Genomic DNA, 288,358 nt, shown 5'->3' with positions numbered 1-288,358 from the left:
GTTTTGAGTACTTCATATATGTCTCAGTATTGGGTCCATTGTCACTCTTTACCAATGTTTGGCCATTGCTGTATTTATCTGAGTAGTGTTAAGAATGATTGTGTGCTAAAACTATATTTTATGCATAGCAAATTAGTAGTCCCTTTCTCTCTTTTAGATTTTTTGGAAAACCCTGTTGAAAACTGTGTCATCATACTACAAACTACAAATTAAAAAAAATGAAGTAAACCAAGAGAGCAGTTTTCTAATGATTTGTATTATAAATGGTAGCTGTATTCAGCCCCGACAATATTAACTTGGTGTTTCCGCCTATAGTAGTCCATCAGATGGAGGTGTTACAGAAGGAATGACATCCCTGCTGGCTGCTGTTACAGATGTAGCAAAACTTAGGCATGGCATGGCCATTCCTTTGGATATTTCATGCCAGTTTTCTGCCAGTACCTAATTTGTGCGTACCTGTTAATGGACTGAGTAAGCTATTCTTGAGTTTCTAGTTCGTTGCAATTTCCATGTGTAGGCCAGTAGCACAAGTACAAGATATTTAATTTTATTTAAAATATCATATATATATATGCTTCCCAACAAGCAGATGCCCTTGGGACAGTTTATAATTATAAAACCCCACAGTAATACAGTTGACTTTAGAATTAAAATAATAATTAAAAAAAAACAGCAGCAGAACTGAAGTCAGCAAACTAAAGATTAAATACCTACTAGTAGATGAAGGTGTTAGCTTTGTGTCTAATGAGGACACCAGATTGGTCGTTCTGATGAGGGTGTTCTGTTAAGTAAGGCAGCTACATTGAAAACTTCCCCTGGTATCCGGCCATGACACCATTATGGTCAGTAGACATCCTGAGAAGAGTCTTGGAAGACAATCTTATCAATCTGCCATAAAGATGTGGGATATTTCACATTGATTGAGAAACTGAGACACAAGATAAGCATAAGAGAGCTGTGAAGTGCTTTGGATCGAATCTGTCTTATCCAACAGAGAAAGAGAGAAGATTGGAGGAGTGCCCCAAATACATGGGTATTTGGTATATGGAATAATCCTTTTGGATAATTCTGGTCAATTGGAACTATAAGTGTCTCCATGAGAACTTTAAAATAACTAATAGCAAGCTTTGCTCCTATTCCTATTTGTGGTTTCGTTTCTTGATGCTGAATGTTTGACATTTAGTATAAACAGTATATTCTTCCAACAAAATAAAAATATATTTTTAAAAAGGAGCATTGGATAAGGCATTCTTTCAGCGACTGAACAGAAACCAGTGTAGGGTGACACAACGGAAGTAATGTTTGAAATGGCCAGTTTCAGCAAGCAGCCTGATTGAAGTTTGTGGACTGTCTTCAAAGGTAACTCTGCAAGTAAAACATTATGATAATCCATGTACCAATATATAGTAACTCAGACAGGTTATCTCTGTCTAAGTTTGATTGCAATAGGTGTATCATCCAAAATGTCTAAAAGGCACCCTGCCACTGAAGTCACTCAGGCCTTAAGAAAGAGAGCTTTGTGATTACACATATTATAAACCTGTTCTTTTCAAGAGAGTGTAACACAGTTTAGAATACGTTGAGTGCTACTTAACTGATGAACAAATTGCCTGCTTAACTGAACCAACTTCCTCACTTTCATCACCAAGGACTAACATAATAACAGTCTCTCCCTTCATAAGAGGGCCACACAAAACACTAAGTAGAATGGCTTACATTTGTAAGAAGCTGCATAAACTGTTACATTAGGAGACCTGCCACATTACTGCTGCCTTCTATTTCTGTAACTTTATGCATTCTAATATTTTTAGAATGATTTCGTTTCTTCTAAATTCCTTAGGAACTCCCCTAGTCTTTTTTGTTTAGATTAATTTTTCAGATCCATGTTTATATCCAGATTTGTCGTTAAAATTCTTTCCCAGCAGTGTGGTGGGAAATTAATTGTCCAAATGGTTTGCTCATATCCATTCTGTAGTTAATTCTTACTATAAATGTCACAACTGAACAAATTTCAGCTCCTGAATTTGAACAATCATCAGTATTTGTTTCTTGTAATAATTTGGCTTGCTCCTCCCTAGTACACATACACTCATTGTGGTATCATGTCCTCAAAAATACTTATCTCTGTCTTTCATGTATTATTTAAAACATATGCTAACTGTCTTTTGGCCCATAGCACACGCGCGCGCACACATACACCGATGATTAAGAAGAAGGAAAAATTCAAACAAATTTGTGTACCTGAAAGGAATGTTCTTAATTCTTTCCTGATATGGTAAAGTCTTTGAAGCATTTCCTATTAATTATGACACCTTCTGTGATTTAAACTGCTTGTTACCCCACTGAGACCATGAGTTACAGCTGTCTTCCCATTTAATAGCAGGATATAACCCTTTTTGAATGTCTGTTTAATAAATTAATTTGTCAGATATTTCACTTTTTCCATACATATATTTGCTTTGAAGCTTAAAGATAGGATTTTTAAACTGCTCCTTTCAATACTGTTTTTATATATAATGCTTTTCTATAGATTACAGCAAGCTGTATTAGAATAGTGATGTATATGCGGGGGGGCAGGACTTGATGAAAGGAAGGATCATTTTCAGTCCACCAACCATCTTGGATATTGGTGTTTTGCTTTGTTGTTGTTGTTGTTGTTGTTGTTGTTGTTGTTGTTGTTGTTGTTGTTGTTGTTTTGCCTCCAGGGGCATAGACTTCTACATGTTGTATAGTTTCCTCTTTTCCAAGGCATTTATTATACTTTAAATTGTACACCTTCAGGGACAGAGTGGGTCCAGGTACCATGTAGAGCATATGTCCTTCCACAGCATAGGTAATATTTCCATTCAACACTTAAATTTTCCCAAAGCAGTACTATCATGTAAACTGCAACATGCATTTGATAATGAGAAGGGATTAAGAGGTTATTCCATGCTGGACTTCCCTGTTTCTTTTCAGGTTTTCTGCCAGCCTAAGCTATTGAAGTGTTCTGGAGCATTGGAAAGCTTGCACAGTTTTGTAACAAGTATTTTTATCAGCTTCGATCACTTTTTTAATTTCCCAATTACATATCACAAACTTATTTTTACTAAGGCGTTGTGTTTATTTAAATTTTAAATTACAAATTGTTTTAATAAAATGGAAACAGGATAGTAAACAGAAGAGGGCGAGATGTGAAGGCTTTTCAACACTCAAAAAGGACTATCATGCCCAAAAATTTGATACAGCATGCCATATACTGTGTGTGTGTGAGAGAGAGACAGAGACAGAGAGAATTTAAAGATTCTTACCAAACACCTCATATAACAAGTCTGAATTTGTAGAGTTTATTTTTAGTGGGAGAACTTTCAACATTGAAATTCTCATTCACACTTGGTAAAATTCTATAATTTAGCAAAATTGCACCAAATGATTGATTCAATCTTTTTACTGTTTTTAAATGCAAAATAAATATTTATTGAAATATGTGAGAGAAAGTTTTATTATATAAAAGCATTAACTTTTACCTTTGCCCACACTCATGCACCTTCACCTTCATGTCCAGAGTTTTAAGGAATTAAATTGGGGAGTTTTTAGGATAACATTTTTGTAAATCATGCAGAAGTCCAGTATGTGCGAACAACACTAGCTTTCTGGGTATGTCCTGCCCCTTCTGATCACTAATCTTTTGGGAAAGTAATCCAAAATTCTTAGCTTTGTCAGAAATAATTATTACTGTTGTGTGGACTGACCTCTTTAATTCCCCAATACGGACACCTAGTAAGTGACTGTCTCCTTTGATGGCTGAGGTACCTAAACGCCTAAATAACAAAGGCACAGGAGCTTATATTGGTGGCAAACTGTGGTTCCTTGCAGCTTGGATTTCTCTTCATAAACAAGTTTGGAAGTGCTGTTAATATTTCTGGATATTTCAGACATTGTGCGCAAGTGTGCTCTCAATCAGCAGTCTAAAGGCTGAAATGGTATTGTGTGTTTCTCCTGTTCCCTCACTTCTGTGTTAAGTGAATTTGAATAAGAATTCTGTGCTTGTCTTTGAAATTAACACTCCAAAATGAGCATAGGATTTTGGTTCAATTGTTCATACAATTGTTTACTTTGGGTCAATATTTAGAACAAACAAGACAACATTGATTTGAAATGTTGTATCTATTTCACTGGTAGGAGTGCAGTTTCATTTACTGTAGTTTCACTTTTGCACAAGGCATTCTACAGCCTGTCATAGGGATGCTACTTTTTAAAAAAAGCTTGAGTATGGACCTCTGTCACGATTTCACCTTTATTGACCTGTTGTTTGACTGTTGCTCACATTTATATCCCACTTTTCCTGCTGTGAGCTGAAGGGGGCATGCATGAATTTCTCCCCTACTTGAGCTTTATCATTGTGTGCGGTAGGAAGTAGGTCAGACAGAGAGCAATGACAAGCCTACAGTCACCCAGTAAGCTTATAGCTCAGTGGGGACTAGAATCTGGATGTCCCCAGTTCAGTTTCCTAAGCACTACATTTCACTGGCACTCCACAGTTGGCACGTAAGTCTGGAGTAGAACCCGAAGCTCCCCAAATACTTCAACTGCTACAACAAACTGGCTTTTAAAGGGGATGACATAGAGGACCAAGTGACAATCCTGTTCTCTTTCTCTTGTGCTGAAATAGAGCACGGCTTCCTCTGCTGACTAGTTTGGTCTGTCTTCCTGCAAGAAAGCAGTTCTGAAGAGAGAAATGATACCCTGTGAATTGCCAAGATAAGGGTGGGGATTCTATTAAAATGCTTCCAAGTTGGGACATACCCATGTGCTTGCCACACAGATCCAGATCTGTTGTTTCAAAAAAGCATGCACAATAAAATGTTCTGGTACACTGCCTACAAAAGCAAGGAAAGGAAGGGTGTGTGTGGGGGGGAAATGAGGGGTATTCCTGCTCCTGTAGGGGCAGAAATAATGTTCAAACTAAAGCTCAAAAGATGATTTGTGGCTATATATATAAGACTGAAGGGACGTGGTGGCACTGTGGACTAAACCGCAGAAGCCTGTGCTGCAGGGTCAGAAGACCAGCAGTCATAGGATCTAATCCACGCGACAGAGTGAGCGCCCGTCACTTGTCCCAGCTCCCGCCAACCTAGCGGTTCGAAAGCATGCAAATGCAAGCAGATAAATAGGGACCACCTCGGTGGGAAGGTAACAGCATTCTGTGTCTAAGTCGCACTGGCCATGTGACCACGGAAGATTGTCTTCGGACAAAACGCTGGCTCTATGGCTTGGAAACGGGGATGAGCACCGCCCCCTAGAGTCGAACACGACTGGACAAAAATTGTCAAGGGGAACCTTTACCTTTATTTAAGACTGAACTGCAAAACTAAAACCCCACAATCTGCCTGTACTTTCCAAGCTTTTGTTGTGGTTACATTTTGATACCTTGAAATAACCACAGTTCTGTACTCCTGATAAATAATCAGAGATCAAATAAAAGATAAGTTTTGTCTTTCTTAGAGGACTTATAAAAACAAGTGGGAGCATGCACACCCCATCATACACACACATACAATTTCCAATATGAAGTCACACTTATTTTTAATCTCCTTATTAGTGTTGAATAGCAGGGCCAAGAGGGGAAACCAGCAGAAGAAACATCTGAAGAACATACAGGGGCAATTGTATGCCTATCATTCCTGGGGCCATCAAAGGAAAAGAAGGGCAGTTGTGAAGAGGGGGAAATTCTTGCCATTGTCTGTACAGTATTCTGTGAAACACAAAGGGTTTTCAAGACGTTAATGACTACACATTTTATTGACACATTTTTTAAAACAACCTGGCTGGAATGAGGCTGGCAGACTTTATTTACAGTACATTGAAAATAGGCACACCTATTTCTTAAGCAAACTTACTGCAGAATTTAACCTACATAAGAACAGCAGCATTTGACAACTGGCAGTATGGATGGCTGTTAGACATGGCAGGGTGTGTGTGTGGGGGGGGGTGGTTTTGTTTTTTTAAAGTGCAACACAAACTGGCTAGGATGACTGGGGGCCACCTAAAGTTGTGCTGAATCCATACCCTACTCACCTAGGGCAGGGGTGGGCAATTAATTTCTATAGGTGGCCACATGAAAAATCTAAACTCTGCTCAGGGGCCGAACCAACTTTACTTAAAAATAAAAGATAAGCAACTAATCAACTTTAGACAAAAAGCTATACCTGTAAATGGTTTTGATGTTCAACTTGTTCAGTGAAAGAAAATCCAGTCTGTCTTGGGCTTCTCTGCTGGGAGGGATTTAAATCTGGCATAATTCAGATCCTCCCTTCACACACTTGCACCTCAGATTTATTTATTTATTTATTGGTATGTCTTAACCAGCTGAGCAGTGGCAATTCTAGCAGATAGCTCTGCCAGCAGAGTGCTGTAATCAGCCAGAGAAAGAAGGTTGCCCTGATACTGTAGGTAGGTGTCTGCCAACAGAAAGCATATATTTTCAGTGAGCCTCATAGCACAGTGGTTAAACTGCTGTACTGCAGCCAAAACTGCTCACGACCTGGGGTTTAATCCCACATAACCAACTCAAGGTTGACTCAGCCTTCTGTCCTTTTGAGGTCAGTAAAATGAGTACCCAGCTCATTGGGGGGGGGGGAATGTAGTCTGAATAATTGTAAACCACCCAGAAAGTGCTGTAAGCGCTATGGGGTGGTATATAAGCAGCACACTTTGCTTTCATTTAAAGATTGCATTGCCCAGAAGATAAATCAGGATGGTGTAATTTTTCTCCTGATTCTGGTTGTAGTTATTATGCTGTTAGAAGCATCTTGCCCTATGATTCAAATGATTTGTTATTGTCATTGTCATTATTACAGTCCTAGGCTTTATTTTATTCGTTTTTTGTTTGTTTAATTTTAATAATGCTCAGTTAGTGCCAGACACTACTCACAATCAAATCTATATGAATAACATAATACAGCAAAACAAAATCCATATACTGTATTAAAGAAATCAAACCAGACACAGCATAAAGTAATCAAATCAGTTAATATAGTTCTGGAAGCACACTTGCTGTCTTCAGTAGCCTTAGTCCCTCACCTGGTACATAAATTTAAGACTGCAACTTTAAATTCCTTAAAATTGGTTAGCATACCTAATTATAGTTGACCACATTTTTAGTGCTAGAAACATGTAAGTTGATTAAGAACAATTATGTTTAAGCTCAGAAGCTTTTACCTCCTTAACAATTATCTCCTTTCTTCTATAAACAGTTTCTGCAAAGTTAAATTTACAGATGAACTAATGTGGAGTGTATGAAAGTCAAGTGTAATGGAAAATTAATTACAAGCACCTTGAACTAAGTGACTAGTATAGGGGATGGGTTGAATTAGAATTAAGAATGTTAATAACGTGCAATTACCCTTTATCACTATAGAATTAACTTGGGGGGGGGAATCTGTCTTTAAAAGTCATTCACTCTGATGTCTGGGTGTTTGCAAAGGGTGTGGGGTAACTTAAACTGATCCTACAAACAAACAAACGGACCTCACACTAGCTTGGGGGCTGTGGCCCATCCCTTTCTCTGTACCCTAAACCTACATCTGCTGTGAAGGGGATACAGGTTTGCTGGTGTGGAGCAGACATTGGTGAAGTGGCATAAAAAGTGAGGGATTACTTCTTCATCAGTAAGAAATCATTGTGGATTAGGAACTTGAATGTTAATATTAAACAGAATAGAGGTGAACTATTTATTTCATTTATTTACTTAAAATATTTATACCTTACCTTTCTCAAGAGAAGCAAGGGTAGCTGGGAAATGCACCACACCTATTTGCTTCTCAAACTGAAAATCTCAACATTTAAAAACAGAAATTGCTACAATAGGAAATTTAGGGGCTGTGTTTACATTACTGCAGTGAGATATGATTATATATGTCATGAAGGAGCGACTCATTTGGTTCAAATGAAAACAGATCACAGTGTCAGTACCACTCATATGCTTGAGATGATCTGTTGCAACATGTTGCATCATCTCTGCAGTTACTTCTTACAAATAGTCTCTGAACGAGTGGATGGTAATCCATGAAAGTTTACACGGAAATAATTCTGTTAGTCTTAAAGGTGTCACAATAGTTTTATTTTGATGTTGTTATGTGCCATCTAGTTATATGACGTACAGCCGAGAAGAAACTGAGGTATTTTAAACAGTCTTGAGGGGGGTGTTTATTTTAACTTGATTGTGGACACAATTTATTTTGAATTATGCTTGCCTGTGTTGGAGTAAATTGTGTCTGTGGGTTTTTTTCAAGTAACTCATACCAAGATCACAAGTTTCAGGCTGTAGAGAAACACTGCAGTCCAGTATGTATTTTTTTTCTGTCTGTAATACTGAGCTACCACTACCTAAGTTTGAAAGAAATAAAATAAAATCATCAGCAGCGAGTGGTTGTGAGAAGCAGCCAGCATGAGGACAGTTGGGCATAGGACAAAAGCTCAAATGCAACAAGTTTGTGGTGCCTACCTGCCCACTCAGACAGGCAGTCACTATGGGAAGGCTTGCCTGAAGAGAAAGGTCTTTGTCTTCTTGCAGATGTAAAGTTGGCCTCCTGTGGGAGTGAGTTCCAAAGTCTGAGAGCAGCGTATCCCACCAGAGGCACCTGTGAAGGTGGTGGGACTGAGAGAAATAACTCTTCTAATGATCTTAAAACAGCTAAACAGACTCATAAATGGAGACTTGAGATAGCTTGGACTGAAGCCATTTAGGGTTTTATATGTTAGAACAAGCATTTAAATTGTGCCTGGAAATGGATTGGCAGCCAGTGGAACTGCTGTAATGAGGAAGGGGGTTGTTATGTGATCCCTGTAGCCTGGGGCTACAGTTAGCGATCTGGCTGCAGCATTTTGGACCCACTGAAGTTTCTGAACACTTGTCAGAGGCAACCCTACACAGAGCACATTACAGTAATCCATCCAGGATGTGACTAAGACATATATCATCATGGCAAGATCAGACCTCTCCAGGTCTGGGCACAGCTGCCACAATACTTTTAATTGTGCAGATTTACCCCTGGCTACTGCTGAAAACTGGGCACCCAGGCTCTGAGATGAATCCAAACTACACGCCTGTATTTCCAGAGGGAGTGTAACCCCATCCAGCACAGGCAGGAACAGCTCTCTCTTGTCCCGATTAAGTTTCAATTTATTCACCCTCATCCAATCCATTAATGACATCAGGATCTGACAGCAGATACTGGCAGTTTTACTTCTTACGGAAAGATTTCAAAGGAAATGAACATGCTGTATTTATTTTTAAGTGCTCCAAGATAAAAATTGTCTTAGAACAACAGTTCTATGCCACTTTTCATATTAAAATTTTCTCAAAATAGTTTACAGTGAAAACAAACACAAACATAAGCAGTAGTTAAAAATAATAGAAACTAATAAATAATAAAATCATCTTTTAAAAAAATATTACAAACCAACAGCAAATCATAACAATTAGGAAAATGTTCAAGACTGGTACACTTGTTATTTTTTTGAAACTTAATTTTCAGAAATAGCCACAGCTTAAGGTTAGATTGATGACAATGGCAGATCACGTAAATAATCTTAAGAGTGCAATTGTAAATGTAAGTCATCTAAAGTTAGTGTCATGAAGCTCAGTGGGTTTACTCAGAGGGAAGCAGTTATCAGATTGCATCCTAAGTCAGAATTCTACTTTGGATCATCAGTGTGGATGGATGGTTTACCAACAATTGTACAAACAGAAAAAAAGAACTTTCTGCATGTATTTTGATATGAGCAAAATCATACACCATTTATCACAGAAGACCCATAGATTGCCTTCAAGTTTGAAGAGCTTCACATACATTACGTATTTTCTACTAAACCTAAAGACCACCTGCTATGATTCTCTTTCATAGTTTGTGCAGGGAAAGCTTTGAGACAGAGAGAGAATGAGGCCTCCTAGTAACCTCGCGACAAAGGTAAAGTCTGAACTGCGAACTTCCTGATTTGCAGTTTAGCCTCCAAGCCACAACACCATCTCCCAAGAAGCTATGCTGGAGTTTGTTTTCTTTTCTTTTCTCTTTTGACTCACTGGTCTTGAACTCTTTCCTTCTGTTATGTGGGGAAATGGCTTCCTTGGCTTAAATGGCATGACTGCAAGGCATCTCTCTGACCCTGGCTGGTCTCTATAGAGTGCTTCAATCCTAGAAAGAATGAGGGGTTATAGTGTAAGCAAATCACACAAAAACATACTTTTTGTGCCCAAGGAAGCAGTGTCCTGCGGAGTATCAGTGTTGAACCCTGCAAGCTGGAGTACTGGATACAGGGCTAGCCTTGCCATTAGGCAGAATGCGGTCGTTGCCTCAGAAAACACATACTGAGAAGCAGCAAACAAGGTGCTGGAGGGAAAAAGTACAGGCAGCATGAAAGCTTGCTTGCCCTTAAAGTGGCAGAAGAAGCTGCCCTGTCACCAAGGATGAAAAAAAAAGATTCGACTGCCAGTCTCGCTGGCTTCTAAGCATGAAAATGGAAGAGGAGCCATCTTGTTTTTCACCTCAGGTCGCAAAATGTCTTGACCTCCCCAGCAAGCAGTGCATGTGTTCATTAGTACAGTACATCCAGACCAAACTGGTATAAATCAGAGATGGTGCTGATTAATTACACTAAAGATGAAAAAGAAATAATTAGAAAAGAATTTGATTTTTGATTTTTGAAAGTCCATTAGGTGTTTAGGTGTAAATATTTCAATGTATTTAAAAAAACTGAGAATTTTTTAAAAATTAAAGCAAAGAATAAGAAATAAGTTAGATTATTTTAGGAAAATTGAATTTTCATGGTTTGTAGAATAGTGGTAGATAATTTTTATATTCATGATGTTGCCAATAAGGATAACAGGAATTAAAAGATTGGCAAAAAATGATCAATAAATTTTGTAATGGAGATATAAAAGATGAAGAATTAATCAGAAGAAGTATAAACCTCAAAAAGTAGGAGGGCTGAGACTCCTATATCAGCACTACAATATAATAAGGTTATATTATATAGCAATTAAATAAGACGTTTGATATTAAATTTCAGTTTAATAAATCAATATGGCTAAATATGGAAACACAAGAATTAAATCTGAATTCTAAAAATATTATTTTTATACAATATACTGTAATAAGAACAGAAAAAAATATTGAAAATACCTTCTTTAAAAATATTTTTTTAATGTGGAATAGGTGTAGAAAAATACTTACCTCATTAATTTCACCATTATATCCAGTAGTAGAACTGGAGAAATTTCCAAGAAGTTTGAAAGGAAGGATTGAGGGTGTATTTAAAAAAGAAAGAAGTTATTAAGATAAAAGATGGGCTAGAAAAAATGGGGAATAAAGAACAAATAAATAATTGTTAGAATAAATAGAATTTAATGGTTTGATCTCATAACAATTAGAGCAGTGGACAAAGGGTTGGGTAGAAATAAATGATAAAATATAGAGAACTCATGATATATGAAGAAATGGCACTACAAAGTTGCACTTAGGTGAAAATAAGGTAATGAAAGGTACAGTAAGTAAAATTTATAAAATATGATAAGCAGAAAATCAAGATGGCTTGCTTAAAATGTTATGAGAACATATCTGGGAGAAGAAATAAGTACTAAGGTTTGGAAAAATATATGGAATATAAGAATATTTAAATCAATATTTATAAGGATAAAGGACAGTTATTAGTATGGAGATGGTATTAAACTCCAGTGAAATTAAATTAAATAGGGACTAGTTATTCCAAATTATTTTGGAGAGGTTGTTAGAAAGTAGGTACTTATTTTCATGTGTGGTGGGAATGTGAAAATATATTGAAATTTTGGAAATTGTTTTGTAGGAAAATACATGAAATAATTAAGTTAAAGACAGAGATACTGTCTATCCTAAAATAGTGCTTTTATCTGTATTTGTTAGGGAGCAACTGAAGAATTTCTAGTTTATTAACAGTAGCTAAATGAGACAGATACAGCAAGTTGTACATCATCCTCTGGAGGAGCATTATAATACTTAATCTTCGTTTTGGTTTTTGGTTTTAATTGGTATTGCAAAAACAGCTTGGAATGGTGACTGCTGAGTAGGGCAGCCCAACCAAATTCACCCTTCCCATCCAACTAGAGGGGACCTATGCAACCAGCCACCAAATTATCTGTTCTAGGAAAGAAATCAGTATTTGGGGGGGGGGGGAGCTGGTTTGGGGGTCTAACATTCCCATTTTTGAAAAGGCCATAAAACAGCAGCTTCTAAGCTGGTGACAGTAACCAATTTAGCTGTCACAAATGACTGGATCTGAGTACAGTAGTACATCAAAACATGGACCTTCCACAGGAACTACAACTCAGACATAGAAAAAGAGATTATGGCTGTATGCTTTCTACCAGCCTTAACCCGGGTCCATCATATTGGCTCAACCTGGAGAACTGAAGACTGAGAGTATACACATTGTTGTTCTGTGCCTTCAGGTTGTGTGTATTTGTTTCATTTTACTGTACTTCTATAAGTGATTTTCATTGAGCTGTCCTACTCAGAAGTCATTCTGGACTGATTCTTGAACTGTGGGTTTTCCGCCTAGAACAAGTGCAGAAACGTTGCTCCTCAGGGTGTTTGGGAGCTAGATACAGTGGGGTCTTGACTTAAGAACGGCTTGAGTTAAGAACATTTTGACTTAAGAACCGCTCTCATAGGAAAATATTGACTTGACTTACATACTTAGATTTGAGTTAAGAACTGAAAAAAAAACCACGTGGGAGGCAGGGAAAGTGCAAAATGTGAACTTTCAGTTAACTGTTGGCCAGTGAAAAGGGTGCCTGTCTGCTTCCTCACTCCTCCCAGCGTTTAGAAAGTGGATTGGGAGACAGTCTTCGGACTGCCTGGACTGTATTTTCCCTGCCTTCCCTGAACCTTTCTTGACCTAAGAAAAAAAGAAACAAAATATCCCCCTCTAGTGGTCGAAGGTGGAATAGCAGCTTCCCATTAGTTTCTATGGACGGAAAAGAGCAGATACGGATCAAATGGTTTTCAATGCATTCCTATGGGAAATGCAGATTTGACTTGAGAACTTTTTGACTTGAGAACCGCCTTCCAATACGGATTAAGTTCTCAAGTCAAGACCCCACTGTACATCAGACTGCACAGGGAAGCCATTGAAATCCACAAGCACAGTTTCAACAAAAAAGAGGAAAGTATGAAGCTCAACAAAACTTGGCTCCCAGCTATCAAACATACTACGTGCAAAAGGTCAATGACCTCTACCCACCCACAAGGACAGGGGATCACCACACACAAAAGACCAGCTAATGACACCCATCAACCACAGGAACAGATAATCTCTTCCCCTTAGCACAACAATACACCCACAACAATACACACTAACCACCCATCTACAGAAAAAGACAAAGCTTATCTCACAGCCATAAATACTGGCACTCCCAAGCCAACTACACCAGAGCACAGGTTGCTGTCCTCTGAAGATGTTGGCCACAGAGACTGGCGAAACCTCAGGAAGAACAACCTTGAGAACACAGCCAAAGAGCCCGAAAAACCCAGAACAACCATTAGTCCCCACTCTACCCTCTTCTGTTCCAATTTTTACCTAGTCTCCACCTCCCTTTCTATTATTTTGGTTCTTTTTAAAAGAGTTTTTAATTTGCTGCATTCTCATCATGGGAGTAATCCCACTATGTTTCAGCTATCTCTATCAAGTCATATTTACTTTCCTGGATTAAGATTTCCAGTTCTTCTTTGTTCTCCATCCTCGTGGCATTCATACAGAGCGTGTGATTTGCAGGCTGTTTCATTTCCTACATTTTTATGCAGATAATTATTGCGCCCCATTAGAGCAGCTCAGTCTGTTCTTCTTATTGTGCCTAAGCTTTCATCTGTCTTTACCTCTGGGCTTGCATCTCCCTTCCCCTTCCAGTTCAGTTTAAAGCCCTCCTGATAACATTCTTCATGCTGTGGCCAAGCATATTCTTCCCAGTCCTTGTGAGGCGTACAACCCATCACTCGATCAGCACTCCATCATCCAGGAAGCATAGCCTGTGGTCGCAAAATCCAGATCCCTCATGTCAGCAAAACCTTTGTAGTCAGTCGTTCACCTGAAGTATTTTCCTTTTCCTTTGTATATTTTTTCTGCTTAACACTAGGATGGAGAAGAAGATTATCTGGGCCCCAAAGTCCTTGAGTTTCCTTCCCAGAGCTTCAAAGTCTGTTTTCTTCTTCTTGGCTGTGTCATTTGTTTCCACATGGATGGGGGGGGGGGAGAGATAGGCTTGTGCAAATGAGAGATGACAATCCTTCCATCACATCCCTAGAATGTGGTTCAAAAGGATATACAGAAACATAGAGAAGAATCCTGTTGACTATGGGCAGCAATGTTGCACCACGGATAGTTTTGACTGATTTCTCTCTGACCTCCATTGTGGAAGTGGAAATCATCGAGTGCACCCATCTATGAGAAAACAGTTTCCCCTTCTATAAGGATGGCCAGGAGACCCTCTTATGCAAGCTCTGTAAATGTTCCCTTAATATAACAGCCCATTGGGTGAGCCAATGAATCAACTTACAGTAAACCAGAAAGACAAGAAAAGAATACATATGTATAAAAACCCAAGAAAAGAGCAGGAAATGCCATGCAAAGGTGGTGTCTATAGGCCACATGTTCAACTGTGAAGTCCTCGGGCTATTGTATTGTGTAGGGTAGACATTTATCCTTTAGATATCTCTTAGCCACTGAAAGAACATGGATAATCCATTTGAATTTATGAGAAGTTCCTAGATCAGAAGGGAGTAATTCAAAAGGATGTATCAATCTGTACCTCACTCCAAACATTTTGCTGCCTAAGACAGAGCAGCAAATGACATGCTGCTCCTACCATCACTCAGGTTGGTGATTAGTACCCAAATGCAGATGAGTGATTTTTGGTATAATGAGGCAGAAAATATCACAGGAATTTCTCCCTCCATCCATGAGAGTAAAAGCAGAGTATAAGCAATTCATGACACCCAGATGCTACTTCCTGAGAGGGCTGTCTTACTCTGACAGAAGAGCACCAGCACTTGTCTGAGCTAGTGTGAAAGACAAGGTCTTCAACACTTCTCTTTCAAGATGGATACTTCTGGGTCTTTGCCTCTCCTTTAGCAATGTAGCTTATATTCCCCTGTTCTGCAGCTTTGTTTTCCTGTGTGTGTTTAGTCGTTTAGTCGTGTCCGACTCTTCGTGACCCCATGGACCAGAGCACGCCAGGCCCTCCTGTCTTCTACTGCCTCCCGGAGTTGTGTCAGGTTCATGTTGGTTGCTTCGCAGACACTGTCCAGCCATCTCATCCTCGGTCGTCCCCTTCTCCTCTTGCCATCACACTTTCCCAACATCAGTGTCTTTTCCAGGGAGTCTTTTCTTCTCATTAGATGGCCAAAGTACTGGAGCCTCAGCTTCAGGATCTGTCCTTCCAGTGAGCACTCAGGGTTGATTTCCTTTAGAACTGATAGGTTTGTTCTCCTTGCAGTCCAGGGGATTCTCAAGAGCCTCCTCCAGCACCACAATTCAAAGGCATCAATTCTTCGGCGGTCTGCTTTCTTTATGGTCCAGCTCTCACTTCCATACATCACGACAGGAAAAACCATAGCTTTGACTATTCGGACTTTTGTTGGCAAGGTGATGTCTCTGCTTTTCAAAATGCTGTCCAGATTTGTCATCGCTTTCCTCCCAAGAAGAAGGCGCCTTTTAATTTCAGGGCTGCTGTCTCCATCTGCAGTGATCATGGAGCCCAGGAAGATAAAATTTGACACTGCCTCCATATCTTCCCCTTCTATTTCCCAGGAGGTGATGGGACCAGTGGCCATGATCTTAGTTTTTTTGATGTTGAGTTTCAGACCGTTTTTTGCACTCTCCTCTTTCACTCTCATTACAAGGTTCTTTAATTCCTCCTCACTTTCTGCCATCAGAGTGGTATCATCTGCATATCGGAGGTTGTTGATATTTCTTCCGGCAATCTTAATTCCGGCTTGGGTTTCTTCCAGTCCAGCCTTCCGCATGATGTATTCTGCATATAAGTTAAATAAGCTGGGGGACAATATACAGCCTTGCCGTACTCCTTTCCCAATTTTGAACCACTCAGTTGTTCCATGACCAGTTCTAACTGTTGCTTCCTGTCCCACATATAGGTTTCTCAGGAGACAGATAAAGTGGTCAGCCACTCCCATTTCTTTAAGAACTTGCCATAGTTTGCTGTGGTCCACACAGTCAAAGGCTTTCGCATAGTCAATGAAGCAGAAGTAGATATTTTTCTGGAACTCTCTGGCTTTCTCCATAATCCAGCGCAAGTTAGCAATTTGGTCTCGAGTTCCTCTGCCTCTTCGGAATCCAGCTTGTACTTCTGGGAGTTCTCGGTCCACATACTGCTGAAGCCTACCTTGTAGGATTTTGAGCATAACCTTGCTAGCGTGCGAAATGAGTGCAATTGTACGGTAGTTGGAGCATTCTTTGGCACTGCCTTTCTTTGGGATTGGGATGTAGACTGATCTTTTCCAATCCTCTGGCCACTGTTGAGTTTTCCAAACTTGCTGGCATATTGAATGTAGCACCTTAACAGCATCATCTTTCAAGATTTTAAATAGTTCAACTGGAATGCCATCACCTCCACTGGCCTTGTTGTTAGCCAGGCTTTCTAAGGCCCACTTGACTTCGCTCTCCAGGATGTCTGGCTCAAGGTCAGCAACTACATTGTCTGGGTTGTCCGGGATATCCACATCTTTCTGATATAATTCCTCTGTGTATTCTTGCCACCTCTTCTTGACGTCTTCTTCTTCTGTTAGGTCCCTCCCATTTTTGTCTTTTATCATGTTCATCTTTGCGCAAAATGTTCCTCTAATATGTCCAATTTTCCTGAACAGATCTCTGGTCTTTCCTTTTCTGTTATCTTCCTCTATTTCTTTGCATTGTTCATTTAAGAAGGCCCTCTTGTCTCTCCTTGCTATTCTTTGGAAGTCTGAATTCAAGTTTCTGTAACTTTCCCTATCTCCCTTGCATTTTGCTTCCCTTCTCCTCTCTGCTATTTCTAAGGCCTCGTTGGACAGCCACTTTGCTTTCTTGCATTTACTTTTCTTTGGGATGGTTTTCGTTGCTGCCTCCTGGACAATGTTACGAGCCTCTATCCAAAGTTCTTCAGGCACTCTGTCCACCAAATCTAGTTCCTTAAATCTGTTCTTTACTTCCACTGTGTATCCATAAGGGATTTGGTTTAGATTATACCTGAGTGGCCCAGTGGTTTTTCCTAATCTCTTCAGTCTAAGCTTGAATTTTGCTATGAGAAGCTGATGATCAGAACCGCAGTCAGCTCCAGGTCTTGTTTTTGCTGACTGTATAGAGCTTCTCCATCTTTGGCTGCAGAGAATATAATCAATCTGATTTCGATATTGCCCATCTGGTGATTTCCATGTATAGAGTCGCCTCTTGTGTTGTTGGAAAAGAGTGTTTGTGATGACCAGCTTATTCTCTTGACAGAACTCTATTAGCCTTTGTCCTGCTTCGTTCTGAACTCCAAGGCCAAACTTCCCTGTTGTTCCTTTTATCTCTTGGCTCCCTACTTTAGCATTCCAGTCCCCTAGAATGAGAAGAACATCTTTCTTTGGTGTCAGTTCTAGAAGGTGTTGTAAATCTTCATAGAATTGTTCAATTTCAGTCTCCTCAGCAATGCTGGTTGGTGCATAAACTTGGATTATTGTGATGTTGAATGGTCTGCCTTGGATTCGTATTGACATCATTCTATCATTTTTGAGATTGTATCCCATTACAGCTTTTCCCACTCTTTTGTTGACTATGAGGGCTACTCCATTCCTTCTACGGGATTCTTGTCCACAATAATAGATATGATAATCATCTGAGCTGAATTCGCCCATTCCTGTCCATTTTAGTTCACTGATGCCCAGGATGCCGATGTTTATTCTTGCCATCTCCTGTTTGACCACCTCCAGCTTCCCAATGTTCATAGATCTTACATTCCAGGTTCCTATGCAGTATTTTTCTTTGCAGCATTGGATTTTCCTTTCCCTTCCAGGCACGTCCACAGCTGAGCGTCCTTTCGGCTTTGGCCCAACCACTTCATTAGCTCTGGAGCTACTTGTACTTGTCCTCCGCTCTTCCTCAGTAGCATGTTGGACGCCTTCCGACCTGAGGGGCCCATCTTCCAGCGTCATATCTTTTAGCCTTTTGTTTCTGATCATGGGGTGTTCTTGGCAAAGATACTGGAGTGGCTTGCCATTTCCTACTCCAGGTGGATTGTGTTTAGTCGGAACTCTCCACTATGTCCTGTCCGTCTTGGGTGTCCCTGCACGGCATAGCCCATAGTTTCTCTGAGTTACTCAAGCCCCTTCGCCACGACAAGGCAGCAATGCATGATTGGATTGTTTTCCTACTTTGCAATTATGTTTTCAAGCCTCTTCCATCAGCAATGCACCACTACCTCCATCTTGTTGTGTCAAATCTGCATGTTGACCCTGTGCTGATTAAGACCGTACAGACTGCTAAACCTCATCTTTAGGAGGAGTGGGCAGATGTTTTGTGGCTGGAATTCCCACAATCCATCACTGTTAACTGTCCTGGCAAGGACCGTTGGGAGTTGCAGCCTCAAAGTGTTACGAATACTACAATTGCACCATCCTGCTCTTTCAAACTAAAAGCATTCATAAGGATGAGTTGATAGGACCAAGCAAGAACCTGGATTTTAGGGAGCCAAGGTAACTTCCTGGATAATTTTCTGGACAGTTAGGCCAGGCTTCCTCTATTTGATGTCTGACAGATATATTGAACTCTCATCAGCTCCAAAACAACTGAGGCCATTACAACTGAAGGGCATCAGGTTAGGAACAATAGACATTAAGAAGAAGGACACCTAACAGAAGAACTTGCACACAGATTCTAAAGCAAAGTATTATCCACCCACCTTGCCCTTATTCAAAACATTGCTTTATGCAATGTACATTGAGGAGGATGTACTTGATCAATGCATTGGTCAGACAAAATTAATTCAGAATTATTTAAGCAGAGTACAACACTCTTTCTATTCTATTTATATTCATTTCTTGCCTCTAGGTTTTAACTCTCACTTGCAGCTCACTCAGGTGCTTTACTGTTTCTGTTAATACATGATACAAAACACCAGGATCATTACAGACAGAGCAGGGCCAGCCCTAACATGAGGCCAACAGAGGCAGCTACCTCAGACAGCTGGAGCTAGGGAATGGAAAGCAATGGCAGCAGACTCTTGGCTGTCCCTGTCTGCTGGAGGACCCATCTGTGTGTTCCAAGTAAGCTGCCCTGCACTCCCTATACATTAGTCTCCTGCTCTCGGGTGGGGATGGGGGCACAAGAGGATATGCTGTCCCAACAACAACCCTGAATTCAACTGCCCGTGGGATTAGCTTCTTCTGTGGATGGAGCAACCAGGGGACTATCTTGTCCTTCACTCTTGGCAGCTAAATGTTTTGCCTTGAGATATGTAAAGTAGAGGCAGATATAATTTGTCAAATCTGTTACACTTTTCCTATATCCAAAGGTCTTTAAAATATATTTCTTTAAAAATCTTAATAAGGAGGCGCTTCAAAGCCCATTACACTCCAGTCCTCAGAAACAGTCACCCTAAATTCAGGGGGAAATTATATGTTAACCCTGGTGACAGATTAGACTTGAGAGACCTGGGTTCAAATATCTTTTTGGGCATGGAAACTCACTGGAGGAGGGCAAAGCTAAACTACACCCTGAACGTCTTCTGTCTCTAGAAAACTGTTTTAGGATTGCCCTAAATTGTGAATGACTGAGAGCATGACGGCACTGTTGAATTAAATCAGGAGCTGATTCAAGTTTTGAAGAAATCAGTGTTCACTTGGTTTTGCGTTGGTGTGTGCATCCTAGTGGAAGGCGTCTTTCTCCAACCACTGTCCCACATTCTGGGGAGGGGGAGTTTCCAGGGAATGACATCAGTCCAAGGAAGAGAGCAGAGCAGAACAGGTTCCTGGCAAGTCACGAAGTCCCCCCATGCTCCATGGCAGAGGGGGCAGCTTCAGGACTCCTCCTGCTGTGTGCTGGAGGAGGTTGGGAAAGCAAGAATATTGAGTTTCAGTGCAGCTGCGGGGGGTGACAGCATTAGCAGCAACTTCCTGCCCCCAGTTTCCTAATTTTTTTAATATTTAAAATTTTTAATATATATTTTGAACTGCCATAGCGCTAATCAATGCAGTGCTAAAACAGAAACAGATAGCAAGAGGTGGGGGGGAAGAAGAGTTCAGATTGCAGGGTATCCTGCTGTCCAAAACCCCTTGTACTTCATACTTGTTTTGGTAAACCCTATGGATTCCTGCAGACGCTATTTACTCTGCCATATCTTGCTATGATGAGTTTTTAAAAAGTGTGTCCTGAATCAATTTAAAATAAATAACTTCCACTTGGGTGTTTAGTCCTGCCCTCACTTCCCAGCTGAAAAAAAAAATGCACTTAGCTATATGTTGTGTAGCTGGAGATTTTTAAATCGCTTTCAAGCATGCCAGCCCTGTGTAGCTGAGCCCTTAGTGATATTTAATAACAATTTGTTAATGCCCAAGTTACACTTCCCTAAAATGACCATCACCGTTAGAAAGAAACAAGTCACCTGTAGTTTAGGGGTTTGAGGGGTGGCCTGAGGTTTAGGAGATCCTCTCTCTTCTCTCAACCTGTGTCACAGAGTTGTTGTGAGGACAGGCCAAGATAAGAGTGAGTAACTGGCCAACAGTTGCAGTGAGGATAGAGAGGGGTGTACCTATGCATGCCACCTTGCACACATTAAAGACAGACTACAGTATGCTTACTTGGCTTGTAAAGTGTGAGTTCAGAGGGGAATTAAATGTAGTGACAATTACAGTGTTAGCATTTACTTCCATTCATAAAACTGCTGCTGGTAACATCCTAACCCTAACACATGATACAATTATTACATGTAATGTGATAAGAATCCTATCCAAACCTCTGGTTCCAAGACTGTAACTCTCAGTGAACTGTAGCACATCTCTCTCTCTCTCTCTCTCTCTCTCTCTCTCTCTCTCTCTCTCTCTCTCTCTCTGTGTGTGTGTGTGCGCGCGTGCATGCGCGTAGAAAGCTCTTGTTTTCCAATCCCTGTATGTGGAGCATATGAAGGTCAGGGATAGGGCTGCAACTGGAACTGTCCCCCTGGAGCAAGAGTTACTGATCATGCTTTTGGTATGCTGAACCCTAAAATGTGGCTAAAAAGCAGCAAGAAAATAATTCAAAATGAAATCTCTTCACTTTCCACTCAGCCACTGGGTGGTGCCCAGAGGCCCAAAACCCCATGTGTTGGATCTAAGCTAACCTAGTTGATCTTAGCCACCACTGTTCTTAACAAATTTTCCCATACTATTTTAGTAAGAGTTCAGTTCAACTCTGTTTGCAGATCCAACCCAAAGTTGCAATCTCAGTTTCCTAAAATGCATCAATATTGAATTGCCCTCCTTGTAGTTCATCAGCTGGATAGCTCAGGGAACTGGAGCGCCTGGCTGTGGAGCCAGAGTGTGATTTCGCATTGTAAGGAGAAGCTCCAGCGTGTGTAGCCTTGGACAAGCTGCAGAATCCCAGGTTATGTCCAGAAGGGAATGGTAAATCCGCTTCTGAGTACTGTACTCTATACACCCCTAAACAAACAAACAAACAAGACCCTGGAAAGTGTCACCCTTACTCACTTTCAACTTGGTGGAAGTGATCACAAGACACTTCAAAAGGTGTGTGTATGTCCCTTATTAAGTCTTTCAGTACTATCCTGTGTTTCATTTCGGACTCTTTCATCGTAAGATTTTCGGGATAAGAAGTATTACGGTTTGCCTTTGCCCTCTTAGTTAGCTTAAGTGCCACTGCTACTGTCTGTGAATGATCCTCTGCAAGAGTCACTTTCCACTGCTGCCACTGCCCAGCAGTTTGTCCATCCCATCACTTTGGAAATATCCCTTTGCTTCTTTGATTCCTGAAGAAGGTGGGCGCATCTTCACCTGGTGTCTGGATGTCGGCCATTCCCCTTGGTGGCTCTTACAGGAGATGAGTCCAGAGTCTAGCATGGATCTCTCACTTTTCCCAGACACTCTCAACTCCCTTGCACCAGGTCGTCTTCCTGCCACACTCCCATGAAGATATTGGGGGAGGGGGGACAAGGCAGAATGACAAAAGCCTGCTCCAGTTGAGCAGATGCCACCGGGGGTTTCAGCCCCTCCTGGTTTTCTGGGGTTCACTGGCGGGGGGGGAAGGGAGAGGGCGCCTGAGAGGGAACGTTCGCCCCGTCGCCGTTCCCACCCGCGTCCTGATGATCGGACCTTCCAATTAAGCTGACTTGGAAGTAGCCTCCCCCTCCACAACACACACACACACACACACACACACACAGAGCACCTTGAGCCGAAATGGTGCTGTTTGGGGGAGAGGGGTTGATCTTAAGCGGTCCTTGACACACGGCAGGCTAAACTCGGGGGCAGAAGGGCCGATGCAAGGGCTGAGAGGGGGCAACTCCTGGGTGTGGGAGGGAAGGAGGGAAGGAGGGAGGGAAGAAGCAGGGCTGGGCGGCTCGTTGTGCCTTCAGTGCTGGTGGAGGAGAAAAGCTGCGTCGGCCAGGATTCCCTCCCCGGTTGTCACCCAAGCGCTCGGACGTTGGGGGGGGGGCTTTGCCCGCCCAACCGCTCCGCCTCTGCAGGGACATCCGGCGCCGCTGATCCTCGGCGGTTCGGGACCCGGGCTGGCGCCGGGCCCGCTTTCAGGGCCTGCAGCTGGGACGACCGTGCCCACGGCTGCCTCCCTTGCCGCCGCCCCCCCTCTTCACGACCGAGAGCGGCAAGGGGGTTCCGCCCCCGCCCCCCAGTCCCTAACCGCAGAGCCAGGCTGGGACGGCTGGCCAGGCTCGCCGATCCTCGGCTGGGCAAGCGAAGGGAATCCGGAGGAGCCCGGGCGATTGTCTCCGAGTCCTCCCAATATTCACCCAAGCCTCATTACCACCCCTTAATGAGACCCCTTTACTCCGTGACGTGCAACCGCTCCATCTCATTAAGGAAATCGCTCTTCAATGCTGATTATTTTATTTGCAGCCATAATTATATTTCTTTCGGCTAAATCACGGTTTAATCGAGCCCACATGGAGGGCAGCAGCGCTAATTACAGCGGGAGATGCGGTGGTGGTAGCTCGCCTCTTGGACTGCTCGGCCGGCGCAGGAGGCAACCGAGGCGGGGCCCGGCCGGGAGGAGGAGGAGGAGGAGGAGGCTCGGGCGCCTCGCTCGCCTTTCCCTTCTCTCGGGGCTCCGGCGAAGCGGGGCGTGGGGGGGGGGGCGAGAGGAGAGAAGAAGAAATCGGGGAGCGTGCGTGGTGGTGATGGGGGGGGGAAAGGTGGTCTGAAACACAACAACTTATTACTTCTAATTCCCCAACTGTCACCAAATCACCTGCACGAAACAAGAATCTAATTTGTTAAGCTGGCATTTCTGCAGATGGAAGATCGATTTTCTCTTTAGATTTCTCTAATTGAGTGAATATAGACGCCCCGAATTAGCCGCACTTGGGGGCTGGAGGAGGAAAAAGGAGGAGGAGAAAAAGGAGGAATGGAGCTTGGGGGGGGGGAGGGAATAAAGAACAGGGTGGCTGGGTAAAGGAGGGAGAGGAGGAGGGTTGGGGGGAAAAGTCAACAAAAATCATCCTTGTAAAATAAGCCGTATTACCTCCAGAACTGCCCCTCTCCCCCCCCGCCCCAATAATAAGGGAAGGTGGATCGAAAGGTCCTTAGATTGAGTGACAGTCATATTCCTGGCTCTAACTGGGTTTTAAAAGAAAAGGTTAGGACGGCTGGAGAATATCAACCAAGCGGCAAAGGGAGAGAGAGAGAGAGAGAGAGAGAGAGAGAGAGAGAGAGCGGGAGACAAGAGGGAGAGGGGGCTGATCTCTGAAATTGCTTACAGAATTACATTTGTTTTTCTTGTGATTTTATTAAAAGTCACTCCTCATCTCCAGAATGCGTGAAAATATCTACTTTCCACTCAGATACACCGCATTAACTTGTTGGAGGCGAATTTGTTTGTTTGTCTATTTTATTCCTTTTGCTAGATAAGATTGATGCAGTCTTATTAGCGCTATATCTAGTTATAGAAGGAGATAAGGATGAGATGTTTTCTTTTTATTCCAATTACGAGGCTTGTCACCTAACTGAATAACTGATATATGATTATTTATCCCGAGCAAATAGAAATCAGAAAAGCGGCCCAACTTAACACATACAAACAAAAATATGTATGTTTCTTATTATAGCCAACCCGGGTAATTGGCCAGATTAACAGGGTGGCGTTCGAGAGAGGAAAGGAAACTTGAACGCGCCCTGTCAAGCCGGAGATGAATATTTTTTCATGGCCGCGTCTGATTGCCTGTTTACTTAGCCGGGCTGGGGCGTCTTCCTTTTCTTAAAAATACTCAGAAGTATGATTGTCGGTCTGCTCGTGTTTACACCAGACTGTCTCTCCGGGAAACGGTGTCTGTCTGTCTGTGTATAAACGCAACCCCACACAGTTTACGCATTTTTATATACCACGCTAGCACACCAAGAAAAATAGGTAGACAATAGTTTAAAATATTTGTAAAACTTTGGATTTTTTAAAATATAGATAAATGTTGGATTGAGCAGAATGACATTATTTCCTGTCAATGAACCCACCAAAGGAAAGAAAGCTAAGTAATAATGCTAATAACAGCAACAACCACTAATCCGTTTTAGAGGCGGCCGTAGATTTTGAGGGACGCATTGGTTCCAGTTTTGCAGTCATCTGAGTTTGTTTGGGCTGTGACGGCGGTGGCGGGGAGGGGGGGGAGAAGAGAAATGCGAGGGCGAAATGAAACCTGTCTCTATTAAAACAGCCTTTTTCCCCGCTAGAGAACCGATTGATGAAAAATTAATTGAAATGAGGCGGCCTTTGGAAAAACGCAAGTACTGTACGCAGACACACACGCATCACCAGATTTTGCAGGTTGGCCTCTTGGTGCCTCGCCTGCTCGATTCCGACGGAGTTATTTGACCAGAAGAAGAAAGATCGGTCATTCTTAGATTTGTTTTGGGGAAAACAAGAGCGACGACCCGGGGGGTTAAAGCAGAGGAAAGCAAGGAGGGGGACAGAAAGCTCCGCAACTTCTCCTTCCCCGTGGGTGGGCCTCCCCAACTTGGGCGTGAGACTCATCCACCTTTTCATCTTGTGGGCGTTTCGAATTAGGACGAAGTCGCCCCCCCCCCCCCGAGCCAGAAAGAAGGTGGCACAAGCAAACCTCTTGCCTTCGGCTGCCAAAAGATGGTTCCCCCATCTGCCGCGGCTTTACGGCAGGGTTCGCCGAAGTCCTCCACGCTGGAAAAGATGGGTTCATTATTTCGGGCTTAATTTTGGCCTCCCCCCTTTTTCTCCCTCGCCACTCCTGAACTCCAGATCGGGTCCAGGGTTGGATTTCTTGCGACTCCCGGGCCTGGGATCCCAAGAAGCGGCTTGATGTGGCTTTCCTGCCTAGGCGCGTAGCATGGAAGCGAGCGCGCAGGCAGATACACCGGCGCCTCCCCCGCTCCTTTCCCCCCAAAAGTGGGCTCGTAATTTACAAGGGATTAAAATTGATTCTGTTCATCAGGCAAAGAAAATAGGAAAAATGTGAGCTCGTTAATTATGCGGGGAGGCGCTTTCTCATTAGGGGCCGCGATGTAACAATTCAGCATTTACACAGCAACAATGTGAAAAATAATTGTCATCACAACTCATATTGCAGCTCTGGAAAGACACGCCGACTCCCTAGCCCCCCAAAACTATACGGAAAAACCGCAGCCTTATTAAAACAAAACGAGAGAAAACTAAACAGGCGGACGCGCTCTGAGAGGCAGGGAAGGAAGAAAACGGAGAGACTGCAGAGGGCCAAACAGACGCCTCTGGATCCTGGAAAGGTTTGGTCTGAAGAAGACGCGCTTTCTCGGGTGAAGCGGGTTTCGAAGCTGCGCTGAACTTCTTTTTGAGAAATAAATTCCACTGACCAGCCCGCTTTTGAGTCGAAGTGAAAGCGACCTTTTGAAAAAGATATGAAAGGGGTGTTTTTTAAAAAATGAGAGCTTCTTATAAGTATCAAAGCACTGAGGGATCCGCAGACTGCCTCCCAACCCGGCAAAAGCGGACACAACTCCATGTGAATAACTCGTATTTTCTCTCTCACACACATACACATCCGCCTTCTATTCTCGCCTTATTTGATTCCTTACGGAAACCGCGCGCAGGATCGAGGCCATTAAAAAGCCGTAACAAAACTCGCGGCCTTTAAAAAAGTCTCAAGAGATCTGGGTCACAATGAAGTTGGGGGGAGGGGATCCGTCCTCCTCTTTGCGGGCAGCGCCGGCCGGATCCTCCGAAGAGAGCAACTTCGAGTCCTCCGTCTCGTCCTCCTCTTCCAGGGCTGAATTTACGGCGCGTTTTTCTGTGACTTCTGTCCCACTCTCCGCCCGCTCCCCCGCCCGTCGCTCCGCGGCACCTTCTCCTTCCCCTGTTCGGGGGTCGTGCCCAACGGAGAGTCCCCTGCACTGGCCCCTTCTACCTTCTTTGGACGAACTGGGAGGGAGGAAAACCCCAAAGAGGAAGAAATAAAGCGGGGCGAGGGTGGGGGAAGAGAGAGAGAGAGAGAGAGAGAGAGATGATTTCCCGACGCCCAGCCCTTTGGCAGGCACTCTTGTACAAAATTCAATCTCTATTTTTTATGAGAAGTAAACCGTCTAAATAAATTTTATTACGGGCAACCAATATATTTTCTGGTCGTTCCCGTTGTTCCAGTGCTACGTGTGTGTAACAATCTAAAACCTATTTATGGAGGGAAAATCGCCGGATCCGTCATAGAAAATCCTTTTAGTTTGCTCTGAAGTGATTTTCTGAAGAACACCCTTGTCATGGTGGAGATTTGGGGGGCCACCGTGCTAAGCCGTGCCTTGTTAGGAACTTCACTTGGCCTGATCAGGTGGGAAATACCTTCCATTATCCAAGGAATAGGCTTGAGTGGCACTTTTCGGGCTGGGGGGTGGGGGGGAGGAGGAGGAGGAGGAGGTGGGCAGGCGGGGGAGAAAGAGCAAGGAGGAAGGAGGGTGATGGAAAAGATGACGAGGAACCGGGAAATCTTTGTAAATACCTTTCCGGCTCAGCCCAGGTGGAATCAAATTCTCTCCCAATATACCTGGATCGCGGAGCTGGAGGAGATTAGGTACGCGTGTGCTTGTGTGCCTATGTGTGTTTTACAGAGAGAAAAATCACGAATATTTTCTCTCGGACAAGCCTCCGGCCCCGTTTTCCCCCTCCTTTGCTCCCTCCTTCCAGATTTCCCTTCTTTTCTTTCTTTTCTCTCTTTCAACCTCCTTCTTACCGCCACCGCCACCCCCGCCCACCTCGCAAGCGCATCGCGCTTTGAAGCCTCGGAAGGAATGATTTAGTTTGTTTATCCTGCTATAAAAATCAAGAGCAATAGAAAAGTCATAAAAGGGAGCGCGCCATCCATCACACCGCAGCCTTGTTTTCCAGCGGCTCCTAAGCGAGATGGATAAGCCGCGGGATTCAGCCCCTTGTTAGCGCGATGATGGGGCTGCCCATTAACTATTACGCCCTTTATTTATCGACTTCAAAACGCAGAAGCCCAGCCGGTTGAGCGAAGGATGGAGTTTTGGCGGCGGGCGGGGTGTGTGTCAGCATCGGGAGGGAGAGCCGGGGCAGCCTCCCACCAAAAACACACAGAGGGGAAGCCGGTTTTGGAAGCTTGAGTCGCTCAAGGAAACGAAGAATGGGGGAAACCTAACGATCAGAAGGCAATTCTGCACCGGGGGGGGGGACCGCCTCGGGGTTCCGTGAGATGCCACCCCCGGCTGATTCGGGCAAGAGTCCTGCGGAACCCAAGGCAACTTGCTTCTCAAAGCGGCCGCCTGCCGGGCACAGGAGGCGGCTGCTCCGCAGGACGGAGGGGAGCCCTTCGCCAGCCAACCTCTCCACGGGCTTCTATCCCCCCTAGCGCTGGCTTGGAAAGTGGGCACCAAGTGGGCACCGCTCCTTTGTCAGTTCTTTCCGAAGGTGAGGGCAAGCGGCAGGATCCAAAAGCTGCCGCGGGAAGCCGCTGCCCTCTCCTCGCCCCCAAGAACTTGCTCTGGGCTATAGCTGGCCCAGACCGGGCAGCTGCTGTTGCTCCCAGTCTCAAACTGGGAGGAAGGGGAGGGCGCCTGCCGTGCTCCTCCCTGCCCTGAATGGGCTGCCGAAGGGCAAGGCGAAGCGCTCACCTGCTCCACATCTCCCCCTTTGTCGTCCACACACACCCGCCAATTTAAGCGCAGGGCCCAAGACTCAGCGGCCGCCCCTCCCCGGTTTCTGTGCGCTGCCAAGAAACCGTCTCTCGCCCCCGCTCGCTTCACCAGCGATGTCTTGTGGGCAGCCCGTGGGGTGAGGCGGAGCAGCAGCAGCAGTGTTGCCAACCACCACGGCCCACAGCCATTTGCCCGACATTATTTAACAGAAGGGCCCCCCGCGAATGCCCAGTCCTCGCTTTAATTTTCTCTCTCTCTCTCTCTCTCTCTCTCTCTCTCTCTCAGCTTTATTTGCACTAAATGAATAATCTTAATTGCATCACTTTCGAATTAAAAATCGATGTTAATCAAGCTAAAAGGAGGAAATATCAGTTCTCATTTTGCTTGGCCTAGATGGCATCTCCCCTCTTTTCCTTTTGAGAACGTGGAAGGGGAGGGGGCGGAGAGAACGAGAATCAAATAACTTTAAAAGGCCATTCTGTTCTGCTACAAATACAATTGAAACGGATTGTTTAGGAGCGGATCAGAAACGGTACAGAATTTTGCACTTAATTTCCCCCGTTATCATTTACAATAAGAACCTCTTGCCTTGACAGCCAAGTCTAAACAGTAGTAAATTAGTACAAATTTATACTGATTTTACTCTAATAATCGTAATAAAAGCTTATAGATTTGGCACTAATTACATAAATGCCTAATGATCTTGAAAATTACTCTGGTTAGAAATATATTACTAATCTAAACTTTGTTGTTGGCTGGCTTTGAAAAATCAGAACGTTAGAAATGGTTCGCTTCCCTTGTACAAAGCACTTGAAACCGTTGGATAGTTTAACTTATTCAAAAGGAAAACCATCTTTTATTTTATTTTGTTGTGCTTGTTGTTGGGGTGGGGGGTGGGGCGTTTCACTTTAGGTACTGTCTTAAACTGAGTTTGGAGACAAGCTGAACTTAGAAACTTTCTCACCCGCTCAAGTGAACGGGGCGCCTGGAGGTCTTTTCTGGCTCTCCTTCGCCTACAGCCAAACCAACAGGCAGAATCATTTCTGTTTTATAGAAATACTTTAATTTCGTGTACTCCAATGCTTGGAGACTGGGGGCGGGGGCTTAGGAGAGGGAAGAGCGCACGGCAAGAACCTCAGAGCAGTGTATAAACTTCATTATGGGCAGCCTCTACTTTTTTTCTGCGCTGCCTTTCCGACTAGTGCACGAAGCAGCTGCAATCAACGTCTATGCAAAAGACTAGAGGTCCATAAATAAAGCCATCCAACGGGACAACCCTCTCTACCACGGATCCTCTACAATGGAGGCTCCCTCCCTCTCTCCGTGGAAAGCCCAGAACAGGGACAGAACCTTCTGCAGGAGCGGATAAAGTGTTTTGCTAGAGAAGGGGCGAGGGGGCAGCGGCCGGTTTGGGTTTCTTTCCACACCACCACTGGACGTACCAGCCATTCACTTTCCCCCCAATATTCCCCTTTTATTGGGTTGGCTCTGCCAGTCATTTCCAACTAATTTGATCAGGAGGTCACTTTTGTTTAAAAAGAGAGGGAGGGGGAGGATTGGAAATCGGGGGGGGGAGGTTGTTTCTAATGCAATCAGCTTGGGGTGGGTGGGAGAGAGGGAGGAAGAGAGAGAGGGAGAGAGAGGGAGAGACCGAATTGCAAAGGGGGTTTAAAAGCCCAGTCCGTACGGTGCTGGGCTGCGGCGGCGGCGGCGGCGGCGGCGGCACCGGCGGGTGGAGCGGGGACTCTTTGGGTGCTGACATTTCCAGGCTGCCCTCCTGATTGGTCCCTTCGCTGAGCTGCTCACGGGTTCACTGAAGTGTTAAGCACCTCCCCGTCTCTCTAAAGGACATTATAATGCAAGAGACCCCCTTTTTAACCACACACCGAATTTTCTTTCATTTAGGCGATCTATATATAAATATATATATCTATAGGCTTTAGAGAGCTAGGATCTATTTTAACTTTTTTTATTCATAAAAAATCCCAACAACCAACCGCTAAAATTTGGGGGGGAACAGCTTTCGCCCTGGAGCGGTGCGCGATGCTATCTCACGCCGACCTCCTGGACGCCCGGCTCGGTGAGTTGCCCCCCAACGCCTCTTTTCCCCCCTCTTTCCTCCCTCTCCCCTCTTCCTCACCCCCAGCAGCATCTGTAGCCAAGGAAGAAGCCAAGGGCAGGAAATTGACAATTTGCGCCTGATTTTACCTTAATGCGCTCTAAATGGGCTAATTTCTTTAAAAGTAATTGTACTGTATTAAAGTTTAATTTGATTTAACATCGCCTCTTTTTTTAAAAAAAATCTATGGAATATGTAGATCCAAAAGCAGAACTGGGGGCCATTTCCTTTTGCTTGTTGCCCCCTCTGCTTCTCCTCCCATCCCTTCGTATCCCTTCCTGGCTTTCTTTTTATTTCAGCCATTTTTCTTCTTTAAAAAAAAAATTCAAATCCGAATGTCCCCATATATCTCTCTGTGTACCGATTCGAAAGAAATGCAGGCTTTGCTGGCTTCGGATGTTGTTGAGCCTCCCGAGGCAACGGAACACCTCGGCCCCCTTCTTCCCGGGCGGGAGAGGGGGCGGCTGCGGGGCTCCCGTCCGGGGCGGACTACTACTTAAACGGGATGGCGCTCCGCTTGGGGAGGGGGGGGAAGCGAGCGCCCCGGCTCCGTCCCTTTCCTCCCGGCCCCGGGGCGCGGGGCAGGCGGCTCCTCCGGCGGGCCCGGGGCTCCGAGGACCGCGCTGCCCTCCCTCCGCCGCTGACGCGCCCCGGGCCGCTGCTTTGCCTCCGCAGGAATGAAAGACGCCGCCGAGCTGCTGGGCCACCGGGAGGCGGTGAAGTGCCGCCTGGGCGTCGGAGGCTCGGAGCCCGGAGGCCACCCGGGCGACCTGGCGCCCAACTCGGACTCGGTGGAAGGGGCCACGCTGCTGCCCGGAGAGGACATCACGGCGGTGGGCTCCGCGCCGGGCGCCCTGGCCGTCGGCGGCGCCAAGGACCCGGACAAGCAGCAGCAGCAGCCGCCGCAGGGCCCGCCCGGAGGGCAGAACCCCGGCCCGGGCGGGCAGCAGCAGGGGCAGCAGAAGCAGAAGCGCCACCGGACGCGCTTCACGCCGGCGCAACTCAACGAGCTGGAGCGCAGCTTCGCCAAGACCCACTACCCGGACATCTTCATGCGCGAGGAGCTGGCCCTGCGCATCGGCCTCACCGAGTCCCGGGTCCAGGTATGTGGATGAATGAGCCCAGCTCGCTCCCTCGCTCGCCCGCCCGCCCACCCCGGCCCGCTAGCCATCCCTCCGTCCACCGGCGCTCGGGCACTCGACCACAACTCGCCCGCCCCCGCCTTTCACCCGGTCTTCCTTCCTTCCTTCCTTCCTTCCTTCCTTCCTTCCTTCCTTCCTTCCTTCCTTCCTTCCTTCCTTCCTTCCTTCCTTCCTTCCTTCCTTCCTTCCTTCCTTCCTTCCTTCCTTCCTTCCTTCCTTCCTTCCTTCCTTCCTTCCTTCCCGTTTGCGTCCCACACAGCCATGGACATCGGGGTGTCCCACCTGCAAGAGTTTAATAGAGAGTAATTGAATCGCTGCCTGACCTAAAATGACCATCGAAGTAGTAGCCATACTGGATCATTAACCTGGATCGTGATCCAGACCTAGGGACCAAAGACTCGCAGATCACGCTCTAACTAAACCTAACCAAACAGATTTTCAATCAATCTGCAAGGAGAAGCAAACTTCGATTTCCTTGTTATTGTTGTTCATGTCCCTTTCGTTTGAACTTTATCTAAAAGGGTTTTAAAGAAAAATTCAGGCATTAAATAAAAAGGCACCATCGACATCATACACTTTTGACGCCAAGAAGGAAAGTGATCCCGCTTTTTAAAATTTAGGAAACCCGTTCCTTCCCCCGCCGGCCCCACCGCAGCTCTGAACCGCACGTTTGCTTTCTATCTAGCAGCCGAAGAGGGTGGCGGCTTTGCATCTTCAGCAAATATTACAACTCTCAGGGATAGACTCCTCCTGCACCAGATTGGCTCTCCGATCCCAAACACCTTACTTGATTTCTCTACTATTGATTTCAATAGGATATGCTTCCAAGAAAGGCCTTTGGGGGAAATCGTGTAAGAAAGATGGTAAAACGCCATTAAAATCCCATGACAGACTCCAAAGCTTAATCTTATTCTAGGTTAATGTTTATGACTGAAAACAGATCTCATCCTTTACTAATGAACGCCTTGCCTACAGTTTAGGAAAGAGGAAATAATTTTAGTCTCTCCTAAAATTATTTCCCCTTTCCTCAAATGTTTTTCAAGGTTCAGTAGGAAATTAGGAGATTTGTTTTATACTGAAATTGACTTAATACATACTAAGAATATAATAAAATTATAGACGTCATCCACCTTATAATTTGTCAGTTTCTGCAATCGTGAGGCTTAATTATTAAGAACACAAATAGTGTTTTTTAAAAATTAATAAATAAATAATAAATAATTTTAAAAAACACCGGCTGACACTACCGTATTCGTAAACACGCTTCTGCGCTGTCCTTGGTCCTGAAATTTTCTTTTTCTTAGTTCTTTCAATTCGGATTATTCTAATTGAAATCTTTCACACCTAATGAGAAAGGATTACACTGATTCTTAAAAGGAAAACTGGATATATATTTTTATGGATTCCTCTGAGTTTCAGATTTTTTAAAAGCTATAATTGAGCGCTATTAGCTCTGATAACAATTCTTTCAGTTTGATATTATGAGCAGGTTTATTGAGACCTCAATTAGATGGCAATTTATGAGATTTACTTCCGAGTAAATCTATAGAGGATTAACGTGTGGTCTGAATTTATAAAACAAACTTCTGTGCAACTAATTTAGCCAGGAACTGGAGAACTCCAATCACATACATCCAGTAAGATCACAGAAATAACACTTTAAAATTCTCAAAAAGACTTTTGAAGATTTTCAATTATATCATCTGCCATCACTTAATTGCTTACAAATCTGTTTCAGATTGTGTATAGAATTAGTATATATCTTAATAAAGGTCTCCAAAAACTGTTTAGGGTATCCAAATGAATTTAAATCAAAGTGACATTTAACAAAATAAAAGGAAGCCTAATACTGAAAGACACCATTTAATAAACAAAAACTGTAAGTCTTCTGTGTAGTAAAACATACAGATAGTTATTTTGTCAAATATGTACAGTATATAACTTTTAAACTGCAATAACTAATTTAAATTAAACTGAATGGAAATTGAAATAAAATATAACTGGACAAAGGAGCTGAGGAGAAAAGAGAAATAACATGAAGCATAGTAATGCCACTTGGTTCCCCCAAGGGCTAATGACAGCAATTTCATTATCCAGAATGTGATCAACAGAGCAAAATGTATAATACTGAAATTGTGACTTCTCATCCATTCTCCCCCCCCCCCCGGAAATTCATAGAAAGCAAATAATAATCAGAGTTCTAAGTACACTGAGTAATTATAAAGGAAAATAAGAACGTGCAGGAAATATCTGGGTTTCATTAATACATATTAATTAGCATTCCTGATTTTCACTCCCGAATATTGCAAAACAAAATAACTACATCATCAGAAGTAGGCATTAACCATATATCTGTTTACTCCAACCGGAGTAAAAAAAAAGCACTTAAAATGTTGCAGGTCGCCTTTCCTTCTGGGTAAGCATGTTAGCACATTACATGACCTCCTTATAGCCTATTCATAATTGTATTTATGCTGCTAATTTTTAGTCTTACTTGTAAATAAATCCCTTTCACATCAATAGGATTTACCTCCAAGTGAAATATGATCTGTGAAAAATATCTTAATGACCTCAGAATAATCCGACACCCTTCTAATGGCTTCAGGCAACTGAACAGAAACAGTTTAATCGAGTGGCAATTTAAATATTCTTTATAATAATGTTCTGCAGTTTAAAAAGTAATCAAATCAATATAACCTTCTTAATTAACACTTCAAAATGATTAACATTGTGTAAGCTTGTGCAAAAATAAATTATGGGAAATGTATTTACTTCCCAGTTCATTGTATTCTTGCTACTTGACCACATGGAAATGAAAGAGTAATGGATGGGTTTATGATCTCCTTTACACTATCTTTCCAGTTTGTAGGGGGCTCCACATTGTTCCGGAAATGCTCTACATGCCTGCCTTTAGAGCAGTCTTCTATGTACCATTATATGCAAGGATAAATCATCTCTTTTCCATTTTCCTATCTTCATTTTAAAAAGCTACTCCTGCCTGTCAAGGAGGAGGAGGCCTCTGCCATGTCTAAACTACCCCTCTCCTTCCCACCCCACACCGCCGCCTCTTTCCAGACTGAGTGTAATAAAACCATTCTTTTTATAGCATGCCATTATTAGAAACCAATTTCAGAATTATTTATAACCTGGAATGGCTTATTAAGCAGCAATGCGAGAATCATGCAAATGACAGCGATCCAATGCAATATAATAAGCATAATCATTAGTCTCTCGCGCTGATTAATTAACTTTCAATATTTTATTTACATAAAAAGCAAATCAGTGAAATAACTTCTGCACAGCCAGGCTTGCCTTTCAATATTTTACACCAACCTAAATATAATGTGCTGGGACTCCATTGAGCTTGTCCCCCGCGATGGCCGTGTCACCTGCCACATCTTAATAGGGGACAAGCTGAGAGTATTTTCTAGTTTTCTAATGGAATGAGAAATTGCATTTTCTTCCTTTCCCAGCAACTATTAAAGCGTAATGAATTCGGCCTAGAGTTCACGGCTGGCTGATCGAAATGAACCTGAGATCTGAGCTTTAATGCAGCTCCCCAGATTTCCTACCAAATCTTCGCATTAATCATCTGCTGGATTCCAATGAGATCTTCATAAGGCGTTGGGAGATAGAAAAGAAAAGAAAGTGTTATCCTCTCCCCTCTTTCTCCCCCCCCCCTTTATAGCTGGGGAATTAAACGGGCTATATATTTTCAAATACATTTACAGTATGTCTATATTACTGTAACAGCAAGTATCATAGAAGCAGAGACTGAAATTGCAAACTCCATTAGACCCTCAGTGTTGTATTAATAACGTTGGGCGATGTGGAGGCAGAGAGGGAGTCGCTACTTCTTCGGCTCACAAGCCGAAGTTGCCCAAATGCCTGTGGCTAATATATTTCCAGTGCCGAGTTGTCAAGTGTGCCTTCTCAAAACCTCCCTCAGGTTTCCTCTGTCTTTTAATCTGTCATGCACCGGTTTCCAAGAGGATACGTTTCACATTTTCCAAAGCATATGTGCCGTCGCTCTGAAGTGAGACGATGAAGACCTGATGGAGATTCTTTTACAACCCCAGTAAACCATGACACATAAAAAGATTTTGTGGCCGCCATTTAACTATTAACCCTAAAACATAATGGAACAAGATTCTCTCTCTCTCTCTCTCTCTCTCTCTCTCTCTCTCTCTCTTTCGCTTCTCCCTCCCCCATCTCCATATGTTATGTTCTTTCTTCCTTTTGATCACTATTCCTGCAACATTTAGGTCCTTGACAACTGATCCTTTTCGCTAATAGACAAACACATTTCCCTGTCCAAAGAGAAGGTGCAGTCCAGGCCCATTCAAATCTGCACGGGTTTTGCTTTAGGATTGCCTCCCAAGCGGAATAAACTCAAGAACCTAGAGAGTCTGAACCCAGGGTTGGTAGGATGGCAAGGCAGTAGTTTTACCCCGCGGAAAGTAATGAATGTACTTTCAAGACAAATATACTGTTATCAATACCCCCGCAAACTGTCGGATGGAAAAATTAAATCAAGTCGTTATCAAAAATCCCAGTTCCAATTTTTTAGTCTGCTTATCTGAGCCGTGTGTTGGCTCGGGGGTATTTTTAACAGGTAGAATTAACTCAGGCTTGGCTGTATAAAGGAAGGGGCCACAGAATGTGAAGGCGCAGCAATTAGTCTCCTTCTATGCTATTAAAGTCGTGTCCCTTCATAAATCCGTTACTAAGCGTCTTGAGGGAGGACAGCCGCCTAAATGGCGCAAAGAGCCAAAGCAAAGAGAGACAATAGAAAGGGACAGAGGGCCAGGCGCAGGGGTACAAACAGAACAAAAACTGACGGTCGGGTCAGCTAAAACCGGGCAAGACGTGGGTGATAGTTCTACAGACTGGGTTAATTCATTTATTAGGATTCTATGTATTTCTGGATATCGATAACACTGTGAATATGTGGCAGATTAGGGCTCTAAGTGCAATAAAACTAGTTTAGGATTCTATTTTATAGACTTAACGTGGAAGTTAAGTCCCAATAAATTCGGTTTAAACAGGTTTCAGATTGCAATGCCTCTAGTTCTGTTTTCACATTAAACCAGCCCCGCTTGCTTAATTTCTATAACCTACCCAAGGAAACAAAGAACCTTACTTGAAGGAAACCACTCTATAACACACACACACACACACACACACACACACACACACACACACACACACACACACACACACACACACACACACACACACACACACACACACACACACACACACACACACACACACACACACACACACACACACACACACACACACACACACACACACACACAGAGAATGGCTGAATGGAAAACAAAAAAATTCCCTTCAATTTAAATTATATGATACCTAGTATGTATAAGTAAACATGGACCTTCTTTCATTGACAGTGAAGGAAAGAAATTTCTTCCTCCACAGCTGAGAAAATTAGGACCTTACACATATTTTTTAAAGTCCTGTAATTCTGGACTCTGTGGGACTCTCCACCAAACAAGATGGAGAAGGCTATAGATTGCTGCTCAGATTTTCCTTTCTTTCAAAAGAAACCTCAGGATTGAATGTCATATTGTATTTCCAAAGCAGCTAAGAATTGGGTGAATCATCATAGTACTCTTGAAATTATACTCTTAAGTAGGTAGGCATCTTCTTCAAGTAGTCCGTAATTACTCTACTTTTGTTACCAATTGCATTATTTTAATACTTCCCTGGGGATAAGGAAGAACTAACCTTTGGGTCCTATTTACATTTATAATGTAAATATCCTTGTCATTCTCAAGAAGGAAGAAGAACATCAGAAAATAGTATTCCTTTCACTAGAAGGGGACTTAAGTAAATATGCATCACCTGATTCTCCAATTGCATTATATATCACTGTGATATCTGTCCACAGTATCACTGATCGAAAAGCAGAGGTAAATACTCATGTTATTGAATATTATACTCATAACAAACCTGTCTGCGATGCATATTCACATTTAAGGTGCATGCACATATTAATAATAAAACACACTATCCCCTTGACCCCAGAAAGAAAATCAGTGTACAGAAACAAGCTTCGGTACAAAGATTTCCTTGCTGGTTTAAGATGCATGTACGCAACAGGATGCTAAGTATGTGACTCCTCCGGCAAAATACTTGATTTCAGCATGCACGAATCACTGAATGTATGATTCCTAACCTTGAGATTAAGAACCATGCAGTTCTGCTCCACACACAGGCAACACAGATGGAATATGGATGCCATTTGTGGATGTGAAAACAGCTTCCAATCTGGCTATTGATGTGGATGACAATACAAATTTGGAGGATGTCAAACAATAACTTATGCAGCACTAGTGTTAAATAACAATCTCTGTATAGACACAGGCACATATATATGTACCAGTAATTCTTGCATATAAAACACAAGAGTCATTAGAATAGAGGTAAGGAATGCCATGTTTTCTAATGTAAGTATTCACTATGTGAAATATGTGGAACTAATGCCAATGTTAAGGATATATACACAATGAAGATAGATATATCATATGGAACATATGGATACAATTCAATTACGGTACATGAGTCCCTCAGTCATTCTGAAAATAAATATTTTATTTTCTGCAGCTACAACCTAGTACACCTTTGTACTTACATTAAGGTATTCTTGGCCATCCTTTATATCTCACTAGCTGATCATTTAAGTTAATTGAATTCAAATGGTCAGCAAAGAGCTTTCTTGTTGTCTCACTCTAAACCACAAATAAGATTAACCTGAACTCTTAAAAGTATGTCAGTTTAATTGGAAGAGCCCCAAATTCAACTTTTAATGAAAGCATAAAATAATAATGGTGTGCCATCAAGTGATTTCTGACTTACAGCGGCCCTTTCCAAGGTTTTCTAGTTAGACAACTACTAAAAAGTAGTTTACCATTCCCTTCTGCCAGGGACATCCTGGGACTGTGCAGCTTGCCCAAAGCCACACAAGCTGGATCTTCTGGAATGCAGTGTTGAACTGAACTCCCAACCCCTGGTTCTGCAGCCAGATAGTTAATTCACTGAACTATCTGCCCAATGAAAGCATAGTCCAGATGAAAGTAAAGGAATTCTTGTGGGGCTTGAAGAAATGAATAATTAGGCATGTTTGTAGAGAAGTCCACTTTAAATATTACTTTGAAAGAAATGCCCATGAATTTGGTAAAAATCATAAAAGGGCTAAAGATGGAGTTTTGCAAATAGTTTGGAACCCATTTATACTGATTTAAAGCTACATTATGTACAACCTACATGTAGGTCCTAGACAGTTCGAGATAACTGTGACATTTTTAAAGATGTTGTGGCTATGCACCCCCCCCATGAGGATTTTGCTAGTTAAAGAAACAAAGTAAAAAGATTATAATATCTCTGATAACATTATACTGTAAAGGCAAAAATAACAATGGCAACTTTGCTAGGTGAAACCAACACTAAAATACACTTAATACTTGACAGACATAACTTTCCGTCAGTTATTTTATTGAAAGGTTAAAAGTGAGCTGCAGTTATCACCGAATGTTAACTTCAGTTTACTTCACTCCTTAGGCCATCTGCCTTTAGAGGAGGCAGGTGCCTCTACCTTAAAAAGGAGCCTCTTTTTTTTCCCTACCGAAGGCCCAACGGAACTATTACGGCCGCCCTTCGGCGTTAGTAAGTCTCGCCTGCCACACACGGCGGTCCTCATGAGGGTGGATGAACAGAGAGGAGGGTGCATCTTCCAAGGGTCAGGAAAATGAGAAGCCCTGCTTAATAAGAAGTAGCCCCTTCGATGCGGCCACCGGGAAAGAGCGGTTTCTTGTTTCCTCAGAGAGGTGGTGGTGGTGGGGAAGGGGACGCGGAAGGGCGTGGAGGCCGCGGCGCCTCCCCGGGTTTGCCTGGCGGCCGACGCAGGCCTCGGCCGACACTAACCCGTCCTCTCTTTTCTCTCCCCTCCTGTCTCCCTCCTCGGACGACGGCGGGCAGGTCTGGTTCCAGAACCGGCGCGCCAAGTGGAAGAAGCGCAAGAAGACGACCAATGTGTTCCGCGCCCCCGGCACCCTTCTGCCCACGCCGGGCCTGCCCCAGTTCCCTTCCGCGGCCGCCGCCGCCGCGGCCGCCATGGGCGACAGCCTGTGCTCTTTCCACGCCAACGACACCCGCTGGGCCGCGGCCGCCATGCCAGGGGTCTCGCAGTTGCCCCTGCCGCCGGCGCTGGGCAGGCAACAGGCCATGGCGCAATCGCTGTCGCAGTGCAGCCTGGCGGCGGGGCCTCCGCCCAACTCCATGGGCTTGTCCAACAGCCTGGGGGGCACCAACGGCGCCGGCCTGCAGTCGCATCTCTACCAGCCCGCTTTCCCCGGCATGGTGCCCGCCTCCCTGCCGGGCCCCAGCAACGTGACGGGATCGCCGCAGCTCTGCAGCTCCCCGGACAGCAGCGACGTGTGGCGGGGAACCAGCATCGCCTCCCTCCGCCGAAAGGCGCTAGAGCACACAGTCTCCATGAGCTTCACCTAATGGCGTCTCCCTCCCGCCTCCCCAGCCAGCCAGCCAGCCAGCCTGCCTGCCCCAGCCGCGCCGCTCGCTTTCCCGCCCTTGTCTTCACCTCAGAGCCCTGCTCTCCCCCTCCACCCGCGCGGATCGCATTGTTCCCGCCATTTTTTCCAAAATTTATCTATCTATTTATTTAATTAATTAATTTAATTTTACTTAGACGGAGGGGAAACAAAGCGAAACGATTGCCAGGGAGTAGACTCAGGATCTGAAACCCGTGGACTGGTTTGTGAGCACGCACATACACATACCTTTCCCCCCTCAGCCAAGCCTCTTGTGCTCCAAGGGCGGAGGAGACACAGCCAACGTGTGTCTTAATTAAGATTTAAGAAAAAACCCGACTCGATGGACCTCACTTAATTTCTTCCTGAAGTTCCACCCGCCTGCCCTCCCTTCAGTTCCACTCCGCTCCACACCCCAAATCACCCACGAATGATCAAGCCGTCTGTTGGGCTTTTATTTTTTCAGAGAAAGCACAATAAGGACCCACTAGACAGAAAGAAAGAGAGAGAGAGAGAGAGAGCTTATATGTGTGTATATATAAAATATGTATGTATACCAATGAAGACCTGAGTTTGTTCCAGGGTTTTTGATAGGTTTTCTTAACGGGCAAGCTTGGCCTTTGGGGTGGCTCTAAGGAAACAATGATGGTCTTGATGTGAAGCGGCGAGGGAAACTATTGAACCCATTTTGATACAACATTTTTAAACAATGGGGGAGGGCGGAATTACGTAATTCAAACGCAGCCCCAAACACTTCCCTTTGACAGTGGGTGCTTTGATTTATAGAACGACTCAGTTACAAATTCTGTCGATCTTTTTTCTTTGTTTCGGTTGTTGTCCCTAAAAGCATCTCCTCCTCTCTGAAAAAGGCAGAGAGATGCCCGGCGGACGTGGACTTAAGCTATCTCCAACCTGACAAAGACTTTGTACAGATAAAACAATTCAACTATATTTTTCCCCCCTTTCTGCATGTGCTGGTCCGGTCCCAGAGAACAGAAGCTATTTCGAAGAATGAACAAACTGTGAAATAGGATGTTTTGTGTAGATAAAGCATTCTTGTTACATACTGGTCGATTTGTGATATGTTTTAAAAAAAAGAAGAAGAAGAAAACTTACTGTCTGTGCTTATTTATTATGGAATTTTTGGGTTTCTTAATAAATGTCTGAGGCTACTATAAAGCATATGATTTGACTTTCCCCGACAAGTTTATATCAAGTTAATGTAAATGGATAAATAAAATCATTTTCAATATGTGATAATAAGAATGATGGTGTGGCGTGAGATAAGAGGTGTTTGAAGTGAGAGGGAATGCCCCCTTTTAATTTAGAACTCAGCGCGGGGAAGTTGTCATCCATTTCGAAATAGTTCGCTCACTTCAACGTTGCGAAGAAGCATTCAATTTATGATAGCTAAGATTCCATATAAAGAAACTTTTTAATATCTCCGCGCAAATGACCTTTAAAGTCTAAGCAGCAAGTTTATCGTGGAAATAACAGCAATAGGCAGAACCAACCGGGTAACCCTTTAATGTGTGTTGGTAAAATGAAAGGCAGGACGTGACAGCGAAGGTGGCCAAGAAGCCAGGAGTCCTTTCTGCTGGTGAAACATTTGCACGGAGAGGCACCTTTTTCGTTCTTAGAGTAAGAGCAGGAGGAATGTGGTCACACAAACCGGCTTCATTTTGCAGAACACGCAACGGCTCCGTGGGAAAAAAAACTGCAAGGAGACTTACCGTTAAAAATAATACTGTTAGTGTAGATTCTCGCCACTTACAATGGCTATGTATTCTAAAGAGAAGGGGGAAACCCCACAATTTCTAACTACAGAGAACCAAAATGAACTGTTAATAAAAATCTGGGTGGGTTAGGGGTTAAATAGGGCCCGGTTATTTTCTTTCATCTCAGTTAGTTAAAGGCTCTAGAGACTGTGAAGCGATAGTCATAACTATATGGAGAAAACAGAAGGTACATTTTGCAACAGATCTTTTCGGTGGCTCCGTTAAGTGTGGTTGTGGCTCCGCAGGCTGATCCGGCGGCAGAGACAGCGCGCGCGTCACCTTTGGGTTCCAGGGAAGGGCAGGCGAGGTAACCAAAGAGCGGACAAGAAAAGATCCTTCGCCTTTTAATGGTATTGACTCAGATGCTTTTGTTCGCAGATCACATCCCTCTCTTAATGACACCGGAGGGTGCCCAAGTCTTAGACAGAGCCTTTCACAGAAGGGCCCTTGCTTGTTCCCAAGTAAATATTACAGATGGGTCTTTAGTTTTGAAACAGAAGCGCGTCAACGGAGGCAACGATTAAAGGTCCAGAAAGGGAATGGAATCGCTTTGGTGACTGGAGGAAAGAGTCCAGTACTTAGGAGAACTTTGCAAACTCAAGTGCCATTTCAGTGCTACTCTCTTCGAAAGATATAACTTTTCGGGGCTAGGTGGTAGCCCGTGAGAAGGGCGTCTCTCTTCGTTTCAGATCCAACACACAAGCCAGAAGCAAACTTTACCGTCCGGTAGGGACTACATTGATGATGCTCAAACATAACACAGCCACTTGGAAAATAAATGGTTAAAGCTCCTTTTGCTGTGAACAGAAAGATTAATCTCTATGCCTGATGACACCCCATAAAGATCCACTAGCCTAGGAGAGGACTAGTCTTGAATTTTTTATAAAGCTCTTTGTTAAGCCAGACTCCCATTTTTGCACAGTGAACTATATGCTTACTTGGTGACTTTAACCGAACATGCTGCAGCACACTGTCTTGGTCCCGGGAATACATTCAGAGGAAATGTTTGGTTTACTGTTGAGTTTGATATTCCATGATCCCACCTACTTATACACATAGCCTCTTCATTTGTCATCTGTCATGTTAGTTGCTTCTAAAGATCCCAGATGGATTCAAAGTGATCCTTAACCCTGGGTATCATAATAGCTGCAGAGTATCTCATAGTTCACCCTGTGTTTTAGCATTTCCCAGTTCTAGATGTCATCTTTCTGGCATGTCCTTTGTCTTTTATTTAATATCATAGCACCCTTATTATGTATTTCAAGATTTTATTTCTAACTCACCTTTTATCTGCCTTATAATGCATTTTTCAAATATTAAAAAACCCTCCACATTTCCCTTCTCTCCAAATCTTGTCTCTTGTTCACACATAAAATAGCTAAGCAGACACTTAAAACATTGTACTGTGTAATGTGTAGATAGGCTCTCAGATCCTTTGCCCCCTGAATCTGCAATATGGGGATTATAACATTAATCTGGCCTATTATGGTATAGATGACATTTTTTGAACATTGCCTCTCCTTTTTCTTTATATTTAAAGCTTGAAAAACCCAGCCTACAAGCCAGCTAAGACACAGCTGTTGGGCTACAAAATAATAGGCAGAATTAGACTGCATTCATAATAAATCCCACTGAAATTAATGAATTTTAATGCCATAAACATCTGTTTAAGATTGAAATGTCAGTCTCATTGAAGTAAATTGGTCTAGTATGGTTTAAAGTCAGATGCTTTCATGAATCTAGGTTCTCAGGATAAGTTTACTGATCAGCTAATTCCATAGGCAGCCTGTTGTAGATTAAAAAGAACATGCAGGTTGCAGTCCTACAGGCATTGATTCAAGAGTATGTGCCATTATTACCAACAGGTACTATAAATTAAATGAATTTAAGGCTGAAGTGCTGGTTTCTGTATTATTATGGAAGTAATTGGCTCCAGTTCAATCTCTGAAAACTTTCAGAGGTCATCAAGCACTGGCAGTGCAGCACTTCCAGGCTCCAATCTCACACACGTTTACCTACGTAGTGGAAGTAAAGCCCACAGAGCGTAGTGGAAATTGTGCTGCCATGAAATAATGGAACCATGCCAACACAGGATGCCTGTATGTTTACATAACCCACTTTTGGCCTCCCATTTCAAACAGTCCCTAAGAGGCATGTTTAAGTTGATCTGGCCAAATCTTCCACTGCTTCTTTCCAAAGCCGAGAAAAGGTTGTTTACAAGCATGCTAATTTTACAGCCCTTTTATATAAGCTTTAAGCAGGACAGGTTTATGATGTTGGCATGTAATAAAATATAGTCTACAAGGGCTTTGTTAAAAAAAGGCCATGTGTTTTAAAGCTTTAGGTGGAAATGGGCTCTTAGCCTAGAGAGAGGGGAAATACCAAGGCAAAAAGTTAAACTTTCACTAATGGGAAAATGGTAAAGCACTGCAAAGACTCTTTCACTTAATTACCATCCCCTCAAATATCTATCCTGTTCTGATGGGCTTAATGAAAAATGTAGTCCTGATTCTGAAGGAAGCCTCATGGCCCCACACAATCAGGGTATAACATTTATTTCAAAAAAAAATTGTTTGCAACTTATATTACTGTACATCCTGACTGTGTTGGAAGGGGCCTATAAGTATAGGAACCCAAATCAAAGTAGACCTGAAAGATAGTTGTCCAATTTTTAAATGCCTCCAGTGTTGGAGAGCTCACCACCTCCTGAGGTAATTGTTTCCATTACTGTTCTGTTCTAACAGTTAAGAAGTTTTTTTCTGATATTCATCTTAAATCTGGCTTCTTGTAATTTGAGCGTGTTATTAGGTGTCCTGCACTTTGGGATGATTGAGAACAGATCCTGCCCCTTCTTTATATGACAAATTATCAAATATTTGAAAAATGCAATCATATCTCCCCCCCCTCTTCTTTTTTTCAAGACTAAACACACCCATTTCTTTCAGTCTTTCCTCATAGGACTTGATTTTCAGTCCCTTGATCATCCTTGTTACCCTCCTTTGAGCTTGATCTAATTTGCTGGCATGTTTCTTAAAGTGTGGCATTACATAACAACATAAGAAGAGCCCTGCTGAATCAGGCCAAGGACCCATCTAGTCCCGCTTCCTGTATCTCACAGTGGTCTCACCAGATGCCTCTGGGAGCAGATGAGACAACTAGAGACCTGTCTCCTGATACCATTCTCCTGCATGTGGCATTTTGAGGTACCTTCCTTTTAAACCTGGAGATTATACATCCCCGTCATAGTTTGTATCCTGCGATGGACTTTTCCTCCAGGAATCTGTGCAATCTCCATGGCATTGGTGTCCATGATAACAAATGTTGTATTATATGAAGGCCTGGAAATCTGTGGAACCAGATGGATGCAGGATACCTGAAGAAGTGCTGCTTCCATCAGTCACAAAGGAATTGACACACTTAAATCTGGACTGTGATTAAGAAAAGAAGGTGAATGTAACATATTGGTAACAATTTCTTTAGCATTTCTTCTCTGCAAAGTGCCTTATACACTCTGCCTCATCTGCATTCAGTTTCAAAACAGCTTTGTAAGACTCCCATTTGTTACTAGTTGCCTTTGATAGAGGAGAAATGCAAATGGTGACTTGCTCAAGCTCTCTCCAAGTTCATGGATAGGAATATATATGGAAATCCTAAATGCTCTTGATCATAGCAGGATTTGCTTCTGACTAAAAACACAAACAGGACAGCATGACACATAACTGAATGCAAGTTCAAATACCGGAGCACATGGCAGTGACTTCACATATTCCAAAATCCTCTCACACAAAGAATTGTATTTGCTTAACTTGGGTTGATAAACCTGTTCCCTTCCACAGAGCTTAGGCTGTACTAACTGCTTGTTGTAATTTGAAATAATGATAATTTTAAAAAATCCTTATTTGGCTGAAATCCTGTTGCTAACATAGTAAGTTCTAATTAGAGAGGGTGCATTGAAACAGTAAGGATTTGGTGAGTCAACTCCTCTGCAAGATCCATTGATTCAAAGTGCCTGTTTTACTTGTGATTTACTACTTACTTACTTACTACTTACTATCTTCACACTAAAATTAGAACAAAACATATGTATGCATTATTTTATGTGACTTGTAGGGTTTTAATCATGTAAATGACAAGTCATATTCAGTCATGACTTCCCACAGAGTGTGTACATTGCATGCTCATGCAAAGAGACCATGCATCAGTGTCAGGCATGAATTTTGAGGATATGTTACATATTGCGCAGGTATTTTTCTAAAAATGAAGAACCCTGAGATCATAGACTGCAAGTATATTTTAAGAATGCAATTTGTTTCAGAATCAGTCCCCTTAAAATTATTGATTATAAATACATACCTAAAGCATTCCACCCACTAAATTATAAGCATACGAAAGCTCACATACCAAATGTGCCACAGCTTCAATGTGGGAGTCCTTGGAACAGAATCACAACCCAATCTATGGGTTTATTAAGTGGCATTGAGCAAGTTGCTTTCTCTCTGTTTCATTTTCTTTCCTGTAAAGTGGGAATAAGATGATATTTCAGGAATATTTTGAGGGCAAGCAAGACAAATATTCAGATTCAGCTTTCCTACCTCACAATTATGTATGTGCAATGAATAGCAGCTATGGATTGAGGAACTGCTGTGTGTTTCAGATAGTGCATGAATTCAGATTAATGAATGTTGATGCTCAAATGTATCCGCATCTCATGTGCCTCTGCATGTTGAACTCTCCTGCTCAGTTAAGGTGAGAGATTCCAATAGGTTTTCAATGGAAAATGCTATGGAAATGCTTCATGGAAGTGACTCAACATGAGAAAACAGATACATATGTTAAAATACAAATGAAGGAAACATATACTTAACCCATAATTAGCTTTTAAAAGCTTCCAAGATCAACACTGTACCATGTTTTACTGTTTGACAGAACTTTCGTACAATGGATTATCTTAGCTTCAATATCAATGGTTTAATCATGTTCCATTATTGCTTTGTAGGTGTGTACTGCTTTATTTCCATGTCAACTTGCCCACAAATATGTTTAGTCCTTTTAAAATACTGTCTCACCCATAATATCAAAATATGGTTGTATAATTAGGCTGCAGGGTTTTTTAAATATTAATATGGCATGTCATTTTCCTCCTCTTCCTTAGAAAGCAAAATTATTGCTCTTTCTAGTAAAATTGGATAGGTGGTTTACTAAAACGGTGATGCTTTGTGGTTTTTCTTGCTTGCTGCTTGTCAATGATAATCCAAAGAATCTGAACTAACATGATAAGAGAGGGAAAGGCTACACTACATAGGCTTTCATGCCATCACTTCCTGCTTTATAGCTCTGTAACTGCCCCTGGTGAGTCATAATTAACAGTTGCAGAAACTTTGGAAAAAGGATGTTACAGAATAGATTATGCTATTTTAGTATCACTCGCAATCATCCTTGCCACTGGCAACAAAAATGTGTATTAATTTGTGTTGTGCACTTTAAATTTTCATGTTCAGAATAAAAACCTCAGAACATGAAAATGTCTCCTGCAGTAATGGAGTGATGGCAGTTAACCTGTCAGATGAAAATGCGTAACCTTCCCTTTCTCCTTTTCATGACAAAGATAATCTCATCTGAGGACATTTATGTGAAGAAATAGAACCATGGCATGGGAAGACCCCTGGATCATTAATCCTGGCATCTACTTCCTACAGAGTTCTTTGATTAGTTAGATTCATTCATTGGATGTTTCAGAGCAGTTTGTTCCTCCATTTGTCACTATTGGCTAGGTTCACCGAGTTCAGGCTAAACTGAGACAGAAGCCATGTTTATTAGTAATTTGGTAATATAGACTACCCTAATAATTCAGCACAAATATCTCATTGGAAAGGGAAAGGTGGGGGGAAGGAACCACCATTTGCTCTTACCTCTTAATACAGATTACAGCCATGTTTCAGAAGGAAGTGAAAGGATGCAAGTGACTAGGCATGCGTTTGGTATATTATACAAGGGCTAATAGCTGAGCCATCTTTATATCTAGTAAAATAGGTGTGTAATTAATGGATTGCCGTAAACTGGACATATTTTATCGTGTCTTAACATAGATCATATCCATGTGAGTCAGTGAAAAAGAAATTAGGCCGTTTCAGTGTTAACATTTTTTTAATAAACAGAAAGGGTAAAAGGCATGATCCACCGAGGAGTTACGCTGCACTTCTTGCACTGAAATGGGTTATGTGAGAGCAACCCACAACTTCATTGGGGTTGCACAAGATAATGTCCTAGTGGAGTGTGCCCACAAAGAGATTTCTGTCTTGCCTGTCATTGGACTAAAGTCTCACAATCCATACATAATTATATAATAAATAATTGCAGTCTGCCAACTGTATTTATTTAGTCTAAAGCTTCTTTCAGCATTGCATTTAAGAGCTATAATTTATATAGGAAGCAATTGACAATATTTTGAGAATTATATAAAGCTCCACTCCTATGTATATACACACCACCTTTAATATCACTTCCATTTCCATTCATTTAAACAGCTAGCCTGATGCATTCTTTCAAAATGGAGGCCAAGCCAAAGCCTGCTCAGGGCAAAGATGTTGCCCCACCCCATCTTATGGACAAGATGTGAGTAGACTGCCAGTTGACTCTTACTTGAACACAGATGATGAAATGAAGTCCTCCCTGTGACAACCCCAGACCTACTGGGGTATGCCACAGTTTCACTAAGCTGCCACCAACCATTCCCTGTAAGGAGTCACACAGACCAGGAATGGATTTTTAAACAAACAAAGGAATAAGGTTTATTTAAATAACACACAGGGAAAATAAAATGAACAAGTGAATAAGATACAGTAACGTGGCTTAGTCTCAATCATACATACACCAGTTTGGTTCACACAGAACACCTTTAGATAAAGCACAGACCCTGAACCTATCAGTTCTGGCTACCCATACAGACACCTGAACCTATCAGGTAGGTACTGACTGACACACAGTAGTACCCTGTCTGACACACAGACTCTCACACCAGCTTCTTCTCCCAGCTTCTCCTTCAGCTTCCCACAAGCTCCACACATATATACAGTACAGCCCCTCCTCCTGATGTCCCGCCTTCCACTCCCCATAGGATGGAACTTTCCCTCCAAACCCATGACAGACAGGTAACATCAGTGCTGTATGTAACACTCCCTAGCAATCGAGAGCAGCAGGCTATCTTAGGTTATTTAGGGGAGTCTGTGTGGCACCCATAGTTCTTGGTTCCAGGTTGCTCCTCAGCCCTTAGCATCTGCCTCACGTTAGCTGCTGATAGGATGAGCCCTGGAAGTAATAAGCACACACATGTGTGTACATGTGAGCATGCAGGCATGCCATGCACACAAATGTGCACATGTACACACAGAGACACAGAGCGTAGATTAGTCAATTCCCTGCCATTTTACTGAAAACCTTCTCATAATTTCCTCCTTCCCAGACCCCTCCAAAGGAAACTGAAAGCACAGACCATGCATTAGTTTCTTCATTTGGCACTACATATAAAGTTATTGTTTCATAGCACCTGTGACTTCTTCCTGATCTGAATGAAACTGTAATAAAACTATTACAGTTTGGGGAAAGGACATAGCAAATGATCCATCTAGAGGTGACCATTGGTTTTGCCCCATTCACACCATACATTTAGGTCTGATTATAAATCAATATTATTGCTGTAGATCTTCCTAAAAGACCCTAGAAACTGAGAGTTTAGGCCATGAGAGTTAAGTAGGTTTGTATAGATTCTAGTTTGCACCATAAACCTGCCTTCAATTCACTGTGATCCTTTAAAGCTGTCAGATATTGTACTGTGTGTATTCTTTGTTGTATTATATTGTATATTATGTTTCTCTTGCTTCTGATCTCTTGTACTTCTGAAGGCTGTTATTATCTTTTAAGAGACTGGCATAATTTCTGGAGTTGTCCTGGAATTATCCTTCTTCAGTGAAGAGAAATTGCCAAAGACAGAGATTGAGAAACTTACTGTTTTAGATTACTTGCTCCCAGAATCCCCAGCAGCATGGCAACATGGGTGGTTAAGAATTTGTTTTTTGTTTATTCATTTGCCTATTCATTTGCATACTGTTCAACGTTGGGCAATATGCAGATTCTGCAGAGAGAGTCATTCGGGGGTAGCAAGGAAGACCCCACCAAGGTATACCAGATCACTTCCAAGTGAGTGAGCAAAGGGCCTTCAGCTCTTTAGCCATGGTGCCCCTCACTTCCCTTCCTCTTCTGTCCTTCTTTCTCCCTCCAGTCTTCTGTCTTCTCCCATCTCATGGCCTCCCCTTCTTTTATTCCTTCTGCCTGGCACCTGCCATTGATACAGGAGTGCTCTCATTAGGGGGCATCATGAGGTGGTCAGGCTCTTCCTCTTTGGCTGGCAAGAGATGTCAATACTGGGGCTGTAGGACCCCAGAATGGACTGCTGTGGGAGGCATGGGTGTAGGCCCAGGCATGGTGTCCTCCTTGACCATGACATAGTTCTGGTAGACCAAAAAAAAGGGGGGATTTAAATCTAACTCCTACCTATATATTATCAACTATAAAATATAACTGCAATCTGTCCATCTGTCCTAGGCAGTAGACAGGTGCTCATGTTGCAAACATATTTATGCACACTCAGAGGTATACATTCATATGTCAAACTTTTAATTCAGAGGTCAGCAACCCATCTTGTCCAGCATTGTTTGTTCTCGCTAACAGTGGCAATCCAGTGTCCCAGCTGATAAAACTATTTTCCAACTCCAATGTTTGAGATCCTTTCAACTCGAGATGGTGAGGACTGGAGCCCTCTACCAGGGCAGATAGTTATCCACTGCCATACCACAAATGGCTATTTAAACCACCCTCTGCTTTAAAAATTGTTTCACCACAGATTTCAGGCTGCTTCTCTTCAAGAAGCCTGACTACAATGTTCTGCTTTAGGTGGATGAAACAGTCGTGCCATTCTTTGGATCCTGGACAAAGGAGGCAATTGATCTTGTACATTTTTCTTGGAGGAAATATGCATTTTACATTTTTTTTCACTTAATTTTTCCCCGCAAATAAGCAGGTCATCATTTTCATCTGAATCAGACTTTTAATAAATTTGGAATAAAGCTGGCATTATAAATACATTTTGTTTAGTGAGGGCATTTAAATACAACAGATGGATATTAGAATTTTAAAGTTTAGAAGCAGTTCTCTTACCCATTGCGTGGTATGATAATTGCACATTCTGAACAATCATACAACTTCTTTAATAAAATAAGGTGATATGAAATTGGGTAGTTTTCTCTATATATATACTTTCAACTTCAGTGAAAATACAATAATTAAACTCTTGGTACAATGATTTTAAAACCTCTGTGTACCTTCGCACCCACACAGCCCTCCCCTTTCCTTTGCTTTCTGGATAATAAATCCTTATGAAAGCTGCCACCACAGCCATGATGGGTTGAAAAATTGTTTAATAATGTTGACTCAGGTGGTGACATCACTTTGGAGTTACTATTTATTTGTTAACACCATCCTAAAAGTAGGGTGGTAGGATGATAAGAACAAAGCATGATAGCAAGAAGACATGAAAACAGAATTAAGACAGCATCTTTAGCAATTAGAAACCAAAATCAAAGGGCAAACTAGCTACAGTATCTTTTTTTGTTACTGTTTAGTCATTATGTTGTGTCCGACTCTTTGTGACCCCATGGACCAGAGCACGCCAGGACCTCCTGTCTTTCACTACCTCCCAGAGTTTGGTCAAATTCATGTTGGTAGTTTCGATGACACTGTCCATCCATCTCGTCCTTTGTCGTCCCCTTCTCCTCTTGCCTTCACGCTTTCCCAACATCAGGGTCTTTTCCAGGGAGTCTTCTCTTCTCATGAGATGGCCAAAGTATTGGGGCATCAGCTTCAGGATCTGTCCTTCCAGTGAACACTCAGGGTTGATTTCCTTCAAAATGGATAGGTTTGTTCTCCTTGCAGTCCAGGGGACATCCAAGAGTCTCCTCCAGCACCACAATTCCAAAGCATCAATTCTTTGGCGGTCAGCCTTCTTTATGGTCCAGCTCTCACTTCCATATATCGCTACTGGAAAAACCATAGCTTTGACTATGCAGACCTTTGTTGGCAAGGTGATGTCTCTGCTTTTTCAGATGCTATCTAGGTTTGTCATCGCTTTCCTCCCAAGAAGTAGGTGTCTTTTAATTTTGTGGCTGCTGTCACCATTTGCAGTGATCATGGAGCCTTCCCCTTCTATTTGCCAGGAGGTGATGGGGCCAGTGGCCATGACCTTGTTTTTTTGATGTTGAGCTTCACACCATTTTTTCACGCTCCTCTTTTAACCTCATTAAGAGGTTCTTTAATTCCTCCTCACTTTCTGTCATCAGAGTGGTATCATCTGCATATCGGAGGTTGTTGATATTTCTTCCGGCAATCTTAATTCCAGCTTGGGATTCCTCCAGGCCTGCCTTTCGCATTATGTGTTCTGCGTATAAGTTAAATAAGCAGGGGGACAATATACAGCATTGTCATACTCCTTTCCCAATTTTGAACCAATCAGTTGTTCCATATCCAGTTCTAACTGTTGCAGAACTAGATGTTTTTCTGGAACTCTCTGGCTTTCTCTATAATCCAGTGCATGTTTGCAATTTGGTCTCTAGTTCCTCTGCCCCTTCAAAATCCAGCTTGTACTTCTGGGAGTATCTTTAGAGTTGGATAAAAGCCACCAGACAGCACAAGGGTGTCTTCTTTTGATGCATGATAATTCTGTTCCATCTTTACTGCCTGGCTCCATATTGGCATACTTGGAATAAACTAGCGTTTATTGGGGAGGGTTGGGCTGGTAGTAGCAATCTGTTACTGCAACACAAGCAAGCAGTTTTTTGGCATCTGAAAGACCAAGAAGTTTTATTTGGTATGAGTTTTTTATTTTTGTTAGCACAAGGTTCATTCAGCTATGATTCTGTAGAAGTTGGCTACAGCCCAGGAAAGTCTATGTCAAATAGAACCTGCCAGTCTTCAAGATGCCAATAGACTCATTGTTTGTTCCATGTTCTTTGGCAGCTCAGGGATCTAAGTTTAAGAACCGAAGAAGATAAAAATAGCCTCAGTGGACTAGACCCAAGGCCTGTTCTGTTCCTCAGAGTAGCCAACCAGATGCCTTTCAGGAAGCTAGACATTAAGACAGTGACCACAACATGCCATTGTTCTTCAGAAAACAGCATTTCAGACTATTATGTCTATTTAATGTCAAATGTTTGCAATTTTCAGTGCCTCTTAGCTTTCCTTTTTATTCTAACCTCATTGCCCAGTCTCCACGTTTTCCGCCACTTGCATACCCTTGCCTGTTCCACCATGCTCTCCCCACAACAGGGTATTCTCAAATGTCAAGCTGAGATATGAACAGTTTTCGTTTTATGCTGTTTCCCTGATGAAAATCAACAGGGGACAGAGTGTTTACTCAGTACTAGGAAAGATTGCAAGCTACTTCACATATCTCAGCAAGGGGTGTACTGGAGATATGGTTCACAGGGTCAAAGTGCCTGCATTGTTTTGAGCAGCAGGGATGATGATGTCATCTGCCATCCACCACAGTCTTTCCTTTTCCTTCTCAGTTTGGCTATAATCACTAGCTGGGGATACTGTAAGGATGAAGGGATTTTCGCAGCAGTAATATACTACTGTGAGCTATTTGTATTGTAATATAAAGTATATGGGGGTGGCTTGTACAAACAGCCCCTAATATTAGAGCTTGAAAGTACTAAGTAAACGAGTTGTCTATAACTAGTTATAATTTTTTGCAATGAGAAGGTAATGAAGTTATTATTTCAAATGTTTTTGGTTTGGTTTTGTTATGCATACATTATGCTAATACAGCTACCGCTGTTAAAATTGGTAGTAATTAGTAGTATTTAGAAGTATAGTAGTAATTAGAAGTATCAATGTAACAAGTAATTCTTCTAGTTACTTTCAAAAGTAACTTCAAAATCACATTTTAAGGCATTTTACAGGTTTTATAACATTCTGTGATCAAGCATACACTTTAAAGAAGAAAATCAGTGAAAAACAATGAGCAGCACAGAAAGTAATGCAATAGTTAATTTTTCCAACATTGTTCTTAGTAACAACAATCAGTAACTTTTCAAATATTTTAACAAGTGGTAGGAACTATATGCTTTTAAAAAGTAACTTTCTAAGCTCTGTTTGATGATCATTAGATGTACAGAAGACATACTCCTGTTGGACATGAAAGCCACTACAAGTTGTTTGTTGACTTTGATATAGTGTTTGGGAAAAGAAACTCTGGAAAACCTTGATCTAGTACTGTACTGTTATTTATTTATTTATTTATTTATTTATTTATTTATTTATTTATTTATTTATTTATTTATTTGACTTTTATACCGCCCATCGAGACGAATCTACTCTGGGCAGTTTACAGTTCAAAAAAGGCAATAAAATTAAATTCATCAATTAAAAAACTAAAATAGAATATTATGAACACAAAAGATCTCACAAAAGGTCTGACCTTTCTCATGCAACCTTTGGTTTCTCTAGCTGACATGCTAACCATTACACTGCACTTTCTGGCTGTCGAGAATTGTCATCATGAGTGCTTGAATTTCATAACTTACCAGAACGAAAAACACCACTGTTCACAGCATTCACTTCTGAATTTGGGGGTTGGGGGAGGCAGATGAACCATCACTCAATGACACAGAAAGCCAGCGCCAACAGCAGTGCTACAGACATCTTGAGTTCCTTCGAGCAAAATACAATCTCAGGCACTTTAAATCTCTGTTGGATAACAGGGAAAGCAGGAATCATGAAGTTACATGGCAGAGCAGGTACTTCCCTTCTCCATGACTTTCTTTCTTTCTTTCTTTCTTTCTTTCTTTCTTTCTTTCTTTCTTTCTTTCTTTCTTTCTTTCTTTCTTTCTTTCTTTCTTTCTTTCTTTCTTTCTTTCTTTCTTTCTTTCTTTCTCCTAGCGCTACCTCGCCTGTTTGCCTCTAAAAGAATGATAGTGCTATGGCATTACATTTGTACCAAAAAAGGGGTGGGGTGGGGGAGAGCTGGGAGCAGAGGAGGGCATTGGAGGACATGGAGGAGACCATGACCTCTGCACAAGATATTTCAGTTTCCCCTGTCCCATCTTGCCAAGAAACTGTCGTGGCTCCAGCATGGGGGTGAGCAGTAGTGGGATGCAAAAATGACCCGCCCATGCCCCCTAGAGTGTACAATGATGATTTTTAAACACCTTGTTTTTTTAAAAAAATGAAAACTATTTGAGAGTGTGAGCATGCTGGGGGACAAGAGGGTTGCATTCAAATCCAAAAGCAATCATTCGAGCCACTGGAGGGGTGCATTCAGCCCTTGAGTTGCATATTGCCATTCACTGAGTGAAAGGATTGCTGAGAAAGACCTGTGCTAGAAACCTGTAAAGGTGATGCCATCAAAGCAAGCAATAATGCCCTAGGTAGACCAATGGTCTGAGTCTCTATAAAGATACATTACATCTTGTTAATACTACTTCTGTTGCTTTAGGTTTTTGAGTTACATATAACTCTTCATCAAGCAGAATAAAAAGGGGACATGTTTGCATTGTTCCATCATAGTTCAAATAATTACACCAACACCACTGTTGGAATATGAAGAAATCAAAATGTGTGATATGCAGGTATGAATACTTCTGTACACTGTGGGAGTTTCTGTAAGATATGCTCAGCTAATAAAGAATTATCCCACTTCCCCTGGTTAAAATTATATTAAAAATAAATGAAATATGAAACCAAAGTGGTGCATGTCCTAGTCAAAACCTCATTTCGAAGCCACATTGCAAAAATTTAATCCTAATTTTGAGAACACTAGAGGTGGGGAAAAAAATTACTACCAGTAGTAACAGATGTGAAATTACATTAGATAAATATAATCATTAGTTTCAGTCTCACCCTGGTTAATTTGTTTGTGGAAATGTGCAACCCATTATTCATTAGGTAATTTTTCACACATTGATTAGAAAGCCATGTCGAATTGTGATCCCAGCACATTTGGGCTTACCTATCTCACAGTGAACTGTACCGCTTACAATACTGGAAATAGGGGACAAAATGTTTATCTCAGGCTGATTTTGTGCCAATAAATAAAGTAAATCAATAGCCAGTGAAGTGTGAACGACATTTCTCTGCTGTATAATATGGTTTTGGGGGCAATTTGACATGCTACAAGGGGAAACAAGGGTCTTGAGCAGAAAGGTAATAAAAGCAAATCATGCTAGTAACCGTTATTTAAGTCCTGTGTTTTTCTATACTTGGACAGGTTTAGGATGTGAAAAATAATGCACATAAAATAAGGAAAACAATGAGACACACCCCGGATTTATAAGCTTGATGGATCTTATCCAAACATTCAAACTACAGGTGCTATGGCAAGAGGTTATGTCCACTGGGGCCCATCCTTTTTTTGTGTGAACCTATTTCTTTAAGCTGTGTATTGAACCAATTACACTACCTCTCCTTAAGAGGTATTTTACTTTTCATTTCCTGCAGTTTTAAAAAGGGCCTGAAAATAATTGTTTCCTAATTTGGTCTTCTGTAAATGTTGAGGCAAGGCTACTTGGCCTCCTGAAATCTCTCTCTCTCTCTCTCTCTCTCTCTCTCTCTCTCTCTATATATATATATATATATATATATATAGAGAGAGAGAGAGAGAGAGAGATAGATAGATAGATAGATAGATAGATAGATAGATAGATAGACAGACAGACAGACAGACAGATAGATAGATAGATAGATAGATAGATAGATAGATAGATAGATAGATAGATAGATAGATAGATAGATAGATAGATAGATAGATAGATAGATAGATAGATAGATAGATAGATAGATAGATAGATAGATAATATAAAGGAAATATCCACCTTAAATATTCTGTTCTATAATGTAAAATTTACATTTGTAGAATAGAATGTATGAGGTTGACGTTTTCCATTGTAAACCAACAGGACCCCTGTAAGGTCATCAAGTTGAACAAGTCTGAGTGTTTCATCATATCATTTAATTTTTTTATGAATAATAGGGTGATTAAAAAAAATAGACACTGAAAGGCACATAGAAAGCCTATTTTTCAATAATATCAAGTTTAAACTAACTTCTGTATTTATATCCAGTGGGCTGTGAACATAAAAGCTGATTAGCTGGCATTGCTTTTCCTTAAACCTGTTCATGAATTTTAAAAAGGAGCATTTATGGATTTCTTTTTAGTGGCAACCACATTCCGGATCATAAGCAAACTTTTCAAAGTTATAAGGGTCTCCATTTTGCTGAGTACGATCTCATCTTGACAAACAAAACATGGTTTATCAGCCAGGTGCAAACCACAAAGAAGCCATGGTTTATTGTTGACATATTGAACAAAGGTTTGTTTAAACAATGTCATGTCATCCCACCTGAAACTTTAACCCTGGTTTCTTCTTGGCTTGTTTACCCAGTTCCTTGCCCTAGAAGTAATAAGCTAACAAAAGGGGTGGGAGAAAAACAGACCAGAGAAAACAAACAATGGTTTCTCAGTTGTCTACGGAATCAATTTTGTGCTAAAATAATAAACGTTGGCCAACATAACCATGCCTTAGCATGACACACAAACACACCCACAAAGAAATTAATCTGGAAGAATGTGAATCATTGCTAATTTCAATAGATTATTATAGATTAAATGGGCAGTTTTTTGTTATTTTTCTCCCTCATTGTCTCATATCAGGTATTCATCAATGGATAATGACTAGAGATGGGAGTATTCGTATTCGTATATGAATATGAATACCCCATGCACAGGTGGACATAATGAAGGTCCAGCCCCCTGAGGCTGGGCTGTCCACTTACCCTTCCACTGCTGGTGTGGACTCTGCGCTTCCTTCCAATTGCTCCAGAGCGCCCAGTCATCTAGCCACTCTTCAACCTGGCAGAGAGGCTCATCATCCCGCCTCTTGCTGTATAAATTCTTTTTTTCCAAATTTCCTTGTTTATTTACATTTTAAATATCTTTGAAATGTGTGCAGACAGAAAATCAGCAGATGCTACAGTTTTCCTTTTAATTCAGTTAGCATCTATTAAAATGTTCTTTGGAAATTCTAGAGTTAGACAGTCAAAAGCAGGCAGCCACCTAAATGCTTTTTAGAAACATGTGTTTGCATACTCTTTCTTTCCCTATCACCACCTCTGCCATGAAGTACAGGAAGGAGGGGAGGGGGGAAGCAGCCTGAACATTATCCAAAATGGGAGATAAAAGACCGTGTATCAAATTGTGTATGTCCAAAAGAGCTTTGGGCTTGAGTATCTTCTGCAACAGCTCTTTCGGCTGCATATTAAACCTCTATGAAAGGTAAGAGACTTTCAAAAGCAGTGTACAAGATGGCCAGGGTAGGACTATTGCCAGATGTGTGGGAGTAAGGGATGCTAGGAACACATTTGAACAAGGGAGAGAGCTAATGCAGAACCTAAATATTGCTGTTAAAAGTCATTTAAGCTGCAGCACCCCTACACAAAGGATGGGCAGCTGCAGTCCTCCAGGTGTTTTTGGACTGGACGTCATATAATGGTTCACCATGAGCAATGCTGGCTAGGCTGATAAGAGCTGTGCATGAAAAATGTTAGAAGGATGTATGTCTGTGTGTATAATTTAAAAAATGTTACAAGGGTCACAATTGCTCAGTTCTGGTTATACACAGTTACTTGGGACTAAGCCCCTCTGAATTCAACGGGACATACTTCATGGCAAGCAAACATAGGCTTGCTGATAATTGCATTACATAGTAATCAAATGGTTCTAAAGTCTGAAAAGTGAGTATGGTTACTGCTTATTAGTCAAACCATTGCCTTTATATTCTGTGCAGTATACAGAGTTATGCGTTGCATTGCTTCCTGTTGAGCAGCCAGGTGGAGAATGCTTCCTGTAGCTGTTCCTCACAGTTTGGGCAGGATGTATGTGTGAGAACCAGGGGAGTATAGCTTGTTATTTTTTAAAAAAGTGACCCAACCTATCCTAAGATGGCAGAGTTGGGGAATGGCTCCTGCAAGCCCCTTTCTCCTTTATCATGGCCTGGAGCTTAGACTCTCTCTGTGTGTGAGTGAGTGGGGGGGGGGAGAGAAGGAGAGCAAGGGGGGAGAGGAGAGAGAGAGGAGAGAATCTAAAAATCCTGTTGAAGATGCCTCAGACTTTGGGCATGCTTCAAGTTGCTCTCTGGATCCTGTCCCTTATAAACGATTTCCAGTTGTTGCCTGAGGCCTCAGATGTTTTCTTTTTAATCCAGATTAAAATAATTTGAGGTTTCCACATAATGCAGGCTGCATTAAAGCAATTAACATGCAATTAAAAACAGGTTTTTCTCAGCAGGTCAGATTGTGAAGGGCTCAGTGCTCGTTGCCATAGAAAGGGGGGAAGAAAGGGAGGGCTGCGTTGTTTGGTTTCCAGAGAAGGAGCAGCTGTATTGTGGCTTTGACAGGTTAAAATCACTGATGGAAGGACCTGTGGAGCCAAAGGATAAGAGGCTGTCAGTGTCACAGAAACTGTTTAATACTGCAGGAGAATGCCATTTCCTTTACAAATTGTGTGCATTGTGGTTAGGCAGATTTTAATTGCTCTGTAACTACAGAGTTAAAATTCATTCAAGCACCAAGAGCATTAATTTAACTCACAAGTCTCTGGTATCTTTTGAATTCTAGATAGAAATATTTATGTTGTTTTTAAATAAGTTGTTTTTCTTTTCTTCTTCTGGTTGCTTTCTTTTTTGAAACTTGGAAGTCCTGGTCTTTCCTCCTATTCATGACAAGTAGTGCAAAGTAAGAATTGTCACTTTTGGTTGCCTGTGGCACATTTTTTATTATTGTATTCCTAGTCTGGGTCACCCTCCACCTTTAAATGGTTTGAGATTTTATTACATCTCAGAGGCATCTGTTTCTAGGATTGGCTGGGGGATTCTGGGAGCTATAATCCAAAAAAGTCATCTTTCAAACTCCATTCCCAACCCAGACAGGAATCTGTAGCTTTTTTTTTGCCTAGGAGGCCACAGTTCTAGATTTGGGTTCAACATAAGTGATACAGTTAACATGTCTTTAGAAGTGGAGTTCCTTTAAAAAGCAAAATACTTTATCTTAGCACAAGTGTGCTTCATTTGAATGTTGCAAATTAGCATTTTTTTTCCTCCTGTTGTCCATTGGAAAGTAAACCCAGGTTTTGTGCACAAGTCTGACTGCTCAGGCCTGCTTTGAAGAACAAGATGCCTGAAAACATTGTAATAGCAAGAAACAGGTATTTCCCTTGATCTGTCATTTAACCTTTGATCTGTCATTTGAGTTTCAATCAGAGTTGACAGGGGCATAGCCTAATAACTTTCTTTGGACTGCATTCACTCTGCTGTCAGAGTCTGCTTCGGAATTTAGAGGAGGAAGGAACTGGTGTCTAGATTTCAAGATTGGCAAGAACTGGTATAATTACTAGAAAGCCATTGGCCTTTTTCATTTGCCGGACCAGAAAAGGCAATACCTCCTATTCAGTACAGTATATTTTAGGTCCCACATTGCTCAAATTAAAGCCACAACTCTGGACATGGGATGTCTTGGACCAACTATGATTTAGGATTCAACTGTTCACAGTGAGGATGGTATTAGGGTTAATAATATTGGACTAGGTCTTGGCAGGCCTGGATTCTTTCAGCCACAATTTCCTCCTTTGGCAGGAGTTCAGACAGGATGATCCTTAAGATCTCTCAGTCTCTCACAAGATTTTCATAAGGATCAATTAAGAGGAGAACCAAGTACACCACCTTGTGCTCACTGAAGGAAAGACACGATGTATAGGCAATGACTAAATATATAATAAGATTATTCCAGCTTTGAAAGGCTAAATAAAAAGTTGTTCACACATGGATGGTTCAAGACATTAGGCTGTTAGAAGCAAAAGACAAGATGGTGTCTCCTTCCCTATCTCCATCCCATCTCCTTCCCACTCCATCTAGAGAAGCCGACTAGGCTGGCAGGCGATTCTTACTTCAATACTGGTGGTGAAACTTTTTTCTCCACCTTACCTGAAGGAAGCAGTCTGGGGTAGGATGTGCAAGGCAGATTGTCTAGAACATACTGGCTTGTCTTCTAGCCAATGGAATCTTTTTCACCTCCTGCTTGAGCTACCCTCAGCTAACCCAATCCTAACAGTCTCCCAACCAACCAACCAACCAACCAACCAACCAACCAACCAACCAACCAACCAACCAACCAACCAACCAACCAACCAACCAACCAACCAACCAACCAACCAACCAACCAACCAACCAACCAACCAACCAACCAACCAACCAACCAACCAACCAACCAACCAACCAACCAACCAACCAACCAACCAACCAACCAACCAACCAACCAACCAACCAACCAACCAACCAACCAACCAACCAACCAACCTGTATTCCCCTTCTATTTTTTCACGTATGAATACTTGTCTGCCTGCCTATGTATCTGTGTGAAAACTGCCTGTGCCCAGAGTTCTTTTCTGTCTTACTCTGTGTAGTGGACTGCAAAAAGGTGACATCATTCCTGCCTGTCAATCAGAGGATAGGGCAAGAGGGGCGTAGCTAAAAGGACAGTTGGGAGCTGGAAGAGACAGTTAGAGACAGTTGGAATGAGATAGGGATAGAGAGAATTAGGGACAAGGAGATGTGGAGAGAGCTGGGGTTTAGGAATAGATAAAAAGGGGTTAAGAAAGGAATATTGAAAGAGTAAAACATATTGAACAAGCAGGAAGGAACACATAAGCATAACATGAGAAATACCAGTGATTGAATACATGATCTAATATATGCACACCTGAAACAGTTATATATTTGATTCTCCTTATGATTTTGTTCATTAATAAAAGAATATTTGATCAAAACCCTGATTCCTAAGTTATATGAGCAGCTCCTGTGTGTGGGAATTGTAGTGGTATTAGGAGAAATACCTGGTGGCAGCGAAAAGAAGGGAAAAAAGGCATGTTTACCTTTGTGGAGCCCAAAGAAATAAAGGGGCAACCAGGGGGATCGCCACACTCTGCTACACCTTCCACCCCACCAACCACAGTGGGCACCAACTGCCTTTGGCTCCACTGTGGCTGCCCTTCTGTATCATCCAGAATCTGTCTAATGTGAGTGCCTCACTCTGTCTAATGGCTGGGCAAGCCTTCTGCCCAAAGCCATCCAGTGAGTTCAAGGCCAATCAGTACATTTCTTTATCAGAGGCAATCAGTATGCAAATGACACAGTCAGTTACGAATAGTGCATGTTTATTACATGGAATGTCTGAAAGGGAAACATTCAGGACTTTAAAGGTCTAGATCACCTAGATTTGAAACAGAGCTTGGGAAAGTTGATTTCCTGGCTGGGGGAATTCTGTAAATTGTAGTCCAAAAAAAGCAACTTTCCTAAATTCTAATTCTGGAGATGCTCAATGGACACATATGCACACCATTAAACTCACATCTCATGAAAGGCATATTGATAGGACGTGATGAAATGAAAAGCTCTATTATAGTGTGTGGACGTGTTAAATGTGTGGTTTGTTCTGTGATATCCATGATCATTATGTGAAAACATGCCTATGCAGACCACCCCAGTTGCAGAGGAGAATACACTGTGTATTTGGTCTAGTGTGATCTATTTGAAAGGTTTCAAGAGTCTCTGGACATTTAATGTTGCTTGTAAACTGACTATGCAAGGCCCATATGCTGTAAATTGGCCACCATGGCTTTCCTTCCACGCTTCCATTTTTCTTTTGTTTCAAGCATTATTATAAAAAATTGGTGGACTGATAAGATTACAAGTCCAGGGCAAAACTAATCATACGTTTAGTGTAAGGACATTTAAATATTTAAACAGATGGTTCCCCGTGACCTTACATGTCTCCTTTATAAATGTATGTACTGTCTTATAAAACCATCTGCATCCTAATATGCAGGTCATATGTTTCCAAGTGTTTCCTCGTTAGCCAGCAGAAAACTCCAACTCCATCTCCTGCCTGCCACAGGTTCAAATATTACTCTCCATTACTTTGGTGTGACTTCGATTGACACCATGTGGAAACGGACATTGTAAATTATCCCAAAGTGTCATATAGCTCACATGTTTTATAATGCAGTGCTTCTTCTGTACTTACCTGTGAATCAGTAATGAGCAAAACTGAATACAGTATGCATGGACTTTCTGCAAACTGGGAGAAATATTCAGCTTTAGAATAGATGGTTGTTGTGGGTTTTTCGGGCTCTTTGGCCGTGTTCTGAAGGCCGTGTTCTTTAAAATAGATTTTTTAAAAAAAAATGAGTAGGGGGAAAATGTTCTTTAGAAATACTAATAATACATGGTATGTTTAATTTTAAAAATGTATTAAATTGGGGGAAGGGGAGCTATGCGAGGGTAAATCAGCTATTTATTTCACCAGTGTCTTCATAATTATATGACATGTCTAAAATTGCAGGGGTGGGTGGATACAGGCTTCTGTCCATCACTGCATGAGCTGACTTTCATTCATACAATAGGATTTCTCCATCCTGTCTCCTGCAGTCCCTGCACATACACTCCATATCTGCCCCCATGGGTCCTCTATGCTTCTGCCTAAGGACCTTTTTGCACTACAGTTCCTAAAATTTTCAGAAAATACAGCCAGCACCTATATGAGCTCTCATTCAAAAAGGTAGCTTTTGCTATTAAGCCCAAGTCACGTTCTGGCTGGGTATTTTCTTGGAATGAATCATTTTTAGTAAGAGCTCAGTGCTTCCATTCTTATAGCTGCACACAAAAGGAAGCAGTTGATCCTATCCCAGAAGCAAAGCACGTCAAGTGGCAAGATAATAGAATCTAGCAGCTTCAAACTGTTTTCAAGAGTGTGTCCCAGTTTTCATTTGAAATTCATTCATAGGGTCCCAGATGTAATGCCTTCCATTCATACAGTTGAGAGTCAATGGCTACAATCACCACTTAAAGCACAAGTTCCCACACGTGGGCTCCCAGATATTCTTGGACCAACATTCTGAGAACTCTTGACTATTGCTAGCTAGGAAAGCAGCTGACCATTCTTGTCCAAGAATATCTGGGACCTATGCTTAGCAGTCCCCCAGCTGTATATTGTCCCCCAGCTTATTTAACTTATATGCAGAATACATCATGCGGAAGGCTGGACTGGAGGAATCCCAAGCTGGAATTAAGATTGCCGGAAGAAATATCAACAACCTCCGATATGCAGATGATACCACTCTGATGGCAGAAAGTGAAGAGGAATTAAAGAACCTTGTAATGAGGGTGAAAGAGGAGAGTACAAAAAATGGTCTGAAGCTCAACAACAACAAAAAAACAAAACAACAATGAAGATCATGGCCACTGGCCCCATCACCTCCTGGCAAATAGAAGGGGAAGATATGGAGGCAGTGACAGATTTTACCGTCTTGGGCTCCATGATCACTGCAGATGGAGACAGCAGCCACGGAATTAAAAGACACCTGCTTCTTGGGAGGGAAGTGATGACAAACCTAGAAAGCATCTTAAAAAGCAGAGACATCACCTTGCCAACAAAGGTCTGCATAGTCAAAGCTATGATTTTTCCAGTAGTGGTGTATGGAAGTAAGAGCTAGACCGTAAAGAAGGCTGAGGGCTGAAGAATTGATGCTTTGGAATTGTGGTGCTGGAGGAGACTCTTGGAAGTCCTCTGGACTGCAAGGAGAACAAACCTATCCATTTTGAAGGAAATCAACCCTGAGTGCTCACTGGAAGGACAGATCCTGAAGCTGAGGCTCCAATACTTTGGCCATCTCATGAGAAGAGAAGACTCCCTGGAAAAGACCATGATGTTGGGAAAGTGTAAAGGCAAGAGGAGAAGGGGTCAACAGAGGATGAGATGGTTGGACAGTGTGATTGAAGCTACCAACATGAATTTGACCCAACTCCAAGAGGCAGTGGAACACAGCAGGGCCTGGCGTGCTCTGCTCCATGGGGTCACGAAGAGTGGGACACGACTTAATGATTATACAATAACAAAGACATTTAGGGCTTTATAGGTTAAAACCAACACTTTGAATTTTGCCCAGACACAGATCAGCTGTCAGTGGAGCTGCCTCTGTGTGTGTGTGTGTGTGTCTGTGCGCGCGCATGTGCATGTGTGCGTGCGTGTGTGAGTGTGATGCGATCACTATTAAACAGGCCCAATTAACAACCTGGCTGCAATATTAGGACCTGTTGGAGTTTCGGAGCATTTCCAGTGGTTTCTGAGTACCAGAACTCAGAAAAATTAGTCAGCCAGTTGTGGCTAATTAGGAGTGTCTATGCTGGCTGAGGAATTCTGGGAATTATAGCTCAGAAAAATAACTCTCTACACTTATGTTAAGTATAACTAACATTGCCATGATATACAGAGAATATTTTGCCATCATAGAGTTTCTAGACACCTTATTTAGAGACAAAGCGATATTATTCATAAAGCTCAAGAACCACGGTAAAGCAACAGTGATAGCTCAAAAGTCTTCATGATAATCTCCAGTGAGTTCTGAGTTTGTCCTATGGTGTTTTATATTTCTCCATTCCTGCCTGCCTATCAGAAATGATGAAGATGGGGGTGAATAGCAATATGGAATTACTGTGAAGAACTGGTCTCTAAAATTTATGCATCTTCTGCTCCCAGTATGGGAGCTAAGAATAGGTGAACAGGAATTGGAACACTAATTTATATTTCAATTAGAAACTAAATGCCAAGCAAGTGTCATATGAGAAATGGCCAAGAGATGTGCAGAAGGCTTTGGTTTAAGACTGACTGTAGATCTATGCTGGTGTCTAGGAGAAAGAGCATAATTAGCACCCATATTCTCAGTCATATCAGACTAGAGGTAATGGGCTGTAAGAAATGGTTCGTTAGGCTTTCTCAAGTACTTTTTACTATGTCCATACTATTTATACCAGCCAGAGGTGGGCGAGTCAGTATCTTTAAATACCAAGGCAAAGCATTTACCTCTCTCTCTTTTTTTTGTTCCAGACATCTTACCAAATAATGAAGGGTTTGAAATCAAACGGGAGGAAATGCACATTTTTTGGAGGCACGACAGATGCAAAAATGCCTCTTCCATTTATCTTCATGTCTAATATGCACCCATGAATTAGTGGACTTTATATGAAAATGGGTACCTCAGCAATGCTTGGGATGCAAGATGTTTGGGATGTGTTTCTTCAAAAAAAGAGGATGCTATTGCCTTGGGGGTTTTCTTTTGTAAACAACAATGTTGGGAAAAGAAACAAGACAATGCTTCTTGCCCATTTCTCCAAGTGTAAAGTCCCTTAAACTTAATGGGGCCTGCTTCTGAATACACAACTACTGTACAGCACTGCAAAGGGGAAAAAACCCTTCATTCTTTTCCCAGGTTATGACCGGGAGGGGGTATTTTCATAATGTAGTAAAAGAAGCTCATGCTACTTATGTATACTTGTGCCATCACCCTCCTCCCCCACTCCAACATATTCTCTTCCACCACCCCTGACAACTCTAACTGCCTGGTGGAAGTTGTACGTCAAGCTATCTGGAGGTCCAAAGTGTCTCAACCCACAGACTGTCCATATATGTAGCATATATGTAGGTGCTTTTATGCCTTATGCCACAGAGTCTCAATCCTGTCTCATGAGGCATGGTTCTGTTGCTGTAAGTGATGCCTGCCAGAGACAGTATCTTGCATTTCTGTGGATTTAGTCCTGTAAACTCTGGGTTGAGATGGCAAAACTCATCTGTAAGTGGAGTCAATGCCAACAAGTGGAAGAAAAAGGATATGTGAATTACGAACCTACAATTCATTTTTAAGAAAAATATTTATAGTGATTTATATGAACTATATTCAATGTGAGAAGGCTGTTACCTCACTCCCAAAGCCATTACTTCAGAGTAAGTGTCTCTGGTTCCTACAGAGTGAGGTTAAAAAATGTTCCTAGGATCATGAATTAGCTAGCCATGTTAGTCTGTGCTAGCATATCAGGCAAAAACAAAATAAAAAAATAAAGAAGTCAAAAATGTTGTGGCACCTTAAAGAATGACTGCTATATATTTATGTGAACTTTTGTGGACAAGTCCACTTCTTCAGACTCTTATGTCTGAGGAAATGGACTTGTCCACAAAAGCTCACATTAAAATATAGCAGTCTTTAAAGTGCCACAGTATTTTTGTCTTCCTTATTTCTTATTTTACTTTTGGTTTTTGTCTGATAGATCAAGACAAGATTAAGCATGAGTGAGGTACTGGAATACAGCATGGCTGAAGATCAAAAGTAAAAAGGAGAAAAAAAATCTAAGTAGAAGTAATGGCATCAGATTAAGAAAAGGAAAATTTAGGTTAAACATCATGAAAAGCTTCCTGACAGTCAAATCTATACAACTGTGGAGCCGTTTCTCAAGGGAAGGCACAAAGCCTCATCAAACAAGATGTTTAAAATGAAACTGGACAAAGCATTTGAAAAAAGAGAAATAAGGAACTACACAGCAGAGGCATTTGGAAACACTTGGTGGCTTCACGCAGCTGAATATTTGTTTCTTGACTTTCTAAAATTGTGCCTTAGCTATGATCTTTCTAGGATTAATGCTCACTTGGCAGCTATGAATTTACTGAAAAAACCTAACCTAGTGTACACTGTGTAATGAGTGCAGAAAGACTTTTTACATCATCACAGTCAAAATGGGAGTTTCCAAAAATTAATACATAGGCAGATAGCACTTCGATACACAAGGCATGGATATTGCCATATAAATTCATAGGTGCACAAGTATGGTCAAGAGTCAAAACCTCCATTTCCACTGGTATGCATTTCTGCCTTAGCACAGAAGCATTTAGGGAGAAAACCAAAGAAGGCAATTCTGTCATTCATAATGTGACGAAATATGTCATTTGTACTGTACAGTACAGTGCAATGTTATGCTATCAGAAGCATACATAAATAATTCAAAACTCCTCCATGATAGCCTGTTTTTCAATTGATCTGTCTCAGAAATTGGCCTGTGTTGGCTATATGTATAAGGACAAGCAGGACAACCATCTACTTAACATACAGACAATGTATATCTTCATCCAGAATAAATATGCAATTAGGGCATCCCAACTAATTTGATATTTCAGGTTGGAAAGGGAGTAGCATAGGCATCTTCTGAAAGTAGGGTATAATGATATGACTAAACACATCAGACGTACTTCAAGGCTATTTTCAAACAAACTCAATTACTTCAAGAAGAAATCTCAGTGCCTGTTAAAGTTACCAACTTTTTAACCAGCACCTGCAGTAGTTTAACAGTACTGTACCTTCTTTTGCAGATATTGCAAGGGATGGAGAAACTCATGGACCAAGAAGGATGAGTCCACCCCCTGCCCTGCTTTGACCATGAAGTGTCTAGGAGCAAGGGTTTATCGCCGTGTCACAAAAACCTACAGATCCTAACTTCTGCAACAAAAGCTGCTGCTAAAGGAACACAGCTTTCTTTGAGGTGCCAATTGATGGGTGCAAGATTAATAATATAACTGTATGCCATCTGACTTATGGTGACCCTTTATCAGGGTTTTCTAGATAGAGAGTACTCGAAACTGAGTTACCGTTCCCTTCTTTTGGGGGCACCCTGGGGCTCTGCAGCTTGCCCAATGCCCCGCAAGCTGGCTCTTCTGAGATCCACAGTGGGGAACTTAACTCCTAACCTCTGTTTCCCATCATCCATTCAAGCAAATTTCAGCATGTATTTGATAATATGTTCTTTACTTTCATTGTAGATCTTTAACTTCACTTTTTGGGGTGACTGCTTTTTCTAATGATGACTATGATCTTGCTTTTCTTAACATTTGTTGTTAAACTGCATTTTAAACTTGCTTCACTATATTAAGTTACCTTTGTTGATTATCTATCTATCTATCTATCTATCTATCTATCTATCTATCTATCTATCTATCTATCTATCTATCTATCTATCTATCTATCTATCTATCTATCTATCTATCTATCTATCTATCTATCTATCTATCTATCTATCTATCTATCTATCTATCTATCTATCTATCTATCTATCTATCTATCTATCTATCTATCTATCTATTTATATACTGCCCATCTGGCAGCCAAGGCCACTCTGGGCGGTTTACAACAATTAACATAAAACAACGAAGTAACAAAATAGCAAATAACAACATCAATACATAGGAGCAAAAAAATATCAAAAATCATAAAGTACAGTGAGGATAAAATTATAATACAATAAATAAAATTTAAAGTGTAGAAAAATGTAAAAACACGGAGCATGGCAATTTAGATTATCTAAATTGCCTGCTAATAATACTATATCATCTACATTTTGAACATTTTTGATAACTTTTCCATTAACTATGATGCCCCCATAGCTTGAGTCAGTGAGTGATCCTTGAAAAAATGTTCTTGAACTATAAATTGAAAAGCAGTAGTGACAGTATACACCCTTGTATTCCTCTTTGTACCTCCATATCACCTGTCACCTGACCTGTCAACCAATCAACTTCCACTGCTACATTTTGTTGCCAATTATACACATTACTCTAGAATCCACACTTATGTTTACAAGAGTCTCTACCAGTTTGCTGTGTAGCACTTTGCCTTCTTGTAGCCAATAAATATGAGCTGTGAAGTCAGTTCCAACTTACGATGGCCCTCACCAGGATTTTCCAGGTGCAGTGTATTCAGAAGTGGCTCACCATTCCATCCATTTGGGAGCATTCTAAGACTGTGCAGCTTGCCAAAGACCACAGAGACCGGCTCTGAACTGTAAGACACAAGCACACATACCAACATTCATGTTATGGCATCTCTTTAGAATAAAATGTAGACAAAATACTGTTTCTTTGATTCCAAACTCTCCTCCAAACCCAACCCCTGAATGTTCTGCCTCTTCCCTACATTGGTATCATGTACGGCAGTGGTCCCCAACCTTGGGCCTCCAGATGTTCTTGGACTTCAACTCCCAGAAATCCTGGCCAGCAGAGGTGGTGGCGAAGACTTCTGGGAGTTGCAGTCCAAGAACATCTGGAGGCCCAAGGGTGGGGACCACTGATGTACGGTACATATAGTCCTTAAGAAAACCTTAAGCAAATAGTTCCACTTGCGCTTACTACACTAATGTAATTCACAGAGTATCAACAATACTCTGAGTATCCATTTGAATCAATGTAACTTACAAAGGAGTTGACTCACAACATTCCCACAGATGCAATGGTTGAAATGGAGACTGCAGGCAAGAAGACTGAAACTCAGAATGACAGCAATGAAGGAATGAGAAAATATCCTAGTTCTAGTATAAGGAGATGTCATTGGAGATGTGTCACTGAAGATCAAGGCAAAGGTTGTCAGTATTGTGGTATTCCTTTTTTACTATACGCAGATGTGAAAGGTGGACAGTGAAGAAAACTGAGAGGGGAAAAAAAAATTCTTTTGAAATGTGGTGTTGGAAGGAAGCTTTTACAGATACAGTATCATGGACTGGCAGAAAAACAAATGCAGGGTGAAAGTAAAGCCTGAACTCTCTAGTAGCAAAAATGAGACTATTGTACTTCATGCTCATCATACCAAGACAACACTCACTGAAAAAGACAGTAATGCTGGGGAAAGTGGAAAGCAGCAGGAAAAGAGGAAGACCAAATGTGAGGTGGATTTAATCAGCAATGGAACCACAGCCTCCAGTTTCTAAAAACTGAGTGGGGCTGTTAACAACAGGACCTTTGGGTGGTCACTAGACATAGGATTGTCATAAATCAGAAGCAACTTGATATTACATAACAACAACAAATGTACCAGTACTGCTGTTGCCAAAGTTAGAGGCATATCAGACAAGAAACAAAATGAAGGGGGGGAAAATTAAGATGACAAAAATGTTGTGGCAGCTTAAAAACAGCTATGTTTTCATATGAAGTTTCATGGATCATGTCCACTTCCTCAGATTTAAGAGTGAGATTACATGGCAAATATTTATGTATTCATACATGCCCTCCAAATAAAGAGACAGCGGTTGGTTAGTAGATACAAATTGCAAACTGTGTGAGTCAGTGTGGCATTTCACACCTAGTAATGACTTAAGATCCCTGTCAGATATTCAGTGTTTTTCTTTGAAACTTCATTTGTCAAAAGCTACAATGATTAGTAGGGAAAGGATCTCCAAGCTATAGATAACAATAGCAGAAACAACATAATCGTAATCACTGTGGGATTACACATATGGTAATGATTAAGCATCTCTGCCTTCACCTTTGAAGCTTATTCTGTAAAGGTAGCTGTGGTTAGTTGGGAAGGAACCTGGGCTATGGAAAATAACAGCAGATAACAATATAATTATTGTAGTATTTTACTTTTGGTAATGGCTTAAGAACTTTTGACTAATATTTAACCTGTTGAGATGGGTATCAAGCATATGTATATATTTTATCTCAGCTGTTTCCCTCTGGATCCTTGTCCTGTAATTTTTCTCAAATTGCTTAAACTTGCAGACATTTCTAAGAATACTTCAAGTGTTAATGTTGTAAAATGCCTATCTTATACATCTAGTTCTGTGTAAATTCTACAGCAAAAACTCACAGAGGGCCTATTAGATGTCCCACCCCTAGGGCTGAGAGTTAAAGAGGATGCTGATGACAGATTTTGTGCATACATGTAGTAACACTGAGTTCAAACAGGGGGATTTGATTTTTAGACTTATAAAACTACCTACTGCTAAGGTAGTACACAAAAAGCCACTGTGTTTTGGAGAAATGGAAAATGTGTCACATGGCAGAAGTAGGGACAAGGCAATGGAAAGAACTTATATCCTGCCTATACAGAGTGTTTGAAGATAATTTGGTGGTTCAGAGAAGATGGATCTATTTGGATTTTGCCATTAAGTACACCCCAAAGTCATTCCTGATCTTGGTAGGAATGGGCTTCATATTGCTGGGAGTTAGACCAATAAAACCACAGGCCATTGTTTGTGTACTATTTGTGCCAGTCCAAAATAATTTTGGATGGATACATTCAGCTCTTAGCCTGCAAGACATGAGCAGGGCTACTAACAATCAGACCTTTTGCAGGTCACTAATGCAACGGTCACCCTAAGTAAGAAGTGACTTGATACTTATGACAAAAGCAAGACATTTTGCTGTCTGTGACAAAAGGAAAAACATCACCTCATTTCATTCCATGAACAGGTGATGACTGGAGGATACTGTTTTGCAACAGTGTGAGGCAGCAAGCTAGTTTAGGGATGTAGGACAGGCTATGTGTCACTCATAGCTAGGGAACCCAGCTATAATGGCTAATGGGTTGTCATGGCTGCCCCTCAGTAATAGCCATCTTAGGAAGCTACCTCATTCTGCCAAAGGGGAGGAACAGTCCTGTCTCTGCAGATGATGCAGCTTCATGGCCTGGGCTTCCTGATGGTACTTACTAGAAGGAACCTAGGGTTTGCACGAGGATGGAGTGGAGATGGTGTGGGGTACTTCACTACATATTATAATGTCCAGGTGCTGTCCTACTCATAGGTCATCCCCTAATTTTATCCCAAAATATGCTATGACTAGCTAATTCAATGAGTAAACAAAACTGTCATATAAGAGCTTTTCCAGTTATGAGCCTTCTGATAATCTTGACAGATTTTCTGATAAATTTATGATGTGCAGCTTGTGATTAAAAAATCATTTTGTAAAGTAGCTCACAGCTTCTTCTAGCTATACTCTCTTTCCCACCCCAAAATTCAGGGGAATTCCGGCACATTTTGCAATTAGTTAAGGATTATATTTCCTTATTTTTTATTAATTTTGTGTAAAGTGGGATTTATCAGTGGAGCATTCATTGACACTGACTTCAATTTATTCTGATGAAACTGACTGACATCTGTGTGTGCTGTTCATCAGTCATAATTTAAACCATTCTTAATTGCATTAAATGTAAATTAAGACATTCAATTTCAGCCATTATTTTTCATAAAACACTGTGAACTGAATTTTAGTGGGTCATGAGATCTTGCGTTCAAGATAAATAGGGTAAATTCAAAACTTACCATTGATGTTCATATTTCACCCTTTGTCAACTGTATTTCTTTGTAGCTTACTAGATTGGAACAATTAATTTCAGCAGTGATGGGAACATTATTGGATAAGAAAGATGTAGCTGAATTTTCTCAGCAAAACAAATGAATTTCTCATTCTTCTACCATGTTTATTACTGGTATTTCACATTTTGCAAACCAACTCCATAATATTCTTATTTTAAAGGAAACAATACATTAAGCAGGATACATGAACAGAAAGAAATGTGGTTTGGAAATGAAAGTCTCTTAAAGAGAGGCTTTTCAAGGTAAAAGCCTAAATTGTTGCAATAGCTTGGTCACAATTATGTTGTGTTAAAATAGTAGCCAACTAGGAATATATGTAGGACACAAAATGGCTTAGACAACACTTTTTAAATGAACAACATAGAAAAAGAGTTAGCTATTGTGTTGCATAGAATTCTCCTCTGCTGTCAAAAGGCTATTATTCATATCCCCAGACTAGATAACACAGTTAGCACATCGTCAGAGGCAGAGCTCCCTGAAAAGATAAAAGACATTTTATTGTCCTGGAATGTGCTTGACTTATTACATATTATGCAAACTAGCTTGCAATGTTTTGTGGTCAGTTTTCAGTAAAGATTTCACAAATACTGGCTAAATTATTTGTCCTCACTGATTCAGACTGTGTCAACTTAATGATATGCAGCTCTGTGAAAAAGAAAGTACACCCTCTTTGAATTCTATGGTATTACGTATCAGAACATAATAAAAATCATCTGATCCTTAGCAGGTCTGAAAATTAGGTAGATGAACAAACCAGATGAACAATGACACATGACATATTACAGTATGATGGTTTATTTAACAAACAAACAAAAGCCGAAGGGGAGAAGCCATCTGTGAAAAACTAAGCACACCGTTACTGCTTCCATAGGAATTAAGAGGCTAAGTAGCAGACAGATGCTGCTAATCAAATGCCCTTGAGTAATAGACCAGTGTGACTACCTCTATAAAAGCCAAAGTTTTAGCAGTTTGCTGGTCCAGAGCATTTAGATGTGTGTTATCACAATACCAAAGAGAAAACACATCAGCAATGATCATAGAGAAGCAATGTTGCTGTTTTCTGGGAAGGGTTTTAAGGCCATTTGCAAACAATTTAAAGCCCATCATTCTATGGTGAAGAAGAATATTTACAAGTGGAAAACATTCAAGACAGTTGCCAACCTTCCCAGAAGTGGATGCCCAAGCAAATGCATCCCGAGGTTAGACTGTGTGATGCTCAGAGAAATTGCAAAAAAAAAAACCCAAAACAAAACATAAGACATATATCTCAGACTCTACAGGCCTCAGTTAGTATGTTAAATGTTAAAGTTCATGGCAGTAGAATTAGAAAAAGACTGAAAAAGTATGCTTGTCTGGAAGGCTTGCCAAGAGAATGTCTCTTCTTTCTGAAAAGAATACGGCAGCACAGCTTAGGACTGCAAAATTGCATCAGGACACAGTATAATATGTTGTGTTGCTATTCATCTGAGGTTGTATTTACCTAATTTTCATACTTGTTTGGGACCAGATGATTTTTAATATGTCCTGATACATAAAACCATAGAATTCAAAGAGGGTGCACTGTCTCTTTCACATGACTGTATGTTGGCTTGGTATCTTCCAGCAGCACTTCTCCAGCCCAAACAGCCAGAAGGGGGATTTGGGAGTAGATGCCAGGGAACCTTGTCTATCCCATTTGACTCTCAGGTCTCTACTTTATCCTGAACCTATTCTTAAACTGGTATTTGTAGGTTCTATCAGCCTCATCTTCTTTCTACATGTTTCTTTGAGGAGCAGACATGTTTTTTTCTCCTCTCCCATTTGCTCCTTGGGACACAAGTTTATGTAGTTAGGATAAGGTTCATGCTTTTCTAATTAGGACACAACTTTCTTCGTAAAAGTTCATCATTTGATTTTAACTGCTCCTCCTATTTTTATTGTGGGTCTATTGTGGAACTGACTGTTCATGTATATATGCAATACCTACTCAGCTCTAGAGAGAAGCCCTATTTTTATTTTCTCTCATGTTGAGAACACTCACAACATGCTATGATTCATGACTGCATTTGGTATCTATGATAAATGGTGACTAGTCATTCAGTTCTGGATGGGAAGCTTTCCTAAATGTTTTGGCAGTCTGTTCCCTAACCTGGTGTATTCCAGATATATTAGACCTCAGCTTGAGTTGTTTAGGGATAATAGGAATTGTAGTCTAAGATATAGAGAGCACTAACTTAGGGAAATCTGTCTCAGGAGAAGGCAGGCTTCTCTGTGATTCTGAAATATCACGGGATTTAAAAGTTACTTTTTGAATGAAAGCTGCCAAGGGTCTCAAGCGGATGCGTGCAGACTGTGCGATTCTGGAGATTGTCACCAGAATTAATTTTCCCAAGCACTGCCTTGGAAAATAATTTTTTTTCAAGCTCTGTCTTCATCAGACTCATGGCATAACCATAATTCTTTTGCAATGACTAGCAAGAACTGGATGCACAGAAGAATGGTTTCAAGTAAAATTGAATAATAATATTAAAAGCTCTGTTAAATGGGTTATTAAAATAGGAGACTGGTGCTAGGCAATCACTGGTGAGTATTATTTCAGCCTGTAATTTATTCTGGCTCTGGGCCAAATATTCTAATGTACCAGTAGGTCAATGTTACACTGAGAACCTGACCTGGAAAGGACTCATTGTCCCATCTGCTTACAATTCAGACAGTAGGGATGCTTGCATGCATAAGAACTAAGATCATAATATCCCCATGCACCTGTTGTCAAATATATCCTTAACTTTCTAAAGTACCTATTGCAGAATATATTATAATAAAATAAAAATCAACCCCAGAAATGAACACATGATAAGAGTAAGGAAAGATACAACTAGGAACAGAAATATTGAGAACAAAGTGGAATCTCCAAAGCTCTTAACGCCAGGCACACTGTCAATAAATTCAAAAAGCGAAGTCCAAAAAGGATGACCAACATAGACTTCATATCACATTATACTAGTCTGCTGGAAGTGTACAATATAGTTGAAACTAGTCCTCCCATTAAACAAAGCAAGGTAGTTGCCTCAAGCATGGGGTGATGGGAGACCAACAGTGAATGGGAATGATGGCAAAGTCTTGTGGAAGATAAGAGCTATTTCTGGCATGTTGGTCTGCATGGCGTCCCTTACATTAGCCTCCTGCTTTCGGATGTGATGGAAGACACCATCCTGGGTTACCCAAGGTTGAGAACCACTGGTCTATAGCATTTGATGGTACTAACCACAGTGTTTATCTACACCTGAATTATTGGGCTGTTGTAACCTGCAGCCCCCAATGAGCCCTTAGCATTTATCTGGATCAGTTTCACTTAGTACACCAACAATGGGATGTAAAAGATAATGCATCCAGTTCTGGTCCGGTCTTTCCCAATGAAAGTAACATTCTCATTCTCATTACTTGACCTGAAGAGATAATCTTCAATGGCAGTGTTAGCAAATGTAAGTTTTTTGGACTATAAGATGGCTTGGTCAAGATGGCTCAGGGATTCTAGGATTTTTTGTCTAAATAAAGTCAATTTTCAGAGCTCCGCTTCCCCACTGAGACTGAGCCCACTGCCACCAAACCCTTTGCCGATGTCCTGAACAAAGCAGGCCTCCCTCGGCTTTGATCCTTTTTGTTCCACAGGCACTACAGCAGGCAGTGAGGGAACACCCCAGCCTTCACAGATGTTTTTGCCGTCTCCACTGTTGCTAAACTATGGCTAATGGCTTTCAGTGTTAACCTTACTCTGAGTGTGGAATTACTCTGAGCCTGAAATCTTCAGTCAGCACTCCAGTTTCTGAAACCGAACAGTCTTCCAGGAAATTTGGAAAAATAAAGTGCGCATTTGGACATCCCGGGTTAGATAGATATGCACATCATAATAGAAGCTGAAATCACCACATTTCAATGCTCTTGACATTTTGGAATCCAGAGAAGAGAGGTTGTCACTCATTCTCAAGGTTGTTCAGACTGCGAAGAAGTGATTCAGAATACAAAGGCAGTACTTGACTGAATTTTAGGATTTTGGGAGGACTGAGGGCCTCAGGAGGTCTCCATGTGTTCAATAAATAGGACACCGATATGACAAGGAAATGCAAAATGTAGACTGGGATGTATTAGCAGCCCCATCGGTAATCTACAGTAGATCAGCAAGCAGGGGTGGTTTCTGGATGGGGATGGGGAGACTCCTTGACTATTTTCGGAGAGAGCTGCCTCCCCCACATGCTCTGTCTGTGAATTTCCAGAGCCAGCAAGTGCTATTGTTTTCCAATTGGTTAATAATGGCAAGTAACACACCAAAAAAAGAGAATATCTCTTGCCATGGCCTGTTTTGTACTAATTGTTTCTCCCTTAACCACAAACATATAATAAGAGTGTTAATTGGTTAACTTGAAGTGTTAATTGGTTTCTTTTGATCCTTGTTGTCCAGTTGAGGGATTTTCCATAGAATACCCAATATGATCTCACTTAGGCATACATTTGTACTTGCTAATGCAAGTCTTCCCACTGTCTGGTTCACAAGATATAGAAGGCCATTGGCTCTACTCTTCAAGTCCAGAGCCGGATTAAGACAGGTTGAAGTCCTACACTGTGGGCTTGGTTCCATGGCTCAATGGCAATGGGCTGGATTTCTGTACTAGAAAGTCACCTATGTTATAATTTGAAATATAAAACGTTGCCTTTGCAAAGTTGGTTCTAGTATTAGGCCAAATGTGGTATCCACCACAGGTAGATGATCACAAAAGGAAAGGAAAATTACCATTTTATTGGTTGTGTTAGTTGTTGGAAGGGTCAGAGTGATGGGGTTTTCTTCCTCTGGTGCCCGTATAGTAAGACAAGCCTGGACTAGCGTGCCCATGGTGGGAGTTGGGAGAAAGCCATTTATTGCTCCACCTCAGTGAGCAATAGATATTGTACTGATACGTAGGGCCAGGGCAAGCGCATGTAAGACAGGAAGGTGTCTTTGGGCTCAGACTAAGATAGGCCTCAAAGAGATGGGCCTCAGCTTTTCTCCTCCCTGTAGTAAATTTTTTTTTATCTGACTATTATATACGACATTTACATTCCCATGTCACTTGAACTGATGGAGAATGAAGTGTTGCAATAAGTCTGGAGATGGGTAGTGATGCAATCATCCTCCCCGTTTCTTGCTATTAATATATGTCTCTTACTCATTTTTAAAGATAGCCTAAATGAGAGTACTGAATATAAATGGCTTTTGTAAGTCATTCAGGTCAGTGAAGCATGTCATTGTTTGCATCTAGAGTTCCATGAAAGCCCCAGCTAAATGATAGGCAGCACACTATATATTTTTCTCATAGAGAAGAAAAAAGAAAAAAGAAACCCACACACCCACAAACAATATTCAGGGTGTTTAATGAAAATTAGAAGAGAATATTGTTTACAGTCAGTTTCCAAAGGCAGACCTAGTTGCAAATGTTTTCATGGTATGACCTTACTTGATCATCTTCTGGAGAGAATGTGATGCCTATATGCCAGTTACGTATAAATTATTTCTCTGCCTATGCATTAGCAAATGTTTGATTATGATTTATTTTGGGGTTCCCTGAAAGATGAAGGGAGATCTTTCTAATATTAGCATTACTAATGATTTTAATGAGGCATTAAAATGTTGCAGGATTCCAGGGACATTTTTCTTTTTAAAATTATATCATGAATAGTTTCCATGTGCAATGGAGGAAGAAACTCAAAAGAACTGTCCACAAATTGTCGGTTTCCTTAACATAGAAGTGGTACCAATACGACTATTGTTATCAGTAATAAGGCTAATCCTAATAATTGTTCTAAAAGAATAAACATCTGAGTTTCCCGTTGATGGAGTGTCCACAGCTGGTCAATGCCCTTAATACGGTGGTGATGGCAGCACCAGTACCAATATCACATTAACCCCCCTGTCACAGCAGCTCCACTGGCTGCTGATCCTGGCACAATTCAAAGTGCTGGTTTTGAATTCAAAACAGCTTAAGGCCAAGCTATCTCAAGGACCACATCTATCTTTATGAGCCTGCTCAAGTGTTAAGATAATCAGGAGAGGCCTTTCTCTCAGTTCCATCACCTTCACAGGTGTATTTGGTGGGGACACAAGAGCAGGCCTCCTCCATTGCTGCTCCCAGACTCTGGCACTCTCTCCCACAGGAGGCCAGGCTGGCCCCATCTTTGCTGTCCTTCTGCAAGCAGGCAAAGACTTTTTCCTTCCTTCAGGCAGACTTTCCCTGAGAGACTGGCTGCTTGACTGGGGTTTTTTTTTTTAATGGAGTTCTTATGCCTTGTTGCTTTGAATTTGTTTTTGATGTTGGTTTTTGTTTCCCATTTTTAGTGTGACATTTGTTTGATTCTTTTAAAGTATTTGTACACTTACTGTTTTTAGCTTTTAAATATTGTCTTTTAATTATGTAAACCACTTTAGATCCATTTTAAGGAGAAAGGCAGGGTAAAAATATTTCAAATAAATGAATACCAACACCAATATAAACACCAGCACCAATTAATAATAATTCTAATTACGAATAATAATGTATTCCAAATAATAATGTTTCCTGTCAAAGGCCTCTGTAGAAATATTTTTTCTAGGACGTGAGGAGTGAGCTCTGAACTGTTATTTCAGCGACGTTACTGGTTTTAACAATCATTCTACCTCTACTTTCTGTGCAGTTGGTGTGTGTGTGATTGTTTAACATACCTGTGGTATTTTAATGAAATCCCAAATTTAGGATTCCAGGAGAGGGAATGCATCCCCTTTATCTCCCAGGGACACCCATGTTTCTTGTAGCACATTATTTAGTGGGTAATTGGGAAGCAACATACTCACTTTTAGAAGAATGTTTTAGCATGAATCATGCTGTTGCCGGTTTTTAAAATCATATTTACTTGTTACATGGGACTGTCAAAGTGATTTGGGGAGCATTTTTAGGGAATTGCTTTTTCAAATCTTGGGAAATTTTCATATTGTTTTAAATAAAGGTGAAAAAGAGCAGAAAAACACCAAGCAATGCACTAAGTTACCTTTTTAAAGCAGAGTAATTGCAAGACAAAGGCATATATCAGAAGCTGGTTATCCTTTAGATTTCATACCTCCTCAAATTCTGCAATGTTATTCATACCTCAAAGAATGTACCAAACTGCATATACAAGTTGTTTATTGAGACAGTTTAAAAATACATTTAGAAATTTTATAAAATATATAATATAGAGAGACAAGTATTTTATGAAATTTGAATGTCCCTTTTAAATCCACCTTTAAACAAACCTCAGTTAATTGAAATTTCTGGTCGAACCAACCTAGAGACAAATGCATGTTAAAATTATTGGATTGCTATCTTTCCATAGCTCTTACACTTGAGTAAAAGCAAGTTCCTCTAAATTCAATCAGCCAAGCTCCCAAGTTCAAATGAATAGGATTGCAGCACAGTCCAAGACATTTTGTCACCTGAGAGAGAGCAGCAAACTGCACCCCCCCCCCCACAATGAAGGAAAATAATAACATTGCAAGTCAAGTTACTTTGGCACTCAAAGCAGAACATCTTACCAGCATCTCTCCTGGTAGTAAGAATGCAATATGAATGAACTGAGTAACTTTGCTGTTGAATTCATCTGCCAGGGTACATTACTACACTATGGATGGAGCAGACATGCCATGCTGAGAAGAGGGGGGCATTTCTCCCACCATTCATGTTTCTGTGTTCCTTTTGAGTTTAACAGAAATCCACATGTGACAGAAATGGGTTTCCCTGGCCACAGTAGATAGTTATGAGCTGTCGCTGTTGTAATGGCAAGTACTCTTTGATGGCTTAGTCTTAAATGGGCATCAAGACCCATTACCTTTACAAAATGCCTACTCTTGGTAGGGATTATAACTGACTGGTAGGGGAGAGGGGAGCTGCTTACATTTTAGGATTATTATTTTTTGACAGTATGCACCTTACTTTGCCATTTTGGGGTGAAGCACCCCTTCTGCCATTGGAACCATGGGCTGCCCATGGTGACATGACTTTGGAGACTGTTGTGATGAGCCCCTGCTCTTCAACATTTTCTACCACCCAGTCAATGCTGGGGAAGATATCCAATGGAGGGAAATATTAATGCAATGACAGACAGACAGAAGAGGAGCTGGCATACACATGCCAATTCACAAATTTGAAAGGTAGAAATGTTTTTAGAGCCTTGTCCCACAGCAGCTTTAACTTAAGCAACCATCACTTATATAGCAGATGAGCCAAGGTCTGCCTGACCTTGGTGGCATTACAGAGGAGACGTTAATGAGAAAGAAAAATGAAATGTTATTGAACAATTCTACCAACTGTGAGGCAAAGGAAGTCTGCTTTTGTAAGCTTGTGCATGCCTCAGTTTTCCAATTACAGGCCTTGGTGGTGAGTGTTAAAAATAAATCCAACCAACCTTCCTTGCCACCCTGTCTCTTTTAAAGTCTCTTACATAATTAGAAAGAGATTAGAAATACATCCATTTGGGTCTCCTCATTTTGTGCTTCTTTTCTGGTTCAGCTCAGATACGCTCTGCCCCCAATACAACTGAAACTGCTATTTTAATTAGTAAGGAAGTCTCCGTTGCTGATATATAGAATATAAGCAGAAGCAATACCGGTGTATTCATTCTACTTCTCTAAACAAGTGGTGGCTGGTGGTGACTCCAGTGTTAGGGGTGCTATGAATCCATTCTGGATTTTATTTTGTGCTTTTCAGGGGCTATCCTAGATGCTGAACTTTATCCCCATATAGGTTGATCATTCTAGATAAGTCTTGTAAGGTGCAAACCTGGAGTGGATTCATTTTGTTGTTTAGTCATTAAGTTGTGTCCGACTCTTCGTGACCCCATGGACCAGAGCATGCGAGGCCCTCCACTGCCTTCCGGAGTTGGGTCAAATTCATGTTGGTAGCTTTGATGACACTGTCCAACTATCTTGTCCTCTGTCGTCCCCTTCTCCTCTTGCCTTCACACTTTCCCAACATCAGGGTCTTTTCTAGGGAGTCTTCTCTTCTCATGAGATGGCCAAAGTATTGGAGCCTCAGCTTCAGGATCTGTCCTTCCAGTCAGCACTCAGGGTTAATTTCCTTCAGAATAGATGCAGCACCCACTAGTATCTGGTTTCCTTGGAAGGGTCTTGGGGTTGGCAACTTTCTACCATTTTGTGTCATTTATTTTAATTGTCAAATGCAGATGCTGAGCATAGCTGGAGAAAAACATTTAATTGTTCCAACAGACAGTCTTGAGATACGTCATGGAAGTCAGTGCTTCCATGGGAGATATCCAGGACCCTCACCACACTGCTAACTTATACACAGTGGACAGAAACATAGTTCTGCTACATCTCTGTTGTGCAAGCAATAGTATGTGGAGAATCCCCATTTAAGCTAAATGGGCTTCTGCTTCTGCAAGGAGAGATAGGTGACCTCCTTAAGCAAACTCCACAAAAATCAAACCACACATGTGACTGATTGTTGCGTGAGTGGAATGATGGAACAAGATCCTGGGCAAAGTTGAAAATTTCAGCTGTCTTGCTCCTGTGTTTCCATCCTTCCTTGAACTTCAGTCTTTTCTGTTGTTTCCTTTTCACACATGGAAATAACTTGTCCCCTCCTTCCTCAGGTGAGAAGGTAGGAGTAAGATTGAATCCTCTCTACCCATTATCTTTGCCTTGGGCAACAGCAGGTTGTTTACCTAATAAAGTACCAGTAACTTTTGGGGCTAGGCTTATCTAACAGTTTTGGCCAACTTTAAGCTGTTCCTCTCTTGCTTGGACCCCAGTCATATAATCATGTAGTCCAACTCTCCACTCACCTTAACATTCACTCCTGAGTCTTGAATAACACTTTTTGTCTTTGTACAACTGAAATCAGACACAAAAGGCAGGTCAGAAGACCAGGGCCCCGGGGTAGGTTGTATAAGCAGGAAGCAGGATAACTCTGCTTCAGGTGGAAGAACATTGGGAGTAGCAAATTCTACTGCACACCTGCTCCCACCATAGCTGTCCTGCCACTGACCATCTCTCTCCCGCTCACTTGAGCAGGGATGTGAGAACTGCTGATGATGATCCTCCTACTTCTTCCTGACACCACCCACTATCTATCTTTAACCAACTAGAAGCTGTGTTAAAGCAAACCAGCACATCCACCCCTACATAGTGTATAACAGCAAACACTGTAAATGTAATGTTTGTTGTTGTTGTTGTGGAATAATAATATTGCTGGATGCTGTTACAGGCCATCGTCTCTCCCATGTTCTTTCCCTTCCTCTTCTCATAAAGCACAACTGCTGGGACACAATCTGGACTGGAAGTATTGTAGAGAAGGAGGGAGTCAACTCTCTTTCCTATGTAGTTTTCCGGCAGAAAAGGATCCATCCAAAGCTGTGATTTGCCTTTATAAGTAGAGACCAACAGGAGGAATCTTCTTGTATGTGGGAAAACAATACAGGAGGTGGGGAAGGGATGGCAAACATCTCAGTATTGTGGTGCTGGTCCAAATTTTACACCTTTCCTCGTGGTTGTTACCTATAAAGAAATGAACCTCAGATTAAGATAAACCTGTAATTCCCTAAAATATAAAGTTATAAATGTATCTGTTTAAGTTCAAATATTGTGGCATCAGTTAACTGAGACCTGCATAGCACTATTTAGAGGCTAATTGCTGCCAATTAATAGTACCTCTGCTGCAAAACATGCTGTGATGCTCACTCAGTTTTGCTGAGTAACAGGTGAGGAAGTGAGGAAGGACAGATGTGGCCCAGTTCTTTTTGCTGCCTGAGACAGAAACTCCTGAGACAGAAATAAAATTTTTCCCATTAATGCAAGTCTGGGGAACCTGTGACCTTCTCAAGGTTAATGAACTATGAACCTCATTATGTCTCACTATTAATCATGCTGGAGGAGGATGACAGGAATTGGAGTCCAAAAACTTCTGGATAGCCACTGGTCTTCTCAGTTCTGCTATCTTAGTATGCATTATTTACTGCCTGGGATGGACCTGCCTTATTGGCTTAATGGGAAGGGAGAACACCACGGACATCCTGTCTACCCAATTGCCACAGATGAGAACTGCTGTGGATTTTCTACCCACCTTGGCCCGTTGCCCAAGTGGGTGGCTACGCATAATCCTTAAACTAGGAAAATCAAAACCAGAAGTGCCCAGACAGTCAATTTGGGTTTGATTTTTGTTGATCAGCAGTTTTGAGGAAATGCTTTGGTGGAAGGAAGGATATCCCCCACTCCAGGAGGCCCCTTAGAGCAGTGGTGTCCAACCTTGGCCCTCCAGATGTTCTTGGACTTCAACTCCCAGAAATCCTGGCCAGCAGAGGTGGTGGTGAAGGCTTCTTGGAGTTGTAGTCCAAGAACATCTGGAGGCCCAATGTTGGGGACCACCATCCTAGGGACTGAGGTTAATGCAAATACTGTATGGCCTTGCAGGGTACATAAAACCTACAAGGCATGTTTTGTCCACTCTGACCACTAGTTTGTTATGGTGGCTGTTATTATGTATTATTAAGATTCAATAATGCAAAGACTTGATTAAAAACCCCTTTGTGTTTCTGATAGCTCATTATTATTGGTTGAAATTTCCAGAGAGGGAGCTATCTTAGTTTCCTGGAGCAAAAACAACAAGGAGATTTGTGGTCCATTAATGAGGTATCTGAAGAAATTATCTAAGTTTATGCCAGATAAAAACTTGTTGGTCCTTAAGATGCCACGAGACTGCCTGTTGTCAATATTGGCTGGAAAATTGTAGTAGGGCAGTAGTCTACTCCCACCCTAGTCAACAAGCAGGAACAGAAAGAAAAGTGTCCCTGTACTCATACTGACAAATGTCCAAGGCAGCGATGGAGACAGTGGGCAACTGAGTGTTATGACACTCATACAGTGTTATGACTACAGACTGGCCTATGAGATGGAAAGCCCCCACTGCTCCAAAAATATGGTAACAACAAAATTTGCTGCTCATTTGTGATCTCCAAAATCTGCTCCACAAGGCATTTGGCGTAAGATGGACTCGGACATGCTTCTTGCCATGGTTTCCACACATCCATGAGTAATGAATTGGATTTCCCTCTCCATTAACAGTAGTGTTGTGTTCAGTAGTGCTGTGTTACAAACAGTACCGATTGGCTGACCCTTGTTAAGAGTTGAGGGCAGCCTGTGGTCTGAAAAGGTGAATCACTGCACCCCAACATTTTCAGGGTGTAAGTGCTCCCCCTTGCTTCAGCCATGGCCCACCAACTTTGGACAGAGTGCTCTTTCGGCATTCAGCTGTGAGTAAAGCACTACAGCAAGCTGGTTAACTGGAGTTCCTGTTAGTCAAATAAATAGTTTTTCATTGTACAAAATTCATTCCAGGAGTAGAATAAGCCACTGCTTGGTGTTTCAGCCACTGCATTCCAGATTACTAATAATTATTTCACAAGATCACCTAGATTTCTGCTCAGTTAACTGTTGTGGCTGTCATTGTTGACATTAACAATTAAATGGACGTCTGTATGAGATGTGCTTGGCATTTGGACAATTCTATGTAGAAAAGTCAGTTATTTTATCAGTCATTATAATATCGCTATAGGTACTGTGCAATATAAAATTACATTTTGTTATTATTTTTATCAATGTGATTGAAGTTGCTTCTTAATTCATTTCAATTGCATTTGAATATACTAATGTGTTAAACTGTGTTTCAGTAGTCTAATTCTTTGGCTTTAACTCTGAAGCTAATTTGGGGGAGAAAGGTGGAATATAGGTCAACAAAATAAATATACATTTAAAAAAACTACTGCTATTTGGGGAACATTTGATCTTGAATATTTCCAAGATGAGGCTGTTAAATCATGCTGTGAATCTTTGTTCTTTTGCTTGAGCCTCTTTTGCCCTATTCCCTACTAAAATCTGAAACAAAATTCATGGCAGTTCATTTGCTCCCTTTTGGAGGAAAGAAACAGCCCAGGCAAACCTCTCTATCTGGCTAGATTCTTAAGTTACCTTTGTCAACCCTGAGAAAAGCAGTTAAGAGGTCGATTAGGTGACTACCGGCTGTTTAGCCTGCTGTTTGAAGCATTGCAGGAACAGGTAGCGTTCTCTTAAAAGATGGGGCTCAGATGATATCTTTCCTAGAGCGTATCAGTCCATCACCAAAGTGTTCCTACCCATACCTTCCTGGCTTCTGTCAAAAGGCATCTACTTTTCTGGTGTAGGTATGATTGCTCTGGTTTGGATCGGTTCCAGAATGTGTGATTGTTGGAACTGATCTAAAGCAAGCCTTCCTCTTTCAATTTGCCACTATGGGAAGTGGCATAATAAACAAGCCACCTCAGGATATTGGCAAAGCAAATTAATTACTTTCCATGCTCAGCAGAGGGCAGGGGAAATTATTATTATTTTTACTGTATGTAGACTATCACTGACAAACTACATCAGTTACATAAAAAATTAAAAAGTATTTTCTTTGCCTCACCTTAAAGGGCTGATCAAGAAACCACCCACAGTTGAATCCATGGTGGTGGCCTTGGCTGCAGGCAGTTTCTTGAAGAGAAGGCAATTAAAAAAAATTAATAACTGATGCAGCATATCAGGAATAGTCTATATACAGTAAAAAAAAGTATTCCCCCCCCCACACTTCCCCTGCCCTTTGCTGAGCAGGGAAAGTGATTAATTTGCCAATATCCTGAAGTGGCACACTTATTAAGCCACTGCACAATATGGGCAGGAGCCATTCCTGTTTTTCCAAGTGGCCCAAACGAGCTGCTGCTAGTGTAGATGCACCCTAAGTCTCAATGGAGTTTTGTTTCAAACTAAACGAAATGATTTGTGATTTTATCTTACAGTGAAAATTAAGACATCTATATGACATAATTTTATCGCCAGCCATTTTGAAATAATATAGCAGTTTATTAAAAACTGTGCCAAAGTAAATGGTGCCAAACTATTTACTTACAATAGCATTCCAGCTTCTTTTTAAAAATAATGCTATTTTTCCTTTTAGTTTGTTTTGTTTTGTTTCTCTTTTTTGGCATCCATTTCTATCTTTCTGTGTTACAGAACACAGATGTACACTAGACAGACACCTTATATTTCTGGGTAAATCTCAATTGACCTGTCAGAGTTGAATCTCTGTAAATATCAGTGTTTTGACTATATTTTATGTCATGACTAAGGTCAGCTAATAAATACGTTAGTCTTCCTAATTTTGGCTTGGGCCAGCATGCAAAATAATCAGGTGATTTCTTACAAGGCAAAATTTCTGCTTGGATTCATTCCCCTCCTCCAGCTGAATATATCATTAAGGAACAAAATTTATTAGCAACTTTAGACGCATCGCTGGACACATAAGCACAACCCCATCCTCAGTGAGATTATTCCTTCCCTTGAAATCGTGTTTAATACAGCATCTTGAATGTATACTGTTATCGGTCTCCTATTAAATGAAGATATATTATCAGTATTTGTCTTAAGCATTCTGTTTTAACACTCTGCATATATATTCATTAGCACCTGGAATAAGAACAGGTTTGCACTTTCTACAATTTGCAGTTATTTATTTCCCATCGCTGATCTGGGTGCAAGAGCTCTGTGTTCCTTCCCCCATATGCAATTTCGGTGTCTGTCATTCACATGTAGAAAACTCAGCTCTCTATTTAACACATTGCTGGTGAAAGATAGACGTTTACAGGGCCCCTCTGCCCTTGAGCTGTTCCATTAGTGCATGGAAAGCACCTTGCAGCCTGTGACAAGCGCAGCAGATCGGCACTAAATCAAAAATCAGTGCCAGCCAGGGATCTAAGCCACCATGAAGGTCACAGCCATCAACTGCATGCCATCTCAATCCAAACAAAACACATTGGATACAGGGGGATTTTCGCAACTCACAATAGGAGGCAAACATGTCATGTTAGAATAATCCCCCATAGCAGAGAAAGGGGTAAACTGACCTCTTTTTTTTTTTTTTAAACCCTTTGGATTATTTAGTCAAACTTTGAAGAAAAACAATGGTAATTTGGTGGTTGTTTTCATACTGGACCTGATGCTCTGGCTTTTAGCCATTGCACCTTGAACAAAGGATTTCTTTCTCTCTTTTTTAACAACATATAGACTATGTTACTGTTAATATGTTTTTTCTAAAAACAACAACACCCAGCCACACATTATAGAAAAAGTAATCATATGATTACTCTTTGTTAAGTAGTGGACTGTTTGGTTATAAGATTTTACTTTATTATTTTGTGAAAGTATTTGTAAGTCGGCAGGCAGGCAGGGCTTGATATGCTCCTAATTCATTCTCATTCAGGCAATAGTATATTGATGTAAATTTATTTACTGTCCTAAGGCCATGTAGTACTTTGTGGAAGCATATGTGCATTCTAAGGCAAAGGATATTTTTCTTCAACAACACATTAGTGAATGAATGAATGAATGAATGAATGAATGAATGAATGAATGAATGAATGAATGAATGAATGAATGAATGCATGCATGCATGCATGCATACATACATGCATACATGCATACATGCATACATGCATACATACATATTAATCTAATGCTGTGGGGGAGATACACTCCAGCCTCCCTCCATTCCAGAGAGCAAAATTTCTTTGGCCAACACTGGGTTCAGAGACCAAGATAGAGTTTTAGGTTTGTGGACAGATGGGTGGGGGGAAGAATGCTTTGGGTCCAACATACTAAGGGTCATGGTCCTCCCAATGCTGTCTGATTGAGCAAGAGCAACAATGAAAACAAGGCAAGGAGGCATAAAGAATACATCCTCCACCATTTTAGAACAACTCTCTTTTTCCTTGAGACCCACAGAAGCTGCAGCCTAAGCATGTCTCAGATTGTTAAACATTTCTCTTTGGGCTACCATTGTGAGTATAGACATAATCCTGGATGGTTGTACTAACATTGGCCAATGATCACTGAGCCAAGAGGTCCTACCACTCTTTTGATGCTATGACCGCTCTGAACATGGAGGCTGTACAGATTTTATGTCATGGTCCTAACCTATCCTTTGCTGCACCTTGGAGCAATGAAAGGGTGAAGCCCACTGGAAATGTGACAGTCAACTTTTGGTGGCTGAGGATAAGCTAGTTAGATTGTTAGTATCTGTAAGAATATGAGAAGATTCCTGTCCTATCACACAAAAAAAGTCTGAATAGTTCAGTATTTTCACAGTGGCTACCCAGATGCCTCAGACAAGCTCATAAGCAGATATGAAGACAGCAGAAACGCTGTGCTCCAGAATCTGCCCTAATATTAGGCAAAGCTGCCCCAGGCTCAAACCAGATGATGCCAATAGCACATCATTAGGAACAAAAAGATGTTGGTGTTCCAGATTTGCAATAGGCTCTGAGCAATCAAACTTGCAAACAAAGCCTGTGTTTGCCTCTGGATGACCAATCACAAAACAAAGCAAACTATTCTCTGTTGACAACATGAGAATTGTATCATCTAGTTTGATCTTATGCAGTCAGTTTTGAGTGTCATGAAAGTTCAGTCACTTGCAATTTACTCTGTTATTATTTCATATTTCTGGCAGGGAGGGAAAGAGATGCTGGTTAGATTTTTCTGACTCAGACAGGAAAATATTTTGGGTGGCTTTGAATACTATGCACCTTGACTTTGGTGGGAGGAAGTTTTGGCTCAAGCCACCAGATGTCTTGGGCTGTCCCTGAGTATACTGCCTCTAAACCCAATGGTTGCAGGTAGCCATCATGGCTAACAGCCTAAGAGAGATCTCCTTCAAGAACATCTATTTTTCTTCGCTATATTCCTAGCTAGTTCAAGATAGATGGTACTATGATTTCTTCTAACTGAGAAGTCTAGATGTGTTGACCCTGTAAGCCTGGACTCTATTACATCTCTAAGCCTAGAATATGGTATAGTTGGATGCAAGGAGACATTGCACAAACAATTCCCTAAGATATAGAGCTTCAATGCATAGCTTGGAAAAGTTCCCTTTTTTTTGGACTCCAAAAATCCCCAGCTAGCATGGGAGGTATAGCTTAAAAACAAAACAAAACTTTCCCATGCTCTAACTACAGCCAGTTACTCCTTCTTAGTTCCTGCCCGTTTATGTGTCACAATATGGGTATGCTCAGTGTTGGCTGTTCATAATACATAGAGATATATCAAAGACACACACCTACTGTCATTGCAAGGCTGGTTGTAATAGCAACAAACCCCAGGCAGCAATGTTCTGCGGCCATCATGACATGGCTAGTGCCAATGTGACCAGCAATTTTCTAAAGACATTACTTAAAGGATAATAGTCCAAAAAGACTATTTTGTAGGATTTGGTTGCACACAACTGTCATGCAAAACATAACTCTGTTGGATTATAGTCAATACGTTTTATGCAGCATTGTTGTGATAAATTGGATGTCTCGCCTATCTGTATAGAGAAATACAGTAAAGAGCTATAAAAGTAAGCTGGAAAAATGGTAGAGAAATGGTGTGATAAAGGAGTTCAGGAGAGCAAACTTTTAGCCAAAATGTCAAACAAGAAGGCAAGAAATAAAAATAGCAACTGAAAGATATGTGGATGTTGGATTTCAGTGTATATGTTGAAGACTACATTGTGATGCTACTGTACATGTAATATTCTGAAATAACAGAATGGGATGAACTGAAGTCTTGTGCACAATAACACCTCCCTTTCTATGACAGATAATTGGAAGACTGGGTTTCTATTAAATAATGCCCATCCAGAGGAACATACTTCTACCATGTGGCCTCTCAACACAGAAGCTGAGGGGCCATGTGTCCTTTTATTTTATTTTTTTACTGGCCAGCAGTAAATCTGCCAGCAAATTTCTGGTGCTTTGCCTAAAATAAACTTGGAATGAATAAATAAGGCTCCTGAATTTGATGTTGTCCAGGTATAGTACTAACTTACTTGTAATTGTCTCTCCACCCCCATGCTGTGCCCATGTGTAATACACAGTTTATCTCTCACCATTTAGCTTTGTAGTGTGGCTCTACATTCTAGACATTTGTTTTAAAGATGAGTACTATAGATCCTCTGAATCCAATGTACTCAAACCCAAGCTCCTTTCCTAGCTGTTGGAATAATTGTAATACCAGATGAATCCTTATAGCTCGAATGGTATTTACTGTCCCATGTAAATGAGTACAGAATGCAGTCTGAATATATAATTAGAACCCACACTTGTTTTATTTAATTAATTCATTTCCATCCTATGCTGCTATTTTAATAGTGTGTTCAGTGACTCTGTGACATTTATTCAGATGCATAGTGGTGGGTGACCACGGTACATTTTCTCATGTTGACTTGAGAATATTGTTATTGCTGCCAATATAGTGCTGTCTGTTTGCACAGTGCTTTAGAAGAATGAGAGGACATGAATTCCTGGCTCAGAAAACTTGCCATCCAGGAACTGAGACCAAGCAGACAACAGAGAGAATAGAAAGCCAGGTAGAAGCAAGGAGAAGAATGTGAGGTTAACATATAGCTTTAAGAAGATCCATGTTGGGTCAAACCAAAGACCTATTTTTACCCTGCATTCTGTTCCCATGTTGGCCAACTGAGATGCCTGTGAGAAGCCTACAAGCAAGATATCTTGCTTGTAGGCTTCTCACAGCTATATCATAGATATATTGCTACAAACAAGATACGAGTGTTTTCCCACTCATTATGCATATCAACAGCACTCATGATTAGTAGCCATAGGCAACCTTATCCTCCATAATGACTGCTGCAATATTATGTATATTTAGCTGGGAGTTAAGCCCCACTAAATGCAGATAGGATTAAATCTGAATACTCATGTACAGGATTGTGCCAAAGGCTTCCCAGCCTGTGATGCCCTAGTAGAGCACATGAAGCTGGCATAGCCAATTGTCATGGGTGATGGGAATGATGGTCTCAGAGGGCACATATATAGGGGTCTAGTTCATGAAAGCTAGAATGTATTTTGCTCTATCTCTTACAAAGCTATCGGAGATCAGGTTGGACAGCAGCAACCTACGCACGACTAATAGTCTCAGACTGGCATAATCTGCCACTTGCAAAATGTGTCCTCCAGATATCTTAGATCATAATTCCCACAATGCCACAGCCCACTGTGAGGGCTGCACTACAGCCATGGCTGATAGCTGGTGTAAAGATGAGTTGGACTGAATCTGCAAGTACTCCTGTCCCCATCTTCTTTGGGGCTTGAGGTCTCTTAGTAACTGGACAAAATAAAACAGTCACAATCCTGTTGCACACTTATGTTGCAGACTTAAGTGCAACAGAAGAAATCACAATGGTAAACAGCGGCTAATTATTGAATCGCCACTTGCATTTCTGATTGTGCACCAGTCACATGTGGCTGCCACCTGCTTTTGCTCTCAGCCAAACCAAAACTTTACAGATGGTTGCAAGACTGAACAGAGAATGCAATATATATATTTAAAAAAATCCACAGGCACTCTTACAAATGCTAATAATATGGGGGGAAACCCTTTCATTAGAATCACATGAAATCAGTGCAGCGTTTCTGCACAAATCTAAGGTACAGTGTACGACCCCAAATGATGTGTTTAGCATCAGTCTAAGAACAGTTTTTTAAAAAAAAACAACTGCATTTCTAGCTTTAACTAATCGTAAAAACAACACACTTAAGCAAAAATAATGCTATTGGGCTGCTGGAGTCTCACTATGTCTCACTCTTGACCCAAATGTTACAATGGTGTATATGTGACAGTTTGGGCATTTTTGTGGCATTTGGGTCGGTCCTAATGAAACAGATTTTCCAAACTGTGGATGCTGGAGATTTTTCACCCTCATGAACCAGCACTGCCACATTAAAAAAAAAATCTTTGTAAAAAGACCGCATGGAATTGGCAAGCCGGACGTCTCCCTATTCCGATTTTTAAAAGAACAAACATTTGTGCGCGCCTCTGCTTGACTACATATGAGAACAGCCCCAAGTAGCCGGTAAAACGTCCGCCTCCAAAATCCAGGGAGCGCTTTTACAGTATCTGGACCCGCGCACATTTTAATTTGAAACCGGACAGAAGCTGGGAGGGTGGGAAGAAACCTCGTGTCTTATAATACAGTGCCATCTAGCGGCGAACCCGTGTATGTCACGCGTTCGACGCAAGAGACGAGGGAAATTGCACGGAACGGGACGGGGGGGGGGGCGCGCGCGTAAGAAGTTTGTTGAATTTGGCTGCCTCCCGCTCGCCCCCCTCGCGCACCACAGCGAGTGTTGCCATTGCGATCTGCTTCTGCTGTCAAGATTTTGTCGTTCATCTGCACTGCAGCTTTCATTAAAGTGAAGCACACCTTTGAGCTACATTATTCATTTTAAATTAACTTTATTACCAGCTTCATGGAACCATTAGCAAAGAAAGCTCTTGAAAAAGGAAGCCGCGCGCCATAGGCCTTCCCCCGCCCCCCCTTCAGTCAATTAACAAACTTTTTCTGTTCATCAGTCATCAGTCGCCAGCCAGCCAGTCTGTTCTATTTAAATACGCTGGCTCTTCCTCTGTCTCTCTCTCTCTCTCTCTCTCTCTTTCATTTAATGCATCCCATCTGTTTCTGAAATAAATTGCAATAATCCGTGTTTAATGTTAATCAATGTATTACTAAATATGCAAATTATATTAAAAGACGTGGTTTGAAAAAGCTTTCATTTGTAAATATGGTATCTCAAAAGAAGAAGCATATCTAAAAGCCATTTAGCTACAGTAGCCTAACTCTAACACGGTGGCGGATTCATAAAGCGGTTCGCAAGTTGATCTTTCTCCCACAAGGGATATGTAAAACTGTTGCATATCAGATGTTGTTAACATCTGATGGGCTGGTGCTAACAGTGTAAGAGCCTAATTTCCATTGGCATGTCTTTTATATTTAAATTAATCTTATTCCAGCTTTCTAATTTATGTATGTATTTGTTTTGATGTTCACTCTAACATCAGGAGGTGCAGGAGGAGTTTATGAATCATAAGGAAAACATCCTGAACAAGCTTTTAAATAATACTGGTAATAATTTCAAATAATAATGCATCAGACCATATATACAGTTCAGAATTGGCCCTGCCACTAGCCGGAGTGAGGCAGTTTCCTCCGGCAGAAGGTCCTGGAGGAGGGGGCAGCAGTCTCTGGTTGAAGGAGGCTATGCCATATACTATATACTGTAGCCCAGTGATGTCCAACCTTGGCCCTCCAGATGTTCTTGGACTTCAGCTCCCAGAAATCCTGGTCAGCAGAGGTGGTGGTGAAGGCTTCTGGGAGCTGTAGTCTAAGAACATCTGGAGGGCCAAGGTTGGACAAGCCTGCTGTAGCCTGTTTCAGGCACTATGGAGGGGGTATCCCGGTCTTCTCGTCACTGCCACACACTGTTATCCTTTGTTTCAGGCAGCAAAATACCTTGGGTTGACCCTGGAGTTCTTACATTTCTCCTCTTAAAACACCTTCTGCACAAAGTATTTAGGGGAATGGGGTACTCATGCCATCACTTCAGTTTAGCCAGAAAATGGCACCCAGAAGTGACAAGGGATAACACAGCCCGTACTTCTTCCATTGACTGGCTGGACAGCTCATTGGGATAGGCATTTGGCTGGGGAGCTAGAGTTTGGGAGTTCAATTCCCCACTGGGCCTCCCAGAAGAGCCAGCCTTGGGCAAGCTACGCAGTCCCAGGGCACCCCAGGAGAAGGGAATGGTGAAACACTTCTGAATACTGTCTATCTAGAAAACCCTGAAGTCAGAACTGACTTGACAGAGTACAGTTCTTCTTCTTATTACTTCTTCCATTAACTGCTGTTGTAGTGAAGGACCTTCTCAGAAGGCAGAGATGGGAAAAGTTACTCATTTGGACTGGTTTCTGGGAACCACCGTCACCCCAAAAAGTAGTGTTTCCAAGCACTGCCAAAAGGCATCAAAGTACAGTACTGTATAGCCTTAATGGTTAGGAAAGAAAAATATCATGGAGGTTCTTGGCATAGACAAATTCTAAAGATGCCATTGTTCATGTCTGTTGTGCTTAGGATCCTCTGCAAGCTGGTTGCTACTCTGCCCATGAAACCGGGATTCCAGGACGAGTTGGAGGCACATCCAGCACACCAAGTCAAAGTAGACGCTGGCCAAATCATTCTGGTACATGAGGCCAAAAATCCCACAATTTCTTCTTCTCATCCCAGATAGTAAAATAGCAAATTAATTAATACTATAAACAAACAAACAAACAAACAAACAAACAAACAAACATTTATTTATTTATTTATTTATTTATTTATTTATTTATTTATTTATTTATTTATTTATTTATTTATTTATTTATTTATTTGAGATACTTTTATACCACTTGACTTTGTGACATGCACTACTCTGGGCAGTTAAGCAATCAATATAAGCTATTTCCAACCATCCCCAAAAACCAAAGAGGAAAAAAAGCCATAATAAACAACAATTGTTGACAAAATTAGAAATCAAAGCCCCATCAAAGAATCAAAACCAGATGATGGCCATGGAAAGTGAATCCAGATTTGCTAATTCCATCTAGATTCCCTAAACCTACTACCTGGGATGGCTGTCTCACTGTGCTTAATGGTAGGGTCAGCATAGCCTGCTTCATATTTGCAGAAGGAACATGAAACAAATTTTCCTGAAGTGGAAGGGACTACTGCCCTGTAAAATACTGTACCAGGATCTGTTGCTTGATATCCTTTTCTGAGTGACAATATTTCTTTGTAATAAGCCTTTAAAGAATGGCTTTCTTGTATCTTGAGGGCCATTACTGAAAAATTCCACTTGAACAAAGGCTAAGTACCCATAAGGGCAAAGGAACTGAAACAGTTTTTTCTATTATGCACTTCACTGTATTGTTTATATTGGACCTATAAGCACATAGTTAAATACCTAGTTTGTAAAATTATAATCAGTGAAATTCAGTAATATGTATTTCCTATTGTCAGAGGAACAAACCCTTGAAGCATAAACAGTAACAAAAGTTGTAGTGGTTTATCAGAAACTGATGCAACAATTTCTTGATACTGTATGTACATTGTAGATTGTTAGTGCATGCCTACAAAGCCTCTTTTGTTTATTTCTCTATGGTGTTTTATGTTGTTTCTTTCAGTTAAGCAATAAACCACACTTGACTTGTGGAAGATAAGGACCTATTTGATAGCAATCTGGCATTTTTCTGATTTTACTAGCAGCATAAACCTATCCATGTTTGCATTTGAAATAGTGTGAGGTATGCAAACCATAATTATACAAATAAATATTTACTGATGATTTTTCCTCTGTGCCCCACTACAAGTGAAAATACACATTTATTTCAAATTCCTTTATTAGGCCCTGCACAATATAGCTTCCATTTTTAAGGTGTATCTGAATGTTACGTTCAGTTCTGTGGCTTTAAACAGAATAAAAAGACTACATGAGTAATGAGGCAGGCTTTGCACTGGTACCTCAGATATACCGGAAGAAAGCAGGAGGAACCAGACATGGAGAGATCAACATTTTAGCTGTAACTGGGTAAAGAGTTAGAACGATTTCACTCATGTCACACTTCCGAGTGCGTTTCTGCTGATGGTAGGCATGTATGAATGACAGATCTACAGTCTAGCATCCTATCTGCAATTCTTTGTGCCACCTCTGGATAGAGGTGTTGGATACCAAGAGTATTGGCAGTGATCCACCATCTCCCACTCCTGTGGTGTTATACACCTCTGGAAATGGCTCTTCATTTTCAAATAACTACCATAAGTGCATCAGCTTCTTTTACACATGTCTGTCTTTTAGGGATGTAGCTAGGGTGGGACAACCAAGACTTTGACACAAGATGCTAAATTTAGAGGGCATGCTTTCCCTGGCTGGCAGCTTGGTCTACCACTATGGCAAGACAGCAGTAGACCAGGCCTTCAGGGCAGAACAGGCCATGCAGCCAGTAAACCAGGCCAGTGGTGATGGGTTTGGGAGGTATGATAGTTGGTCAACCAGGCCTCACTATGGCAAATGGGGGACTGGTCTAACTAGATTGTAGGTAGACCAGACCTGCCCCAATGGAGGGCGTGTCTACACTATACATCAGGCCCCTTTATATATTAATAAACTGATTTTCTGTACTGTCCGGGCCAGAAGCCTGATGTATGAAGCTGAAGATAGATATGTCCTCCAGTGGGGCAGGCCTGGTCTACCTACTATGTGGTAAGACCAGTCCTCCATTTGTTTTAATGACGCCTGCTTGACCAACTATCATGCCTCCCAAACTCATCACTGATGGCTTGGTTTACTGGTCATACGGCCAGTTCTGTTTTGAAGGCCTGGTTCACTACTGTCTTTTCCCACGGTTAGATACAGCTTTGCTACCTTTTTTTGTTACTACAAACAGGCTTCTTAGTTTAAAATCCAGAAAGTTGTGCCATCCCATTTTTGCCCCCTTAAAAATAGATCCCATTACAGTAACTTATATTTGTGGCAGAACTCAGTGTATCACAATGAGAAAATTGCAAGAGTCCATGTGGTGGTGGTATCTTCGGGCTTGCCGCTTTGGTTTCCACAGCTACCCACCCACCTCCCCTTCCTTCAAGTTCTGAGCAGCAGTGGCAGCGGCACGGATGGGATCTCAGCCCACCCACCAACCTCTGCCCACCACCTCCCCAGACTGGGCAGGGGTCCCATTACAATCTCCTTTGGAGCCCAGTTCAGCTTCATTCCCCTTTCTGCAGTCTTTCCCTCAGGCAATCTTACGCACCCACACTCTGTCCTGGCTTCCTGCGGAGAGCAACACTCGTGAAGGGGCTGCCTGCTGCTTCAGCTGCTTGAGGTCTCAGTTTTTGGAGAACAGCAGGGTGATCTCCTACAAAGGAATCAAGCAAACGACCACTTTGTCACTCTGCCATGCTCTCCTGCTGACTCTCTCTTATCATTGGAATAAGGGGAAGGGGTGTGATTTTTTATTATTTACAGTAGTACCTTGGTTTATGAAATTAATCCGTCATCCGGGATGTTATGTAAGGCAGAAATTATGTAAACTGGAACACAGATTGCCATAGCAACGGGGTGGCGCTAGAAACCTCCAAGTGTGATGTGTCCTTTTTGTACAGCGAACCCCCCCAAAAAAACGTAAACCAAGGCATTATTTCTTACGGATTTTGGTTCATAAACCAAAAATTACATAAACCACGGTACATCTGTATATATTTTTCTTTCCAGAGGCAATATAACACTTATCTGATCAGTGCCAACCTGAAAACATTTAGGGAAAAATCACACTACTTTTTGGAGACAACAGATGTTCGACTGAGGGGAGCTGACACCCTGCAGCTCCTCTTTTGCATCAGATCAGGTGATCACACAGGGCAGAGAGTGGAGACAAGTGATGCCAGCTGAGTCAAAGCAAAATAAAACCATCCCACCAGCTGAACTAAAATAATATAACTCCCCACTGGGCTTTCCCATGCGTAGCTTTGTGTCAAGCAGTCACCAGTTTTTCATTCGATTTTGTGCATGCCAGATCTGATGCAAATGGTGAACTAAGCGGTCAATGCAGATGCCCCAAGAGCTCCATCTTTGAGTGAAAATGACAAAGAAGGACTAGGAATCTATGAAAACAATCCACTCTACCATACACCAGAAAGAAGATTACAGATGGCAGAAAAAAAAGGAAAAGCAATTTGACCTCTAAAAGAACAGCCATTTTCTGTGAAAACACAAACTGTTCTGTTTTTCTCTCCTTCAGTATCCAGTAGGCCCATACACAATAATACTATACAGATTCTGTTATAACACAGCACTTATTTAATATTCATGTGTAATAAAACCTTAGTCATAATTGAATTCACACTTTTCCCATAAAGTTGTTGGAATGTAACTAATTTGACTATAGTTATCATCTTTAAAATCTGAATGGCTCTTTTTACTGAAGAGTTGCTGCAGGACCTCATTATCCCATGGACTTTAATATGCTGGATGTAGTTAAGGGACATGATTTCATCGCTCATGGCTGAGTTCACACCTTTTGCACCAGGGTACCAGTGATTTGTACAAGCTAGATGCTTTAAAAATAAACAGAAATGAACCTGGTCAGAATTCCTTTGTTCAGATCCACCATGATGAGGATGAAGAAAAATTAAGCTTATCACAGGGGGAGAATCCTCCATTATGAAAACAAACAGATTAGAAAATCAAGGCTATAATGCCATCTGGGGGTGTATAGGAATATCACAGCTACTCTGCCTCAGATCTTTCTTAGAACCCTGATCTAACAGCCGCTTGACAGCCAATGTAACCTGCTCTGAACTCCATTAATCAAATTTCATACAAATTTATGAACAACTTCATATTATTCATTTTGGATTTATAAATTGTGTGAAGAACTGTAACACAGTAGTCTATTGCTGCTTTCCCCAACCTCATGCCCTCCAGATGTTTTGGATTACAAGTCCCATCAACCACATTTGACATAACTGATAGCTTGGGACTCTGGAGAGAACGGCTCTAAAAATCTCAGGGACCCCACATTAAGGAAAGCTGCTGTATGAGATAGACAGTAAACCTCTTTTTTTAATGTTTCATTATTGACTGTGCACAGGCAGTGCCAATAAGCCATTAGCTAAAAAGCTTGCATTCGAATGAGGCAATGGATAATACATGGCATATTTCTATCATCACCAAAACACTCATTAGGAATACTGTAATTATGAATGAAAAGCTATTAAGGATACTGTGGGAGAGATCAATTGAATTTTATACTACAGCAGCATGTCTCGTGGTGCTCATTAAGCAATCTACAATTTCTTTCTAGAATACAGAAATGGTGACAAAAAGAAGGGCGCTCAATTAACTCGCCAAGATGTACGCTAGTGAAAGCTTCTTTAACCTAATTTGCATTGAGAGCTCTCCCATCAATGGCAATTTTCTTTAAACACAGGGGAAGATACAGAGTTTTGCTTGTCTCCTCACCTTTCAGTTCCTTCTGCTGCTTGTCACTTTGTACTCTCAGCTAGGGAAAAATGTAAACTGGGGTTGCCCAGTTTAATATTTAGACATGCTGAGCAGAGTGCCTCTGAGCACATGCCAAATTCTAAGACAAATAACTGAAGAATCTGCTTGGGTAGATGCATGTTGTTATTAGATGAAACTTCTCCAACACAGTACCTTCCAGACAGGCAGCATGACAGCTCCCATCGTCCACAGCCAGCATAGTTGATCAGTTGGGCAGGAAAGATATTTGCTGTATTCTACTGTAATCTGCAAAATTCATGCAAAATGCTGGTGTGCTAGCTTCCATTCCATCACCTGTCAATCCACATAGTAAATTTTCCTAAAGAGCAGCAGCTATTTTATTTATAATGAGTGCAATTTTATCTGTAGTAAAGATAAATTCTGCAAAGATTCCCCAAAGAGAAAAAGCCTTTAGTTTAAAGCAAATGTTCATCTCATCAGCCAACCTGCTCTACTTAGCATGCATCACTACTGGTATGGAAGAGCTGAACTGGGGAAAAAAAGGTTTCAACATTTTTAATAACAGTCAATCTGCAGTACAGTCTCATCCACAGTAACATAATTTCGGTTCAATCCAGTTAAATTGTCTTTTGGGTAAAGACTCTCACTCTGCTTAATGGGTAGTCTTAGGCAAGCAAAGGAGCTTTTGTCTCTTTATAGCTCTCTCTTTAGGAAATCAAAGACTGGATCTTACCTCCTTTGTTTACTCTTGTGGAAGTATAGGAAGGATGGCCATGCTTTGAGTAAGGACTTGTGTACAGAGATAAAGGTATTTTATCTCTGCTCAGGTTTTTTTTTTAAACGTTAAATTTAAGTGCATTTTTTTTCCTTTGGAGAATTTCTCTGGAACTTTTGCAGGAAGAAAAAGGATGGAAGAAGTGATGAGACAAGATTGCATTGCTAAGAGAAACCAATAAAAGTTTTTCTGGCAGAGATACAGCCATGAGCAAAAGCTTTATGCTTCTTATACAGTTACTGAAGGCGCAAAGACTCTCTGCCCATATAAATTTCCAGAAGCATGGTTATGTTAGCTTGTAGTTGCAACAAAAACAAGTGAGTCATATGTTATCTTAACAATTACAGCCTTTTGTTGGCATGAGGTTTGTGGATTGTAGCCCACTGTATCTAAGAACAGGGAAGCACATACCTAATAATATGTGTTAGCCTTTAAGATGTCACACTATTGAGTGACTGATATAGCTGCTGGGGTACCTTTGGCCCTTCATAGGGTTAAGACTACCAACTCCTACAGCTGGCCATGGTGACTGGGGTTTCTAGAAATTGTAGACCAAAATTTCTGAAAGACTACAAGTTCAACAATGCTGGCATAAAGGGTGGCCATCCTAGCTGATATCAGACTTACTGGAAAAGGCAATAATTCTGGGAAATGTCAAAGACAACAACAAAAAAAGAAAAGAAAAGAAATGAAGTTCAAACAAGAATTGGAGTGATCCTATAAAGCAGTGGTCCCCAACCTTGAGCCTCCAGATGTTCTTGGACTTCAACTCCCAGAAATCCTGGCCAGCAGAGGTGGTGAAGGCTTCTGGGAATTGTAGTCCAAGAACATCTGGAGGCTCAAGGTTGGGGACCACTGCTATAAAGGAAGTCACAACCTTGAGTTTACAAGACCTAAGCAGGGCTTTAATGCTGGGACTTGTTATAATAGTAATTGTTAGCCATGGAGTCACGGTGCCCCACTCCCTCTTCTGGGGCTGCCCTACAATGCTGCAGCTTGCCCAAGGCTATACAGTACCCGCTTCTCTATGGAGGCATAATGGGGATTGAACCCTAAGGGCTCTGCAGGCAGAAAAGCACAGCGACAGTAGGACTGAACCACGATCGATTTCTCGGCACTCGCATCATTCTGCCTAGTTCAGAAGACAGAGCGGCCGGGAGTCCCAAAGCCGATTCCTTGGAGAGCGGAGGAGACGCCTTGTTTTTGTCCTTCTAAAGGTTCGGGGATCGATTATTCGCGGAAGCTTTTTCCTGGGCGGACTCTGCCGAGTCTCTCTAGAATTAACCAACCGAACGTTAACCCCCCCCCCGCCTCCTTTTTTGGTTTTGTTTATGAAACCGCAACTACGGAATAAAGCGAGGGACAAACTTCCACCGTCAGGGGACTGTTTGACGGGTTAGAACTAGAGGTTCCACTCAAGGCAACAGGGCGTCGATCCCGGCTGCTCGGACTCCGCCTCTCGCGATGCTGCGGTGGCTGATAGGAGGGGGGCGAGAACCGCAGGGATTGGCCGAGGTAAATGGAACCGTTGGTGGACCGTTGGAGGGGGGGGTTCAGGGGGGCCGGGGAAGGGCGGGGGAGGGGTGCCAGTGGCCCCGGGGAGCTCCTTTGATTTTCCCATGATGGGCAGGGGGTGCCGACAAACAAAGCCAAAGGTTTATCCATTGTATTTTATTTTAATTCTCTCAATCATGAAGTGTGATGAAATCGCTTCTGCAGTGACGAAATCAAAGCACGAACGAGATATGTCGTGTACAAAATGCATATACCTCCGCCCATAGAGAAGTGATGGAAACGAAAAGATTGGGTGATGTGGAGGGAGATGATGATTATGAATAGTGCGCTGGCAGTGATGGTGGAGAGACGCAGACCGACAGAATAGTTTTTGTTTATATTACTTGTAAACCGCCTAGAGTAGTGGCTTAAGTCGCTAGAGCGATGGAGTAAAACTGTAAATAAATAATTATGAAAGAATTTAAAGGAGGCCTCAGGCTTAAGAAGCTTAGATATTGCTGGTCTGTAGAAACATACAAGGCATAGGTTTCTGGACCAGAATGAATCCCCTCCAGTTAATGGGGTGGATTTCAGAACTCTCTGTGCTTGTTTGTGGGCAAAGTATGTATTATAGAAGCGGAGACTTGCATAACTTCAAATCCCTCCACTTTTGTTAGGTGACAGAGCACATCAGCTTTCTACAAAGCAATCCCAAAAATGGGGCACCTCAAACAAAAAATTATAATTTTGAAATTGAACTCTGGATTAGCTTGGCACAGCTGTAGCAGACAGTCTACTCTTGCACTGTGACAAATTAGGGGATGTTTGGGCAAAGAGTCCTCAAGCTATGATTATTAAAAAGTGAAACTATTTCTAGAAATAAGTGACCCTTTTTGTCTGCAGATTTGAAACAGATCAAATAAACTGAGAAGACCAATCTTACTTATTTGGAATGAGAAATGGTTGGAACAGCCACTTTTTTAAAAAAAATTGGAAGCAATCCAGGTTGCAGGGAGTGAAATACTGATTCTCAAAAAAGTCCTTGCAAAAGGGTGATACAGTGTGACCTATAAACTGAGTAGAACAGGCTCACCAGCAAAGATTCCAAAGTTAGAGACACTGTTGCAAGCTTCTGAAGGGGGGTGGGAAGGGAAATCTGAACTTTTGACTGTCAGTCAGGACCAAATTAGCTGACTCTCAGGAAGAGAACTTTTTAATTCCTTCCTGGCCAAACAGGCATTAAAAGGATCTGGTTTCTGATTGTAATTTTTTTTAACATTTTAAAAAAAGAATAGAGAATAAATATTCAGACGTTTACTCATCTGAGCTGTGAAATTACTGGTTTTTTTGTGGCAGGGGGTGGCTTTACTTAATGTTAGCACAGCTTTGTTGCCTGTTTCACCCATCTTGTCACTGTAACATTGGTAATTGGGTAAAACAAGCTCCAAAGATGCTATTTGCCACGAAGCCACTTATGATGTGTGGTGACTATACAGTATGAGTTATAGACTTTCAAAATATCCTGTTATTAACAGCTCTGCCCCATCTCTTGCAAACCAACAGCATCCCGTGTTAGATCATTCTCTCTTTCAATTGGTCCTTCCTCACTAGCAGTATTGTCTTTTTCAATAAATTCTGCTCACATCTTGCAAACTAAGAGCTGTGCTTCTTCTGTTGAGCTGGCCCATCTCATGTTAGGTGGTAGGTTCCCTGCTTTGAAAGGTAATAGCTGTGTGGGGGGGTTCGTCAATATTTTTATGATGTTCTGAATCAGGAAAGACGAAAGAGGCTCCAGAATTAAGAAATAAAGGATTTTTATTAACATAACTTGTGTCAACTCTTTCTTCAACATCAGTAGGTTTCTGTAACGTCAAACGGGGTGGGGAATCTTCCCAAAACCATGCTAACGATTTCTCAACAGGTAGATCTTTTAATAATAAGTTTTCGCAGTTTTCTCTTTCTCTGTTGGCACTCTCATGAACCCGTTGCGGACCACACAGAGGGTCCCGCAACAGGGATGTTGGGCCCAATCTCCCTCTTTCAACAGCTCTTTCTCTACTTCCAGATCTAATTGATGTACCATTTTCTCTGGACCGTGAGCCCTGTGATATACCAGAACTGTCCATTCTTCGGGGTTAAGACCGGGTATTATAGGTCTGGACTTTTCTTTAACTGAATCTTTGTACTCTTCATCTATATCACTCTCGGCCGGTCTTTTCTGTGGGACTGAGAACACTCGCGCCTCTTCGTCTGGTTCTTCAGTCACTTTCTCCTCTATCACGGTCACTTTCTCCTTTGATCTATTCCCTTCTGTCGTCAAAAACACGTCTACCCACTCCCTGTCACCCACTCCCTGTCACAGCTCCAATTTCTCCCTTCTCTGTCAACTGTTGGCTCTGACCGTTTTTTCCGTTCCTCCTCCTCGTGCTTTCCCCCGCCTTCCCCCTCTCCTATCTCAGCCTCGCGGATCTTTCTCTTTTCCTTCGCGCGCATCTGTCATTTGCTTTTCTTTTGGTCTTGCTCCTAACTCCCTTTCAGGCTTTATCTCTTGATCTATCTTGGATGGTTGAGGGGATGGATCACTCTTTGATGTTCTTGCTACTTCCTCCTCACAATAGCCCCCAACCCCTTCCAGGGCCACAACTAAACTGTATGTATGTGGGGGGGAATTGCTTGAAACTGTGGTGACTTCTGTGGTATCACACAGTGTCAAGTCCTACTGTAGTTTAAAATGGTGCCCAATCAATTTTTTTTTAAATTCTTCAGACTTTACAGATGCTGTACAATTTTGGGTGGTATAGGATTGCCCCCCCCCTTTTCCCCTGCTAGCCATCTGCCTGTTCCTTGCTCACTCTCCTGTTTGCAACCCTCTTACTCATTTCTGCTTTCAGGGCTGTTTTAATTTTGACTTTATGAAGGTGGTAGCTTAAGATAAAGCAGAATGAGCCCCTTGCTATTCAGGAGGCACCCTGCAAACCCTCCAGGGAGCTTTGTTATCCAAGGCTATAGATTCACCTCTGCCTGCCCCTTCCCCACTTCTCCATTTCACCACCTCCTTGCTCTCCTTGGACTGCCATTATTAGTGATTGGATTGCTAGTTGGGAGCTTTCATTCTGAGCACAGAGCTTGGGTAGGGCATGATGTTTCAGCATATGATATTGCAGTCATCCCCTGAGATGCCGACAACAGCAGTGTAGATGCACACCTAGAATGGAGTACAGTCAACCCCCGACTTACAAACGGCCCTAGTTACAAACATTTCGACTTACAAACCGCTCTGATAGAAAAATATTGACTCGACTTGCAAACTTAGATTCAAGTTACAAACTGAAAAAAACACGCGGGAGGTGGGGAAAGCGCGAAATTTGAACTTTCAGTTAACCGTTGGCCAGTGAAGAGGGTGCCTGTCTGATTCCTCCCTCTTCCCAGCATTTTGAGAGCGGATTTGGAGACAGTCTTCAGACCGCCTGGTACTGCCTGGTATTGCCTGGTACAGTGCTGTATGGACTGCATTTGGCTTTTTAAAAATTTTTGATTTTTGGATTTTTAAAAGGTGCTCCCTCCCTCCTTTGCTGACCCCTTTTCCCCTAAAAGGTGCTTGTCTTGGCTGAAAAGGTGCTTTTCAAGGTGTTCTGTTGAAAAGGTGTCTGTTCCTTCCTTCCCTCCCTCTTTTCTTTCCCTTTTTTTAACCCAAGTCATCTTGGGTTAAAAGGAAAAAAATAAAAAAATTCTGGACCTAGTGGTAGGAACGGATTAACCAGCTTTGCATTAGTTCCTATGGGAACTAATGATTCGAGTTACAAACCACCCCTCGACCTAAGAACCAAAAACAGCTGGAACGGATTAATTGGTTTTCAGTGCATTCCTATGGGAAATGCTGATTCGACTTACAAACTCTTCGACTTACAAACTTCCTTCTGGAACAGATTAAGTTTGTAAGTCGAGAGTTGACTGTAAAACAAAGCAAAAAGCACTGCAACTTCGGTGTGCATTGAAACCAGACTCATACCGGTTTGCAACTTTGCTGCAGGAAATACCTGTAGTTTCAGCTCAGGAGAGAAAAGTTGTTACATGCTGAGAACCACAAGCTCCTGATTGGAGCAGGTCAGCATGTTGCCACCCTGGCAAGATAAACTCCTCATAGAACATGATGCCATAAAGCAGGGGTCCCCAACTCCTGGTCCGCGACCCGGCAGCAGTCCGCAGCCTAGGCAGGAGCAGGCTGTGGATGCAGATACCCTGCCCCCCTGCGAGTTCTGCCCCATGAGTGGGACACCCCCATGAGCACAAAACGCCCCTGCACGCATGTGTGTGAGCGCAACATACCCCCCCCACACTGTTCTGTGGCTGGGGAAAGCTGGGGGACCACTGCCATAACGAACATTACAACCATGATTTTACAAGACCTAACAGGGCTGTTGTCAGGAGTTTGGGGAGGTCACTAACTCATATTGTCACTGTAAGTTGGAGGTGACTTCATTGAACCTTACAGCAGCAAAACAATAGGTTTGAAAGTACAGCATGTGACATGCATTTTCTTATGCTCGTGGTTCCCACTAAGGTGGTGACATTACATTCTGAAGTATTTTAACAAGCAGATTTCCAATTCCAGTCCAATCTTGAATCAGTTTCTTGGTTCGTGTGGGCCAGTTTTGTAAAAACAGTATTGTCTACAACAGCAAAACAGAGTTTTGAGATTTTTTTTCTCTTGCCCTCCCTGGAGAAGTAGGGAATTGATCCCGAGACCTAACGATTGTCCAAAAAGCGGGGGGGGGGCACTTTGCTGTTGTCAGATTTTAACTATGCACAAAACAAAGATATGTGATGGGGAGAGAGGATACTTTTTCTGCAAACTCATACACTTCTATTAGCTTCCGTTTCAGTGGTCAGCAAGCACTTGGACAAATTAGAGGGCAGCTCTTCAAGAGAATCGCCAGTGTAACTGACAAACACTTGGTTGCCAAGATGGAAAACAGGTCACAGGCCCTGGTCACGCAAGGGAAATGTTATGTAGTTATCTACCAGTTATGTCGGGGATGGTGGTGGTTTCCTGGTCACATGATGCAGAGTCAAGACCGATACATTTTTCTGGCTAGTGGCGTAACTGCAGAACATTTCCCCATCTCCGGGAGGGTTGTGCTATGTTCTACCTTTGTTGTACTGGTGCATTCCTTACTGGGATTGCCTGTGTACTCGACCTGCCCTGCTTCTTTTCAGAATTGAAGCCAGGAAGGTGGCCGCCATTATCGCAGCATGCAAATTATTTGTAAACATTTTTTTGTGCCGGATACATCAATGCGTTGGCTAAAGGATGTCACCGAGGGGCTGCCACCATTACAATACTGGCAAAATAATTACTTTGTTCCTGTGGGAAGATACATTGAAACATTTATATGCCAATGTCACAGGGTGGTGGTGATTGCCAATACTGCTACACATATACAGTGGTACACATATCTGTTCCGGATTAACCTTCGCTATGGGGAAACATCACTATACGGATCAAAAAAACCCATTGGAACACATTAAACATCGTTTAATGCGTTCCAAATGGGCCCACAACTCACCGTTCTGCGACGTTTCCCCATGTCCCGGTGGCCATTTTGGGTGGTTCTGGCGGCCATTTTGGGTGGTTCCGGCGGCCATTTTGGGTGGTTCCGACGGCCATTTTGGGTGTTCTGGTGGCCATTTTGGGTGTTCCGGGGGCCATTTTGGGTGGTTCCAGTAGCCATTTTGAGTGTTCCGGCCACCGCCGAACAGCTGTTCCCCCTCACAATGCGAAGAAACATCGGTATGCGATCGCATTAGCGATCGCAAAATCCGCATCGGTATGCGGATTCATCGTTAAACGGTGCGCTCGTTATGCGAGGCACCACTGTATCCCTAGTCCATTGTGTTCAGTCCATTTCTGCAGGAGCAGCCAGTGCAACAGAGGAACACTTTCCTAAACAGAAACACCTTCCCAATCAATGTTCCCTCTAATTTCCACCTCTTGTGTGCAGGTCTTCCCCCCTCCCCCGTGTGGGGTTCTGTTGCAACCAGAATGAAGGGCTGGAAACAATAGCTGTGGGTGAACGGGGAGGAGGAAAGCTGTGCGGAGGGGGGGTGGAGTCAAATTCACTTGTGGAGTCGAGCACCTTAGAGGGAGACTTGTTTTTGATATATTGATGTATCAATAAATACTGTATTACTTTTTCAATATACATACAGTATATATAGAGAGAGTACACACACAGAGAGAGAGAGAGAGAGAGAGAGAGAGAGAGAGAGAATCAATGGGCTAATTTGTCCCTTGAAGCAAGAGAGAAAATAAACCAGTACCATAGCGTAGCTGGCCATAATGATTCCTATAGAAAGAAAGAAATCAGTATTGCTAAAACTTCTTGGGACATTAGTCCTGGGATATAAACCATGTGACCATGGTTCAGTACAACATAGGTATGGAAAGTATCAGGAGAACTAGAAAACATTTCCCTCATGTGACCAGGGCCATAGACTGAAAAAAATGGTCTAAAGAACTACCCTTCTACCCTGGAGGGGGGACCCAAATGGACAGAATTATTACTGCATAAATTTTTACTTCTTCACCCCGCAGTGAAGGGGTTCTTGTCAGGATGATTCTTTGCTCTAGGATTAAATACTGGGCACACAGCTATTGTATTTAACACTGTTGATTACACTTTGAAAGCGGTAATTTTATTATGGGAACTATCCCATTGCAAAGAGGAATCTTGTGTTATTGCTTTGTAAATATACACACAACCAGAGGTCAGAATCCTATTGGTGATGTATACATGAAGAAGTTATAGTGTGTAACATGCTGCAGTAAATTGTAGCAAACAGCCTAAGTACCAGTCACATTACTAGGTGCACATCTGTAGTTCACTTGGGCAGATGATTCATAATGTAACCATTCCCTCAGTAGTTAGCAGCTATTCACCATGGTGACTTATAAAATTTATGCATGTGTAAATTACCAACAGAATTACGGCTAGCATTTTTATAATATTAAAACCTGCTCTATTGGTGTAAGGCAATAACACCTTCCACTTCAAGTTGATAGCTGCTAGAATGTAATGATCATAATTACAAATCGAAAACACACGATCTGTATTTTGAGTTAGTGCATTTTCCTTAAATGATGAACTCATAACTACACTTTGCCTGCACAATCTGACTTAGCACTAACAGTGATAAGAAATGGGAAACGATGGGAAAGGATGTTGATAATTATAGAGTGACTAATACTACAAATCTGCATATTGACATTTTTCTGATTTATATGGATTTCCAGAAGTCTGTGCAGACCATTGGAGAAGAACAAACACAGAACCCCTACACTGAACTCCTTGTACTGAAAGGTCATCATGATATAGTACGATTTTTAGTAGCAGTAGATAATTGCAGGTGAGGCATTGGTTTTATAACAATTCTCTTTGTACATCATAGAGATGATTTCAAGGGATGTCTTTAGAAATGAATCTTCTGTTCCTCTCCCACAAATTGAAGACAGTGTAATAGGCTGCTTAGATCTCAAAGCTTAGTTGGAATGGGAAATCCCTAGAATCTTTTAACTGAAATCTGTTTGCAGATTTTTAATAAAGAAAATCCTTTGCCTAGAGGACTGGCAGTTTAAACATGTATGCCAAAGTGAGAAAAGGGTGATTTCTGGATTCTGTGTAAGTCCCCCAAGATCATTTTTTGCAGATCTTAAGCTATCATGGAGCCCTCCAAAAATATTCCCCCAGCCCTACTCTGGAATGGCTGTATCCATGTCCATCATTTATTTTTGTAATCATATGAATGTATTTTTTTCTGGTGCAGTACTGAACTAGTTACGTATTTTGTTTTGGTGGCTAAAATACAATAGTGGGGATTGCGCCATATAAAGCTGAATACAACATGTGCTACAGTGTTTTTTTTCTTTTTTTTTTCAAATTAAAGATTTCCAAATCCATCCCCCAAGTGCAGAGGCTCCCTTGGGATCCATTTTATCCTGGGGAAGTTGTTGGTGTCTGTGGGGCAGTCGGGGGGGGGGGGAGAGTACATATTTCATTTCTGAGGAGGATCAGAAGATTTTAATTTCTAGAAAGCTGCCACTGCTAATGAGGTCATCAACCTTACGCAGCATACTTTCTGCTACTGGATTTCAGCCACTGAATTGGACCCTAGCATTTATTGCAAGCTCATTCCCTCTTCTTGTGAAGCAGGAATTATAGAAAGCATTATCCATTCATCATCACCATACAATTTTTTTGTGGGTTGATGCCTTTGGCTCAGTACATCATCTTGGATCCAAGGATGTGCTGGCAGAAGGGAATGAGTAACAAATTATGTTTTAAAAGCTACTGCTTCCAGAAGTTGCCTCCACTCAGTTTTTGAAAATCATTGAGGGGGCAGATAAATCATCCCCCCCAGCCATATATTTCTGGAAGCAGTTATTTCTTACTAAAAACTCATTCATAGTCTTTCCATGCAAGAGGCCAGACATGGGGCTCAAATACACAGGATGACCCTGAATAGGTCCTTGAATAGGAGCACCTGCCGATGCTTGTAAATGCTCAAGTCCTTGGGTGAGAATTCAGTTTCCTTTAGCATAATATGAGTGCTTGACATAGGACTAAAATAGGGAAGAAAAATACAAAGCAATTATTTAACAACTCAGTGTTTTATAGTCAGATTATTAAAAATGTTACAGAAAAAGGGATATGTTTATGTATCAAAAGTAAAATCTTTCATATTCCTTGAATAGTTGAATTGGAAATGATATTCCATCTTCTGGTATTTGGCATGTATTGTCATTAAGGGTGTGTTAAATCAGATACCACTATCTTATTTGATTCTTTCCAATAAAATTAGCATTGTTATGTGGTTTCTGAAATGGTTTTATTTAGTTTTCATAGTTCTTTCATTGCATTTTTTGTCAACTGTTGTAAGCCAGGTTTCACGGTTCAGCTCTTGAGATAATATCATCTTATTGAGAATTTTGCAGAAGGATTTTCTTGTTTTCTCGGTGGCTCAGCTAAAACCAGTGAGTGGAAAATTTTCTCAGATTGGTTTCTGAAGATACTAAATAAATCCTGTATCACCCTAACAGACAGCTGCTTTTCACTTCTTTTCTTTTGTGTTTTTGAACATGAAGAGAGGGTCATATTGATTGCGAGATCACTAAGAAAGGCTAAGCCTCAGCAAGAGTCTTCCAAAAAATAGAATGAGATAAAATTGCAAGTAATGCTCTAGCATTTGACACATTAAACTAGACTGAATTCATAACATACTTTGAGAATGGCTTTCTCTGTTGCTTGTTGACCATTTCTTGCTCCTTCAGGAAACAGACAAGGTTATAGAGGATGGTGATCATGACTGGAAAAGAATCAGCTGACCCATGAAACACCCGCTTGGTGAAAAGAATCCATTTGAGGGATTGGCAGTTCTACTATGAGCCCTTCACATGAAATCCTGGGCTTCATATTACTAATTACTTTTAAAAAATCAAATACCTTGTATGTGTTGAGGTTTCTTTGTTCCATAATTTTGGGAAAAAGAATCCTAGGCTGTGGCATATGGTTATTAATATAATCTTCCAGGCTGGGATTCTTGTAAAATTCTTGTAAAGAGGTTCCCCAGATAATTGGTGTTTCCCATTTGGACTGGATTTCATGTCATTTTACCAATCATATTTTTAGTTGAATGCCACAGATATTTTAAGTGACAAAACCATAATTGAAAGAGAATGAATACATATATTCCATTTTTTTTAATTTCTTGAGTTCTGATCTCTGAAGAGGATAATGAAAAAATAATCCCTTTTTAGTATAGATTTTTATTCACCTTATGGTTTGTGGTTTTTGGAACCACTTTTTTAAAAAAGTGTTGTTGTTACTTATCTTTTATCCCAATAAGACTGTATTTTTATATATGCAAAACAATAAAAACATGGAAATTTGAAGATTTAAACATAGCTTTAAGGTATTAATTTCCTTTTGCCCAGCATTTGTCAATGACCTTAAAAAGTGAGTATTGATTAGCATTTCTTAGCCTTTTACTGCTCCCATAGAAACAACTGTGTTTTTTCTTTCAAATCGCTGTAATCTAATACTGTACTTGTTTTTTGTTTACCAGGTTCGCATCTGCTGGTGATGATGGAATTGTATGTTTGTGGAGCGCACAGGTTTGTTTCCATTTAGAAATTCTATGCATAAAGATTAGATTGGATGAAATTTAAATTGTAGCTACTCTATTGCAGATAACTGACCTAGAAAGAAAATTGGCTATTATAAGTAACCAGAATTGTCATAGCAACAATAGTACAAATTAAAGACTGTGTTTCATATAGAGATCACCTTTGGAGTGCAATTCTAAGAACACTAGAAAGGTTGGGGACCAAAGTGACACACAGACTTTCAATATCCCTAAGTAGTTAGAATAATTTCTTAGAAATAATGGCTTAATGATTTGTTTTGTGACACTACACTGGCATAGCACTCACTGTGTTGCATGCTAGGTATTTATTTGCTGGCTTAGCCATTCTGCACATTAGCCTGTGGCTGTGAAAACAGCAAGTGGCCAAATTCTATGGCATAGTGCAGTTGGCATAAGTATTGATGGTTTTTGCCCAAGTTCAGAAGTCGGCATACATACTTGCTGTTCTGCATTGGGTTACCTGACTTTATGCACAGCAGTAGACGTTGTGAATGTTTGTGTCAGTTCATTGCCAAGATTGTGTTATGCTGGCATAAAAAAGCAACTGGATTTTGGCCACAAAAATATTTTATGTAGCGAATCCTGTACTACTTGTGAATTATATTCTGAATATGGGCCTATTGACTAAAATTGGACTTTTAAAGGAAGAATTCTAAATTTGTTGACTGGTGACAGCCTGAATTCTGATGACATGGAAGTCCTGACCATAAATGTGCAAATTCAAGCACCAGTGCCTGTGGGGTTTTTTTTTGGGGGGGGGGGGAGAAAAAGAGAGAAGCAAAAACATCCCTTTTAAAGCAGATACTTGGTATCTACATTCAGGCACTTTATGGGATACTAGGTGATAGTTGCAGAACTTTAATACAGTATTTATGTTTTCATAGGGCTTTAAGAGGTTTTAATCCTTGTTTATATAATCACTTTTAATGATTAATTTCTTATATTTCATATGCATGTTTTAAATGTAAACTGCCTGTAGTTTTCTATATAGGAAAACAGTCACTATAGAAGTAAACAAGCAAACAAACAAACCAGATTAAACCCAAAATATCATCTCATTAGCCATGATTTGGGAGTTCAAGTCAAAACATTTGGCAGGCCAAACATTCATTTTGCTCATGAAGGTAGTGCTGAGCAAGGTAGACCAATAGGCTGAATGCATATAAGGCAGCTCCCCGTGTTTCATTTAACGCTTTAAATTGCTTAAATCATATCTTGTTGGAATATTCCAACCATTAGTCTCAGCCAGGTCGACCTACTGAATTAGTGGAATTTAAGGGAGTATTGACTTTTACTGTTCAGCAGCTGATTCCATGGGTCTACTTTAGTAGGGACTAGCACTTGCATTTTGGCCACTGTAGTTTAGCAGTTTTATTGCAATGCCTTTTGTTGTTTTCCAGACTGGAGAGAAGCTATTCGAGCTACATGCACATACACAGAAAATTACAGCACTTGCAGCTTTTCCTCTATCAGATGCTAGTGAAGAAAAATGTCACATGATTTTAACAGCCGGTGCCGACAGGACTGTTATAGTATCCTTTCCTCTAAACAGGTCTGAATTGATTTCTGATAGGAGGAATACCCAAAGCCTTGGCAGCCCTGTGGATGGCGACTGCTTGTTGTGTTACATCGAGTTAGCTCTGCACTTAACAAGATTGCTATCATACCCTGTTGGGCAGGCATGATTCCTATGGTAAGAGTAACGTATGACAAACAAATGCCAATGGTGCATTTCATACGAATAAGTCTATCAGGACATGATCTGCATCTTGTTGTTTGCAGATCTGCTTCATCACATGTGCAGAAGCCTGCTGCAAAGGGTCAAGACTCTTCTAGAGATTGTATGCACAACAGGAACCTCTATCAAGAAATCTACATTTGCTTCTTTGGCATGCCAGGTGCTTTTACCATGGGGGAGGAGAGATAGGATGTAGAGACTCCCTCCCACCCCATCCATTTTCTGGCAGATTGAGCCTTAGCAAGCACTGATGCATTATAGGTGCTCATGTCACGACAAGACTAATAGACCTGACACCTGTATGCCTCTTGATTTTTGTAGTTTTATCTCTTGAATATAGGTGTTCGTTTGCTGTTCTCTGTAATTCCTTAATTCATAAAACTGGATATGGGATTGTGACAGTGGTAGACAAATTCATAAAGTATCCTGCTTTCATTCTACTGTAAAGGTAAGTAAAAATAGAAGTGACTCTGATTTTAGATGCATATTCATTTTTGCTGGCAGTATAAACAAAAATCTTGTTGGTAATTGTGGGAAAATCCTGCCCAGAGCTGTTAGCTGTTATCTGTTACAGTGAGTGCAAACACTCCTGGCAGAGAAGCAGCAGCTCCTGGCAGGTGGGGTAACCTCTCATTCTGCCTTTCTGCTTAGAGTTAGAGCATTAGCTCTGGCCAATCCTAGTGGTGATTAGGTAACTAGTATCCTATCTGAATTCTCACAACATTCTGTGTAATCCTGCTGTTAATAAAAAGAGTTCTCAAGGAGTTGCTTGAGGGTCCACTGGCTCAGACATCTGCTAGTTGACTTCTTTGTACTTTCTCTAAGGCTAATTGCCTTCTTATTGTTCTGTGATCACCCACGTCATTAGCCTTCCTTTGTTCCTTGATCACCTACAGGTAGTCCCAAATATAGTAGACTTGTTAAATCAATGGGATTTATTTACTGTTCAATGGTTGAGTTACCATTCAGTGTTATCCAGTTGGTCTATGCTAGCTGGGTCTGTGGTGTACCAGCAGGATTCTGTCCATAACAGTTGAAGTGAGCCCAGTTTATTGCAGTGTGTCTGATTCATCCTTGTGTGTAATTTGGGGAAGTTATGTGTTATAATTTAAAGTAGTTGTGGCTGCTTGAATTCTGAAGTTGTCTTAATTGCTCTCAGTAGCTAGGTTGCTTATATACTTACCTGTTGTCTTCACACTAAGGACTGATTCACCTGTCACATTTGGCTGAATGATTTATAGTGACATCTCACATGAACAGCTTCAGGTGACCTTGGGAACCGACAGGTCTCGGTGATTTCTGGAAATTTATCTCCTCCCCACTCCCAGTGGCTAGTCTGTGCAACTCAGTTAAGCAGAATAAAGATAATGGAGACAAAAAAAGCTACAGGCCTGAAAATACATAGCACAAATTCCCAGTTTGGGGGAAACTCAGAGATAACACCTTCTGTAAGTCTTCCTCTGAGACAAATTGTGGAAGGCTACTTCAGTACTAATCCTTAGAATCATCTTTAATCATTTTGAACCTGTGGCCTCATGTCACAGGGCAATGTTAAGATATCATGGTAACATGATAAAGTTTTAATGTATTCTCAAAGGCATTTTCTTGGTCTGTTCTTGTCAGATCCTTTGCAGATATATTGTATGGTATGAAAAGAAAATAGTATTTGTTATATATTGTCTTGGTTTGTTGGGAAATTTAATTATTGAAACATTTTCAAATGTTTTAAGTTGCAGGGAGGATTATGTCCTCTCAGTGAAATCTTGAATTATAAAACATTGCTGTTTATTAGCCTGCCTGTAGTATGATGAATTTGCTATTAATTATACATTTTGTGTTATATTTCATTAGTAACGCTAATGATTTTATTGAAGAAAAATCCCTAAAGAACTTTCTTATGGGATATTCTTCTGAATCCATTTATCTAATTTGGTTCTACAGTGTTTGACAGTTCTTCAGAGGTTGAATGTGTGGCTGTCTGGAGGGAGTGATCTTTGTGTTTGGAACCAAAAATTAGATCTCCTGTGTAAAACAAGTCATCTTATTGATGCAGGTAAAAATGTAAATGGTTCATTATAGCAGTTAAAGTGTGAATAAAATAGATCTATATGATGTTACAAAATCAGCTTGGCAAAGTCCCTTTAATTCTAAAGATAACATATATTAAAGTTGCCCTCTCTTTAAAATGTCAATGTAGTCATTTTTGAATTAAGAGGACTTGTAGCCTCTTGTGTCCTATGAATTTTAGAGTGTGTCAAACTTCAATAACTGTGTGTTAACTTAAGTGAGCTGGGCCAGAATGTATAAATCACCAAATGAATATATATATCTTTAGAAATGAAATCAGACTCTTCCAGGTATGCTGTGAGATAGAAAGATGATTAATATTAAATATGAAATTCCACCTAAATCCGGAAGCACAATACACCAAATGCTGAAGTATGAGAAAGAAGTGGGTTGTTCCTAATATTTTCATGGCCTGAGTTCAATCCTGATGGACTCAGGTAGCTGGTTCAAGGTTGACTCAACCTTCCATCCTTCCATGGTCACTAAATTGAGCATCCGTCTCACCGGTGTGGGGGAATGTGTAGCCTGCATAATTAAATTGGAAACTGCCATGGGAGTGCTTTAAGCATTATGGGGAGGTATATAGGCAGCATGCATTTAACAAGCAGGTTGTGTTTGTATTTATTCATAATAAAATATCTTATTGTCTTTTGTTTTCTTAATAAAGATATCACTACTATGATTGAATTGCCAGAAAACTGTGTGGCAGCAGCTGTTGGCAAAGAACTGAGTAAGTATTCGTGAAGGCTTTCACGGCCGGGATCTAATGGTTGTTGTGGGTTTTTCGGGTTCTTTGGCAGCGTTCTGGAGGTTGTTCTTCTTAATGTTTCTCCAGTCTCTATGGCCGGCATCTTCAGATGACAGGAGTAGCACTGCACCAGAGCACAGAGTGCTACCCCTGTCCTCTGAAGATGCCGGCCACAGAGACTGGCGAAACGTTAGGAAGAACAACCCTCAGAACGTGGCCAAAGAACCCGAAAAAACCACAACAACCAACTGAGTAAGTGCTGCTCTAATTTGTGAAAATACTTGAACTTTTATTAATTGTGAACCCTGTTAAGTTTCTTTCCTGTGTTTCAGAATTGTGTAAACATATATTTTATCTCCTTTTGACCATGGGTTGGGATCTAAACGACTAGCTTTGCTTTCCCAAGAGAGTTTTTTTTTTTTTTGCAGCTTTGTTATTGCCCTCAGTAATAAAATGCTTGTAGGTTAATTACTTTGCACAATGTTTGGACTCAAGGTGGGAAGCTAAGATATTTTGGGAATAGCAAGAGGTAGTTTCTGCCTAGCATTTAATTGGTGTATGGTAATTCTAGAGGTAAATGCGAATAGAAGACATATATTTTCATAACACATACACATGAATATGAACAGTACCATATCAACAGCTTAAATGAAAAGTTTCATGCCATTTAAGACATATATGTCTTAAATGGCATGAATGTCTTAAATAGCTTATATGTCTTAAATAGCTTAATGATTTAGGTTTCTGGCTGTGGAGCCAGAGGTTGGGACTTTAGTTCTGCACTGTGTCTCCTTAATAGGCTGGACTCATATTCAGACAGTCCCTTCTAGCTCTGCAATTCAAAGATGATGATGATTTCAACACTCTTCCTGTTTAGGAAGAAATTTTCCAGAGCAAGGAATATGCCATGTGCTTCACCAATCAAGTGGCCAGTGCTCTCAGAGGAAACATGCTGATAAAATCATGTTCAGCTTATGGATTAGAGCTGTAGATCAGTCTGCAGATACATCTTTGTTTTTAATGAAAGAAAGACTTTTGTAACTGAGGTGGTGAGTGCCAAGAGAAATGAACCCAAAGCAATTGAAAAGCTGCACAGAGAAGCTTAAAGCACAACTCACAATGCCGTGCTCAAAGCATGCTTTGTATATTGGATATCAATAAAATGAGAAACTTTGGGAGTAGAGAATAGCAGAGGTGGGCAATGTGTGACCCAAGACATTTTGTGCCCCCGTCAGGGGCATTTTTGTACCCACTAGCTGACTCCATCGCTCCTACCCCATGCCCATCAGTTTGAAATTTTTTTTAAATGGTAATGTCCCTGTTTCTGCTCCCAGGGAGGCTCTAAATTTGGGCATTTTAATGTTAAAGAGGTTGCATTCCCATTGAGCCTACAAGTCCTGGTACAGGCATTTCCTCTTTCCTTTCTTAGATGGCCATTTCCAGGGCTGGTGTGGCCCATGAAGGGGGTGGGATGGTGGTGAAAATCTGGCCTGTAGTACTGTTGACATTGTCCATCACTGAATGGAGCACTCTAGAAGAGGGCATGGCTGCCTTATTGGAGCCCTGCACATCAGCACTTTGGTTAGGAGGCGAAACTATACTGTAGTATCTTGATACAGCTACCATTTGTGTGTGTTATTCTTATAAGGGTTAATTTTTCTTTTAAAAATGTTGTCCACAATTCTGTTTTAAAGTGATTTTTAGACTGACAACTTCCAGAGATGGGTCTGAATGGAATGTCATTGAAGTGAAACGTCTTCTTGACCATCAGGACAATATAGTGTCGTTGGTCAGTGTCAGTGGTAAGACCATTACCAGTTTTATTGTCACTGAATAACCAATGCTATATATTTTTATTACCAAGTTTCCTTTTCTGTTCCCCAGATGCACATGTTTTGTTTTGTTGGTTCCACTGTAAATCTATTACATTGTACATTGGTTTGCATTATAGCTTCTTGGCAACTCCTCAGATAGATCTTGTGTAAAATACCTTAGTTTCAAACTGTTTGCTTGAGTTGAACGTACTATGATAGCAAATGTTCTGATTTCAGTTAAGCTTACATGTACTCTGTACAGTGATTTTTTAAAAATGAATCTTGTAATACTACCTCTTATTTTTTCAAAGTGAGTTTGTTAATTATATGACATTTTTATCACACCAAGTAGTGCCACATACTTTTTACTCCTCATCAATTTTATCTGCACAGTAGCCATTTGGAGCAAGTTTATAAAAGTGTGATTGCTTGAAGGCCACTCAATGAATTTCACAGCTAAGACCGGGTCTCACTGGTCCTTGTCAAACTCTGCCCTTTGGCAAAGTCTTTGTAGAACAATTCATAATCTTAATCCAACAGCAGTAGCTCATACAGGAAAATAGGTTTCTACTCTCAGTGAAACATTACTCTAAGAGAGACAGCATTCACTGTATTTCCCCGACATGTAAAAGATGCTCTTGAACCGCATAGCTGCTCTTTGGAAGAGGAGGACCTCCCTCCTCTAACTTATAGATTTAATTCTTATTTCTCTTTCATTTTTCACTTAATAGTGAAAGAGGGCAGAGGGATTCTCTGGATGCTGTTTAGATTGCACCTCCTATCAATCCTAGTCACCAGGAGCCAGCCATGAAGAATGCTGGGAACTGCAATCCAACAGCATCAAAAGGGCAACTCTTTGCCCACCCCGGATTTATGCCTATCAGGCTGTCAGTTGAGTGGCTTCCTGGATGCAAAGATGAAAATGTAGGCTGCTGCTCTCCTTTCATTTTCTGGAATTGGGACAACGTGCTAGATACAGAAGGAACCATTGGTCGTATTTTTTGCCTACATTGAATTGCATGATTTAGCTTGTGTACAATATGCACCCTGCACATTGAGCTTCTTCTGACACCATCAGCTGAGTTGAACAACAACAAACGAAGCCCACATCCAGGAAGTCAGGCTGAAAGTTTTATGTCAAGAGGGAGGAATGGGTGGCCATCCAGATGCTGGCTGGGTTGCATCTCCCAACATTCTTCATCATAGAGCTTTTGAAAGTTACCGATAACCCAACCTGTGATTATAAAATGTTCTGTGGCCCTTCTAATAAGCTTATAGAGCCAGGTGAAATACGGTTCCTTCCCACCCCCATTTAACACTATTATTTAGGGGTCTCTCTCTCTCTCTCTCTCTCTCCCTCTCCTTCTTGCTCTCTAATATCCACGCACCCCAGACACATACACAACAATACCTTTTAGCACTGTCTTCTGAAGATGTGCTTTCGAAATTAAAGGGAATTATAACATTTATGTGCAAAAAAGAACTTGGTGGATTGTGCTGTTGTTGTTTTATTTAAATAAATGTCTTCATAAAGTATAATATGTAGTCAAAGGTGCATTGACTTTGCTTATGTGCTGGTTAATTTCAATTATTATAGTCCCATCTACATTTTGGATTTCAGATAGGTTGTGATTTAAAGGGATTCTCTTCTTTTTGGTACCTAGGAAAGGCTTTTGCCACAGGCTCCCATGCAGGGGAGATGATTGTCTGGGATTCATTGGACTGGACAATGCAAGCTTATGAACGCAACTGGGATGCATCTCTTCATGTGGATCCACAACAGGAAATAAAATTATCACACAGCCAAAATGAAGTTTCGATCCAATATTTAGCTTCTGATAAAGAGGTAAAAAATTGTAATAGTATGAAAGTTAACACATATTTTTACACATATTCTTGATTAGTAAACGCTAATTACACATAGTAATGTGTTTCTTTTGTTAAGAGATTCTGTTGAATTTTCTCTCCAGTGTTTGTTTGCTGCTGTTGGAAAGGGCATATATGTGTATAACCTTCAAATGAAGCGTGTGATTGCCTTCCAGAGGACTGCTCATGACTCCACTGTCCTGCACATTTCGAAACTTCCAAACAGGTGCAAGTTACACTACATTTTTATGCACTAAAATTTGTAAGCATCAGAAAAACAAATAGAGCCACACTACATTTTTATCAATTTTCCCTTTCAGTTTCCTCGCCAAGTTCCCTGTCACATTTAACTGTGCTAGCAAGCTTGATCTTTCATCTGATTTGACCAGACATAAGTTTTAAAATGTCAGCAAGTACAGTCTTTAAACATCTTTAAAGTTGCCACATAAAATCTAATGAAGAAAATTTTAGCCAGGTCTAAAAGTATCCTTAAACTGCTAGGTTTTGTAAGCAATATTTCAATAATCTATGATGACTTAACAAAAACTGAAGCTCAGAAGTATCTTGGTGAAAGGATTTTTATAAGAACTACTGATCATTAATTTTGTACAGTTATACAAACATGATTCTGCAAATTGTTTCAGTAATATCAACGTAATACTTGATTTGGTTTTAACAGGCAGATAATCTCCTGTTCAGAAGACGGCAGTGTTCGAATCTGGGAATTAAGAGCAAAACAGCAACTTACAGCTGAGCCTGTTCCAACAGGTCTGTGAAAATTAGTTTCATAAAAATTAAGAGGGGGTGGGAAGAGTCTTATGGGCCCATCTACATTTTTGTGTGCATAACAGTAAAACTGCCTTTCATTTCTTATGCTGAATTATTTGTGTGTGTAAAGTTTCACACACATCTTTGTCCGTATTTGCCTTGGGTTCCTATATTGGGAAAAAGCTGGGCTATTGTTGTTACATGCTCTCAGGTCACCCCCAATTTGTGGCGACTTTATGAATTAGCAATCTCTAAGCACTGGGCCATTAGTTTGTTTCCCGTATTCGTTGGGATATTATTGTCAGTGAATTCTTGCTTCGATTCTGACCAAGGCTGATTTTTCCAGCAACATTTAGTTCTGCTTTGTTTCCTACTTTTGCATTCTAATCACCTGTGATTATAAGCATTACTTCTTTTGGTATATGATCAGTTTCTTCCTGGAAGCTTGCATACTTTAATCTTCTTCAGCATTTAGAGTTGGAACATAGACTGGAGTTACAGTTAAATTGATATGCTTTCCCAGAAATCTGATGACTATTATTCGGTTGGACTTTACATTATAGCCCCTAATTCTCTGTACTGTATCTTTCCTCATTATTAGAACCACTCAGTTTCTTCTGAATTTGTCATTTTCAAAGTAAAATACTTTGAATTTGTCTGACTGAACATGTGCCATTCCAGTCCATTTTCATTCACTGACACCCAGCACTGCAATATTTAAATATTTATTTCTTGCTTTACCGTTTCCAGTGTAATTGGTTTCATGCTTCTCATATTCCATGTTGCAGTTGTGTGTGTTGTGCAGCATCAGACTTTCCTTTCACCCCTGTGCATGTCATCAACCATACTTTCTTTTGGCTTTAATCTAGTTGCATCATTAAAACAAAGCATGCTGCTTATAAACTACCTCATAGTGCTTAAAGCACTCTCTGGGCGGTTTACAATTTAATTATGCAGGCTGCACATTGCCTCCCCACTTTAGAAGGATGGGAGGCTGAGTCAGTCTTGAGCAGGTACCTAAATCCATTCGGATCAAACACAGTCATGAGCAGAGTTTTTGACTGCAACACCATGATATTGCTTTCTAACAAAAGTTTGCTTGACCATCACTGCCGCTGTCAGTGAAAGATCCTCTGAAAGTTCTACCTTCAGCCACTGCTGCCGCTCAGTAACTGTTCTCTAGAGGTTTCTCTGTCTTCATCACCATTGGAACTACCCATTCTTTTCTGCTGTTGCAGCCGTTACTCCTGAGGAGGCTGGGTGCACCTTAGTCTGGTGCCTCAGCTATGAACATTCCCCCTCGGGTGACCCTGCGGATGAGTCCAGGCTTGTAATGGAGTCTCGCCTCCTGACGACATTGCTCTCAGCTTCTCTGATACACATAAATCCCCTTACCATGTTAAGGTATACATCCAAGAAAGAGAAGCTGGGTGATACATAAAACAATAAATACCTAGTTGGTTTTCATAATCTAATAATAGAAAAGGCAAAAAGCACTTAATAAGATAGCCTCACCTCCAGGCCCCATGAGCCGAATTTGTACATTGCTAATTTTTACAAATAATGTTGTGTGATCCTGACTTCATGAAAGTATTTCTGTTTGTTTGTTTGGAAGTCTCCAATCAGTTTGGTTGGCAACTTGCTCTGAATGCCTGGGCAATAGCAAGAAAAGTTCCAGTTCTACAGACAGATACACATATGTGCAGATGGATGTAGTCTGCTTTCAGGAAACTGGTTCATTTCAATTGAATTTTCACTTCTTGGAACATGCCTTGGTGGGCCAGATCTGGGCAGAATAAAATCTCCCAGAGTGCATGAATATTTTCTTACTGTTGAATGTTCCTCTCTCCTCCTCAGGCTTTTTCAATATCTGGGGATTTGGAAAGACAAGCAAGCCAGCCAATCAGACAGCAAAAAAGGCACCAGAGAGCACAACTATTTACTTCCTGGATCTTACTGGAGATTTGATTGGGCACTCCTCAGCTGTGCAGGTTTGTTACAATTGGCAATAGCATGTTGTTGATGTCATTATACTTGTGGTTGTATGTTGGGAGAGGTAGAGGGCACTTCTCTTTCAGACAGCTGTCATTTAGAATTGCAGACTACTTAAGAAGTCAATACTTTGCTTTGTTTAGATCTCATGGTAGAATACAGTATTCTGTAGAAATTGATGGCTCAACATTATTAGGGTGTGAAAGGCTGTACAATAGCCTTCAGATTTCCCTGGAGCATTTCATGTGACATAATTCCTACATTGCTGCAGGGAAAATGGTTAATAAATGTATAAATACATATGAAGTCACACCTGTATTTATTTTGTGGCTATATTTGGATGTTGCAACAAAACACTGTAACAAAATAGGCACTTGTGAAGTTATTAAACAATGAAGTCTATTTTGTCAGCATTTCCTACAGTTAGATAGGATTAAGTGGTATGCGTGAAGTAGTTTAGGACATGGATGAGCATGTAGGACCACTGTCTCTGTTGCTTCATAGGTGACTTATCAATCTGTTAATTACAGTAGACTGGATCAATGTGTATCACAGCACCACAAAAAGGCCTATTCGGTTGATCCCACTCTTTACGCCTTTACAGAGGAAGCCCAAGCCCAATGCAGACCATTGTGCAGCCTCTTGTACAGCAGTTTGCATAACAGTGTAACCCAGTGAAACCCTGTTTTTCCTTCTGCTGATATTGCATTGGGTTTAGGCAGCTGGGTTGGATTCAGAGTTGTCCCTCTACTTTTTGGTACTTCCTTTTGACTCTAGTTTTTATTGCAGATGTTCCTGTACTTCGGTGATGATGGCCTGGCAACATGTTCTGCTGATAACCTCATTATTTTGTGGAAAGATGGAGAACGAGAGTCTAGACTGCGCAGCTTCATGTTATTTCATAAATTAAAACAAAGTGAAGATTTGCAGCTTAGGATCTAAGATGCCTTTGTCATGAATAAATGTATGGAACAAAGTCTCAAATATATCAAATATGTGTAATTTTATTTTTAAGTGTGTACCTTTATTTGAAAAAATAATCCTGCAATTAAATGAGATGTTCTTGTTGAATTTGTTGTTGCATAACGTAGTTTTCTGAATTGGAGACCAATATAGTGTACGTTATCAACTGAGGTATATACTGGTATTAGAGCAAATTAGTGTAACACAGGGATAGTATAGTGAGGAGAGATAATGTGAGTAATCATATGCAGTTTCATCTTTCAGACCTTTGTTATATGTAGCACTGAACTTCAACTGGTTGGTCACCTATTGCTGCCCAGGTTTGCCACAATCTAGAATGCATGCTGTACTTTGGCAGTCTAGCTAGGCATAAATTGCTATTGGTGTTCAGAGTAATTCAGGGATATCCCAAGTTCTGCCTGGGCAAAGAGTGCTCTTCGGAAGGTACTGCATAGGCCTGTGAAATGTAGACAGAGTTCCCTTTGCCCAGCAGAAACCAACCCTGAAGATAAGCATCCAGTTTATTCAGCATTCCATTATTGCAAGGAGAAAGCAGATAATCTGGGGAAAACCCTTGCTGAAAGTGGCAGCTGAAAGATTTGTCTAGGTTATTAGATATGCTTGCATACAAAGCAGCCCATTCTCATTAACTCTTGAAGGATTGCACTAAACATTATTGTGCAATCAGTGAAGCTGTGCCCGGACATACAAGTAAAAAGTATCTAAGGGAGGAGCTAAGCACACTAGAATTTCATTGCTGATGCAGCTCTGTGACTAGGCATAATGTGAATGTAAGTAATATGCATGAATAATAAGCTTTTCTTGAATATATGACATTTCAATTTACCTAAACTCAATCACTGCTAGTCAATAGTTATATTGGTATATGAAAAGATGAGGGGGTGTAAAAAAAATTAAAATAAAGGGTTAGATCCAGACTTCATCCCCAGAGGCAAAAATAGTTCCAAGCGAAATGTCTTCAGAATACTGCCACCATTGGAAGGAGGCTAGAAGCAATTTTTAAAACATATTTCCTTCCTGAGTGCCAGGAAGGCACTGTTCTAGAGGAGCCCCTGAATCTTTAGAGATTTGGGATCTGCCATAAGGAATTGCAGGCTAGGTTAGGGAGCTGAAGATCTTGGTGGACTGGAACATCATCCAAAGGCCCCTGGTTTGTCCACCTGCTGTTTATGCTGGACGCAATCCACAAAACTAGAACTAAAGCTATGTGAATAAAAATTAAATTAAAATTTAATCAGATATAGGCTTTGACAGTAGTACATAATGGAAATCATGATTCCTGCAGGAAAGATTGTAATGTATAGCAGCAGACATTAAGTTGTGTTAGAATTCTAACAAAAATATAGCTTATATACATTTCTCTGCATGGAAACTATGAGTGTTTTACATTATTTTACATAACTAGATACAAAACATTGAAAAATGTTGGCACATTACATAAGCTACAATCATTGTCATTTTAAAAATCAGTTTACTTTCCTGGTCTCAGTGCAAAAGCAAGAGCTAAAAGTCTTTTCCCATTTAATGGGCAGTGTAATACTTTATATTAAATTATATATTTCAGCCTTTGAAAAACCTCTTGTAATGCACAGTGTTAATCAGTTAAATATTTAGAAAGATATGGAGAATAACAACCAATAACTTAATGATTGTCTAAGCCCATTAACTTATATAAGCCAAACTAGAATCTTGTTACTCAGGGAAAATGCAGTTTTTAATATCTCCCAGCTGCAGCTGCAGAAAAGTGTAACTTTCATTCATCCTTCAGTACAGATCTTCCAGAGGACAATGTGGTTAACAATGAATATAAAGAGATGTGTATTTTGGTTGCTAAAGCTCAAATGTCATACTTTTAATGGATTTTTCTGTTTCTACATTCAGTTTCTTTACTAAAGTTAAAATGAATCATATGAGGGCTACGTTATTTAATTTGGCCAGTCTCCCATTGAGCTTTTACAACCAGAAAATCCTGCCAGCAGAGTAGCGGGCAAACGACACTCACAGAATCATTGCCAATGCTCAAGCAGAGGGTGGATTTGGTCCATATAGATTCTTTCTTTATTCATATCAGACCACTGCACACATCACCAAGTTTACAGTGCAATGCTTCCAGAAGAGAAGGACTGGCCGGCTGCATGCTGTTGCTAAGGAGATGCCCAACTGTAATCGCAATGCTTTCCACTCTTGGGAGGATGATTGCCTGTGCAATGGCAAGACCTGTGAAAGTAGTGACCCTGCATAACTGCACTGGCAGGACATTTCACTTAGTGGAAGATCAGTACTTCTGTTGTTTTTAATGTTATAGAATCTTTGCCAGAATCCTTTTGAGCAAATCCATATATTCAAGAACAATCTCACATTGGTTTTCCCCACAGTTGGTCACATGCCCATCTTCACAACTGATGGTAAAGTGTGTTGGGTGAGACACACAACTGCCCTTCTGCCATCTCATAAGTCAGTATGATTCTGGCCCCTATGTTTAATGCATTATTCGAATTAAAATTAATGTCTTAAGAATGGTAACTATGGCTAGAAGTCTACAACACCAAGGCACAGGGGGTGTTCAGTTTTCCATGTGGAAAACACTATGCATATACAGCCACTTCCTTCCACCAAACAGAGATTAAGAAGCCTCTGCAAGGATTTGCATTCCAGAGAAGTTTTTGAATATGGCTTGTGTGCATGTATCCATGTATGGCTTATGACTATGCAATCTGTGCAGTATCGGCTGCTCCCAAGATCTGCAGCAGCAAACCCCATTCTAACAATTAGGTGTGTGGTGTTAATGATGCTGATGCACACAGGTATTTTAAGCTAAGATGCCAGTCCTCCAGAACTTAGAAAAGTTCCTTTTTAACACTACAGCTCCCAAAATCCCCCCCGTCAGCACAGGCTATGCTAGTCTGTTCCAGGAGCTATATAGTCTGAAATGTAAGCAAACCTTCAGCTGCTTGTCTGGAGCCTTGCACAATATGGCTCGCTGCTCTCCATTTGAAGGCAGAAAAAAGTACAGATTTGTTCCTCTACTGCACATTTGTAAAAGTTTGGTTGAATATGCAAAACAGATCCAAGGGCCTCTTGTGTGTGTAGAAAGAATCCACAATTTATCATTCGCTTTAGTGATGAAACCAGCTCCTGGAATGTACACACCCAGTGCTCACTGATACCGAAATGTACAGGGAAGCTGGATTATGGAGGAAAGTGGTGCAAGCGGACAGCTTTTGATCACAGTAATTGTCTATCTATGAAAGAAAATTATGTATGCTAGCATTATCTGGCAAAACAAAGATGACAATACTGTGTGACAGAACTAAAGTTCCATTGAACTTTTGCTATTAAAACAATCACTTTTTGACATTAAAAGACAGTTAAATTTGCTACTTTTTTTCCAAGTTATTTGCTTTGCTTTTTGTCTTACAGTTCTTGTATTCTGCAAAGGAACAAGGCTCCCCTAGTAAGACAAGTTTGATCAAATAACTGTTTCTGTTCCAAAGATGTTGGTTGTGTTTATCTGATGTCCTCTTATATGGGAATTACTGTAGATGTACAGTATATCGATTTTGGCCTGCAGATAAAAGTGTATCAATTCTACCATTTGACAAATTATAACAATTTTATAAAACTACCTTTAAAATGTGCTGTTGTGCCACAAAAGAAGATAACTTTATAAAGTATTTATTGGTCTCTAGGTTATCACCTTGTATATATATAAAAAACAAGTTTTGCAGATTTTAGAACTATTTAAAGTCAAGAAATAATTATTCTCTTCTTGCTGCCTAGTTGATTTCTTCATTGTGAAGGAAAGTCTGCCCCTTTAGGTCTGTACCAGCTTGTGGTTCACAGTGTGAGTGGTAGGCTACTGATGTTCTGCTTCCTCCTCTTAGCTTCTGTTATTGTTCTCTGAAGGAAGGCGGAGGCTTCTGCACTTTGACTCGTCTAATGTTTTCCAGTGTTTGTAGTTCTTTGCTAAGTGTTCCATCAGAATAGGTAGATGAGCAAATGCTGAGAGAGGGGAAAATAGTATGAATGCTATAAACCTTTAAAAACAAACATTCAAACTGTCATTGTCCCAAAACATTTTTGGAAGGTGAGTAGTTAGTTTTATGTAAACAATAATACAAGCCAAACAGGCAGCAAAAATAGGCAGGTATGAAAACTTTTTAAGAACATTTGGATCGCCAACAAAATGCAGGCCGGAGAGTGTTTTAGATGCCAGCTAACCATCCATGTCCTTTTCCAGGAGATCTATTTAGGAATGGACAGGTCTATTAATCTGTCCACATTATTCTGGGGGGGGGGGGGTATTTAATTTTTTTTTAAAGCACAGAAATTATATTCAAATATTTTTACATATTCTCCCCAACCAAATTTGCATTTATAAATCTATTGTTATCCCAAAATAGAGCTTTTTCCAACACAGGTTAGTTTTTTAGCTAAAAATTGCATTATGATGATCAATTTCCTGAAGCTCCCCATAGTTCAAACGTGTTACTTTTTTGGAGCTGTAGTCCAAAAAAAGTAACATTTCCAAGCTGTGAAGCATCCTAACACTGCTCCAGCTTCTTTCCTTTGCATTCATTCATTCATTCATTCATTCATTGAATTTATATCCCGCCCATCTACTCTGGGCGGCTCACATCAAATAGAATAAAAACAGTTAACATATAACAACAATTTCACAACAGTGAACAATCATTCAAGATGGAGATAAAAGATAAATCAAGTGTTGCCCAGAGGGAAGGCCTGCCTAAATAGCCAGGTTTTGAGTTGGCTTTTGAAAATACCCAGCGAAGGGGCCAAGTGGATCTCGGAGAGGAGATTATTCCAAAGACCGGGAGCCACCGCCAAGGCGGCTTGGTTTCTTGCTTTTTCCTTCTGGGCCTCCCTCCTCAGCCACCCCTCCTGGCTAGAACGAGTGATACAAGTAGATCTAGGTGGGAGGAGGCGTTCTGCCAGGTATCGAGGTCCTAAACCGTTTAGGACTTTATATGCAATCATTAAGACTTTGAAATCAATGCGGAAACGAACGGCCAGCCAATGCAATGCGGCCAGGGTGGGAGAGAGATGTTGATGTTATCTCACTCCACTGAGAAGTCTGACTGCTGCATTCTGCACCATTTGAAGCTTTCCCACAATCTCAAAGGTAGCCCCATGGAGAGCGCATTACAGTGGTGTAATCTCAAGATTACGAGCGCATGGACCAAAGTGGTGAGCGCCCCAACATCAAGATAGGGACGCGGCTGAGCAATCCGCCAAAGATGAAAATCCAGTGACGCCACCTGGGTTTCCATGGTGAGTGCCGGGTTCAGATGGATCCCCAAGCTGCGAACCTCACTCTTCGTAGTGAGAGTCAGCCCCCCAAAAGAGAGGGAGTTTCCCAAACCGCCAATGGCATTGTTTTCTTCCTCATCCAATAAGTTCATCAGCATTCTATGGTCAGTATATATATATTCAGTACGATCCCCCTCTCTCTGCTTTTCTGCTCTATCTTTCTGTGAAAACCTCAAGGTTGTTCCATGTCTCCTGTCCTTACACCTCCCTTTTTTGTGCTGATGCTTTCCTTTTAGTTACATAAAAAAACAATGAAAATGAGCAAACTGTAGAAAATAAAAGATTTAAAAACAGACAGGCATGCTCTCTTTTAAAGCAGATAACTGCCAAATACAGTTCCTATTAATTTGAATGCAGTTGCTATCTGAGAACAACTCAAAGTGATGTTGTAATTTTTAATGAATTGTTTTAAGGCCTCATTGGAACTCCCACAGAAATGTGGAAGTTGGAACTCAGACGGAAGGTACCCAGCTGAGTGTGCTTTAAGTTAAGTTTTATTATGGTCATAGACCCGAAAACTCAAAGATAAAAACATAATACAAGATATACAGAATAAGTAAGTTGTTATAACAAATCAACAGTATAAAACTTGAGTCAGGTGGTTGTCTTAATATAACATTTTATGAATTCTTAAAACTGAGAATAAAAACTTAGCAACCATGTTATTAATTGGTTCTCTCTCGACATCAGAAACTTCAGGTAGTCTGTGGGAGATATACTAGTACCTTTACACATTATTGGGTAGAAATAGTGGATATGTTCGAACCTATATAAGCTGCATTCTAGAATGGTGTGGGCACAACTGTTTCCTTTCTCCACAGGGAATGTTATTAAAGCACCCTTTTAACAAGGCTGAAGGAAAGCAATTAAACCTAACCTTTGAGAAGACAAAACAATACCTTGGTATTCGTTGACTTGGGAAAGTTAAAATGTAAACCAAAATACATTGGTGAACAGGTCCTGTCCAGCTGGGGGAACTTTGCAAAAATTGGAAGTGCTTCCCCCCTTTCACCCTACTGTTGATTCACTAACAATACTCTACAACTACAGTGGTGCCTCGCAAGATGATTGCCTCGTGGGACGATTAATCTGCAAGACAATTAGTTTTTGCGATCACTGTTGCGCTTCGCAAGACAATTTTTCCTATGACGATTTTCGCAAGATAATGTTTGGGTCTATGCTTTGCAACACTATTTTTCTTAAGAGACGCTTTTTCGCAAGACGTTGTTTTTGACTGTTGGGTCCGTGACTCGCAAGAGGATTTTTTAACGGACACTTTTTCACAAGAAAAATGTTTTTCTATGATATTTATAAAGTTTTTTTATTTGACTTTGTTCTGACTTTTTTTGCCCGTAGGAATGCATTAATTGGATCTCAATGCAGTTCTATGGGAAAACGCGTTTGGCAAGACATTTTTTCCGCAAGATGACAATTTCCCCCCATTGGAACGCATTAATTAGATTTCAAAGCATTCCTCCTATGGGCAACTGCGTTTCGCAAGACGATGTTTTCACAAAACGACATTTTTCGCGGAACGAATTAACATCGTCTTGTGAGGCGCCACTGTATTTGGAGTGAGAGATTCTAAGGGGTCATCTTACCTGAACAATTCAATCTTCTTCTCACTAGCATGTATCTGACAGCATTCAGGCAACAGAGATAAGAGGATACACTTTAATGCAGAATCCTTGGCTAGATGGGTTTAAACTCACATACCCTACCTACTGTCTTTTTGGTGAAACCAAGAATTTTTTCTACAGCAGAAAAAAACAAAAGTGGAATTTCTTACCATCCCAGGCATCAAACATGTCCATTATGAAGTAATCGATGAAGGATATTTGAGACTTTGGGATACTACAGGTATTTCTGTCAAATACTGGCATGACAACTGGTAAACCCTGTCTCTTTTCTTCATCAGTCTGTAGAAAAACAGCAATTGGTTTTAGTTAAACTGCCAAACCATAGGAAGAATTAGGCCATTTAGTAGACAATATAATCATCCCACTATTCAGTCTAGACTGGAAACAGTAGACTTTCATGGCTAAATGAAGATGAACAACTTTCAATGGTAATTAAAACTATTGCACTAACCAAAACCATAGCAAAACAAAAGGACCAGTATCCCTTTTTTAAATGGAGGGGGGAAATAATTGGCGATCTGCAGACCAATGTTGTTTTAAGCCAAAACCTTATTTAGGCTTTCTAACTAGTTCAAGTAATCATGTGAGGGGAGTGTTTTATTCCTACCACTCACACATGTCAATGTCCTTATGTGGAGAACAAGTTTAAAACACATAGTTGATTAGCCACATGATAATGAACGCTGATTTTCCATTCATTATTGTATGGAGAGCCTCTATGCTCTCCAGACAAGTGATCTCAAGATAAGAGGGGCATCAGAGGGGTGGGACTAAAGCATTACTCCCCTACTTGTTTACCTAAAAATTGCTGGAATATCTTAACAGGTTTTAAATACCGTATTTACCGGTGTATAAGGCGACTGGGTGTATAAAACCACTCCCCAACATTCCCACTCAGAATGTAGAGTTTGTTATATACTTGCTGTATAAGACTACCCCCTCTCCCGCATGCGTGATTCTGCTTTGGTTGCATCATGGGGAGAGTTCCTTTTGCCCCTTTTGTTTCCTTTTCGGAGAGAGCCAGGGTTTGCTGGAAGAAGGAACAGCAGAGAGGCGGCAGCCATTTTGGAGAGGTGGCAGCCATTTTGAGAAGCAGCAGCCATGTGGTCGCATTTCAAAATGGCTGCCTCCTCTCTGCTGTTCCGACAGTCAGCTGTTCGGCGCTAGAGTAGGGCTTTTCCCAGGCTAGGAGCAGGGCTCTACGTGGTCTTACTACCAGGTAAGTGACTTTGCTGGGAGAGAGGGAGGGTTTGCTGGACATGCACCCGGCATACAAGACGACCCCCCCCACTTGAAGGCATGTTTTTCAGGGCCAAAAAGTCATCTTGTACGCCGGCAAATACTGTATCTTTGAAAATAAAAGGTTCCACACATCCGAAATGCAAGTAGCATTTCTGTAACTTCACTGTAAGGTTTTGTGCTTAGATCACAAGAATAAGAACCTCAATGTCAGCCTCAATCTCTTAAATCAGTTGGACGTCAGGTGAGACCATTGAAATCAATCAGACTTCAGTTAATCATAACTCAAGTAGACTTCACTGATTTAAATGGATCTGCCTTATGCATGACTAAATTTGAGTTCAATTCATTGTACACTTTCTCCTTGAATTGCACAGTTTTCAGCAGCACAGTTTTGGATTTTTCCCCAATAAATAAATAAATATTTCAATAAGTAAATATTCAATAAATACTGTGCTGCTCATCTCCGGGAAAGGGCCTGGGAAAGGTTGAGGGAGGTCACAGTGGCATGCTACTCCATGGGGGGGGGGAGAGTTTGTAGTTTGCACTTACGTTTGAGAGGGTGTAAGAGTTATACATGGATTTTGAATGACATGAGGTTCCAGCACCCTAACCCCAGCGCTTTTGAAGGGAAAAGTGTATTAGCTTATAGTATGCTAAAATTGCAATCTTACTGAACTGGAATTTGAAATAATAATAAATTCGTACCTGTGCAAAATACTCTTCTGAAATTCTCCCAGCCCACTCAATGCATAGTTCCAGAGGGCGACATGGATTTGCAACATCTGCACATTTAATCATCATGCGCTTGATCAGTGTCTGGTTGTCTGGATAGTTCTTCAGATTGGATGTACATTCACAGCTGCTACCCTCAATCTGGAAAACACATTTTCAGTTCCAGTCCTCATCAGCATGCCTGCTCACAATCATTGTTATAACCCTTTTGCATCATAATACAAATAACTAAGTGAGAAAACTGTTGTCTATAGGGACATTACTGTTAAAAATGAGCGTGTAAATTTTTTTCTTTTTATTTAAACTTATCCAAAGGTATTATGGTCTTATAACTGGAAAAAAGGTTCACAGCATCAGTGAAATTCAGTTAACCTCAATTTATTGTAAATACTGAATTAACAGAAACAAGACAAATGGGTTTCTAGTTAGATAGTAGCATGTTTTCTCAATGTTATGTTTTCAATGCTTATCCAAGCCCTTTGCACTGAATGCCATTGTGTGGGATTAGCACTATCTTTTTATTTTCCATATTTCTGTGCTAGAGAACAAGATTCTACGGAGATCTTAGCCCTACAATGTCCAGGGATTCCATGGCTCATTGCCAGAGTACATGATAAATATTGCAAGAATTTACAGACAGTGTAGATATATACATTGGGGTAGAGGTTCATTACAACAGTGTTCCCCAACCTTGGGCCTCCAGATGTTCTTGGACTACAACTCCCAGAAGCCTTCACCACCACCTCTTCTGGCCAGGATTTCTGGGAGTCGAAGTCCAAGAACATCTGGAGGCCCAAGGTTGGGGACCACTGCATTACAAGACAGTTCAATGGTAGAGCACATGGTAGATTATAGCAGGGAGTGGACCTAATGATGTGCTTTATGACTTCACTATGGATTTAACTTGCTAATTAACTATAGAGTGACACTATAAATACAGTGGTGCCTCGCACAACGGGTGCCTCACACAACGATGAATTCACACAACGATGCCTTTTTCTGTTAAATTTGCCGCCTCACACAGCGATGTTTCCTATGGGGGATTTTCACACAACAATGTCTCTTTTTCGTTCCTGTAAAAATGTCTTACAATGTTTGGAAGCCGTTTTAAATGCTTGCAATGGTTAGCCCACCTCCTGAAACCTATGCAAACTGATTTTGGTGTTGTTCTGACACTTCGTTAATTTATGGTAATTTTTTGTTTTCTCCATTGAAAACAATTGAATGGTCTGTCTAATGGTTTCCAATGGAGAAAACAAAAAATCATCATAAATTAACGAAGTGTCAGAACAACACCAAAATCAGTTTGCATAGGGTTCAGGAGGTGGGCTAACCAGTGCAAGCATTTAAAACAGTTTCCAAACATTGTAAGACACTTTTACAGGAGCGAAAAGGGAGATCGGGAAAGGGCTCTTTGATCTCCGTTTGCCTTTCAAAGCTCTTCCCGATCTCCCTTTTCGCTCCTGTAAAAGTGTCTTACAATGTTTGGGTTCAACAATATGAAAGTACTACATGTGTTTTCATACGGTAGAAAGGCCTTGAAACAGAGTGAACACCATAATTTCTAAGGAATTTATTTCTATAATTGATTCAACAAATGTATTCAATTTTGGTAATATTTATAAAAACAATGGACAGAATTCTATTCAGGATTTATACCAGCATCAGTGTAATTCCAGAAATTGTGGCAGCTAACTAACAAGTCACTGCTTGCATGCCATTCCTGCCACATGACTAGGAACACAATCAGCAATTTGCTAATAAAAAGCCATTTGGTGTTGAGGTTCATGCAATTACATTCACACTGCTTAAAAACCCAATACAATTCTGGCCAGTGTCTGGGTTTAGAAGAAAACAGTGCAAAACCAGTGCTTAAAAAATACAAGCATTGCAAAAGCATTAAAGAACCAGATCTTGGGGACCACTGCCTTCTGCATTTGGATTTGAAGACTAAAACACCCAAATCAATCTGCAAACCAAACAGTGTTATCCCACTTACGTTAGCATTGGTTTCCTCAGAAGCCATAGGCTTAGTGATGCTGTTCACAAATTTGTTTACATGTTCAAAGTGCTTCGTCATTTCTGTTGCCAAAACCATGTCAATAATTGCCTGACGAAGTGTTCGATAATGATTTCTGAAGAGGAAAAGCAATCCTTTCATGAGATATACATTCACAGAATCAACCTTCTCCTCTGGTCTCTTGTGGTTTCTCTGTTGACTACACAGGTACAGTATCAACTTAAAGAACAGCAGTTAAGTGCAATCACATAACACAGCTTTTTTCAACCTGGTACCTCCATATGTGCTGGACTAAAACTCCCAGAATCTTCTAGCTGTTGGAAGAATCTTCCAGAAAAGCACTCTTTTGCACCTCTTGCCAAGGATTCCCAATAGGGGCATTCTGGAAGTCAGAGTGGACTGCTAACCAGTGAAATAAATAGTTATCTCTCACTACCTTACTGCCTCTTCCTAAAAAGATTCACCACTTCCTGTCTCCTCCTCTCATTCCTTTCTGAATTTCAAACCATTGATCTCTCTCTCTCTCTCTCTCTCTCTCTCTCTCTCAATCTTAATTCCGGTTTGGGATTCATCCATTCCTCCCTTTCACATTATGTATTCTGCATATAAGTTAAATAAGCTGGGAGACAATATACAACCTTGTTGTACTCCTTTCTTAATTTGAACCAATCAGTTGTTCCATATCCAGTTCTAACTGTTGCTTCCTGTCCCACATACAGATTTCTCAGGAGGTAGATAAGGTGGTCAGGCACTCCCATTTCTTTAAGAGCTTGCCATAGTTTGCTGTGGTCCATACAGTTGAAGCCTTTTGTGTAGTCAATGAAGCAGAAATAGATTTTTTTTCTGGAACTCTGTGGCTTTCTCCATAATCCAGCGCACGTTAGCAATTTGGTCTCCAGTTCCTCTGCCCCTTCGAAATCCAGCTTGTACTTCTGGGAGTTCTCGGTCCACATACTGCTGAAGCCTACCTTGTAGGATTTTGAGCATAACTTTGCTAGTGTGTGAAATGAGTGCAACTGTACAGTAATTGGAGCATTCTTTGGCACTGCCCTTCTTTGGGATTGGGATTGGGATTTATACACACACACACACACACACACACACACACACACACACACACACACACACACACACATATCCCGCCTATCTGGTCTTACGACCACTCTATGTAGACTGATCTTTTCCAATTCTCTGGCCACTGCTGAGTTTTCCAAACTTGCTGGCATATTGAATGTAGCACCTTAACAGCATCATCTTTTAAGATTTTAAATAGTTCAGCTGGAATGCCATCACCTCCACTGGCCTTGTTGTTAGCCAGGCTTTCTAAGGCCCACTTGACTTCACTCTCCAGGATGTCTGGCTCTAGGTCAGCAACAACATTGTCTGGGTTGTCTGGGATTTCCAAATCTTTCTGATATAATTCCTCTGTGTATTCTTGCCATCTCTTCTTGATGTCTTCTGCCTCTGTGAGGTCCCTCCCATTTTTGTCCTTTATCGTGTCCATCTTTGCACAAAAGGTTCCTCTGATATCTCCAATTTTCCTGAACAGAACTCTGGTTTTTCCTTTTCTGTTATTTTCCTCTATTTCTTTGCATTGTTCATTTAAGAAGGTTCTCTTGTCTCTCCTTGCTATTCTTCGGAAATCTGCATTCAATTTTCTGTAACTTCCCTATCCCCTTGCATTTTGTTTCCCTTCTCTTCTCTGCTATATGTAAGGCCTCGTTGGACAGCCACTTTGCTTTCTTCCATTTCCTTTTTTGTTTTTGTTGTTGCTGCCTCCTGTACAATGTTATGAGCCTCCATCCATAGTTCTTCAGGCACTCTGTCCATCAAATCTAGTTCCTTAAATCTGTTCTTCACTTCCACTGTGTCTTCATAAGGGATGTGGTTTAGATTATCCCTGACTAGCCCTGTGGTTTTTCCTACTTTCTTCAGTTGAAGCTTGAGTTTTGCTATAAGAAGCTGATGATCAGAGCCACAATCAGCTCCAGGTCTAGAGCTTCTCCATCTTTGGCTGTAGAGAATATAATCAATCTGATTTCGGTATTGCCCATCTGGTGATGTCCATGTGTAGAATTGTCTTTTGTGTTGTTGGAAAAGAGTGTTTGTGATGACCAGCTTGTTCTCTTGACAAAACTCTATTAACCTTTGCCCTGCTTCGTTTTGAACTCCGAGGACAAACTTGCCTGTTGTTCCTTTTATCTCTTGACTCCCTACTTTAGCATTCCAATCCCCTAGAATGAGAAGAACATATTTATTTGGTGCCAGTTCTAGAAGGTGTTGTAAATCTTCATAGAATTGTTCAATTTCAGTCTCCTCAGCAATGCTGGTTGGTTCATAAACTTAGATTACTGTGATGTTGAAAGGTCTGCCTTGGATTCGTATTGAAATCATTCTATCATTTTTGAGATTGTATCCCAGTACAGCTTTTCCCACTCTTTAGTTGGCTATGAGGGCTACTCCATTTGTCCTATGGGATTCTTGCCCACAATAGTAAATATGGTAATCATCTGAATTGAATTTGCCCATTCCTGTCCATTTTAGCCCACTGACGCCCAGGATGTCAATGTTTATTCTTGCCATCTCCTCTTTGACCACATCCAGCTTACCAAGGTTCATAGATCTTACATTCCAGGTTGCTATGCAGTATTTTCTTAGTAGCATCAGACTTTCTTTTCACTTCGAGGCGCGTCCGCAGCTGGGCGTCCTTTCGACTTTGGCCCAACCACTTCATTAGCTCTAGAGCTACTTGTACTTGTCCTGCGCTCTTCCTCAGTAGCATGTTGAATGCCTTCCGACCTGAGGATCTCATCTTCCAGCATCATATCTTTTAGCCTTTTTGTTTCACTGTTAATTCATTCATTATATTCATATTCACACACTCAACAGTATTAACCACCATTCTCAAGGAGGGACACATGAGCCCCTCAGGGGCCCTGGAACATTTGAAGGGGGGCAAAGACTTCTTGTAAGGATATGAAAACTAATGTAAGGAAACCAATAATGCAACATATATTGGGCAAATTTGAGTAGTGTAAGGGCAACAAAGAAAAGGCATTAATAATAAAGGCCATTCCTTTGAAAAGGTAACTTTCCAAGCTCTGCCCAAAGTACAAACATTCCTATTTTCCTAGAATTGAATAAATTCCTATCTTAACCACCTGGAGAGAAATATATATCCATATCTCAGTAACTTCGGGTACATATTTGGTGGACATCAAGATAGGAAACAGGATGTGTGCATGAGCACGCCTGCTCCCGCATACGTGCTGTGCCACCGTTTGCGCACACGCACACTAATTTGCGTGAGGGGGCATGCAAGCTCGTTTGCACATGCACACGAGCGTGGGGGGTGCCCCGCCTTCCCCAGCCGGTCCGCGGGGTGAAAAATGTTGGGGACCCCTGCTCTACATGCGCTGAAGAAAGAGAATTTGCAAGAAGCTAACCTGTTGAGATTCTTAAAGATGTTGCACTTGTTGTCTTTCACAGTGAGCTGGAATGCCAGTGCTGTGTGATGGCTTTCCAGGACAGCCGTGTCATTGTAGAGCACAGCCAGCTCACTGCCTGCATTGCAAAGGAAAGAGTTGGTTCGTCCCGGGTGATCTACATCATGAACTGTTGCAGCTAGTAAAGCAGCCACTTCATCTAAATGATCAAGGCTTCCCTAGGGGGGAAAAAGAGTTTTCATTCATTAGTAGAGACATAGATATATATCCAGGTCTGGGGGGTGGGGGGCGAACAGTTAAATAAACCAAATTTCATTTTACACTGCTATACTTTGAGAGAACATTTCCTTGTGATTCTTTCATAATAACTGGTCAAAATCTTATTACTAATGTATGCCAACGTAAAACAAATAGTGTAAATCCGAGCAATGAATTGTTGCTACGGTGGTTTATATTTCTCATTGCAAGTCACATGATTTGAATAGTCACATGATGAGGAATATAAGCAGCAATCTGCTTCTGCGATTTATGCTACTGTATTTGGCTTACGCTGGTGTAACAGAATTCTGGCCACTTATTCCCCATTCTGTGAAAGAAAAAAGTCAGCTATTGGAAAGGAAATATTAATTTTTAATGGTGACACAACTGTAGCTCAGTTTTATTCTCTGAGGTTGCAGTTAGAATTTATGAGAAACCCCCGAACTATTCAAAAACATATTAATGAGTCAACAACTAGATGGATGGTGGGACGATAAAAGTCTCCGCAGAAATTGTACCTTCACTCTCTCTTTCCCCAGAAAGAATGCCGTCGCGTGCAACACATCAGCTGCATGAGTCGAATTATGGTAGGAATTAGAAGAATGATAGTTGGCTTCTATCACCTGGAGCCAGGCACGAATGGTGGCTTCTGAGCAGTTTAGAAATTCACAGACACCAAAACGGGCAAAAATTTTCAAACCCAGATAAACCAAAGGCCTGGAACATAATTAGAGAGGCAACGGTCAAACACGGTAGGAAAGCCAAGCACTATCCCACTCCCTGTGTTTGGAGTCTCCCACTGCAGACAGTCACAATCTATTAGGTGAATGAGAGAGCACTTCTTACTACAGGGGCCACTATGTCCTAAGCAAAGTAACAGCTTCCTGTACCAAGAAGATGGGAATCTATATTTTGAGAACAGAAAGACAATCAAGAAGGGGAAAGGGAAAGAAGAACAGCCACATCATGCCCTTTGCACAGTTTTGTTGTTCTATGACATACACACACCTTTAAAAAAAAAAACGGTGGGGAGACAACTTACAACAACAAGAAGGGCAGCATGAAGGAAGGAAAATCTTGATTCTGGCGCTGTGATCCTGAGCTTAAAATAAGCTCAGATGTATTTTGGCCTGGGAGGGGTGTTGGCATTTTATTTCCCATGCCAAGCAGTGCAACGCTTAAAAGGTGGGGATGGGAGTAGAATTTTCATCAGGCTAACAGCATGGGGTGAAAAAGTTAAAAACACCACTACCTGTTGAGTGAAGCTTGCAAAAAGAAGCAGGACCACTGGGGGGAAACACGACGATAAAAAGAAATTCAGTGTTCTTAATAGAAATGGGCACGAACTGCCTGTTCAGCAGTTTGTGCTGGTTTGGCTGACAGCCAAAGAAGGGTTCCACAGTCTGGCACCCTCCTTCCTCTGGACGCAGCCACCCTGGCGTCCCTGACCTGCCTCCTCTGGGCACTGCCTCAGAGCAGCCCCCTGCCAGAGGGAACGGGGCACTGCGGAACACCTTTCCAGCTGTTGGCTGAACCGGCAGTTCATGCCCGTCTCTAGTTCTTAAACTTAGCTACATTGGTGGAAACACATCAACAGCCTCATGGAAGAAGTGAATTCTGAGGAGGAATTTGAAAGGAGAGATAGGGAACTATGTAGACCAGGGGTCCCCAACCTTTTTTCACCCTGCGGACCAGCTAGGTAAGGCAAGGCACCCCCTGCGCCTGTGCGCAGGGGCGAATGAGCACACACGCACAAATGGCAGTGCGGCGCTTGTGCGGATGCGCCTGTGCGCAAACTGCAGCGTAGTGCTCATGCGGGCGAGCTGGAACATGCGCACATGCATGAATCAGCTGTGTGGTGGTGAGTGCATGCGAGTGGGTGGGAGGTCTGTCTCCTTGGCCTGGTCTGGCCCAGGCCACGGACCAGCACTGGCCCGTGGACCAGGGGTTGGGGACCTCTGATGTAGATGCTCTGGGACAGCACGGTAGTCACAAAGGTCACAAGAAAGAAAGGCTTGAGCGGAAAGAGCCGAGTATGATCCTCTTTGTTTCAAAGCAAACAGCAACAAAGGTGATTAACATGGAATTTTAAAAGGGTATCTGCGCACCTTCAGAAGTTATACTCATGTTGCACATTAATCTGGAAGCATGAAAAGAAGAAGCAGAGGCTACTCATAGCTGCCTGTGCCCGCTTCCCTATCTGCTGCCAAAGACAAACTCATACAATGGAACAAATTGTAATGCACACAGGATTCATTTACATCTCAGCTTGTTCAGCAACTGTCTTCGGTGTCTACCTAACTCTCTCTCTCTCTTTCTCTGAAAGGAGGCTTGCCTTTTATTTGTAACAGTTTCCAGTTCAAAAATGTTGAAATCCCAGTTCTCTTCATTCTCCAGCAAGTGTGCAATACAGGGTGGAATGTCACTGATGGTATTGGGCACTGAAAGGTGACCATGGCTCTGGCTTGTACCTGTCCAAATGACAAACGTGACAAACAGACAAGCTGGGACTTCTTAAAACTTGCAGAACCCTTGGGTAAAGCTAGGCATGCGAAACCCATGTGTTCAAACCAGAGCTTAGAAAAATAATTACTTTTGGGTTACATACTTCCAGATAAAATTTTTATTGCACAATCAACAAATCATTGCAATACAGTATTAAAACAAGTTTAATCTAACTTCCAGAATTCTGCAACCAGCAAGATGGCTGGGAGATTCTAGGAACTGCAAAGTACTTTTTCCAAACTCAACTCAAACGTACACCTGAAACAATCCCCGTCTTGTAGAACACTGGTTCTTAACCTTGGGTTACTCAGGAGTTTTGGACTGCAACTCCCAGAAGCCTTCACCACCAGCGGTCCTGACTGGGGTTTCTGGGAGTTGCAGTTCAAAAGCATCCGAGTAACAAAGGTTAAGAACCACTGTTGTAGAAGTTGTTATATGTGAGAAGAGCATGCAGGTATACAATGCATAAAATGTTCTTCTGAGATTCGCCTGGCCCCTTCCTTGGTAACCTTCATGAAATCCTTCAAAACTTTCCTATTCAAGTTTTTCAAAATATTCCATCTTAGTGGTCGCTGTATATACATACTTAATACCCTTTGCTGCTGCCTCTTTTTAATGTTTGCAAATTTGAAACTTGAATTTTATTGACTGATTAATTTAATCTATTGTAGTTGTATTTGGATTTCTTTTGTTATGCTTGCCCATTTTATTTTATTATGTGGTATTATTTTATTATCTTGATGTTTTACGAGTACTGATTTTGTTTTTGTTGTCTTCATAGGGTGGCCTATGGCCAGATGGGCAGTATAAAAGTCAAACAAACAAACAAACAAACAAATAAATATTACAAAAGTATAAATTCCACCTTGTATTTTTTTACAGCCAGTGATTCTTGTTTCAGTCCAGTTCTAGTCATGGGTTCCAAGTCACAAGAAATAATTGCTAGTCCTCTTGCAATTAAAAAGAGCATCGGAACATGCAGCACAACAATTTAGCATCCTGACAGATACACCCATAGATCTGCCTTTGCTGATTGGGGCTGCTGCCAAGTTATTTCACTAACAAGCTAAAATACACCGAAAATATTAATCCAAATCTATAGGGTTCTCTCCCTTCCTCCCTCCTTCCTTTCTTCACACACTGTAAACAGAGAGTTTGGAACTGCCTTTGTGGCTATAAAAAGGTAAAGGTTCTCCTTGACATTTTTTTTAGCCCAGTCGTGTCAGACTCTAGGGGGCAGTGCTCATCCCGTTTTTCAAGCGCTTGTCTGAAGACAGTTTCCATTGTCACATGGCCAGCATGACTAGGAAATGCCATTTTACCTTCCCACCAAGATGGTACCTATTTATCTACTCGCATTTACATGCTTTCGAACTGCTAGGTTGGCGAAGAGCTGGGACAAAGCAATGGGAGCTCACCCCATCACGTGGATTCGATCTTACGACTGCTGGTCTTCTGACCCTGCAGCACAGGCTTCTGTGGTTTAGCCCGCAGTGCCACCACATCCCTTAAGCGCCACCACGTCCCTTTTTGTGGCTATGGATGAGTCTATTTAAGGACCGTTTCCCATCTCACAACACAGTTGGCTCTTTTCAGGGAAAGTCAACTGCATAAAGGATTTTGGAGACAGGAAACGGTAGATAATAAACTCAATCACTGTATGAGAATGCATCTTCTTTTCACGAAAAGCAAATAAATGTTTGATTGTTTTAACAATAAGATACAAAAAGCACAGCTGATGGATTCTTTGTTCATACCTTTGATTTTGAGTAAGAGTACAGTGGTGCCTTGCTTAGCGACGTTAATCCGTGCAGGAAAAAACGTTGCTAAGCGATTTCATCGCTAAACGGAATTTAAAAGCCCATAGAAATGCATTAAAACGCCATTAATGCGTTCCTATGGGCTTCAAAACTAACCTTACCCGAAAATCATCCATGGGGCGGCGATTTTCGGTGCCTCTAAAGCGAGGACACACAGCGGGTGGCCATTTTGTTTACCCGGTGGCCATTTTGAAACCGCCGATCAGCTGGCCGAACATGGGGGCTTTGCTATGATCGCTTCCCCGCGATCATCGCAAAGCAAATTTCCCCATAGGGACCATCGCTAAGCGATCGCTTTTGCGATTGCTTAAACTCCGTCGCTAAGCGATTTCGTCGCTCAACGGAGCGATCGCTAAGCTAGGCACCACTGTACATCGTTTTGCAATGTTAACAATAAATGGAACAGATGTACATAAAAAGACTTTGGCGTTGAAACTTACTTTTAGAAACTATGTATTCATTTCCTGACACCCTTCTCAAGCCATCCTGGATGAAATAAAAAACAACTTTACAATGCAGGATTCCACACAGCAAAAGTGACAATGGGTAACATGCACTCTCAAAATATGGTATCATTAAAGAAGCAGAAGGGGAAAATAGTTAAGGATATTATTACTAAGTTTATGTACTATGCAATATAAATAATAAGCTCGAAGTTGCCACAAAATTATATGCAGAAACAGTATTCATAACATTCAAGACAGTGCCACTGACAATTCAGTGCAACATAATGTCTGTTCTGTAGTTAATTAATACATATATTCTTTACAAAAATAAATCAATTTTGGTGAAATCAAGGATGACAGGATATGGCTTTAACCAAGTGGATGTAAGCCTCTCCTATCACTTATGACCAAAGACGACACAACAGCCCCTAAACTGAGTATATACCTGTTACTTCCACCCCACAATGCCTAAAAGGGGTTGCAAGCACTGGCAAGCTTAGCCTGGCATGTCATGCTTGTATCTGAGTGATCACTTTCTCTCTCCTGTCTGGCCTCTCTCTGATTGGTCAGAAGTGAATTGCTGCTAGTTAAGCAGTTGCTGCTTATACCCCTCTTTGCTGCTTATACTCCTCATTGCTACACTTACATTGGTATACAAAAGTAATAGGATTCTGGCTGCTGTTTTTTTAAGCTAAATTTCAACAGTTTTATGGTGCTAGTGGTAATATCAATTTCTTCATTTTCTTATATTTATTGGGTGTTTTCTAAAGCACATTCTGTAAGCAATGTATAAAATCAAATGAAATACAGAATTATAATAATAAAACAATTATCAATACGATATAAAATATATTTTATTGTTTATTGAAAACAACATTTAGCAGCTAACAATAAGAACCAAAAACGACATGAAATAATTTGTACTATTGATATATTTTGATGTAATAATTACATATATCATGTATGATCATGTATTCTATGTATTTTACAGACTCCTAACTTTTGTAAACTGTGCAGAAGACTTTGTAGAAATGCATATTATATGGAGAGAAAATTGGATTAAATAAAGCTAACATGGCCACAATTTATGACACTTGTCCTGTTGAAATGAACAGAAGTTGTGCAAGGTATTGTATTCTTTGTTTAGTTCAATGGTATTTGTGCAACAGGAATGCAGTTCCTTTTAAACTGTTATAAATGATTTCAACATTTATATCCATGCATATACTTTATGTACATCTCTGTCCTCTTTTTGGGGATGCATAAATGGCCACCCTGCTTCTCTCTTACTCCAGTGCCCCTAATGGTGCCCAAAATCTGATGACCTCGTCCCTTCATCTCATGCTATGGCTGCCTCCTTATCTGGAATAAAATAATCTGCACTTCAGTAGAGGAGGGTCAGTCTGATTGCCAGATTTGCAGCCAGAAGGAGCACCAAAACACCCTAGAATCCAGATCTGCGCAGTGATTCTGTTGTAGCATTGATTTGTGTCTTGTTACTCACAGTCATCAGCCCTCCAACGAGATCACTAGTATGAGGATCTTCATCTTTGGTTCCTAGCTGAGGTGAGTAAAGTTCTGTTGTTCGCAGGATTTCCAAAACCCTATCCAAAGCCTCTGCTACAGTTACAGGACTGTTCTCTTGAGCAGAATTGATTATGTTAATGACCTATAGAGGCAGAGAGAAAAATAATATGCAACAAAACCAAAATAAAACATGTGTTTGATTTCATATCATTACAGATCTACATGAAAATGTTAGGTCTTAACATACAAACTGCCTGTAAACAGAATAATCTCAATGTATTGCTAATGCCTAAGTGCCCACGCTACTTCTTTCTTTTCAAGAGAATGTCTTTTCGAAGACATTTGGAAGAAGAGTAAGACAACAATGGCCTAGAACCAACACAATCCTTGTGCAGCATCAATATTTTCCATCCCTGCACTTGCCCTGTGGCACCAGAAACCAGATCCAGAGCTTTGAGGGTATATTTGGAAGGAGTTGCCTGGTAGAGAGGAATTGCATCTCTCCTACTTTAGCATGCAGAAACATGCTGTTGGATGGATCAGCCCTATAATGAATAACTAAAACTACTTATTATTATAGGGAATAGATGTGTTTAATATTTCATTTTCCATTCCATTTTCAGTAGCAGTTAAATAGTCGTAAAGCAAAAACTCAACCCCATAGCCCAACTGATTGCAAATTTCCTATATGATTAAAATTGGAATATGTAACATTTCCATTAATTACTTGTCGATGTTTGCAGTTTATAAAGCATTAGTTACTATTTTAGAAAAACATAGTTTTTCTTGTAAGTTTCCACACATGCATTTAGAAGCAATTTTTAGAAACCTGTGAAACAACAGAGAACATTTATTTGAGCATTTATATGAGCTCAGGTCAAAAACTGGGTAGTCTTAACACATTAAGTCCAAGTACTCATCTTCCAAAGTACTCATCTTCCACACTACAACTAAAGTGAGAATGTATCACAAGATATCTGACTGTCCTGATAAACTTGGTTGATTCAGCTTCTTTCAGAAGATGGCTGATATCTGAAATTACACTGGAAGGTTTCTGGGTCTTACCTTTGTGATGGGAGCCTCTATTGTCATGGAGTGGATTCTTGCCATTGATGAATACCGACGATTCTGCAAACTTGGGGCTGCCATTAAAATATATGCATGCATTTCATTTACTTAATATTTTTTAGTTATTTATATGCCTCATTTCTCCCTACAGGGGACCCAAGGCAGCTCACAATAAACTATATAATAATCACAAATTTTAAAATACCACAAAAACTATACTAAAAACAACTAAATATTTATCAGTATTAAAACCACAATTAAAACAATTTTAAAACATTTTTAAAAGCTTTAAAAATCTCTAAATTCAAATTTAAAAAACATTCCTGAGTCTCCCACTTATTGCTTAAAGGACCGCTTGTAAAGGCAGGTTTTTGCCTGAAACAGAAGGACAAGAGGGATGGGGCTGACCCTAGTTTCTCAGGGCAACACATTCCAAAGCTTGGGAGCAGCCACAGGGAAAGCTCTCTCTTTTTAACAATAATAGACAGAAAGTTGCATTCTCAGTATTTCTTTGTTTTATACAAGTCGGCCCATGTAAAAAGTTATGCTGCAATGGATTAAACATTATTTGCCAACAACTGATAGTGATGCTTTTCAGCTCCATATATTTCCCATTTATTTAAAATGATACCACTTCCTCTTCCTGCTACTCAACAGTGAAAGCAGTTGGAAGTTGGATGCACTAAAATCTTTATTGTAAATCCTGCAATAAAACTGGGGAAACAAATAAAAATGCCACCCTCTCAAGTCTTCAATAGTAAGAAAGATTGTTTGCATTGTTCTTACCATCGCTGCTTCGAGAGGCTATTGATTTGGCATCAGTGGATTCTTTCTTCCTGTTTTTGCATCTGAAGGTATGAGATTCTATAAATATTACCCAAAAAAAATTTTATGGTCAACATTTATTTCACAGCCATATTTTTTCCTTTGTTAAGAGTGAAAAATCTTAATTTATATCTCATTTGCAGATAAAGACCAATATACTATTGCCTAAATATGGAAGCATAATGTAAGCATTGCCCATCTCACTCTGGCAGGTGTCCTATTGCAAGATTGGCCACACACCTATTTGCACAATGGGAAGCCTCTTGGAATTGTGAGGTGAGGGAGGAGACAACTATCCAAATGTTCATCTTCCCCAAATTCATGCAACCAAATACTAGCCAAAGAAATTCAGAAACATTCTGTGATCCACCGAAATACAGAAAAGAACAGATATCCTTTAATTTCTTGTTTTATCTGTGTTACCACATTACCATATGCTAATCTTGATTTAATATGAGGTATCCTGGTAAACCTCCAGAAGGAAAAACTAGAAATCAATTAAAACCGTGTGCTATAGCTATCACAAAACCAACAGAATGACTAAATGCAAAGAAGGGGAGAGCTCTTATAATGTTAATAACTGACTTAAAGGGAGGGGGGGGGGAATCCTCTTGTGATGGAGCTGACCTATCCTTGGCATCTGGTCATTTTATAAATCAGAAGATTGTTGGCCATCAAGGTTGTTCCATATATAAACTAATTCCTGAATTTTCCATACTATCATATGGCGCTCATGACTGGACCATGATGGGGTATCCTGTCCTAAAATTTTGGAGTGAAGATTTCTCCCTGCTGAAACCACAAATCGCTCTTCATGCCATGAGCCTAGCAGTATGTTCCCGAATTTCCATGCTACGAATCTTCTCTTTTGCTCTACTCAAAGAGCACACAGTCAAGCAATCAAGAAAGTCTTCTCCATGGCAGCCTATAACAGCTTTCCAAGCAAAGACTTTCCAAGGAACTGGGCTGATCCATGTAATAAATTGATTTCAAACTTCATATAACTGGCAGAGCTACTGCCACATACAAGATTTTCTCACTTGCCTCCATGGGACTGTTTTAATGTATATCACATCCTTCAGATTGACAGCTGGCCTACTTTTATATTCTCAAATGATGCTGTATGAAAAAAGATAATTTTCTAACCTGACTGAAGCTGGTTTCCCATACACTTTTCATCATGATGGGTCTTGTAATTCTTGTGCATGTTTAAAAAGGGAAAAAAGACACATGATTTTCTAAACCTTAATGTAGGGACAGGCAGAAAATTGATCAAGATTTACTGGTAGATATCTGGGTGATACACAATAAATGAGAATGCATTTCTAATCATTTGACAACAGCAAGAACACAAAGCCTTTTCCACATCCCAAAAAAGATGCTGAAATCCAGGAGCCCTAGAAGGAAATACAAGCAGATCTGTATGTGGAAAAAAAAAATTATTTGAGGTCCAATTCTGTGACTGGAAACAGATTCCAAGACTGACCACTTGCTCAGACGTGCCTTCCTCCACAATTCTATGTCTATCTTCTTGAGCTACTATTTTTCTCTTTATATCTTAAGTCAGCATGCAGACTAACAATTGCAAACATCAATCCTCCGCCCCCAATTTTTGTAACATCATGCCTGACAAAGAGGGTTTTTTTGTCAAAAGCTCACACAGAAAATGTTCTGCCTTTTTGTTAGCCTAATAAAGATACATCATCAGAACATGGATTTTGTACTTTGCAATGTAATCCCATTGGTGGAAGGAAAAAATTGTGACCTGGAAGCCTATACAGTCGTGCCCTGCTGGAAGATTACCCATATAATGACGAATCCGCTTCACGATGATGTTTTTGTGATCGCTTTAAATGGTTTTTTTGCTGTGCGATGATCGGTTCCCTGCTTTGGGAACCGATTTTTGCTTTGTGACGATCAGCAAACAGCTGATTGTCTGGTTTCAAAATGGCCGCCAGCTGGAGAAAATGGCCCCCCTGCTGTTTTCTAGGACAGATTCCTCGCTTTACAGGCACCGAAAATGGCCGCCGTATGAAGGATCTTCGCTGGACAAGCAGGTATTCAGCCCACTGGAACGCACTGAACGGTTTTCAATGCGTTTCAATGGGTTTTATTTCATTTGACAACGTTTTCGCTCTACAGTGATTTCGCTGGAACGAATTAACATTGTCAAGTGAGGCACTACTGTAGTCTGCCTACTGCTGCCTTATCCATATAGACAACTTTTACAGTATTAATGGTATATTTATGTATACACCTATGATTCTGGTTTTAGCTGTAAATAGTTGAGCTCACTATGTGGTCAAAGACAGAGGTGTCTTCCCCTTCTGTTAGTTTACGTATTCTATGTCATGTGAAAGAGTTTAAATTTCACCAGCAAAATCTGGTTCAATACATAATATTTTGACTATCATTCACTCTACCAAGATCAAAACATTCAAATCTTCTGCAGTAGAACCAATGTAGCAGACACTATGGAGAAATCCACCCTTGAAACAAACATCTTGCTTGATACCTTAAGTTACATATTACCAGTTTGATTTTTAAAATCACTCTGACTTAGCATATATATTTTTATATGCTCTAACTCTGTGACAAAAGCCAGCCTGTTAATGCAGAGGTGAAAAGCAGCTGTTTCACTACAAGAAAACACATACCTGTTTGTTGCTATCATTACTGCAGCAGAGTTTCTTGATAGACACAAAATGTCGGATTTTCCTACCAGATTAAACCAAGAATCCACTGTTACCAACTACAATAATTATAGTACACATGGTGACTATGCTAATTTGTTGTAAAAAAAATTTGCAAAGAAAAAACTTCCCTCTGGGTAGTTTATTGGAAATCATAAAATTAGTTTTAGTTTAATTTACAGTGCTTACCTGTTGAAATATGCTAATAATACTCATATTTTTCATTTGAAATAATTATCCTGAGAGGTGACGACTTTCTTAAGGCACACTGTGGGTCAAACTATATGTGATTTTAAGTTTCATGACTGTCAGCTGAATCTTACATACCCAGTAGGAAAATGCACCGTGACTGTTTATTTCTCTTTTAGAATTCTAAGGAGCACTCTGAGCATTTTCCTCTGTTATGTATAGATATGTGAAGTTGCACTGCACAGCAAGGAAATGTTATACTCCATTCAGTAGTATTCTGACAACATGTAAAGATCTGACCACGATTCTTCTAAGTTCATATTAACTGCTTGCATACAAGTATATGTATATTTATGTTTCTGTGTGTACATGTGTTATACACATGTATGCATGCCCACGCTTTACTGGATTCTGTGTATCTATATATGCTCAAATAACAGGAAAAAAACTGTCGCTATACTTACCCTCCTTGGCCAGTGACAGGTGTTATTTTCACATGCTGCTGAATACTGTCCCCTGATTTTTTCCGTGCATAATAAACTCCTTGCCATTCCTATACAAATTAAGTGAAAGAAACTCAAAAAGAAACCCACAATCTTCTCTGTCACAATTAAAAATGTATAGTGAACACCAATTTCTGTTGCTGATTTACTGGAGGAACAATCATGGGTATATTCCTCTTGTGGAAGGAAACCACCTCAGTATTCATCTTCCTGTATTGTGAAATTAACCATTTTGATATCCTCTTTGGTTTCCTGGCTCTGGTCTAAAGAACCATCATGCAGGACTGATTCATCATATAGAAACTTAAAAAACACTGTCAGGGAATGTGAGCAGCATTCAGCACTGGACAGCAGAATCCAGCAGTCATGAGAAGGGATGATATCCTATTCCCACTGCAGTCCCCCATGGATATCAAGCACCAAGAAGCTAGTTTTCCAATATCTGAAAGGGCTAAAAGGGGGATTAGGGGAAAGGAAGGGGGTTCCATAGTGTTGGTGCTGCCTTAGCAGTATCACATGGATTTAGTCTTGTCCTATATGCAACTGCCCTCCACATTTAAGATCAAGTGTGGATGGCCCATCAATGCCAAGTGAGACTGCTGGCACTACCCACCAGCTTGGATGGCCAACGTAGGTCAAAACAAACATTTCTACAAGGATTGCACACATGTATACTTTCTCATGAGTATACTAAGGGGAGGTAAAATCTAGCATACCTCTAAAACAGATGTTCATGCACTTAGAATTAAGAAATAGGGTTTTGAGTAGGAAAATGTGGTCCTCTTTATGTTTCTCAACTACAATTCCCATCACTCCTCAAAACTGCCCATTTTAATTGTTAGGAATTGGAATTCAGAAACATTTGGAGGGCTTCAGGTTCCCTTCATACCCATCTATCCAAAAGAATATTTTAGCAGTTAATGCTCAGGTAAGAAAACAAGATCATCCACATCTTCTAACTCCCTCCCACAGAGTCATAGCCCTACTGGCCCATTTTCACCAACGATGCTTAAGTTAAGAAGGATTTCTGTTTATTATTTGTAATCTATCAAAAAGAAAAGAGAGGGGGACTAATTCATTAATTTTTTTGCACTATTGGAAATTCAGCATTAAAATGTAAACGAAGCTCAATTCGTCACTTACCTTTCCTCTTTTTATGCATGTGTTGATTGTGTCCAGTAGATCCACACGGTTTTTATCACTTTTAGGAAGTTCAGTAAGCTCCTTTCCTATAAGCTCTCCCCTTTGATAGCCCATCATCTGCTCAAAGGCTGGGTTGACATACTACAAATAAAATAATTAAACAGGGTGAAGGACTCCAGTAGAGTTTGAACTTAAAGAATACACTCAGTGTAACCATTAAGCACATTTCTTTTGTAGAAAATCATCTTCAAAAGAAAGCCCATACGTAAACGCCATTGAAACCATCTTAGAACTGCAGTGCTGCAAAGGACTCTTTGGATCATCACCCAGCCCCTATCAAAGAGGCACTGTGGGGGAACTGAACTCCCAACCTCTGGCTTCCCAGCCAGATACCTAAGGTGTAATAAGTTGGTTAATAAATGGCATTCTATTTATCGTTTTTCGTTTTCCAGTGCTTCTGCAGGGAGAACGCATCAACCCCAAGAAAGGCAGAAAGAAAGCCCTGGTTCCTGCAAATAGGTTAATTTCTGGCTTGCAAGTCAGAGATCAAATGGAGAATGTGGGTTGGGTACGCCCAAGGAGCAGCTATGATTCACCTTTACCCACAGTGTAATGCCCACAGAGAAGAAAGAAACATGTCTTTGACATACCTGAATGACATGATGTTCACTAGTAATTTCAACAGCTTCATGACAATGTTCTAGTGCTGTGAACACTGAATTGCAAGCTCTAAATAAGCATACAGAACAAGGTCATGTTAGTGGACAAACTATACATAAAATGATGGAAAATACAAAGCTTTCTATAAAAATATCATCTGTGCAGATGCTTGTTTCTTGACTATCTCATATACTGTTAAACTGTGACATACAGGATAAATCGTGTTGCTTAGCATAGAAAATTTCAACTAGAACAGGCCCATTAAATTGATGGAAATTATGGAGAAGTTAACTCACCAAATACCTATTGATTCAATTGGACCACTCTAGTTATAGCTTACTATGTGCAACAACAGGATTTCAGCCGTACAATGATTCTACTAACAAAATACCCTTTAAACACAAGGACACAATACATACCAATTGTGCATAATGATACCCCACTTATTGCCTGCCTCATATGCAGGACAATAACATCCCTCATTCACAACCAGTAAGAAATTTGTGTGACACGCCTGGATGCCATTTTTGAGCTTTTGCTCAGTTTGCATCTTTATAATTTCATCAAAGCTTTTCGCTTAACAAATAATGCATCTCTGTGACAGTATGAGATTCAAGTATGAACAAGAAGTCTGAAATATGTATTCATATGATTCAGGTAGATATCATGAGGAAACCACTAAGTACTTAAGCTTCTCCTGCTATTTATTCTTTCAAATGGCTGCTGAGGCCATTTCAATGCCTCTCCACTTCTGCCTTCAGACAGGTTTCGTAACCATAAGTAAACTTGGCCAAATAAAAATAGCTGGAGCAACATTAATAAATGAAGCAGGGGTTACAGGACAGTCATCTACAGTGGACCCTCTACTTAAGGAATTAATCCGTATTGGAATGGTGGCTGCAAGTCGAAAAGTCTGTAAGTCGAATCTCCATTGACCTACAATGCACTGAAAACCGATTAATCCCATAACCAGTGGTTTTTATTCTATTTTTATTCCATTTTGGTTTTTTTCTGGTCTGTAAGTCGATTCTCCGGCTGCAAGTCGAATCTAAATTTTGCAGCCAGAGAAGTCTGTAATTCGAAAAGTCTGTAAGTCGAGCCGTCTGTAAGTCGAGGGTCCACTGAATAGTTCCACTCATTCTTCATTCCCATTAGAAGGACTGAGGGTTTGGAAAAGCGGTGCTGATATTGGGATTCTGGTAATTCCAGTCCAAAAAAGTAACTTTTCCAAGCTCTTATAATGGGACATGTTGGTTTGAGTATGTGCATTCATAAAGATGAAGTCTAGTTTTACTCACAGATACAGTGGGACCCTCATATCCACTGAGGATTGGTTCCAAGCTCCCGTGGATAAAGTGTGGATAATAGCGAACACCAGACATGGAAGCTTCGTATTCATATCCTGGGGGATACAAACATGAAGCTCGGCACCACAGATCCCATGGCAGTCCATTCCTGCCCCCCAGAACCAGCCCAGTCCACTCATCAGGCTCCTTACAGCGTGCACGTCCAACAGCAGCAACATCACGCCAATTGTGGAAGTAGTCCCTCCGGTGCTGCCCTGCCTCTCTCCACAGCCGATTGCTCCAGCAAGTCTCCCTGCTCAGCTGCTGAGCAGTTGGCTGAGGGGGAGAAGTGAGGCAGTACCAGCAGGATTACTTCCATGTCTAGTGAACGCTATATGTACAACATGGTATAAGGGGGAAAAAAAACAGAAATATTATTTTCATATACATTACCAGAACTGGTCATTAGAGGGGGCCAGATGCCATGCTGTATATTCCGCACTAGCAAGTATTCATAGCATGGTCTCTGGCACCCTCTAGTGGTCCATTTTAGTAATATATGTGAAAATAGTTTTTCTGGATTTATTTATTTTTCTTTTAATATTTTCAGGCCATGGATAAATGAAACTGTGCATCCAGCAGATATGGGGGACCTACTGTATTTGTTAAGAAAAAAAATCTCTTCTTAGGTGCATAAGTTCTTGTTAAAAATGAGGGTATAACAGAAAAATGGGATATACAGAGTGCACATGAGGCATGAAGCAAAAACAGCAAACTGAGGTAAAGCAAAGTGTGCTGCTTATATACTGCCCCATAGTGCTTCAAGCACTCTCTGGGCAGTTTACAAGTTAATTATGCAGGTGACACATTGCCCCCCAGCAAGCTGGATACTCATTTTACTGATCTCAGAAGGATAGAAAGCTGAGTCAACCTTGAGCTGGCTACCTAGGATTGAATCCCATGTGGTGAGCACAGTTTTAGCTGCAGTACAGCAGTTTAACCACTGTGCCATGAGGCTCTTCGAGTTAAGCCACAGTTTGCTTCTCAACAGGATGCCTCTTGTATATCCCTTATTCTGGAAAGATGGCTACTTATTTACTCATATTCCTTAAATCCTGGAACTAGTCTTGTTTGGCTATGACAGCTTTAATTCCAGCTTCAGATCTCCAAAAAGCTAGCATGTGAGTATAAGCTTGAGGTCAATACATAACCTCCACAGAGAAATGTGTGTACAGTCACCCCAATAAAGTATAATGGGTCTGGCACGCCCATTAAGGAGATACAATGATTTTTACATACCGCAGTTTGAACTGTGATCGTACCTCACCATATTCTATTTGAATCAGCTCATTATAACAAGCAATGATACTGCTGTTCTCAAAGTATCTCTGGGAAGAAAAATAAAACAGGAGTATTTGTAACTGCCTATTGTAACTAACTAATAAAGTTAAATTACTATATTATGCTTATGACTATGACTATAAGTGTATTGAGCTATCTTATATAAGTTCAAAACATCCTCTACTCTTTTCGTCGTCCACATTGTGATAATAAACATGCCAGAAGGAAATCAGGTGGTTTCAAGACTGTTGATACCATTGTTATACTAAGAATAAAATAATGTAATTTCATGATAATATTAACAGTTAACCTACATTCATAATTATCCAAGAGGCACAGGAGGTTGTTAATATTATGATGAGGAAAGGGATAATACTTCACTGTTCCGGGAATGCATTATATTTACATACTGGGCATGTAGGAGATGAGGTTCCCTCCCACTAGAGCTTGGAAACATTTCATTTTTGCAATATGTTGGCTAAGGGACTCTGAGTCTTGTATCTCCTTCTGCCCCCCTTGGGCATCCAGCACAGAAACCACTCCACTGCCAGCTGCTATGTTTCTATGTGAGACATACTGCTGGCGAATCTTCTGTACTTCCAACACAGAAACTTGGTGGGGCTGGCAGCGCTAACCTGCTTAGCCTCTGTGCTAGATGTACAGGATGGAACTGTTTGTGATCTGTGGGTCTTGCTGGTAAGAACTTGGGCTATTCAGCAGTTCAGGATAGACTGAGGAATCTGTAATACAGTGGTGCCTCGCTTAACGGGTGCTCCGTTTATCGATGAAATCGCTTAGCAACAACTTTTTTGGAGTATTTTTGTGCTTCGTTTAACGATGGTCCCTATGGGCGATATTCGCTTAGCGATGGTTGGGACCATGCTTCGCATAGCGATTAAATTTTGGGTCCCCTGTTTCGCTTAATGATGGTTTAAACAGCCTCATGTTTGCTGTTTTTTAAATGTTTTTCTGTTATTTATAAAGTTAAAGTTTACTGTTTAAAATGTTTGAAATCATAAAGTGCATTTAATAAACCCTTTATTAACCAAATTTGACTTTGTTCTGACTTTTTTAAATTTGTTGTTGTATTTTCCCCCCCTTGAGATGCATTGAATAGGTTTGGGGAACCGCGTTTCGTTTAGCGATGTTTCCTATGGCGATTTTCGCTTAAGGATGGCAATTCGTTCCTATTGGAACGGATTATCCAGTTTTCAATGCATTTCAATGGGAAACCGTGTTTCGCTTAGTGATGAAATCGCTTAGCAGCGATTTTTCGGAATGAATTAACATTGCTAAGCGAGGCACCACTGTATAATGAATGAAACAAAAACAAATAAAATGCAGTTAGTTGCGTCCGTGGTCTTGCAAAGCTGTGCTCCTGTGCTGCTTCTAACAGAAAAGATTCTACTTTTCAAGGTGTCATTCTGCTTGCCAACAAAGTCTCAGCTTCTGAATTAATAAAATGATCAATTGAGATAAAATATTCTAGCAGTAATTGTCTATTTCTCTAATATGCTTCCAATTCATACTACTTTCCCAATAATTCCTTATATTTCTTTTTATTGTGTCATGTTTAGATGACTATCATTGGGTTGAGTACCGTATTTTTCCATGTATAAAATGACACTTTTCCCTTAAATAACTAGACAAAAAATTGAGGGTTCTTTCATACGCGGAAGGCAGCCACTTTCCCTTGCCTTTTGTGAATCCACGGAGCTTAGCGAAAAGGAAGGGAAGACTCCCTTCAGGTAAAGGCTGCACGATCGCAGCCCTTTGATCCTGAAGCCCTTTCATGGCTGCTTTATCCACTTCCTAAGCCCCGTGAGGCTTTAGCAGCCATGAAAAGGCTTCAGGATCAAAGGGCTGTGATCATGCAGCCTTTACCTAAAGCCTGTAAGGGAGCCTTTCCTTCCTTTTTCCTAAGCCCCGTGGCTTCGCAAAAGGCAAGGAAAAGCGGCAGTCAAAAGAGTCCTTTGATCCCTGCTTTTCCCTTCCTTTTGCTAAGCTCCATGGCTTAACAAAAGGAAGGGGAAAGCAGGGATCAAATTTTCTAATTTGGGGTTAGAAAAGGGGGGGTCATTTTATAAACGGAAAAATACGGTAATTGCCCTTCATAAAACCTGGTGTGGTGTATTGTTCAACTTCCTCATTTTATCCATTTCACTAATTTGGGAGGACTGCCTTCACAGCATATCACACTACGGTAGACAGAAGCCAGTTTTTTCATTAAGTGTAATGTTACTTTCCAAGACTACAAGGATAAATGCTCATCCTTTTGCCCTAGTCTCAGGAACACAGTTAATGCAAGACAGCCAACGTTCAAGGTGAAGGCACTTGTAAGCCCACTGACAATGCCAAGTACAAGCACGGAATTGAGAAAAAGAAGTTAGACTGCACAAGAACCAAAATAAACTTGGTATCCACTAGACCCCGTTCTGTTTCCATTAGTGAAACTGTTAATTGCGCTGACATATTGCCTGCGAACTGGACATCTGAAAAAGAAATCTTCTAAGAGCTAACACACACTTTGATGCTGACCTCAGCAGAGGATACTTTTCTGATGTTACTTGCCCTGCACAAGAACAAACGGCTCTGAGGTCAGCAAACAAACCTTTGAAAAAACTTCAAAGGCTCCCGCCAAAAGAAAAACAACACCAAGTACATACCACACAGCCTTCTCCTTTCTCTGCTCCTCTGAAAAGAAGTGATTTAGTCCCCTAAATTTTAGCCTCATGTTTTTTCAGGGTTTTTTTAAACATTCTTTTTTAATGTACTGGTACTTAGCATTTCTTAAGCTTTGTGCTTTAAAACTATGCTAACATCCTTTAAAGGTACATCATCACAGCCAGTGCAGTGTTAAAATGGTTAGAGAAACAAACTAAGGAATCTATCCGTAGGACTAAGGAGACATAGATTCAAATCCTGACTCAACTATTGGGCCAGTCATAGTCTTCCTCATTCATTTAGTATGAACTATTTCACATGGCTTTGTACCCATCTTGAACTCCTAGGGGGTGGTGAATATAACTGTAACAGAAAACAAGTAAATACGTGACATGTCATTTGTGCTCCAATCCCAGCATGTAAATTTTATTCTCTTTTTTTCCTGGAGCCTGCTGATTGCTTGCTTGCTTGCTACCTTCTGAAGAATCACTTAGAATAATTTAATATTCATCACGTAACACCTGAGGATTAGAAAGGTCTTGAACAGATATAACAGTATGCTTGGGGTATGTACACTGAAAAATACCATTGGAATTCCACTGCATAACATCAGGATCATAGTCTTTGATAATAACTATGCAGCCAGTTCTAACTCCACAATTGGTCTTATAAGTCATGCAGGCTGGTGTGAGACCAGCTGCAGCAGAAGTTTCTGCTTACCCAATCCGCAAAGACTGTACTGACACATTAATTTATCCAGTCCCTAAAATAAAAGTCATACAAATGTGCTTGTAATTAAATTGCTGCTCCTGACTGTAGGAAGAATAATATGGCACTTCTGTTTCATAGCTACCATGGCATCCTACAGAAGGGCAAGTAAAGATTTTTGGTTTATGGTGAGCAGGGGAAGAGTGATGAAAAAGACCTTTGCGTACTCTTTGTAAACAGCCTTTGATTGTCAGAGAAAAAGGATGCTATTTTAGTACCATGAAAAGGTATTTAGGAAGTCTCTTTCTTTTCAGGCAGACTTGTAGTAAATAAGTGGCTGCTGAAGACATATTTTAATGGAAGAGTTCTATTCTTTATCATCATCTTTTTAAATGGTTTTATGCAAGAGTTCGATTTTGTAGTAGGCTCCATTTTTTACACACTGTCATTTATTATATTTGTAGCTCTTTAATATTTGTTTTTTAAAATATTTTCCAAGCTGCCTTGGCTCCATTTTTTCAGGAGAAAGGAAGGAAGGAAGGAAGGAAGGAAGGAAGGAAGGAAGGAAGGAAGGAAGGAAGGAAGGAAGGAAGGAAGAAAGGAAGGAAGAAAGAAAGAAAGAAAGAAAGAAAGAAAGAAAGAAAGAAAGAAAGAAAGAAAGAAAGAAAGAAAGAAAGAAAGAAAGAAAGAAAGAAAGAAAGAAAGAAAGAAAGAAAGTCAACCAGTCTGTCAGTCTCCACCAGGGAGCCTTGGGCACGAGGGCAACACCCTTGCATAGCAGGGGACCTGATTAATCCTGCTCATCACCACTGGTGGCAGGAGGTCTTCACATAATCGATGAATGTTGTGGTGAGCACTGATAATCGCATTTTCCAAAGTGTCCCCAGCTTCACTTAAAAATAACAGTTGTATATATGGACTAGCAAGTATTGCTTGGAAGTCAGGCCTGTGATGAGATGGGTTTTTGAGTTAAAATCTTTTAAGGCATATGGGTTTTGTAATTATGAAGTGAGCCAGAGAGGTTCCATTTTGTTTCTTTGTATATAATATCTGTGCTATGCTGACAAGTTGTTTTCTAGGCGAGCAGAGAGCATGTTATTCTGAAGGCCTGAGAAGGACTCTGTGTGATAAGATAGATGGAAATTGTTGTGACTCTTTGAGAAACCACCGTAACCCAAATAACATCTGCTGGGTATGAGAAAGAATTCATGTGATGTAACAGGACTGTTTGCCTAGTAACGAACTCTGATTGGATGACATCGTGGGAAGGTGCATTAGGCCCTTGCCAGTTACTCTTGAAAAAGGAACTTTTTACCTATGGACTTTGTCTTTCCAAGACCGACCTTTCAGTGATTCGTGACCTACATTTCAGCCATTTGGGACTTACCCTGATGTCTTGAGAGAGAGTGTGGTGGCCTACCTACATGGACTGGTTTCTATGCTTTGCTGGATTACTTTTGGTCTTATGGGATTTTTCCTAAGGACTGTGCATGGACTATTTTCTATGGACTGTTCTATGGAATATTCCTTATGGACTTCTTGTCTTGGAATACTCCATATGGACTATGCTCTTGTAATTTTGTAAGGACTATGGTATATTTACTGGATTTTTCTTTTCTAAGGACTATGGGACATATAATGGATTTTTACTTTTGTTTAGGGATTTCTATTCTATAGGATCACTGAGGACTATAGCCTTGTTATGACCTACATGGATTATTTTTGTGTTTTGTAAGATTTTTGAACTCTTTTATATTTTTCATGTTTTCTTTGCCTCACTACATCTGTGTAACTAAACAGCACAATGCTAGATTATTTGTTTTGGTTTAATTTGGCTTAGTAATATGCTTTTTCTTTAATAAAATAAAGATTATAAAACTCATCTGGTTTCCTGAACAGTACACTTGTCATAGGGTCAACTGAGAGTGCTGCCTCGGCCTAGCTTACTTAGAGTCCTGTCAGTGGTGCAAGTTAAGTCTAAGGACTACAAAGCCCACTTGACCTTTTCACAGTAATATCTGAGAGTACCAGGGTGTTCTTATGTGGGCAGACTTGTGAGAAGGAGTGTTGTAGCATGGCTGGCTGAATTGGACTCTTTCAGCCCATTTTAGCATGTGCAAACTCCTGATTGCTCTCTGTCCAAGCGTACACGTGTGTTTTCGAACCCGTGTTCGTCACAAGGCCTACCAATACCAATGGCAGTTATATTTACTACATAAACGTTCTTTGAATTCATATTCTGTTTCTATCTGCTTGTGCCCTGAACAAGCAGCAACCCAGGAGATAACCAGTGAAGCACAGAAAGTGCCTGTGCTACCTGCAAAATATATTTCTTGATATATTGATCCTTTTTCTGTAACCTGTCAACAAAAACCAGCCATAATACACAATCTATTGATGGCAGGGAAACATTCAATGAAATCCTGTCTGAAGAAGTTGATTGCCATTATTGTTGCATGGATGACAGGTCCACAAATATGTAGGACAGACAAGGAAGCAAACAGACTTTGCACTAAAAGCACTGATTGGAGGAATCATATTAATCAAAGATGCAGACATACAATATATCACAGAAGTGAGTACACCCCCTCACATTTCATAAACACTTTAGTATATCTTTTCATGTGACAACACTGAAGAAATGACACTTGGCTACAACATAAAGCAGTGAGTATACAGCTTGTATAACACTGTAAATATGTTGTCCCCTCAAAATAATGCAACACAGCCATTAATGTTTAAACCGTTGGCAACAAAAGTGAGTACACCTCTAAGTGACAATGTCCAAATTGGGTCCAAGTAGCTGTTTTCCCTCCCTGGTGTCATGAGACCCATTAGTGTCACAAGTCTCAGGTGTGAAGGGGGAGCAAGTGTTATCGCTCTCACTCTCTCAGACTGGTCACTGGAAGTTCCACATGGGACCTCATGGTTATCTGAGGATCTGAAAAAACAAATTGTTGCTCTACATAAGGATGGCCTGGGCTATAAGAAGATTGCAAAACCCTGAAACTGAGCTGCAGCAGGGTGGCCAAGACCATACAGTGGTTTAACAGGACAGGTTCCACTCAGAACAGGCCTTGCCATGGTCAACCAAAGTAGTCAAGTCTCCATGCTCAGAGTGATATCCAGAGGTTGGCTTTGGGAAATAGACGTATGAGTGGTGCCAACATTGCTGCAGAGGTTGAAGGGGTGGGGGGTCAGCCTGTCAGTGCTCAGACCATACACCACACACTGCATCAAATTGGTCTCCAGGGCTTTCATCCCAGAAGGAAGCCTCTTCTAAAGATGATGCACAAGAAAGCCCGTATACGATTTGCTGCAGACAAGCAGACTAAGGACATGGATTTCTGGAACTATGTCCCGTGGTCTGGTGAGACCAAGATAAACTTCATTGGTTCAGATGGTGTCAAGCGTGTGTAGTGGCAACCAGGTGAGGAGTACAAAGACAGTCAAGCATAGTAGTGGGAGTGTCATGGTCTGGGGCTGCACAACTGCTGCCAGCACTGGGGAGCTACAGTTCATTGAGGGAACCATAAATGCCAACATGTACTGTGACATCCTGAAGCAGAGCATGATCCCCTTCCTTTGGAGACTAAGCTGCAGGGCAGTATTCTAACATGGTAATGACCCCAAACACACCTCCACAATGACCACTGCCTTGCTAAAGAAGCTGAGGGTAAAGGCGATGGATTGGCCAAGCACGTCTCCAAACCTAAACCCTATTGAGTATCTGTGAGGCATCCTGAAATGGAAGGTGGAGGTGTGCAAGGCCTCTGACATCCACCAGCTCTGTGATGTCATCATGGAGGAGTGGAAGAGGACTCCAGTGGCAACCTGTGAAGCTCTGGTGAACTCTATGCCCAAGAGGGTTAAGGCAATTCTGGAAAATAATGGTGGCCACACAAAATATTGACAGTTTGTGCCCAATTTGGACATTGTTACTTAGGGGTGTACTCACTTTTGTTGCCAGCGGTTTAGACATTAATAGGTGTGTGTTGCATTATTTTGAGGGGACAGCACATTTACACTGTTATACAAGCTGTACACCCACTGCTTTACATTGTAGCCAAATGTCATTTCTTCAGTGTTGTTACATGAAAAGATATACTAAAATATTTATGAAATGTGAAGGGGTGTACTCCTGTGATATACTGTAGCAGAGATAATTCACAAAACTAAACAGATCTGCCTATATGTGAGCTTCTTATAGATGTCCTACAGTTTATTTGGTTATACTGTATGTTTGATTTATTCCCACCCTTCCCAAAATGTAGGACTGAAGTTAGCAAGAACTGCCTGTTTGATAAGGATAACCTCCTTAGAAACTATTTATTATGTCAGCATGTGAGCCAGTTCTGCCATTAGATATGGGAAGATTAACAACCTCAGTTAGCAAAAGTCAGAGGACAGTCCCTTTGCTGCTCTCATGAGCTGTTCCTTTCTGTTGGAAGACAAAACTCTTTAAACCTGTCCTGGCTTCCCTGAATGAGCCTGTTGCCTCAGGAACAGTAGAGAACATTCTCCCATAAGCAGTGCTGAGGTAAGATTCAGATGCCAGACCATTCATCTTTGTTATGTGAACTGGAGAGATGATACTATTTTGTTCTTGGGCAAAGTCTCTTGGGCTGGTTCTGGTTACAGCACAACTTCCATATGTGAGTTTCTAGTAACACAACAAACGTAGAATCAATTGCAAACTGCCTGCTTGTTGGTGTTATATTAAGTTGCTAGCTTCAGACGGTCAAAAGTAAAAAAGATACACTGAGCCTACAAGGAAGCACATCATTTTTGTGAATCCATCCCAAATCATCTCATTATCAACAAGCTTTCTAAAACTGGCATAGTCTGGATACAGTAAGGTAAAGGTAAAGGTTCCCCTTGACAATTTTTGTCCAGTCGTGTTCGACTCTAGGGGGCGGTGCTCATCCCCGTTTCCAAGCCATAGAGCCAGCGTTTGTTCGAAGACAATCTTCCGTGGTCACATGGCCAGTGCGACTTAGACATGGAACACCGTTACCTTCCCACCAAGGTGGTCCCTATTTATCTACTTGCATTTGCATGCTTTCGAACTGCTAGGTTGACGGGAGCTGGGACAAGAGACGGGCGCTCACTCCATCGCGTGGATTCCATCTTACGACTGCTGGTCTTCTGACCTTGTAGCACAGGCTTCTGCGGTTTAGCCTGCAGCGCCACCACGTCCCTATCTGGATACAGTGGTAACATATAAATATCACACTCAGCTCAGTTTAATGAGCTGCAGCAAATACGAGGTCCACACACTTCTCCCTCCCTTCTTCTTGCAAATTACTGGAGGAACTGTTTTACTTAACTACAATTTTTCATGTTGCCTGGACTGACAAGCTAATAGTTAAAGTTAAGTATGACGATTTCTGTGCAGGCCATCTTCAGTCCTCATTTTTTGAAACCAGATTGCATAAACTAAACGTATTTAAGATGAACGAAAGATGCATTTCTAGATGGCAAAGAGATATCTAATCAAAAATAGATGTGACAGCTTCCAAACTCTCCTCCTGGCAACACAGTGAGAAGAGAGCAGATGCATAGGCATCTGAGACACGTTATAGCTCTTTTTGGCTCCTTCCCGTTGTATTAAATTATGACTTCAGCCAGTCCTGGTGCAGTTATGATAATTAAGGTAAGTGAACAAGTTAGAATCAAAAATCAGTTTGATCCTGGCTTGTTTGAAATAACCACATCTTAAAGTTCTCCACTCTGGGGGGAGGGGATTAAAATCAGTAGAAAAAATGGGACGAGAAGTTAGAGGATGGTCCAGATTTTGGTCAGAAAGATGTCCACCTTTGGGTAGTGTGGACGGCATATAAATTAAATAAATAAATAAATAAAAGAAAGGTTATTTGAAATACTCTCTGAAAAGGATTGAACTGGAAAAATATCACCTGAGAACACATTCCAAAGATACACTGAAGGCGAATGTTCCCCTCCCGATTCCCAAACCAAGTTCCATTTTACTACAGCTTGAAACTAATCAGTTCCTTCTGAGAACAAAGGCATAATCAAGTAACATGAGTAAAACAATACAGTATAAAGTCACTTTATTGCTAACAAGTGTCAATTGTTACTGGCAAAATTTAGTTTGTAATGGACCTTCAGTGGCATTTTGAAATGTTCTTTTTTCCTATTCTTATGCCATTCTTCTACCAACCCTAAGGCTGTCTCAAAAAATATACATACCTGTATAAAGAAAAGGGATGAAAAAGCAACCGCCCAGTAAGCTATCTTAAAATACTGTAAAAAAATCAATGTAATAAACAATAAACAATTTATTTCTTCAACATTATAATGTTGAAATGGGATTGAATTATTTCTTAGAAGTAATTTTCCAAGCTCTGCATTTAGTGTCCACAGAAGGATCCTGGTGTAATTAGTTCTACAGTCCCCTTCTGACCTGCACCATCAAGCACAGAGGTCCAAGCAATTACAGATGATAAGTATGAGTCTATTTAGTACAGATGTTTTGTATGAAACAGTATCTTATTACCTAAACATGGTCCAGAAGGGCAATTATGAAAGCATCCACCCTCCAGCAGGAGTTTGGGTACAGTATGTTGCGAGATCAGTCATGCAACTGGTCATATACATAGGAAACCTGCCAGAGTGAAGAGGGGGATGCTTACAGGACATGGTTGCCCTTCTGCTTGGCTTTACTGGCTAACTTTTCTTTGCATTTGTCACATTAAATCATGCCCAGGCTTGCACAAAGGTATTTCGAGTACCACTTCCTGAAATACTAGCCAGCAATGGTCTACAATAATTTTTCCACACCTTCTCTGCTTACTACTCAAGGCATTTTAAATGGAAATGCAGAGAATCAGGCAAAGTCTTGCAACCGAATGTGTCACAAATGTGTTGAATACATGAAGAATTAATCACTTCAAGAAAATAAGACCTGAAGACCAATAAATCAATTTCGCATCATATAAAGAACAACTTAGAAAAACATTTACATACTCTGTTGAAACCTGCATGGAGAAGGGGGAGAACGGAAGCTTCTTCTTCACCAGGAGACCTACAGAAATGCAGAATATAATGTCACTTGAGAGATCTGTCAAATTCTGGTATATCAGTGCAAAAGACATACATAATTCATATATGGTAGTGAGAAGTCAGTCAGTTTCACTTTCTCACAAGCTAAAATTTTAAAACCTTAAATTCTTTCCATACCCCCAAATGAGGAATTTTGTGAAAGCCAGTTTTTTTTAAAATGAACTGAACTTAAATGCAGCTCCATATTAATCAAACAAAGTAAACAGGTACACCTTTCCCAGACTGGATCATTTTGTACCTACCTGACACGTAAGTGTTACTGATGTGAAGCGGCTCGGGAAAATATTAGGTGGCAATCCTAACTTGGCATTAAAATGATTCAATCTGCTTTTAGGGACTCAAAATTTTGAGCCTACACAAGATGAATCTGCACATTTGTTTTTCAATCTCAGGTTCTTTCCATCTCTAAATATGAAGAAAACTGTGGATGCTGGTAATTACCAAAAACAAACTGAAGCCACCCCTACTTACAAATTAGAGAAAAACAAAGCATAAAAGATGCAGCTGCTAATATCAGTTCTCTAGATGTAGATTCTCCTTGTTTCTTTAAATGTATGAGCTTGGCAAGACTGAAAAATCTAGGCTGAATAGTGCATGTCGGTTAGAGAGTTCAACATCACAGCTTTTACAAGTCTAGGAGCTTTGCTATATTATAAGTTGCCATTTTTCTTTGGTCTGAGTGCAAAACTCCTGCAATCCCCTTTTCAGTGACATACTGGCTGGGATGATGGAAATCATAATCCAATAAACCAATATATTTGTGGGCAACAGTGTTCTACGTGCTAGGAAATTTTGGGTGTGGGGAAAACGTCTATAGAATAATGAGAAATGAATTAATTTTAAAAATTCATAGATCAATGGTAAAATGAGCAGAAGAGACTTTATTCTGTATTACTTTATATTAACTTGAGATTACTTCACTCTCTGTAAAAAAATGCATGTTAGCTATAAATGTGTTAAGTTATTACCGTGTGAGTTTTGGTGTAATTTTTCAGCAGCAAATTGCTTCTAGTTAAGAAGCTGGAGTAGGTATTTGCTTTTATATACCTGTGGTGTGACTCAGTGGCTAAAACTGTGTTGCTTACAGTAGCAAATTGCACCAGAGTAGGCACACTGAATTGATTTGGTGATTCAACTCTTCCATAGGTTCCATTGATTCAAACTGCCCTACTGCATTTGCAACTTACTACACTAGAGTAAGCTGTAAGCACAGTAGGTCCACTGGAAATCATGGATGTTGACTCAACAAATTCCCACTGTTTCAATGGGCCTACTCTTGTACAATTTACTGCACAGAACAATAAGATTTCAGCCAGTGTGAGGCAGCAAATACCTACACAGTGTAAATTCTCAATGGGATTTCAATCATTATGATGATATTTAACACTACTTGAGTTGTTTATGAAAAACTGAAGCTTGGACTACACAAAAAAATTTGCATTGTAATGGAAACTCATTCCATAAAAGAGCAGTTTTATGAGTGCTACTATTAAAGATAAGATTTAATACTAGTTGTGCTGGCCACATGAGCTCGAAAACTGTCTTCGGACAAACGCTGGCTCTATGGCTTGGAAACGGAGATGAGCACCGCACCCTAGAGTCGGACACGACTGGACTTAATGTCAACGGGAACCTTTACCTTTACCTAATAATGATCTAAGAAGCTAGCTGGATAGCTCAGTGGTTTAGCTATGTGGCTGCAGAGCCAGACGCTGGGAGTTTGATTCCCCACTGGGCCTTCTTTGAATAGAGCCAGCCTGTATGGCTTTGGGCAAGTTGCACAATCCCAGGGCATCCCCAAAAGAGAATGGTAAACCACTGCTGAGTATTTTCAACCTGGAGAACCCTGAAAAGAGTCATTATAAGTCAGAAGTGACTTGATGTACATGATTATTATTATTAATAATATTGGCCTATTTAAAGAAATCGGCAAAATGTGTTTTTTTAAAAATACTTACTTCTGTGGAACAACAGCTAATATTACAGTATATTCAGCAGGTTTTGTAGCACGGATTGACCTGAAATTAGGATATTCAATGTCATTTCTGATGAAACAGTTTTCAACAACAGAAATTAATTAAACAATATAATTTAACAAATAAATAGGTTCCTGAATGTCAGCAGAACTGCCTATACAACCATACTGTTGTTGTCTTTACATCTGTAATTCCTGTTGAAAAGAAATCACACTCCTGAAAACAAAACACTCTCTCTTCAGCAGTAAGAATTACAGCAGAGGAAAAATAAATGAAGTTATGGCATTCTGTAGTGAGTCCTAGAATAAATCAAGCCTGAACGATCTCTGGAGAGGAAAATGACAAAACTGAAACTGTCATAGTTTGATCATATCATGAGAAGGCAAGATTCTCTGGAAGAGTCAGTAATTCTAGGGAAAGTTGAACACAGCAGGAAAAGAGGAAGACAAATGATGAAATGGATTGAGTCCATAAAAAAAATCCTTGAGTTTACAAAAGCTAAGCAGGGCTGTTAAGGACACAACATTTCCGAGATAACTCATTCATAGAGTTGCCATAAGTCAGAGTTGACTTGGTATTCTCTGTGTATCAGTCCATATGGGGCCATGTATCCTCTGGGCAGCACAGAGGGCTTTGGTGTCTATCTGAAAAATGGCACCTATAAATGATCACTTATGCTTACATGTGAACTTTATTTTTACAAAAGAATTCTGGTGGCACCTTAAAGACTAACAGATCTATTTCCATGTGGGTTTTTGTGGATTACAGTTAACTTCACACACAAGCATGTATTGAGAAGTACCGTATTTTTCGCACCATAAGACGCACGTTTTTCCCACAAAACAGGGGGGTGGAAAGTCTGTGCGTCTTATGGAGCGAAGAAAACAGATTATATTTTCCTGTTTTCTTCTCCTAAAAAATTGGTGCGTCTTATGGAAAGGTGCGTCTTATGGAGCGAAAAATACGGTATATGATGAGGCTGAATACATGGGCTGTCTAGCCTGCAGTTATAGACAGCGATCAGATGACATCTTTGCTAGAGCACTGTAGCCCACTCCCCGAGTCTTCCTACCCTCACCCTTCTGCTCGCTGTCAAGGGGCTTCTACTTTTCTGCTGTGAATAAGACTGCTCTGGTTTGGATTGGTGCCATTTGCTGGAAATGATTTAAAGCAAGCCTTCCTCTTTCAATTTGCCAATATCGTGAAGTGGCTTAAATAAGCAAACCACTTCAGCATATTGGCAAATTAATTACTTCCCCTGCTCAGCAGAGGGCAGAGGAAGAGAAATTTGTTTTGACTGTATGTAGATTATTGCTAATAATTTCTAACAGTTATATATGTGTATATATAATCTTTTCTTTGCCTCATCTTAAAGGGCTCGTTGAGAAACCACCCACAGTTGAATCTATGGCAATGGTCTTGACCACAGGCAGTTTTTTGAATAAACCTTTAAGAGAAGCAAAGGGAAGACTGTATGTAGACTATCACTGCTGCACTTCATCAGTTATATAATTAAAAAAAACTTTGCCTTGCTTAATGTGCTAGTTGAGAAACTGCCCACTCTCTGCCAATATCATGAAGTAGACCATTTATTAAGCTTCATGACACTGGCAAGAACTGGTTCCATTTGAATGGTTAGTCTTGATTAAACTGTTCTAATCAAGCCCAACCATTACCGTCGCCCCCCCCTCTAGCTTGTTCCCTGCTGCTAGCATAGCTGAAACCTGAAATTCACAAATGCCAATGGGGAAATAAATGTGACACCTTTTAATGTGCCACAACTTGTTTGTTTGTTTATCATATTTGGTTAACATGGCTACTTATTTGAAAACATCATTTCTACAAATATCTTTATGAATGGATTCAGAAGGACCCCATACTACCACAAACATAGTGCTATACTAGCTAAGCCAGATCTTTGTTCGATAATTTATAATTTTTTTATTCTTAGCAATCAAAGAAAAATACTGTTTTGGATTTGTAGAGAACCATCTCTCGTTTTCAAACCCACTTTTAGGCCTTTTACTCTTATTGTCACAAGCTAAGCCATGCATTTTCTATCAAAGAAACCATCAGGCTGAAAGTCTGGGCTGACATATCTAAGTGCTCATTCATACAAAAACTCCCATCTTCCCCACATAAAACCACCTTATAAAACCACCTTTTGGAATACAGAGACTTGTTTTGCATGAAAGAAAACACAAACTGTGTGACACCTCATAACTGCACGCTAACATGGCGCAGCCTAAGTGCAGATTTACCACCACGGTTAGAAGAGGCGTATGGAAAAGTTTTTAATTTCAGCTATAACTTACAGAATCTGTCATCTAACTAGGTGATTCTGGACATTATAGTCCAAAGAAGTAACTTTTTCACATTCTAGTTAAAAGTAAGATGAACATTGTAACAATGCATAATAATTTTTCTGTTCACTCATATGAAACACGATAATTAATTACCTACAGATGGCTGCTGCATCAAGATATCTGGAATTTCTGTGATCTATGACAATTATTTCATGGTGTTTGTCAAGAAAGCATTCAAGTGCTGACTCTGGTGTCCGAGCAATGTTACACCGATATCCAGCTCTCTCACAAGCCCACCAAAATCCATCACTCTGTTTGTCTTCTTTTGCAAATAGCAATAACACCTATAAAATACAAAAGACAGTCTAACTTCATATCCACTTTGTACACAACAGACTTTAACCGAACTCCATTTAATGTCAAAATATTACAAAGCCGGTTTTTAAAACAAGCATAATATACTACTTGGATTATATATTTATTTATACAGAACCAGAAAGTAGAGTGCATTCCTATATAGAGACAGAAATTTGTACTAGTGAGCAACCAGCCTGCTATTAGTGTATTGTGGGGACAACACAGCTGGACCCATTCCACTACTGGTAATGTCCTTATTGAAAAAGATGTTGTCATATTCAGGTGGATCTGTAGTGCTGCCACCTATTCTACTAGGCAAAACATGAACAATGATGCCTGGACAGGATGTGATATTTTGGTGTGTATTCTGCTTCCATGTGATGTCCCCCAGACACCAGGAAAGGATGCTGCCAGATTGGGGTCAAATGCCTCTATGTATCTTCTACATTGATCTACTTATCCAAAGGCCAAGACAAGAGTGAGCGCTGCTATTTGTCAAAGAGACAGATAGAACTGTATATTGATACGGCTAATCATTCATGTTTCTAATGAGAACTCTTTCAGAAAGGAAAGGATTTGTCAGCATTATAACATTTATGACCAGTTTCCAAATGATACAAGCAACAGCAAGTCATCAGATTACTCTGTTTTGTAACCAAAAGAAATTAGTAATAACAATCTATCACTAACTTTTGTAGATTAATGCAGAGGAAAAGAAAAACTGCCTTAAAATAAATACAATCAAATGTATACAATAAAACGGGGGGAAAGTTCCTTGTTTATAGTCTCAAAGATACCAAGAAACATTCAAATGAACCAGCTGCATTTCCTGTATCATAAAACTTTAACAGTTTTTGAGACTTGTTTATATCTCGTTTCCCCTAAAATAAGACCTAACCTGAAAATAAGTATGATTTTTCAGGATGCTTGTAATATAAGTCCTACTCCAAAAATAAGCCCTAGTTAAGTGAAACCCTGCCCTCCACCATTGTGCAGCAACCAGAAGAAGACGACATGACTGCATTTGAATAAATGTAGATGGTTATACATTAAAAAAAAAATTAAAACATCCCCTGAAAATAAGCCCTAATGCATTTTTGGAGCAAAAATTAATATAAAACCCTATCTTATTTTCGGGGAAACAGGGTAATATGAATAGACTATCCTATGGGCATCCTGTATAGGTGATTAAAAAAAAAGAACATGTGTTCTGATTCATTTTTTAAAGCCAGCTTTTATCTGTGTTTATGTGTATATAGCCATGGTATCACCATGTGAATGTCAACACATTTAAGCCAGGGGCTTGGCACATTGGCCCTGATTTTGTGCTATCTGAAATGCTGATTTCTCAACAATAAGTGATAGTGATGATTAATGCTACTATTGCAGCACCATATATATCAGCAACTTAGTAAGGAAGCTAGATCCTCTTGACTGCACACAATGAATGTGTTTCAAAGTTCTAAATGAAAATTTTCTGGCTGTGGCTGCTAGAATCTCACATTTGGCATCGGACATGCTAGTTCACAAGTTCAGGAAGTGTTTCCCAACCTCTGTCTATATTAAGACAGCTTCTGATGCAGAACAATTCTGCTTATCAAGCTCTGTGGTAAGCTTGCGAAGACCAACTAATCCTGAGATGTAGCTCTTGAGGCTGTGGAACTGCAGATGTCCTCTAAAAAGCTTTGGTTATATGTTAGACCAAAGCAAAGTGTGCTGCTTATATACCTCCCCATAGTGATTAAAGCACTCTCTGGAGGGTTTGCAATTTAATTATGCAGGCTATGCATTGCCCCTCACAGCAAGCTGGGTACTCAGTTTACCAACCTTGGAAGGATGTAAGGCTGAGTCAAGCTTGAGCGGGCTACCTAAATCTGTTGAAATCGAACTTGGGTTATGAGCAAAGTCTTCTCTGCAACACTGCAGTTGAACCACTGTGCCATGAGGCTCAGAAAGAAACCATGGGAGCACTGAAGACAGATAGCAAAACTAAATGGGAAAATATTTCCCCAAATGCTAAGGATTACTGCTCAGCAATGCCCAGAATGTTACACAGGATACTGTCTCTGTTTGTCATGGGGATATATGAATAGAAATACATATATAGCATTATGACAGCTATAAGAAATAATTGCTGCAATTGTAAAGAAAAACATACAGCATTCCATAACTACTAAAAACAAATATCATGTCATTTTTACTAACTAATATGGCATTTGTTTCAAATATTTATGGAATACTATACAATTTATAAATATACATATATTATATGTGCATATTGACACCAAAGCACAACGAACACGCTAATTAATAGCTGCATTTTCAAGAAAGCAAAAAATGCTTACACATTTTGCCTATATACAGGAATAATATGCATTCCCCTTAATGTTCAGGATGATCCTAATTTGACTGAAGATCAACAAGACACCTTCAATTTTAGTGGCAGAAAGTTTTGAAGGTAGACTGCCCCAAGTCATTGCAAACCCCTGAAAAGCATCTGCTGGGGCTATATGTCTCTGCAGCCCAGAAACATATTTAATTTGACATCCTAGCACTCACAACACCTCTTACTCAGAGGAACTTAGGAAGTCAAACCATACTACCTTTTTATGCCTAGGAAGCTTTGAGGGGGTTGTAGTGGAAGTTATATTCTTATATGTTATTTACCACCTGCATTCTTAATTGGTCATGTTCCAAGAGGTCTGTGTCATTTGCTTTTCCCCTGTATAGATAAAAAAGAGTGGAGGAGACAAAAACATGTACTATTCCAATGTGTTTTGGATCCTGTGATATATGCTTAAAGCCTCCTCCTCTTTTTTCAACCTCTGATGTCCCATTTGGGATTTCCATTTTGTTTGATCTTATGTGTCTCCTTGACAGTAGCTGGACTTGATGATCTATGTGGTGTCTTCCAGCTCTGCAAAACTAAGACTATAATTATAATTATAATTATAATTATCATCATCATCATCATCATCATCATCATCGTCGTCGTCGTCGTCGTCGTCATCGTTATTATTATTATTATTATTATTATTATTATTATTATTATTATTATTATTATTATTATTATTATTATTATTATTATTATTATATGTTTCTTAGCCTGGTCTCATTTTTCTTTTTTGGTTTATGGGAAAAAATTAAAACAGAATATGATGATTTTGCTGAAGTGTGTGAGAAAAGGAGTGAAATGTATTTACTAATTTTCCATGCCACATATAAGTAGTATACAAGATCCACTGCCACAGAATGCTATAATCACAAACAAAACAAACATATATGATGGACCAGTCTTTGGTTACTAGTTGTGTTTAACAGGTGAGAGTATAGCTTTCATCTTTGTAGAGAATGTATGTCTGGCACAGCCAAAAGGCTCAGAATTAGAGAAGGAAGAGAGTAAACATGTAAAAGTCATGTAACACCCATATCCCTGCCAAATAATTTTAATGGGTACAGTATACATCGTTCTGACTATAGGTCCAGGGAACATCAAACTGGTTTAGAATTTGACAGTTTCATGAACATCTATGACAAAGGTTTCTCATAATGTAATGTCAGCTCTTAACTCAGTCATCACAAGAATACTTGTCTTTAAAATACATGTCTCCTTCCTTCCTTCCTTCCATATTTAATATACTGCCCCTTTAGTGAAAACACTACTCTGGGAAGTTTATAGATTAAAGCTTAAAGTTATATGAGACCCCACATGGCAATACATTCACAGGTACACATCTAAAATTTATACAAAAAGGAAACGAAAGATTAAGAAAATAAAAATAAAAATACCATGTTTCCCTGAAAACAAGACAGGGTCTTATATTAATTTTTGCTCCAAAAATGCATTAGGATTTATTTTCAGGGGATTTTTTTTCATGTACAACAATCTACATTTATTCAAATATGGTCATGTCATCTTCTTCTGGTAGCTGCACAAGGGTGGAGGGTGGGGTTTCACTTAACTGGGGCTTATTTTTGGGGTAGGGCTTATATTAGGGGCATCCTGAAAAATCATACTAGGACTTATTTTCAGGTTAGGTCTTATTTTTGGGGAAACAGGATAATATTAACATCTGGGGGATCCGTTATTGAAGGCAGTTTTGTAAAATTCTGTTTTCACCAATTTCCTGAACATCAGGAGGGAAGAAGCCTGGCATATCTCAGTTAGTAGCTTATTCCAAAGATTGGGGCCACCACAAAAAGACCCAATTCCTCGTGGTGGCCTTTTTGGCCTCCCTCAGTGTACTCACTTTTAGCAACCAGGATTAAGAGGCGCAGGTGAAAAGGGTAACAGATTACTGAGGGAGACATTCTAACAAGTGTCAAGGTCCTAAACCATTAAGGAGTTTATAAGTTATAACCAGACCCTGAAAGGAGCATAGAAATTGTCTGCAAGGCAATGAAGGTGTCCCAAGACTGGGGATTTATGATCAAATTTACTAGTCCCAGAATCTGGTCTGGCCGCTGCATCTGGGACCTGCTGAAGTTTCCATACTGTTTTCAAGGGCAGCCCTTTGTAGAGATCATTACAGTAGTCTCTTTTTGAGATTACCAATGTGTGAACCACTGCTAGGCATTTCTTATCTAGGTAGGGATTGCAACCGGGCAATCAACCTGAGTGGTTAAAAGGTCATGGGCAAAATTTGAGCCTCCAGGAAGAGTGCCAGATCCAGGAGTACCCCCAACCTGCAGAACCCAATTGTTCAGGGGGACTGTAATCCCATCAAAGCCAGGTAAATTTCCTTCTAACTGATCCTAACAATAGGAACTCTGTCTTATCCCGATCCAGTTTCAGTTTATTGTCCCTCAATCAATCCATTATCGATGCCAGGCAATGATTAAAGACCTGCAGATGAAGCAAAGGAGCATTTTGAGATTTATGATGAAAGTAATGTCAGATCTTTACTCATTCATCACAAGAATAATTGTCTTTAAAATGCATGTCTCCTTCCTTCCTATACTGAAGCATCACCTGCAGATGAAGCGAAGGAGAAATAGAGCTGAATGTCATCAGTGTACTGATGAGAGAGAACCCCATATCTCTGAAAGACTTCTCCCAGTGGCTTCATGTAGATGTTAAAAAGCATTGGGGAAATAGTCAGCTGCTGTGGGGCCCCACAGGGGTGGAGATGGCATCCCAAGGTTGTACCATCCGGGATTGATCCGCAAGAAAGGACTAGAACAAGGGAGGATGAAGCCTCTGATCTCTAAACTCAATAGCTTTCCCAGAAGCATCCCATAGTTGATAGTATCAAAGGGTGCAGAAAGATCCAGGAGGACCAACTGGATTACATTCCCCGTCTGCACCCTTACAGTGGTTCCCAAACTTGGGCCTCCAGATGTTGGTGGACTTCAACTCCCAGAAATCCTGGTCAGCATAGGTGGTGGTGAAGGCTTCTGGGAGTTGTAGTCCAAGAACATCTGGAGGCTGAAAGTTGAGGACCACTGCTTTAGGAGGTTGTCTTGCTGGGTGACCAAAGCTGTTCCAGTAACACGCTGTGGCCTAAACCTCAAATGAAATGGATCCAGACTATCAGTTTATTCCAGGAACAGCTGCAAATATATGCAAAATATATTTGATTTCAATATATTCATTGAACTGAAAAACTATAGAAAATCATTAAACTTTAACACTGAACTTGATAGTTACAGCTAAAGTAAAAAAAGAAGTCCTACCTGAATAGGATCTTGTGTCAGTCTCATGGGCCCAATTTCTGTCTCAGTAGCTGAAGCCTGCTAAATGAAAGTAGTTTGCAAGATTTACTGTTGACCTATGTTAAAAGCATTTTGCTAAAGAGATTAAATAAGAGAGTGAAAACATAATTTATGGGTGGGGGGAGTTAGCAGTAGGTCCTTGGCATTGCCAAGGGTGTCCAAATCATCCATGTGGTAGGACACAGGAACATCCTTTAATTGTGTACATCCCCTTGCAATGCACACATGTGAGCATTCTTGTTGACTAAAATCCTGCTCATTATACCCATGGCAGACAATAAAGATACTCTAGCCAAGGCTTGCAGTAGAGGAACAATTGGATTCTCCCCAATGACAGCTAGAACACCTTCTCCTGGAAGATAACTTATCTTCCCAAACTACTAATGAGTAGTTTCCAATGCCCAAGAAAGCTTCTAAAAAATCTTACTTTTCCACTATGTAACTTCATTTTGACCCTGAATGTCTGCTAAAATGAATGTATGTTTAAAGGCAAGATTCACAGGCAAACAGGAGATCAGGTTGCAATCATATCTGTGGCAGGTCCCACTGAACCGAGTAATTACCAAATAACAATAACAATAAAAAAACTAACAATGAGGAGATGGAGAATTGTAAATACAGAGCTTGGAAATATCTAGTTGCTAGTAACTTAGTCATCTTTAACTAGTTACTTGGGGTAGCAAGGGTTAACCAACTTACATTTCAAAAAGCAGTTACAAATTATTGGGATGAAGAGTAATAATTTCTATGCATTTCCAAAAGTTACTTTTAAAGTGCATTTTAAGATGTTTTTAGAGGATTTATCACCAGAATTTTGTCAAGTTTCACGTTATCTGCCTTATCAATCCTGAGTGGCAGGGGAAGTTATGGGTTTTTCTCCTCACGTATTTTTTCCCACCAAGGTGCAATGTCACAACTGGCAACTAAAGGGAAATGCGTAACCTTTCATCTTCAATTAAAAGTTTCTTATCTCCCTGCTGCCACGATTTGAGGTTTCTCGGGGATCCGTTTTGACTTGGAAAACCCTTCTGGGAGTATAGGTTCAATCACAATGTTCTGCGCGCGCGCGCGCGCACACACACACACACACACACACACACACACACACACACACACACACAGAGAGAGAGAGAGAGAGAGTTTGGAAATAGTATGTAGACTGTCTCTCTCTTTCCCTTTCAAAATAAATTGACTCTACTTGTCCCCACATCCTATAAATCAAGTGCTACCAGTGTGACACATTTTGATACTATGTCTGGTGTGTTACGTTCCAGATCTCTATCCATTTGGTTCCGGAAATCCGACAAGATGTTGACTTCCTCATTTTCCTCCAGATCTTGACTTCCTCAGTTTTAACCAAAAACGTAAGTGTCTGTTAAATATCAGCGCAGTATGTATGCTGTTCCTAATATTGCCATTTTTTGTAGCTCTGATGGTGGCGTGATTTCTGAGATCTGCAACTGCTTATGGTACTGTGTGAAATTTCTTGATATTATTCCCAAAGCCCCAATGACTATGGGGACCACTGAAGTGTGTTTCTTCCAGAGGTGAGATGTTTTGATGGTCAGGTCTCTGTATTTGTTAGTTTTTCCAATTCTTTATTTTCAACTCTGGCATCCCCTGGATTGCAATGTCAATTATTTCTTTGTTCTATCACTACTATGTCTGGTCTATCAGTTTAGATCTGTAAATCCCACAAGATCTTCCTCAGATTTTCTGACACCTTCTCTACATGATGTTCCCAAGGGTTTCTGGAGGCCAGCAAGTTATATATTTTGTATAAAGACCAGTGCACTAAATGTGCCACTCTATCATGTCTAACTTTGTAATCTGTTTGTGCAATCTTTGGAAATTCAGAGATGAGGTGTGATACATTCATCTTTTTCTTGGCAGTCAACATTTGCTGTTAGCACTAATTCCTTGGATCTTAGCTTTCATCACGTTGGTTTGTTCTTATACAGCAAAAATCAAGCCTTTGGTTTCTTTCCTAAGAGTCTCCAGTTTTAGCTATACCCATGTTGAATTATGATCATGCTTTCCATCTATTTCTCAGGTGTCATCCACGTAGAGGTTTACTGTATTTTTCCAGCTGTTTAATTTATTTTCAAATTATTGTTTCTTATGGTTGTTGTGGGTTTTTCGGGCTCTTTGGCCGTGTTCTGAAGGTTGTTCTTCCTAACGTTTCACCAGTCTCTGTGGCCGGCATCTTCAGATGACAGCACTCTGTGCTCTGGTGTAGTTGGCTTAGGAGTGGAATATTTATGGCTGTGAGATAGGCTTTCGTCCTTTTCTGGAGATGGGTGATTAGTGTGTCTTGTGGGTTAAGAAGGAGACAAACTAGACATGAAATTCTATTTCAAAATACTGAAATACTGGACAACACCAGCAATCATTACATCAGACTGCACAGGTAAGCCATTGAACTCCACAAGCACCAGCAGAACTTCAAAAAAAGTTTGAAACTCAACAAACTTGGCACCCAGCTCTCAAAAATACAGCATGCAAAAGGTCAACAAACTCTACCCAGCCACATGGACCAGGGATCACTAAACACAAAAGACCAGCTAATGACATCCATCAATCACAGTGACAGATAATATCTCCTTTTTATCACAACAATACACCCACAACAGGACACACTAATCACCCATCTCCAGGAAAAGGCAAAAGCCCACCTCACAGCCATAAATACTCCACTCCCAAGCCAACTACACCAGAGCACAGAGTGCTGTCCTCTGAAGATGCCGGCTACAGAGACTGGCAAAACGTTAGGAAGAACAACCTTCAGAACATGGCCAAAGAGCCCGAAAAACCCACAACAACCATTAGATCCCAGCCGTGAAAGCCTTCGTGAATACATTTTCTGTAGACCTTGTGTCCCAGTCGGAGGTCAGTTTTGCGTATGACCATGACATCTAAGAACTGGAGTTGGCCCTCTATTTCTTTTTCCATGGTGAATTGTATATTTGGGTGGATGCTGTTGAGATGGTTCAGAAATTCTTCCAATTTTTCTTCACCGTGGCTCCAAATTGCAAAGGTGTCATCTACCTATCGGAACCAGACTGTGGGTGTGAGGGGTGCTGAAGCCAGGGCAAGTTTTTTGAAATGCTCCATGTAGAAGTTTGCTATAACGAGGCTGAGGGGGCTCCCCATGGCCACTCCATCTGTCTGTTCATAGAATTCATTATCCCACTGGAAATAGCTGGTCGTTAGGCAGTGTTGTTTCTTATATCGAGCCTTTGGTTTTGTTGTTTTCAAAATATTCTCCATTTTCACTGCTTTCAGTAATTCTTCTCTGCTTGTACTGAAATAATGATTTAGACTTCTTTTTTATTCCTCTACTCTATGATATATTTGCAGTAATTCATGGCCTCCAATTTATTATTGTTGATGTTTCAGTGGATATCACACCCCACTGCCTTATTTTGAAGCCATGGGTGACTCGGGGATCATTTGCAGGGGGCACCTCAGCCAAAATTTCAAGGTGAGACATTGGAAGACCCATGAGATATCTATGACTGATGCATAAATTTCTCCATATTTTAAAACCTGTCCCTAAAATAAGAAGGAATTTAAAACAGGCAAAGAAGAGACTAAATTGCTAGCAATTTAAAGCAACTCCAAAATAGCACACTAATGTCTGTCAGGCAGCTTTAATGGAATGAATGTGCTCTTTTTCTATGTTTGGCATGAAATGTCAGAACAGAGAACATAGCATCCCATTAAAGGCTATTGTATGAGGACATAAAACTTTCTAGAAGTACATTAGGTATCTTAAAGTGGAGAAAAATCACTAGAATGACTGAGACTATTTCTCCTAGTTCACAAACTAGGAGCTTATGAAACTGTAGTAGTAGATGTTGCTACATTTTGGAGTAACTCCCTTGCTTCACCTACAAGCCACCCCAATGACTTTTTTTAAAAAAATCTGGTTCTGTTCTCGTACTTTGGCTAAAATAGTATGCCATGGTTGAATTAGTTACCTTCTCCAGAGACACGTCAGGCCTAAATGCATAAGTTACCCACTGACCATAGCTGACTTGCTGAACCTAACCAAAAACCAGTCAGGTAAAAAAATATATATACAACTAGTGAAGCCAGGCAAAGAGTAAGTCTCCTTTTCATCTTGACCATGCCCATAAAACCAAAATTCAGACACTATTCCAGAGCAGTTCCAATGAACATAAGTTCATGTGAGGGAGTTGCCTCGAGTACCCCGAGCAGGCCATCTGGCCCCGCCCCACAAGTCTCCTGGGCCCCTAGCCAGCAAGGATGCAATGCCACAGGTGGAGGAAGGGCAGCTGGAGGAGGTTGTGACAGCGGGAACAAGAGGGTGACGGTTGCAGGAGTCAGGGTCATCAATGTCAAGCACACCAGATGAAGGGGAGACACGGACAGAGACAGGTGAGCCATGGAACCCCATCTTCTGTGTCTCTGCAGAGGTGTAAACAGGGATGAAGGGTGACATGTCCTCCTGCCCCGCCCATTCAGCCATGGAAGAGGTTGGGGACTGTAGCGTTCACCCTTATTATGTTAAGTAGTTATGAATATTCATGTTGTAGGCTAATGTTGCTAGAAGGTGGAGCCGAGAGAAATGTAATAAAGAGGCGGAGTCAGAGAGTGAGTCAGAGTGAGTCAGAGTCAGAGAGATCAGAGTGGAGAAGGAGATAGAGTGTAGTATTTGGGAGATGTGAGGTGTGATTAGAGTGAAAAGTGAATAAGAACTGTAATGATAAATAGAAGGGTGAGACCAATGATAATAGAAGTTACCTATGATTAATATTCAGACATCTGTAATCAATAAACAAGTTTTATTTAAAAGACAGTGAAGTTTGGACCTGCGTCTTCATCCTTCCAGAATTAAAGTTGATTTAGTGATCAACTGGTAGCAGCAGGGTAAAAAGGAGTATTGGTTTGCCTTCGTGTGCTCTGTGTTTGGAGGGTCAGGCAAGGGGCATGAGAGCAACCACCACAGGGACCTGAGGCTCTGGCAATGCAGCCCCCTCTGCTGACTCAATGTCACCCCAGCCTTGATCGCCTTGCCACTCGATGGGAGCTGCAGAGCCTACCCCAACCTAACTTAACCACTGGAGAGGCAAAGGATGTGGCAAAGGGAGCTCCAGGAACAGCCACAGAGTCTGATCTCCACTGCCCACTTTACCAGCCCCCTCTAAAAGGTTTGTGCCCCAGATTGGAACTTAATAGTTCCCGCCTTCTTCTCCAGACCTGAACCCCAGCTGGACTGACTGTGCCCGTGGGATTAAGTGTCAGAAACACAACCCCTTGGTACATGGGGGAAGGGGCGGTAGGGACTGACTCTGTGTTTTTAATAAAAGCTGACATGAGCAACCAAACAAGGCTGGAATACATGGATTTTTTTTTTGCCAGGGGACTCCTCAGCTGCCTGCTTTGTGGGGGAGGGGGCAGCAGGATTCACTGTTCCTTTTACATTTCATTACTTCTAAGAATCACGTTGGTCTATATTTGCATTTTTAAGTCTATAAATATTTTGTACTATCTGCTAAATAGTAAATAGTACAATATGCTTTAGAGAAGAAGGAAGATAGATCTTAACTATTTTAATTTCTTCCTTTTTGCATTAGCTTGCAAGTCTAGAACATATTTTGGAGCAAGCAAAGAAAGAAAATATGACCTCACAGAAAAGTGCTTCCCGAACCTACAATATAATACATTCAAATATTTTAGACCTGGTCATGACATTTTTATTAACAATATTAAAAAAAAATCAGATCACTCTCAAAGTAATACTGAAAATAACCACTCACCACCTAAATAATGAATTTTGCACAGAAAGATGCACCGATGGCACCATGCAAAATGGCTGAGATAAAGCAACATGCATTAACAGGATCTTAATCAGGAGATTAAGATCAACCATCTCTGACACCCTCTCTCTAGATGTCGAGCTGGATAAACGCATTGGCAAAGCAGCCACCATGTTCTCTAGACTCACAAAGAGAGTATGGCTCAATAAGAAGCTGACGACACATACGAAGATCCAGGTTTATAGAGCCTGTGTTCTAAGCACACTCCTGTACTGCAGTGAGTCATGGACTCTTTGTGCATGGCAGGAGAGGAAGCTGAACACCTTCCATATGCGTTGCCTCCGACGGATTTTTGGCATCACCTGGCAGGACAAAGTTCCAAACAGAGCAGTCCTAGAACGAGCTGGAATTTTCAGCATGAACACATTACTGAAACAGCGACGTCTACGTTGGCTCGGGCACGTCGTGAGAATGGCTGATGGTCGGATTCCAAAGGATCTCCTCTATGGAGAATTAGTGCAGGGAAAGCGCCCCAGAGGGAGACCACAACTGCGATACAAGGACATCTGCAAGCGAGATCTGAAGGCCTTAGGAATAGACCTCAACAGATGGGAAAACCTGACATCTGAGCGTTCAGCCTGGAGGCAGGCGGTGCATCACGGCCTCTCCCAATTTGAAGAGACCCTTGCCCAGCAGGCCGAGGCAAAGAGGAAGTCACAAAAGCAGCAAAACCAGGGAGCCGGACAGGGGACAGACTGGATTTGTCTTCAGTGTGGAAGGGACTGTCACTCTCGAATTGGCCTTCTCAGCCACACTAGGCGCTGTTCCAAGCCCTCCATACAGAGCACGCTACCATAGTCTTTCGAGACTGAAGGATGCCTAACTAACTAATCAGGAGATGCAGACAGACAAACAAATACACAAAATTTGCAGCACTTTTATCAAAAATAGAAAGCAGAAGTGAAGATATTTTGTTTGCACGTGTTCTTTTTAGACAAACCTGTTCCTAATCAATTATTCTGTGGTGGAATTGTCCAAACTATAAATTAATTCACACAGAGAGCAACTTGGGTTACCGCACCTCAGTTGTGCAATCTGTTAAGGCCTTCTGGCTTTGGCACTGGCTTTATGTGAATGCTCAGGTTAAAAATGCATATCTGTTTCCGGAGCTTTTTATAGCTCCCCTTTCATGAATTCCTTGCCTTCACACAGCTATTTAAATAAGTACTTGCCTTCTCTCTGTTAATTTTTCATTGCTTTATGGAAGCTTACTTCAATTAAATCTTATTTACTACAGCAGAGGACATGTACCACTTTTTTTTGTTTTTAAAGACATTTTATAATCAGATGTACCACACACAGCATCCCCTCCCATAAGCAAAAAAAAATATTTTCTAATGATTCAAATGTCACTCTGCATACAATTAACCCATTAGGAATGCTTTTCCTAACATGAAAAAAGAACAATACAGACTCATATCGAATGCAAAGACGAAGGGCACGAGGCAACCACATTTAGCTCCCATTGAGGCAACCACATTTAGCTCCCACTGACTTCAACTGAAGAGATGTAACTATATGCTATTTTCCAATGGAAGTAACTGAAGCTTTCTTGTACTGAACTCTGGGTGGAATGTGACCTAGATATATGGTTGCAATATCAAAAAAGTTAACTACAAATTTTGTTGTTATGCAGTGTCAAGTTGGAATCAACTTATAGTAACTTTAACAGGGTCTTCAAGGTCAGTGAGCTATTTAAGGAGAGGTTTTACCAGTTCCATGCCCACAGTGAGTTTTCACTATTGAGCAGGGAATTCAAACCAAGATCTCCTGAGTCCTAGTCATTCACCCTATTCACTATACCACACTAGGTAGCCCCAGTGAAAACACTAAACTTACAGTACTTCTGAATACACACAGTTCTAAAACCAGGCCTAAAGCCCATCTAAAATGAGTCAAGAAAGCTTAGAAAACAGAGGAAATAAGCAGAGCATACTAATGCTCTAGATTAAACAGTATTCATGGTACCATATAAAATTCCACAAGCAAACAGAAACTACTTAATCAAGTTAATCAAATGTTCAGACATAATTCGATTTGGATTGCATTTTGCATCCTCATGTTTCAAGATCTCCATTTAATGTTAAATCACCAAACAACTAATTTTATGGTAAGAAGATCTGCTTGAGAATTTCTCCTCTGAGGATGAATTTTTGCTTATCATGCAGTTCTGTGTCTCATTTGTGGAAAATGTGAAATAGCCCTGACTATGTTCTGATTGCAATTAAAAAAAAGCTAATTACACCCATGCATCTGGGATTTTTAATTATCTGGTGCAGAAAGTATGAACGTCTGAGTTACATACACACTTTTCTTTAATAGTCAAGTGTATGTGATTTAATAGTCAAGTGTATGTGAGAGAGTCATGTGTATCAATTAGATCCATAAATTGTGTGTGTGTGTGTGTGTGTGTGTGTGTGTGTGTGTGAGAGAGAGAGAGAGAGAGAGAGAGAGAGAGAGAGAGAGAGAGAGAGAGAGAGAGAGAGAGAGAGAATTTTTTAACACAGAGAGATAGCAAATAGGATCAGGCTGAATCCTAGGTTGCTATGTACTATCCAACGGAAGGATGGATGTTTGTTGTAGTCAAGCATTGCAAATTCTGCACATTGCAGAAATGAAGTTTTTTTTTTTAAAAAAAGCTGAAATACATTTTGCTCTACTACTGTACAGGGCCACTCATAATTAAGTTCCAATATGTCTAAAGATGTGTCCTATTCAACCATCTAGTATGTATATGGAGACCACGTAGACTGAGGGATGCATTCTAACATTCTCCCCAACTACCCTTGCTTTTACTATGTGAAAGTGACTTTCTTCTATACCTGTGTGGCCTCTCATTTCGGAATGAGATTTTTTTTTACTTTCTGATAAGCCTATAGTAATCTAATTTGATGTCAATTTAACAGCAGCTTAATTATTTAAAAGTTTTCCTTTTCAATTTAAACTTAACTGAATTTTGAGCACACTAACCTGCTAACCATTTTCTAATAACTTTCCTAATTTTTTCTACTAGCATTTTTCTACTAGTGTTTCTATCTATCTCCAGGCACAAGTAAGGCCCTGGAGCAGCAAAATCGCAGTGTATTCTTTTTCAGGGTTCTAGCAGTGCCGCGCCATCAAATCAGAACTGACATACAATATATAGTAATTTTAATAGGGTTTTCAAGGTAAATGAGGTGAGTCCTAGTCCATTACTCTGTCTACTACTACACCACACTAGGTACTCCAATTCACACTTATTTATTCCCCACATCCCCAGCAATAATTTATAACTCTGTAGTCTCTGAGTGAACTCAGTGGCATAATCTGAGTTCTCCCCTTCACTTTATGAACACTCTTACACCCAGCCTCAAGTACTTTCACATATTTGATTTCTTTCTTAAGGGGATTTTCCCCTTTATGCTCCCCCTCCTCAAGATTACTTGAGTGTCTGCAAATGGCAAAGTCACCCTGAACCTGCTTAACACCTTTCCTTTTTCTATGTGTGGCACAGCTTGGCTGCAGCCCCATATGCTTGAGAAGACATGAATCAAAAACGCAGACTGTGATGAGGAGGTATGCTTTCATTTCTAATTAGCCATTTTTATTCCATGATCCAAGTTTCCTTTGGGTTGTCCTGACTTTGTGAAAGCTTTCTAAAGTCACGACATAAAGAAAAAGTAAAATTGGAACGAGAACATTGATAATAACAGTCATAACAATAATAGCTATTGCTATATTTTACAGCCATGAGCCACTGTATTTTCATTTCATTTTGATAATGAGTATCGAAAATGAGGCTGTAATGATGCTAAGCTTGGAGCTAAACCAAAATGACACATTGCAAGATATTTGAAGCAAACCTGTTACAGTTCTCTTGAAAGATTGGCGGAAATGATTTTAAAAAAACTATTCCTAGCCTACAGTTTTGGAAGATATAAAAAAGAGCAACCCGAAGCTCCTTTGGAGACCACTGAGTAGGGGGCACCAGTTGCTGTAGACTTGTCTATAACAGGAGAAAGCTTGAGAGTGGGACATGGGGATCAATGCTAGCTAATGCCTATTCTGGTTGATGGGGAAGAATGCATAGCAGCCAAAGGTGGGCAGAACCATAGCTGATAAAGGGATCCAGGGCAAAAGCATTCCAGGTAGGCAAGCAGAAAAGTAACTAAGGTTCTAGTACAGAAGCAAGCAGGAAAAGGCTTGTTAGGTGGGCAGAGCGCTACATTTGCCCAACTGGACCAATCTCCACTGACTGGAAAGCATGCCAGCAAACGGTCAGCAGAGGCACTGGATCTACAGGATCTGACATTCCCTTATTCTCCAGCCATGTCCCTAGAAGGGGGCCTCCAACTGACCATACAAAGGGAAACAGAAAAAGGATGGGGAGAACCATCTTCCTTTCCTTCTTCCTCTCATCCTGCAGGGGTGGACACATCTCCCAGTTTTGGCTGCCTCCAGTTTCTCTAAGGCCCATAATAGGTTCTAATTGAAGAACTGAGACTTGAGTGACTTCAGATATCTAGTTATTTCCTTTAAACCATTTGTGTCTTGTCCTAAAGTCAAGACATACACATTTAAAAGTGAGTATACTCCAGTTTATGTCACAGTGGGACAATCTGTAGAAGGATTTCTTTCAAATGTGCACACCTCAGTAAATCAACAACGAGTTACAAAGCAAAATTATTACAGAAATTATTAGTAGGCACGGCCTCCCTCTTTGTTGTGCATCAGCACTCGTGGCCTTTTCTTCTCCTCTTCCTCCTTATGAGACTCCTTAACCTTGAGATGCACAATCCAGATAACTGCTCATGTCTCATAACATTTTTCAGCAACACTATTTTATAGCTGAAAGCTGTGTGTCGTGCAGTTCTGCAGCCCTTTGATTCCTTCAATAATCACACGCTTTCAGGCAGTTGTCAGAACTACACCATTGTCTCAAGGACACAGGAGCACAAACAAAGCAGGGACAAGATAAGTGTTTTGTTGTTTTCTATCTCATCAGTCTGTGGCATTTTTCAGAGTATTTTGCAACAAAGAAAGAGTTCCCACTCATCCGTGGATCATTTCTGCTGTTCTACAATAGAGTAGAACCATGTGATAAACTTTATACCCAGCTGGCCTTTTGGGAGTGCCAACTCCCTCTCCCCAACTGTAGCCCATTACACTACATGAAAAACACATTTGACACTCCAGGAACCTTTCAAAAGAAAAAGAAAAACAAAACTCCGATGTGTATTCTCGAGTGGAGGGGGAAACTACTATTCAAAGGAAAAAAGCCCAAAGAGTCCTTCCAGGTGCATATGGACTTGGAAGAACCTTCAGGAATTGTCCTTTGTGTACTCCTTATCTCTTTGTTCCCACTTCCCATTCTTCTTCCACTGGCCCCATTGTATGCACGATCCAATCACAGTTAAGCATGTGCTTAAATTTTCTATTTGAAATCACCTTCGCACACTGCACATTTTGTTTGTTTCTCCCACTGTAGTTTCCGCGTAGCTTCCTAGGCTGCTCCTCTCAAGGTCCAGCACCTGTGCTACTAACTGTTATTCCAAAACACAGTTTCCCAAGTTATTTAAGGAGTGGTTTTACCAGTTCCACTTCCCCAGGGAGTTTCCATGGCCAAATGGGGATTTGAACCCTATTTTCCAGAGTCTTAGTTAGTATCCACTGCACCACACTGGGAATCTCTATGTTTATAATATGTTTATAATATGATATGCCCAAAATTCATATTATTCTTTATTCAGAGGTATAAATCAACATTCAATAGTACTGAATTAAGAGGGGGAAATGTGTCTCTCAATCCCCAGCCTGTAATTCAAATCAAGTTATATAAGCAGTTGAAAGATATGTTCAAAATGAATATAACTGAGAGCACTTGAATTCAATTGGCAGCCCTATTTACAGAAATTCTCCACAAAGCCTTTTACATTATCTGTAAAGTAAAATTATTAGAGCTAAAAAGACTGCAGTAAGAGCACAGTACTGGGTTAATCCTTTAATTTGGCATGGCAATAAAAGACAAGTCTTGTAATGAAGCCAGAGTTCATGGGGTCAGAGTGTCAGAACTGAACAGAGACAATGACATTGTTCTCCATCAGCACTATAGGTTCCCTTTGTCTAAAGCAGTGGTTCCCAACCTTAGGCCTCCAGATGTTCTTGGACTATAAGTCCCAGAAATCCTGACCAACACAGGTAGTGGTGAAGGCTTCTGGGAGTTTTAGTCCAAGAACATCTGGAGACCCAAGGTTGGGAACCGCTGGTCTAAAGCTTATCTAGAATCTTCACAGGACCTTTAGAGCAATTTATTTCCTTGGCAAAAATGCATTGTTTTTTGTTGTTTTGATCAATAGTATTTGGAGTGGTTCGTTCTTAAATAGCTAATTAAAATCCATTGGCAATACAAACTACCTGCTTTTCTGTGCCCTCCTTTGGAAGACTGCTTATGTGATTTCTTGCATTTCAAAATTCACCACTGCAACACTGCTTCTAGTTGAACTATTGCTGAATAAAATAATCACTGTAGAATATGTGTTTATGCTAAGCCTGCTGACACACCTCCATAACTTACAGAAGTGGAGCCAGATATGTGCTTCTTCTTTGGGTACTAATGCGCTCACTTCCACAGCTTCAGAGCAGCCAGACTGTACTGCTGTCTTCAGCCTTTTCCAGTGCAGAACAATTAGTAATCTGTTATAATTTCTGATCAAGTGCTACATCTCTGAGCTTGGAGTGGGATGAGAGGAGAACAACATTACTTTCCTTTCTGAACCTTACTACTGTATGTAAATGAACTACAAAGAAAACTGCAATTTCCTTTCCATCAGTATACACTATTTTAGTGTATACTAACCTAATCACAGATTGCAATGCTGGCAGGAGGTAAATACACTTCATAGAGTGTAGGTTTGTAACTTGACATTATTATTTTGTCAAGCATTTCAGCTTGCATCCACCTTATCAATGTTCTCCTTTTCAAAAAGTTATCAGGGTCAAGCTCTCATTCTGCTAAAAACATAAGGAGAACTAGGCTGGATCCAGACAAATGCCTATCTAATTCTTTAGCCAATCTGATAACCACGAGAAGTCAACCATCAGGGCATAGCTGCAACTTCAGTAACGGGAAGGATACATTGGATTCAATGTACAGCAACTAGACTAGTCACTGCATTGATAGTATCACCCTAACAAATGTTAAAATATGTTAAAAACCCCATTGCTGGCATAATGTAAATGGCATAACATTTGGTGGTGAATTGCTGCAAGTTACAAAGCCTGTTGCATTCTGAATTGCACAGCTCAGTGCACAACAAATTTTACTTACTTACTTACTTACTTACTTACTTACTTACTTACTTACTTACTTACTTACTTACTTACTTACTTACTTACTTACTTACTTACTTACTTACAAAAGCCGACAATAAAATAAAATAATCAACACAATAAGAACATATGAAAACATATCAATAAAACATTAAAATAAAATAAAGAAAGCATAGCGGAGGTTGAACATTAGCAAATTCTGGTTATTTTAGCGCAATTGTATCAGATGTCGTAGAGTATGGGAAGGCCTGTCTAAATAGAAACATTTTAAATAATCGCTTGCAGTGGTGTCGAACTGTGGCCCTCCAGATGTTCTTGGCCTTCAACTCCCAGAAATCCTGGCCAGCAGAGGTGGTGGTGAAGGCTTCTGGGAGTTGAAGGCCAAGAACATCTGGAGGGCCACAGTTCGACACCACTGGAAAGGTTCCCAATGAAGGTGCTAGGTGAATATCAAGCGGGAGAGCATTCCACAATTGCAGGCCTACCGCTGAGAAGCTCCAATTTCTGGTTACTGTTTTCTGGGCCTCTCTTGGGGTCAAAACTCTCAGCCATCCAGCCTGCAAAGATCTTATAGGATGGCCAGATTTGGTCAAAAGGGGGCGTTCTGCCAAAAAACGAGGTCCAAAACCATTTAGGGCTCTGTATGTTAACACTATTACCTTGAAGTTGGCACGGAAACAAACAGGTAACCAGTGCAGGGTGGTCAGGGTGGGAGTGATATATTGAGACCTTCTCACCCCACTCAGTAGTCTGGCTGCCGAGTTCTGGACTTGCTGAAGTCCCTATGACAGCACCAAGGGCAGTCCCACATAAAAAGCATTACAGTAGTCTAATCTCAAGACTACCAGTGCATGGACCAGTGTGGTGAAGGACTCAGTGTTAAGGGAGAGACACAGCTGAGCAATCCACCTTAGACAGAAATAAGCATTCCACTGAGATTCCATTGATAGTGCTGACTCAAGAAGTATGCTCAAGCTGTGCACCTCATCCTTCACAGCAAGAGAACCACCCCCAAAAAAGAAAGGGAGGAACCCAGACCACAGGCACTAGGGGCCCCACCCACAGGATTTCAGCCTCATTCTATTGTCCTTTATACATCGCAGCATGGCAGCATTCAAGGAATGGGAGAGCATCCACTGCAGAAGGGTGGAAGGAGAGATAGAGATGGTGTCATCTGCATATTGATGACACAAAGCTCCAAAACTCCTGATGACCTCCCCCAGTGGCTTCATGTAGATATTAAATACATTGGGGAGATTATTGAACCCTGCGGGACTCCACAGTCGAGAGTCTATGGGGTGGACAACATCTCCCCAAGCTGCACTCTCTGAGGATGGTCTTCCAACAAGATTGGACCCAGGCCAAGGCCTGACCTCTGATCCCCAACCTGGAAAGCCTCCCCAAGAGGATACCGTGGTTGATGGTATCAAAGGCCTCTCATGGATCAAGGAGAACCAACCAGGACGTTTTGCCCCTCTCGGTCTCCCTCAAAAGGTTATCATGCAGGCCGACTAATGCTGCCTCTGTTCCATGATGCAACCTAAACCTAGACTGGAATGGATCAAGGGCATTGGTCTCCTCCAGAAGCACCTTAAGCCACCACTCTCTCCACCAGCTTGCTCATATAAGGGATGTTTGCAATGGGTCTATAGTTGTTCATGTCATCCGCCGGCAAGATGGACTTTTTCCAAATTAGTCTCATGAGTGTGTCTCTGAAGGCAAGGAGCACCCTGCCCTCAAGAAGAGACCCATTGATAATAGCAATAGTCCAATCTACTGTTCCCAGCCTGACCGCTTTCAGCAGCCAAGCTGGGCAAGGACTTAATGAAGACGTGGTGGCCCTACAGCGGTCAAGCACCCTGTCAACCTCAGCTGACGTCACAGGCTGAAATTGTATCAGGATCTCCAGGCAAGGTGGAGCAATAAATGTCTCAGCTTGATCTACTGATAAAGAGGAGGAATCCAGGACTCCGAATCATCTCTGCACTAACTTCATCACTTGCAGCAATTTGCCATCAAAAGTTATATCACTTGAACTGCTCTGGAAATAAGATTTGGGTGAAAATACATAAATGCACATAAAAAGGCACAAGTGTACATGCCAGACTAAAGCTCTATTCTCATTGGTAGAACAAATGCATCTATCAAGTTAAACATGGTGGAGCCTCCAGGATGTGAAGAACCTTGCTCCTGAACTTCAGCATCACTGACACTTGCCAGTGTACGTGATTGCGGTGGCCGATGTGCATGTACTAGAGCTGAGACAAAATGGGAGGGACCTAATGCACAAGTGAGTCACCAGGTGCCATGGCAACGATTCCTTTCAGCTGCATCCCATGTGCATCTGCAGCAGCATCTCTGCTCAGCACTGGTGGCAGCTTTTCGGCTGCACGCTCCCTCCCCTCCATCACCTTCTGCTCAGGATGGGAGGCTCTGCTCTTGGCAGTCAAAACAGTACCTCACCAGGTGCTGTCCATGCTGCCCTCTCCTTTGTCACCTCTTTGTGAGTCTTGCCGCTCATCTCCTGAGAAGCAGATGAACAAGGCAGTTCAGGGCCGCCAAACATGGCATTTCAGGCAACCTTCTCAGGGTATTCCCTTCCGCCAGGATCCACACTTACACCCATCCCATCTTTCTCTTCAGAAACTCTAACAGGCTATGAAGGAGAGCCTGGCGGCAAACTTGGCAAAGTGTGTGCCTGCCTGTAGCTGGGGAACACTTGCAAAGCCCAGAGAGTTCTTCCAGGCTGAACTTGGTGAAGGGCCAGCAGATCCTGAGGGCGTCCCGCCCGGGGCCTTAAAAACGGTGAAGCGGCCCCCCTTCGTTGCCTCATCGCCAAGGCTTGCTTGCAGGTGTCCTCCTAGGGCGGCTCCTGCAAGCGGCCTTGACCCCCCACCACCTGGGCGAAGGTGCCCGACTTTGGGGGGAGGAAGCCGTGCCCTCACCTCCAGGAGGCCCCTCCCGCTCTCGCGCGCCCCTCTGCTCCGGCGAAGGTGGCTTTCCGCCCCCGCCTCCCCCCCCCCGCGGGGCGCCCTTCCCTCGTTACCTGAGCGCTGGTCGGGCTGGTCTGGGTCTCGGCCTCGACGCCACAGCAGCGGCGCCCTCCGCTCCTCCCTTCCGCCCCCCGGGGGGGCTCCCGGGCCGGGCCGGCCGGGCGTCCGCAGGGCTGCTGGCGGTTCTGGTAGGCGAGGACCGAAGGGATGGAGTCGGCCGCGTCGGTCTTGACGAAGAGGCCGTGCAAGGTGGCGGCGGTGCCCTGCGAGAGGCTGGCGGTCTGGCGCGGGGAATTGGACTCGTCCGAGTCCCGGCAGTAGATCACGCCGCTCTGCGAGACGTGGATGCTGGGGGCGCAGCCCATCCCGCCGCCGCCGCCGCTGCTGCTCCGCCGCCGCCACCTCGGCCCCCGTGGCGCCGAGTAAGCCGGCCCGGCCGCGGGAGCTTTTGCCCCGGGCGGCGCTGAGCCCCGGAGGCCGGCGAGCCGACTGAGGGCGGGGCGCCGGGGCGCGGGGGGGGGGGGTCCGGGTCCGGCTCCTGAAGACCTCAGCCTCGCCTTGAGGGAGCGAGAGCCGCCGCCGCCGCCGCCGCCGGCCTTGCGCTGCTGGAGCTGCCGAGGAGCATCGTCGCGGCTCTCGGTCGGCCGTCGCAGGACCGCGCGCGGATCTGTTTCCTCAGGGCGCCCGGGAGCGTCCTCGTCTAGGGAGCCCCAGGTGCCCCGCCTGCTTCCTGGGGTGGGAGCCCTCGGCCACCTCCCGCGGTCGGGCACCGACGAGCAGCCCGCGCCTGTTGCACTCCATCAGGACATCGCGTCGCACTCCTGGCACAGCAGGAAATTGAAAGGACGGAGGAGCAACCCCGGAAGGCTGCCCGCCTCGGGATGGGTGCCCTCTGCGCGCCTCTGCCTGAAGCGGGGTGCCGGCCTCCTCCGCCTGGGGGGCTCTCGGTCGCCCTCGCCTCTCGTAATCCCGACTCTGATCTCTGGGTTTTCCCTCCTCTCTTGCACATGCGCGCCCCCAGACCACGGACACTGCCCCTCGCCCTCCCTTCTTCCCCCTCGTGCGCACGTTGTCTTCAGCCACAGGTTAGAGCCGGCGGGCGGGCGGGCGGGCAAGCGGCCGTTTGGGTAAGCAACGCAAGATGCGATGACGGAAATCGATAGAGACCAGGGACTAATTATCTGTCATCCCCCCCCCTCCAGACTCACCGGAGCTGCTTCTGCCCCGGAGAGGATTCATATTTTTTAACAGAAATCTGAAAAAACAGTGTTGCACAAAATCCACTTCCGGTTTCATTGCCATAAAGTTTGGGCTTGTTGGGCCTTCACCTTGTTTTATTGGAAAACCACCACCGGGAATATTCCAAGAGCAGAAAATTCCTCCTTATTCTTTTTTGTGCGTTTTTTTCTGAAAAAGGAGGGCTGGCATCCAGAGGTTAGAAAAACGACCCTTTGCCCACCCCTGAGATAGACCAAGGTGGGAGATTGCAGTGTTATTTCATACCAGTTTTCTTCCACACAGACTACAGGAACCATCGCCTTTTAAAGAGAGAGTAAGAGCCAGGCTAAAGTTGAAAGCACTTGCCCTGACCCAATTGAAGTAGCTGTAGAATCTCCAAAACCCGACTGCAGGAATAGCTTTGTGGCCACCAGTGTTTCACAGCATCTCGAATTGATAGTACTGTTCAGTTTGCAGAGGTTTCTTCACTTGTGACAATTCATCTCTAAAAGTGATGGGTATTTGCATAACTGCACAACAATAGCTTTAAAGACTAACAAAGGTATTTGGGTGGGATCTTTCATGGATTACAATCCACTTCTTCAGAGATAGGAAGTATGTCTTTTGTCTTAGTAGGTGATTTGTAATCCATGAAAGTTCATAGGGAAATAAATCCTAAATTTGCTATTATTGTACAGCTTTAATTGTGAGCCACTTGGGTCCCATAAGGGAGAAAGGTGGCAGATAGATAGATAGATAGATAGATAGATAGATAGATAGATAGATAGATAGATAGATAGATAGATAGATAGATAGATAGATAGATAGATAGATAGATAGATAGATAGATAGATAGATAGATAGACAGACAGACAGACAGACAGACAGACAGGCAGGCAGGCAGATAGATAGACAGATAGGTAGATAGATAGACAGATAGACAGACAGACAGACAGACAGACAGACAGATAGATAGATAGATAGATAGATAGATAGATAGATAGATAGATAGATAGATAGATAGACAGACAGACAGACAGACAGACAGATAGATAGACAGACAGACAGACAGACAGACAGACAGACAGATAGGTAGGTAGGTAGGTAGACAGACAGACAGACAGATAGATAGATAGACAGATAGGTAGATAGATAGACAGATAGATAGACAGATAGATAGATAGATAAACAGATAGATAGACAGACAGACAGACAGATAGATAGGTAGACAGACAGACAGATAGATAGACAGACAGATAGACAGACAGACAGATAGATAGACAGACAGATAGACAGACAGATAGATAGATAGATGTGAGTTTTCAAGATGCCACAATTCTTTTGTTTTATTTTTGCTACACATGATGAAAGAGACTAATATGGCTACACTTCTGGAAACTGTTTAGTGTAGATCTACCCTGGGGGCAGAAACAAAGAAAAACAGTTTACTCAATATCATAGCGCATAACTTTGCAAACACCATATATCTCAGAATTTGGGGGGGTGAATAAGACTTTTTAGATAACAGAATCAGAATCTTTTGGCCAAGATCTCAAGATGTAACCTTCCCAAGCTCCGTTCCGATCATACGAAGGGAGCCTTCTTTACATGCAGCTGTTATGTATGGTGCTTTGGCAAATGAATCCAGGTTGATGGAGTCTGCAGCTCTGATTCCCCTGCCCACCCTCAGTTCAACTCTGAATGTCTGTTTGAAGAAGTATATCTTACAAGAACCAAAAAACGAGACAAAAACATTGCAGGTGTTTAAAGATTTACTGCTATATTTCAATGGCTGAAGAAGGTTCATCGGTGGAGAATCCAATTAATTAAAAACAAATTCTTTTGATTTATTAATTACACTTGTATCCTGACTTTCCTCCAGAGAGCTCAATATGATTAACACAACTGTCTTCTTCCCACTTTATTCTCACAATCTTGCCAAGTAAGAGAGTGTTTGAATGGGGTCCAATCATCCAGCCAGTATCATGGATTAATAGGGGCTAAAAGGTATATTTCCCAAAGCTCAGACCACTATCTTGTTGATGTGGAGCTTTCTGGAGTCTCTGACTTTTTGTTGTGCAAACTGATGACTACCCCATTCAAGCAAATGCACCAATTTAAGAAGAACTGGCAACCTTCCTTGTGCAAGCTCCGAAAAACTCATTGAACAGGTGGAAGGGTTCAAAAACATTGTACCCTCAGTCCATAAAGCTGTATCTTCCTGCTAATCAAGATCTCTTGGAGACAACCTATGTGCATTGGTTGCTTTACCAAACAAAGAGAGTCCATTCTGGCATATATAACCCAGTGCAGAGGACTTCAAGGCCATGATGTCTGAATGGATGTATACTAGCGTTTATGCCCAGTGCGTAAGTTGAGGGGGGAAGCCCAGATCCAAAGGGACCATGGGCTATATCTGGACCACATCTGGTTACTTCTCCTTTGAAGCTCTTAAATGAAAGAGAGCTGGCAATACTACTTTCCAAATGTCCTCTTCCATTGTTTCCTTAGCTTTTTATAACAGGCACATCCTATTTCTTCTTTTATACACATTTTAAAAGCACTGAGATAAAAATGCTACACAAGTACTATGTGTTCTGAATAAATTAATGAACCAGGTCCAGAAATACAAATACAGTAATGATTGCATGTAAACAGCTATTCTGCAAAAGGCATATTCTGCCTTTTTCAGAATAGCTGTTCTGAAAAATGCATACAGTAAACAGCAAACTGAATGTGAATCTACAAAAAAAGTGAACAATCAGTCCCAATGATCAGTCCTCTTTTAGTTTGCCTTTAACTGGAATCTCTGTGTTGTTGCTCCCATCCTACTGAAGTTGGATAAAATCATAGTAATTTTTTTACTTCTATTGCAGCAGCTCTTAACAGTGATCTTACTTTAAATCCAAACTGTTTCTATGGTTTTTAGTCCAGATGATTTGTCCTTGCTGCACATCTTTCCCTTTTATTGTAATTTGAATGATCAGCTGTAACAATCTGTATTTTGTATTTCGTGGGTGACTTTCTTTTTACTGATTGCAATGACCTTAACTTTCTTCAAACCCGTTTTTGGACAATGTCCATTACATGCTTCATTAATTTTACTAACCTAGGCTGGCCCCATCATTGCTGTCCTTCCACAAACAGGCAAAGACCTTTCTGGTGAGGCAGGCTTTCTCTCAATAACTGGTGGTCTGAGAGGGGTTTTCAAATGAATGGAATTGTGCTCTGTTTTAACTGTGTTTTAGTAATGATTTTATTATAGTTTTTCATGTAATACAGGACTTGTTTAATTCAACTCCATCAGTTTGCAGATTTGATTGAAAATATATACCAAAATATCTAATTTGACATCTTCTATGAGCTTTAATGCTTCTGCAAGAACATAATTATATTATTAACTAAGATATAATCGTTTGGTTTATTTTATTCCTCACAATACTATGCCCTGTAATATAGTAGTTGGTTCCTTACAATATTGTAGTCAATATATTTTGGCGCATTTCATAAGCACATAAGAAGAGCCCTGCTGGATCAGGCCAAAGGCCCATCTAGTCCAGCTACCTTCCTTGTAAGCCTGGAGATTATACATCCCCATCACAGCTTGTAACCTGCGATGGACTTTTCCTCCAGAAATCTGTCCAATCCCCTTTTAAAGGCATCTAGGCCAGATGCCATCACCATATCCTGTGGCAAGGAGTTCCACCGACTAAAAGCATGCTTGGTAACGAAATACAGTGGTGCCTCGCTTAGCGATCGCTCCGTTGAGCGATGAATTCGCATAGCGAGGGGGTCCGGGCCATCGCTGGAGCATTCGCTCAGTGATGGCCCCTATGGCGTTTTTTTGCTGTGCGACGATCACTAAGCGATTCGCTTAGCGATTTTCGCACAACGAAGCGGGGGAAAACAGCTGATCGGCGGTTCCAAAATGGCCGCCGCAACTTTTCCTGCCGCGCCCTCGCTTTGCGAGGGCCCGAAAATGGCCGCCCCTATGAGAAGCTTCGCTCAACGGTAAGTTTAGGGCCCATTGGAACGCATTAAACCAAGTTTAATGCGTTTTAATGGGTTTTTTTGTTCCGTTGAGCGATGTTTTCGCATAGCGAAGGTTAATCCAGAACGGATTAATCTCGCTATGCGAGGCACCACTGTATTTTCTTTTGTCTGTTCTCACTTTCCCTACAATCAACTGGAATGGATGTCCCCTGGTTCTGGTATTGTGTGAAAGTGAAAAGAGTGTCCTTCTATCCACATTATCCATCTCCTGCAAAATTTTATACGTCTCAATCATGGCCCCATCAGGCGAATTTTCTCTAGACTAAAGAGCCCCAACCACTGTAGCCTTTTCTCATAAGGGAGGTGCCCCAGCCCAGTCATAATTTTAGTCGCTCTCTTCTAAACCTTTTTCAGTCCCACTATGTCTTTTTTTAGGTGCAGCAACCAGAACTGTATGCAATACTCTAGAGTCTGCAAATCTCTGAGGTGTTCCTAGAGGCTGAGGACTAGACCCTGTCATCAGCGGTAACTTTAAAATAACTTCCTGCCTCATCTAAGCCAGAGGTGCCTGGCAAAATTAATCTTGCCAAGAACTTAACATCTAAGAATGAACGCCTGGCAAATCCCATCTTGCCACAAATGTTTAGACTTTTGATACTTGCTTTGCAGAAGTGGGATTTACCCATGAAAGCTCACAGGTGTATGATTTTTAAAAAAAATTTCATTAGTGGCCTGTTCTTCCATTTGTATTTTGTAATATCCACAGGGGTTCCAAACTTTTGTTCCAATAGACTCTGTTTCGTCATTGTTAGCAGCAACAAACTAAGATCCAGGTTATAACCCTAGTAGTTTCTTCAAGTAATAATTCCTGCTTACCTGCTGGAAATTCTGTTTGAACTTTTTTTGAGGTGTACTTTGCACTTACCTAAGAGTTATTTTAACTTATTTCTGTTTAATTCTTGCTCAAAGATAAGCTTACAATGGTCTGTGGTTCTGATGGGTGAGTTGTGTCATATGTAAGCTGCTAATCTCTTCATGTTAAATGATAGGGTTTGTATCCTGTTTCTGGAGCTCCACAAAAACAATGTATGCTGCTCAATGTGGTGCAACAGCAATCATGTGTAAGTCATTAACGGCGATAAAGCCTAGAGATTACCAGGTCGGAAGGAAGTACTATGCAGTTGCAAGTTACGGATGTTAACAATGTATGCAATTAATATTGTATGTAGCTAAGAAAAATAAATAGATAAAAACTGCCCACATTCCATTCATTGACTGTAACGGCATCCCTCCAGCTCCATTCAGGTGTGCAGTTAAGGAAAAGTTGATTTTAATTTGTTTCAGCTTCTTCATCACCAAGAAACCTTAATGACTCTCAACAAAGTCTTGCTCTGTTGCATGACCACTTCATCATAGCATGAAGATGATTGCAGATTCTAAGGGTATGACCACATGGAAAGCTGTCCTGGGTTGACACAAATATCTCTATACTGCACCCTAGCATTTAAATTGTTGTCACTGTTCACACAGAAGTGTTTGATTATCTTGCAATTATGTTTTTCAAGTGCACACGCACCATAGTCCCACTTTCCTCTCACCTCTGCCGTTATCACCACCCTCTTACTTCCGCCTTTGTCAGCACTGAAATGCTTTATATATATATTTTTAAGTTTAGTGAGTGAAATCATGCTGAATTGACAAGACCTTGTAAACATTTCAAAAAGAGCTGTATTAGTTTAGCATTATATCAAATCCAGGGCTAAACTAGGAGAAATATATTTTTTAAAAATACCATTTACAAATTGCATTGCAGTTGTAGTCTTTACCAGTGTGAGCAGAGCGCAGGCAAAAGGAGTAGGGTGCATTCCCAAGCCACTCCTCACTCTGAGCATCGTCAGTGACGTCATCTGGATGTAACAGCAACTGTCCCAAAGGATACAAGCCAAAGCAAGATAAAATAATGCAGAAATGGTGGAAATGCTAAAATTCCATGTTGTTTTAGTAATTGTGATCTGAATATCCTGGAGGTCAAGGCATTGCAAGAGAGGTTACACACACACACACACACAAACACACCCAAATATCTGTCCTACCAGCTTTCTCTTGGACAACTGCCTGAGGCAATTAGAGAGCATGCACTGATACAGACTAAGAGCCTCTATCATACCACCATTAATGTTCTCAAAACTGCCTCCAAGGAAAAAGAAAAACAAAGGTTTGGTGAGCAGAAAAGCAAAATGGAAGCTGATAAGAAACAATACTTGTCCTTTAAGCAATTCAGACAGTGAGTCACAACGCTCTGCAAACCAAAGATGAGGTCATCTGAGAAGTGCCAGTTGGTGACAGAATGGCTTGACTCCAGATGCACATGTAAAAATGTCAACAAGTGGCATCCATGGGTGACTCCAGGAAAAGTCAACACCAGATCTCGTGAAAAGTGCTCTCCACCACCCATCCGTGGTATTCATGAGAAGAGAAGCTTTGAGCTTTGCAGACAACAGCAACCACCTGATGTATCAGCACAAATTGCATTTGAAACTGATGAGAAAAGGGATTTTTTTAGTTAGTGCATGGGAATAATGACCAGGCTCCTATTGGTTTGTTACTCCTATTGTAAGTGTGACAGCTTAAAATTGCAGTGGTGAGTTGCCATCAGTTAACAAGTTGCCAGTTGTATCCTTTGTCACATGCCAGATGCATGAGTTGATGTATGACAAGGGATAAAAGTGGCAACTCATTAATTAGTGACAATTAACCATGGCAATTTACATCATTGTAGTTATGATGGAATGACTAACCAATGAGATTCTGGCCAATTTGTTAAAATTAAAGTTGTTGGTCTTTTGCTGCTTTCCCCCCTAATTTACACATGTTCACACTTTATATTTGCACCATATGTTTCTTATTTATTCTTCTGTAAGTGAGATAAGCAATGTTGTAATTAAGTTGTTGTAAAAATTTATTCCATTTTCAACTACAAATTTTTGAAATGTGTAAATTATTTTTCTATTATATTAATTAATTAGGGTCATTTCCAGAAACTCTTTAAGGCTGAGTGGCTTAACAAATTACTGAACACATTAATATTTTGAAAAGTTTAAAATCAATGAATTAACTACCTAAGCTTGCTTTAACAATTTCTTCTTAAATTGGTAATGCTACTAATGATGTTTCCAACATCTGGTTGATGTGCTGTGGGATGGTATGCTGCCTGATAGGGAAAAGAAGAACAAGAAACCCAAATCTGTGCAATTCCTCGGATCCTTACACATCTGTCTTAGCGGAGATTTGTGGTGTGGCAAATCAACTTATTAGTTTTGCCTTCAGATTATCTTTGGTGGCTTCAGAACTTTGGAGTTAAAATCTTTTGTATTCTTGTCAGGGTGAGTTCTTTGGTTTGAGCAAAAGGAACACCTCGCTCCAAAGCACTGGGGGGGGGGGTGAGCCCCCTGCTCGGATTATGGACTATTTATTGTTGTGGTGATATATTTTGTTGTTCTTGTTCTGTCATCCTATTCCTACCTTGCATCCAGCTTCAGAACTCATAAAGGGCTAGTTTCATATGAAGGAGAGTAAGGAAAAAGGGAGCCATACAGAATGGATAACAACCTTATTTATTGGACAGAACAAGGAATTATTTTGCACATAAATATTGGCCACAGTCCTGTTGGAAATTTCCACTCATGTTAATAGCAGTTCACAACATGGTGTGCTTTTTAAAGGATCATGTAAGGGCTGTTATCCACGACAGAGATGCACAAGTAATATTATGTGCATGGAAGCTTGTGCTAGTGATTGTTCTTTCTGAGAATCCCTGCATGTTGCACAGCATGTGTGTTAGGCTTGAGCTGTCTGTTTTAAGACTGGTGTGTCTGGTTGTGCCACAGTTTTTGTGCAACTCTACTTTTGTGCAACTCTGCATTCAGATATTTATGCCATGTGACTGTCCAAAAGAACAGTAGCCAATGAAACTGGTCAGGTAGCAAAATGTTGGCTGTACACCATGGTCAAGAAATTAGATGGAAAAGAGATAAACATTAAAGCAGAACCTCTGGTTATCTCATAGATACGAATACAGTCTTAAAAAGTGAAGGGCACCTTACCTCTGCTAACACTGCGGTACAGGCACCCTCTGCTGGTAGAGAGAGCTCAATGAAACCAGTCCTGTATTATCAGGCCAAACCTGAAGGGAAATAATATTTTAAATATAAAAAAGAGAAAAGACAAAAACGTGTGGCACCTTAAAGACTAACTGTTATATTTCAATGTGGCCTTTCTTGAGAAATCCACTTCTTCAGACTTATGGAGTGAAATGCAATAAAATAAGAGTTCCCAAGTAAAATATCCATGCCGGCTTTGAGGGTCAGTGGTGTATGTTTGCATCTCACACATGCAACAATTTATGACCTATGTTTGGTGTTCAGTTCATTTCTAGTCTGGTTTTGTAAACATTCCCACAAGAGAAAGAAAGAGTCCTACATTGGCTGTAACATTGCTCAGGAAGTGTTGTTGCTGACTGATTATAGCAAATACAACAGGATCAATGCAGCAATTGTTCAGTGAGGGCAGGGTTCACAATGCAGTGTGCAAGGTTACAGGTGATGGAGAATGCTTCCTTTGGGTGAGAGCTTGAAAATAAAATTGTAACTTTTTGGAGGAATACAGGCATACGAATGATATAAAGTTTTAAAGAATAATGGACAAACCAGTAACATTACAGTACTTTTTTTAGCATAATGAACAATGTTTTAGCAAAAACTAAAGTGTTAAATTTTTGCTTGTGGAACATATTTGCATTCCTGTGTGTGTGTGCATGCACATACGTGCACACACACGTGTTTGCATTATGGCATTAAATATCTCATATACTTCAGAAATCCTACTAGAGTTGCAATAAGTTGGAATCAGCTCAACAGCACATAACACATACTAGCATGTGTATTTTTAAAAGTGATGAAAATGTTAACATGTTAGCAATGCATTAGCATAGCTTGCTGTGATTAATTGTGGCTACTTTGAAGAGGTGCTGGAGTATTCTGTCGTTATATGCCTGGTCACCCACCTGATTTCTCAAATGTGACGTGCTCTGTGACATTGTCAATTAGCTGCAATTAGCCAGGCAAGTTATACAAACAAGATTCCAACCAATAAATCTGCTAGGTTTTCCTCTGTATTTTGCAAATTTACCCTGACATCTTATGTGCTTTTGAGCTGATTCCATGAGACCATAACTGGTTCTTCTTTTGTGATTGGCTGTCAGAAGGTAAACATGGGCTTCATTCAAAAGTCTGATTGTTTAGTCTCAAAGTATTGAGGAGTTGTCAGTTGCTGGAGAACTCACATACAGTACTACCAGTTTCTAATTATGAGATGAGCGTTTTGTGTAGTTTGAACCTTACACATCTGGAAATTACATCTGTGTTTTGTGTAATACATAGTGTCATACTATGTTAGCAAAATATTGTTCTCTAATCTCTTTCTTTGCACTTATCTCCATTCAGTCTGCAAATACCAGCATATGGACTGCGAAACAGAAGAACATGCTTGACTATATCCAGGTCCTAAAATATGCAAAAATTGTTGTTATTGGAGATGAAAATGGCTAAAACTGCACTGTTGATAGTTTTGGTCCCTCCTTGGGTTGTTGCCATGCAGTCTCTCATGATGAGCATTTGCACTTGAAGAGGTACTGAAATTTATCATTATACCAATGGGTGCAATCACATGCATCTCTATACACTTCTATGTGCCTACTGCTTATATGTTAAATCTGAAGGTGTGTATTTTTGTGGTCCTGGGAAATGCATGTGCAACTCATCTGAGTAGTCGTTTTCTGATTGTGCTTTTTATACATTCCATGTTAAATGTGAGAAAGAGGGATGTTGCACCAGTATAACCATGGCATATAGAACTGCAAACAAGTGACTTGCTTCCTTGAGCTCGGATGTACATTTCTGTGATCTACATTTGAGTTAGGCTCATGTCAATAAAATAAACTACTAGGAAGCCTTTCTTTTTCTGCTTAGGGTGCCTGAAGTTAATTTAACAATGCAGATACAGGCAACGACAGATATGTTTACAATTCTTGCTGTTTATCCGGGAGAAACGTACTGACATGCAGCAGTTAGCAGTGCTCAGTAGGGGGAAAAGTGAAAATCAAGAGCATGGAGAGATGTGAAATTGGAAAGGAATTGGAAAACATGATCAGAGAAGCTAAATTAGAAAAGAACCAGCTTTTTAAAAAATTCAATTTCATAGCAAGTTGTCTTTAGTTTCACAGAATGCACCAAAGTGTGGTGGAAAATAGGGAACCTGAATCAATCTGGACGCAAGTACTACACAGTATGGAAGTTGCTGAAGTTGGACTAATGTATGTAATTATAAAATGCTGAGGAATCTGTGTGAGTTCTCTCAACTATTTGGCTGCATCAGCGATGGAAGTGGGATTAAAAAACAATGGGGAAAGTGGAGGAAAAAATTGAATTCATTTAAACATCCTGCTTTGGGCTACTACTTCATGATGTCAATCAAAAGCAAAGAATGCTCAGCACACCTTGATATGTATGAGTTAGCCTACAAAGATAGAAACCCTTGCCCATTTTTGACGAAGCTTTTCTACAAGGGTGAAAGAAATGCAGTACAAACCTTCCATACAAAGTGAGATTCTCTTATGCTGGACATAATGAAGCAAAATTATTTTATTCAGGAAACAGAAGAAAACGAAGGAAACTATGCTGATTCAGAAGAAATATCTGTGTTGCAAAATCCATATTCAAAACATCTGTTCTCTTTAATGACCTAGTTCAGCACTATCATAATCTGCATTATTACCATCACCCACCTCAGCTCACTCAAGGTGCGATCCTAATGGGCCAAAATGGCTGAAGGCTGGCTGAGCAGACACTAACCCAGACAAGGTGGTTCTGAATCCAAACCCCACCCAGTCTAGGGATGCTGGAGATTATTTAGGACTAGCCTGATCCTACCCTCACTTTTTGGAAGTGCAGTGGCTTGTGAGACAGCTGAAAGAGATTTGGATCTGGCATAATTTACTGCCAGCCCAGCTCCTTCTCCCCTCCAACCTTCTTTTTGCCCATCTGCCAGCAGATCATAGCCAGCACAAGAGCTGTATTGTCAAATCCAGTTGTGCCGGCAGATCTGATATAAGCCAGCTCAAGGTCAGTGGTGCGGGCACAAGAAGTTTCTGCCTAATCCAAACCCACTACAGCACGCTTGTCGAACCTGCGGCCCGAGGGCCGCATGCGGCCCAAGTCAGCTCGTAATGCGGCCCAGTGCAATTTTTTATTTTTAAAGAAATTCCAAAGTTTCAAGTTACACTGCTGGCGCTTGCGGCCAGAATGTGGCCAGGGCATGTCACAACAGTAGAGGGGGAGAGAGGGAAGGAAGCAGTGGGAGGGGAGGGGACAGGGGGGATGCGTGACTGCATTGCACCGTCCCCGTCAGTAGGCAGACCCCCTCCCGGCCCCATAAAGCCGCCAGATTCGAAGCTGGCAGCCTCTGCTGTCTAAGATCGCAGCTGCGGGGCTGCGGAGGAAGGCTAGGGTCCCCCCCCCATGCGGCCCAAACCAAATTTTCATCTTCTAATGTGGCCCAGGGAAGGTGAAAGGTTGGACACCCCTGCACTACAGAGTATCTTGAGTATGGGTTGCCCTTCCTGAACAGTGACATTTTTGGTACCTTTTCATCCCTCCTTGAAACTACAGGGTATGTCTGTCACTGTTATTGTTGTTTTAGTATTGCTTTGTTCTGGGATGGAGTGTAACGCTGTAGCACTTCCCATTTGACACTGATGTCTGGTGATAACTTTCTGGCGGGATACTTTCAGTCAGCATTCATTCAAACAAACAAAGAAAGCTTCAGAAGAGAAATGGCAACATAGAAGTGAGGTTCTTAGTAACTACTTGAAAAATTTCTTAAAGGTTTCTTAAAAACAAGGGGTTTTCTTCAAGGTAAGAACCAGACAGCTTTTTAAAGGAAATCCTGCTGAGCTCTGCTCTGCTCCATTTGGAAAGGCCTTAGTAAATACCTTCAGAAGAAATACGCACAGAAATCAGCTTTAGTTTAATCACATTTAGAATGATTAAGTCTAGAAACCAGTTTTTAGTTCATAATGTTTGTAGTGATTACATCTAATAGCAATTGAGTATGAACATAGTTACAGTGAAATTATGTACATGTCTACTTAGAAATCAGTCCAACTGAGTTCAGTGGCATTTGCTTCTAGGTAAGTGGGTATAAAATGTACTCAAGAAAGAAGAATGTACTGAACATTATTTTAGCATTTGCCTTCTAGTACCCAGTGTGGTGTAATGGACAGAGTGATGGACTAGGACTCAGGAGACCTGGGTTTGATTCCCTGCTCAGCCATGATTCTCACAGGTGTGTGTGTGTGTAGAATTGGTTAAACCATTCCTTAAATGCCTCATTTACCAAGGAAGCCCCCCTAAGGTTGGTTTCAACTTGATGGCACATAACAGTAACATGAAGTGTAGATTCACTATGTTTCCTTTTTTACAGGTAATGAAAAGGACTATGTCCCATCATTTCAGGGCAATGTCTGACTCCCATGACTGATGCAGTTGGTGAAATTTACCAAAATCTACATTTGGGCTGAATATTTTCCTTGATAATTTCACAGAACTATCCTGAGCTTTCAGTATGAATCCATCTCATACTGACAGAGCTTATAAATGTTACTTTTTTGGACTACCAATTCCAGCACAAGCATTTTTCCATTTTCTGCATAATCACCTCAGAAGGAAAGTGGAGCATGTAGATTCATGACGTAAACAAGCATTCTGTATGTCCATATTGTTTGTATTCTCCCTATGTTTCAGTCCTCTACTCTAAGAAGATACTCATGATGCAGAAAGAATGGGGAAAAATCTGTCTGAACTGTTCTGGTTTGAAAAAAGTAGGAACTCCCTTTGGTAGAGCAAAAAAGGCCAGACTGATTTGAATTGATCTTTGTGTCATGTGAAAAACACTCTGAATTCATCTGTTTTATAACCAGAGCAAATCCTGAAGTATTTGACCACAGAGTCACAGTCACCTAACTTCTCTTCTGTCCCTTGCTCTGTGTTAAGTCTTAAAGTGACTTTTAAATTATGCCAACCAGACTCACAGTTAACTTTAACATTTTCTAGCTTTAAAAACGGAAGTAGTTGACAAGTTAACAACGAAATAGAATGTTCTTCTTCAGGTAATTACCAGTAATGAATGCAAAGGAATTGCTGGAAAAGTGAAAGGAGAATGTATTTGTGGTTTCTTAACGTTTGAGGACAGGTTCTTCTGAAACATGGAATAAAGCAAATACGTTAATATGCTTGTGTGTCTAAAACAGAAAATGCCGTTTCCATGACTGCATGATCATCAGTTGATGGGTGCAGTAACTTTGTGGCTGAAACCTTCTCCAGATTACAAGACTTTGCTGAAATAAAATCTGTTTTTCAAACCTAAGGGCCCAACCAATGATATCTGCAGCACAATCCTATAGGCATGTGGTTGGAAGTAAATTCCACTGAGTTTAATGATACTTGCTACCAGATATGTGGGTACAAAACTACAGCTTTAAAACATCATGCATTTCGTGCAAACCATAAAGCCTAAGAAATGTGGTTGCATAAATTGCAGAATACAGCACCTGTTTTATTGTGAGCATATGCTCTTTACCTGTGACATCCAATTCCACCGCTACCTTGTGAATTTTGGGCTCAGCCCATTGTTAATGCCAACAAAAGCAGATCCGTTCAAATCAACAGAACATGTGTATATAGCATTAACAAGTTTTATGAACTAGAAGGAGAGCAGTTAAATAATTCTGTTTTATAAATACTGATATTTGCAACTTCTTGCTGCTGCAAACGAGAGCTCAATTGCTTTTCCAGCCAACTGCAGAAAAACAAGGAGAGTGTTGTTGTTTCCGCAGACAAGAATCCGTTAGCGGTTCTCAAAATACTTACCGCTGCGATTTACTATTTTTCCGGGAAGAACAGGAGAGGGAGCACCATTGATCAGGGCTTCTTTAAGAAAAAGCACGTGATGAGCCGTAGCTTTTGAGCAGAACAAAATGGCTCTTGGTGATATTAGGGGAAGTTGGAAGCTTCGTGTCAAATCTCACCCTGCCCCGCTTTTTTCTTAATTGATAATAGTTTATAAATGCCCAGAAGCAGGAAAATGAATCGACAGGGACAAGGAGCCCATTTTGTTTTTGGAAACGTGCCAGGCAAAGGGTAAGTCATTTGAAAGGCAGGCAAAGTATGAAAGGGACCCCAAGACTCGGGAGATTCTGCAAACCGGAGGCAGAACCAGAACTGGTGCGGTCTTTTTATCTAAGCGGTGAATCTGAAAAGGGGGGCCCTGATGAGGTGCTCCGAGCCTAGCTTTTTCTTACCCCCCCTCCGCTGCTTTGCGCCACTCGGACGTGGAGTTCAGTGGGATTTACTCCCAAGGTGCTCCAACAAAGCTTTCTTTCGAATTTTGCAGATCGAAACCAAATCTCGTTTTATATAAGGCAACGATCCAGCACTACAGGTTTACTTCCCGCGCAAAATGGGTAACTAGTATAGGAAATACCCAGCCACTCGGGCCCCTTCAGTCTTCGGTCTCTTTACTCAATTTGCTGGAAATACTGTGAGCAAAGCGTAGCTTGGGGCGTCGGTACTCCCGTTGTTCTCCCAACGGTGGAGCGGTGCTTTATCTCCTCCCTGCGTCGTCCACACACACCCCGGAAGACGAGGAGTCCGTGCCACGTTTGAATCGCGATTGTGGAAGGCTGAAGCCACAGGCGGGAGCCCCTGTGTGGTGACCGCTCTCCCCTTGGTTCAGTATTCTCACGTTAGTGGATTCTGAGGGAAGAAGGAGCCCTACTGAGCCCAACGTAACACTGGCTTTATAGAAACCCATTCCACCCATGGTGGAATGGGTTAAGAAACAGTACTGTACTTCCTGCTGAGGGGCATCAGAAGAAGAGTCTGGAGGAGCCCTCTTATGGCCTATTGCCACCTTTAAAGAACCATTCACTGTGTAGTTTCACCACCTGGATTCCGAAGCTGGACTCTTTATTTAATTATTTTTTTTATCACCTTGTCTGGCTACATCTGCACTATAAGATGGAGTAACTATTGGCCACAGCTCTCTTTGTGGTCTCAGGACTCTCAAATTGATCCCAAGTCTTCTTTCTTTAAAAATAATTTGGTGATCTGCTGATTATTTTAGAATTTGGTAGAATGGTACAGAAAAGTATCTACAGGTTCTTGTTTAGAGTGGAAAGACAAAATGAATGACCTGCCCTAGTGACACTCGTAGTCAGCGCCCTGGTATAAACTTAATAATGCCGTTAATATAATTCAGACTCTCAGTTAAGAGTTACTAACTTATTCATAACTTATTAACTGCTGGCTGGATAGCTGTGAGCTAGGTCTCGGGTTGCGGAGCCAGAAATTGGAAGTTCAGTTCCTCAACTGTGCATCCCAAAAGAGCCAGCCTGTGTGGCCTTGGGCAAACTGCACAGTCCCAGGGCACTCGGGGAAGAAGGGAATGGTAAACCGCTTCTGAGTACTGTACCTAAAAAATCCTGAAACAGGTCAGCATATCTCGGCACTGACTCTGATGGGACATGATGATGAAAGATCACTGTGCATTCATTATGGTACATCTGAACTCTTTCTGGACTTTGGTTTAAAGCAGCAAAGCATCTTGAACTTTACATGTAGAAGCCAATTTTCAGAGTGTTCTTGGTGTTCACCTGCTGCAATAAAACCGTTAGTCTTAGGATCAGAAAGCTGTTACAGTGAAACAGATTAGTCCTTCTATACTCCAGTATTTATAGTGACTGGAAAGCTGCTCTGTGGAGTTGGAATTCAGGCTGGGTTTCCCCACCAACAACAACCCTATACGAAGACAACAGATTGAAACTGGGGCCTCCTGCATACAAAACGATGGATGGCTATGTGAGAGTAGAGGAGGATGTCGTTTTCAGTTTTGATTTCCCACCACCACCTGCATGGATAGTCCTTTCCACTTCTGCTGTGTGGTTCTTGGAAAAGAGTGGAATGTCTAGGCTACTTTAAAGACTCACTATCAGTACAATACCTTTCTGTAAGCCAGAGTCTACTTTGTCAGGTACAGCTGAAGCCCTATAAAACCTTATCTGACAACCTACGAAGCACTTTCAAGACTTTGCACCTCTGGTTTTTCCAGTTTTTGAAATCAATTGTAGTAGAAGTAATATGTTCAGTAACAGATGATGGGCCAGTTTGGTGTTTCCCAAATGATCTGACCACCAGCAATAAACTTTTTTTAAACAATGTTTTGAGTTGAATGACGTGAACCTTTCTTTCCTGTGGGAATATTCCTTTGGCCTTTAAAGGCTTCTTGCACTGTCGTTTACAGTTTTGTGAGAGGCAGAGGATGAGGAAAATGTTTTCTTGGTAAAATAGCAGACAGAGGAAATCACCATTAGTTTCTGGGCAATATAAAATAGTCAGACCCATTCACCGGTGTTCAAACCACCTCAAGTTGATGTTTCTGGAATAGAAGAATCATCCAACAGGTGCTACTGTTGCCCAAAAGATGTCTGAAATGTTTGCCTTCTTCAGAGAGGCTCCTTCGGTCACAAACAAGAACTATAGCTACTGTATGTCCTAATGCTACTTTGCAGGCAAGTACACCAGTCCAGTGTGGTACAGTTCAGTCTATGCAAGACAGGTAGGTATAGAACTCAGTGGAAGCCATAAAATGTATAGTGTGCTTGAAGCCTCTCCTTATTGGTAAAACCAGCTACCTAGCATGCATTGCACTCACTAGAGAGTAGCAGCTAACAGTGTCTACAGACTCAAAGTATGTATATTAAATATACATTCACTCTTCAGATACCTTTCTGTCCCTCGTAGATTAAAATAAGGAAAGTGTCCCTCCCTCAGTTATATCTGTGATTCTTGAAGGAACAGAGAATGTCAGAGCTATAATGGGGAAAGAACAAACTACAGTGAAGTTGGCAGAACCAAACTGAACCTAAGAAAATGAGGGGTGGAGATCTGAAACAGCAGTCCTTTACAAGTGCAAACAGGCAACTTCACATTTATGTAAATGTACTACTATGTGACTTTCAACATGTGCTATAATATGGAAGACTTGGTGGTAGCTGCCCCAAATGCTCTTCATGTTGTCTTTTATTTGGCAAAAAAGTGATATATTATTGTACTATGTACTGTGGTGTATCTGGTACAAAGGAAAAAGCGTAACAATTATGATTTTGCTACACTAGATTCCCTCATGTTTCAGTCAGAAATAGCCACCGAGATTTCAAATACTTGAATACAGATGTATGTGTAAGGAGTTTTAAAGCTATTCCTTGGGCAGTCGACAAGTTATGGAGGACTGAGAAAATAAGGCAGTTTCATATACTGCATTTATTGGTTACAACCTCCAAAATCAAAATGTTGCAAAAGCAAATCATGTTCCTTTTACTTGTGGAAGAACACTGCTGCTATTTGCATACATCTTTTTCCAAACCTATTGTTCCAAGGAGTAGATTTTTTAGGAAGTCATAGCTATTTAGACTTCTTGTGAGGATTCAGCATGGAGAACCATGTATGCCACCTTGAGCTCGCTGGAGGAAGGGCAAGAGAAATGTGAAGACAATAATAGTAATATTTAGTCAATCATAAACATTAATTTAATTTTTTTTTCTTTTCGTAGGTTGGACAGGAAAGCTGTGAAGTTGGATTCATTTGAGAGCCTTGCCATAATAAAAATCGAACATCTAAAAGCTGCATACCTCCTTTTCAGTAGAGACATTTTGCCAGCGCACCATGTACATATAGAATTCTACGAAGTGCTGGATTTTTAAAAATTTCAATATGTATACTTTGCCTCTCTGCTTTCTAGAAAAGTTAAATAGGGATCAAGAGGATCTACTGAAAGTTAAGAAATATATTTAAAAAATCCTTCACCTCAATTTAATTTTTTCCACTTTGACACATCCTGATTATCTGATAAGTGTAGAATATAAATATTTCAATCATGTGCTTTCATTCTCACTCCATCCATGCTTACAATATTGATTTAACACAAAGTATTCAAATCATAGTTTATAACTTATTAACTGCTGGCTGGATAGCTGTGAGCTAGGTCTCGGGTTGTGCATTGAACACAATGAGTCGAGCAGAGATGTCCAGCGCTCCGTCTTGCCCGGTAACCCTTGACTCTTTTCAGCCTGTCACGCCTGATTCTATGGCCAGAGTGCTTGACCGCTGTCAAGCCACCACCTCCTCCTTGGACCCTTGCCCGGCCTGGCTAATCAAAGCAGCCAGGCCGATAACAACAGAATGGGCCACTGCCATAATAAATAAGTCTTTCCTTGAGGGCAGGTTTCCCTCTGCCCTCAAGGAGACACTCATTAGGCCCGTAAGAAAGAAACCTAATTTGGCGGCGGATGAAATTGGCAATTATAGGCCCGTCGCCAATGTTTCTTTCATTAGCAAAGTGGTTGAGAGGGTGGTGGCTGACCAGCTTCAGGCACATCTGGATGAAACAGATGCCCTGGATCCATTTCAGTTGGGCTTCAGCCCGTGCCATGGTACAGAGACGGCATTGGTCGCCCTGTACGATGACTTGTTGAGGGAGGCCGACAGGGGTAAAATATCTTTGTTGGTCCTCCTCGACATCTTGGCAGCCTTCAATACCGTCGACCACGGTATCCTCCTGGTGAGGCTCTCTGAGTTGGGTATCGGTGGCTTGGCTCTGGCCTGGTTCCGTTCCTTCTTGGAGGACCGCCCCCAGAGAGTGCAGCTTTGGGGAGAGTATTTCGGTCCCATGGAGTCTCAAATGTGGGGTTCCACAGGGGTCGATCATCTCCCCAATGCTGTTTAACATCTATATGAGGCCGCTGGGTGGGGTCATCAGGGGGTGTGGAGCATCATGTCATCAATATGCTGATGACACCCAGCTCTACATCTCCTTTTCACCAACTGCAAGTGATGCCGTCCTGTCCCTCCAGCGCTGCCTGGGGGCCGTACTGCAATTGATTCAGGAGAACGGGCTAAGGCTGAACCCAGACAAGACGGAAGTTCTGAGGGTGGGTGGCCCTGTGGATGGTGGCTTGGGAAACTCCCTCATGTTTTGGGGGGTGGCCCTGGCCGCAAAGAGTGGGGTCCGCAGCCTGGGAGTACACCTGGACCCGACGCTCACCATGGAAACGCAGGTGGCGTCGGTAGTCCGCTCTGCCTTTTTCCACCTCTGGCGGATTGCCCGGCTGCGACCTTACCTAGACACGGGGACGCTCACTACCTTAGTACATGCGCTCGTAATCTCTAGATTAGACTACTGTAACGCGCTCTACGTGGGGCTCCCTTTGAAGGTGATGCGGAAACTTCAGGTGGTGCAGAATGCGGCAGCCAGACTCCTCACAGGAGTGAGAAAATGCCAACATATCTCTCCTACTCTGGCCATGCTGCACTGGCTGCCCATCCGTTTCCGCATTGACTTTAAAGTGTTAATGCTTACATATAAGGCCCTAAACGGTTTAGGACCTCGATACTTGATGGAACGCCTGCTTCCACCTAGATCTACTCGGATCACCTGCATGAGCCAGGAGGTGAGGCTGAGGAGCCTAACGACAAGGGAGGCCCGGAAAGAAAGGACACGAAACCGGGCCTTCTCGGCGGTGGCTCCTCGCCTCTGGAACAATCTCCCTCCTGAGATCCGCGCGGCCCCCACTTTGGACACTTTTAAAAGTCAATTAAAAACATGGCTATACATTCAGGCCTTCCCTCCAGTTAATATCTGACTTTTCTTTATTCTCTCCTTATGTATTTTCTATTCTATTGTTGTATTCTGTTTATTACAATATGATTTATGTAATTGTGTGTGTTTTTTATATTATTTCACTGTTTTTACTATATTGGAAGCCGCCTAGAGTGGTCTTTTAGACCAGATGGGCGGGATATAAAATAAATAAATAAATAAATTTCTGGAAGGCCCACTGATTTAGTGAGCCTCCTCTAGTTGTGATTTACTACTGGATTTCAGCCAGTGCAACCTAAAATGTTGCTCCAGAAATTATGGCTGGAATCTTGTTGGATTCACATGCGTAATTTAAAAATTGTGTTGTTGGTTTCAAATCACTGCTTGGCCATTGAAATTCTCTGGTGCATGTGTGTGGAACTGGTAAAACTATTCCTTAAATATTTCACTTACTTTGAAAGTCCTATTAGGGTTGCTGTAAGTTGCTTTCAACTTTAGAGTGCACTACATGCAAATAAAATTACAGACCCACTGTGGCTAACTTCTGCTACTAAGTTAACTAGTTGCATGACAAAAGTGTGCAATTGTTTTGTTGGTGGCTACACATATAATGCAACTAGCATCTTCCGAGTTAGCAATTTATTATGAGTTAACAATTTACCTTACATATGAGAGGGCTTTTCCAAATTGGACTGTGGTGCTTTGTTGCTTTTAAATGTGTTTTTAGTATTGATTTTATTTACCATTTTGATATTATACTTTTTTCATTATTTTTAAAATATTTTTATATTTGTTCTTAGCTTTTAAATATTGTCCTTTTAATGTCATAAGCCACATTGGGTCCTTTTGAGGAGAAAGGTGGGGTAAGAATATTTAAAATAAATATGTACTGTATCGAACAGAATTCTAGTCATTATCTGATTAAAGTGATCACCAATATAATTTTGCTCAAAATACATGAGATCTTGTTTGAGTAAGCTAATCTAATAATTGTTAACTGAATTGCATTAGAATAGCTGACTATAGGGAAAGTACTGAATACTGAAATAATGATTAATGATTTTAGACAACGGTCCGATATGGTCTGAAATCTTAATATTTTCTGAATCATATTTGAATTCACATGAAGTGTCATACATAACTTTAATCTACTTTAATAGCAATTTCAGCAACTCTATAGGACATGGGTCTCCGAACTACGGCCTGCGGGCCACATCCAGCCCACCTTGTCTTTTTATCCAACCTGGACATAAGAGGGAAAGGGGACCCAAATGATCCCCCACCCCTGCTGTCTTTGCAAAGATAGCAGGGGTGGGGATCACTTCAGTCCCCCTTCCCTCCTCTTCTCATGCCCGAGCAGGAGTGGGGATAGAAAGATGAGCAAAGCCTGATCTAAGCAATTCCCCACCCCCGCTGTCTTTGCAAAGCTAGCAGGGGTAGGGGATTGCTTGGGTCCCCCTTCCCTCCTTCAGCCCTCAAAATGTGTAAAATATGTGGCTCTCATACTGAAAAGTTTGGAGACCGCTGCTATAGGCTGTCCATTGTCTGAAGCATATGACTAGAGAGGGAGAAGTTGAAGTAGGAATTGATGGTGTTTGGCAATTGGTGAGTCGCTGACTACAGTGTTGAACATTTATTAAAAATAAAAGTTAATGAAGCAAATTGAAATCTTAATTGCATTCTTTAAATAAGCAGGCAACTGTTACTTTAAAGCCACGTTAGCTGTGCAGAAAAGCAGTGGAAAACTGCATGAAAGAATTAATGTGAACAATTCTGTAACCATTTAAGTAACCAAAATCTTTTACTCTAGCTGGAGTTTCACCTTATTTTTATACCATGGGAAATCCTTTTTGTTCAATCTTAGAGCACAGATTTCTCCAGCTCTTCAGGCAGATGTAAACTCTCCTCTACCCAGCACATGCATGAGTTAAAGATTCACACCACAGAAGCTGAAAGCAGTTGTTTATTAACATTTCAATAAATATGTGTTCAGTCTCTTGCCAAGAAGCAGAAATGAAAGAAAAACCAAGATGCCTGATCTAAAACTCCATTGCCAGCAATGGAAAAAAGAACCCCAACAGATCAATAGTGCTAGGATGCTAAAAAGATAGGTCTCCTCAAACAACCACATTGACTTAAAAAAGGCCTCCTGCAACATAGCTTGAAGGCTAAGATAGATTCCTACCTTGTAGGGCTAATTTAAGTTTTAAGAATAAGGTACTACAGAAGTCTTGGACTTTACTGCTTCAGAATGCATGACTACATACCACTATTCAGAATGTTCTCAACACAGAAGGTTATCAGATATTTGACTAGGACTTCCATTGTAAGGCAGCTTTTCAAACAAAACATCTGAGTCCACGAAATATACAACCTCCCAACAGATTTCTGCAATACTACATTCCTAGAACTGTATAATACAATTTTTAATGCACAGAACAGCTTTGAATACTAGCTTCTCAGTATGCTGTCACAGAGTACTATAGGTTTAATATGCAACCTTTTCTGGTTCTTCACAGAAGAAAAAAAAAAAAGGTCTTCACTGACAATTCCTGTTTACGTTAATTCTTCACCAAAAACAGTGACATATTTAAAACATGACTGTGGTCTAATAGACTACTAAAATTCTGGTAATTTCATGTTAGAGGAATGAAACAAAGTGGTGTTAGTGCTGCTTAGACATGGGCACTTCATGTTTCCCTGGGTGAGGCAATCCAGTGAGGGGGGGATGACAAGCCTCTCCGCACAAGGAGGCATGGAAGCCCCTACCAGGCTATGTCCACAACTGGTGCAGAGGGGGGAATGGTGGCAGCGTGCAAGTGCATGCCTGGTTGCAGGGCAGGAAGGTTTAATCAGGCTGGCCAATATTGCATTTAAATCCCCCATCTTTAAAGAAATACAATACCTTTTGCATCAGTTGTTCATACATGCTTGTGAGGTCCATGAAGCATCCAAAACTGAAATATTCATTTCTATTAATTAGTCAGGGGGTTTAAAAATAATGAGAAAGTGATCCCTCTCCTAAAACATCCGCCTGTTTGTTCTTCAATGCCTGAAATCCTATTGTGCAGCTTTACACAATACAGTGAGAATGATGTCATCAGCCACATCTGTTTTGGGACCAATAAAAAAAGCTTCCTAGAGCCCCTATCCAGATTTCAGAGAACCTCTGGGGGTAGGATGATTTAAAGCTGTAAAACTGCTCCCACTGAGACTGGTCCCACCGCTGGGACCAGAAGTGGCAACTTTCTGGTTATAAATCAATCCCTTTTTCAGTTCCATAACTCCCTAAAGCCACAAGTATTATTATAGATCTCCCAAACCTGGGTGGAGGCTGTAGCAAGCTTCTAATTGTACTGAAACAGCCATGGGACAGCCACAGCTAATGATACCATTGTTGCATGGCTCTATAACCAGAATTTCAGCCACTGTTAATCTCAAAATCTCTTTGGATCTGAGCCATTTTAAATCATGTATGTTTAAAATGTGCTTTAAACAAAACAAAGTAAAACAGCAAATCAAATAATGGACTGCAGTTATCAGCATATACAACAATTTAAGAAATACTACAAAAAATTCATATTCCATTTTGGGATAAAATAAAGTCCTGACTAAACTAAACATGTTACTAAATTAAATTGTGAACATCATTCTGCAGTTTCTCTAACCCAAGTGGGATCCTTTGGTATACTTTTCTGTGATTTAGAATCCTGGAAGTTTTCTGCAAATCGCTCTCGTGCTTTTTCCCAGTTCCTTTTGTTCTTGGTATTGATGATCTGAACTTCTTCAGTAGATACAGGAGTACTTGAACCCAGGCCTGCATGTTTTCTGTGCATCTGAAGTTTGATCTGTCAGAAATTGAATTCAATTCAGTGCTTGACAACACATGTTTTATGCAAGCATACAATAAATAATCATTCTGTAAACTTTAATGTTTGGCTTGAGAATAGTGGCATATGGCAGCCTGAAAATCATGGTCTTGTTCATTGACTAAAATAGTGTTAATACATTATGTTTGAACAAAGACAGAAGCTTTATCTCATTACATATATTAACCATCTTATTCATGCAGGTGTGACTGTTACTAACCTACTGTGTATATCCTAAATGACTGTACCAATATGACTATGGGACATTCAGGTAACTTCTTGCTTTTGCTCAAACACACTCTTGAAAGCAGAAATCATTGCTTTAATGCTGGAGAATAACCAGCTTGTGAAGCCTTGCTACTCCCAGGATGTTTATGCTAACCAGTCCTTTGAAAGTTCATGACCAGTGCTAATAATGTCTTCTTCTGTATTCCATTTCATTCTATCCCATTATGATAACCATAACTACTGCACATATAAACCTGTAGCTTGAATACTGTACTCCATGCATCTGACGTAGTAAGCTTTGTCCATGAAAACTCATGCCAAATAAAACTTGTTAGTGTTAAAGGTGCCCCAAGATTATTTGATGTTTCTGCTGCAACAGATCAGAATTTTCACTCAGCTACAGAGATAACAGTTACCAGGTCATGGCATTGTTTGTTTGAAAAGGCCAATTGACTATATGTTTGTTTGATCAAAACCATGGATATCCCTTCTTTTTATAGTTTATGCAAGAAAGGCCTAAAAACAGTGTGACACCATCTAGTTTCATAGCCAGGTTAGCCATGAATAGAAAAGCTTGTGTAAATTATATCAGTCCAAACACATGCCTCAAATTTTTTGTATAGCTCTGTCAAACTGGTTTTGCAAGAGTCCAATGAATGAGACTCCAGTTTCCTAGATAGCTTAATCCACGGCAGAACAAAGTATTTTGAAATATTTAGATTTTTTTCCTATTATATAACCAAGAGACAGGCACCCCTCAGTTTTAGATTCAATCCAAATCTTAATAACCACATATCTATTTCCTTAACCATTCAAGTGCTTATTTATTTGTTTTCCTATATTCATTATTGTTTTTCCACATGCCCATCATCAATTAATAAAATACAGTGGTGCCTCGCATAGCGATGTTAATTGGTTCCAAAAAAAACATCGCTAGGTGAAACCATCGCTATGCGAAACACCATTTCCCATAGGAATGCATTGGAAACCGGTTAATCCGTTCCAATTGGAACGGATTGCCGTTGTTAAGCGAAAAAACCCATAGGAAACATCGCTAAGCGAAACAATGTATCCTCCATTGGAATGTATTGAAGCTGACTCAATACATTTTAATGGCTTTGCGAAGTCAATTTTTGCAATTTTAAATGTGTCATACAAGGGGCAAAAATGGTTTTAAATGCTTGGATTAGCTTCTGCACCCTCTAAAACGAATGCAAAAGTTAATTTGGCTTTGATCTGACTTTTCATTAATTTATGGTGAATTTTTTCCCCCCAACTTTTGACAGCTGTCAAAATCTGACAGCTCCATTATTTCCTATGGGGGAAGAAAAAATTCACAAAAAATTAATGAAGACTCAGCAACTGTTCTAAATTCTTGGGTTCGTTAGAGGACCCCCTAAGTTGTGTGCAAACCTGATTTGGCTTTGATCTGAACTTTCGTTAATTTTTTGTAAATTGTTTTCTCCCCCATAGGAAAGCATGGAGCTGTCAGATTTTGACAGGTCCATTGGTTCCTATGGGCCAAAAAAAAAACAATTCACAAAAAATTAACGAAAAGTCAGATCAAAGCCAAATCAGGTTTGCACATGACTTAAGGGGTCCTCTAACGAATCCAAGCATTTAGAACCGTTTTTGACCCTTCTAAGACACTTTTTTAATTGGAAAAAAAAACATCGTTAAGTGAAGCAGGGGACCTAAAATCGCATTCGTTATGCGAAGCATGGTCCCAAACTTCGCTAAGCGAAAATCGCCCATAGGAAACATCGTTATGCGAAGCATATTATTTTCTAAAAAACCACATCGTTATGCGAATTCATCGCTAAACGAGGCAATCGTTAAGCGAGGCACCACTGTATGTTTATTAGTCTGCTCTCCTACATCCAGTAAACATATCAGAAAACTACAAGAGTACCATGCCAATAGCTTGAGTACTATCCTATACACTTCTACTCTTAAAAACATTTGACTGATTTTAGTGCATGTTACTCCTATAAACAATTATATGATTGGAACCTAATGTCTGGAATCTGTACACTGAAGTAGACATACCGGATCTTTCATTCCACTACCGCTCTTTCCAAGCCCTTCTCCTTGCTTCCATCCCATCTTCTCCAGCATTTTATGACCTCTGTTGCTATCACTAATTTTACTTTCAAAACAAAATGTAAAAACAAAAGGGAAGAACATTATTTTAAATTTTTACTTCTCACAATTTTGGACAAATGTATTTCTCATACAACCTAAATAACTAACAGTATATTAGGCAATTGCTCATCTACCAGTGTTCTTATTAATGTATAATTGTGTCTATATATATGCAGAATTGTGGTTAATTGGTGGTGCCTATTTTTATAACTACTACATCAATCCAGATTAATTTGGATTATTTTTAGTTTGTTACCATCCTTATTCAAGGTACTGATTATTACTTCTAGAAGTGTAAATGGCCTGAGCCAATGATATGTAAGACATGACTTCCACCTGCACGAACTCCTGCATCAATTGTCTGCAGATGCCCAGTTCCATATCCTACTAAGAGAAATTGTCCAGGATACAAAACAGAGTCTTTTTAGTCCCAGCACCTCAGTTATGGAAACTTTTGTTATCATTCAGACAGGGAGCTGAAACATGTTGGTTGTGGCAGGCTTTTAGTAATTTTGAATCTCATCTGTGAGGAAATCATTTTTAGTTGCTTCATTTTTGCTAGTGTGAAAATCCATAAAATATCCTTATCAAGACCAGCTAAAAAGCTGCAACAGTGTTCAAGTTTTGCATTCTCATCAGTTAAGGAGTGAGGAAGAAGCCACATCCTTATAGATGATGTAGCCATGAGGCCTTATGGCTAGTACCAGGACACGGTAATCTGAAGGAGTCACTGGTAGGTGTGCAAATACCAGACCTAGCTATGCATACTGGCATGAGGAGGCAATAGTTGGTTTTTATTTCTGAAAAGACAGGAAGCATACCAGGACAGTTACCACTGGGTCACGTTCACACTGTGAAGTCTTTTGCGACAGCCTCAGAATCTGGGCTGATATGTAACTTCTTGCAAACCATTTTTTTCTGGTAACTATGGTGTCCACAATCAATATAACAATCACTGGCAACATAATGGGAAACTACAATTACATTTTGATACCTAAAGGGTTTTCCTGTACTTTAGGATTAGTTGTAAGTAAAACATGATTTGTGGTTTAATAAATTGAATTGTGAATGTTGTGCATTGTGTATATGCTAAGAAAGAAGATCTATGAAAATCACAGAAATAATGTGTGCTAAGAAACAAGATACATGAAGATCACAGAAAATCAAGTCACTTACATATGTATGGATGCTGGTGCATCATCTCTGTGAAAACTTCCTTCACTGCCAACTATCTCACGACGCTTTTCTGCTCTGTCTTTGTAGTTTGGATTTTTCAGGACTTTATCATTTTCATATTCTGAATTCTTTTCAAAATATAGATCATTATCATATTTGTAATACTTTTCTTCCCAACAAAGAGACTTTCAAATAACATATTTAAGCACATGCATTCTCTCCTTTCCACTCTCTGCTTATCCCCCCTCACTTTTAGGACGCATTTCACAAGAAATTGTTCTACACTATGACTAGAATTCTAGAAATACTCCACAATTTTGTTAAAACTTGAAGTGTGAAAAAAGTCAAAATGTTGGCTACAGTGTTAAATACTTTCTAATGGAGGGGAAAATGACAAGGCAGGAAAACGACAGCACAAATTTATAAGATATGCTTGATATGGAAGTAGTACCATATTTTTCACTCCATAAGACGCACCTCTCCATAAGACACACCAAATTTTTAGGAGAAGAAAACAGGAAAAAATAATGTTTTCTTCTCCTAAAAACTGGTGAGCCTTATGGAGAGGTCCATCTTATGGAACACAGCCTAGGGCCCTTTGGAGGCTCACCCAGCCCCCCCCCAGGGGTGCAAGGGGGCAAAATCGACACCTTCAGGGACTGAAGCTTCCCAAACCTCAAAAGAGTCCCAGAAGGTGGTGATTTTGCCCCCTCTGGCCCGGCAGGGGGGCAGGGTGTGCCTCCAAAGGGTCCTAAGGTATGTTCCAGGACCCTTTAGAGACTCACCCTGCCCCCCCCGGGGCTCAGAAGGGGCAAAACTGCCACCTTCTGGGACTCTTCTGAAGCTTCCCAAGCCTCAAGAGTCCCAGAAGGTGGTGATTTTGCCCCCTCTGGTCCTGCAGGAGAGCAGGGGGAGCCTCCAAAGGGTCCTAGGGTGTGTTCCAGGACCTTTTAGAGACTCACCCTGCCCCCCTGGGGTCAGAGGGGGCAAAATTGCCACCTTCAGGGACTCTTCTGAAGCTTCCCAAGCCTCAAAAGAGTCCCAGAAGGTGGCGATTTTGCCCCTGCTGGCCCTGTGGGGGTGGGGGAGCGTCGCAAGGGTCCTGGAAGGCTCACTTGGACCCTTGCGATGCTACCCCCACGGGGCCAGCACGGGCGAAATCACCAGCTTCCAGGACCTTTTCCGAGGCTTGAAAGGCTCAGAAAAGGTCCTGGAAGCTGGCGATTTCGCCCCCACTGGCCCTATGGGGGGGTGGGGGGCATTGCAAGGGTCCTGGAAGGCTCACTTGGACCCTTGGAAGGCTCCCCCCCATGGGGCCAGTGGGGGCGAAATCGCCACCTTTGCTCCATAAGACACACAGACTCCCCCCCCCACTTTTTTGGGGGAAGTGCGTCTTATAGAGTGAAAAAATACTGTATTCCCTTTTTTCTCTTTCACAACGTATTTGGGAATATCTGACAATATCCAGTGAAACTGTCCTGAATCAAACTGTCAACTGAATGAAAGTTATTCATATAATACATAATTTACAGAATGCACTGCTGTAATTGGGAGGGTGGCTCCTTATCCTCCAGCAGCCACGCTGGCATTAGACTTTGGGATGTACAGTCCAATGAAGCAACTTGTCCAAGCTTTGCTCCATAGAGGATGGCATACGGGATTAAATAACTATTATTGGTTTTGAGAAAACCCAGAATTCAGAGGTTTGTAGATGTCAGTATATGTAGAATATTTGTTGCCAGAAACCAACAAGGGCAGAAGACTGCTTTCATAGCTTTCTTGTTTGCCACAATACGCAGCAGGATGTGGCATCTTGTTGTGATTCAAGACTATTCGTGTTCTCCGGACTGGATTGCCACCTATATGACAAGTAGGCATCCTTGGATGCACAGCCTAGTGGAATTCCATTCCTATGTTTGATGTTTTACTGCATTTTTACAACCACTCAAACTAACACAATGCAAGCAAACCAATCAACCATACAGGCCTAACTCCAATTACTAGTCCCAACTAAAGTAGACAGTTAATCAAAATAACAGTGAAAGATAAGTCAGCATTCATAGGCTTTCTGTGTGATTACCACAGATCCTCAAATCCAACAGTTTTATTAGCTAACACTTTTTAAAAAAGAAACTTACCTGTAAGCCGTATTTTACCCGTATTTGTTTTAATGCTTTTCTTCTAACTAATTCCTTCTCTTCTTTTGTCAATGCAGGACCAACTGAAAGAAGAAAAGAATATTCTAAAGAGAAAGAAAGCCAGTGGATTTACATTTATGGACATGATTTATTTTAGAGAAAGACTTAAGTCCCAAAGGCACTGGCATCTAATAAAGTCTACAGTAAGGAGCCAGTATGATACAATAGTGACAGTGCTGGGCTTAGTCTGAGAAATCCAGATCAGAATCTTCATTCATCCACAGAGGCTAACAGGCAGGATATAAGTGTAGTAATTAGAGATGGGGTATTCGTATATGAATATCCCCACACAGGTGGCATTAACGTGCCAGTCCCATGGGACCAGACGGTCCACTCACCGTTCTGCCACAGACTGGGTGATTCTACCAATCAATCTGCAGTGCGTTATCTGAATGCCACTCCTGGCAGGAAGGCAAGCCTCACTGCAAGGCCAAAGAGAGGAAAGTGAATAGCGCGCTGCGGATCTATTTGTAGAATCGTGCCATCCACATCCATGGCGGAATGGTGAGTGGACCATCTGGCCCCATGGGGCTGGACCCTCATTAAGGCCACCTGTGCGGGAATATTCGTATACAAATACCCCCATCTCTAGTAGTAATCTATATAAACAATACTGCTCACATTGCTACAACAACTGGTCACAAATAATTAGTAGTTCGTAATACAGCAAGTATAAAACTATATCATATATAGAAATATAGCTAACAGGTTTCATCCTAACCTCACTGTGTGAACCAATGGTGACACATGTAAACACCATGGTGACAGTCCTTTTTGCTAATTCTGAAATTTCTCACACTACTGTTGCATAACTGAAGATTGAAACATTTAATTTATTTACAGAATGTGCTATCTGCACCTGTCCTTTATAGAATAAGAAAACAATATTCAATTTTTCTTGGTTTATACTCCATGACCCCATTTTCTACATAACTGATAAACTACTTCAGCATAAACGGCAAAGTTTTTCAACCAAATCCATCCTCCTCCTACATATTTGTCAGGGATAGACAGAATTCCAGGCTGATTTTAGAGCTGCAACAATACTACACTGAAGCCTCTGTTCTTTGCTCAGCAATAAGCAGGCTGAGGCTAGCTGGACTGCTTCCTTTCCAGCTTCCCTCTCAACATATTATTTCTTCCTTCCTAGGGCTGTGTCAAAAAGACATTGAAAGTACCAATCACCTCTGACCGCAAAATGATCAATGATTCTATGTCAAGTGTGCCAGCATGTTGGTACTGTTTGTGTAACCAGCATCCTGCACAAAATGAAGAGATGTCCAAAAAGCCTCTGGGACATCCTCTAATTGCACTAGAGAAACCAAGAGGATCTTGAGTCTGAGTTGTAAGAAACTAGGAAGATATTCAATACAGTCATGAATTATCCACTGACTTTCCTGAACTGAAGTAATTAAGTTTCTGCCTAAACACTCTATTTTAACTTTACTCACTGAAAAACTGTTTTTCTTAAAATACCTTAAATATCAATATATAGCAACACTACCTAATATAATAGGCATTTCATAGGAACTGCCAATATTTTTGTAAACAGTGATTTACCACTTACCAGAAGATTTGTTTTTCTTATCAAGGCGAAGATGGGCTCTGACTTGCCCTGGTTCACATCCATCACAGGTTTCGCTTCCAGGGTGTATGTGAAAGGACAACACAGTTTCCCCAATCTTCACTTCATCACCATGTTCCAGAACATGAGGATTGCTTTTTGTTTTAGGCTACATCCAAAAAACAAAGAAACAAAAAGCTAGGTTGTAGAAAACAAATACTAGTGAAGAATCTACGAACTACTGCTTCAAAAATGATAGTCAAGGCATACAGACTATTACCAAGCAAGTACAAGTAGTAACAGTGATGGAAGGACACAGAATAAAGAGCAAGGCACAGAAGAGTACTTCCTGTGATAAGGAGAGGGCAAACCAGCTAAAAGCACTTTAAATGTCTATGCTCACCTGCAGTATTTGATTTCCATTAACTACAGTGCCATTCTGACTGCCTTGATCCACAAGAACATAATTTTGCAGTTCATGATCAAAGTATACTTCTGCATGAAACTGATAAAAAACAGAAATGATATACAACAGTAATTATGCTTCTCCTACTAAGAATATATGACATTAAAAAATACAGTTAACTCAAGAATTTTGTACTTTAATAATCTTTCACAACATAAAATCTCCATAAAGAATTTGATTACCTTACTAACACCAAGTTCTGGAATTTGCAGTGTGTGTTCCATACCCTTTTCTCTGTAAAAAAACAAAACAAAAGCAGTAGTTAGAACATGGGGGGGGGGAATACTGCGTGAGGCTACCTTAAGTAACTTGACAGTGCAATTCTGCTTAAATCCCCTAGTTTATTTATGATTACAGTGGGGTCTGGAAGCTGTAGCCCCACAGGGCAGCTTCCTAAGCTCTGAAATACCCAGTAAAATTCTCAGCACTTTTGCCAAACTACAAGGAACTTGTTGGGAAGTCATAAGGTTAGAAATTTCAATATTTAGGGTAGCAACGGCCTCCTTGTGTGGCAATTTTATTGTTGACCAATTTACGTCAGATATACGAAATACTATTTCCTCTACTGTGGCAACTCCTAATGACTACATGGGGCTGCATCCATATATCTGGCCATCACTTAAGCTCCATGCCACAGCTTACCCCAAACAGCAGGACGCCTCAACTGTCAGAGGAACAGTAGGGGAAAGCGAGGAAGAGATGTGAAGAGGGTCAGAAAAGGCAACTTCTGCCAGCCTACTTCTGCTCATGCAAATTTAGACCAATCCATACTATTTTGTCTTTGTTTAGCATTACCTACAGTGCTAAAGCAAAGTTCCCATTCCCACCTGCCAGTGTGAACTATTCTACACATGTTAATATTTGGGAATTTTTTTTAAAAAAATTGGTTGTTATTACCTTCCAATTGTGGCAGGTTTGACAGCTGTGATGATATACAAAGATCCCATCTGCAATACTGGTGATCTAATTACAATCACTCTTATACAAGGCGGCCAGATCTTGTCACCATCTAAATCAATTAAAATTATTATTAGGCAAAGGAAACTTTTCTTGCAATTCCTTTGATTTTCAAACTGTTAGCTATACGTAGCACAGCCACTACACTAGTTAAATCATCTCCAGGTATTTGACTACGCTGGTGAGAACTGTAATTAAAAACATATAATAAACACCCAAGTTGGGAGAAAGCAGAGTTAAACCAGATTGTCCAGTGTACTAAACCCATGCAAAAATGAGATGTACCAACATATCTACTAGGTATACTTTTTATTAATACGTTTTCTCAAAGGTTAGTCGTTATGAAATCAGTGTTACTGCCAATCTGTTTATTCTGTTATGCCAGGGAGATGTATCTTGGTTATAAATGTTTAAGGGGAAAACAGGTATCAGTTTTTTAATCATTGTTTCTGGTAACAACTAAACAAGTGTTTCCCATCCTGAGGGTTGTGACTTCCTAGGGAGTCTCAAAGTGTTTTGTGGGGGGTCGTGGGTCACCTTATATGTGTTGTAGCCATTGTTAAATAATTTTTCCTTGAACTTTCAGAGCGTGATATTAATGTCAGCATGTATGTATGAGGAACAGGTCCTTTGGGGGAGAAAGAAACCTCTACTTTCTGAGGAGGGATGACTTAAACCCATTAAAAATGCCTTTTCATGAAAACATGGTAGAGGGAGTGTTGCAGGTTACTTGGCTATTCTATGCCTTAGACCAGTGGTGTCGAACTGTGGCCCTCCAGATGTTCTTGGACTTCAACTCCCAGAAGCCTTCACCACCACCTCTGCTGGCCAGGATTTCTGGGAGTTGAAGGCCAAGAACATCTGGAGGGCCACAGTTCGACACCACTGCCTTAGACAGTCCTTTGGATGCAGCATAACCCTGCTTAAATTCTTTAGTCATCTAAACACCTTAACTGATTAGTTGAACAGATGTACATTTAGTACAAATGGAGCATAAAAAGGAACAGTAGATCTATGCAACATCTGAAACAGACAGAACAAAATTTTTCTACTAAGTGATTTTCTGAAGAGATCCATATAAATGACATCATTAAAAAAATCTTCATCTGATTGCTTTTTACAATGATATAACCATCATTTATTTCAAAACTGATTGAAGCACACCAGGCACTTTTTGCCATTTCACTGCAGGGACTGATTTTGATAAGTACGGGATTATACTTTTTGATTTTGACAAGTACAGGATTAAACAAGCAGATTTCACTTTTTCATATTTTGTTTTTGCTTGTTCCCCAAACTGTAAACACTGGAGAATATTTGCTTTAAAACCTGTTAATTCACCTTCACTGTCAGTATCTTCTGAATTAACAGTTCCTTCACTTGTTACTTCATCTTCACTGGTACATTCTTCCTGTTCAGAGTCTGTAATTTCACCTTCTTCTGGCTCACTCTCTGACTCTGTTTTATTGTCGTCTATAACAGCAGTACATTTTGTGTTTCTAAGATGTAAATTGGTGCCGTTCAGGGTATTTGATTCCTTGGACATAAGGCTGGTTTTTCTGTCAATGTCCACCTTAGCCCTTTTCGTATTTGGAGATTCTTCTTCTTCTGGAGAATTTAGTTCATTAATGGTAGAAAGACAATTCAGACTGCTGGAAGATTTTTGATCATCGTCCTGAAGAAGATTTACAAAAAAATCACACCTGAGGAATATATATATTTTCTTTTTTAGGAAAATGAATGGATTTCATAAGCCACTAGGTACAATTATGTAAATAAGATGGCATCGTCAAATATATTTGGTGTTGCAGTAGGAAACAGAGTCAATTGATATATGTTTGTCAGTCAAAACAATTCTAAAACATTATGGCTAAAAGTCCTCTTCAGTGCTTTGGTATTACAGTCAATTTACCATCAGTCTTCAGATCCCTTCACTGAATCTTCAGATGCTGAACTTGCTTTTAAAAAAAGCAAAGGATGCTATCCCTTCTAGATACATATTGGAAGAGATGGCTATAACATTCTTTTCCACTTTCCCCATGTCCCAAACAGAGTTCCTATGTTTTTCTCTTATTTTATTTCAGCAGTATACTCTATTGGCCAAAAGAACAAGAGACTACCATTTCCAAGTTATGAGGAAGCAGATGGGAAAGTTATAAATAGCCCCCCCCACCCCAACAGCCTTCAGTTATTTTTCCAAGAACAGACCATATGCTTGGCTGGAACACCATAAACGTTAAGTTAATCAGATGAAAAGAGTGTAGACCAATTGGTCCTTCTGCTGCAGTGAGTCTGCTGATGACCCTCCTTTGGGACAGATTTCTTCGAAGAAAAGACGACTAACCATTATTCTTTTCATTATTCAACACTGGTAAATGTTAAGTAACTATCATCTGAACTCTCTTCTTGACATATACACAAAACTTTCCCTCACCTTTCAAACAGTACATGAACTTCAGGAGTGGGACTTTATTTGGTAATAACTTTGCATATCTTGCTTTTAGAATCCTAGCTCCAAAAACTGTATGACATGTAGCTTTGTCATACAAGACTCAGAGACTTCTTATCTAGCTTAGGACTACGTATCTGAACATAAATGTTTAGAAAAAGGATACTTAAGAAACATCCACAGAAATCCATGGCTTAATTTGTTACTATTCAAAAGCCCAAAGTATGGAACACCACCATCATTCTAACTTTAGAAACAAAATAGCCAGCCAGCATTCAGTACTACATCCTGATCCAAGACACTAGTACCACATAGTATTCTGTACCTGTTGAAACTACCCCACACAGAACTGTTAATAGACTCTCATGTGATGCAAACTGAAGCAGTAACACAGCTATGAAATTATTGCTTTCTTGCAATATTATTGTTCATATCTACAGTAAGTCATGTCTGCAATACAACCTAATATGAAACTCACAATACTGCAATATACAAGGGTAGCTTTGAATTTATTTGACTTAAGATTCTACCCCACTGGTCCTACAACTTCTTATTAATTCCCAAGAGTAACCACATCAGTAATCCTACTAGTGTTCAAGATTTGACATGTTCTTATCATTTACCCCAGACACATAAGAGATATGTGCTATCTCTGTTCTGTATGACAACAAACCCTAGTTAGGAATTAGTTGTGTTTTGGAGAAGAATCTCTCTTCCTTTTCCTTTTCCTATTCTTACTAATGTCCATTTACGGGATTTATTAGACATCATACAACTCAAGAATTCCCGCTATTAAATATAATAATATTCTACTTCGCATAAGACAATAATAAAACTGTAATCCTCAAGTTGAAAATACTCCTCATATTCTCAAAAACTGGTCTATATACAATTACTTTCTTTCACCACAGCAAGAAAAACAAGCACAGTTTACCAGTCTATGCAAAACCCCTTAAATATGTTCTAAAACAGAAAGAAGCATGTTTGGCTTTTGATATAGAGGACTAAGAAACATCACATCTACAGTACTCCTTTCCAGAGTTATTAGAAGTTGCAGAAGATTTATAACTAAAACCAAGTTTTGCTCGAGACCTTTTAAAACAATTAAAAATATTCCTTTTTAACAAACTTAATTTTTCAAAAGGACATTGAGCAACTTTCCAGTAATCCACTTTCCAAACAGGAAAAGTACAGTCTATGCTCTCTCAATCCTGATTCTAGCCATCCATATAAATACCCGACACAACTTTAAGAAAGGAAGTTCATGACATAGTTCCATATGTGAATGGCATCACAAGCAAAACTATCTCACTGGAAAATATAGAACACGTGGAAGAATAAACACAGCTCTCTCCGTTTATAAGACAATGGTCTTCTGGCAATGTAAGTTCTTCTGCCCTAGGCTTTTTGGCTACTGTAATCAGAGAATAGTTTTAAAGAAAGACTGACAAAGTATCTCTATATAGTTCCTGTATGTATATAGTTCCTAATATATCCAGAATAGTATGCCACCTGTCACTTCTTTATGGTTAGCAGACATGGCAAGGTCCATTTAGGGTCACCTATGTAGTCCTATTTTTTTGCTGCTGATGCTGCAGCTGATCCTTCAGATCATTTCAGAGTAGGGACCATGTATCTTTCTAATGACACCAATGCCTGCCAGTGAAAGAAAGCTTGCACAGCCACAGCACTGCTACACTCAATTTACAAACAGTGGAAAAGTTTGACTGGGGCAGAAGTATTCATGGCTTTCTTTCTGCATTCATATCAGAGTCTTGCACAATTTAAAATTATGGATGTGTATGAAATGTAGGCAAAAATAAAAAACAAATTAAAATGTTATTGTCATTTGTGGTCCTAAATGACCACTGGGTCGTTTTGCTCATTGGCAAGTTTGCAATGCAACACTTCTGCAATGCAACACTTCAAGGATTGGCTGGCTGTGTGTCATTGCTCAGGGCACACCTGAGTGTGCTCGTAACACACAGGATACGTGAAGTAGATGCAGAAGATGTAGGAAATGTCCATATAGGCAGAAAACAAAAATACTGTATACAGTGGGGTGTTGACTTGAGAACTTAATCCGTATTGGAAGGCGGTTCTCAAGTCAAAAAGTTCTCAGGTCAAATCTGCATTTCCCATTGGAATGCATTGAAAACCATTTGATCCGTATCTGCTCTTTTCCGTCCATAGAAACTAATGGGAAGCTGCTATTCCGCCTTCGACCACTAGAGGGGGATATTTTGTTTCTTTTTTTCTTAGGTCAAGAAAGGTTCAGGGAAGGCAGGGAAAAGACAGTCCAGGCAGTACAGTACCAGGCAGTCTGAAGACTGTCTCCCAATCCACTCTCTAAATGCTGGGAGGAGTGAGGAAGCAGACAGGCACCCTTTTCACTGGCTAACAGTTAACTGAAAGTTCACATTTTGCACTTTCCCTGCCTCCCACGTGGGTTTTTTCAGTTTGTAACTCAAATCTAAGTACTTAAGTCAAGTCAATATTTTCCTATGAGAGTGGTTCTTAAGTCAAAATGTTCTTAACTCGAGCCGTTCTTAAGTCAAGACCCCACTGTAGTTTTATTTCATACAGAGTGGGTTGATTTAAATCAAGCTGATTTAAGCTATATGTGTTTGTGTTATGTGCCATCAAATTGAAATTGATTTTATAATGACCCTAATAGGGCTTTCAAGGTAACAGATATTCAAGGAGTGTTTTTTTTTGCCAGTTCCACGCCTCCAGTGAGCTTCCATAATTGAGCAGGCATTTGGACCCAGGTCTCCCGAGTCCTAGTCTTTCACTCTATCCACTATAACACATTGGGAAAATAGCAATGTATGCAACAAAAAATATTTTAGTTTAGTGCACATCCTCTTTTTTTAATGGGGCAATATTACTTTATTAAAACCAAGATATACAACACTGTATGGAAACCTCCCAATTATACAGGACTTCCTTAAACTAGGCAGTAAAAATAACTGAGGAATGATAATTTTTTATTTTTTATTTTACTTTAGTGTACATCCTATATTGGTACATGAACTCATTACAATATGTGGATTTGCTACCCAATAGTGCTCTAAAATTTAAAATACTCGCTATAAAGTCCACATGTCTTTCATACTATAGAATTATGTCTAATTCAACACAAGGCATATACCACCTGCAAAGCTGCTATGCAGCATCACTTACTTGGAGACTTAGGTTATACAGTATCCAATTATTTTACTGCGCTACTGCAAGACTTGATGTGCCTTAGTTAGCAGAAGGGTTGCATCCAATGCAGTTTTTTCTTGCACAATGGTATAAATCCAGCCCTGAATTGTCACTCTACTAGTTTACACTGGATTTAAGCATTCTAATTTAATACATAGCCTTATTGAAACACTGAACAAAACAAAACTCTGAGCAATTATCGTGAGTATCATGGTAGCCAAAGGGATAATAGTGTTTTCTTCACAAAATATGGAGTACAAAAGCAAATGAGCTGTTTGTCAAATACAAAACCACCTGGTTTCCATTGTCTGTCCCCATTCATATAAATATATGAACTACAGTCCTGTTTGACAACTGAGGAAGTTTTGTCTTCATAAGCAAAACAGCCCTTTACAAGAGAGCTAGACAATCTGTTTTAAGAAGTGAGTATGTTTGTATTAAACCCAGCTTTTGTTTTAAACCAAGTTTTTCTAAAGAAACTAAATACAGCTGGAACTATTTTTTAATTGACTTTTACCTGCTGCTTTTTAAAGGTAGGATTAAACTGTCCTTAGTCACAGTAAATACACTCAAGTTAGGATTTCTCCCATATAATGCAGCGATGCAACCAATTTTAAATGCCTCTCACAATTAACAGTGAATGTTCACAGACTAATGAGCTCAGTGTCATAACTCTACCTTCACCAGAAGTTGCCAATCCAGAAGATGAAATCTTCAGATTAGCCATGGTTTCTGTCAAGTGATGTACCTAAAGATGAACAGCAGCAAACAGTAAACAATACAATGTAAAAATTAAATCTCCTTCAAGAGGATTACGGAAACATCTTGCTTCTAGACCAAAAACTCACATCCAGGTTCTAAAGATACTCATTTCTAATTCTAAAGCCACAAGAAAAATAATGAAATCAAATGCTAATGTATGCTCCCTTCTCAAACACAAAAATCTGTGCAGCGATAAATAAATGATTTACTTTGTAAGAAGGTCACTCAGTTTTACATGTATTGTACATATAGTCAAAAGTATAGGTTACAGTTCCAGCACATAGCCATGGAAATATCATTAAGCCAGATCTGGTACCTGTCCTGCACAGTATGTTGTTTCATCCTGTCAAGTTGTTTGCAATTTACTGAGGCCCTATAAGTTTAGTGTCCACCAAAATGTCATGCCATTGACAGCCCTGTTCCAGTCTTGCAAACTAAAAGTTGTAATTCCTTCAAGTCAGTCCATCTACCTCTTCCCATACCAGCAGGCAGTGGCAGTACTGATACCAGTCTTACAGGCATGTGGACATCATCAGACAGAAGGAGTGACTCCTTATGTAATGTGATAGAGTGACATTCACTTTAGCCTCCCTTCCTTCTCTAAGTACTGGCTCGGACCCTGGCTTCTGTAAAGGAAGTAATTTTCTATAACACTGCAACAAAACACGTCATCCAAAGACTTGAGTTTCTGAACAACCTGTAAATTGCCAGGATTTGCACAAAGCAGGTGAACAAATCCAATATGTGACCCAGCATATGTGTTGCTCCATCAAATTACTTGGCAGCTCAAAGGCTGGCATAAAGTCTAACACATTTTATTTGGCATCAGCCCACTTCATACAAGAGATTCCATGACAGCTTCTGCCAAATAAAACATGATAGCCTCTCAAGTGCTGCAGGGCTTTTCATTGTTTTTGTTGATACAGACACAGCTAACCCCTTGCAAAGTGTGTTACAATGGTCAAGATGTTCAAAGATTCCCCAGATAAGGTAGTCAAATCCAATAGTCACCCAATGATCATCTGGTGAATGTTCAGGTTCTGTTAGCACATGACCTTTGCAAGGGTAAAGAACCAAACAGATTTCTTGTTTATTACAATATACCTGTTGAAATTGGTCAGTTTTACCAAGGAAATTAAAGCAGTAATCATTTCAGGAAGGAAATGCATCTCCTTATTAAAAATAGTAGTAATTTGTTTCCCGATTTAAGCAATCAGTGAATAAGAGTGAAGCCTCTAAATTATCTCATCTACTATTGGTGGATGTGTTATTGTATCCCATATACTGGAATTCTTGACAAATTTTAGTTTGGCTGATATATTCCATCTGGTTTCTAGCCCAATTATGGGCTTCAATGCCTTGGTGCCTGTTCTGAGCTCTCAAAAACTTTAGAAACAGTAGGTCACAGCATTCTCTTGGACTATACAGTAAAATACTGGCTTGTTAATATTCAGTGGGGACAAGAGAAATAGCTATAGTTTGCTGAACAAAAGGAACTATCTTCCTATTAGGATAAAGGTAATTTTGATCCAGCTTTAATACTTTTTAACAACAGCACTGACATAAAGTGGAGTGAAGAGAAGGAAATAGTTTGCCTCCTAGCACAATGAAATCTCAAATTGTAAAATTGCGTGCTTGCATTATTTGACTCTCAGTCACTTCACTTGCGCTGCTCCCCTATCCCATGTAGTATTATTAGGCTTGCCTGGATAGTCCCTTCACAGCAAGTCTACTGCTGCCAAACCATTACCAAAGACCACAGCTTCTACAGACTCCTAGAATACTATTTGCAAGTCTCTGAAAAGGTTGCTTATATGGAGCCTAAAAGCGAAAGAGCACAGCCTGTCTTTCTGATATAAAAGATCAACACAGCAACTTTTCTAGAAACAATGCTACCAGTACTCATTTGTTATTTTTGCTAGCACACAATATGAAGTACAAAACTCACTGTAGTCAGGTACGAATAGCTGGTAAGGTATACAGTGGTGCCTCGCTTAACGATTGCTTCATATAACGAAAAATTCACTTAACGATGGCTTTTTCTGAGTGATCTTGTGCTTCACTTAACGATTTTCCCTATGGGCGATTTTCGCTTAACGATTTTGGGACCATGCTTCACTTAACGATGACAGTTTTAGGTCCCCTTGTTTCGCTTAACGTTTTTTTTTTTACAACCCCGTTTTTGCTATTTTTAAAATATTCTAAAATGTTTAAAAAATGTTTAAAATGCTTGGAATCGTTAGTGCACCTAATAAAACCTTCGTTAACTTAATTTGGCTTTGTTCTGAGTCTTTCTGAATTTTTTGTGAATTTTTTTCCCCCATTGAAATAGGCTTCAATGCATTTCAATGGGTTTCGCTTAACGTTTTTTCGTATGGGGATTTTCGCTTAAGGATGGTAATCCGTTCCAATTGGAACGGATTATCCGGTTTTCAATGCATCTCTATGGGAAATGGTGTTTCGCTTAACAATGTTTTCACATAGCGATGTTTTTTTTGGAACCAATTAAAATCGTTAAGCGAGGCACCACTGTATTTCATGCTCATTTGATTCACATGAATATAGTGATAAAGAACTATTACTCACATGACCCTGGAAGAAACAGCTTCTAACAAAGTTACACGAGTTTCTACTGTGTATCATTAAGGCAAAAACAAATCTTTCATATAGAATATATTTTAAAACATATCTTTCATACAGAATATATTGAAACCAAACAATGAATCCTAGCCTACAGAGATTACTAATGCCAGTCAGGCACTACAGCATCCATTCATTAGCACCTGTCAATTTTATAGGAACAAAGCACAGTGTGTTGAACTCAAGACCATACATGGCACAAAACACACACAAGGGCTGTAACACAAGTGATTGTACAAGACCTACAAGAGAGGTTTAAACAGTAGCATAAGAAAAATCAGCCAGTCTGTTACTCTGAGTTCATTAGAACATTTGAATACTACTATTTCCCATCAAACTACAAAATAAATATGTAATAATAAAGTATAAAGGCAAGTATGTAATAAAACACTGACATCTAGACTAAAACCATACAATTGAAAATAAAATTAGGTAGCAACTGAAAATATAAGCAGACTAAAGACAGTTCTCAAATTAGACCTGAGAACATCAAAATACTGTACCATAATGTGCCACAAAACAAAACAAAAAAGCAAGGTGGGCACTTTAGAATGTTTCATAAACACAAGAAAAAAACACATTCTCCTTTGTTGTCAAATACTGCATTTCTGCTCAGGAAGACACCTGAAGACTCTTAAATAGCTTTCAGTATAAACCATGGAGTGTTATGCTTCTAATTTGGCCAAATCACAAATCTTGTATACAGTCACTTATCTAGACCATTTGGGGAAGATGTCCAAATTGAATGACTCCTCTGAATTGGATCGGATTTTGGGTACAGAGAGACACAGAACAATTGTTTCTAAAATTGATATATTTCTCCACAAGGTCTCCATGTAATGAAAAACCAGGGGGAGATAGAGTGGAATGGGTGTCATTTTGTAACCGCAAGCAATAGTCACAATAAGTGCTTTTACCAGAGCTCTTAAATCCCATACTTTGGAAGAGGGATTTTAAAGCAGGGTCTTGCATGACTAATATGATGCAGTATTCCGTTCTCCTTCTTAGTTCTTCCTCTCCAGAGCAGGAATGTTAAAAGTATTTTGGTAGAGTCTGTGGGATGTAGGAGAATTTGTTTGCTATTGGCTTGCTTGGAAAATGCCGGATATACACATCCTTTTGCATGTACATCTTCCACATCCATAATCTACACCTATCCTATTGCAGTTTGTGTGACTTGGATACCAACTAAGCAGCAAACACAGAAGTCTTAAATTGTTTTCATTCACTGGTTAGTCTCTGCACCTATTCTTTCAAACTTTTACAGTTCCTTTCACAAGAATGCCTCTATGATATTTTCATAAAAATTGTCTCAAACCCATACAGGATCATACAGGATAACTTCTCCCCAAATAGTTCAACACTTCCCTTATACACATACTGTACTGCATTAGGTTTCTGAAATTTTTTTAGAGCCACATAGATTTTCTTTATCATTTTAATAATATCTGCAAAGACATAAGGAGAGAAGCAGATCCTACTTTAGAAATCCCTAAACAAACAAAGTTGTTACTGCACAAAACTCACTAAATCTCCTTTTCTGAAACTTTGCAGGTTTCAGCCTCAAAAGGGGCACCTACCTTACAAATGTACAGCTGAAATCAACCCACCAAGACTAGTAGGATAAAGAAAATAAAATGCTATATCTGGGAGACATCTATGTGCCTTTACACCAAAATCTGCAGTGAATGGAGGAGAACAGCAACTGTGCATTTATATAATGGAGTTAAAGTACCTGGTCCTGCTACAGCTTCCACTTTTGCACAAGTGCAAAAATATGAGTATACAATTGTATAAAGGATGAAAACACAACCAAAAGCAATTGAAGATGATAAAGGGTTTCCCTTATAATAGATAAATATAGGAATAAGATAGTAAGATTTTTTTAAACTGCCAAGACTATAAAGTAGTGGCAATATTAAAAACTAGGGATAGGATTTTAGAATTTTTTTGGACTACGAATCCTAAAATTTCCCATTCTGAGAGTTCTCCCTGACTTACCTTGCAGACATCCAAATGTGCCTCACTTGGGAGAAAAGGCCTAAACTGGAAGGCTTTGAGACTTAGGCAGGATTAACTTCCTGTTCAGAAAGCAAGGTCACAGCCAGCACTGAGGTAAAAAGAGGACACTTGAGTAGTTAGGCCTAGCTAAGCCTTAAAAGTCTTCCAGCTCAGTCCTTTTCTCCCATGTGAGCTACATTTAGGTATCTATAAGGTGTGTGTAAATCAGGTAGAACTCCAAAATGGGGAGCTATGGGATTCATAGTCCAAGAAATCAGAAATCCCATCCTTGTTAAAAACAAAATAGGTTTATCCAATTCATACCAGTGATGGCCAAGTACAAATTAAATTTTGATAGCCCTGCCAACTAAATATAGTTCATATACTACCACCTGTTCTGCAGCTTCTCTACCATAATTATATATGTTCCATCTGTAAAGACACAAATCCTCTCGGTTATCACTTTTGTAATGCAATGCAGATGAAGTCCTGCATTTCCAATTTACTTCCACTGATCTTTAACTCCAAAATACCTTAAAGCAGGATAAGACTTATGTATAATTTAGAACAGCATGTGGAGAACACAAAGTAGCTTGCTCACATCATTACAGTTAGTAGTATATTGTACCACTACCATCTTCAAAGGCTTCATGTACAAAGTCACAATCTACAGTATAAGGAGGAGAGCAAACGCTTAGTCTGCTGATCAATTAAATCAAAAGGAAATCTTCCTCTCAGAAATAACTCTCTATATTAAAAAAGATAATATTTTAAACTAAGAAATACACCCTGCCCACAAATGCATGCACAAATCAAAGGCAACCGTCTCCTGTTATGTCCGTCCTAGCTGCCCAAAAGAAAAGGATTGAAAAATCCTTACTAATCCCAACTGGCTCTGTCACCTCAAACTAAAACTGTAAGAAATCTTCAACTATTTTATCCAGAAAATGATAGCTAAAAACCCCTTATATACCTCATGCCAGCAAAAGAGAAATGACATCAGCAGATTGTCACCAACTAAAGAACTCTTACTATGATTCCTAGTTGTGTGTGACTTGTCTGCTCTTAGGTAAAACTGAAACAATGAGGAATCAAAGAACTCTTCAGTTAGCAGCAATCTGCCACTACCAGTGACATCATTTTCCCTATGCCAGTTTAAGTTGCACAAGAGGATTTTGGCCAGTAACATCAATTGTCCCCATAAGAGTTTCAAAAAGATTAATCCAGAACACATCTTCAAATAGTCAGAAATACTAATTTTGGCCATAAATGCAGATTAATGGGCTAATTTATAGCAATATTTATTTACAATATTCATCCAAAATATTATTAAGTGATTAATTGGTATAAATATTTTATATGTCCTCCCTGCTCATTATATTCACTCTGAATCCAAATGATTTATGGTGCAATTCTGTCCCTGTGTATAATTAAACAAATCTACCCTTTTCCCCTGATAATAAGACCTAACCTGAAAATAAGTCCTAGTATGATCTTTCAGGATGCTTGTAATATAAGCTCTAACCCAAAAATAAGCCCTAATTCAGTGAAACCCCGCCTTCCACCCTGGTGCAGCAACCAGAAGAAGATAACATGACTGTATTTGAATACATGTAGATTGTTATATAAGAAAAAATAAAACATCCCCTGAAAATATGCCCTAATGCATTTTTGGAGCAAAAATTAATAAAAGACCCTGTCTTATTTTCAGGGAAACACAGTAAGAATTTTCAAAATCAGTATGTAAAAGTTACTTATAACTCATATTACATAAAATTTTCTTTTGAATGTGGTACATACTTACCAGACACGAGAAAGGTGCCTATTTTAATATAAATGCACCAGTTATTATAAATTTACTAAAACAAGCTTATTTACTGAGAAAATACCTTGTATTCATTTGCTGTAGGCCATTCTGCATCTTTCCTTTTTTTCTTGCTTTTCCTGTCTTTGCTGTTCTGAGTAGTTCCAGGTCCATAAGATTGCAGATCTACGCGCGAATGAAACTGATATCGACCACTTTCAACATCACAGTAATAATAAATTCCAGTGGCTGGATCATAATACAGTTGGTTTTCCTTTCACAAAATTATAAGGGAAAAATATCTTTAAAATGTATGAATATCTCAAAACCATAAAAACAAACAGCAAAACAAAGAAGGGAAAAGGCAAATGTCAATGAAAAACATCCACAAGTGGGAGCACATAACCACATATATGTTTAAAAGGATGCTAAATTATGTATTTCACACAGTAAAAACAGTTGAAAAAATTCTGAAATACTCTGAAATAACTATGAGCCCAATTTGCCATTTACAAAGAACAAAATATAGAATCATGGAGTTGGAAGAGGCCCATAAGGCCAAGCCACTGCTTAGTACAGCAATCCAAATTAAAGTATATTGGACAGACGGCTGTTTAATTTTCTCTTCAATGCCTCGTGGGCTGGAGAGATAACTGGTTCATTGTAGTACTGCTCTAACAATTAGGACTCAAGTTGATACTCAGATGAAATCTAGTTTTCTGTAACTTGAGCTCACTATTATATGTCCTACATTCCACAGTGATTGAGAACAGATTAGCCTCTTCTCTGTATGACAAATGTAATCATATCTCCCCAGATCTTTCAGTCTTTACTCATAGGGTTTGATTTCCAGTCCCCTCATCATCCCTGTTGCCTTCCTCTAAACCAGACCTGGGCAAAGTGTGGCCCGCAGGCCACATATGGCCCGTGAGCCACTCCTGTCCTGCCCGCCCATCGCCGCTCCTGTCCGGCTTGCCCGTTGCTGCTCCTGTCCGGCCTGCCCGTCGCCACTGAGTGAGTCAGAGCTCCGGCTCCGGTCACCCAGCACGGCAGTAAGCAAAACTCGTGAGATCCAATGTTGGGATCTTGTGAGTTTGATTGTTACTCTTGAGCCGCAGGCTCCGCAGCCTGCAGCTCAAGAGGCCGGAAGCGATCATTGCGCAGGCGACATGACGACACATCACGTCACCTGCACGGGATAAAAGACAGTTGAAAAGGAAGGCCGCGGGGGAAAGGAGGACAGGCGGGTTACCTCAATGTCAGGGTCCCCCCCCCCCCCCGTAGTGAACAAATTACATTGCTCACATAGTTAACTCCCTACAAAATTTGATTTTATTTTTAAGTAAAGTTGGTTCAGCCCCAAAACACAGTTCAGATTTTTCATGTGGCCCGCTACAGAAATTAATTGCCCACCCCTGCTCTAAACTCTGTATCTTTCTTAAAGCGTGGTGTTCTGAACTGGAGACATTATTCAAGATGAAGCTTTACCAGTGCCAAATAGAGAGGAATCAATACTTCACATGATTTGGGGATTTTCCTTCTTTTGATGCAGCCCAAAATAGCATTTGCCTTTTTCGCAGCCAAATCACACTGTTGGGTTATCTTTAGCTTGCGATCTACAACAGTTCCAAGATATTAACAGAACAACTACCAACAAACCGTATTAGTTGTTTACATTTATTAGTTGATAACATAGTATCAAATCAAATACTTACCGAATTATAATAGAACCCAGTGCTATGGTCATAATATAATCCAGTGCTTTCATCGTATACAAATCCTGTTTGAGATACAGCAGCCTCTGCAGCAGCTCTCAGACTATCTGCCAAGGTACCTTCTGTTAATACACTATCTTCGGATTTCTAAGATTAAAAGACACAACATACGTCATGATCTTTCTATAGCACTTTGAAATACACAGTAAGTGTTGTAAATTTTGCTCCTACCACAGCTAATGTTGTTGGAGTCTGAATTTGCTACAGATGGGGAGTAGTAGCTAAAAAATGCACAGAATCCTCTTAATTCCTTCCTCTTGCACAAAATTGCATGAGCGACTGGACTTTTTCAGAGTTTGTGCAACACAGTATTCGCTATCTCCCTGAGCAAGCAGATGTTCTATTGCTTTGAACAGGGTAATCTCTGCTTGCATCTCTGCTTGCATTATGACAAGATCATACAGGAGCACAGTGCTATGCACTACCTGCTTTCAAAGGTATACTGACCAATATACCCCAGACAATCCTGTGAGTTTTTGACTGAGCGTATAAAATTCAGCATCTAATCTTCTACCCAGTGGGATATACCAGCTTATAAAATTTGCCAGTTTTTCTCTAAAAATGATAAGTATAAGAGAATGGGAATCCCATACTACTGCTTTTTTTGAAAAAAATTATATATAATCATTATAAAGAATTGTATTAGTAAAGCTGGCACTCACGATTGCTATGATTTCAGAGACATTCTAATTAAAAAAGAAAAGCAAATTATACTTTGTACCCATTTCCAACTACTTGGCCATTAATGTAGGGAGACATCCCTCAAGTGAAAACATGGGCTTTTTCATACTGTCGCAAAGGAAACTCCTAAAAAAACAAGGTGAGAGCCTTTCAGGTACAATGGAAGTGGAACAAAGGCTAGCTGGACAGCTCAGACTCTTTCTGCAGATATATGCTATCATCTTAGGCAGCCTAAGGCAAAAGCAAGTTGTAAATCAAAGGATATGATGTGCCAAGAGCCAGTGTTGTATTGAGAATTTATCTTTGACCAGGGATGCTCATGTTCAGTAACACCCCTCAGCCATGAAGCTCAATTGTGCTTCATGAATAACCTTTTTAGCCTAAACCAACATAAAGCTGTCATGACAATAAAATGGGACAACCACGTATACCAACTTGGGAGAGATAATGGGAAATACAACAAAAATGCACTCCACCTGCACAGCATGGATCACACTGTTGTGTTCCCCTTGCTCATCATGCTTCACACCATTTACATCTTGGTGATCACCCAGATGCAACTCGTCTGTACAGGCAGGTTTTGATCTCTCATTATCTGGTTGTATTGGTGCACTGGATAAATCATCAGGATCAGAATTGTTGTAGTAATCATGGTAGAAGTAATAATCTGAAAAATATTAGAAATTCAATAACCCAGTAATATTTTTGCATATTCTAAAATATTCATATATAAAAAATCCACCCCAACCCTCTAGTTCTACTGCACTATCATAAAAATTGTATTAAAATATAATTCAAAAAATCTTTTAAAATTTAAAAAATGCATGGGCCAGTAACATACTGAGTTTTCAGTGAGCGGAAAATCTCACCAATGCAGAGTTGGACACACAAACATTGCCATTGCACAGTGTCCTCTATGAAGAAAACTCAAACCTTGCACAAGGAGCGCGATCCTGCAGCAGTAATACACTGGAAGAACGGTCTGCCTGGAATCAGCTCAGTAAGACACTGGTCAAAGGCTACAGACCAGAGACAAATGGTAGCTTTAAACAAAGTAGTTAGCTGGAAGGTCTATGCTGAAATAGAAATGCCTACACTAACTGGAAAAATACATTCAGCAGGGAGGACAATCATACTTCTCAGGGCAAAGTATTCCACCATACTAGTACAGACACTGAGAACACCCTGCCTCTTATCACCATCAGTTGTGCTTACAGACTTAGTGCAACACAGATTCTTTCTGATCTTAGGGAGCAGGATGTCTGAAATAAGAGGTAGCAATCCATTAACTATCTTGAATAACTTAAAAGCAGCCACCAATATTTTGAACTGTACCCTGAAGCAAACTGGTGACCAACACAGACATTATAGGACAGATTTAACAAGACACTAGGAACAAACCATGTTACCATTATTGCTACTGAGTTCTCAATCTTCAAAAAAAAAAAAAAATCTTATGTCAGGCATTTTACAGTAATCCTGCCCCACTTAGCTGGATCAAGATTCTCCACTTATTCAGCCACCTAAATAATTCAAATAAAGACTGCCACAGAGAAGAGCTAAGCCATTTTATTAGACTTGCAAATTAAACAATATATAAATACAAATTAATTATCACATAATCCTGTCATCTAAAATGGTTAATGACTCGAGACCTTAATTAACACCACTACCTCCAAATCTTTGTCTGTACATGGATATCAAATGGGAAAGGTAAAAGTCCAAGTTATTGAACAAAACTCTGATGTTTTTAATCTGGTCTTGCTTGAGTTCTAGACATGTTTGAGATCACTTTCTGTACAACTTTTAATAACTAAATCAAAGGATCTTTCTTAAAACCCATATATAAAATTCAAATATCAAAGACACATAGAAGTGTTCAAATAGATATATTCTGTGTGCATTTTTTTTGGAAACTTGCCAAAGCCTTGGCCCAAATACATTTCTGGAAGGAGCCAAGACTTCACAGGTTTCCCAGGATAGATTTCAGCAAGTAGGAGCAAGTTATATTTATTCCTGTTTTAACTTTTTCATTTTAAGATATACTGTTATCCTGAATTTAATTTCAAGGTGGATCATTATAAACTATGTAAAGGTTTATGTAACTGATCAAGTGAAGCCAGACACTTTGTATATTTACACTCAGTACAAAAAGAAGCCAAATAAAATGGACAGATATTCTCGAAAATTTTCAAGGCTGGGATCCGATGGTTGTTGTAGGTTTTTCGAATTGTTTGGCCATGTTCTGGAGGTTTTTCTTCCTAACGTTTTGCCAGTCTCTGTGGCCGGCATCTTCAGAGGACAGGAGTTAGAACTCTAGAACACAGACAGAGTTCTAACTCCTGTCCTCTGAAGATGCTGGCTACAGAGACTGGCGAAACATTAGGAAGAAAAACCTCCAGAACACAGCCAAACAATTCAAAAAACCTACAACAACCGAAATGGACAGTGTTCAGTTGTCCATAAGATTACTTAGTTATCCGCAAAGTTACATCATTCGCTAGCTACCTGTATATGACCACACAGAAGATTCTTCAGTTTGCACTTCTATACTCGATGTTGCTTTCTCGCTTTGTCTGTTTTCCTTTATTTCCTTAAGTTCTTCAACCTAAAAATAAGATAAATGTTTACAACTTAAGTCCATGTACTGAAAATGCATGTGTGTGACATAATTTTGAAAATCAACAAAATTGGAAAACCAGAGTGACTGGCACTTCTGCAACGAACAGTTAAGGCAAAAGGACCATAGCTCAGTGGTAGAGTACAGCTCATTGCTAAATGCATAAATAAGTTCCAAGGTTCATTACCTCTACCTCCAGACTGTCAAAAAGTACAGGTGAAATACACAAAAAAACATGCGTTTTTGGAGCATAAGATGAAAGCATTAGTGACTAGATGAAAAAGAGCGGAGCCAAAACACAGGGTCTCAAATCAGCACCAGTCAGGAGTATTAAATGAGTTCCTTGTCTATATGGTACTGTACTTGCTCAGCTCAAAGATAACTAATGACAACCCCAAACCAATACAGGCATAGTGCTTTAAGTTGTTGGACTACAAGTGGGATGGCCAAATTCAAAATTCCATGCTACAGAGGCTCAGTTGCCATTGTTCATTCACTTCTCATGCTAACCTACTTTGCAAGACTTCTCCCTGTTTTTGAAATGATGTGTGTGCCCTTAACTCCAAAGAGAGGGCAAGATGAAAGAAAATACATAATTTTAAACAATTTGGTTTTCAAGACTAGGAACATGTTTTGGACAGCTTTCTACTACCCTGTTTCCCCAAAAATAAGCCCTAACCTGAAAATAAGCCCTAGTATGATTTTTTTCAGGATGCTCATAATATAAGGCCTACCCCAAAAATAAGCTCCACCCTCCACCATTGTGCAGCAACCAGAAGACAACATGACTGTATTTTAATAAATGTACATTGTTGTACATGAAAAACATGAAAACAAGACCTCGTGAGTTTTTTTGGAGCAAAACTTAATATAAGACCCTGTCTTATTCTCGGGAAAACACAGTAGCTGTGAAGGACAATGGGAGTAATGGGCCTAAACACCTGGAAAGCAAAAGTTTCCCCAGCCCTGCCCTACCTAAGGCACTTAGATAACATCCTTCTTGGTGATTCCTATATTTACGGTTTTTTTTTTTAATTCTGCGTTTTCTCCAGTAAACTCAAGATGGCACACCTGGGTACCTTTCCATCTCACTTCACAAGATAGGTCAGGCTGAGAGCCCAGAGTCACCCAGTGGGTTTCACAATTCAGGGGAGACTTGAATCTGGATGCCCTATATTTTCTACACGATTAGTCCTAGTTCGACGACAGGAAGAAGTTTATCTAATGAGCGTTTCTCAGGATAGGGGCCGCGTGGTCAAGGAAAGCTGCACCAGGTGAAACTCTGCCTGTCACGCGAAGAACGAAGCCTCCCTCAAGAGCCACCCGCCTGGGTCGCCTAGGTTTGATCTGTGACAAAGAAGCTCTCCCCCGGGAGGACATGCTCTCTCCTCTCCCCTCGGCTCATACCTGTCTCCGCAACTTGGCCGCGCTGGCCTGGGCTTTGAGGCGCAGCTTCTTCTCCCGCTCCAGGCGGCTCCGGCAGGCGCCCAACTCCTGCTCCAACGCAGCCACCTTCCCCCTCAGCGTCTCCAGCTCGACGGTCGCCTCAGCCATTCTTCGGCGCCCTCCTCAGGCCGGGCCGTGCGGTGGGGACAACCAGGCCTCTTCTTCAACTGCCGGGGCAGGGGCGCAGCCACCGGCCGGAGAAGGACGGAGCCAAGCTGTAGCAACGGCCGCTCCTCCGCGCCCCGGAGCCCGTCACGCTCCGCGCCGCCATGGCAGCAACGGAAGCCGCCGCCGTCGCTGCGCGCGCAGGCGGACAGGCAGCCAAGGCAAGCCACGCCCCTTTCTTCTTCCTCTTTATCGCGGGAAAGCGACGGAGAAAATAAGAACACCTTTAAGGAGAGGGGCGGGGACTTTGTGAGCCGCTTCAAATGACCCGGATGTTATTTTTTATCATTGAAATATTTATCTCTCTCTCACACGCGCACAAACAAACAGAGAAAGACAGACCAGGAAGAGTTGTAAAGGAGCACAGATCTAAGAAACGAGTAGCGTGACACTGAGACATGGATTTGTACAGGACAGGAAAACTGTTTACCTATGAAAGGAATGTATCAGCAGAGCACCTCTCCTAGGTGTTCGGGCATTTTCATATACTACAACATACTTCATCAGATGGCTACGACAAATGTCGCCCAGAGACCTTTCGGGTAGTGTGGGCGGCATATAAGTTAAATAAATAAATAAATAAATAAATAAATAAATAAATAAATAAATAAATAAATAAATAAATAAATAAATAAATAAATAAATAAATGCACTGTACGTACTGTGTGGCAGCGGACAGAGTGACGAACTAGGCCTCTGGAGGCCAGGCTTTTGAAAATCCTTTTAGCCATAGAAACCCACTGGGGGAGTGGAACTGGTAAAATTACTCTTTAAATGTCTCACTGACCTTGAAAGGCCAATTTGGGTCCCTATAAGTTGATGGTGCATAGCTAACTAGCTGAGGAAGTATATCAGACAAAATCCAAAGAAAACAAAAAGGACAAAAATGTGGCAGCTTAAAGACTAAGCATTATATTTTAATGTAAGCTTTGGTGGGCACATCCACTTCATCTCCACAAAAGCATATATTAAAATAGGATGGTTAGTTTTTAAGGTGCCACATGTTTTTGTCCTTTTTTTGTATTGTTCTATTTTGTTTCTTTTGATTTTGCCTGATATGCTTGCACAGACTAACACAGCTACCTCTTCTACAACTCGTTGTTGTTTAGTCGTTTAGTCGTGTCCGACTCTTCATGACCCCATGAACCAGAGCACGCCAGGCCCGTGTATAGCTAAAGAAGTGGACTTCTCCAGGAAAGTTCACACTAAAATATAGCAGTTAGTGTTCAAGGTGCCACATTTGTGCATTCTTTATTTTTTATATTGTTTTGGCTAATAACCAGGTACAGTACACTCACAGAATTTTCTCCCTTCTCTGCCTGTGTGCACAGCCACCTGAAAAAAACCACCCCCGAACTCTTGCACTAAGTTTGGGGTTGCCCTTTACACTTGTAAACAGGAATTCATTCTCTTAGATTATCCCTATCATCAGTCCAGGTTAATCGTCAGCATTCTCTTTTATGCCTCTTCTTTTAACTCTACCACAGCTAAGTGCTGACTTCACCCTGATCTTTTTGAAAAATAAGAATGTTTTTGGTGAAACACAGCTTTGTTTACTTGTTTACTGGCCAGAGCACAGAGTGCTGTCCTCTGAAGATGCCGGCCACAGAGACTGGCGAAACGTTAGGAAGAACAACCTTCAGAACACGGTCAAAGATCCCGAAAAACCTACAACAACAAAGAACCTCTTAATGAGGGTGAAAGAGGAGAGTGCAAAAAACTGTCTGAAGCTCAACATCAAAAATATGAAGATCATGACCACTGGTCCCATCCCCTCTTAGCAAATAGAAGGGAAAGATATGGAGGCAGTGACAGATTTTACTTTCTTGGGCTGCATGATCATTGCAGATGGTGACAGCAGCCACGAAATTGAAAGATGCCTACTTCTTGGGAGGAAAGTGATGACAAACCTCGACAGCATCTTAAAAGGCAGAGACATCACCTTGCCAACAAAAGTCCGCATAGTCAAAGCTATGGTTTTTCCTGTAGTGATGTATGGATGTGAGAGCTAGACCATAAAGAAGGCTGAGCGCCGAAGAATTGATGCTTTTGAATTGTGCTGGATGAGGCTCTTGAGAGTCCCCTGGACTGCAAGGAGAACAAACCTATCCATTCTAAAGGAAATCAACCCTGAGTGCTCACTGGAAGGACAGATCCTGAAGCTGAGGCTCCAGTACTTTGGCCATCTCATGAGAATAGAAGACTCCCTGGAAAAGACCCTGATGTTGGGAAAGTGTGAGAAGGGGACGACAGAGGATGAGATGGTTGGACAGTGTCATTGAAGCTACTGTACCAATATGAATTTGACCCAGCTCCGGGAGGCAGTGGAAAACATGAGGGCCTGATGTGCTATCGTCCATGAAGAGTTGGACATGACTAACACCAACAACAATTAAATAAGTGTGAAGGGACAATGGGTCGATTGTGATGTACTAGTAGGTGTTTCTTTCTACCTTCCTGTCTTTTGGTGCTTCTGGAAGTATCCAGAAGATGGCGCTGGTGTAATGCTGGTAAAGAATGACGGGCTCTTTTGACAGGACAATCAAGAAGTAATTGTGCCTTTGCTAAGTACCATTCTTTGCAATTGTGCCTCTGCTAAGTACCATTCTTTAGGCAAAACAGAATCTCTTCCAGTCCAGCATGAATTGTTTTTGAAGAGAGAGAGATTGAGAGAGAGAGAGAGAGAAATGACTGTAAGCCAGAGATTGTGTGTTTATCTCTGAATGAATTGATCAACTGGAAGGCACTTGCACCCATCTGTGGCTTCCGCAAGCCTTTCACATGGCTTTCTTCACCAGCTGCAGTAGCAAAGGGGACCTTGTCTCCTCTGGGAGGAGCAGGGTGGCTCAAGAGACTATGAGGAAAGTCAGACAAGACTTAACAATTTCAGTCTTGACTAGTGTGTTTCCTCCTAAAGGTGCATTCTCTGTTCTGGCAACCACAGAAAGAGATTTAGTCTTCAAGAAAGAATACAAATTTTGATATATTTTAATCTAAAAATACTTTCTATTTCAATATTTAATCAAATTTATCATTTCTCTATTATCTACTTCTTTTAGCTATCTTTTCTCTCTGAGAATTAAAGTATAACTTCATCTTAATGTTAAGACACTTCTGTCAATACTTTACCAAAGAATTCCATTGTTGTCGTTAAGCCATACATAGCATTTTTCATTATACAATAATGTAATTTCTGGTTGTTAGCAAAAGTATATCATGGCTTTTGCATCTTGTCTGTCAGCCTGAATTTAGGACAATTGACAGGAAATAATTTCCCACCTACATTTCCAAAGGTTAGCTTTTGTATGCATGAGTTATTTTCAATATGTTTATATTACTGAACATCACCCTCCCACATGCAATTTGTTTTTTGAAAACAAGATTAAAACAAAGTGGTCCATGAGAGACAAAATCATCATCATCACTCTTAACATTAGCAGTAGCATCCGGAGTGCATACCTTTGAAATATCTTTATTGGAACAAGCAAAATGATATAAAAATCATAAGCTTTTGAAGTCTTCAGAAATCTTAATCAGTGTAGACAGTACAAGAAGCAGGGAAGGTGAGAAGGCACAGAAAAGTAAAAACATTAAATGCTGTAGGTGTGAGGTCTACAAAGAACCAGTCTCAAAATGGATAAACTGCTTAGTCCCTAATAGGTATCACAGGTCTCAGATTACATGTAGGACTGCATTTTGGAGTTTGCGGGACAAAAAGAAAAAGAAAGAAAGAAAGAAAGAAAGAAAGAAAGAAAGAAAGAAAGAAAGAAAGAAAGAAAGAAAGAAAGAAAGAAAGAAAGAAAGAAAGAAAGAAAGAAAGAAAGAAAGAAAGAAAGAAAGAAAGAAAGAAAAGGAAAAATGGATTATGCCCTTTTCTGAAAATATGCAGACTGATTGCAACTCAGATCTGTCCCTTGCCTTGGGTGATTTGAAAATATCATCCACATTTATATACGCCCTGTTGCAGTCCCCAGACTCAAAATATATAAGGCTTAAAGGGTGGTGGTGCTCTGGAGATCCATGTAAAACCCACCCACATCCCACCATGTCTGCTGCAAAGGTCTGAGGAGACATTACATAATGGATTACAGATCATAGAAATGTTGCATTTACAGTGCCTGTGCAGGTCTATGTGCTGAAAATGAAACATCTGCAGGATTGGCAGGGGGCAATATGGAAAATAGAGTCTATATATGCATCCCCTTCTCCACCACTCTATTAGCTCAATGTAGTTTCATGCTGAATATCTGAGGCTATTGTAACATTTATAATTTGCCTTCCTCCAGTGGGATAGAGGGGGCATACATGGTTTCTCCCAATCCACTTTGTTCCCTTTGCAATCTCTCAAATCCCAGTAAAACACCATAAATTAACCATTACATCACAGTAGCTGTACTATGTCAGAATCTAAGAGAAATTCAAGGAAACATAACCGTTTGGAGATTAATTTTAGATAGTGCTTTGGGGAAAAATCAGTGGAAATAAATTCAGAGTATCGTCTAGTGAATAGAGTGCATGAGAATTCTATGCAAAGCACTTATTTGAGTAGATTTCTCTAATCAACCCAAGATCATATCTTAGGTCACCTTTGTTATGAGTTGTGACATAGTAAATATGCCAATAGATTATGAAAATTTGCAGAAGTGCTAATTTATTCTGGAGAATTTGCCGGCACCTGGGTCAAAAGATGCCTTCCTACAGGTGCCAGTCTAGAAAGACTATCCTCTGCTTCCTTCTTTCAGTGATTCTTCGGTTATTTTAGGTGCTGACCATCTTGCAGGTTCCTTAGTTTAGAAGTTCTGCCCAATCTCTCATCAGCCAGTGGAAGCAATCAATGTATGAGTCACTGTGCTGACTTGACTGACGCCATATCTAGCATTAACAGAAGAAAGGAACACATCCTATGAATATTTTTTATCGTCAATTACAGCTCCCCCCCCCCGCTTTTTGTAGCAAAAGAACTATTCTACCAGGAGATTTGGTATTGATTATACTTTTTAAAAAATAATTGCCGTTGTAGAAGAATAAAAGTTTGTGTCCGAGTGGAATGTCTTTTTGAACCAACCTTGCTCAAAAGTAGCAATTTTCAGAGTTGGTGAACATAAGCCACTAAATGTCAGGTATTTGGTGCACATGTTTAGTATTCAGTATACAGGCAGAGTCACAAACTCAAATATGTGACTTTATAAAAATACCTACCTTAGACAGCTAGCCACTAGCCATTCTGGCAGGTTGCAGAAAAGGAAGAGAAAGAAAATAGGAGCAATGATCCAGATGCCTGAGAAGCCAGTTCTGTCAAATTGTGCCCCTTCCTGACTGTTATATAGAAGCCATTCTTGCCAGTCTGAGAAAACCTTATGTCATTAAGGACTTGTGTTCAGGCCTATAATTAGGGTAGAGCAGTGGGGCACCAAAATTTAGAGGGCACTGAAATCTCAAGGAGAATGTACTGATGAGTGTCAGGAAAATAAATGCCATCCCCTGCTAATCCTGTTCATCCTCCCCTTTGTAAAGTATAATGTTTCTCTCTCTTTTAGGGGGCCACATTCTCCTGAGTTTTTTTTTGGAGTGTGATGTGCCATCATTTGGAGAGGACTGTGCCATGTGCCTCTGCTGTACATGTAGCTGAACCTTCCAGGTAGGTGGGGCTCATTAGCCTTGGAAGGCAGTCCATCTAGGAGAAGGAAAACTCCAGTTTCAACCTCCACTGTCTTGTGGCTATATCCACCGATGGAAAAGCTTTGGGAGTTAACCTCGAAGCAAAATCTGGAGCCGGAGTCCTGGAGGCAGTTCGTGCCACTCTGACAACTCCTGCAACATCGCTAGAGCCAGTTTTATTGGCGCTTGCCTTTCCACTGGACTATTTCAGTGACATGGAGAGGGGGGATTTGCTGCTATATCCATATTATTTTACCTAGGCTTCATGCTCTGGAGAGGATACTCCAGCTTCTCATACAGTGTCGAAATAACATGGGAAGTAGCAGTTACAAGCCTCTGCTCGATTGGTGTAGAGCAGGGGTCTCAAACATGTGGCCCGGGGGCCATTTGTGGCCCGCCGGATGATAGTTTGTGGTCCCCGACTTGCCTGCCCCCCGAAGCGCCCACGCGTTCTCTGCTGTCAAGAGTCAAAAAAAGCCTTTCCTTGCTCCCCAGCTTTCTCCCAAGACAGCGCCTCTTGCACCCTCCATCCGGAACTGCAGCCTGCAGCCTGTCAGCCAAAGCGACTCCAAGTCACCAACAGCAGCTGCCGCTGCCACCGCCTCTTCCAGGGAAGTGGTTCTCTGGCTCTCTTTCTCGGCACCCCCAGCACCAGCCTGGCCAGCGGCCACCTCAGCACCCAGCAGTGCTTCCTCCTCCTCCTCCTCCTCCTCCTCCTCCTCCTCCTCCTCCTCCTCCTCCTCCTCCTCCTCCTCCTCCTCTTTTTCATCCTGCTTCAGCTGCCTCGGCTCTGGAGGCTGCATGTGCTAGCCTCGCAAAGTTGGCTCCTCTGTCATGGTGGGGGTAGCTGCTGCAGCTGAGTGCACCTTTTTTGAGGGGGGCCCTCAGAGGAAGGTTGCCGGACCTCCGTGTGTGTGTGTGTGTTTGTGTGTGTGCATGCGTGTGTGCACCTGTGGGGGCCCCATCCCATTCTGCTTAATTTTGCGGGTACTGGTGGGGCTTTTCTCCTTTGGCAAGGAGAATTCTGTGAGGTTTTTAAAATTTTATGTCTTGCCCTCCTCCCTACCCCGCTAGGCAGTCGCCGGTGCTCCCTCCCTTCTCCACTTCGTCCTGCTGGTGGTGGTGGTGGTAGTGAAGGAGGAACTGGAGGGGGTCGTGGTTGGCGACGAGGGCTCGTGCGCCCCTCCTCCTCCTCCTTGGAGCCCCAGCTGGGCTAAGGAAACTTCTGGGTGGCTTCCTCAGGCTCTTGCTCCGCTTGGCGGAAAATCTGATGTGGCCCAGCCTCACCCAGATTCTGCCTCCAGCAGCCCCCCGGAAAATTGAATTTTAGACCCCTGGTGTAGAGCATGATTCCAGTGGCTACTTCTGACAGTGGGAGACGGCATTGCACCTCACTAGGTAGATACCACCCACCTTAATCTGGGCAGCCCCCAGCCAGTAAGGTGCTACCTCACCACGGTCTGTTAACCTCACAGGATGTGTGGGGTTTAGGGTGAAAGCCAACAAGCAGATCGATAACCCTGCGCCATGCAATAATCATAAGAAAATTTCTGCCCTGAAGTTGGGCACCTGGAATGTTCGGACAATGACCCCTGGCTTTTCTGACAACCTGCAGGAAATAGATGGTGTGTGCAAGACAGGTGTCATCGACATGGAACTAAGTACAGTGGTGCCTCGCTTTACGATTATGATGAATCCACTTTACGACAATCTTTTGTGATCACAATTTTCCTGGAACAGATTATCGTCGTTAAGCAAGGCACCACTGTAGACAAAAAATTTCACACGAAAAATTAAGGAAGACCATGTATTGACATCAGCAAGACTCACAACCAGAGAAAAGTGGAGGAATTTGCCCAAGTGCTTGACGAAACTCTTCCAGGCCCAGCTGTTGCAAATGCACCTGAACGATGGGAACATTTCAATAATGCTATTTACAACAGCACCCTGTCCACATTTGGAAAGAAGACCAAAAAGACGGCAGACTGGTTCGAAGCCCATTCGGAGGAGTTGATGCCAGCCATCAAGGAAAAGAAGAGAGCTCTAGCAGTATACAAAGCCTGTCCAATGAGTACAACTTGCAGGCTCTTCGACTTGCTCATAGCAAAGTCCAACAGGCTGCCAGGAGATGTTCCAATGATTATTGGCTTCAGCTCTGCTCTCAGATACAGATAGCAGCGGACACAGGTAACATCAAGGGAATGTATGACGGTATCAAGCAGGCTTTAGGTCCAATACAGAAGAAATCTGCTCCTTTGAAGATTGCTACAGGCGTGATCATCCAGGACCGAGTACAGCAGATGGAACGCTGGGTGCAGCACTACTCTGAGCTATATTCCAGAGAACGTAGTAACTGAAGAGACATTAAATAACATCAAATGTCTGCCTGTCTTGGAAGAGTTGGACAGCAAACAAACTTTAACAGAAATAAAAGTGGTCTGGGATTCCCTCACCTCCGGCAAGGCACCTGGGAAGGAAAACATCCCTGTTGAAGTGCTGTAAAGAGATCATCACCACTGAGCTGTATGAAATCTTCTGTCTTTGCTGGAGGAAAGGTGAAGTACCACAGGACATGAAGGATACAAACATTGTCACACTGTACAGGAACAAAGGCGACGGGGGTGACTGCAATAACTACTGTGCATCTCTCTTCTCAGTGTTGTAGGGAAGCTGCTTGCCCGTGTTATGCTGAAGAGGCTCCAGGTGCTTGCAAACAGAGTCTATCCAGAATCACAGTGTGGATTTCAAGCTAATAGATCCACCATTGACACGGTATTTTCCCTCAGACACTTGCAAGAGAAATGTAGGGAATGATGACAGCTACTCTTTGTGGCCTTCACAGATCTTACAAAGGCCTTTGATCTGGTTAGCAGGGATAGCCTTTTTAAAATACTTCCCAAGACTGGATGTCCATCTCAACTCCTTAACATCATCAGGTCCTTTCATGAGGGAATGAAGGGCTCTGTAGTTTTTGATGGCTCAACATCAGATCCCTTTGACATCTGAAGCGGAGTGAAACAGGGCTGTGTCCTCGCACCAACTGTTTTTGGGAACTTTTTGCTGTCATGCTGAAGCATGCCTTTGGAGCTGCAACTGAGGGTGTCTATCTCCGGACTAGATCAGACGGAAAGCTCTTTAATCTCTCTAGATTGAGAGCGAGGACCAAAGTCCAACTGAAATGCATGTGGGACTTCCTCTTCGCCAATGATGCAGCTGTTGTTGCCCATTTTGCTGAAGAGCTCCAACAATTTATGAAGTGTTTTAGTAAGGCCAGCTAAGACTTTGGATTAACAATCAGCCTGAAGAAAACAAAAGTCATGAGTCAGGGCGTGGACTCACTTCCCTCTATTACCTTCTCTACACAAGAACTGGAGGTTGTTCATGATTTCGTGTACCTTGGCTCAATTATCTCTGACACACTCTCTCTAGATGTCGAGCTGGATAAATGCATTGGCAAAGCAGTTACCATGTTCTCTAGACTCACAAAGAGAGTATGGCTTAATAAGAAGCTGACGGGATATACCAAGATCCAGGTCTATAGACTCTGTGTCCTGAGTACACTCCTGTACTGCAGTGAGTCCTGGATGCTTTGTGCATGGCAGGAGAGGAAGTTGAACACATTCCATATGCGTTGTCTGATGCAGTTTTGGTATCACCTGGCAGGACAAAGTTCCAAATACAGTAGTCCTAGAACGAGCTGGAATTTTTAGCATGTATACATTACTGAAACAGTGACGTCTACGTTGACGTGGGCTTGTCGTGAGAATGGCTGACAGTCAGATTCCAAAAGATCTCCTGTATGGAGAATTAGTGCAGGGAAATCGTCCCAGAGGGAGACCACAGCTGCAATACAAGAATATCTGCAAGCGGGATCTGAAGGCCTTAGGAATGGACATCAACAGATGGGAAATGTTGACATCTGGGTGCTCAGCCTGGAGGCAGGTGGTACAGCATGACCTCTCCCACTTTGAAGAGACACTTGTTCAGCAGGCCGAGGCAAAGAGGCAGTCACGAAACCAGCAAAATCAGGGAGCTGGACAGGGGAGAGATTATATTTGTCTTCAGTGTGGAAGAGATTGTCACTCTCGAATCGGCCTTCTCAGCCACACTAGACACTGTTCCAAGACCTCTATTCAGAGCACGTTACCATAGTCTCTCAAAACTGAAGAATGCCTACACGCAGCTAAACCATCTTGTTATGCTCACTAGATGCAACAATAGGAATACTGTAGCATTGATATACCTCAAAATTGTGAGAGTGGTAGAGGCAAGGCAGTTACTGTATTCCTAGAACCCAGTCAAAGGATGCTGTACATTGTAACTAAACACATGCATCTGAGGGCAGTGTTGCTCATTATGAATCTCCTAGATGGGAAAGGTGGAAAGGCCATGGAGCAACAGGAAGCATGGAAGACTTACTAGGTATCTACTTCCAGTATGGTGAGGTCATCCTTAAAACAAGGAAACATTAGGCACTCTTCCTGCCACAGTTTAGAATGGCTGCCAAAAGTAGGTACAAAGGCTCTTCTCTTTTCCAAGGCAGAAAAGTATGAAGTACAGCTACATCTGCAAAGCAGGTAAGACTAGCAAGTTCACCTCATACTGAACCTGAACACTTCCACTTTATCTGGGTTGAAAGCAATTTTAAATAAGGAAACCTTGTTTATAGGAGCGAGGTTTTCTTCCTATCCTGAGCGCGCACTAGTATAGCTTCAGGTGTCTTGCTGTGTTGTAATAATACGTTCACAACCATAATTGGTGGACATTTTTCTTTTTTTTCTTTTCTTTTTGATGTTCAGTCTTTATCCTTGTGACAGACAGGGTACTTTCCCACCACCCAAAAAAGCATAGATTTGTAAAATTGTGCGTATGGCAGGATGAACTGTGAGTGGTTAGTTTTGTAAAAAATTCTATGAATAGTCTTAATGCTTACCTAATGAAAGTATGTCATACCAAACAATAGCATAAAAATGTACAGTGTCATTCACTGTCATGTCTATTTCAAAAGTGTGTCTTAATGACTGAATCATTTGAGCATTATAATTCTGCAGAAAACACCTATATGTATCTTGCCTCAGTGAGGAGTGATCTGGAAGAGATGTAGAGGGGCTTTCTGGTGATGTAGATTTTTCACCCTCTATAAGCCTTGGTCTTTCTAAAATGTAATAGGAGCGCTGAGTTTTTCCATTTAGCTCTAATCTTGGCTCTGTCCATCCTTACTGATCCAAACAATCCTTCCAGAATGAGGGTAACTTGATGCCCCAAGTTCTCTCGCTGCAGTTGCTCACTGTCTAATTCCTTTAATTTCTAATGGTGAATATTAAACCCTCATTACAGAGATGTTAACTTATCAGTGAGAAATGTGAACAAATGACTTGCATTCCTGCCCTTGCTAAGGTTTGCCCTAGGGCTGAATTAAATGCTACAGATTCCGATAACAAATTTCTGAATTGCTGAAAACACTTGGTTAATACAGAATGAGACTCTGACACCTCCCACATTTTACAAATTAGCATATTTCTTTCTCTTTAATTTGTCACTGAGAAGTAGTAAACAGCCTTTATTTACATGTATGTTTGTTCAGTCACAAAGGTCTGACTTGAGAAACTAGGTAAAATCTAGAATGGAATGGAACGGGACAGAATTGGGACTTCTGAAGAAAAACTGATGTCAGAAATAGTGGGATGCAATGGACAAACAACATAACAGTAGTTTAGGTCTCAGACTTTCAAAATATTACTCTTAAACTCACTCTTTCTTGCCGCAAATTCCACCAAAATGGCCTGGAAAAGCAACTTCTAAGTATGATACTCAAACCAAATTCATGACATATGTATAACTAGAAGAGACAGATGCAGCAAGCCACAAATAATCTTCAGGAACAATGTTCCAAAACTCATTCCAGGCAGAAAATCGATATTATGAAATTTCTGACTGGAGTGGGTACTGGAATATTGTTCCTGTAGTATTGTTCCTGTTTTATGACACCTTGAATCAGACTCCTCTAGTTGGAGGAGGAAACAATATTCCAGTGTCCACTCCAGGCAGAAATTTCACAATATTGATTTTGTTATATGTCATCCTGAAGAGAGTTGGCAAGTGTAGTGCTACAGGTTATTATATGATCTCAAAGACATTCTCAAGTCTCTTCCCCTGCCACCACCATCAACCCACTTTCTTTTCAGTACTGCATCAGTATTAGTAACGTGGGCATGCCTGCAGGAAAATAGTGCAGTAGGTATAAATGTTTAGCTTGTTTTAACCTGTCCTGAGATGACCATAAAGCACCTATTCTTGAGCAGCATGAGAACATTTCTAGTGGGAGTCAAAAAACAAGAAATTATGTAACAATGGATTCTACTGCTCCCTTACACCTAAAGTATTTTAATGTTGTTATCCATAAAACTACAACAACGTTTGGGGAAAAGTTAGTTTTCTGAAAAGTAGCTCCCAGAAACCCCCCAGACAGCATGGTTACTGTTCCAAGCACTAGCCTCTGGGATCTATAGTCCAAAAAGCAGCATTCCCATGCTCTGTTTAATACCCAAGGGAACTCTAATGAATGGACACTATTGGCTAGGGGATTCTAGCCACCTATTTGTAGCAGATCCATGTGCCCTATTTCATATAGAAAAATCCTCTCTTCTCTATTTGAAAAGCTGAGAAGTGCAAATTCAGTTTTAAATCAGTACCCATTTAGAATACTTTGAGTCGAAGTAGCTTAGTTGGTATACATTTAGAAATATTTATTCATGGAAATGGCAACACTTACATGTGTATCATATATAAAAAAGGAGGGCAACTATTTCCAGCTGAACAGACCAACCCTTTGTGTTATTATGAAAAGGGATCTGCTGTGCCTTTCCAAATAGGTACATGGGCAGTTTACGTTTAGTATGACAATGAAAAGCACGAAACTGGGGTTTACATTATGAGGGCACAATTTGCATTTGAGGAGGATGACTGGGGTGCGTCATGGAAGTTTGGTGGGAGTTAAATGCTGTCATTGTGGGAAAGCTACAATTTACACCCCTTCAGACATTTAACCCAAGAAATTTGGGTTACAAAAGCCTTTATGCTCCCCCTCTTTTCCAAACAGCAGTAAGCTTCAGGATGGCTTTATTTAAACTAGCTTCATCTCAGAGCAGAAATAGACCTAGGGATGCGTACAGAGAACATTTTCATATTTCTTTCTCTTCATCTTTGTTCAGGGTGTGTATGCATGCCACTTTCACCTTCAGCTTTCTATGTACTAGTCCTTTGCTTTTCACGAAAGGGACCGCCTCTTTCAGGTTTCCCTGCTCATGTTTCTTGTTGCAACAGAAAGCAGAGACAAGACAACAGAAAATTAGTCTACTGCAAAAGAGGTGGCATTACGTGAAAATGAATAATGAGTTATGCAGGCACCAGTTTATATCCTCCGTTTCAAAACAAGACAACAGTATGAATGAGTTCAGTGACATTCACCCCACACAATGGTTTCTCTAGGCCTGGTTAGCACAATGGAATAAAGGCAAGGAAGCAGCCAAACAGACAAATACTGGCTACCTGACACACGGAGACGGCCACTCACCAGAGCAGCTGAAGACAACAAAAGGATCTCAGATGGAGCCACAGCAGTTAAGAAGGTGGTAGGGAAAGCCTAGATAGAAGGCACTGGCAGCCCAGCACACAGTAATCCCACTAGGAATGACTGAAGCAAATCACACTCCTCACTAGGTTCAGGCCATTTTTATATATTCAAAATTCCAATGCCCTCCAGATGTTCTGGTTGGCTGCCCACTGAGAGCCCTCATAACACTATTGGATGAAAAATTTCTTGGGCAATTTGACAGGCAAAGGGTGAAAGGGCACCCTTTCGTACATGAAGGAGGGAATACAAAAGAAACATGAAACTTTCATTTACATTTCTTTTGTAAACCCCAATAATTCATGTTTAAGAGACTCCTAGGAATAATTGAAATTGATTCATACTTTAGGTCTTTAATTTAAGCATGTAAAGCCCATCTCTACTTCTACTCATTAGTAGAAGAGAAAAATAGCTGATTGTATGTGATAATTTTCAACAGGTAGTTGTGTTAATCTGTTTCAACATGTATAACATAAATGAAGGAACAAAAATAAAAATGAAAGTTTTGTGATAACTTAAAGACCAAAACATGTATTTCAATGTGAGCTTTTGCGAGTCAAAGTCCACTTCACAGAGTAAAATATTTAGCCAACAATTTTTTATTTCGTAGAACTTCTCTCGCTTCCTGTATTTTGCAAATTAACTTGCTTTGTTTTGTGACTAGCCTTCAGGACTGAAGGATACCCAGTGTAGTGTAGTAGATACAATGGCAGACTAAGACTCAGGAGGCCCAGGTTCAAAATCTCACTTTGTCATGGAATTCACTGGAGGTGTGGAACTGATAAAATTACTCCTTTAGTATCTCACTTACCTTGAAAGCCTTGTCATGTGTGAGGGTGCATGCTGTCAAGTCAATTCCAACTTATGATGGCGTTTTTCAGGTAGAGAATACACAGAGGTGGTTTACCATTCCCTTCTTCTGGGTGTGTTCTAGAACTGTGCAACTTGCCCATGACCATAGAGGCTGGGTCTTCTCATAAAAGGGACAGTGGGGAATTGAACTTTCAACCTCTGGCTTTGCAGCCAGATACCTAAACCACAGAGCTACCCAGCCAGCTGAAAACCTTGTCAGGGTCACTATAAGTCAATTCCAATGTGAAGCCACGTAGCAACAACAACTTCAAGATTAAAACATTTTCTCAAAAACAAAATTGTGGCTAAATCATGTCTCTCTAACAATAATGAGCTTTCAGCTCTGACTATTTTATCTTTAATGCATTTTTCTTCCCTTTTTTGCAAACAACACAAAATGCTCCCTCAAATACATCCAAACTAAAAGTTTGGTCTGCAAAACACCAGATAGTCTCGCTATCTGCTGCCTCTGTAAGATCAAGTATACCAACCAGATTTCCTCTGCTCTTTTTCTATAGGGGTAGATAAAGCTACCAGGGCCATTTCTAAAGTCTGGAGAAAGGCAATGTCCCATGTAAATTTGGCACCCTGGGGCAAACTGCTGGCCAATATATTCTAATTATGATCTTGCTAAAGGGTCTGGAGAAAAAAGCTCCTTGTGGGCTAATGGTAAGCTTCCCATAAACCCAACAGCAACTTATGGCCTGTCAAACTGCACCCCTGGCACATGTGCTGTTGAGAAGGCAATGGAAGATACAAATCCCAATTTGATATGATGTGGTGGCTTCGCTGCCTGGGAGTGCACATGCTTTAAGGGAATCAGCTAGCCCCAGTCCCTTCTGTTATCCCTTTAAGCATAGATATACACCTATCTGAAGAGAGGGAGGATGCTGTATCCTGTTAGTCTTCTCACATAAGTCAACCTCCCTGTCAAAATTGGGGCTGCAATTCATATTGAGAGGCTATCTATCATGTTTCAGTTGCAGAAGGGGTAGCTGTGTTAGGCTGTGTAAGAATGATAGGTAATAAAAATATAAAAATAGAAGAATAAATAAAAAAGATAAAAAAGGGGTGGTGCCCTGAAGGCTATCTGTTATTTTTTGCAATGCGAGTTTTTGTGGACAAGCCCACTTCATCATGTTTCAGTGACTAAAGTGATGACAGAGTAGGGGAGCCTAGCATTCTCTCCTGATGTGAGACTGCTACATTGAATAGTGCTAAACGTGAATGTTGCTGGCCATTCCAGAAGGGAGCTGGGAAGGCAAGCCAGTCTAGTCCACTAGCTCAATGGAAGGACTTTGGCCTCCACTGTCGTCCCTGACCAGGGATTACAAGGCATTCTGTTGCTCCTTTTCCATTTGTTTGGGTCTTTCCAGCTTATAAGCCTCCTTGAGCAGGGACTCTTTCTTTGTTATGAATTGGATCCAGTTCACTCCAGAAACAGGATAAAAAGTGCTTTAAAGGAGTAACAAATGAGTCATTAATAATAGTTACATATTTCGGGATATTACGTACGTCCATCTAATACAAAGAAATTGCTGATAGGAAGAGGCCAGAGGTAGCTTTTTCTGAACAACTGGCAAACACAATATTTAGATGTGTGTTTCAAAAGTTACATTTTGAAGAAGAAAAAACCCTCTGCTAGTGACGTCATAGTAGTTATTTCCAGCAGCAAAGTCAGCACTGCAGCAAATGTGAAATGGATGTTGAAGTTAATTTACTATGATAAAATATGATGGTGCTATATAAAGATGGATGGGAAATGTGCTATTTGAAGCATTGCCATTGAAAAGACAGCTGTGTGCCGTAAGATACAATGGCTGAAATCCTGTTGCTTTGCGTAGTAAGTTGCTAGAGAACAAGCCCATTGAATCAGTGGGGATTTGGGGAGTCAGCTTCTCTGTAAATTTCATGAATTCATTGGTCCTACACTGCTTGCAACTTACCCTACTAAAGTAAGTCACAAATAGGGCGTCCTCTAGAGTGAGTTACTATACTAAGCAACAAGATTTCAGTCAATATTTAAGACTATAGGAGGTCATTGTTATCGTCATCATCATAGAATTGCAGAGTTGGAAGGGACCCTATGGATGATTAAATCCAGCCCCTGTCAGGGAAGCACAGTGGGGAATCAAACTCCTTGCGCAAGCTCTGTGGAGGCATCCACAAAAAGGCCCACAATCTTCATTAATACTTCTACGCTGTCTACTCCAAAAAGGAATTTCTAGAATCAGAGCCATAACTTGTAATTCTACCACCACTCCGCTCGACCCTGGATTCAGGTACCCTTGGCAAACAACTGTTAAGTCACCCAGGGATCTATTAGTAGGCCTTTATCTATCTTCAATCAAATTTTTAAATTAAAAAATTGGAAAAAAATTCTTAGAGACCAGATTTTCACATTTCTTGGACTACAAATCTCATAATCCTCTGTTCTGGGAGTTCTGTCTGACAGACAGACACCTAAGTGTGGCTCACCTGGAGCATGGTCTCAGACAGAAGGCTGGGAAGCTTAGCTAGGCCTAGCCCTGCCCAAAATTCCTGTTCCTGCCCCAGTGCTAGCGAGGAGCTTTCTTTCTGAACAGGAAGCTAGGCAAAGCTGAACCTCGTTCAGCTTCAAGGCCTTCTAGCTAAAGGCTTTCTCCCAGGTCAGCCACATTTAGGTGTTTGTCTGTGAGGCAGAACTATCCCTATTGATGTTTTGGATGACAGCTCTTAGAATCTCCCAGCCAGAATGTCCAACAGGAACTGTATTTGAGAGAGAGAGAGAAAGAGAGAGAGAGAGGTCTCCAAAGTAGGAGTCAGAAGACCTTTTCTTTCTTTCTTTCTTTCTTTCTTTCTTTCTTTCTTTCTTTCTTTCTTTCTTTCTTTCTTTCTTTCTTTCTTTCTTTCTTTCTATCTATCTATCTATCTATCTATCTATCTATCTATCTATCTATCTATCTATCTATCTATCTATCTATCTATCTATCTATCTATCTATCTATCTATCTATCTATCTATCTATCTATCTATCTATCTATCTATCTATCTATCTATCTAACCTGTATGCCACCCACACTACCCAAAGGTCTTTGGGCGGCTTACAACAATTAAAATACAATAAAAAGGAAAAAAAGATAAAACAATTAAAATACAATTAATAAAATACAATTTATTTGTTTGTTTGTTTGTTTAACTTATATGCCACCCACACTACCCTGGGCGGCTTACAACAATTAAAATACAATAAAAAAGATTAAAAAATTAAAAATACAATTAAAACAGATACTCTAAAAATTGCCATCAGGACCCACAGTTGATATTATTTCAGTTAAAAGCCTTCTGGAACAGGAAGGTTTTGACCTGGCGCCGAAATGTCATGAATGTTGGCACCAGATGAATTTCAGTCAGGAGGGCATTCCATAGTCTGGGGACAGCTGCCGAAAAGGCCCTTTCTCTACAAGCCATCCCTCTTATCTCCTTAAGGGATAGCTCTTTCAAAAGGGCCCCCTGGGTAGATCTTAACTGCTGGGTAGGTTCATATGGAAGGAGGCGGTCCTTCAGGTATCCAGGGCCCAAGCTGTTTAGGATTTTATATATGTCAAAATAAGCACTTTGAATTGGGCCCTGGCAGCAACTGGTAATCAATGTAATTTAAGCAGAATCAGCTTGATATGTCCCATAGCATCCCCACCATTCACCAGCTACGCAGCTCGATTCTGGACCAGTTGCAGTTGCTGGACCATCTTCAAAGGCAGCCCCACATAGAGTGCATTGCAGTAATCTATACGAGATGTTACCAGTGTGTGTGTAACTGTCATGAGACTCCGCTCATCCAGGAAGGGCCGTAGCTGGTATAATTTCCTGAGCTGAAGGAAGATGCCCCAGCCACCAAATCCACCTGGGCTTCCAGAGTTAGACTGGGGTCCAGAAGTACCCCCAGGCTGCAGACCCTGTCCCTTAGGGGAGTTTAACCCCATTCAGGGCAGGGAAATGGCCCTCCAGCCTGCACGGCAAAGCACCCACTAACAGCACCTCCGTCTCGTCTGGATTAAGTTTCAATTTATTAACCCTTATCCAGTCCATTATCAGGTCCAGACACGAGTTCAGCACAGAAACTGCCTCACCTGGATTGGTGGAAAACGAGAGGTAGAGCTGAGAGTCGTCAGCATATTGCTGACTTCTCAGCCCAAACCTCCTGATGACCTCTCCCAGCAGTTCCATGTAGATGTTAAACAGTATGGGGGACAGTATCGAGCCCTGAGGAACCCCATGACATAAATGCCATGGGGCAGAGCAACTGTCCCCCAGCACCACCCTGTGGACATGGTCAGCCAGGAAGGAGCAGAACCACCATAAAGTGATGCCCCCAACTCCCAACCCAGCCAGCCTGTCCAGAAGAACACCATGGTCGATGGTGTCGAAAGCCGCTGAGAGGTCCAGGAGTATCAACAGGGTCACACTTCTCCTGTCTCTCTCCCAGCAAAGGCGACCCTGCAGTCTCCGTACCAAAACCCGGCCTGAACCCCAATTGAAATGGATCCAGGAAATCCATTTCATTCAGCAGCGCCTGGAGTTGCCCAGCCACAACCCACTCTAACACTTTGCCCAAATAAGGGTGGTTCACCACTGTTGGTAGTTAACCACCAGCTTTGGGTCCAGGTTAGGCTTTTCTAGGAGTCGCTGAATTACTGCCTCTTTCAAGGTGGTAGGGACCACTCCCTCTCTCAAACAGGCATTCACAGCCTCTTGGACCCAGGTGCAACCCGCCCTGGCAGATCTTCCAATTAGCCAAGATGGGCAAGGGTCGAGCGGAGTGGTGGTAGAACGGACAGATCCAAGCACCCTGTCCACATCCTCAAGTCTCAACAATTAAAACTCATCCATTAATACTTGACCTAGGCACAGCACACTGGACACATCCTCTGATTCTGCATTAACGGTGGAGTCCAATCCACTGCAAATCTGAGTGACTTTTTCCCTCAAAATGAATGGCAAACTCATCACAGCAAGCTGGTGAGCAGTTCGGGACCTCCATCAGATTTCCTGGTTGAAGAAGATCCCGGACCACCTGAAACAGCTCTGCTGGATGACGTTCTGAGGAAGCAATACGGCTGGAGAAATATTGCCATTTCGCCAGCCGTATTGCCACAAAATAGGCCCGATAATATGCTCTAAGTTGTGTTCGATCGGACTCCCAACAGGATTTCCTCTACCTGCGCTCCAGCCGTCTCCCCTCTTGCTTCATCGCCCACAGTTCAGAAGAATACCAAGGAGCTGTCTGGTCTCTGTGTACAGGGAGAGGGCGCTTAGGTGCAATCATGTAAACTGCCCGGGTCATCTCCCTATTCCATAGGGTGACCTGAGCATCGACAGGAGCACCGACCATATCAGACGGATAATCCCCCAGAGCATTCAGGAAACCACCCGGATCCATTAGTCTCTGAGGGCGGATCATCTTAATAGATCCCCCACCCTTGCAGAGGAGAGAAGAAGCTAATAGACTAAACCTTACCAGGAAGTGGTCTGACCATGACAATGGGGTCATAACCAGCCCAAGTTATGGCCTTTCTCATGTGTCGGGCCGATGACACATTGAGACAGCCCCATGGTTGTCATGGCGGCCATGAAGTCTTGAGCAGCCCCAGTCAAGGAAGCCTCGGCATGGATGTTGAGGTCCCCAACAGCCTGGGAGTCCTCATCCTCAACACCAGGTCCGAGACTACCTCCGTCAGCTCAGGCAGAGAGACTGTTGGTATACGGCAGGGTGGGTGGTACACCAACAAAATCCCCAATCTGTCTCATAAGCCCAACAAACAATACAGGCCCTCAAGACGTCCTCTCAAAGGGATAAGAAACCTGGTCAAGGAGATAGAACTCCTATAGACTATAGCAACTCCCCCTCCCCAGCCCTCCGAGCGACATTGGTGCTGCACCGAGTACCCCGGCGGACACAACTGGGAGAGGGGAATACCAACCTCCTCTCCCACCCAGGTCTCAGTAATGCACGCCAGGTCAACACCCTCATCCAGAATTACATCTTATTTTGTACTGACCTGGCAGTCATCAACAGCACCGTGTGGCTCGAGGTTTGTTGATATGGTCACCTGATACCATCTGGTTGGGAGTAGATGTAAGACAGCTAACCTATCTTCTCCTACGTGGGCATGTTCTACCCCCATGTAATTGGTAAGAGAAAAGTTTTTAGTATTTGTATGCTTACTGTTTTTAGCTTTAAATATTGTTTTTTAATGACGCGAGCTGTCTTGGGTCCTTTTTAAGTAGAATGATGGGATAAAAATATTTTAAGTAAATAAAAGAAATTCAGTAATAAATATAAAACCCAGAAAAGTTCCAGACAAAATGCCTCCAAAATGCCCTCTTAAAGTAACTTCTAAAATAATGATAAAACATTTCTCGTTATACCAGAACAGTAACTTTGTAACTACTGTTGGTGAAATCCAGTAGTAAGTCACAAGTAGGGCAGGCCCATTGAATCTGTGCAACTTATGGAAGAGTTGACTCAACAAATCCCCACTGATTCAGTGTGCTTACTCAGGTTGTGGCTTACTGCTGGATTTCATCCCTTAGCGCAGTGGTCCCCAACCTTGGGCCTCCCGATGTTCTTGGACTTCAGCTCCCAGAAATCCTAACCAGCAGAGGTGGTGGTGAAAGATTCTGGGAGTTGTAGTCTAAGAACATCTGGAGGCCCAAGGTTGGGGACCACTGCCTTAGTGTAGTTGTGCACCAAAATCCTCTTTGTGTTTGCAGAGGAACTGCATAAGTTATTGTGGCTAATTATGGCTAGTTGATGAAGTGTTGGGTTGTGGCTGTGCCTAGTTATATTCTGATTGTGCAACTGACATGTACTCCTGCACCTCATCAGTTCACTGCAATTAGGCATGGCAAACATATCCAAACATATCACACACATACAGTATCACTGTTTTGTCTTTGCTTGTTCAGAGTAGCCTAGCAATAAGTAAGATTGAAAACATGTTATTTATAGAGAGTAAATGTCATTTCCTCTCTATAGAATGTTAGTTCCACCAAATTATTACAAGTGTTTTAGTAAGCAGTAGGAAATCTCTTGAGGTAGTTTGGAGAAAAGAGCAGCTCCTAATAGGACAAGGTAAGAATTCCCAGATGACCTTGCAGAATCTTGCTGAGCAATTGTTTCAGCAAGATATATTCTCAACGAAGCAGGAGAACCTAGTGTTTCATAGGCTCGACTCCTTGAAACAAGGTTTTGTTTCTTTGTTCTGATTTGTGTTGTAAGAACTAGAATGGAAACATGATTTGCAAGGCAATCCTATATATGTGTGCTCAAAGCAAGACCTGTTGAGTTCATTGAGACTTCTGAGGAAAATTGATTGGAAATCTTTACAGTGTCTCCCTGTGTGCATTTACTTCGAGCTATGTCCCACTGAACTCAGTGGGTCTTACGTCCCTGCAGCGATGTGTAAATTTGTGCTTCGGGATTATATTGTAGAATTCAGGGTGCTATAATCCAAAAGCACAAGTTTGCACACCTCTGCTTCCAAGCAAATGTTCATAAGGTTGGAATATTAATGGTTCTTTTCAAGCACTGATAGGAATGTTAGCATCAGATGAAATCCTCTTGCTTAGCATAGTAAGGCACAATTAATGGAATTTATGCAGGGGCTGACTGGCCAAATCCCCACTGATTCCATGGACCTATTCTAGTTGCCACTTGCTATGTTAAGTAACAGGATTTCAGCCACTGAAGTAACTGATACTGTACATTGTTTTTCATGTGTGTATGTTATCAGGAGTGAGAATTAGGGACTAGGACAGCTATGTACTGTACTGTGGGAAAATTAAAAAGTGTAGTCTCAACTATTCTATGAGAATCCAATCTGCACTAAATATAAGCAACAGAGTGAACATGACATTTGCCTAATAATAGGCGTATGGAAGAAGAAGGCATTCTGAGGTCCCGATTAAGACTATGCCCCCAGGACCTGTGGCAGTGTCATGACGACCATTTTTCAAAAAGTCTTCCCAGTGGAGACTTCTACCACTAATGTACCTCCGGTCCACAAGCTGCAACTTGTTTGGTTACTAGTTTAGTTGTGTGCGTTTTTTTAAAAAATGGCACTGCATTGTATATTTTTCATGCTTTAGAAAATAACTGAAGTCCAACTGAAAAACGTCCTTTCGAAACTATTCCTACACCCACAATGGTGAATAAAAGATCTGAAGGTAAAGGTAGGTGATAACTTTATGAGACCATTAAAATCTCACACACAGAGGCTGGCTTTCAAATCTGCTCAAGTTTTTATCAGGCTTGGCATGAGAGATCTGGAGATGGTGAAGAAAAAAACATGAAAGTTCCGCAACCCATGATCAGATGTGCTAACCAGCTTTCTTGTTTAGGGTGAGTTCCAAAAAAAGGGGGGGGGTGCAGAATATGCTTAGAAATGGTAGGTTTGGGGTATCACCTCTGATAATGTAGCTCGGGATGCCACAAAATTGTTAAACAAAGATTTGCCAGTTCCTAATGCCTAGCCTGACAGACACTTGTGCAGAGTTGTAAGCTAGTGTCTGTGTCTGAAATTTTAGTGACCACCCTTGTCTTGGGATTGTATACAAGGACCACACAGCTTTTTTTTCTCTTTTTCTAAATAAAGGGAAGACATCATGTGGCAATGGAAGCAAAGGCTTCTGGCTGCTATACTGCAAAATAATTAGCTGCTGGTGTTAATTAAATACAATAAAACAATAAAACAAAATACAGTGAAAATCTACCTCATCTCAATTTGCTTTCAACAAAATTTAACTAGAATTATTTAAACTATCCCTCCTACTAAGATCTTATTCTAGAAAGCATTGCTACTGTACTATATTTTCAAAGCTTGAAAAAGCAACTTTTGGATTATAATCCCCAGATGGGTATTGGCAATGTTGTCTGAGAAATTCTGGGAACTGCAGCTAAACCCCCCCCAAAACTCTCACCATCCTTGCTTTCTGGAACCTACTTTATTCCAAGATTCAATCTTTTCAGCTGTAGAGAAAGATTAATTTTTTAAGAAGAGTCTTCTAAACTGCCAGGCTTCAAACACAGAATTTTACAGGCAACCAGATAGTGATATCATCTTCCATTTGTAACTTTCTCCTGTTTCTCCACCATTTCTTCTACGAAACTCAACTCAGCTCTACCCGTGAGGTAGAGATAGAATCATTACCTTTTGACTGGTATCACTAAGAGCAGCTCATCCAGAAATATCCTAGATCTCTTCTGAACAAATTGGAATGTATCTATCAATGTGGAACAAGGGTTATTTTCAACCATCTATGTGCGATTCTTGATTTTTGTTCAATGGAAAAAATGTTTATGGGTTCTAGAAAGTGGCATCTTGTACTGTTGTCAAAAGTAACCTAATCAAAGTAAGAAGATATTTTAGAAAGATGACAAATGCCATGTTCAAATCTGGTGCTTGTTTCCAACAAACACTTTGCAATAGTGCTGTTATCAGTTCAAGAGCAGCTACTGTATAGACATCAGCGACCACAGGAAGAGCCATTGTGTATTTAGGCATTAGGGAATGCTTTCCAATTAAAAAAGCAAACCTCAAAATAGATTTAGAAACCGGCTTCATTGTAGAAAGACTGAATGAAGCTAGTTAAGGTTTGACAACAATAGCCACTGTGATTTGTAATCATGAAGGGTAGAAAATAACATGCCATTTGTGTTGGTATAAATAGAATGAATGGAATATGTGCAGTTGTGCTATCTTTTCACAATCCTCCTCCTCCTTGTAAGAAACCATAACAATCTTTAGGCTGCAAAGTAAGACTGCAATTTCATCTTGATCTGAATTGTCATGCAAAAACTCCCTCCTCAGGGCCTCTCTCTTTTATTTGTTTATTAAAAGTATTTGTAAATTATTTTCTACCACACCAGGGCTCTCAATTATTTATTTTATTTATTTTCATTTGTCTTATTTATAGACCCACTTTCTCTCAATATGTTGTACAAATTAAAACAAGCACACAAACCATAAAAGAATAAAGGTCAAAGCAAAATGTTCATTAAAACAGGAACCATACTGAAATTTGTTAAAGGCCTTGTGAAATAGTACTGCCTTTTTTATTGCCTGTGTGAAATTCAGTAAAGATGAATCCAACCTAACCTTTCCAAAGTTGGGGTTTGTTATGTGCTGTCGAGTCACCTCTGATCCATGCAAATTCATATGAGTTCACCTCCATCGTGAACAGATCCAATCAACTCTTACAAACTCAAAGGTATGGCTTCCTTTATACAGTCAATCCATCTCATACTTGGTCCTCCTGTGTTCCTGCTGCCTTTAACTTTTCCTAGCATCAGTCTCTTGCAAGCAGCATGGTGAGAAGGCTTGAGTGTGTCATAGGAACCGAGAACAATGCTATCAGGAAGCTAGAACTACATTACCAGTGTGGATTGTTACACCTACACCTACATCGTCTTCAGGAGTAATTGTCACATCAGCAGAAGAAAATGGACAATTTTATTTTTATTTAAAATACTTTTATGTTGCCTTTCTCCTAAAGGATCCAAGGCAGCTTACAGTGTTAAACAAAGTTAAAAGCTAAATAATAAATTATGATAATGTTTTTAAAAGCATTAAACAGATATCACATTAAAACTCACAATAAGAGAACATTTAAAAACACAAGTAAAACAATAATAATCCTTTGAAAATCTATAAAATAGATATTTAAAATCTGAAAAAATAATCCCTTTAAAAAATCCCCTTGGTCAACCAGTCATATGAAGGAAAGGCATTTCTGATAGCAATGGGGATGAAGACCCTCCGGAGGGGCAGGTAGCTATTGGGTAGCAGCAGTAATAGAGGATGGCACTGTGACGGTAGAGCTGACTGGATATTGCAGTGGTTTAGGTATCTGGCTGCGGACCCAGATGTTGGGAGTTCACTTCCCCACCCTGCCTCCCAGGAGAAGAGCCAGCCTGTGTGGCCATAGGCAAGCTGCACAGTCCCAGGGCACCCCCCCCCCCCAAAAGAAGGGCATGGGAAACTACTTCTGAGTGTTCTGTACCTGGAAAACCCTGAAAAGGGCTACTATGAGTCAGAATTGACTTGATGGCCCATTATTATTATTATTATTATTATTATTATTATTATTATTATTATTATTATTATTATTATTATTATTATTATTATTATTATTATTATTATTGTTGTTGTTGTTGTTGTTGTTGTTGTTGTTGTTGTTGTTGTTATTGTTATTGTTATTGTTATTGTTATTGTTATTGTTATTGTTATTGTTATTGTTATTGTTATTGTTATTATCACTGCTGGTAACAGTGACGCTCAAGCTACTTTTGTTAGCACTGCATAGAATAAGGCAAAGGAAAACCCACTGCTGAATATGTCTTACCCTGAAAAACCTGTGATGAGATAGTTGGGATGTTGCTATTTAAAAGATCCCACATGCTCACCAATCTGGTCCTCTTTGTTGATGGACAGAAGCCACAAAACAGTGCTTTAGAGCAGTGGTTCTTAACCTTCGGTTATTCAGATATTTTTTGGACTGCAACTCCCAGAAGCCTTCACCACCAGCCGTGCTGGCTGGGGTTTCTGGGAGTTGCAGTTCAAAAACACCTGAGTAACCCAAGGTTAAGAACCACTGCTTTAGAGAAAGACTGTGCATGGCCTTGGATGGGAGTGGCCTTGAACTGTTCAGGGTTTTTTGGGGGGTGAAAACTGGCTGGGAAATAAATAGAAAGCCAGTGTAGTTGGTTCCAGATTGGTGAAAGTGCACACCGGGCAAGGGTTTGATCACTTTGTTTTGCACTAGATAGTTTCTGAACATTTTTAAAGGGCAACTTCAAACAGTGGGACACAAAAACCCCTAAACATGAGTGGCAAATAATAATTAATTGTAATTTATTTTAAAACAAGTGGAGTTTTGCAACAGAAGCCTTGCTTGGGCAACTGTGCTTTGCCTTAACATTGCCTTGCCATCAAGCATATGATTTAAGGCCCCCTTCTAAGCTGATCTTCATAGATAAAACACTGCAAAAGTTTCAAATGGAGACTTTACCCTGTAATCTTATTGAAGTTACTTAAAAGAGCATCTATGCTCAGACCTTCCCAGGAATTAAGGCACACATAGATGTCATGCTGGCTATGGGACTATGTAGTTCAAAAGGCAAGAGCCTCGTGGCGCAGTGGTTAAAACGCTGTACTGCAGCTAAAACTGTGCTCACGACCTGGGGTTCAAATCCCAGGTAGCCGGCTCAAGGCTGACTCAGCCTTCCATCCTTCCGAGGTCGGTAAAATGAGTACCCAGCTTGCTGGGGGGGGGGGCAATGTGTAGCCTGTATAATTGAGTTGTAAACCGCCCAGAGAGTGCTTGTAGCACTATGGGGCGGTATATAAGTCCAATAAATAAATAAATAAATTCAGTTTGAAAGTTATAGAAGTGCAGCTCATAGGGGTGGTATTCATTTGACAGGCATGAGAGAAAGGAGTTTCTCAAGTTTGTATTGAAAAACCTGTATGTGAGGGATTCTAGGAGCAGTCATTCCAAAAAGTAACTTTTCCAAGCTGTGAGGGAAAACACAAGTGGATTTCTTCAAGTACTGTACTTGCTTTCCCGTATCCAAATTGATGTCCATGTTATCTTCTGGCATTTTCATTTCAAAATGCTGCATAGGCAGCTACTGATTTACCATTAAGACAAAGCGTTATATTATTCGATATTGTTTAATTTTAAAAGCAGGGAGGGAGGGAGATTTGAAGCAGTGCCATGGCTTTTGTCATTCTGTAAATGTCAATTTAGCTTGATAATGAAAGCTGTTCATTTTGTAGTGACTCACGTGTGATATACTGCATTTCCTTTTATAGGAAATGATGTGCGAACAAAATCCATAGCTGCTATGATTAGTAGTTGCTGATCTTTAGAGATAAGTAGTCAAGACAAAGGGGAAAGAGGGGGGGAGTGCGTCACTTTCTCAGCAAGAAAATCTCCTCAGATACCAGCAGTAATGACGCTGTAAATAAAAATGATTGTAATGAATCACTTCTTTGAAGTACAATCTAACTTATACAGGAGAGGAAAGCGCAGGGGATATAAGAGCTTGTCACTGAGTTCATCTAGGAGAAGAAAATGCACAGAGGGATGCGCGGAAAATAAATTCTGTTTAGATGAAGCAGTGCTACAGACATAGAGAGTGCTAAATCGTGGTTAGCCCACACCTTACCTTGTTTTAGTTGCTATTTGTGTTAGTCATTCCAAGAAAGGCTGAAACATTTTCCTGCATTCATTGAAGGACAAGGTAGCACCCCAGACCATTCCATGTACAGCATCCGCCCAGGCAAGTCTTTCTTCGGCACCAGGAAAGGGGCACTGTTCTCTATAAGATCAAGAAAAGATCTGTGCAAGTCCAACGTTATGCTCACCCAGTGGCCAACCAGTGGCCTAAGGCAAACTCACAAGGAAGGGCAGGTGTGGAAGGACATATTCCATGTTGTGTTTCACAGCATTGGACACATTGAGGCACTCTAGCCTTATTGAGGTATCATAGTAGATTTAAACTGGGAAGGTCTGTACTGTAGTGGTGATAGTGGCACGTGTGGAAGTCACACCATCAATCCTCACCACCAGGCCTTCCCAGAGTCAGTACAAGGGTCTGAGGAGACACTTGTAATTGCATTCATCTGAACACACTTCCAGTATCTCCAAGATTAGGAGCCCTAATAAGGCTTTTTGAACACAGGACCACTTCCAATCATGTTCAGTCAGACAAACTTAGAACCACTTTTTCAGGTCTTCCTAATTAATGCTCCAAGATCTGACTGATATCCTGGGAAAGATGTTGGGGTGGTACTTACTGAAATGAAGTTCATATGCATGTGCACTCACCTCACCACAGTTAATCTCCGCTTTCAGGGTTCCAACACCTGAATGGGGCATCGGTCTCTGATGCTGCCAGTGATATATATCCATTGTGACTAGCAGCTATTATGGTCTGGAACACAATCTCCACAAATCTCTGTCAGATTTGGCAGCCATCACTACATCGAAAGTCCACAGTTCAACTATGCACTCTGTGAAAAAAAGTGTTTTCTTTTCTCTGTCCTGAATCTCTCATCTCCAACTGCAGCAGATGGTCCCAGGTTCTAGTTCTGTACTGTTACTTACTTTTTCCAGACTATGAATGATTTTATAAATCTTCACTTAGCGTAGTCACTGGCATGCTACCAAAAAGGAGAACATGCATTAGCAAAAAGGAACACAAAGGGAGCCATTTATGCAGTTCAATTGGTTTGACTTTTTAACTAATGTATGTTCTCCTTTCTTGCTTGCTTTTTTTTTTTTGTAAAGTGCAACTGCATATGCTATTTTTTATGTACAGATGCAAAATCTGAAAGGAAGTCCACAAGATAAGCAGAATGACAATGCATCTGACTTGAGCGAGGGAGACCATGACCACAGACAGCATAACCATTGATTAAAATCCCCCCCCCAAAATAATATTTCCAAACTTTGTTACTATCGCAAGCATTTATAGCCTGAGGAAATAGCCTCATTCTCCCTCCTGGTAGCTGACTGTAATTCCTGCCTCCAAACCAAAGCCTGATTCAGATAGCCTTCCATGCTATGAGGTTACTTTTCAGCAGCCATTTCTTGATAGCGCCACAAGCCATGAGAATACATTGCTCAAATCTAGCATCCTTATATCCCTCTGCAGCCTTCCAGTGGAGGTTTACTAGACTCCACTCTTGGAGCATTTGCCCATATTATGTCACATGCATTTAGGAGGACAGTTTCATTGTTCATGAAGGGGCAAACCTGAGAATACTTTAATCCTCTTAAACCATAAACATGCGGTGTTAGTGTTAAAGGCAGAACTTGGAAAAGTTACTGGCCCACTGGCCATTTTTGCACAAGGAATTTGGGAGTTGTAGTCCATAAAGCAACTTTTCTATTAGAGATGTTCTAGAATGTGTTGCACTCTGTTGTATGGGATGGTTATGTCTATAGCTGTGTCTGCATAAAATCTGGCTTTTAGCATTTACACCACGTCTAGCCAGTCTGAAACAGAGAGATCAAATGTCGCGCTGAAAAGAGGGCAATCTTTTCCTTGAAGGGCTGCTGATGAACAGTTTATATTTGAAAGGATGTCTGTTCCAAATCTGGTTTATGGAACAATGAAAAGGAATAGTAAAAGCTTTGCATCTGGATAGTAGAGCAAAAACAAACACACAGGTCAACAGGCCACAGTCACAATTTCCCCCATCATAATGACGTGTACACTATCTCTGTATAATTTATGTAAATTATTTCTCAGCGTGCATCTATACATACAAATTAGCATATGTACATTTCATGCAATTGTCTCTTTCTGGTTTCTTTTTCTTTTTCTTTTCTTGGGGAGAGTGATATGTCATCTGGTTCATATAATCCGCCAGTTTCTAATATGACATGTCACTATTTAATCCCAAAGTTGAAGGCAGCAGGAAAAAAAAGGAAGACCACATGTGAGATGGGTGGACTCCATAAAGGATGTCACAGCCTTGAGTTTACAAGAGTTGATCAGGGATGTTGAAGATGGGACATTTTGGAAGTGACCCATTTATATGGTTGCCATAAATTGGAGATAGCTTGACAGCATGTAACAACAGCAGCATTCAATCCCAGATCTTAAAAGCACTCTGAGGTTTAAAGATGTCTTAGCTGACTGCAGAGCAAGAAGTTGGGAATTTGAGTCCTAGCTCTCTCTTGGGAGAAAAGCCGGCCTGTGTGGCCTTGGGCAAGGTATAGAGCAGTGGTCCCCAACCTTGGGCCTCCAGATGTTCTTGGACTACAACTCCCAGAAGCCTTCAACACCACCTCTGCTGGCCAGGATTTCTGGGAGCTGAAGTCCAAGAACATCTGGAGGCCCAAGGTTGGGGACCACTGCTATAGAGTATCAGAGTGCCCCCAGAGAGACTGGTAAACTAAATCTGAGTATGTCTAAGCATAGCAGTCAATAAAACATGATCAAATATTAAAATAGGTATCCATACAAAATTGTGATCTACCTATTTTTCCATTTATAAGACACCCCCGTTTATAAGACACCCCCCACATTTTTCTAACCCCCAAATTAGGAAAACATAGCTTGGAGTATTCAGTTTCTGGGCTCAGAATGGTCAGACATTTTGAGTCCCTGTTGAATCTGAGTATTGTCTACAGCTCCACCTCCAGCGAGGTGTGTTCCAATTGGTTTGTTCAGCATCAGCTGACATCAGTTCCATAAGGCTTGTGACTGTAGGAAGCTAAGCCTCCTGACTGAAGGAAGCCTGTTTACAGAGGCAAGGTACAGGCCGTTTTGTTCTCATCTTACTTCTGTTTATGCCCCTCAATTTTTACTGTAATGATTTTAGGAAAAAGTAGTGTTTTATACACGGAAATATACGATATATATGATATCCTGAAGCCATAATTAGATTAGGTGAAGTTGGACTTTGACCTAAGGAATTTAAAATGTAGAAGACACAAAATGTTGCTGTTGGAGGAACACAGTTCTTCTCATTGGAATTTGCTGCTGGAAGAACACAAATAGTGCAGGAAAGCCCTAGACACCAAAATTGCTAGTTACAACTCTCTGTAATCTAATTAGATGTTCACAGAATTGTAATGTCAATCAACAGAAAGTAAATCTTGGTGGGAGAGACAATTGGATTTCGGCCAGGCTAGATAATCTACTTTGTTATTTGCTAGAGTCCACCAGTCAGAACCAGGTGCAAGAAACATACACTTATGGGATTAAGAGAATTCCTATTCCTAATTGCCCAAACCTTTCTTCAGTTCTGCAGTACAATTTATTATTTCCTTCATTTTAAAAATGTTTGTAAATCATCCAACTGGCAATACTCTGGGAATAACAGAAAAGGGGGAGGGGATAACTTTATAAATGTTGTAATAATGTTGAAATGTTAAAATAATAGAACATTAAAATATTAAGATCAAGCAATAAAACTTTAGCAGTTGATAAAATAAAAAGAAATCAAGGCTTACCACAAGCCATAGTCTGGTGTTAAAATGCTTGCAATGAGGATGTTGTGGGTTCTATTATGGGGAAAAAAAAGGCATTCTAGAGACGATAGACTCTACTGAGAAGATTCTTCCTTTGGTCACCATCCATTTGTCATGTCCCTGTTTATGGATGCTTGTGCTCATTTAATTTTACAATATTAAAAACTTGTTCAAGAAGCAATGCCTGTTCTCAGGGTTTTCATATATTTGCAAGCATAGCAGATGTCCACATGACTGTACCTGTTTTATGTAGTGTTTTTTTCAGTGAGCGACACCCATGATGATCGTTCCTAGAAAGTTACCTAGGTTGTAGTTGCACTGGGGAAATGTTCCCTAGTTATACTCCTCTTAGATTATTGCATAAATATCCGGTCACTCAACGCATGACCATTATCAAACAATTTATGTGGCCAGCAACTGCAGTTTATTTCCTCTTCGTCAGGAGGCTTCTATTATTTTGTTCTAAATAGAATAACTTTTATTGAAGAGGTCTTCAGACCATTTCAAATACACCATACACAATATACAATTATTTTGTTCTAATGGTATTTTGATATACAGTGGTGCCTCACTTAACGAGCGCCTCGTTTAATGACGAATCCGCATAGCGACGGATTTTTTGTGATCGTTTTTGCGATCGCATTATGATGTTTCTAATAGTAAAAATTCGCTTTGCAATGATCGGTAAGCTGTTTCGCGTACCGATTTTTGCATAGCGATGTTTTAAAAACAGCTGATCGGCAGTTCCAAAATGGCCACTGGAAAAAAATGGCCGCCTGCTGTGTTTTCGTGCCGATTCCTCGCATACCGGGCAGCAAAAATGGCAGCCTTATGGAAGATTTTCACTTAAAGGTGAGTTTTAAGCCCATAGGAACGCATTAAACGGGGTTTAATGTGTTCCTAGGGGCTTTTTCTTTTCGCATAGCGACAAATCTGGATAGCGACAATTTTTCTGGAACGGATTGTTGTCGCTATGCGGGGCACCACTGTATCATATTTTTCAGTTTATAAGACGACCCAAAGTATAAGACAACCCCCCCTTTTCTAACCCCAAATTTGAAAAAGCAAGGATCAAAGGGCTCCCTTTTTGCTAACACCCGTGCCTTGGCAAAAGGCAAGGAAAGCAGCTGTCAAAGTGACTGCTGCTTTTCCTTGCCTTTTGAGAAGGCACAGAGCTTAGCAAAGCCTCCCCTTCCTTTTTGCTAAAGCGCCCCTCGCCTTTTGAGAAGGCACTGAATTTAGCAAAAAAGGGAGCAACGCCTCCCCTTCCTTTTTGCTAAAGCCCCATGCCTTCGCAAAAGGCAGTGGTAAAGAGCTGCCTTCTGTGTATAAAACGGCCCCCATTTTTTTTCAGATTATTTAGGGGAAAAGTGCCATTTTATACACGGAAAAATACAGTATGCCTTAGCAGTATGACATGTATGCATGACCCTATTGATTCCTTTAATGAAGCCAAGTCACTGGGGAAGGTGGCCACCATTACTGCTGCACAGCTGCCCTGCTATAATTTTTTTTTTAAATCACAGCCGGTATGTTGATACATAGGTAAACCTATGTCAATGGCCAGGTATGCCAGAGCATTGGTAGGTGCTGCATCACTCTACCAACTGTCTGGCAGGTGACACAGCCCTGGATGAGATTGCCAGGTCCATTGAGTGCAGTGCAGTTCTTCCAGAGGCACCAGTGCAACTGAGGAAATTTTACTGAACAGGAACCCCTACTAGACATATCAACATATTGTTTCAAAAAATAAATAAATACATGGGCTGCAGTATCCCAGAAAGCAAGAGAGAAAATAAATAGTTACCATGATGTAGCCAGCTGTAACAATTCAAATAGGAGAAAATGAATCAGCAACATTAAAACACATTGGGATGTTTGTCCAGGTATATATATCACGTGACTGCGACTCGGTACAACAAAGGTATGGAAAGTATTGTTAGCACAGGGGAATATTCCCCTGGCATGACTGTGGCCTTACCGACAGGAAATACAGAGAGGAGAAAGCTCAACGAAATTAGATGTTGACAGTTCTTTGAATGTATTTATTCATGTCTTGACAAGTAGAAGGGAAACATTTTTCATGCTATAAATTTTATTAAAAACAATCATACATATATTGTAGTAATAAATTACCAAGCAGTTAGTTTTGCACACACTAATACAGAATGTTCTCTTATAAAATTGGTAATTTCACCATATGGGTCTTTTAAGCACTTGCAACAGATGTAAAGGGTGAGAAACTGCTGATTAAACTTCATGGTGTTTTAAATTTTGCATGTGCACTGAAAATAGTTTCAGAAAGTCAAGCAAGTGTTAGAAAAAAATATTTGCACTGCAACACACACATTTTGATTTTCTATGTGTGCTTATCTTTTGATTAAATTAATAGCTGTACGTGTCCCCAACTGTTCCTTTTGGAATTCATACAGATTTGAGTATATTGGAAATATTAAATACACTTAGAGAGGGTAGGCAATATTTTGCAAATGTTCTGATTAACACTGTTCTGAACATGGAAATAATGATTTATTATGAAAAGACAAATGTTTATACACTAGAACAGTTTCATAAAATTAGCTGCTCAAAATTAACATTACATTTCAACAAAGAGTGACTTGTTTGGCTTCTCAGACACTTGAAAGACAGAACTCCTCAAGGCTATTCTCCTTTCTGTTTTCCAGTTCATGTTCATCCAGTTGATGGTACTCAAACGTTACCCGATTGAGATGTTTGCCGCTGGAGACCATTCTCAGCACAGTGTTGTCACAGCCAATCTTCATTTGGGCTAATCAAGGAGAAAGGACACCTTATTATGTTTAGAACTCCTAAGAATTGATATGGAAACATCACAGGACTATAGACTGGAAAGGACCCAACGGTCAAATTGATGGGTTTGTTGCTCAAACCCTTTACAGATACAAACACTCAAAACCAGTAGTTAAAACTACTGGCACTCGAGCAACTGGCACTGTCTTCCCCTTCCACATCCCAATGCATGGGCATGAGGCTCTCCAAACAAGAAAAAGGAGGAAGAGAATGTCATGCTTCTTCAAAAGAAAGAGAAATCTTAGGAAGGAAGGATGTGTGTGTGTGTGTGTGTGTGTGCGTGCGTGCATGCGTGTGCATGCGTGTGTGTGTGTGTGTGTGTGTGTGTGTGTGTGTGTGTGTGTGTGAGAGAGAGAGAGAGAGAGAGAGAGAGAGAGAGAGAGAGGGGGGGGGGGTTAATTTTGCCAGGTGTTTATTCTCCTAACATTCATCAGTAGATTAATTTCAAGATATTAGAGCCCTCTAAATGTTGGTACCTTAGGGCAAAGCCCCAGTTACTACACCCTATTTTTACAGTCCTGTTAAAAATACATTTGGACATAATTTTTTAATCGTCTGTTGCCCAGATTCCAAAAAGCTGAAATGTGTGACGATAAAGCTTACACATTATCATGTTATCACACTTGTGAATTAGAGATGGAGATGCACCTGGGTGTATTTCTAGGTTCCTGTGGTCAGTAGAGTATGAGGCAGCCAATGTAACAGTGCTTTGTGCTACACAGAATGAGCTGTATTGAACCTGACTTTACAGTTTTGGGCAATTTTCATTACTGCAAGGGAAGCAAGTTTCTCTAGCACATCCATTAGCACTAAAGAGCACGCATGTATGCTGATGCTTCAGTGGCTGCTTTCATATGGGAATTAAATACCTAGCCTATTCTGAAAGCATTGGACTTAGTCCAAGTGGGTTTAATTTGCCATCACTGGAATAAGCATGTATCCAGTCTGATTGGCTACACAGCATCATAACATAATCCTATTCGCAATGTTATCATCACAATTTGGCTAGACAAACCATGACAGCAATCCAGGAATTAATGTCCTCATCCCAAATGTATTTCTTTTGTCTTCAGTGCTATCAGTAATTGACAAATCTAATTTACCATGTGCTGTGATGATGCCACCATACTTACTAAATGAATTCTAATTTGTCATTTGTTATGGTCATCCTTAGCTGGAAAAAATGGTGCTAGCAGAAGGCAGAAAGAAAGGACTGAAAATATTTTCTTTTGTTAAGGAATTGAAAGGCAATATTTGATTAATCCACAGTGGTATTTTCAACATACATTTGGAACAGAATGTGGAGAATGCAACAGACACAGAAATACACATTTCGTCCCTGTATAAATCTACATATATATATACTGTAGCATGCAACACTACCTAGACTAGGGCTCATTTCAGTAGTTCTATATTATACACCTCAATAATGTATATGATTGGCGACACTTCGCCAACATTTGTAGATTTTGTCTGAGCAGAGTTAACTGCAGAATACAAACTGAGTTTCAACTTTTTTATCTACAGATCTTTTGTTATCACAATGCCTCCAGCTGCCTTCGCAAAATCCATGATCAGCCATTAGATAGTGTTGGAGGCCTAGCTACAGAAATAATGTTCTTGCTTTACATGTATGAACATAATCCAAGTATCTGTCCTTCCTGGCAAATACAGCTACTTGCTCAGGTGCATTTACCAACGTTGTGGTGTGCAATAATGTCAGCTGAGATTTTGAAGTACTAGGTTTTGCACATAGTGCCTTTTGCAATCCAGAAGACCATCTTCACAGGATAATCAAAGATGTGCCCATGCTGGTTAGGGTATCCTGCCACATGTCATTTTAAAAAGTCATTCCTAACCGCTGGTTATAATAGCATTGTTGATGACCACATGCAACTGCCATGCACTGTAACTGTGTAACATGTGCAAGCACAGAATCTTGTCCATTTGATTTGTGACTCATTCTATCGTACACATCAGAGCCTTGTAGAAACTAGTTACTTGCATGTTGTTTCTATTTAAAATAATGAAAAAGTAATTCTATTACTTTACTATTATAATTTAGTGAGAGATAGCTTTGCTCCTTTTACAGTATATCAGTGAGTTTTAATTACTTTTTATAATTATAGGAGTGTGGCCTCACTGAATGATGGAAGAGGAGTATAAGATTGCTGCTTGCTGGCTCATTCTGTGATTGTTGACAGTGAGGTGGATGGAAAAAGATGGCACATTCTGTACCACAGGCAAGTGGCTTGCAAATGATTTTTAAGTCACTAGAAAATAAAGTACAGTATCTTAATTCTCTTCAATTCTGCTTTCAAAGAACAAGGAAGTAAAGTGCTCTTTTAAGGTAATTACTAACAACAGTTCTGGGTTCTGATTACTTTCCAAGCTATGTTATAAACCCAACTCTTTATTTATTTGTTTTCTGTCTTGCTTCTTACAGATCTGTGACCCAGGGTGGATCAGATCACATTTATGAACAGGTACAAATAAAAACAAAATTAACTTTTAATATATTAAAACAGAATTAAGTTAATATATTAAAACATAACAAGTTATAAAATTAAAAGATAACTGAGATAAAACTAATGAAAAGCACCTCAATTAATATAAAATTATTAAAAATTTAAAAGTGTTGCATGCACATTAAAAGCTCTCTATGCACCATTTTTGCTGTATTGTAAAACATCACACTGCCATCAGACTAATACTTTAGAACCTTCATTAAATTAGGACTAATCTAGGCAGATTTTGCTTAATGATTGACTTTTATGGTATCTATTGACCCCATGGAGAAGCCAATATGTAGAACAGTTACATTTAGGAATAAGGATCTATTATTTCCTGAATTCACTAAGAATTCCCGTGTTGCCTCCCTACTGATAACCAGAATTTTCCAGTTCTGCTTCTTATTGTCATGACTCACTGTAAAAATGGAATGAGACATTATCCCAATAGATTACATTTGCTGACACCAAAATATTCCCATCGTTTCTTGCCTTTTAAAAGAAACTCAGAACAAACATGTACAGTACATGTAATTAAAACCTAGGATATTGTTTACAACTCTTCACATGCCTTATTATAGTAAAGTAGGCCATTTGATTCAATGGAACTTACAGAGGAACTGAAAAAATCCACAACGAGTCAGAGACCCTACTTTAATGCAACTCACTACATTAAATGACAAGATTTAACCACTAGATAACAGTGACTTCATGGTATCATAAAACATGGTATTACATCAGAGGAGCAGGGCAACAACAAATATACTTAGAACTTACAGACTTTGTAAATTGTCTTTTCTATTTATAACATTTTATTAAAAGATCTGGATAATAGTCATTAAAACTAACTCACCAGGGCCATGGAAGGAGTGGCACAGATCAGCTAACGGGAACATCTTAGAAGGATCTAAGCCATTTCCTCCCAATAGCTCCACAAAATCTCCAACTCCCCCACAACCTGCAGAGGGCTTCTTTTAAAAAGAAAAAGAAAAAAGAAAGATACAGAACAAAGCACAAACTTACTGAACAAATCAAATATTTGTATACAGTATAGGTGGTAGCAAACATGACTCACTTGAAAACAAATTCAAGGTGCTTGTAGCTATGCGCACTGAAGTTTTAGTTCAAAACTGACTCCAAAAATAAACAATGGTTGTATTGACATGCAGTTGGTTCCACTAAAACCTGGGTATGGTAAAGCAGCATTGTGAATGAAGCTGAAATAATGAAGGATTTATAGAGTCCAGTTGGCATGTGGACCCCAAATGATGAAGGGCTTAAAGATAATAATAACCAACATCTTGAACTGAATTCAGAAAACCATGCTGTATCATTCAAAGCTTCTGAGTTGTTACCAAGGGTAATCCAACAAAGTCAAATTACAACAGTCTATTCTTCAAGTCATAGGCACCTGGATTGATGTGGTCACGTCAGTTCTCACTAGGCAGAAAGAATATTTCTGCAGCAAACAAAGATCAATGAGATGACCTGGACATAGCTTTCACTTTTTTTTGCTAGGATGAGCATTGGATTTCATAAAACACCCAAGCTCTTTACTGGTTTCACAAGGGGAATCTCTGCCCCATCAGAGGTAGCAAATAGATTTGCCAATCACCAAGTGATTAGCATCACATCTGGCTGGTCCAGATTCAGATTCAGTTTGTTGTTCCTCTGTCATTTGATCACAACTGTAAGTTGAGCTCTTCTGTAGAAGGTATTTTTCCAATGTTCATGAAACCTTCTAGGTCCTCTGTTGGAGGGTGTTTGTACAAGTTTATATTGCACCTTAGATCAGTTAGAATAAATATCAACAACCCATGGATTTATGAGCTTGCAGCATAAGTTGGTTATTCGTATTAACATCATAGCTGATAGCTAATGAAGAAAGAACTCACCTTTAAGTGAAGGCCATTCAAGTGTCCCAGCATAAGGTCAGATATTTTTATCACCACTGGGTATATTATGGAAAAACTGCAGTTTCTGTGCTGATGAGGAATAACCATGGTAAATCTTCCAGTGGGGGTCTGAGAGATGACATTGCAAGCTTTAATCCAGGGGAAAGATACAGAATGACTTAGTCACAATTTGTGCAATGAAAAGTGATACTCTGAATATTATGGGTCATACTCCATAAATACAAACATGTATTTCCTCTTCTGACAAGGTTATCCTTCCAGGCAATTCAAATCTTTAGTGCTACATGCCTGAGATATCAGAGATGCAAACAAAGCTATGCTATCTCCCAGTGGACCAATTACAAACAAGAGCAGGCTGATTGCTAAAAGTAGATGGAGACTAGCTGCTGTTAGAATAAACAGACAGTACTTGCCTCATGAGAGTGCGATGCTTCTAGATATGGAATCAGCATTTCAGCTAATGAGGCTCTAAGAATATAACTATGGGGTTTTGAATATCTGCTTGAAAAATCATTTGTCAGTCCTCATCAAGCAGAATGAATTGAATATTGCCACAGAAACTCATGCATTTATCTCAATTAGAAAGGATTAATGATTGGAGGTGCATGACTGGCACCCTGATGCAAATATTTACAATACTCAATGACTGTCTGAAATGACAGAATAATAGGTCTCCGTTGATATCATTTGACAATGGAACAATGAATACAAATACTACCCGTGCATTTGTTTTCTGGCACAACAAATTTTAGGAATGATCCATGTTGTTATCCCAGTGCTACCCATATAAATATAATGTATATCCCCTCCTACTTTCTGACACAGGTATAACCACTCCTTTATTTTCATTATACTCAGGTAAGTAATATAAAGCAATACTTACGGAAAAGATTGGGCTTTTTCCTTATTGTCAATGTGAATCCATTTCCTAGATCGTGAATCCGGAAGAAGATCATGGCTACATTCTGTGATGACCTGATAGTGCTCCTAATGCGGCCTGCTTCACAGAAATCTATGTATCTTTCAGAGGTGGAGAGAGGATGATCCAGGGAGCTAGGGAACTTCTCACCTTTCAATATCCAGCCATCGAACACCTGGAGGAAGGCACCAGTGGAGAGCCCAATTAGTATTTACAGATTACCAACAAATCCTAGGAGCTGAAAGCAGCACCCAAGTGGCGTACAAGTTGACACTTTCCTACAGATCTTCCTTGCAAGACACACATTACATCCATGCAGTTAATTATTCCAGATTAATTCTGCTGAACTCCAACAGTGGCTTGACTCTGGGAGCCTAAAGACCAAATCACACTTCTCTAATCTAGGTGAGAACTCATTTGGGTAGGAAGGAACTATAGATCATTCAGCATTATACCACAACTGTGCATAGTGTAGGAGATTCATGAATATGCTCTTCCAAGGCTGTGATTTTAATTAAATATCTGTTTTCCAGTGGTTGCAAGTAAACACTGGTTTTAGTGGATGGAGCTTTTTATAGTAAAAAAAAAAACAATTTGCACAAACATCACAGCATATTTGTTCTTTTTTGCAGTGACTGTTTCATGTTGACATCATCTCTAGTGTAGCCCAGCTGTACCACGAACTAAAGTTTCATTGTATAAACTCATCCTGCCAGTAATACCCATTCCGAAAAGGTTAGAAATATAGGAGGAGGGTTTACCTAATTCTTTTGCATAAGAATTTCTGAACTTCTGTAATTGGACAAATTTTAACATTTTGTATTTTTGTAAGTCTTAACCATAGCATATAACTTAAACAGCTCAATTTCATGCATGTAATATTTTAGCACAATATTTGTTACCTATTAACAGGCAAGCAAAGCCTGGGCCTTTCATGATTCTATTTGGAACCAAATGCATGCTTATACTTCCATCACATTTAATACAATGACTGACTATGAAGATGCAGAAGAATGTTCCATTTCAATGCTTTGTGCTTTCAAGGAGTGTACTTTTCCATGTATCAAGGACTGCTTGAAAAAGCAATGGGGTGATCATCCTTTTTGTTATATGCCACCATTGTTATTGTTATTGCTGTATGTTTGGTTATAGGACTGTTTCCTCCCTTACCCCCTTGCCAACTTCCCACTGCTGATGTAAACCTTTTACTGATCTGTTCGGCCTACTACTTGGCACTAACATCCACAATAATTTTTCAAAGGAGTAGCCGTGTCACCACTTCATAAAGCAGCAGTTAATTACTTTGACATTTTCTGTAGTTTTTCACTTCAAATGTTTTAATAATTGTGCTTAATTAGAGGGGGTATATTGTGAAGCTTGGCATTTAAAATCGGAATAATCCAAGTGATCAATACGCAGTGTCAGTTTAATGACAGTATTCATTTATGGAAGTTTCTTTTTCAGCTGTTGCTTTCACATTTGTCTCACTTTGAAGTTTATACTAGATGCAAAGAAACAGGTGCTAGTTCTTCTCCCTCCCCCCAAACTGTCTCTGGAAATCTTAGATTACCCTCAATGGCCCTGATCCAGAGGTTCTTGCACATAGTACCAAATTATATCCACCCTGTAGTGTTCTCTGAACAAATTATCTCCATTTTGATTGATGTCTATAACATATGCAAGATTCTCCAGGGAGTTTTTAAATCCAGGGAAATTAAAATGCTTTCATGTGCCAGTGAATCAGAGAATAATACCTAGACAAAACTTTTCTAGGACTAGCTTTTAGTGCAATAAGTATACTACTATTTTCTATTTGTTGTTCTGATTGTGTTTTGAAGTGCAGGATATGCTGCAATTTGTACTTAGAGAAATGCAGTTCACCATATTGTCCATTCTCACCCCCAAGGCACACTCCTAAGAGTGAGGCATTATGGAGAAGGATCATATTTAGCCCCCCCCCCACCTCTGGTGAGTTGAATACTGCTTTTAAAATTGTTTATGACACTTGCAATGTTGCTATAGTACAAGGACAGGTAACATGTGGTCCTGCAGCTGTCACTGAACTGCTGTTCCCCTTGGTCTTAGCCAACAAAACCCAGGTGAGGGATAATGCAAGCTTTACACTCACATTATCTTTCATCTAGGATTTATACTCCACCGCTTGATAATGTTGCCTCAAAATAAAGCTAAATACTACTTGGTATAATTGAGAATGAAAAAAAGACATCAGACTGGAAATTGAAAATGAAGAATGCTTTTAAGCTAATTAGTAGACATTCATTTTTCAGCTTAGTGCCAAACATTCAGTCGGTCTTAAGGAAAGGGTTAACGACACTTACAACTTTACCCATATAGTCTGGCTCATTGTAGATAGTCTACCTAACAAACACTGAGGGTCATACATTATGTTATTGGTAGCATGTCATTATAACAAGGAACTCCTTCAGTGCTGAAGGATGTATGGTTGTCATAGCACAATATTTTCACACGTTCCATAGTTTGCAAATCAGCTTGCTTGTTTTGTAACCGGTCTTTGGGAGGTAAGCCTAGGCACTTCCCCTGATCATTTGCAGAGGGTCAGGGGAAGTGAAATTACGGTGTTTTTATGTCTGCTAGATCATAACTGATTCACTGATACAATAAATCACTTTGTTTACATTTTTTTTAAAAAATTGACTGTGTGTAATGCCAATCAAGAAACTGTCTGTAGCGGCAGTTTTGATTGGGGATACACAAACAGTCAAAGAAAAAGTTTAAAATGAAGTTGTAAAAAATATTACTTCCCATGACACTCTATAATCAATGGAAGGACTGAATTTCTGATATCCTGAAGTGGCTCATAAGCTACTTCAGAATACCTGAAACTGACACTTGAAGGAGCTGCAAGGCTTTAGTTATTTCCAAGCAACCGCACTTGCTGGGAATGAACAAAACTGGAGTCCTCCAGCCTGTACTAAAATATTAAGACCCCTCCCCCAAAAGAGCTCAAAAGGGTACAGGTTATGGCAAATTGGTCTGCTCCAGTGATGTCCAAGTGGACGCTGGAAATACGAGTGGACCAACCCATCAGTGCACTAAACAGCAGGACAAATATTCATGCAAATTCCCTCTAAACTCACACAATCCTAGGCAGGATGGCCTTGGAGATTCTGGGAGAGGCAGTTCACAAAAATAACTTCCCCATGCTTTAATTCACACTACAAATGCCAAATTATTTTATTTTAATCAAGTGCCATTCAAGTAGATTCTGAGAATAGTCAACTTGTGACCTGCATAATTATTTCCCTCTCCTCTGCCATTCTACACACATGCTCACACTTTTTGGAGAGCCTTACTTGGACAATCAGTTATTCTCTACCTTTAGGAAATCTCCTGCTTGACAATCGATGTTGACAAAATCAAAGTCTATCATGATGAACTCCTGTGGGTCACCTATGAAGAACGTAGCACAGTGCAGTTGCGGCTGCTCAGCTGTGAAGGTGAACTGTCCTTCTAGACTCAACATGTCAATGCAACCTGCAAATGAGAACAGAAAATGACCATGTCCTTTCTAAAAGGGGCTGATCTTCATGTTGCAGTTTGTGCTCACACACATACACCACTCTGCAAAATGTGCAAGCATGTTGTCATAATGGACAAAGTATAAGAACTTCAAATCAAGGATATATCTACCTGTTTGAACTACTCAGAGTAGGCAGTTAAGAAAGAGATCTTGCTCCTGACAATTCTAAGCATTTAACTTTATACATTTAAAGTGCTTTCAAACAGTGGTTTATGAA

The 288,358-nt window shown here is 40.8% G+C and overlaps 6 protein-coding genes, 3 long non-coding RNA genes and 1 other non-coding gene across 15 annotated transcripts in view; 5 read left to right on the top strand and 5 right to left on the bottom strand.

The window, feature by feature from the left end:
- The window catches only part of TBCA (tubulin folding cofactor A), a 40,829-nt gene extending 40,597 nt beyond the window's left edge, over nt 1–232 (top strand). For both annotated transcript variants that reach the window (XM_072992676.2, XM_072992675.2), the window contains exon 4: nt 1–232. This exon is cut by the window's left edge and continues 86 nt beyond it. The gene's annotated coding sequence lies outside the window, so the exon portion shown is untranslated.
- A 29,733-nt stretch (nt 233–29,965) lies between these two features.
- On the top strand, nt 29,966–41,446 carry OTP (orthopedia homeobox). The gene is made up of 3 exons (XM_072992674.2): nt 29,966–30,423; nt 31,138–31,565; nt 39,612–41,446. The coding sequence occupies exons 1-3, from the start codon at nt 30,387–30,389 to the stop codon at nt 40,140–40,142; spliced, it is 996 nt and encodes a 331-aa protein (XP_072848775.1). The 5' UTR covers nt 29,966–30,386; the 3' UTR covers nt 40,143–41,446.
- A 52,077-nt stretch (nt 41,447–93,523) lies between these two features.
- On the bottom strand, nt 93,524–101,910 carry LOC110084606 (uncharacterized). Of its 2 annotated transcripts, none has more exons than XR_013541167.1 (3): nt 101,806–101,910; nt 97,801–97,905; nt 93,524–93,637 (listed from the first exon to the last, which is right to left on the bottom strand). It is a non-coding gene; the product is annotated as an uncharacterized LOC110084606 (long non-coding RNA). The 2 variants fall into 2 exon arrangements; XR_002301507.3 differs by lacking the exon at nt 101,806–101,910 and adding an exon at nt 100,747–100,835.
- A 199-nt stretch (nt 101,911–102,109) lies between these two features.
- On the top strand, nt 102,110–124,549 carry WDR41 (WD repeat domain 41). The gene is made up of 13 exons (XM_020804077.3): nt 102,110–102,303; nt 109,577–109,689; nt 112,405–112,453; nt 113,886–114,017; nt 114,609–114,671; nt 116,165–116,276; nt 116,958–117,020; nt 118,733–118,840; nt 120,517–120,698; nt 120,823–120,944; nt 121,398–121,486; nt 123,344–123,477; nt 124,268–124,549. Exons 1-13 carry the CDS (start codon nt 102,253–102,255, stop codon nt 124,418–124,420), a joined length of 1,371 nt encoding a protein of 456 aa, XP_020659736.3. The 5' UTR covers nt 102,110–102,252; the 3' UTR covers nt 124,421–124,549.
- A 1,121-nt stretch (nt 124,550–125,670) lies between these two features.
- Nucleotides 125,671–192,504, bottom strand: PDE8B (phosphodiesterase 8B). 2 transcript variants are annotated; one of them, XM_072992672.2, is made up of 22 exons: nt 192,150–192,504; nt 175,911–175,970; nt 170,031–170,221; nt 167,554–167,613; nt 165,500–165,557; nt 155,096–155,184; nt 152,501–152,579; nt 151,851–151,991; nt 150,669–150,757; nt 149,980–150,040; nt 148,469–148,520; nt 147,284–147,361; nt 146,495–146,571; nt 145,407–145,571; nt 143,897–143,942; nt 141,467–141,602; nt 139,650–139,848; nt 138,874–139,091; nt 135,407–135,542; nt 133,381–133,548; nt 131,583–131,712; nt 125,671–128,464 (listed from the first exon to the last, which is right to left on the bottom strand). In XM_072992672.2, the coding sequence occupies exons 1-22, from the start codon at nt 192,459–192,461 to the stop codon at nt 128,343–128,345; spliced, it is 2,667 nt and encodes an 888-aa protein (XP_072848773.2). In that variant the 5' UTR covers nt 192,462–192,504; the 3' UTR covers nt 125,671–128,342. The 2 variants fall into 2 exon arrangements, with proteins under 2 accessions (XP_072848773.2, XP_072848774.2); XM_072992673.2 differs by having other exon boundaries at nt 175,911–175,967.
- A 7,278-nt stretch (nt 192,505–199,782) lies between these two features.
- On the bottom strand, nt 199,783–201,459 carry LOC144586377 (uncharacterized). Its single transcript, XR_013541168.1, has 2 exons — nt 201,411–201,459; nt 199,783–199,845 (listed from the first exon to the last, which is right to left on the bottom strand). It is a non-coding gene; the product is annotated as an uncharacterized LOC144586377 (long non-coding RNA).
- Nucleotides 201,460–207,305: 5,846 nt separating this feature from the next.
- On the top strand, nt 207,306–211,099 carry LOC140704962 (uncharacterized). Its single transcript, XR_013541166.1, has 2 exons — nt 207,306–207,560; nt 211,030–211,099. It is a non-coding gene; the product is annotated as an uncharacterized LOC140704962 (long non-coding RNA).
- On the top strand, nt 210,702–210,834 carry LOC140705303 (small nucleolar RNA SNORA47). The gene has a single exon (XR_012084731.2). It is a non-coding gene; the product is annotated as a small nucleolar RNA SNORA47 (small nucleolar RNA).
- Nucleotides 211,100–215,020: 3,921 nt separating the features above from the next.
- Nucleotides 215,021–245,317, bottom strand: AGGF1 (angiogenic factor with G-patch and FHA domains 1). Of its 2 annotated transcripts, none has more exons than XM_020804074.3 (14): nt 245,028–245,317; nt 243,509–243,608; nt 241,477–241,667; nt 240,260–240,406; nt 238,630–238,818; nt 232,016–232,085; nt 225,619–225,730; nt 224,904–224,955; nt 224,659–224,760; nt 224,259–224,424; nt 222,632–222,714; nt 220,494–220,621; nt 219,222–219,321; nt 215,021–216,923 (listed from the first exon to the last, which is right to left on the bottom strand). In XM_020804074.3, exons 1-14 carry the CDS (start codon nt 245,172–245,174, stop codon nt 216,723–216,725), a joined length of 1,788 nt encoding a protein of 595 aa, XP_020659733.3. In that variant the 5' UTR covers nt 245,175–245,317; the 3' UTR covers nt 215,021–216,722. The 2 variants fall into 2 exon arrangements, with proteins under 2 accessions (XP_020659733.3, XP_020659732.3); XM_020804073.3 differs by lacking the exon at nt 232,016–232,085 and adding an exon at nt 227,020–227,353.
- Nucleotides 245,318–278,429: 33,112 nt separating this feature from the next.
- Nucleotides 278,430–288,358, bottom strand: part of CRHBP (corticotropin releasing hormone binding protein) — a 12,821-nt gene continuing 2,892 nt past the window's right edge. Inside the window, exons 3-7 of one of the 2 annotated variants that reach the window (XM_020804083.3) lie at nt 287,938–288,095; nt 284,544–284,754; nt 283,640–283,788; nt 282,598–282,712; nt 278,430–279,193 (exon numbers count right to left, since the gene is read on the bottom strand). In XM_020804083.3, coding sequence (XP_020659742.1) covers nt 279,036–279,193; nt 282,598–282,712; nt 283,640–283,788; nt 284,544–284,754; nt 287,938–288,095 — 791 coding nt within the window. In that variant the 3' untranslated portion in view covers nt 278,430–279,035. Of the gene's footprint in view, nt 279,194–282,597; nt 282,716–283,639; nt 283,789–284,543; nt 284,755–287,937; nt 288,096–288,358 lie in introns of both variants that reach the window. The other variant, XM_020804082.3, reaches the window with a different exon arrangement.

The sequence above is a fragment of the Pogona vitticeps genome, chromosome 2 (assembly GCF_051106095.1).
Source record: "Pogona vitticeps strain Pit_001003342236 chromosome 2, PviZW2.1, whole genome shotgun sequence".
Taxonomy (NCBI): Eukaryota; Metazoa; Chordata; class Lepidosauria; order Squamata; family Agamidae; genus Pogona; species Pogona vitticeps.
The sequence above is the reverse complement of the archived record's forward strand: the minus strand, read 5'-3'. Positions and strand labels throughout refer to the sequence as shown.

Excerpts from the sequence above, each read along its gene's own strand:
- OTP (XM_072992674.2), top strand. The coding sequence starts at position 30,387 with ATGCTATCTCACGCCGACCTCCTGGACGCCCGGCTCG. Across the intron at positions 30,424-31,137 it reads CCTCCTGGACGCCCGGCTCG|GAATGAAAGACGCCGCCGAG; the intron begins GTGAGTTGCCCC and ends TTGCCTCCGCAG. Across the intron at positions 31,566-39,611 it reads TCACCGAGTCCCGGGTCCAG|GTCTGGTTCCAGAACCGGCG; the intron begins GTATGTGGATGA and ends GACGGCGGGCAG.
- WDR41 (XM_020804077.3), top strand. The coding sequence starts at position 102,253 with ATGCTGCGGTGGCTGATAGGAGGGGGGCGAGAACCGCAGGGATTGGCC. Across the intron at positions 120,945-121,397 it reads ATTTCGAAACTTCCAAACAG|GCAGATAATCTCCTGTTCAG; the intron begins GTGCAAGTTACA and ends TGGTTTTAACAG. Across the intron at positions 121,487-123,343 it reads AGCTGAGCCTGTTCCAACAG|GCTTTTTCAATATCTGGGGA; the intron begins GTCTGTGAAAAT and ends TCTCCTCCTCAG.
- PDE8B (XM_072992672.2), bottom strand. The coding sequence starts at position 192,461 with ATGGGCTGCGCCCCCAGCATCCACGTCTCGCAGAGCGGCGTGATCTAC. Across the intron at positions 135,543-138,873 it reads ATCTTTAAGAATCTCAACAG|AAATCATTATCGAACACTTC; the intron begins GTTAGCTTCTTG and ends TTTCCTCTTCAG. Across the intron at positions 131,713-133,380 it reads CAGAAGAGTATTTTGCACAG|ACTGATGAAGAAAAGAGACA; the intron begins GTACGAATTTAT and ends GTTTTTCTACAG.
- AGGF1 (XM_020804073.3), bottom strand. The coding sequence starts at position 245,174 with ATGGCTGAGGCGACCGTCGAGCTGGAGACGCTGAGGGGGAAGGTGGCT. Across the intron at positions 243,609-245,027 it reads CGGCCAAGTTGCGGAGACAG|GTTGAAGAACTTAAGGAAAT; the intron begins GTATGAGCCGAG and ends TCTTATTTTTAG. Across the intron at positions 241,668-243,508 it reads TTCTGTGTGGTCATATACAG|ATTATTACTTCTACCATGAT; the intron begins GTAGCTAGCGAA and ends AATATTTTTCAG.